We start from the raw sequence: 271,490 nt of genomic DNA, 5'->3' as shown, positions 1-271,490 counted from the left end.
ATCAATCGGGACGGACCCATCTAAATTTCTTGCAGCTTTGCCTGTGAAATTGGTTGTATGAACTGTGAACAGAGTATTGTAGATACGTTAGTTAGGTAAATGTGGACTTGATAGCCCATTTTCATGTGTGCTAGAAGCAATAAAAAGGCTTATCTACAATTTCTTTGAACATTTACTGTGAGAAAAAATGCACCATATCACTACCAGAAATCTTGATATACACTCCTGGAAATGGAAAAAAGAACACATTGACACCGGTGTGTCAGACCCACCATACTTACTCCGGACACTGCGAGAGGGCTGTACAAGCAATGATCACACGCGCGGCACAGTGGACACACCAGGAACCGCGGTGTTGGAAGTCGAATGGCGCTAGCTGCGCAGCATTTGTGCACCGCCGCCGTCAGTGTCAGCCAGTTTGCCGTGGCATACGGACCTCCATCGCAGTCTTTACCACTGGTAGCATGCCGCGACAGCGTGGACGTGAACCGTATGTGCAGTTGACGGACTTTGAGCGAGGGCGTGTAGTGGGCATGCGGGAAGCCGGGTGGACGTACCGCCGAATTGCTCAACACGTGGGGCGTGAGGTCTCCACAGTACATCGATGTTGTCGCCAGTGGTCGGCGGAAGGTGCACGTGCCCGTCGACCTGGGACCGGACCGCAGCGACGCACGGATGCACGCCAAGACCGTAGGATCCTACGCAGTGCCGTAGGGGACCGCACCGCCACTTCCCAGCAAATTAGGGACACTGTTGCTCCTGGGGTATCGGCGAGGACCATTCGCAACCGTCTCCATGAAGCTGGGCTACGGTCCCGCACACCGTTAGGCCGTCTTCCGCTCACGCCCCAACATCGTGCAGCCCGCCTCCAGTGGTGTCGCGAAAGGCGTGAATGGAGGGACGAATGGAGACGTGTCGTCTTCAGCGATGAGAGTCGCTTCTGCCTTGGTACCAATGATGGTCGTATGCGTGTTTGGCGCCATGCAGGTGAGCGCCACAATCAGGACTGCATACGACCGAGGCACACAGGGCCAACACCCGGCATCATGGTGTGGGGAGCGATCTCCTACACTGGCCGTAGACCTCTGGTGATCGTCGAGGGGACACTGAATAGTGCACGGTACATCCAAACCGTCATCGAACCCATCGTTCTACCATTCCTAGACCGGCAAGGGAACTTGCTGTTCCAACAGGACAATGCACGTCCGCATGTATCCCGTGCCACCCAACGTACTCTAGAAGGTGTAAGTCAACTACCCTGGCCAGCAAGATCTCCGGATCTGTCCCCCATTGAGCATGTTTGGGACTGGATGAAGCGTCGTCTCACGCGGTCTGCACGTCCAGCACGAACGCTGGTCCAACTAAGGCGCCAGGTGGAAATGGCATGGCAAGCCGTTCCACAGGACTACATCCAGCATCTCTACGATCGTCTCCATGGGAGAATAGCAGCCTGCATTGCTGCGAAAGGTGGATATACACTGTACTAGTGCCGACATTGTGCATGCTCTGTTGCCTGTGTCTATGTGCCTGTGGTTCTGTCAGTGTGATCATGTGATGTATCTGACCCCAGGAATGTGTCAATAAAGTTTCCCCTTCCTGGGACAATGAATTCACGGTGTTCTTATTTCAATTTCCAGGAGTGTATGTGAGATTGCAGGAACTGAAATACTACTAGAGTTTACGCGGACTTTGCAGGTCAGATATTAGGCGGCGTTTTCTTCAACGCTGCATTTTCGCCGTCTAGTAAATAACTACACTTACAGAGTGAAGGAACGTCGAGCAGAAGCCGTATTGAGGTAGGTGGACGTTTATTTTGAACAGAATGATGAACGATTTTTTTAACCCGCATCGCTAGAAATGGTAATTAGTTGTCAAAGAGGAAACATCGATTACCAGAACGACGTTGTTTGTCATACTGTATGGGATTTTTACGACTGTGGTGAGTATCCTACAAGGCAAAAGCCGCAGATGTTTTACATGACAAGATTTCTTTCACAGGAGGTTGACATTCGATTCCAACAATTTTGGAAGCTCTGGCATTTCCCGAGGTCGGCTTCTACCAGTTTTTCCATTCGTCTGTAAATAATTCGCGTTAGTATTTTGCAGCCATGACTTATTAAACTGATAGTTCGGTAATTTTCACATCTGTCAACACCTGGTTTCTTTGGCATTGGAATTATTATATTCTTCTTGATGTCTTAGGGTATTTCACCTGTCTCGTACATTTTGCTCACCAGATGGTACAGTTTTGTCAGGACTGGCTCTCCCAAGGCTGTAAGAAGTTCTAATGGAATGTTGTCTACTCCCAGAACCTTGTTTCGACTCAGGTCGCTCTATCAAACTCTTCACGCAGTATCGTATCTCCCATTTCATCTTCATCTACATCCTCTTCCATTTCCATAATATTGTCCTCAAGTACATCGCCCTCGTATAGACGCTCTATATGCTCCTTCCACCTTTCTGCTTTCCCCTCTTTGCTTAGAACTGGGTTTCCATCTGAGCTCTTGATATTCGTACAAGTTGCTCTCTTTTCTCCAAAGGTCTCTTTAATTTTCCTGTAGGCAATACCTATCTTACCCCTAGTGAGATAAGCCTCTACATCCTTACATTTGTCCTCTAGCCATGCCTGCTTAGCCATTTTGCACCTCGTGTCGATCTCATTTTTGAGACGTTTGTATTCCTTTTTGCCTGCTTCATTTACTGCATTTTTATATTTTCTCCTTTCATCAATTAAATTCAATATTTCTTCTGTTACACAAGGATTTCTACTAGCCCTCATCTTTTTACCTACTTGATCCTCTGCTGCCTTCCCTACTTCATTCTTCAGAGCTACCCATTCTTCTTCTAGTGTATTTCTTTCCCCCATTCCTGTCAATCGTTCCCTTATGCTAGTGCTGAAACTCTGTTCAACTTCAGGTTCAGTCAGTTTATCCAGGTCCCATCTCCTTAAATTCCCACCTTTTTGCAGTTTCTTCAGTTTTAATCTACAGTTCATAATCAATAGATTGTGATCACAGTCCACATCTGCCCCTGGAAATGTCTTACAATTTAAAACCTGGTTCCTAAATCTCTGTCTTACCATTATATAATCTATCTGATACCTTTTAGTATCTCCAGGATTCTTCCATGTATAGCTTGTTACATTATTCTGGTTCCAGCATCACTATCGGCATCCGCTCCATGTTGGCGACCCCAACGGCCTGAAGAATGCGGCACGGACTTGGCAGATATTTATAGACAACATTCTCATCAAGCCGCATTCTGTTACACATGTCTCGACGATGTTTAAGTTTGTTCGTCTCCCCCACACAAACAGGAGGAACATTACAAACTCGTTTTTCAAAAAATTGCAGCAGGATCCCTTTCTAGACAATTCCCTTGCAGCCAAAAGTTTCCCCAGGAATACGATTCAGACACAGTTATACCATGATTCATTTGCTGATGGAGCCCTTACTGTCATGGCCAGAGATAAACAAAATTTTGGAATCTCTGGCATTCACGTATAGAAAATTCAACAATGAAACACACAAATGTAACACGAATCAACTGCAGTTACGATCTTGTCAACCCCAGAACCCAGCTCCCTGCCACCTCCCTCCAAAGCAGACAAACTATCACCTACATCCGGCCACAATGTGTCCCCCTTCTCCTGACACAATATCACCTGTACAGAGATGCGACACAGACAGCTATGCTCTAACCCTCTCAACCATCCCATCGAGAAATGGTCCAGCCATACACTGCACAAGCAGCCAGCCATGACACAGCTGGCCACGTGTGGCTGCATGAAAATTATGTTACCTACAGCAAGCTATGGCTTTGTACCCAGGCTTAAAGTAACTTTGGAATTCGAAACTGGAATATTCACATAATCAAAATTAAAATATTTTTATAATTTACCCATTGAACATTAATAATATATTTGGCTTTGATAGAGATTATAAATCACCCAAAAATACATTAATATAGAGAGGACGCAGTTTCACTACAGTATATTCTATACGTATATTTGATGTATTGTTTCACAGTCATAATAAACTGTTTAAAACAAGTCACTGCAGTTATTGCAGTGTGCTGTCCACCAGATTTCGAGTATCGTATCATTTTCAGACTCCTTACAGATGAACTATGGACTCTGCCGTTTGTGGGGAGGCTTGTGTGCCTCAGCGATACAGATAGCCATACCATAGGTATAATCACAACAGAGGGGTATCTGTTGAGAGGCCAGACAAACGTGTGGTTCCTGAAGAGGGGCAGCAGCCTTTTCAGTAGTTGCAGCAGCAACAGTCTGGATGATTGACTGATCTGGCTTTATAACATCAACCAAAATAGCATTGCTGTGCTGGTACTGCGAATGGCTGAAACCAAGAGGAAACTACAGCTGTAATTTTCCCTGAGATCACAGAGATTTACTCTAAGGTTAAGTTACGATGGCATCCTCTTGGATAAAATATTCTGGAGGTAAAATAGCCCCTATTCTGGTCTCTGGGCGGGGATTACCCAGGAGGACGTCGTTGTCAGGGGAAACAAAACTGGCGTTCTACGAATCAGAGCGTGGAATGTCAGATCCTTAATCAGACAGCTGGTTAGAAAATTTAAAAAGAGAAATGGAAAAGTTAAAGTTAGATATAGTGGGAATTAGTGAATTGCGGTGGCAGGAGGAACAGGACATCTGGCTAGGTGAATACAGGGCTATAAATACGAAACCAAATAGGACTAATGCAGGAGTAGGTTTAGTAATGTATAAAAAAATACGAATATGGATAAGCTACTATGAACAGCATCATGAATGCATTATTGTAGCCAAGATAAGCCTACCAGAGCAGTCCAACTTCATATGCCAACTTGCTCCGCAGATGACAAAGAGATTGAAGAACTGTATGATGAGATAAAAGGAGTTATTCAGATAGTTAAGAGAGACAGAAATTTAATAGTCATGGGGGAGTGGAATTCGATACTAGGAAAAGGGAGAGAAGGAAAAGTAGTAGGTGAATATGGACTGGGGGTAAGAAATGAAAGAGGAAGCACTTGGTAGGATTTTGCACAGCACATAATTTAATCATCGCTAACACTTGCTTTAAGAATCATGTAAGTAGGTTCTATACTTGGAAGAGATCTGAAGACACCAGAAGGTTTCAGATTGATTATATAATGGTAAGACAGGGATTTAGGAACTAGGTTTTAAATTGTAAGACATTTCCAGAGATGCATGTGGACTCTAACCACAATTTATTGGTTATGAAATGTAGATTAAAACTGAAAAAACTGCAAAAAAGATGGCAATTTAAGGAGATGGGCCCTGGATAAATTGAAAGAACTAGAGGTTGTTGAGAGTTTTAGAGGGAGAATTAGTAAACGATTGGCATGAACAGGGGAAAGGTACACAGCAGAAGAAGAATGGATAACTTTGAGAGGTAAAATAGTGAAGAGAGCAGAAGATCAAGTAGGTAAAAAGACATAGGCTAGTAGAAATCTTTAAGTAACAGAAAAAGTATTGAATTTAATTGATGAATGGAGAAATTGTAAAAATGCAGTAAATGAAGCAGGCGGTGATGAGATTGACAGGAAGTGCACAACGGCGAAGCAGCGATGGCTAGAAGATAAATGTAAGGCTGAGGGTAAGATGGATACCGTCTACGGAACAATTAAAGAGATCTTTGGACGAAAGAGAGCTACATGTATGAATATCATGAATTCAGATGGTGAACCAGTCCTAAGCAAAGAAGAGAACGCCAAAAGGTGGAAGGATTATATAGACGGTGCTTATAAGGGCGATGTACTTCAGGGCAATATTATGGAAATGGAAGAGGACGTAGACGAACATGAAATGGGAGATATGATACTGCATGAATAATTTGACATAGCACTGAAAGACCTAAGTCGATCCAAGGCCCTGGTAGTAGACTACATTGTATTAGATCTACTGACAGCATTGGGAGAGCAAGCCATGACCACACTTTTCCATCTGGTGGCAATGTGTATGAGACAGGTGAAATACTCTTAGACTTCAAGAAGAAAATTATGTTTCGAATTGCTAAGAAAGCAGATCCTGACAGTGTAAAAATTACCGAACTATCAGTTTAATAAGTCACATTGCAAAATACTAACACGAACTCTTTACAGAAAAATGAAAGAAACTGGTAGAAGCCGACCTTGGAGAAGACCTGTTTGGGTTCCATAGAAGCTAGGTTAAGGAAAGGCATAACTACGTTTATAACATTTGTAGATTTAGAGAAAGCTTTTGACAATGTTCACTGAATACTCTCTTTCAAATTCCGAAGGTGCCATGGGTAAAATACAGGGAGCGAAAGGCTATTTACAATTTGTACAGAAATCAGATGGCAGTTATAAGAGCCGAAGGGCATGAAAGGGAATCAATGGTTGGGAAGGGAGTGAGGCAGTGTTGTAGCCTATCTCAGATGATATTCAATCTGTACATTGAAGAAACAATAAAGAGATTAAAATCCAGAGAGAAGAAATAAAAACCTTGAGGTTTGGCGATGACATTGTAATTCTTTCAGAGACAACAAAGGACTGAGAAGAATAGTGGAACGAAATGGACAGTGTTTTGAAAGGAAGATATAAGATGAACATCGACAAAACCAAAATGAGGACAGTGGAATGTAGTCGCGTTAAATCAGTTGATGCTGAGGGAGTTAGATTAGGAAATGACACACTTGAAGTAATAGATGAGTTTTGTTATTTGGGGAGGATATAAAAAGTAGATTGGCAATGGCAAGGAAAGCGTTTCTGAAGAAGAGGAATCTGTTAACATTTAGTATAGATTTAAGTGTTTTCTGAAAGTATTTGTATGGAGTGTAGCCATGTATGGATGTGCAACATGAGCAATAAATAGTTTAGACAAGAAGAGAGTAGAAGCATTTGAAATGTGGTGGTACAGAAGAATGCTTACGATTAGATAGAGAGATCACATAACTAATGAGGAGGTACTGAACACAACTGGAGAGATGAGTAAATTGTGGCATAACTTGACTAAAAGGGATGAGTTGGTGAGGCATCAGGTGATCACTAATTTAGTACTGGAGGGAAGCATGGAGGGTAAAAATCGAAAAGGGAGACCAAGATATGAATACACTAAACAGATTCAGAACAATGTATGTAGCTGTAGTTACTCGGAGATGAAGAGGCTTGCACAGGACAGAGTCTTATGGAGAGCTGCATCAAATCAGTCTTCGGACTAAAGACCACAGCAACAACGACAACAACAACAACAGCAACAACAACAACAACAACAATCACTTTCAAGTGAACAGCTCGAAATGCATTGTGCATACACGTGCCAGACAACATTAATGGCATAATTTTCCAGATCAAGATCAAGATTTGTGGCGAAAGGCTTTTGACTTGTGATGACAGGTAAAGAGTTAGGCCACCAGTAGAGCAAGGTTGCATAAAACGTCGAAGTAGTTCTTTCCACATTACCTCTCTAGCTGTCAGTTTCGTAGTTCCCTAGTATAATGAAAAGTTAATGAGAAGCTTTTTACCATGCTTGAAAGCAATCTGTACATTGTAGCGTTATGTTCGAGACTGCCACCAGATCACACTGGAATGCAGTAGCAATCAGCAGGTAAATGCAATAGGAGAGGTCCTGACCCTCGTTATCATGTTTACTGTTTTCACTTAGACTGGTCGCTATTTGGATACATGTTTCCATAAATGTTCTTCTTAGTAAATTTTTTTACCTGTTCTCTTCACCCATCATCAACATTTCTTCTTAGGCTCTTGCAGAATGCAGCTAATAGGTGGAAAACACTTCCTGTTGTTTAAAGTTCCTTTTCACCTATTGAGTTTTCTGTAGCTGTTGGAATGCATAGCGATTCTCTGATAATGCTAGTCCAAAGACATTCCATAGATCGTCTGTTTCAGCTGCTATTTTATTAGTGAGCTTTTACTCACACTAATTATAATAATAACTATATGCTTTACTTTTATCTTCACAAAAATTAATAGCTGAGAATGGAAATGTTCGGTCATTCACTTGCTATCTTTGTTTTAAATTGCTGTAAACGTATCTTACTGGTCAGATATGCAACAAAACACACTGCAAAGTAAATGGGAATAGTGTCATATGTTTAGATGTTCTACAAAGCGCAAATCAATACTGTTGGCACAAAGGGCAAGCAAACTAGCATGTTGTCTGGTGCTAAAAGAAAATCCACAGTTCTTGATTTCTCTGTGGCCACTGCATTATATGTTTTGGCAGTGAACAGCATGAAAAGAAGTAAATGCTTATTATGGGTAAGAAAAATGGATGTTAGAGAGATGGAGTGAAGAAACTTGACAGTTTTGAAAATAATTTCTTTCAGAGGACAAATACATGTTTCGAAATTTACAAATTTCGAGAGTTGCAAGCATTTCTCATGCATATTAATTATTAGTCATTTAATGAACTGCTGATTACATTCAACAACTTCGCAATAAGCAAAAATAATCTGAATCAAAAAGCAAACACATATCAACAAATAGAATAAAAAATATACATCAGAGAGTTATCATCGAAAAAACTTTTAGGAGGGTTGTATCACAAATGAAGTAAAGGAGCCCTTCAATAAGCAGAATAGAAGGATTTCATAATGAAGCCTTAAATCGATTCTTCACATTTCATTTTGTGTTACCATTTATCATCGTAGCTGTGGCTGCAATTCATTTATTTTTCCTCCACCAGACAGGATCTAATAATCTTTTAGGATTAAATGGGGATATTGAAAAAATTCTATTCCACCCGTATTTTACTTTCAGGGATTCCAACTCTTTTATTAACTCTTCTTACAAAGTTCACTAAATAAATGAAATGAAGAAAATTTTCAAACCAATATAGAAAATAAAAAAATTAAGGATATAGGCAAAAACTCTTTCAAGCTATATATATCAATTGATCATAACGAAACTGTGGTAAAGCCTCTCGGACTTAAAAATTGAAACAAAGAAGAATGTTGTTCCATTAAATGATTTTGGTCCTAATGAGGTTTTAAATCGAAAAATGAAAGGAGCATAGTGAAAAAAAGTAATTTGAGAGGTTTGAATTTGCGATCCTCAAGACTCGTCCTCAATTCAATTATCTCATAAACTACTTTGATACTGAAATTATAATTACATTATTACGCTTAGCTGCAAGCAGACGTTTATATACATCAACGGGAACAGTCGAGAATGTGTCCCCTGACCAGGACTCAAACCAGGGATCTCCTGCTTACATGGCAGACACTCTATCCATCTGAGCCACCGAGGACACAGAGGATAGTGCAACTGCAGGGACCCGTGAGACCCACATTACCAACTTATTGTCCCACTCTATATTCATAGTGCCCCTGTCCATTATACTCATTACTACGGCTGTTTGTCGATTCCCGTAAGGGTTCGGGCACTGTTAGTGCATCCACACTGAAGAAGATGGTCAAATTGCCGGTGAGCGTTAAATATATGACATGTCTGAAAGAACAGATACCATTGGTGACCAAGAAGCTCATTTTATAGAATTAAATTACAATGAAATCACTACGCCCTGACCGGAGCACACATTTTCGACAGTCCCCGTTGACGTATATCAACGTCTGCATGCAACTAAGCGTAGTGATTTCATTGTATCTTCATTCTAGAAAACGAGCTCCATGGTTACTGTGGTATCTGTTCTTTCGGACATGTCCGAAAGAACAGATACCATCTTCATATATATACTTTGATACTGTTTAAAATATGTTGTAACTTTTCAAACTGTTAACTAGGTAATAGCTTAATTAACAAGTGAGCCAGTTGTTCGTATTTGTTTATGTAGCAAATACCAATAATTCCGTTGCTCACATAATCTCTGACAACTATTGTATTTACTATCGATGTGTTTCATTCTTTGATGTTGCCTCATCTTCCAAGCAAACTAATACAAGAGTTGTTGTCTTCGAAAATCTTTTCTGGGTAGAGACCTTGAGATCCTCATCAGTCTTCAGTTGAATGAACCTCAGAAGTTCAGCTGCTGTTGTGACCACAGCCACATATTCGGCTTCAATTGAACATAAGGAAATGCAGCTTTGTCACTTTGTCATCCAGCGAACTATATTTCCATGGACTTGCAAAAGGGATCCTGATCAAGACTTCCTATCTTCTCCACTGTCAAAATCTGGATCTGTGTAGCAGAGAACCACTTCTGCTTCTACTCTTCCACAATGAAATCAAATTGCAACATTTTTAAATATATCTTAGTGTTAGTGCTCTACATCTATATCTACGCCAATAATCCGCAAGCCTCCTGACAGTATGTGGCAGAGGATACTTCTGGTGTCTTTAAGTGATCCATCATTCCCTGTTCCACTCGCGAAAAGTGCTTGGGAACGATGATTGTCGACAATCCTTTGGATTAACTCTAATTTATCTATTTTTTTCATCATGGCCATTTTGCGAGGTGTATGTGGGAGGAAGTAACATGTTGTCCAACTCTTCCCAGAAAGTATTCTCTCGAAATTTCTGCAGTAAACCTCTCCATGATGGACAACGCTTGTCTTGTAGCTTCTGACATAGGAGTTAGTTTAGCATTTGTGTAACGCACTCGCTCCTCGTAAATTATCTGGTGACAAGACGTGTTACTCTTCGTTGGATGTTCTATATCTGTTCTATCTGGTTAGGGTCCCATATTGACGAATTATACTCAAGAATCGATAGAACAAATGCGTTGTGAGCCACTTCTTCAGTGAATGAATTACAAGCATCTCACTTTGGCACCTGATTTTCATACCGTTTGCTTTATGTGGTCATTCGACTGAAGGATGCTCTGAGCAGTGACTCCTAGATATTTTACGCCATATACTATTTCCAGCGATTTTTCATCAGTAGTATAGTTGTGCACCAGTGGATTTCTTTTCGTATGTATGAGCAATATGTTACATTTATCTCCATTCGGGGTCAACTGCCAGAGACTGCACTATTCGTAAGTCTTCTTTATGTGATTTTGGAAATCTCTACTCTCTCCTAGTGTTGCTACTTCCTTATAGACAACCACATAAACAGTTCCTTGTGGTACTCTGGAAATTACCTTTACATCTGTCGATTTTGTTTCATTAAGAGAGCCTTGTTGAGCTCCATCTGAAAGGAAATACTGAATCCAGTAGCAAATTGTTCCGCTACTCGTAAAAGCTCATTTTTTCCCACTACATGGCAGTGCACCATGGTGTCAAATGCCTTCCCAAAGTCAAGGTTCATGGCAACAAGCTGAGCGCCATTGTCTGCAGCGCTATGGATCTCATAGAGGAACAGAGTGAGCTGAGTTTCGCATGATCTTTGCGGAATCCACATTGCTTTTTATAGATCATAATTGTTAAGCATCAAACATGTTCCATAATTCTAAAACACATTAATGCCAGTGATACATGCCTATAATTACATGTAGCTTTCCTACGACCCTTCTTGTAAACGGGAACGAGCTGCGCTTTTTTCCAGCAGCCAGGTACACTTCATTGCTCTAGCGAACTACGGAAAATTGCTGCTATGATGGGAACAAATTCTTGCACATTATCTTTGCAGAAACTTGCAGATTTTTCATCTGGTACTGAATTGTAGTTGCTTTTCTATTCAGTGATGGGTTAGCTCCATATCTGCCATTTTGCTGTTCGTAAGATGATTGAAAGGAAGAACCATATTATTATTTTCCATGGTGAAAAAATTTCGGAAGATCGAATTCAGTATTTCGACCTGCTCTACGGTATCTTCCGTTTCGGAGTCTGTATGGTCTCTCAGAAACTGAATTGACAATTTCGACCCACTTACTGATTTCATGTAAGACCAGAACATCTTAGGGCTTTTAGACAGATCGGTTGACTAAATCTTACTTTCAGTCTCATTGAACACTCCTCTCATAGATCTCCTTATGCTTATTTTCACTTCCCTCAGCTTTTGTTTCTGTGTTAGGTTTTGACTTCTTTTGAATCTGTGATGAAGCCAATTTTCTAACATGGCTACTAAACCAAGATGGGTCTTTACCATCTAGGGTTGCCACTTTCTTCACAAAAAAGGAAGATTTTTCATGGGAATATTTTTTAATCGTAGTGCATTCATATTTTTATTAAATGCCATTTTCAATCAAAAATAGCTCACATTTACACCTTTAGCCCTATTCCTTCATATCACTATGGTATTTTGAAACTGATTTAGCTTTATGTAGGAATGTACTGTCATTCTTTAGCTAGTTAAAAAAAGTCTTTGGAGGACATGTCAAAATTTATTACTATTTGAAGTTCTGATTTTATAAGTTCTGGTGAACACCTGTTCCTAACATCAGTCCACTCGTTCCACAAATGTATTCGAACCTGGTATGCTTAGTATAAAACACATGAGCCAAGAGATATTTGTCACTTTTTGTTGAGGCACTAGTGTGAAGAATTTTACCCACTTAGACGCAACATCACCATCCTTAGTGTTACATTTCGTAAAGTTATCTTTCACTTTACAAAATTCTTCATATAGCTGATTCAGGTTGATCCTATCTTGTAGATCAAGTGTTTCCATTGCAAGTTCAAAATCACAATATTGTATTTCCTCATTCAAAGAAAGAGGTTCCAACCTTGCATACTTATTACTAGTTGAGAAGTCATAATGGTTTTCAAGATATTTCAACCATGTGTCATAGAAAGAATCAAATTCACATGAAATATTATTAAGAGATGTTGATGAAATCGCTCCCATTAATTTCTTGGTTTCACTCCCATAGACTTTATCCATCTTTTTTGTGTAATCTTCTTATACATCATGCACAGACTTTTATGTGATTCAGTGATGCTTAGCTCCGTTTTCTCCAGGTATTTGGAAACTGTTTGCATTTGACCTCCTATATTTGACACAAAATGCACGTAAATTTCAGGAATAATTCCTTTCACTGGGTCTTCAGCTAAAAATACTGATGCAAGTTGCTTTGGACTGGCATCAATGCTCCTGAAATAGCTCTTTATAGCTGGCCAGCACTCAATAAAACTGTTAATGGCAGGAGTTAAGTACAGCCATCTTGTGGGCACATGCCTTAATTTCTCAGACCACTCAAAATCCATAAATTCAAAAAATGATTTCAGTTCCTCAATCCTTTAGCTGATACTGAGAAATGATTACAGATCTTCAAAACAAGATTCTCTACATCCATTTCCAGCCCTTCCATAGCATGCTTTATTGCATTATGAACCATGTGGTTTGAACAACTGGCTTTCTGCAGGTTGGAATTTATGGAAAGCACTGATCTAGAAACAGATTGTTTCCTGCCAAAATTCACATTAGTATTGTCAGCACTATATGCAGTCAAATTATTAATATTTAGTGAATGGCTCTCAGACTATCAACAATTAACTTTGCCACTGCATTTTAAGTTTCATCAGACTGTTCAATAAATGTCAACAGTTTGTTCTGAACACCTACTAAAGGTTCAAAGTATCTTATACAAATTGGGAACATATTTCTGTTGCCTCCATTCTAAGCATCTGTTTCTACTGAGAAAAATGTATTATATTCAGGAGATTTTGGAATATTAACAACATCACTGGCATTTTTAGGCGCGAATACGTTTTTCACTAACATTTGTTCATTCGTCTTGCCACAGGAAAGTTTTACAGCGGTTTCTGGATCTGTGAATATACATGATGTCAATTTATTGCTACAACCCTGTTAAAAGAAAAGAAAAAAAATCCTTGAGGTCTATGTTTATGTGCTGCTCCATGACTCTGCTGTCAATATCTTTATTCTTTGCTTTCGCGTAACTTCTGTGTTTTTTCAGTAAATGTGTTTTTTTGATATCCAGGGTGTAATTATAAAGTTAATAAAATGTTTTATTGCCTTAAAATAATGTTTTTCATCAGGTTATGGGCCCAGTACACGTGTAAAGCCAAACAACGTAGTTTAATTAAAACAATATTTGAAATGAGCCTATGTCTCTAAAGAAACATGATTGCTAGCGATGATTATAAGGTCAGCATTGATAAGCTTGAAGGACCTGAGGACTGGGTCAAATGGAAATGGTATATTTCTAGGGTGGTGCGCTCTTTTTGGCCACTAGAAGATATTATTAACGGTACGCGTGAACGTGTAGAGTTGCTGCAAGATGCGACAAGTGCACAAAAAGAAGCATATGTGGAATGGCACAAGGACGACGCAAAGGCAGGAAGACTTACAGCAAATGCGCTAAGTAAACCTGTTGCAGAACTCGTATTAACATGCAAGAATGCTAAAGAAATCTAGAACTAATTACGCTCCCGATTATAATGTAGCAGTACTCAGAGTTTGAATATGTTGATTGAAATTTTTTTTCCATGTTAAACGTGATGAAACGGAAGATATTAGTGCACATGTGGCCAAACTGCAAAAGTTATTTGTGGACCTGAACGATGAATTAGCAAAACATGAAGAAAATACGCTATCTGAAAGAATCTTAAATGGTCGAATTTTGTCTACTCTGGGAAAAGATCACGACAATTTTAAGGATCTCTGGTATACGATACAGACAGAAAAGCAAAGCTTGAATTTATTAATTGAAAAACTCTGTACTACTGAACTGCGTGAACAAGACATTAATGGAAGTGCAGCTTTCGTCGTTTCTGAAACAAGAAAGCGGCAAACAAGTAATCACCAAGTAAAGATGACGAAGTCACAATTAAAACAGAAGTTTCCGTGTAATATATGCAAACAATTGGGTTAATGGTCAGCAGTGTGTCCACAGAACAACCATGACAGCAATAAAAGAAAAGAGAAGAAGCGAGAAAATGAATACACTGCAATTTATTTCATACGTTATGGGTGTGTGTACTAGTAATCACAGTGACCCAAATAAATGGTATTGCGACAGTGGCGTTACAAATCATATTACTCCCAATCAACAATATTTTGTTTCGTTTAGTGAATTTGATGCTTCTCAAGTAATTTCATTGGGAAAACAAGATGTCAAAATGTGTGTGTACAGTCAAGGAACATGTAACGGCAGAAATGCTTATTCTCCTATTTCCATCTATTGTAGTATAATTTTTTTCCTTATTTTATACCTGAAGATATGACATTTCTGTGTCTTTATATATTGTAACTGTTATATATATATATATCTATCTATGTATAATTGGTTTGTTTTTGTAAATATTATTTGTATTTTTACGCTGGGTCATGCCTAGGGAAAACTATGCTATCGAACGATTACATCGATAGGTCTATGGAGAACCAAAGTGTTTAGGATCTTTGGTAGTGTTAACTCCACCGCGTGGAGCGCGGGCAGAGCGGAGTCTGGCGGAAGTAGGGCAGTGGAGCAGGTGCGTTGTGTGATTCTCCCGCGTGTTGCTACGCTTTCGGGGTTTGGCAGCATGTAATTGCGCTCGACTTGCTATGTTAGTTTCGCACATGGTGTCGCGGACGGGAAGCGCTCGCTGGAACACATCAAGAGCCCGTTTCGGCTGGAGACTGTGTCGAGAAGAAGGCGCGCCAACAACCAGCTTCTGCAACAGTTACGGCCGACAATGAGTGATTGTCGCCACCTCCTCGACCGATAACTTCAAACCTTCAATCAACCAACAAGGCAGACTGGAAGCACGTAAAGTTTTAAAACTGTATGGAAACCCTCAGCTTTTAAAATTGTTCCATTTGGCTCACAAAATTACAGCAACTTAACATGAACCTTTGTTGCTCATTGTCCTAATTGCATTACCAAGCAGGGTCCCTTCCTATTCCACAATGAACCCCAGTGTCGTTGAAATTCAAACGCCAGCATTAAAGTAATATCATTCGATTTCACTGCTTTAATTTCAAAGTTCAGTTACGGTATTCATAGCTGGCTACAATATTTAGATTACACAAGTACAAATTAAAAGTGTGAGTTTTGCTACCAAATTATAGCTTACCTGTGACTGCAGCTCAGCTTGGCACGTACTAAATTTTACTATTGTTAAGTGTTCAGAATCATTTAATACAAGTTCAAAGTTAAATCTCGTGTTTCTAAATTGCGTAGCTTCAAGTAGCTTTTGAAATGATTGTTGAGGTAGCCCAAGACTAACCTTATTTTACTGAATTTCGTAGTGCTTCAGAAACAAAGCTCACTATTAGTTTCAGTCACTAAATTAACTTTCAATTTTCCGGTTTTATTAATTCTTTTGCTAAATTAAGTCAGAGTGTAGCGAAATTTATTACTTATGACAAACATTCAGTTGGCACACAACACGTGTCAACCTTCAGTTGCCACGCTTTTAGTGCTAATTATATGTGCAATAACCTTTCTTTTTCAGTTATTATAATAGTTCTCCATAGGACTGGCGACCGTAATTTTCCCCAAATCTCAAATCTCTAATTAACGCCAGTTAATCGTTAAGGTAATGTCTGCACATTTACTTTCTTTATTAACTTTATCCCTTTTCAAAATTAATTTCCACCAGTTTCATTTGCCTTTTTCTTTTATTAATATGTACTCCTTTCCTCTCTCTTTACTGATAGATTAACTTCGGTGATGATTGCTTTTCCCAAATTTCCGTTAGGTGCACACGGTTTAATTTTTACTGTCATTAATGTCCATTAAGTGAGGGGGGCGGTTACAGTACTAATTTTAGTTATAATAATGTCTGTGTTCGAAAACAAGTCAGTGGCAATGTTGTTATGACAGGTTATGTGAAAAATGGACTTTATCTGTTGAACATGCATGTTGTTAGAAATTCAAAAATGAATCATGTAAACTTGATGACTTCATCCGAAACATTGCAAGTGTACCATGAAAGGTTTGGTCATCAAAAGAAACAACATGTGAAGAATATTTTAAAAGGAATGAACATTAATGTGGAAGATGCCAAGAGTGAATTTTGTGATGGCTGTGCAATTGGAAAGATGCATAGATTGCCATTCAAAACACGAACAATATGCTCTACCAGTACAGGTGAATTAATCCATGTGGGTGTCAATGGACCAATGAGCATGAAATCTTTTGGAGGTAAGCATTATTAGGTATGTTTCAAAGACGATTTTAGTAAATTTCGTCGAATTTTCTTTTTAAGACACAAAAGTGAAGTGTGCACTGTGCTTAAACAGTTTTTAAATGCAGCACAAACTAGTGGACATGTTGTCAAACAATTTAGATTTGATGGTGGCAAAGAATTTAACAATAAGAATGACAGTGAACTGTTTGTAGACAGGGGAATAGAGCTTCTGATTCCTCCTCCTCACACTCCTGAACAGAATGGTGTAGCTGAATGGCAAAATAGGACCATTGTTGAAGCTGCCCAGTCAATGCTAAATCAGAGCAAATTACCTAAAGGGTTGTGGACAGAGGCATGTAACACAGCAGTCTACCTAACAAATCGTACTGGAAAATCTTCAGTTGAAAATAAAACCCCTTATGAACTGTGGTTTAATCAACCACTAGGATGACTTGATCATCTCAGAATTTTTGGCACAGCCTGCTATGTTCACATTAACAAACAATTCTGCTCCAAGTTTCATGATAAGGCAGTTTTTTGACGACTTGTTGGATATGTTAATGCCAATGATGGGTTTAGAGTTTGGATTCCATCTAAAAGAAAAGTGGTGATCATGTTGAATCTGAAGTCCCTCAGGAAGAATTTAATGATCCGAATTCATCTAAATATGACCAATGTAAATCTCCTAGTCTGTACACTTCTGGAGGAAGTCAAACTCAAGAAAAAATTGGCACTTTCAATTCTAGAGAAAGTCAAGAGTCGAGTGAACCTGATGAAAATAAATAATTAACAGAATTTCTAAAAGCAAAAGCTGCTGAATCTTCTAATGAAGAGAAACAGAAGAATTAAAGACAACGAAGAAAGCCAACCTGTATGGAAAGTGGTACATTTTGTATAGCAACAAAAGTTGATGCACTTGAATACAAAGATCCAAACTGTTTTTCAGAAATATTGCAGACAAACGAGAAGGAAGAATGGATGCAAGCTATCAGTGAAGAACTTCATTCACTAAAGAAAGACAATACCTGGGTGTTGGTTGACCGTCTGAAGAATGCCAAAGTATTGCAAAACCATTGGGTTCTACAGCGAAAGGTCGCAGTCAATGGAGGTACTCGCTTTAAAGCCAGATTGGTTGCAAAAGGCTGTATTCAGAAAGCAGGAATTGATTATGACGACGCCTTTAGTCCTGTAGTATGTTATGAAACCCTACGAACTCTGTTGGCTGTAGCTGCTTCAAAGAAAATGCTGCTATAACAATTCGATGTAAAGACATCTTTTTTGAATGGAGTACTTGAAGATGAAGTATATATGGAAAAACCAGAAGGTTTCGAAGATGGTACAGGTCGAGTGTGTTTCTTAAAAAAGAGTCTTTATGAGCTGAAGCAAGCACTACATTGTTGGAACAAACGTTTTGTTGAGTTCATGAAGAAAGCTGGTTTTTTAAACAGTGATGCAGATCCATACCTATTGTATCGTAGACAAAATGGAAATAGCCTTTATATGGCAATCTACGTTGATGATGGCCTGATTGTCGGCAGTAACAAGAAAGAAATTGCTGTTTTTATGGATGTTTTACAACATTAATTCGAAATAACAACTGGCAGTCTTGACAAAAAATGGTTCAAATGGCTCTGAGCACTATGGGACTCAGCATCTTAGGTCATAAGTCCTCTAGAACTTAGAACTACTTAAACCTAACTAACATAAGGACAAGGACATCACACACACCCATGCCCGAGGCAGGATTCCAACCTGTGACCGTAGCAGCCCTGCAGTTCCAGAGTGCAGCGCCAGAACCACACGGCCACCGCGGCTTGCGCAGTCTTGACAATTTTCTTGGCATAAAAATAAAGCAATATGAAGATGGAGCAATACACAGAAGAAATTCTGCAAAAATTTCAAATGGCAGAATGCAATACAGTCTCAACTCCTGTTGGACGTGAGGACAATAATCAAAACGAAGAATTTTCGTCATCTGTACCCTACCGTGAAGCATTTGGTTGTCTCATGTACCTTTCAACAGTAACTCGTCCAGACATCACTTTTGCAGTCAATAAAGCTGCTCGAGCTATGGAGAAACCAACCACTGAAGACTGGAATAGAGTAAAGCGCATTTTCCGGTATTTGAAAGGGACCTTAAATTTTGGAATCGTATATAATAAAAAAGAAGAGTTAAAGATTTGCGCTGATGCAGATTTTGCAGGTGATAACTGGACAAGGTGCTCAACAACTGGAATTCTTGCAAAGTACTCAGGTGGTTCAGGGTCATGGACAACTCAGTTGCAGAAAGTAGGGGCCACATCCACAATGGAGGCGGCAATAATTACATCTAGTGAAGGAGCGAAAGAGTTAGTTTGGTTATGTCGTCTGCTATCAGAATTAGTGGAAATGTCGGGACAGCCTCCCTGTTCTTTACATTGACGATGCTAGTGCATTGAAGATAGTAAAAAAATCCAGAATATCATCGATGTTCTAAACATATAGAGGTCCGACATTTCTATGTCCGTTAAAGATATCTAAATGGTGAGATATTCTTGGAACACATTGATGGACACAACCAGTTGGCAGATATTTTGACGAAACCCCTTGCACGAGTACGATTTAATTTTCTATATTCAGAAATAGGCATGCAAGAGACAAAGCAATAATTTCATGATTTTTGTTCTTTCGGAGGAAGTGCTAAAAGAAAAGAAAAAAAAATTCATTGATGTCTATGTTTATGTGATGCTCCATGACTCTGCTGTCAATATCTTTATTCTTTGCTTTTGTGTAACGTCTGTGTTTTTTCAGTAAATGTGTTTTTTTTGTCCAGGATGTAATTATGAAGTTAATAAAATGTTTTCTTGCCTTTAAAATAATATTTTTCATCAAATCCAAACTTGAATAACTTAGGTTGTGTTTGACTTTGTGATACAAAAGTCCTAACTCACAAGCTATGACAATATTAGCTTCAGATTTCTTAGAGTTCACAAAATTTTTGGAAACTGTCGCGGTTTGACTACTTGCTTTCTTCTTTAACTGATGTCCTTTGTACTGAGCGTGTTACTTGAGATCAAACTGTCCACCATGAGAAACGCTGAATTCCTTCATGCACAACGTACAAAAGCCATGTTTATCAGAAGTTAAACTATGCCTAACCCATGCGAAAGTGTCTTCTCATTTCTGTAGGTACACTTTACTGTACTCCTGTTGCTTGTCGCGTTTCTTCTTTGCTGGTGAACTCATTACAATTCTTGAACAAAAGTAAATTAAGAAAACTAGACTTCCCACTGTATGGATTCAAGAAATTATCACTGCAACGAAGTTTATTTGTTTACAAACATCTGTAGTTGTGCACATCAGAATCGGAAATAAGTATATCAAAACATTATCGATTATGCGATCGAGTGATCGTCAGAAGTACCAATTTAAACGTAGACCAGCCTAAAATCTATATCTGAACGGTAATAATAACAAATATAACCAAATTAATGTGAATTTTTGTTATATGTATTTTAAGAGGAAGAATTGTGTTGGGTTCTGCGACCGTTTAGCGCCAAATATTAAAAAAACGGAAGAAAGTGTTGTACGGGGAAATAAAAAACGTAAGGTGAAATTAACAGTAAAAGAAACGTAAGAATACGGGAAAAACGTGCAACCTGGCAACCCTATTTCCATCCCATGTGATCTTGTTCAAAACATACTTGACTATGTCGTACTGACCAATGCTTCTGAATTTGTTTACAATTGTGCTCAGGTCTGAACATTTGTTGTTGGCTACTCAGCTACTCTGCAATTTGTATCACATCACTCTTGCTAAACAAAAACATTTCTTGTAATATCCATATGCACAGTTGCTTTCACAGCCTTATGACCACTGATACCTTCTTCTAGGTTAAATGATTCGATAATGTCATAACTATTTGTTGCTACGATGTCTGAGACGTTTCTTTCTCCAGTTCCTTCTCAAATTATATGCACAAAGTAAAATTCGGACAAGAATTCAGAATAATGTCACACAAATCTCATTCTCTGGCAGCTGTCTCGATAGCATGGCTCTTCCAATATATACCCGGCAAGTTTAAGTCGTCCCCTATTACAATGACATTATTACGAAATTTATTGACTATATTCTGCAAATTCTCTCTGGAGCTCTCTACCACTACAGCTCCTGACAGAGGCAGTCTATAAAAGCATCTGATTTCCATTTTGACCGACATTAGATGCTTAACTTTAACCTGATCAATTCACTTTATGGATCCGTAGTGACAGTGCTAGATATTAACGACGTCTTTGCTGCAATAAATACGCCGCCACCATTGGCGACTGACCTATCCTTACGATAAATATTCCAGTCTGATTTTAAAGATTTCGTTTCCATTCACTATGGATTTCAACCAACTGTTTGATCCTAACGGTGTTTGGGCGTTATAACCTTCAGTAAGCCGTACTAATTCTGGGGGAATTTTCTTGGATGATCCTACAGAATATCGCAACTGATACCTTTGCACATTGGTCTGAGCCTCTGCTTTAGAACTTCTACTCTTCTCTGAACCAGAGGATCAACATCGACCTTGGAATAACCATTCTTAATCTGAGCTTAGGATATCTTGGCTATTCACTTCCAATTTTAACCAACGTCCTGTTCCTAATACTTTCTGTACATCATGACTTTCAATAGTGGTACTAATTCTGAGACCCTTTCCTTGGATGCTCCTGCCCTTAACTAATATATTAATCTTTCCTACATCTGATCTGGAAAGGTGAGCTTTCTCTGAGAACATTGAGACTAATGTATTATTGACAAGAGGCGATGCTAATATCTGTAGTTAAAAATATCTCTGTAATATGTGATTGTATCTCGATAAAGTGCGTGATTCATGAAGAAACTGTGACAGATGAAATAAGATTATGTCCATACATCCATAGATGGCATCATTCATATTGTGTGTCATGGATATCTGCGCAAAAACATTGTGACTGTGGTATGGAATGCGATGGTTATTTTGAAGCAGTAGTCATGTGCAATGCAGATATAGAAGCTAAAGTAATGGAAGAACTTCCTGAAATTCAAATGTTTCTGAGGACTATGGGATTTAACATCTAAGGTCAACAGTCTCCTAGAACTTAGAACTACTTAAACCTAACTAACCTAAGGAGATCACACATCATGCCCGAGGCAGGATTCACACCTGCAACTGTACTGGTCGCGCTGTTCCAGACTGAAGGGCCTAGAACCGCTCAGCCACACCGGCTGGATTTCTAAAGAACTAGATGTCGTCAAGAAGTACAGCAAAACACTCGAAGAAGTTGTGCGAAACGTGAGTACTCGTAAAGCGTCTCAAACTTTATGTGAGGTGGAAAAATAGTGCTTAATGTACATGTAAAACTGTGGATGTTCTATTGGGCACTTATTATTGGGCACTGGGTACAACCCATATATTTTATGTTTTACAGAACATTGGCTTAAAGAACAGGAAATACCTCTTTTCAATCTAGAAAACTATACAGTAGCTTCATATTTTAGTAGAACAATACATAAAATAGAGGTAGCTGCATCTATGTGCAACATGGGCTATTGGGCGTGGTAAAAAAATAGATCAGATGTATGTAAGCTAAGTGCTGAAAAAGAATTTTAGTGCTCTGCCATTGAAATTATACTTGCTGATCTATGATATGTAATTATTAATGTCTATAGACCATCTTACAGTAAATTAATAATATTTCACAATAGCTTAGGTAAAGTATTAAACAAACCTATTAAATGTAGATGCAAATTAGTACTCTGTGGGGACTTTAACGTTGGTTACCTCAAGGATTCTAAACAAAAACAAGAACTTCAACCAGTATTCACCTTTTTCAACATGCAGAATACAATCCCAGTTTCTACTAGAGTTTCTGTAAACACTGTGACTGCAATTGATTATATTGTCACAAATATTCAATCAGAGAATTATATGGCAGAAACTGCTGAAAACAATTTATCTGATCATACAGAACAATTAATTACCATCAACCAAAACCTAAAGGATATAAAGTATAATATTAAGTTCTGGTACCAACCTTTACTCAAAGAAAACATAAATAAGTTCACTAACAAACTTGCTAAGGAAAGTTGGACCAAACTAAGAGATAAAAACAACAGAAAAGTGCTAGTACCTTTATAATTAAGTATTGCAGATACATCAATGAGGCTTTTCCCTACCAAAACAAATGTGTCTCTAGTAAAACAAACGAAAATAATTGGGGAAGTAGGGGCATTAAGGTATCCAGTACTAGACTCAAAGAGCTGCATGGATTAGTTAACTGCAGAGTAGAGTGCTCAAATATAAAGATGTATTACAATAGGTATAAGAAAATATATCGCAAAGTCATAAAATGAGCCAAGAAAAAGACTACTGAGAAGGCTATCAGCCTTTCAGAAAACAAGACAAAGACAGTATGGAAAATCTTAAATGAAGAAACAGGTCCCAAAGAAACTAGATGGAATAACATCTTAATAAAAAGCGCTGAATCAGTAGCAAATATCTTCAATAACTAATTTATTAATATCTGCAAACATATGACAGAGAGTATCACAATCTCAGGAACTAAACCTTTGATTGGATTAAAGCTGAAGAAACAACCACTAAATAATTCGATTTACTTGTTTCCTACTAATGAAGGAGAAGTAAGTAGAATTATAAACAATCCAAAAAACACTAAAACACAGGATGTTTATGGAATATCAAATATGCTCGTGAAATTGTGTCTTCTGTCTTTATAGCCAAGCAACTGACCAATGTATTTAATAAGTCAGTGGCAAAGTGCGTGTTCCCACAAAACCTAAAAATTGCTAGTTTAATACCACTATTAAAAAGGGTGATGCAAGAGAACAATAAAATTACAGACATGTGAGTATTTTACCAACAATAGCAAAAATATTTGAATGTATTCTGTACAACATGTTCATGAGGTTTTCCACAACACACAAAATATTATCGAGAAGTCAGCGTGGTTACCAGAAGAATAAGTTCACCACAACTGCTGCACAACATCTCTCTGACTATGTGCTAGATGCTTTTGAAAAGGAAGAAACTACAATGGGCATATTTTGCGAGATATCTAAAGTATTTTACCTAGTAAATCACGAATTACTTCTGGAGAAATTAGAATTCTATGAGATCAGAGGTACTGCACTTCACTTGTTAAAACCCTCTTTGACAAACAAATGTCAGAAAGTGGAAATATCAGTGAAAAAGGAAATAAATTTCATTTAGGTACAAAGAAAGTTATACATGGTGTTCCACAAGGAAGCGGTCTGGAGTTATTACTGTTCTTGATTTATGTAAATGATCTCCCAAGTGGCACCCAAAATAAGACCATCCTTTATGCTCATGATACCAATATTGTGATAAAGGGGGCAAATTTAGAAGAATATGTTCTAAACAGTGAAGGAGTTCTTTGTTATTTGATGAATGGTTTTATGATAATAGATTAGCCTCAAATTACAATAAAACCAATTTTATCAGTTTTAAGAACAGCAAGACCAAACAAAATTGCTATCAGAAAGTTAAGTGAAATAGTCAACATGGAAAAACTGATAAAATATTACTATGCACAGTTTTATTTCATTATGTCACCTATAGGACTGAACTTTAGGGGAGTGCATTAAATATGACTAAGATCCTAATTATACAGAAAAAGGCCATCCACATAGTGACAAGGCAAAAGAGGCATACCAATTGTAGACCAAAATTGAAAGAACTGAACATCCTAACACCAGTAAATGCCTACATCTACAGAACTCTAACACTCACAAAAACCACAGTAATCTCTACCAAACAAATGAACAGGTACACCAATATGAGTTGCTGCAAACTAAGGGCAATTCAGCAGTGAACCAGCATATATGAGAAAGGGATTACATACATAGGAATGCGCCTCTGTAACTTTCTTCCAAATGTCATTACACAAAAAGAGAAGATAAATTAATATAAAAAGTGTATTAGGCAAATACTGACAGAAAATCGATTTCATTCAATGCAGGAATTTTTTGATCAAAGCAAAGTTGTGAATAAATGATTAACATGATTATAAACCTGTGTGATTTTAACATGTATGATTATTAATCTGTATAATAGTATAAATTTGTAATTGCACTGTAGGGCCAAAGAAACTGGTATAGGCATGCATATTCAAATACAGAGATGAGTAAACAGGCAGAATACGGTGCTGTACTCGGTAACATCTATGCAAGACAAGTTCCTAATGCAGTTGTTTGATCTGTTACCACTGCTACAATGGCAGGTTATCAAGATTTCAGTGAGCGTAAGCGTGGTGTTATAGTCGGTGCACGAGTGATGGGACACAGTACCTCTAAGGCAGTGATGAAGTGGGAATTTTCCTCTATGACCATTTCACGAGTATACTGTAGCAGCACCACCTTTTAGGATAGGGAAAGCTAGTTTTGTGCAATATTCTGAGTACAAGCTACAGCCAGGTGTGGACCGGATTGCAGTGAGTTACACATACCAACAGTTGCGAACTAGAATAGAGGCCACAGGGCCATAAAATTTCTGAAAGAGTATATGTAGCTGTTTTGCATGTCGCAAATCACAGGCAGAAGGGACCCACTGGCCAACCTAGCATGTTATGGGTACGTGACGTGAAGCAGCGCATATGGCAAAACAGAGGTGCACAGCTGCATATAAATAGGTGCGGGTTTCTAACGAGGTTCATTCAAGTGTGGCAGCTCTCGTGGATGGCAGGGCATGTCACACCACCAGCTACACACAGCAGCAGATGGGGCGCCAGTGTTCCAGTCAATGGCGCGTCGCTGGTTCGACTCTCTGAGACTGATGTGATGTCCGTAGCCAGCCAGCGGTGGGCCACTCCATGGCTTGCTACTGTGGGCAGATGTCCTGAACACACGCCAGAGGCATCCCGAGGCGAGGGCTACAAATTTGGACGCTGAATCGCGGTCACTTGTAGCCGCGATCTCAGCCACACGGGCGAGAAGCCCGCAGCTGGCTGCCTGCAGCTCGCACCAAGGGGCACTGATCGGCAAGAATGCAGACCGCCAAGTCAACTGCTAGCATCCTGACGACGCAACTCCACTGGCGTACACGGCCGACACACAGTGCTTGCATGGCTCACTGAGGTAGCCATTCCGCGCCAAGCTGTTTCGCAGACAACAAAGATGTGTCCTGGGGACGCAGACCGAAGGGTACACGGCATTGTAGTTGGAAACAATAATTCACTTGGAAAGCTCAGACAGGTCTTTTACATCTTCTCGCTGCGTTCGGTCACCCTGATACATTCGGTGTCAGAAGCTGCCACTACATTTGGTGTCAGAATAACGGATGTCATCTGTCCAGTACGACGTTCAAGCCCACCGCCCGCTTTACATTCACAAGATGTGATGAGTTTTGACCAGTTTTCTTTTGAGTTGTGGACGTTTTCTTGCCTTTGTGTGTTTTTGAGTATGGCTCATGGCAGGCCATTTTAGATGTTCTGCATAGGCATATTATTATTATTTTTTGTCAGAATAAGTGTTAGTGTATTTGGGGTAGTGAGATTTATTTTTTTCTTTCATGGCTTTTAATTACTTTTGTATTGATTTGAGTATGATGCTACCGAGTACTATGATACTGAGGTGTAGGGAGTCAGATTAAACTTGTACTTAAATGTTTTGTTTCGGGCCTAACTGGGAATGAAAGCAACGCAATGGCAGAGTCAGGGACGCGACGTGTGTCGGAACCAGATGCGGTACGGAATTTTTTGGAAAAGGTAGCACAATTGACAGTGGACAGTACACAGTTGAGAAATGAATTGACATCTAGAAGTGAGCGGGAAACCGCATCTGATCAGTCGTTGTTGCCTAGGGTGCAGGAGACTGATCCAGCTGCTGTGAGTGTGATTATTCCGTTTTCTGGCAAGGCATCTGAGGATGTGCGTTCGTTTGTGGAGGACATGGAGACTCCAACGGTGGTGAATGGTTGGTCTGATGAGCAGTTGTTACATATAGCCAAGATTAGATTAACAGGTGAAGCGAAAACATCTGTAAGGTGTTCTGAGGCCTTAAGAAGGGCAGGACAGTTTAAGCAGTTGAAGGAGGGGCTTTTACAAAGGTACAAAAATAGAATAGCACTCAGTACTTTAGAGAGAGGTTAAGTACAATGTCAAAGAGATAGGGGGGGGGGGGCGATGGACAACTTTGCGGACGGGATAAGAGAAATTAATGAGTATACTTACGAGTTGGGTCGGAGCAATAAAGCGAATAGTGTTCTGTTGTAGGCGGCTCAGCAGAGGGCACTTGATGTATTTTTGAGAGGGTTACCGCACATATGTCACGGAAAGTGCGTGAAGGGACTTCGAAAGATTTGTATTCAGCCATTCAGCTGGCAATTCAATGTGAGAAAATAGAGGTGGCAACAGGGGTATGCGAGAGGCAAACAGTGTTTACAGTGGGTGTGAAATGTTTTAAGTCTGGTCATATGGGACATTTGCGGAGGCAATGAACCCAATCACCGAGGAATAAAGGAAGGGGTAGAAATCGGCAGCAGGGAGGATGGAGAAGTGCAGATAGGAGGGGTGGACAAGCGTTAAACGGCAGAGGGGGCCCAAGACCCACCTAAGGGAGCTCCCATTTAATTTCAATGCTACGAATACGTATGCAGAGGTAGAATGTTCAGTGGTATGATCCATAGGAACTAAAAAAGTATAAGATTTTGTTAGACACAGGGGCGCAAGTGTCAGTTGCTACTAGTGAGCTCCTTGCCGCCCTTGGATAAGAAGCAGCCAGCAGCAAATCGTACTCTGAGCTCACTTATTTATTTCATAGTTTAATTCTTAATTTCATTGCGTGTTTTTGGGTACTTGCATACTTTAATTCATAAATTTTTGGCGTATTATAGTATTTGAGAGTTGTATCATCCGTTTTAGTACCCATATAGTGTAAATTCGCCTAGTCATCAGTCATCTGTTTGTTTTGAACGGCTTGTGAGATAAAAGAGAGGGAAACAAATTGTTAGGGATGGATAGGGTCTGCGACTGTTGTGTACGGATTCAGGGGGAGTTGGCCACCGTAAACAGTTGGAAGCTGTGTTGTCCGTGGTCAACAGGCTCCAGGCTTTTGCCCAGGGGCGCGGTGACATTGGGACACCCGAGGTGAGCGCTTTGGCGCCTCTGGAACTGTAGCATCGCCTGGGATCTCTGATGCCACTGCGCCCTCGGATTCGGACGTCCGTGCCGGTCGACACTTGCCTGACGGTGATTGGCGGACCGTGGCGGGGTAGCGAATTCCAGGGGAGGGGGGGAGGGGAGGGGAAGTCGAAAGTTGGTGCTGGCCGTAAGGGTACAGCCTTGTACCCTTACGACTCCGTAACAGGTTTGAGGTGCTGTCCACTGCTGAAAGTACTTATGAGCCAGCAAGGGTGGCCTCGCATGTTGTAGCAGTGGTTGGTCTTCCTGAGAGGTCCGTACAAGAGCAGAGGTGGAACTGCTTGTTATTGGGAGCTCCAATGTTAGCTGTGTGATGGAGCCCCTTAGGGATACGGCAGCTAAGGACGGGAAGAAAGCCAGTGTGCACTCCGTGTGCATACTGGAGGGGAGTCATCCAAGATGTGGAAAGGGTCCTTCCGGATGCCACGGTGTAGCCAACTGCAGGTGGTGGCTCATGTTGGCACTAATGATGTGTGCCGCTGTGGATCAGAAGAGATTCTCTCTCGTTTCCAGCGGCTATCTCAGTTGGTGAGGACTGCCAGTCTTGCTAGCGAGATGAAGGCACAGATCACCATCTGCAGCATCGTCGACAGGACCGATTGCTGACCTTTGGTACAGCGCCGAGTGGAGGGTCCGAATCAGAGTCTCAGACTTGCGTCATAGGGTGGGGTTTCGGGTTCCGCTAAATAGGCCAGGTGTCCACTACACACAGGAGGCGGCTACACGGGTAGCAGGGACTGTGTGGCGTGGAATAGGCGGTTTTTTGGGCTACACAGTCTCGGGAAAGATCAAAAAGGGCTCCAGTCTCAAAGGGTACAGGGCAAAGAAACGACGAGAATCAACCAAGCAACAGTCGGTATTGTAGTTGTAAATTGTCGTAGCTGTGTTGTTAAAGTAAAAGAGCTTCAAGCGTCAATAGAAAGCACTGAAGCTTGAATTCGTTATAGGAACAGAAAGCTGGATAAAGCTGGAGATAAATTCTGTCGAAATTTTTACAGAGGCGCAAACCGTGTTCAGAAAGGACAGAGTAAATAAAATAGGTGGTGGTGTGTTTGTGTCTGTTGGTAGTAATTTATCGTGTAGTAAAGTTGAAATAGATAGTTCCTGTGAATTAGTATGGGTAGAGGTTATACTCAACAGCCGTACCAAAATAATAATTGGCTCCTTCTACCGACCCCCCATCTCAGGTGATATAATAGCTGAACGCTTCGAAGAAAACTTGAATCTCGTTACAAATAAGTACCCCACCCATACAGTTATAATTGGCGGAGACATCAATTTACCCTCTGTTTGTTGGCAAAAATACATGTTCAAAGCCGGTGGTAGACAGAAAACATCTTCCGAAATTGTACTAAATGCTTTCTCTGAGAATGACTGTGAACAATTAGTTCATGATCCCACACGAATTGTAAATAGTTCCGAAAACACACTTGACCTCTTAGCCACAAATAATCCTGATCTGATAGAGAGCGTCATGACGGATACAGGGATTAGCGAAAACCACTAAAAATAAACGTAAAATATATCTATTTAAAACAGCAGATAAAAATTCGCTTGATGTCTTCCTAAAAGAGCGTCTCCATTCCTTCCAAGCTAATTATGTAAGTGTAGACCAGATATGGTTCAAATTCAAAGATACAGTATCGACAGCAATAGATAGATTCATACCGCATAAGTTAATAATAGACGGGACTGATCCACCATGGTACACAAAACACGTTAGGACACTGTTGGAAAAGCAACCAAAAAAGGCAGCCAAATTCAGAAGAACGCAAAATCCCAAAGACTGGCTAAGTTTCTCGGAAGCTCGAAATTTAGTGCGGACGTCAATGCGATATGCTTTTAATAGTTTCCACAATGAAATATTGTCTCAAAGTATCGTAGAAAACCCAAAAAGATTGTGGTAGTATGTAAAGCACACCGGTGGCAAAAAACAGTCAATACCGTCACTGCGCGATAGCGATGGAAATGTTATCGATGATGGTGCCACTAAAGCGGAGTTACTAAATACAGTTTTCCGTAATTCCTTCATGAAAGAAGACGAAGTAAATATTCCAGAATTCGAAACCAGAACAGCTGTTAGCATGGGTGATATAAAAGTAGATATCACTTAAGAAAGGCAAGTCTTTCGGTCCAGATGGTATACCAATCAGGTTCTTTTCAGAGTATGCAGACGCAATAGCGTCTTTCTTAGCAATCATGTTCAACCCCTCACTTCACGAAAGGTCTGTTCCTAAAGACTGGAAAGTAGCACAGATCACACCAATATTCAAGAAAGGAAATAGGAGTAACCCATTGAATTACAGACCCATATCACTGACCTCAATTTTCAGTAGGATTTTGAAGCATATACTGTACTCGAACATTAGGAATCACCTTGAAAAAAATGAGGCCGGCCGGAGTGACCGGGCGGTTCTAGGCGCTACAGTCTGGAACCGGCGACCGCTACGGTCGCAGGTTCGAATCCTGCCACGGGCATGGATGAGTGTGATGTCCTTAGGTTAGTTAGGTTTAAGTAGTTCTAAGTTCTAGGGGACTGATGACCTCAGATGTGAAGCCCCCTTAGTGCTCAGAGCCATTTCAACCATTTGATGAAAATGACTTATTGATACATAACCAACACTGATTCAGAAAATATCGTTCTTGTGAAACACAGCTAGCTCTTTATTCCCGCGAAGTAATGACTGCTGTCGAAAAGGGATGTCAGATGGATTCCATATTCCTAGATTTCCAGAAGGCTTTTGATACCGTTCCTCACAAGCGACTATTAATCAAATTGCGTGAATATGGAGTAGCGTCTCAGTTGTGTGACTGGATTCGTGATTTCCTCTCAGAGAGGCCGCAGTTCGTAGTGATAGGCGGTAAATAATCGAGTGGAACAGAAGTGATATGTGACGTTCCACAAGGTAGTTCATAAGCCCTCTGCTGTTCCTAATTTATGTAAATGGTATAAGTGATAATCTGAACAGCCCCTTTGGATTGTTTGCAGATGACGCTGTAATTTACCGCCTAGTAAAAACATCAGACGATCAATTCCAGTTGCAAAATGATCTAGAGAGAATTTCTGTATGGTACGAAAAGTGGCACTAAACAAAGAAAAGTGAGAGTTCATCCCATGGGTACTAAAAGAAATCCGATAAATTTTGGGTACACGATAAATCGCACAAATCTAAGGACTGTCAATTCGACTAAATACCTAGTAAATACAATTACGGGCAACTTAAATTGGAAAGACCACATTGATAATGTTGTAGGGAAGGCAAAACAAAGACTGCGCTTTGTTGGCAGAACACTTAGAAGATGCGACAAACCCACTAAAGAGACAGCCTACATTACACTTGTCCGTCCTCTGCTGGAATATTACTGTGCGGTATGGGATCCTTACCAGGTAGGATTGACGGAGGCCATCGAAAAAGTGCAAAGAAAGGCAGCTAGTTTCGTGTTATCATGCAATAGGGGTGGGAGTGTCACTGATATGTTACCCGAGTTGGGGTTGCAGTCACCGAAATAAAGGCGGTTTTCTTTGCGGCGAGATCTATTTACGAAATTTCAGTCACCAACTTTCTCTTTCGAATGCATAAATATGTTGTTGACACCCACCTACGTTGAGAGAAATGATCATCATAACAAAATAACAGAAATCAGAGACTGAATGGTAAGATTTAGGTGTTCCTTTTTCCCACGCGCCATTCGAGAGTGGAATGATAGAGAAGTAGTCTGAACCCTCTGACAGGCACTTAAAGTGTGAATTGCAGAGTAAACATGTAGATGTAGATGTAGAATATAATGGGACGAAGGAAGCTAGACCCACCATGTTATAGGTTGCGTGGAGTGGGGGATAAGGAGGTCACGCCTTTGGAGTCGGTGACAGTTTACTTTCGAATAGAGAAAGTCCGATTTGATGCATGCATGGAGGTAGTACCATGGGTAAGCGAGGGCTACGACATGATCCTAGGAGTAGATTTCTTGCATCAACATAGTGCCAAAATTGATCTTGGACAACGAACTGTGGAACTTGGTGGAATGTTATTTGCGCTAGGGGATACTGTTGTCAATGCAGAGCTGTCGCGAGGGGCGTTCAACGTAATGAACAGACCAATTGAACTGCGTACATTAGCATTAAAGCTTAATTCGCGTGAGTGTGTGTCCAGTGGCACCAGGAAGTCGCTTTGGGTAAGTGTGGAGTCAAATCTACCTGTGGGCGCAGTATGTGTTATTGAACCATTAGAGAATAATGAAGTTTTGGGTCCATTGGGTTGTTTCGTGAAACGTAGTGTTGTACGCGTACAGGAGGGAAAAGACGGGCGAGTAGTTCCCGTGAACGTGGATAATTTTAGCTCTGTAAACGCGAATTTGAGGAAAGGGTTTTAGCAGCAAATTTGAATGTGCCAGATGACGAAGACTGGTGTTCGAGAGGTAGGCGAAGTGATCAACCACTAACTGCCGACAGAACTGCATTGGGTGACAAAATTAAGCATTTGAAAGGAGAAGAAAGAGAGCATTGGGAAGAATTGTTGTGGGCATTTAAGGATTTGTTTTTTTCCACAAGGGCCGTTACCAGCAACTCCATTAGTTCAACATAGGATACCACCAGGGAATGAAGCACCTATTTACCGTAAACCATACAGAATACCGAGGTATTTGCAGGCGATTATGGAGGATTTCACTGATCAGCACCTTGCGGATAGTATTATAGAGCGTAGTAATAATTGCCGGGGAGCGGGCATTGTCGTTGTGCCTAAAAAATCCATGGATGGAACTAAGAAATACAGGTGCTGTTGTGACTACCGATACCTCAGTAATAAGACTGTAACGGACACACATCCCATTCCAAACATTTCGGAGACTTTGGATCACTTAGGACAGTGCCAGTACTTCTCTATCGTCTAAAAACTGCTTTCTCTACTCCTGGAAGCCATTACCAGTACATTAGAATGTCATTCGGGTTGAAAAACGCTCCGGCAACGTTTCAGAGGTTGCTAGACAGTGTCCTGAGCGGTTTGAAACCACAGCAGTGTCTGGGCTATTTGGATGACATTATAGTATTTTCAAATAGTATGGAGCGACATAGACAGCGGTTAAGAAAATTCTTTATGAAGTTAAGAGCAGCTCGTTCGACGTTGAGCCTGGAGAAGTGTCATTTTGCATTAGAAGTAAAATATTTGGGTCATATTATCAGTAAGGACGGAGTGCGAACAGGGCAGAGGTTGGTACAGGCTGTAAGGGATGTTCGAGAAACTGAAGGCGATAGAGCGAGACTGTACTAGTGTCCTTAGGAAGCGAATGAAGGCCGAGGTGAACTCGGGCCGCCGCTGAAGCCCAGACCGCGAAAGGTGCAGGCAGCGTGAAGTAAAGCTGCCGGAGCAAGAGCCTAAAGCAGATCCCAAGAAGTAACAGGGAAGAGGGACGCGCCCTATACTGGCGATCAAAGGCGTCATCGAAGAAGAAGGCGTACGACGGGTGGCCACGCATGGCGGACAAACGGCATGAATACCTGCTGAGGAAAAAGTCACGGGGTAGGACAACGGTGGTTCAGCAGCTTCTGGACTCTCATCCAGGCTACTGTACAATGCTCGAGTGGCCAAACTGATGTCACGATGGTGGATAGTATTGAGACGGAGTAAAATGGACGTACGTGCAAAAAATGGTTCAAATTGCCCTGAGCACTATGGAACTTAACATCTGGGGTCGTCAGTCCCCTAGACCTTAGAACCACTTAAACCTAACTAACTTAAAGGCATCACACAAATCCATGCCCGAGGCAGTATTCGAACCTGCGACCGTAGCGGACGTGCAGAAGCGTAAACAAAGCACCCACAGTCTGTGTAATGTCCTGCACGACGGCTCCATGCAGGTGCCATTTGGATGGACATGTGGTCAGCATGCCACTCTCTCACGCATTTTTCTGACTTTCCAGACCGTGGAGCCGCTACTGCTCGTTCAGGTAGCTCCTCAGTTAGCGTCGCAATGGTGAGTGCACTCCGTACAACTTCTCCCACCACTGAAAACTCCTTGCCAGGATCAGGAGTAGAACCAGCGTCATCTGCATAGTAGACACGTACCCTGACCACCGAGCTACTTATCAATAAAAATCTGTCTAGTGCCTTTTTGGCGTCATCTTTACTTCATCGATGCACATTTCAGTACACCGCTTGATAATCAAAGCTCCAGTTGGTTGGCGAACGACCGTCATTCGCAATAGAAAACACTGGTCTACTGGTATTTTAACAACAAACTGTACCACATATATTCTCTGCAATGCTGACGTTTAAATTTTCCTTTCAGGCAGTAATGAAGCAAAGCACAATTTTAGGTCAGTACCTATAGTGAAAACAACACCTGACACTTATTTACCATTTAAGGTATTTGTTATGAATTCCTGTGCTGCTCCGAATGACACCGCATGAGAAGTAGACATCAAAAGAGAATCGAGAATTGACACAGGAAAAGTTGTCAAATAACGTTAGTAGACTGCAGTCATTCATCGGAATTTGCAATGTCTATTGAAAGTTCGTGAAGGGTTTTGCAGATTTAGCACAGCCGTTGTCGCGATTATTATGGCAGAGTGTGAAGAGTGGAAAGAAGAGTGCCAGAAAGCGTTTGAGAAACTGAAAGAAGTGTTAACATCAAGTCCAGTTCTTGTGTTTCCAGATTTTGAAAAGGAGTTTATACTAGCGTGCGATGTATTCTTAGTCAGGAAATTGATGGGAAAGAACATCATGTAGCCTATGCGTCTAGGCAGTTGAATGCATCAGAGAGGAATTACTTAACAACTGAGAGGGAGATGCTTAGCGTATCTATGGAATCAGATGTTTTAAATGTTATTTAATGGTAGAAGATTTCGGATAGTGACAGATCATTCTGCATTGAAGTGGTTATTGGGGTTGAAGGACCCGTCCAATAGACTCGCTAGATGGGCTGTGAGGCTTAGTGAATTCGACTACGAGGTGGTGCATAGGCCTGGGAAGAAGCACGGTAATGCGGATGCACTAAGTAGGGAGGTGGCAAAAGTAGAAGTCATAGGTTATGACGTAGCAGCATGGCAAGAATTACAGGACACGGACAACGAATGTAAATTGTATTGGATACAGCCACAATTTAATATGTACGACGGCCTTCTGTGCAGGGACACGAAGTTAGGGCCAAGAGTAGTAGTGCCAGCGAAGTTGAGGGATGAGGTTTCAAAGGAAGCACATGATCACATGTTATCTGGTCATGGAAGGTGTAGAGCGACGAATAGGAGAGAGGCGGGAAGTATTGGTGGAGAGGTGGGGAAGTAGATGTGGATCAGTATGTGAAGACTTGTATACCAAGTTCGCAGAGAGCAGATTAGAGTAGGAAACAGATACAACTACTGAAAGTGACACGTCCATTTTCCTTGCTAGGCATTGATGTCTTACGACCTTTCAGGCGAATGCCATCGGGGAATAGATTCGTTCTGACAATAATAGACCATTTTTCGAGGTATGTGGAGATGGTGGCTATGCCAAATCAACAGGCACCGCTGCTCGCGCAAACGTTAGTAAACAACTGGATTTTGAAGTTTGGTGTGGCAGAGACAATAATTACTGACCAAGGGACCAACTTCATGTCGGATTTAATGAAGGAAGGGTGTAAATCGTTGAACATAAAGAGGTTGAGGACGAGCACGTTGCATCCACAGGCCAACAGAATGACAGAACGGGTACACAGAACATTCGGTAAGATGCTGAGTTTTTATGTGGATTCTCATCACAATCAGTGGGACGAGTATTTGAAGTATATTGTATGCACATACAATGCAAAAATCCGCACAAATACTGATTTGGCTCCACGTCAGGTAGTGTACGGGCGAAAAATGCCGTCACCATTTGATTTGGCGAGGCTACAGAAAAGAAGGACTCGTGAATCTGTACATCAATTCGCAAGGACAATTCGGGATGTTTGGAAATGGGTAAAAAAAGGCGAATACAAAGGCTTTGGAAAGGCAGGAAGATGCAGTAAAGAGGAAAGGAAGTTTACCGTAGTATTAAATGGGGCAATGGGTAATGCTGTGCACCCCCTATACGCAAAAAGGGTAAACGAGGAGGCTCCTAACAAGGTATCAAGGGCCGTACCAAGTTGTTGAAACACATCCCCATTAATGTTAAGCTTTAGCTGCCAACTAGAACAACGATAGTACACAATGGACAGTTACGACCGTTTAAGGGTTACTCGGATGTGATTCCAGGCGTGTCACAGGAAGGAAAGAGGAAGAAAGAGAGAGTGAAGAGATGTGCTAAGGACAGAGAAAACCACAAACATATAGTACAGCATGATGTACCGTATGCTTTGCGATCCAGAAAGTAGTAGAGTATTTATAGTTTTTTTTGTTTTCGTGTTATGTATCATTGGGTTTGCATAGAGTAACTAGGCATTGTATTTTCGTATGTTGTATGTATATTCGAATATAGCCTGCTGCGGACAGCAGTCCTTTTGGAGAGGGAGGAAGGGTGATGGTCATCCCTGTCCTCAAGTCACTGGAAAGGGAAGTCCAGCGTCTGACGTATGTGGAGTGTTGTTGGAGGAGTAATCATACGCAGTTCTGGAGAAATAAAAGCGTCGAAGTAAATTTTGCGGCAAAGATGTAGTAAATAAGTGTTGAACTATGTCAGAATCGTACGATGTCCTCTTTAAATTTTTTGTTATCGACAGTGCTGGGTCGGGAAAGTCGTGCATATTGCACCAGTTCATATAATGTAATTTAAGGATGAAAGTAGCCACACAACCAGTGTTGAGTTTGGATAAAAAATAGTGAATGTTGGAGGAAAATCTGTGAAGCTACAAATATGGGACACATATACGGTGCAGTTATTTTTAGCCAGGGGGAAAGAAATAGACTGTACAAGGGACATTGTGGAGCCAAAATTGAGCTTACAAGGGGTCAGGATGCATTGGATCTTCTCCACCTATTAGAATTTGGTGGTAGTAGCAAGTTGTTTTGAGCGGGGAGTATGCACAGAAGCGAAACGTATAGAGCTCGAGGGGAGCGGAATTTTAATCAATGGAACTAAGTGTAACGTAATAGGACCAACCTTCCACCTGCCAGCGTCAATTTCAAGAGTCACGCAATTGAATGTTACCCAGCCACAGCTGTACTAACCAGAAGCTACTTTAGAGTTTTCGCCAAGGCAGAATCTGACCTTGTTAAATCAAACTCTGGAGCCAGGTCTGTTGAGATCCGTAAACCAGTTCATTTTAGAGCAAGAGGGGCGCATATCAGCTGAACAGCTTGTGCAACATGTCGCTCAGTATAGGGAAAGGCAACAGCAAATAACGATCCTTTTGGGCACCTTTGTGCCGAGTGTGATTGCAGCCTTAACTTTGTTATGTGTTGTTGTCTGATCAGGCGGAGAGCTAATTCGAAAGGGAACCAAGGGCAGTCCACGTCCCAGTGGAATGGATACCGAGGACATGAGACGAGTAGATAAGGGGTTGATCGAGCAGTGGTCATCCAGTAAGGAATTTTTACATTTTGTTTCATGTCATGGTTTTAAGTGGCACTAGATCACATTTAAGTTTTCTAATAGTAAGGAAATGTGCCATAGGTGCAGATCCAAACAAATTAAGAGCTAGTTAAGGGTCAATCCAGGGATCAGGTCTTTCCAAAGAGGGGAATAATATAGCGGCACCATCATTTAGGATAGGGAAGTTAGTTTTGTGCAATATTCTGAGCACAAGTTACAGCCAGGTGTGGGCCGGATTGCAGTGAGTTACGCTTAGCAACAGTTGCGAAGTAGAATAGAGGCCACAGGGCCATAAAATTGCTGAAAGAGTACATGTAGCTGTTTTGCATGTCGCAAATCACAGGCAGAAGGAGTCCACTGGCCAACCTAGCACGTTATGAGTACATCACGTGAAGCAGCGCATATGGCAAAACAGAGGTGCACAGCCGAGTAAGGTTTCTAACGAGATTCATTCAAGTGTGGCAGCTCTCCTGGATGGCTGGGAGTGTTACACTACCAGCTACACGCAGCAGCAGTTGGGGCACCAGCGTTCCAGTCCATGGTAGGTCACTGGTTCGACCCTCTGAAGCTGACGCAGGATCTGTAGCCAGTCAGCAGCAGGCCACTCCATGGCTCGCTACCACGGGCAGACGTCCTGGCTTCCAACACACGCCAGAGGCATCCTGAGGCGAGAGTCACAGATTCGGACGCCGGATCGTGGGCGCTTGTTGTAGCCGCGATCTCAGCCACACTGGCGAGAAGAACGCAGCTGGCCACCTGCAGCTCACACTGAGTGGCACACTGAGTCGTCAGGGAAGAAGACTGCAGAGTCAACTGCAGGCATCCTGATGACCGAACTCCGTTGGCATACAAGGCCGACACACAGTGCGTGCACAAGTCACTGAGGCAGCCATTCCACGCCAAGCCGTTTGCATACAACAAAGTGGTGTACTCAGCATTGTGGGCCCCACTGACACAGACCGAGGGGAACATGGCACTGTAATTGGAAACAATAAACCACTTGGAAAGCTCAGACGAGTCTTAATATGGTGTCTTTTACCTCTTCCCACTACATTCGGTCATCCTGATACATTTGGTGGGCGAAGTTGCCACTACAATACTGTGAATATCAAGTACCTGGTACAACCGACATCGGCGCAGTCAGAAAAAGACCCTGCAAGAATGGGAGCAATGATGACTGAAGAGAATCGTTCAACAAGACAGAAGTGCAGATTACTGCAGATTTTAATGATGTGCCATCAAAAAGTGTCAGTGTGCAAACCATTCAACGAAACATCATGGAAATGGGCTTTTGGAGTTGAAGGACCACTCATGTACCCTTGATGTCTGTATGACACGAAATTCATGCCTTGCCTGGTCCTATCAACACCGACATTGGACTGTTGATGGTGGGTAACACGTTGCTTGATCAGACGAGCCTTGTTGCAAATAGTATCGAGCAGATGGACGTGTACTAACATGGGGACAATCTCAAGAATCCATGGAGCCTGCATGTCACCAGGGGATTGTTCAAGCTGGTGGAGGCTCTGCAATGGTGTGGGGCGTATACAGCTGGTGTAGTATGGGACCCCTGATACACTATGTGATCAAAAGTATCAGGACATTCCAAAAACATACGTTTTTCATATTATGTATGTTGTGCTGCCACCTACTGCCAGGTACTCCATATCAGCGACGCCAGTAGTCATTAGACATCGTGGGAGACCAGAATATTGTGCTCCACAGAACTCACGGACTTCGAACGAGGTCAGGTGATTGGGTGTCACTTGTGCCATACGTCTGTGAGCGAGATTTCCACTCTCCTAAATATCCCTAGGTCCACTGTTTCCGATATGATAGTGAAGTGGAAACGTGAAGGGACATGTACAGCACAAAAGCGCACAGATCGACCTGGTCTGTTGATTGACAGAGAACGCAGACAGTTGATGGTGGTGGTTAGTGTTTAACGTCCCGTCGACAACGAGGTCATTAGAGACGGAGCGCAAGCTCGGGTTAGGGAAGGATTGGGAAGGAAGTCGGCCGTGCCCTTTTCAAAGGAACAGTCCCGGCATTTGCCTGAAACGATTTAGGGAAATCACGGAAAACCTAAATCAGGATGGCCGGAGACGGGATTGAACCGTCGTCCTCCCGAATGCGAGTCCAGTGTGCTAACCACTGCGCCACCTCGCTCGGTGTCGCAGACAGTTGAAGAGGGTCGTAATGTATAATAGGCAGACATCTACCCAGACCATCACACAGGGGCTCCAAACTGCACCAGGAACCACTGCAAGAACTATGACAGTGAGGCGGGAAGTGAAAAAGCTTGGATTTCATGGTCGAGTGGCTGCTCATAAGCCACACATCACGCCAGTGAACGCCAAACGACGCCTCGCTTGGTGTGAGAAGCCTAACCACTAGACGACTGAACAGTGGAAAACGTTGTGTGGAATGACGAATCACGGTACATAATGTGGCGATCCGAAGGCAGGGTATGGGTATGGTGAATGCCCGGTGAACGTCACCTGCCAGTGTGTGTAGTGCCAACAGTAAAATACGGAGGCTGTGGTGTTATGGTGTGGTCGTGTTTTTCGTGGAGGGGGCTTGTACCCCTTGTTGTTTTGCGTGGCACTATCACAGCATAGGCCTACATTGATGGTTTAAGCACCTTCTTGCTTGGCATTGTTTAAGAACAATTTGGGGATGGTGATTGCATCTTTCAACACGATCGAACGATCGAGCACCTGTTCATAATGCACGGCCTGTGGCGCAGTGGTTACACGACAATAACATCCCTGTAATGAACTGGCCTGCACAGAGTCCTGACCAGAATCCTATAGAACACCTTTGGAATGTTTTGGTACGCTGACTTTGTGCCAGGCCTCACCGACAGACATCGATACCTATCCTCAGTGCAGCACTCCGCGAATAATGGGCTGTCATGCCCCAAGAAACCTTCCAGCACCTGATTGTGACAGTGGAAGCTGTCATCAAGGCCAAGAGTGGGCCAACACCTTACTGAATTCCAACATTATAGATGGAGGGCGCCACGAAGTTGTAAGTCATTTTCAGCCAGATGTCCGGAAGCTTATGATCACATAGGGTACGTCTACATACAACTCTGGCAGGTGACATGAATGTCAGAATCCTGTCGGATCACCTGCAGCTATTCACTTCCATTGTGCATTCGACAGACTCCGGCAATTCCAGCAGGACAATGTAGTACCCCACACGTCCATAATTGCTACAGAGTGGCCCCAGGAACACTCTTCTGAGTTTAAACACATCCGCAGGCCACCAAACCCGCAGACATGAATATTATTGAGCATATCTGGGACGCCTTGCGACCTGCTGTTCAGAAGAGACTCCATCCTCTCGTGCTCTTACGGATTTATGGACAGCCCTGCAGGAATCATGGTGTCAGTTCCCTCCAGCACTACTCCAGACATTAGCCAAGCCCAGGTCACGTTGTGCGGCAGCACTTCTGCTTGCTCGTGGGGGTCCTACACGATATTAGGCATGTGTTCCAGTTTCTTTGGCTCTTCAGTGTATGTATTAATTTGGAACTATATAGAAGGTCTATACAAGGGCGATGTACTTGAGGACAATATTATGGAAATGGAAAATGATGTAGATGAAGATGAAATGGGAGATATGATAGTGCCTGGAGAGCTTGACAGAGCACTGAAAGCCCTGAGTCGAAACAAGGCCCCGGGAGTAGATAACATTCCATTAGAACTACTGACAACCTTAGGAAAGCCAGTCCTCACAAAACTCTACCATCTGGTGAGCAAGATGTATCAGACAGGCGAAATACCCTCAGATTTCAAGAAGAATATAATAATTCCAATTCCAAAGAAAGCAGGTGTTGACAGATGTGAAAATTACCGACCTATCAGTTTAATAAGTCACAACTGCAAAATACTAACGCGAATTCTTTACAGACGAATGGAAAAACTAGTAGCAGCCGACCTCGGGGAAGATCAGTTTGGATTGCTTAGAAATGTTGGAACACGTGAGGCAATACTGACCCTACGACTTATCTTGGAAGCTAGATTAAGGAAAGGCAAACCTACGTTTCTAGCATTTGTAGACTTAGAGAAAGCTTTTGACAATGTTGACTGGAATACTCTCTTTCATATTCTGAAGGTGGCAGGGGTAAAATACTGGGAACGAAAGGCTATTTGCAATTTGTACAGAAACCAAATGGCAGTTATAAGAGTTGAGGGGCGCGAAAGGGAAGCAGTGGTTGGGAAGAGAGTGAGACAGGGTTGTAGCCTCTCGCCGATGTTATTCAATCTGTATATTGAGCAAGCAGTGAAGGAAACAAAAGAAAAATTCGGAGAAGGTATTAAAATCCATGGAGAAGAAATAAAAACCTCGTGGTTCGCCGATGACATTGTAATTCTGTCAGAGACACCAAAGGACTTGGACGAGCAGTTGAACGGAATGGTTAGCGTCTTGAAAGGAGGATATAAGATGAACATCAACAAAAGCAAAACGAGGATAATGGGATGTAGTCGAATTAAGTCGGGTGATGATGAGGGTATTAGATTAGGAAATGAGACACTTAAAGTAGTAAAGGAGTTTTGCTATTTGGGGAGCAAAATAACTGATGATGGTCGAAGTAGAGAGGATATAAAATGTAGACTGGCAATGGCAAGGAAAGCGTTTCTGAAGAAGAGAAATTTGTTAACATCGAGTATAGATGTAAGCGTCAGGAAGCCGCTTCTGAAAGTATTTGTATGGAGTGTAGCCATGTATGGAAGTGAACCATGGACGATAAATAGTTTAGACAAGTAGAGAATAGAAGCTTTCGAAATGTGGTGCTACAGAAGAATGCTGAAGATTAGATGGGTAGATCACATAACTAATGAGGAGGTATTGAATAGGATTGGGGAGAAGAGAAGTTTGTGGCACAACTTGACCAGAAGAAGGGAGCGGTTGGTAGGACATGTTCTGAGGCATCAAGGGATCAACAAATTAGCACTGGAGGGCAGTGTGGAGGGTAAAAATCTTAGAGGGAGTCCAAGAGATGAATACACCAAGCAGATTCAAAAGGATGTAGGTTGCAGTAGGTACTGGGAGATGAAGAAGCTTGCACAGGATAGAGTAGCATGGAGAGCTGCATCAAACCAGTCTCAGGACTGAAGACCACAACAACAAACAGACTTGGTGCATTGCTGTTTCAAGATCAGATGCATTACATAACATTCACAAGATAGAGATTACAGGTACTGATATTTTATTTACCCTGCACACAGTTCCCCACAGTCGTTTAATGAACAAATTAAGAGCATACGGACTATCAGATCAATTTTGTGATTGGATTGAGGAGTTCCTAGATAACAGAACGCAGCATGTCATTCTCAATGGAGAGAAGTCTTCCGAAGTAAGAGTGATTTCAGGTGTGCCGCAGGGGAGTGTCATAGGACCGTTGCTATTCACAATATCCATAAATGACCTGGTGGATGACATCGGAAGTTGACTGAGGCTTTTTGCAGATGATGCTGAGGTGTATCGAGAGGTTGCAACAATGGAAAATTGTACTGAAATGCAGGAGGATCTGCAGCGAATTGACGCATGGTGCACGGAATGGCAATTGAATCTCAATGTAGACAAGTGTAATGTGATGTGAATACATAGAAAGATAGGTCCCTTATCATTTAGCTACAAAATAGCAGGTTAGCAACTGGAAGCAGTTAATTCCATAAATTATCTGGGAGTACGCATTAGGAGTGATTTAAATTGGAATGATCATATAAAGTTGATCGTCGGTAAAGCAGATGCCAGACTGAGATTCATTGGAAGAATCCTAAGGAAATGCAATCCGACAACAAAGGAAGTAGGTTACAGTACGCTTGTTCGCCCACTACTTGAATACTGCTCAGCAGTGTGGGATCCGCACCAGATAGGGTTGATAGAAGAGATAGAGAAGATCCAACGGAGAGCAGCGCGCTTCGTTACAGGATCATTTAGTAATCGCGAAAGCGTTACGGAAATGATAAACTCCAGTGGAAGACTCTGCAAGAGAGACGCTCAGTAGCTCGGTACGGGCTTTTGTTAAAGTTTCGAGAATATACCTTCACCGAAGAGTCAAACAGTATATTGCTCTCTCTTACGTATATCTCGCGAAGAGACCATGAGGATAAAATCAGAGAGATTAGAGCCCACACAGAAGCATACCGACAATCCTCCTTTCCACGTACAATACCAGACTGGAATAGAAGGGAGAACCGATAGAGGTACTCAGAGTACCCTCCGTCACACACCGTCAGGTGGCTTGCGGAGTATGGATGTAGATGTAGGTTATACTATTAATTGAAATCTGGGTGACTACAAGAAGTCCTAATTGAACTATGAGCTGTTGTACTGAAACATTCGGTTTGCTATCTAAGCTGTTCTGTTACGTTTCAATGGACCGGTATGACGTTGCGTATCTGAAGACACAGCGACAGCAAGTTCCCCAGGAATCCGGAAGATGTCACAGGTCCCATCACTGGCGCCCCGATGTCGGCTCAATATCGAGTCGTAGCCGGAAGCCTGTTCATTGTGGCCAGTGAAGCTTCCATCTGTTTATGGACAGCAGTCATTCTCCTGGTGTCTGCTCAGAACAAGCTTAGTCGCTGTCCATATTGTACTGTATAAGAAAACTGAGTAAGATCTCAAAAAAATACAAACAAAGCAAACAATGTACACAAACTGTTTACAACAATGCAAAGTAAACTCACTCAGCACAAATGATCGAGAAATACACCAACTCGTATAACAACAACAACAAAAAAGAAAGCACCACTAGAAATAGCTAAATAATCAGCTACTGTTCACTTTTACTCATAAGTTAGTAACGATGTCACTAAGCTAAACGATGTGTACAAACTGTGTACTACAGGTGGGCTGCTTCTGCTGGTACTGATCTCCGCTCTGGTAGGAGGCTGGAGCTCTGCTCCTTTAAGGCGCTTCCAATGGCGCTCTGTCAGTTTGCTTTGGTATCTGGAGAGATAAATTAGAGCTACATTAAGATACAATCTTGTTTTAGGAATAGTATACATCAAACAACCTCTCAGTTTGCGACCGAACCCTCACGATAATCTTTAATTGATCAAATTCAACTATCTAAATGGTCATTTTATTAAATTTGGATAAAAACCTTTCCCCTTATATTTTGTGTAATAGTGGGCACTTCTCTTTGCAACACTTTCGAAGATGTTTCTTCGTTAAATAACTTTGCTTTGTACTCCTTGTTTAGAGCGAGAGAGCGAGACCCTGCTAAGAGCGTTTCCTCGTTGCACAGTCTGCTCGACCCCCCCCCCCCCTGCCAACGTGCGTAAAAAAAAAAAAAAAAAAGAATCCTGAGTGCCCTAATGGCCTACGGTTGCTACTACTTTCACTGTTCTCTAGCTCGCATTTACAAATGTGTCTCAACAAGACAACAATAATTCTTTTGACAAAACTGTCACATGTTGTATTCATTGAAACCGTTTTAATCTATACAAGCCCTTGAAGAGATGATTCTTTTGACCTGTGACACCTTGACAACCTTCATGTATAAATCATCATGTAATTCCTCATGTAGAAAAGCATTTTTGATATCCATTTGCATCCTCCATAAATCCTCTTCAAAGACAATGGAGACGATTTTTCTCAACATAGGCAAACATGCAACAGGAGTTCATGCTTCATCATAACTATTCCTCTGAGCATAGTCTTTCATTACAAGCCTTGTCTTATATCTTTCAATTTCTGTATCTTGACTGCGTTTAATTTTGAAGATCAATTTTCTGTCAGTCGGTTTCTGCTCAGGACAGCGTTTTGTCAGCTCCTATACATCACTAAGCTCCAATGACTTCATCTCTTTGTTGAACGCTTCCTTCCAGTCGTGTTCATCGTATCTCCTTTGAATATCTTCATTGTCTTCAGGAAAATCATCAAAAAAATTATTCAGAATGCAGGGTCAGTTCTGCACAATTGTCAAATTGTGCAGGCATCATTCGTTCTCAGTTGCTTCATTAAAGAGTTTGTACCTTTTCTGATATCTTGACAAATTCTCTTGAATTACCCAGCTAGCTGACAGGCAGAATATGCAGAAAAGTAGGAAAAGAAGAATTCTATCTATCAACTGAAGTAAGGCACAGTTTGCATGATAATAATAAATGTCGTATGACTAGGGCCTCCCGTCAGGCAGACAGTTCGCTAGGTGCAAGTCTTTCGGTTTGAGGGAGGTGAGAGCTTACACTTAGAGGTATATAAACTGATCCCGTTGATATGGCAGAAAGAGACACTGCCAGAAGAATGAAATTGGCTGTAATATGCCCAATATACAAGAACGGAAGCCAAATGGAATGCTGTAACTACAGAGGAATCAGCTTGTTGAATGCAACGCACAAGGTGCTGTCCATCATTATCCTCATAAAACTGCAACCATTCATAGAGAACAAGCTGGCTTTCGACCAAACCGATCGACAATAGATCACATTTTCACACTAAGACAACTGTTTGAAAAACACTACTTCCAAATGGTTCAAATGGCTCTGAGCACTATGGGACTTAACATCTGAGGTCATCAGTCCCCTAAAACTTAGAACTACTTAAACCTAACTAACCTGAGGACATCACACACCCATGCCCGAGGCAGGATTCAAACCTGCGACCGTAGCAGTCGCGCGGTTCTGGACTGAAGCGCCTAGAACCGCTCGGTCACATCGGCCGGCTGAAAAACAATGGGAATATGATAAAGATATCTACAGCCTGTTCGTCGATTTTCAACGTGCATATGACAGCATCCACAGGAATAGGGTATACAATGCAATGCCTGACTTCAGAACCCCTGAGAAGCTAGTGAAAAAGGTGCACGCTTGTATGGAAGGGTCAAAGGCACCAGTACGTTTCCGAGGAGCCATATCAGAAACATTCGAGATTGAGACATGCCTCAGACAAGGGGATGCTCTCTCACGTGTTTTGGTCAATGTCATCTTAGAGAAAGCACTAGGTCTCCAACTTTGCTTCCGCCGTTTTTTTTCGAAGTTCGTGGCTTTATTGTGAAAAACTTACGAAAAATTATGATTCATAGTATTGCCCATCGCCGGCCACTACATTCTCCCATTTTTCGGATAGCATACGAATCCCGAGGCGGAAGAATTGGGAGTCTTTTGTGGGAATCAATGAATTGATTCAATTTTGCACTTGTTCATATGATAGGTAGTGCTGGTCAGCCAGACTGTATGCCACTGATCGAAAAAGGTGGCAGTCAGAGAGAGCAACGTATGGAGAATACGGCGGGTGGGATAGGACTTCTCAATTCAACGTCTCCATGTATATTTTGACGGGTTTTGCGACATGTGGTCGAGCACTGACTGCTGCAAAATTACCTTTACGTGTCTACCGCTGTATTGTGGCCGTTTGTGTTTCAGTGCTGGGCTCGAACACGTAAATTGCTTTCGATAATAATGTCCTGTGACTGTCTTCGTCTGTTTCAGTAGCTACGAAAACGTTCTCTCTTCCCCCATGCCGGTCTTCGACATCAAAATCGCCGTTCTTAAGGCGTTGAAAACATTCTCTGAACGTTAGTCCACTAATAGTTCCCTCACCACTGGTCTTACCCAGCATTTTAAGAGCCACAGCCGCAGATTTATTCATGCTAAGGCAGAAAATTAAAACTTCCCTCAAATGGCTAGAAATGGGTACGTAAGTTGTCGTACTTGATCGAGAACAGCCTTATGATGCAAATCGCAAATCGATTACTATTTTTATGGCATTATGTTTACAGATGCCTAAGCTTATTGATTACACCTATGACCAACCACCTGAACCCCTCTTGCCGCTACTGCCATCTATTACAAAACGGCGGAAGCAAAGTTATGGACCTAATAACAAAAGAGTGTCGGCAACAGGAGTGGGCTGGAGTAGAGATGGACGGTAACTTCAGTTGTCTCGCGTTTGCAGATGACATAGTATGGTACAAGGATGATTTGGAATCTGTTATGTCACTGACACTGGTATTCGTTATAAAAAAAAAATACTAATGAAACAACCAGTTTCCTTTATATTTTTTCGAGTTTTTACGTGAAGATCTTCAGACAAGTTTTTTGTTACTCAGTGGTTTGCACTACTTTCCATCTCGCTGGACTTCGCTAAAGTCTTTATCTTCGGAATTGTACTGTCAACAATGGGTATCATACTGCTGTGTGATTGTTACCGAGAATTATCACGTAAATGGTATGATATTCTGGCAAACCATGTGAAAATACATATGTTCCTGTAATCCCAGAGTCTGGAGATGGCTGTAGAAAGTATGGCAGCAAGCAAACAAGTAGGTCAGGGCCGGAAACACTAAAATCTCTGTGCTGAGGGGAACCAGCCCAGCCTTTGTACACCAGTTTGGAGAATGACTGCGGTCCACTGAGGGCGCTCTGATCACTTGTCGGGTCAGCGTATGAGCGGGGCATTTGACTCATTACTACCACAGTCGGTGACTGACAGAGCTCGCAAGAAATATTTAGTGCTGCAAGGACTATATACGGTGCAAGCATTTATGTTTTTTGTGATCTGTCTGTCCTTGCAGTCTATGTACGAGTGACTGGTAGACGATAGCTATATCCAAGATGCAGAAGTGATGATTTTGTTTGGTGGAGGAAATGAATAGTGTTTAATACATCGATAAGGTATAATGTGATACAGCCCGATTGCAGATCGGTTTCACGCTGAAAAATTCAAGCTTTCCTCGACTGTAACATAGCAGTGTTACTGAAGAAGTGTCTTTCGTGGTAGTTCCCGCATTTCACTAGACCACTTTTGTACAGTTTTACTGCCAGTGCAATGTGGCTGCTGTATGTTGTTTCCGATCTGTACACAATATTTTTGCCGCTGAAAGTCTCGTAATTTGTCCGACTGCAGAAAAAAATGGCGGATAGTGCTCCCACACTGGGAGTAGCAGCAGTTTGGCAGGTAAATTCAGTAAGAGCCAATCACAACGCTCTATTCACAAGACATCTTTCGTGCAGTGGATAGGAGCCTCTACAGAGAAGGTTCAACAAGAAGCGGCAAGGTATCTACAGTATGTTGTGTGGCGTCTGAGAGTCACGTTCTCGTCTGCAAGACAGTGCTTCGAATTGTTCTGATTTTCCCATGTGTGCTTAGACACCAGTGTGCGCTTCGAGAATTGTGGAAAATAACGTCCCTGACTACAGCAGTAGAAAATATAAACTAAGCCCACTCTCTGTTTCACTAAAGTGATGAACACCACAGAAGCAGCAGGACTCAGAAATTTCTCTCTCTCTGGCAGTGCCTTCAAACAAGCAGCTAAGACTCGAAAAGCAGTGTGCATTGTGTTTAGAGTTACAATTTGTTTCTGCTTCCTAATATCATCGATTTGGTGTGTAAAATCAGATATTTCAGCTGATACAGTTTCCGGGATCTGTTTCTTACATAAGCATATGAAATGTCTCAGGCAGGTTTCACAAGTATCGTGATGCTGTTTTAGTATCTGTGTTCATGTGTGGCGATATATACCGCAAAATTGAAGCAAACTACTGTGCAGTGATGTCTTTGAAAGTGATTTTAGAGACATATTCGATTGGATTTAGTAACTCCTGAAGCAGATCGTGCTCAAAGACAAGGATATTTTCCACAGAAGCGCTAAGTGTTTCAGGAACGGTTTCGCAAGTGTGACGAGAACTTTTTAGAGTCTGTGTTCAAGTGTGGCGGTGATGGTATTTCTCGGAATAAAAAACGTGTAATTGTTTAAATACTCTCACACCATCTGCAAAGCTCTCACTCTTTGGGTGGTTGTACGTTAGTCCCTTTGACAACTTCAAGTTATGTATGTGACAATATTCCGCAACACCATATGTAACAACTCCTGAAGCAGTCCATGGTCAATGACAAAGGGTATCCATGCACTAGGGATGGGAAAGAGGAGGAGAGCTGCAAGTATTTCCTACGCCACAGGAAGAGCTTAGCGCGTTGCACTGCGGCTACCGCATGGCTGTGCCGTAAGCCAGTGCGCTCCCTGCCTGTTGGAAGAGGCCACACACTGAAGTGGGTGAATGTCTTGCCACTTGTTCTTCAAAACACTGACTACACTTTTATGAACGATCTACAGCTACAGCACATACATTTATCAGCATGAGTTGTGAAATGTAGATTAATCCCGCTGCATCTTCATTATTTCATGAAACAGCATTGCTATCAACACAATCCTCACATGGATGGCAACTACTAATTTAATCCTTCTCCAGCACAGACATCTCATTCACTGAACACAGTAAACAATTAGGTCCGTCCTCCCAGTCCAGCAGCTAGACACAGACTGAAACCTTCTCCCGCCATTTTTCCCCACAGACCGCCACTTTGGATCGCATCACCATAGGGGAGAGCAGGAAGAGCGACTCTGCCCTCTGGTAGCTGTGTTGTGAATTAGGTCAGTTGGACTCTGGACCTCATGGTGAACACAGTTGGTGGAGCTACTGCCTATGGCAATCCAAACTGTTTAAATAAACAATGCATACAATATAAAGAATGACATCCATCCTAACTGACAGCCCAGCACAAACTGAGTCCTTCTCTCTCCAATTGCGAGATGGGGGAGGGGGCAGGGGGGAGGGGGGCAATGCATACAAAAAAAGACTTATGTCCATCTTATGCAGCAGCTCAGCACTGACTGAGTCCTTTTCTCATCAGTTTCCAGATAGAGGAGGGGAGCGGAGGGGAGAGGTTGAGGGTAGTTAGGTTAGTGGAGGTGGTCCAGTTGTCCTATTTGCCTACTAAAATTTGCATTCCCAGCATGATATCACTGCTATGTTGCAACATCTATGGCCACAGCCTTGGATCCACCATCTCGAATATACAGGGTGTTACAAAAAGGTATGGCCAAACTTTCAGGAAACATTCCTCACACACAAAGAAAGAAAATATGTAATGTGGACATGTGTCCAGAAACGCTTACTTTCCATGATCTCATTTTATTACCTGGAGAATGGCATATTGTATCACAGCCGTCCACAATACGAGCACGAAGATTCTCTACATTTGGTTCTGGGGTTGCGTAGACAAGAGCTTTCAAATGTCCCCATAAATGAAAGTCAAGAGGGTTGAGGTCAGGAGAGCGTGGAGGCCATGGAATTGGTCCGCCTCTACCAACCCATCGGTCAACGAATCTGTTGTTGAGAAGCGTACCAACACTTCGACTGAAATGTGCAGGAGGTCCATCGTGCATGAACCATATGTTGTGTCATACTTATAAAGCCACATGTTCTAGCAGCACAGGTAGAGTATCCCATATGAAATCATGATAACGTGCTCCATTGAGCGTAGGTGGAAGAACATGGGGCCCAATCAGGACATCACCAACAATGCCTGCCAAAACGTACACAGAAAATCTGTGTTGATGACGTGATTGCACAATTGCATGCGGATTCTCGTCAGCCCACACATGTTGATTGTGAAAATTTGCAATTTGATCACGTCGGAATGAAGCCTCATCCGTAAAGAAAACATTTGCACTGAAATGAGGATTGACACATTGTTGGATGAACCATTCGCAGAAGTGTACCCGTGGAGGCCAATCAGCTGCTGATAGTGCCTGCACACGCTGTACATGGTACGGAAACAACTGGTTCTCCCGTAGCACTATCCATTCAGTGACGTGGTCAACGTTACCTTGTACAGCAGCAACTTCTCTGACGCTGACATTAGGGTTATCGTCAACTGCATGAAGAATTGCCTCGTCCATTGCAGGTGTCCTCGTCGTTCTAGGTCTTCCTCAGTCGGGAGTCATAGGTTGGAATGTTCCATGCTCCCTAAGACGCCGATCAATTGCATCGAACATCTTCCTGTCGGGACACCTTCGTTCTGGGAATTTGTCTCGATACAAACGTACCGCACCGTGGCTATTGCCCTGTGCTAATCAATACATGAAATGGGCATCTGTCAACTCCGCATTTGTAAACATTGCACTGACTGCAAAACCACGTTCGTGACGAACACTAACCTGTTGATGCTACGTACTGGTGTGCTTGATGCTGGTACTGTAGAACAATGAGTCGCATGTCAACACAAGCACGGAAGTCAACATTACTTTCCTTCAATTGGGCGGTGAATCAAGGAAGTACAAAAGATACTGACGAAATTAAAATGAGCCCTAACATGGAAATTAAGCGTTTCCGGACACATGTCCACGTAACATCTTTTCTTTATTTGTGTGTGAGGAATGTTTCCTGAAAGTTTGGCCGTACCTTTTTGTAACGCCCTGTATTTGTGAACAATGCAGATTTGGGTCGTGCCCCCATTGTCCTACTACTGGTGCCTACTAACAGACCTTCAGACTTCACGAGGAAGACCTGACTGCAGTTTGAAGTGGTTGCTGGTTAGAGCTAGCAAGAAGACACCAGTGGTCTGTCAACTGGCGGAGGGGACAGAGTTACTCCAAAGGCGAAAACGAGAAGCTGTGATAACAACTATTTATTGGCGCCCTTCACGAAAAATACAGTCAGTGGTGAAGAGCGTCGGCATTGTGTAATTTCTTTAACCGTTTCCGCTCCTGATAGCATGAAGGCTGACAAGTTATAAAGACATCTTGAAACCCAACATCCTGAATTAACGGGAAAACCAAAAGAATTTGTTGTCACGAAACTAAATGTTTTATTCACTACCTCAAAGAACGTTGCTAAAATGACGAATACGCTTTCTAAGTCCCTTTAGACTCTTACCAGATTTCGTATTGGATTGCTAAATTCAAGAAATTACACACTGTTACAGGAATTCTGATTTTACCAGCAGCGACTGATACAGCATTAACATTCGAGAGGAATTTTTTTCTATGAGCCAATACTGAAAACAGCTACAGCTCAAAGCTTTTCTCATATGATCAAAACCTTTTTTAATCAAAACAGGATATCATACAATAAATGCTTAGTAGTATACAGACAAAGCTTTTTCATTGTCTGAAATGCGAGGTTGGCTGCAAGTGATAGTTAAGAGCTGTAGCTCCTGATGCAGCGTGGACTCACTGCATGATATGCTGGGAAGCTCTGGCCGCCAAAGAACATAGCTCACCTATACATGAAATGCTCCAAAGGGTTTTAGAAACAGTTCATATTATTAAGGAAAATTTTATAAATTCAATTACTCTTAAAATGCTATGTGAGGAGATGTATGCTGAAGACACTCAGTTGCTTTTTTTTAAAATTTTTTTTAGTGATGCTCGACGGCTTTTAAGAGGTAAAATACTAAAAAGACTGAGGTATTAAGTATTCTGTTTCTTAAACGAGAAAAGTCATTCTCTGGGAAACTTTCAGCAACGGAGGTTTTCTGCTGAATATTGCTTACCTCAGTGACATTTTTGAGAAACTAAATATTGTTAACTCTTCATTTCAAGGTAATCAGGCAACTAAACTATCATGGAATGAAAAAGTCAAGTGGTCAATAAAGAAATTAGTTCTGTGGCAAAACCGAATGGAACGTGGTATGCTAGATATATTCCCCACTCTAGTCTCACTGTCAGAGGACACAGATAATCCGATCCTTCCAATGTAGATAAAAGCCTACTTCTTCATCATTTTGCAACACTAAAAGCTCATTTCGAAAGTACCTCAGAGACGATTTTGAGAAATTTAATTGCATTAAAAATCTATTCAAAAATGTTCCTGGACCACCATATCTAAATATAAAAGCGCAATAACAACTTATTGATTCAAATGGCTCTGAGCACTATGGGACTTAACTTCTAAGGTCATCAGTCCCCAAGAACTTAGAACTACTTAAACCTAACTAACCTAAGGACATCACACACATCCATGCCCAAGGTAGGATTCGAACCTGTGACTGTAGCAGTCACGCGGTTCCCGACTGTAGCGCCTAGAACCGCTTGGCCACTCTGGCTGGCACAACTTATTGATCTCACTTGTGAGACTTTACTGAAGAGTAAATTTAATGAACTGTCTTTGTTGGCGTTTAAGATACATATTAGGAAGGAGTTCTCAACACTCATCCAAACTGCCATGAAGATACAGATTCCTTTTGCAGTAATATACTTGTGCAAGACTAGCTTTCGGCTTTGGCAGCTATAAAGTCAATGCTGATTGTAAGCAAAGAACTTGGAGTGGCTGTTTTAAATATTACACAGCATCTTCAGAAACTTTCTTCTCAAAAGCCATCTCAATCATCACATTAAATTTTGTAATTTAAACTTTATGCTCTTCTTATCCTTTTTTCCTGAATTGTAAATTTTGTTCAGTTTGTAGTTTCTGAATAAATGAAAATGTGACAAAAATAAACAATTTGTTCCGCATTTTTCTTGTAACAATTCATATTGTTTTGTTTTTTGTAGCGTAAAGTCCTTTTAAAGTGAATTTGGTAATACAGACAATATGTAAAGAAAATATAAAAATGACTACTTTTATTGATAAAATAGGCTGGGGGGGGGATGGTTCCTGACACTATTTTTCCTCGTGAATGGAGGCCCAGAGGAAAAAAGTTTGAGAGTTACTGCTCGAAGACAAACAGTTCGTAGTACTGACACATCCACATACCAGTTGGTAAATATGTTGGCAACAGCAACTACACTGACTTTGTACATCACGTCAGTCAGCTACTATTCAGTATGCTCAGTTTCGATGTAGTGTCCCTCTTTTTTGGACTCCAACTTTCTGATTCCTTGGAACTAATCACAGAAAATTTCGAAGATTATTTCACAAAACTTTTAAGGCACAGACAGTCCTCATCTTATTTTCCATTTGATGGAAATTATTATGAACAAACTGATGGCGTAGCAAAGGGTAGTCCATTATCGCATATCGTGACGAACGTATAAGTGGAAAAATTGGAAGCAAATGCACTAAAATCAGTCAAGTTGAAACAAACATGTTTCTATCGCTACGTGGACGACAAGTTTGTGCGGTGGCCACAGGAAGCGGAAAAATTGGAAGAGTCCCTTAAACATTTAATCTATAGTAATATAAAATTTGCTATGAGATTTAAAAAGAGGGCCAGTTCTCTTTCCTCGATATGTTAGTTAAGAGGAGAACTGATGGATTTCTTGGTCACAGTGTATATAGAAAACCTGTGCATAATACTTACTTCAAACTCGATGCCTTCACCCTCCACAGTCTGTCATAAAGAAATTTGGGGCGAGTGACTCTGGCCCATAAAGCTCAAACACCCTCAGACAAGGAGAGCATCCCCCATGGACTTGAAACGCTTATTGTTGTAACGGCGACCGGAATGGTCGCGGGGTTGTAGTGACGGAAACGTGGTGAGACCCGCGGAGTTGCCCGCGAACAACAACACAACGGGAGAGGACAGACACAACCAACGGAGGACTTGACGACACAACAAGAACAGACAACAGAGCCAATACGCTGTCTGAGGCGATATGTCCTGGGACGCACGCGAGGTTAGACTGGCTGCTGAGCTTTTTTCATATAGGATGGGGCCCCTCCACGCCCGCACCAACGTGGTGACCAAACCAAAAGTTCTACTGTCACCTCCGTATAACATGTTAGTTTTAGAATCAGGAGTCACAGGATGCAGGCTGTGATGTTATCCATGCGTCTGGGTAAGATTACTCATTTACATGGTCCATCAGGAGATAGAAGTGGTCGAAAGCGATTGAAGGGTATCGGTTTTTAAGGGCAGAGGGAAAAAAGTGCCAAGGCAAGCGCCAAGGGAAAAAAACCTCTGCGATAGTAGGACGGGTAGTAAGGGCAGTAGCGGATTACTAGCTGCGACAGCGCATGCAAGGTGTGGTTATGTTAGTGCGAGGTATCGTGCATCGTTACCGTTGTCGTTGCTGGCGCTCGTTCCAGGATCTGCTGCTGCCGCGTCCCTGAAACATTACATTGTCATCATATATTAGTGAGCGATCGGTCATAGATCAGCTCACAGTGTGGGGGGTGTGTGTGGCTGGTTTGCGTGCTGCGTGTAGTACGGTTTCCCTGCGATTGCCGGTATTTCGGCGGGTTAAGCATCTGGGGTTGCCAGTAGTAGCTGAGTTGCAGGGGCTCGCCAGTACTGTCATGTTAGCGTGCTATGGACCATAGATGTTCAGTTTCGTGCTAATAGTGTTTTTGGTCTATTATGTTTCCATCTATGGTTGTGGTCGTAGTTACCCAGAGAAAGGATAAACGGGTTACGCGAGTGTCTCGTGTTTCTGTATAGTCGTGTGGAGAGTTTTTGGAATACCTGCAAGATGGTATCTAGCCGATATTCCCGGTGAAGGTCCGCGGTGCGCGTGTAGCGCGGAGCGTTGCTTATGATTCTGAGTACTTTGTTCTGTATGAGCTGCAGACGGCGCACACGTGTGGGCGCAGCGTATCCCCAGACGGGAGCAGCATACGTCATCAGAGGTCTGATAAGTGTGGTGTACATGGACCTGGACACCCTCCTATTCAGTGTGCTACGCCTGTTAAGCATAGGGTAGAGTTGTTTGAGCCTCGCGTTTGCTTTGTTGGTCACGTGTTGGATGTGGTCCCCCCAGAGTAGTTTCCGGTCCAGCCAGACACCGAGGTATTTGACCTTCTCTCGGAAACGTATTGGGCGTGCGTGTAGTGTTATTTGATTGCAATGTTGATGTTTGCGCAGTAGTTTCGGTCTTCTGGTGAACAGAACGGCTTCGCACTTGTCGACATTTACTCTAACACGCCACTTCACCAACCAGGGCTCTGCCGTTCTGAGTGCGGTCTGTAGTCGTGAGTTAATGTTAGACGGCTTCCAATCTTGCGCTAGGATGGCAGTGTCATCCGCGTAGATTGCCATCGTCGTGTTATGTGTATCTGGGAGGTCGTTAATGTAGAGGTTAAACAGTAAGGGCCCTAGGATGCTTCCTTGGGGTACCCCTGCCTGTATACCATGTCGTGTTGATTGTTTGCCCTGCACGTCAGTGTTGAAACTCCTGTCCGTGAGATATGAGTGTATGAGACGTACGAGCCCGTCGGGGAACCCTGCGTCGTTTAGTTTGCGTATGAGGCCGTTGTGCCATAGACGATCGAAAGCCTTCTCGATGTCCAGGAACACCGCACCAGTTGCTTTGTTCATGTTGTATCCGTGTGTGATGTATTCGACGACGCGGAGGAGTTGTTGTGTTGTCGAGTGGTGATTCCTGAAGCCGAATTGCTCCGGCCTCAGGGTGTCATTTGTAATGCAGTGCCTAGTGAGTCGTTTTAGTATTACCTTCTCAACAATCTTGCTGAGCGCGCTCAGCAGGCTGATGGGTCGGTAATTTTGTGGGAGGGAGTGGTCTTTCCCTGGCTTCCTGAACATCAGGACCTTGGCCGTCTTCCAAAAGGCGGGGAAGTGTTGGTGTTTGAGTATGGCATTCGTGATGTGCGTGAGATAGTCTATTGCTTTATCCGTGAACTCCTGGAGGACACGGTTTTGAATGCCATCGTGACCAGGGGCCTTCCTAGCAGTGGTATGCATGATGGCCCATTTCACTTCAGCTGTGCTAGCCTGGCGGATGTTGTTGCGCGCTGGTTGGGCCAGGATGCGAGTGACCTCCTGGTCTGTTGCAAGTGTGAACGCTGGATCTGACGGATCCATGTTCGGTGTGAATGACGCTGCAAGTGTGAGGGCCATCAGTTCAGCTTTTTCTTCCGCAGAATATGCCGGTCCGTCGGGCCCTTGTAGCGTGGGTGTGTAGTGTTTCTCCCTGGTGAAGTGTCGGGCCATCTGCCACACGCCAGGTCGCGTGGTGTCTAGCCCTGCGAGTTTTTGGTCCCATTGTTGTGTTTTAAATGTTTGTATTTTGTCCCGGATTATTCCCTGGAGCCTGTTAATGTGCCGTTTGAAGTGCTGGCGCCTGGTACGCTGCCAATACCTCCTGAGGTGGTTCCTCATTGAGATAAGGCCCAGGATCTCCTGGGGCAGGGCTGCACTGTGTTGTTGTGGTGTGCGGATTGGTATGGTGCCGGCTATTGCGTCTTGGACGGCGTTAGTAAGGGTTTCAACAGCATCATCTATTTGGGCTGTCTCATTAATTGCGTGGGTAGGTGGGATGTGACTGTCGAGCGTTTCCTTGAACAATGTCCAATTCGCGCGCTTGTAGTCGAGCATCGTGCGTTGGTCAATGTGCTGCAGTGTTTCTTCAATGTATAGCATAACAGGTTGGTGATTTGAGGGCAGATCGTTTTCAACAGCAACGTTGAGTGTCGTTGTTATGCCCTTGATGAGGGCCATGTCCCCTCCGGTAGGGAATGTGCGTCGGTTCGGTCGGCGCTAGTGTAATGTAGTTTCGTCCTAGCGCGTGTTCGTATAGTTTTTTGCCGTTGGAGTTTCTTATACGTGAATTCCAGTCTGGGTGTTTTGCGTTAAGATCTCCAGCGGCTATTACGCGCGGTGATATGTTGAGTATAGTGCTGATGTCGCGTGTCACTATGTTCTTAGGACTGTTGTATACTGACACCAGTGTGGTATAGGCTCCGTTGAACTTGACCCTGACGGCGGTTGCCTCTAATTTTTCAAGTTCAGGGAGCACTATGTTTGTGTGTTCAATGTCTTTGTGTATAATGATGGCCGTTCCACCGAAACCAGAGCCGTCCGGTCGGTCGGTACGATAGACGCAGTAGCTGGTAAAGTTTAGGTGGTTGTGCGGTTTGAGTTTAGTTTCGCCCAGTAGTGCGATAAGGATGCCCTTACGCTCCATGAACGCGGCAAGTTCCGCCCTTTTGTTGTTGATCCCGTCTGCATTCCAGAACAGGATCTGTGATAGTGTCTGGTTGTTTGCGAAGGGGGCCGGGTGTGGCGTATTATCCATGTAGGGATGTGGACAGTGTGGTGAGAGCTGTTTGTATGGCAGTCAAGTACTCTCCGGGTTGGGCAGACATGAGCTGTGTGAACAGTGTGGTGATGACCGAGAAGATCCTGGCGAGGATCTGTTGGGTCGTATGCTGGGGGAATAGTGTTTCCAATATTCCCCCTTGTGTTGTGTTTGTGTTGTGCGTGTCGGCCTGTGGCTTGTTTGTGGTGTTAGCGGCCGCTGGTGCGGGTGTTGGCGTTGTGTGTGGGCTGGCGCTTGTGTTGCTGCTGTGTGCTGCAGTCTGTGGTGCCTGTGTTACAGGTGTGGTGACGGGTGGAGTAGTGTGTGTGCTGGTATCGCTGGCTTGCTGTGGCTGCTGAGCAACAGGCAGGCGCTTTAAGTACTCGATCGGGGACGCCGCTATTGGCCACTGCAACCACGTGTTCCACTGTGGCCCACTCACTCTAAATGCGGGCCAGAAGGCGCGCGCCGCCACAGCTTATGGAGCGATGGTGCAGAGACCTCTATGAGTCTTCGACGTCCATGACGTCTGGCGGGGATTCAAATTCCGCGGCGCACGGTACCAGACTTATGAATAGTGTTCCGAAAGAATAAATACTAAAACCGTCATACTTAATGGGCATTGCAGTCAGAATCAAGATCTCCTGGAAAGAGACTGGGATTCAAACACTCAAACTGAGGAAGAGAAGCCAGGAATCGCTCCTTGATCTACCTTACGCTGGCCCTGTATCCAGAAAAATCGGTAGACTCTTGCAGAGACGTAGCATGCAGTGTATTTCGCTCGCTTCAAAGAAGATAAAAAATCTGACAATGAAATTTTCTCTTTGTAGTGGAATGTGCACTGGTATGAAACTTCCTGGCAGATCAAAACTGCGTGCCAGACCGAGACTCGAACTATCAAGTTTTAATCTGCCAGTATGTTACATCAAAAGTTTTATTTGCAATGTTAAAAGCGATCCAGATCTCCGAAAGCCGGGTGTGAATCGGGGGGGGGGGGGGGGGGGGGGGGGACCATATATCAGAGTATGCACCTACATACCAGCTGCCGAACATGTGAAGAACTGCAAAAAGCACATTTGTAACCATGCTGACTTTTTACACTACGTCAGTCAACTACTACTCATGGGTAGTCTGATATGTGGTTCAAAATGGTTCAAATGGCTCTGAGCACTATGGGACTTAAAATCTATGGTCATCAGTCCCCTAGAACTTAGAACTACTTAAACCTAACTAACCTAAGGACATCATACACATCCATGCCCGACGCAGGATTCGAATCTGCGACCATAGCAGTCGTGCGGTTCCTGACTGAGCGACTAGAACCGCTCGACCACGCCGGCGGGCTCTGATATGTGGTTCTGAGTACATAACAGGGGTTGCTGACGCAACTACTTAGATCTGTAGATGATCCAAAATGATTGACACTTTTAATCTAATTAACAATGTGCAGCTCAGATGGAACAATAAATGAGAATGATGTTAAACGATCAGTTGTCTTAGAGAGCTGCCTTGAATATTCACTACTGGCCATTAAGATTGCTACACCACGAAGATGACGTGCTACAGACGCGAAATTTAACCGACAGGAAGAAGATGCTGTGATATGCAAACGATTAGCTTTTCAGAGCATTCACACACGGTTGGCACCGGTGGCGACACCTACAACGTGCTGACATGAAGAAAGTTTACAACCGATTTCTCATACACAAACAGCAGTTGAGCGGCGTTGCCTGGTGAAACGATATTGTGATGCCTGGTGTAAGGAGGAGAAATGCGTACCATCACGTTTCCGATTTTGATAAGGTCGGATTGTAGCCTATCGGGATTGCGGTTTATCGTATTGCAACATTGCTGCTCGCGTTGGTCGAGATCCCATGACTGCTAGCAGAATATGGAATCGGTGGGTTCAGGAGGGTAATATGGAACGTCGTGATTGATCCCAACGGCCTCATATCACTAGCAGTCTAGATGACAGGCATCTTATCCACATGACTGTAACGAATCGTGCACCCACGTCTCGATCGCTGAGTCAACGTTTGCAAGACAACAACCATCTGCACGAACACTTCGACGACGTTTGCAGCAGCATGGACTATCAGCGCAGAGACCATGGCTGCGGGTACCCTTGACGCTGCATCAAAGACAGGAGCGCGTGCGATTGTGTACTCTACGACGAACCTGGGTGCACAAATGGCAAAACGTCATTTTTTCGGATGAATCCAGGTTCTGTTTACAGCATCATGATGGTCGCATCCGTGTTTGGCGACATCGCAGTGAACGCACATTGGAAGCGTGTATTCGTCATCGCCATATTGGCGTATCACCTGGCGTGATTGTGTGGGGTGCCATTGGTTACACGTCTAGGTCACCTCTTGTTCGCATTGAGGGCACTTTGAACAGTGGACGTTACATTTCAGACGTGTTACGACCCATGGCTCTACTCTCCATTCGATCCCTGCGAAACCCTACATTTCAGCAGGATTATGCCCGACCGCATGTTGTAGGTCCTGTACGGGCCTTTCTGGATGCAGAAAATGTTCGACTGCTGCCCTGGCCAGCAGATTCTCCAGATCTCTCACCAATTGAAAACGTCTGTTCAATGGTGGCCGAGCAACTGGCTCATCACAATACGCCAGTCACTACTCTTGATGAACTGTGGTATCGTGTTGAAGCTGCATGGGCAGCTGTACCTGTACACACCATCCAAGCTCTGTCTGACACAATGACCAGGCTTACCAAGGCCGCTATTATGGCCAGAGGTGGTTGTTCTGGGTACTGATTTCTCAGGATCTATACACCCAAACTGCGTGAAAATGTAATCACATGTCAGTTCTAGTGTAATACATGTGTCCAATGAGTACCCATTTATCATCTGCATTTCTTCTTGGTGTAACAAGTTTAATGGCCAGTAGTGTAACTACGAAATGAAACACATTGAAACCTATATTGCGGTGCAAAGGTCAAGTTTATGGAACAGCAAGATTAAGGAGTCTAATAAAATAAAGCTGTCAGAAGACCTAAAAGACTGGGACAGAGATTTCTATTGAAACACGAAAATGTTTGTACCACGGAGTATCAGTGTGGGATAAAAAGAATAAAAGAGAACCTAAGAGCATAGTGGGCATCGGAAATCGAACTCATGAGGGTGGTGCCGCAGACATGACGATGACAGTGAAGATAATGAAAAAGAAGAAGAAGAAGAAGAAGAAGAAGAAGAAGAAGAAGAGATGACGACTAGACTGTTGCTACTGATGATGTTGTAGTTTTAGTGTCTAATAGGAGAAATGCTAATGACTGGAATAACAAAACGTAAAACTTGCTGTTGTTATTGGTGTCTTCAGTCCACAGACTGGTTTGATGCAGCTCTCCATGCTACTCTATCCTGTGCAAGCTTTTGCATCTACCGACTAACTAATGCAACCTACCTCCTTCTTAATCTGCTTAGTGTGTTCATTTCTTGGTCTACCTCTACGATTTTTTCTCTCGACGATTCCCTCCGATACTAAATTGGTGATCCCTTGGTGCCTCAGAACGTGTCCTATCAACTGGTCTCTTCTTTTAGTCAGGTTGTGCCACAACTTCCTCTTCCCCACAATTCTATTCAATACCTCCTCATCAGTTACCTGATCTAAGCACTAATCTTCAGCATTCTTCTGTAGTACCAAACTTCGAAAGCTTCTATTCTCTTCCTGTCTAAACTATTTATCGTCGACGTTTCACTTCCATACATGACTACTCTCCATACAAATACTTCCAGAAAAGACTTCCCGACACTTAAATCTATACTCGATGTTAACAAATTTCTCTTCACCCTAAACGCTTTCCTTGCCGTAGCCAGTCTACATTTTGTATCCTCTCTACTTCAATAATCATCAGTTATTTTGCTCCCCAAATAGCGAAACTCATCTACTACTTAAAGTGTCTCATTTCCTAATCTAATTCCCTGAGCATCACCTGACTTCATTCGAACCCGCGTCCGGCCATCCTGATTTAGGTTTTCCGTGATTTCCCTAAATCTCCGCACGCAGATGCTGGGATGGGTCCTTTGAAAGGGCACGGCCGACTTCTTTCCCCATCCTTCCCTAATCCGATGAGACTGATGACCTCGCTGTTTGGTCTCTTCCCCCAAACAACCCAACCAACTTCATTCGACTACATTCCATTATCCTCGATTTGCTTTTATTGATGTTCATCTTATTCCCTCCTCTCAAGACAATCTCCATCTGCTCTTCCAGGTCCTTTGCTGTCTCTGACAAAATTACAATGTCATCAGCAAACATCAACATCTTTACTTCTTCTCCATAGATTTTAATTCCTAAACCCAATTTTTATTTTGTTTCCGTCTCTGCTTCTCAATATACAGATTGAATAATATCAGTGATAGAATACAGTCCTGTCTCACTCCCTTCTCAGTCACTGCTTCCCTTTCATGCCCCTCTACTTTTATAACTGCCACCTGGTTTTTGTACAAATTGTAAATAGCGTTTTGCTCCCTGTAGTTTACCCCTGCCACCTTCAAAATTTTAAAGAGAGTATTCCATTCAACATTGACAATAGCTTTTTCCAAGTCTACAAATGCTAGAAACGTAGGTTTGCCTTTCCTTAATCTAGCTTCCAAGATAAGTCATAAAGTCAGTATTGCCTCGTGCATTCCAACACTTCTATGGAACCCAAACTGATCTTTCCCAAGTTGTACTTCTACCAGTTTTTCATTAGTCTGTAAGGAATTCGTGTTAGAATTTTGCAGGCATGACTTATTTAACTGATAGTTCGGTAATTTTCACATCTGTCGACATCTGCTTTCTTTGGGATTGGAAATATTATATTCTTTTTGAAGTCTCATACATCTTGCTCACCAGATGGTAGAGTTTTGTCAAGGCTGGCTCTCCCAAGGTTATCAGTAGGTCTAATGAAATGTTGTCTACTCCTGGGGCCTTTTTTTGACTTAGGTCTTTAAGTGCTCTGCAAATTCTTCAAGCAATAGCATATTTCCCATCTCATCTTCATCTACGTCCTCTTTCATTTCCATAATACTGCCCTCAAGTGCATCGCCCTTGTATAGGCCCTCAATATACTCCTTCCATCTTTCTGCTTTCCTGTCTTTGCTTATGACTGCTTTTCCATCTGAGCTTTTGATGTTCTTACAAGTGGTTCTCTTTTCTCCAAAGGTCTCTTTAATTTTTCTGTAGGCAGTATCTATCTTACCCCTAGTGACCTCCTTACATTTGTCCTCTATCCATCCTTGCTTAGCCATTTTGCACTTCCTGCCAATCTCATTTTTGAGACGTTTGTATTCCTTTTTGCCTGCTTCACTTACTGAATTTTTATAATTTCTCCTTTCATAAATTAAATTCAATATCTCTTCTGTTACCCAAGGATTTCTACTAGCTCCCATCTTTTTACCTACTTGATCTTCTGCAGCCTTCACTATTTCATCTCTTCTTCTACTGTATTTCTTTCCCCTCTATTTGTCAATCATTCGCTAATGCTCTCTCTGAAACCCTCTAAAACCTCTGTTTCTTTCAGTTTATCCAGGTCTCATGTCCTTACATTCCTACCTTTTTGCCGTTTCTTCAGTTTTAATCTATGGCTCATAACCAATAAATTGTGGTCGGAGGCCACATGTGTCCCTGGAAATGTCTTACAGTTTAAGACTTGGTTCCTAAATCTCTGTCTTACCATTATATAGTATATCTGAAGCCTTCCAGTGTTTCCAGGCCCCTTCCACGTATACAACCTTCTTTCACTATTCTTAAACAAGTGTTAGCCATGATTAAGTTATGCTGTGCGCAAAATTCTACCAGGGGGCTTCCTCTTTCCTTCCTTACCCCCAGTCCATATTCACATACTACTTTTCCTTCCTTTCCCTCATGACTATTAAATTTTCGTCTTCCTAAACTAAATGAATAATTTGTTTTTCACATCATACATTTCTTCAATTTCTGCATCATATGTGGAGCTACTTGGCATTTAAGCTTATTCTACTGTGGTAGTCGTGGACTTCGTGTCTATCTTGGCTAGAATAATGCATTGACTATGCTGTTCGCACTAGCCTACTTGTGCTCTTATTTTTTTTACTAATTACTAAACCTACTCCTGCATTATTGTTATTTGATTTTTACTTATAGCCCTGTATTCACCTGACCAGAAGTCTTGTTCCAACTGCCACCGACCTTCTCTAATTCCAACAATATATAGCTTTAACATATCCATTTCTCTTTTTAAATTATCTAACCTACCTGCCCGATTAAGGGATCTGACATACCACGCTTTGATCTGTAGAACGCCAATTTTGTTTCTCCTGATAATGACATCCTCCTGAGTAGTTTCCACCCAGAGATCTGAATGGGGGACTATTTTACCACCGGAATATTTTACCCAAGAAGACACCATCATCTTATGTGATGTTATTTCCTTTATAACCATTTCTGTGTCATTCACCAGTCACAGCACAACAGAAAATGTCAAGTTTACATTAATATTGCTGCAATAGAATACAATATTGCAGTCTAACTAATAATATTAAAATGAATACCATAAAACATTAAGTTAAAAACTAGATAACAAATTACTTTACAATAATAAGGCAATCAATATCAGAACGCAGTGCAGTAAAATAGCAGAGCTGCAGCTCTTTTCGTTGGCATTGAGTTGCAGCCCAGATGCAGACTGTTCTGTTAACAGAGAAGTATCCTTAAATACTGTGCAAAGGTTGCTCTATTACTTTACATAAAATTTTGGTTCCAAAATGTTCGCTTGGTAATGACTAAATATCCTTAGGTAAAGTATTAAATGACTTCAGTGCCACCAGTGTGTAGCTGTTCTGTGCCTTAGTTTCTGATGTGGCTATGAAACATTGCAAAGTATATTGTTAGTAGGTACTATTGTGATTTTGTAAGGTGCAATATCTTTGTGGTTTACTTATTCTAGGATTGAAGAGATATAAGTAAGTGAAATGACATGTTTAATGTCGCAATATTAGCACAAAAATACACGCTTCTACACAGTTTTCAATGTGACAGCAAAAAACAGTTGTCAGGATAACACATCTCGTCAGCACCAAAAAATGAAATAATCCTAAACACAACAATATTAAATATTAACTCTCAGAAGGTTAAATTATCCTAAACACGGCAATATTAAAGTTTAACTAGAAGTTTCTTTACAAAACTGTTCCTACACTTATGTTATTTTGTTGGTCAGTACTATGAAAATCTTCCGATTCATGTTCAAAGTTCGGTACTATTTTTAGGATACCCTTCAAGTCTATGGTGGATGGTTAGTTATGTGATAAATTGAGCAAAAGATTAGCCAAGGTCGCTCGAGTTTACATTGGATGCAAGCTGGTGAACCAACAAGTTTCCACCTCTGCTTGCAGTATTTACCTTAAGCTGTGATGAGCTGTCATCTTCTAGGCCGCTCTCTTCCACTGAAATGCCTATAAAACTAATTACACCTTTGCTGAATTTTCCAGCAGAAACTTCCCCTATGTTTCTTGTTATGCGAGAGAACATGTACTCATCCCTAGTCTTAGAATGTAGCGATATACATGCACATGGTTTGAGCAGCGTACATATTGTAATGCCCTCTCAATTCTCGCAAGAACAATTGACTAATTGGCTGGTTCGTTTCTCCACAGTTGGAGCTAAACGATGCTACAGCTAATTTCTAGCTGGATATCAGCTGCTGTGAATGCAGTGTTCACATTAATTACTCCTTTGTATCGTACAGAGCGTTATGTGCTTCATTCTGCACTTGACCCCAGTTCGGAAAGAGTCCCCGAAAATTTCCGTTTTATCTTCATCATTCTCCTCACCTGCGTTCTTTCGTTCTTCATGTCACGGCTTTTTTCGCCCAATAGGAGCGTTCCTCTTATTTTATGGAAACTCTCTCTACCAATCGCATGGTTCCTACCATTAAACTGCGTCAAAACCTTGGCTCTTTTCTCCTTCCTAGCTCGTTTCCGCCAATCGGACGTTTTGTGCCCGTTTCAGATGCCTAAATGCGTACATTGACTTTCTCACATGTGTACCACTCGCTGGACACGTGATCTAAAATGCATCACTGGTCTCGTTTTGTATCCATTTGGAATTAGTTTTCTAAAAGCTTTCTTTCCTGTCCTCCCTCAGATGGGCCGTTATACTCACTCTCCCCGTCTGAGTCACCTGGTCGGTCGTTGACTTTCTGTCTGGAACACACCTTTAAGTGGTTTCCATGGCACCCATCGTAGCGCGGCCTTGCCGCTGCGTCGTCCCTCTGAATTCCAAACTAAAACGCCTCTCGATGCTTGTTTCACCTTCCACTCAAACATGCATTATAGGAACAGTGTGATAATTACCGTCAATTGAATGTCATCCCTTTTTGCATTAGACACTGCTAGGCAAATTTGCACATTACCGCCGAATTAAGTTAGGTGCCATATTCACCTTCCCGTTGTGATGTATAAAGCTCTCATATAAGGTGCGAATCTGATCTTCATTTATTCAGCCATCTTACAGTATTACACTTTTTAATTTCCTCAAGAAATATAGAACCTGTGAGTGTTTGGAACATATATGTTTAGTGTGCTGCTGCCAGGTTTGATTCATATCAATGAAATAGTTCAGATGCTTAACAGCTGCTTTGTCAAGCAGTGGATCGGTATCACTGAGGCCACATGGTCTGTTTTGTCTCCATTAATTTTCGCCTTGTTCGTGATCAACCAGGCCTTGGCGTCACTGAATGCTTGTGCTTGCTGAACAGCCTGAACTACGTTCTCCCATTCTGAGGACAAAAGCTGTATCAGCTGCAAACTGCATCATGTGCCCATTGAAGCCTATGTCATTAAAAAAAATTAAGGACAACAGAGGCCTTGTTAAGGATTCTTGTTACTCGTCGCGTTTTAACTTCATTTCGCCGGAATCTGCTCCTTGCACTGTACAATCTTTCGTCTGTTATTTACTTAGGATTCGAGAGTTCATAGAACAGTTCCCTCAACACCATATGATCTTAATTTGATGAGCAAGGCCTTACGTGGCATAAAACGGATGATTTTCTAAGGTCACAGAGACCCTGTGTTACAGTCTCCTTGCCTTTAAAACCCTGACTTCCATTTGAAGTTCTGAGCTGTAGTGGACTTATCCTTCTGAAAGCTGTGCTGCGTGTAATAAAAGACGTTATTTACTTCAAAATAACTTAATAACTGATCTTCCATTATGGGCTCCACGACCTTAGCTAGCGCTGATATGGATTCAAACGCACGGTTAAATGAAAGAAACATACCTAAGTCACGTTTTTGCTTAATAGCACAGACCCTTGTGGAACCTCTTCTCCTAACGGCAGGATAGTGGATTACGTCGCTGTTACCTCGACACTATTTGATTTACTTCCATACATATTCTACCGCTGAAGTTCTCACAGAAGCTCCTTTCAATCCCGACAAAAAAAAGTATATGGTTCCATTAGGAAAAAACAAAGTCGGTGTTGTATTTCTATGATTATAAACGATAAAAATTACTTGCGGACCTCGTGAAATCCGCCAAACTATCGGCTATATCGTGACGGAAACCGCACCTCAATAGATACTGCGCAACGAATTTAAAAGATCACTTTTTCGAAGCCTCTTAATTCCCACCCATTGCGACCCTTAATTTTGAAATTCGGCTCGAAGGTGCGTACAAACTCGACGACGCTTTATACAACATGGTGCCTACAATTGCAAAAAACGGCCACAGCTCAGAAGTTCATGAGACGTGTAAGGTGCGTTAATAAATGTCACACAGTCACCAAATTTCACCAAAATTCTGACCAGTGCCACCGTGGAGGTGTCACACGATCGGAAGGTCGTAATTCTCCTTTTCACTCACATTTAACCCCTTCTTTTGACTCTGCGATGGAAGACAGACCAGCGAAACCCATATGGTTTTCTTATGAGTAGCCAAGGAAAACACTCCAAACTCTCCGCCACTCAGAATCGGCACGGAAAGGCCACACGTGGTGGCATCAAGGACGTTAATAAAACCACCCCTTTCCCTGGGGCGTCGATTTCCACACTTTCCGCGGTCGAAAAGGAAAGTTCGCGGTGGTATGAGCAAGAAGAAGACGTTATTCATAACCTTTGACACTGCTGACACCCTCGGGCATATAAAACATTCTCTGAGGAAATTGTGGGACTGCTTCCCCAACGAACGTGGCCGTGCCTATTAGGATCCCAGTACCACCGCCATTTTCGCTCCCGTATGCAAGTTGTAGCCACTAGGGACCATTCAAAACCATTCGACGGAATTTGAAAGTGATCAAAAGCAGCTAAGGTTGCTCATACGTATTCAGAGCTCCTGTTCTATGTCCTCCAGTGACGTGATCGCGGGGAAATGCTACATTGACAAATGCGTCAGTAAAATGGCAAAGGGTCCCTCTAGCACACCCCAGTTTGACAAATCCCTCGGTCACCCCCCCCCCCCCCCCCCCCACCTAAATCAAGAATTTTAAAAATGCACCTGTACAGACAGAATCTGTGACGATGTTCTAGGTGCAGCAGACAAGTAGTTTGCTTGACACTTTCCGGTTCCGATTGGCCTACCATCAGGTGCAAGAGCAGCGTTTTAGCAGCGAAAGAGCAGCAGTATAGCCTGCCTGCACGTAATTTTTTGGAAATTTGTGGTGAGTTCCTATGGAACCAAATTGCTGAGGTCATCGGTCCCTAGGCTTACACACTACTTAATCTAACTTACCCTAAGGACAACAGCCACACCCATTCCCGAGGGAGGAAAACCGAGCGAGGTGGTGCAGTGGTTAGACACTGGACACGCATTCGGAAGGACGACGGTTCAGTCCCGCATCCGGCCATGCTGATTTAGGTTTTCCGTGATTTCCCTAAATCGCTCAAGGCAAATGCTGGGATGGTACCTTTGAAAGGCCACGGCCGACTTCCTTCCCCGTCCTTCCCTAAACCGATGAGACCAATGACATCGCTGTCTGGTCTCCTTCCCCAAAAACAACAACAACTGAGGGAGGACTCGAACCTCCCCCGTACGAACCGTGACAAGACGCCATAGACCGCGAGGCTTGCCTGCACGTCACGGTTCTCTTGTTAAGGGTTCTGTTTGTACAGGTACGTTTCTAAAATTCTCAATAAAGGCGGGCAAGTGGCACCGAAGGTTCTGCCGAACCGGAGGTCTTAAGATGGACCCTTTGCCGTTTTATTCAAGCATGCGTCAGCGCTGCAGCTCTGTGATAACGCCACCGGAGGGAACAAAATAGCTCTGACAGAGCATAAATTCAAATTTCGTCGAATGGTTTTGAATGGTCCCTAGTGGTTCCAACATGAACACGAGAGCAAAACGTGTGGTCGCGCTGTCATCCAAACGGGCGCGATCACGTTCGATGGGGATACAGCCCCACGGTGTCTTTGTTGGTGTTGTTGTGGTCTTCAGTCCTGAGACTGGTTTGATGCAGCTCTCCACGCCACTCTATCCTGTGCAAGCCTCTTCATCTCCCAGTACCTACTGCAGCCTACATCCTTCTGAATCTGCTTAGTGTATTCATCTCTTGGTCTCCCTCTATGATTTTTACCCTCCACACTGCCCTCCAGTGCTAATTTGTTGATCCCTTGATGCCTCAGAACATGACCCACCACCCGATCCCTTCTTCTGGCCAAGTTGTGTCACAAACTCCTCTTCTCCCCAATTCTATTCAATACCTCCTTATTAGTTATGTGATCTACCCATCTAGTCTTCAACATTCTTCTGTAGCACCACATTTCGAAAGCTTCTATTCTCTTCTTGTCTAAACTATTTATCGTCCATGTTTCACTTCCATACATGGCTACACTCCATACAAATACTTTCAGAAACGGCTTCCTGACACTTAAATCTATACTCGATGTTAACAAATTTCTCTTCTTCACAAACGCTTTCCTTGCCATTGCCAATCTACATTTTATATCCTCTCTACTTCGACAATCATCAGTTATTTTGCTCCCCAAATAGCAAAAATCCTTTACCATTTTGTGTCTCATTTTCTTATCTAATTCCCTCAGCATCACCCAACTTAATTCGACTACATTCCTTTATCCTTGTTTTGCTTTCGTTGATATTCATCTTATACCTTCCTTTCAAGACTCTGTCCAGAGAATGGTTAAAATGCCCGAGGGTGTCAGCAGTATCAAACAGTGTGTCTAACATCTTTCTCTGCTCATCGTACTGTGAACTGTCGTTTTCGATCGCGAGATGCTTGGAAATCAACGCCCCAAGGAAAGGGACAGTTTCCAGAAAGACATTGTCACTTTGCGGCGGAGTGTGCACTGATATGAAACTTCCTGCCACATTAAAAATGTGTGCCAGACCGAGGCTCGAATCCGGATCCTATGCCTTGCCCACGCAAGGCAAAGATCCCCATTTCGCGTCTCGGTCAAGCACACAGTTTTAATCTCCCAGGAAGTTTCAAAGGGTTAGTTTAATTTGCAAGCTCCCAACGACTGGTATTTAGATCTTTAATGTCGTTAATTATCCCTGTCTGTGGGAGGCTGAGAAGGGAGTTTGCTTAATTTTATCAGCAAGGATTACTTTTATTCATTTTTATATAAGCCTGCTGTGGGGAAGGATCTTATGCACACTTTTTCTCTCTCAGCAGCGTAACCTTCCCTGACCATTCTGCCCGCTTTAGAATTGATGTTTAGGCCCATCAAAGTTCAAAATACAATCTTATCGATTGAATTTGAAGTCGCAACGGATAACGCAAATGTAATTTTGGGGATGGTCAGAGAAAACTACATCCTGCATGAATCTGGTCTTGTGCCAATAATTTTAGTAAAGGGCCAGCGTGATTGATATGATTCTCTTTTCTTAGGTACGGTTTAAATGAGCAACCCGATAACGGAAATCACTTCTAAAAACTAAGTTAATTTTATTTTAACCAACATTAGGCAAATTTACGAAGTTACTTCTTAACAATCTTTTGAATACACATTTCACAAATTCTGCTTTGAATTTTCATTTCACTATGGACAAAGACTATTTAACTATGCACGTAGATTATTTCTCCTTTGAATTACAAGCCGTGTTGCCTTTGATCTGCATCGTCCTGTGGGGAGGGAGGAAAATCTTGCAGAGCACGTGGTCACTACTACTATGCTCATACATGCACATGCACTAAGTTATCACTGAAATGCAAATATCGTAACTGTTTCTGTATGCCGATTTTCTTTGTACAGTGGGTGGCATCGAGCAGGACTCGCGGCTGATATCTCCAGCGCGAAGTGCACGAATACGGAACGATTCATCTTAGAAAAGCTACACTCGTCACTAAATTTTCAGTAAGTTGTTAGACATCGACACACGCTAGCATAAATGTTCAGCAAACGCAAAAACTGGCTACAACTCCCTCTATTAGCTTTCTCGGCGGTTGCAGTTTGAAACTATGCACCACGTGGCGGGTCGTAACGGAAATCTCGAACGGAGAAAATTATTCTTATAGCGGATAAATTGAACCAAAATCAAAAAATGGTTCTTAATTAATCAATCGCGAAAAGGCCTCTGATAGATAAATTGTTAACATTAAACATATTTAAACATTCAAATACCTTTGTCCTGATTTCGACGCAGCGTTCTGAAGGAACGTCTGGTCGCTTACCTGTCTTGCAAAAACTCCCCGTAACTGTTGGGCGGGAGGACCAAGAACAACCTCTGGTAAGGAAATGTTTTTTTTAGACTTTCACAACTCTGGTCGAACCATTCTGTTCCTGCTCTTTGCCTTCCACTGACTGTGCGTAAGTTGCTAGAAGATCCTGAGACCCACTACATCTCTGGTTTGTCTGCTACCACACTCAAAACATTCACACCTGACCACGTACTTCAAGGAGAGGTGGGGAAGTGTAAATAGGGACACAGGACGTGCATATTGTAATGAGAATAAAAGACTTTGATACATAATTGTTTCTACATGCATGTAATTTGGGGCTGAGATTCATTCACTGTTCATTAATTATGTAAAGTAATTGAATTTACGCTGATAATGTCTATCAGCTGATAGCAACTTAACATTGATTTTAACTATGTAACGAAACCTATTGTGACGTTACAAATTAACGCCCTTGATGCCACCCCCTGCTGCCTTCCCGCGCCCATTTCGAGCGGCGGTGTGTTTGGAATGCTTTCATTAGCTACTCGTAAGATTTCAACACTGGCTTTCGCAGTTCTGACCTCTGTTGTAGGAGCATCAAAAAGAGGGGTGAAATGTGGTTAAGAGCGGCTGTGACGGCTTTCTGAACGTGTCGCACACACAGGTGGCATTGGGCAGAAACCTGGTCAAATCTGATGCCAACGTGACATCATTAAACCACATTACACGTCACATGAGCTTCTGACTGTGGCCGTTTTTTTTTTTCTTTTTTTCGCAAGCATAATTGAAACTGAGGATGAGATCGCAGGGCGATGTGCTTTTGCACCGTTACAAAGGCTGGTTTTGCGCAAATATCAAACTTAAGCGTCTCAGTGGGTGGCAATTATGGAGTTTCAAGAAAGTGACTCTTTAATTTTGTTGCGTAGTGTCTTTATTCATTCTAGATATATTTGGGGTGCCCTGTCTTAGCTCTCTCGCCCAGTATGTACACATATAGCGTGTTAGGGGTATAGGTAAAAATGCTGTGATCATTGGCACCTTAGTATCTACCCAATAAAATGTGTTAATTGTTTTTTCTCTGTGTCTAACATCTTCCCACAACCACGTCACTTAATTTACTACCTGATGTTTTCTGCACAGTCGTAACTGCACCGCGAAGTGGGCTACACCTATCACTATAGACTTTCCATTCTCCGCCACGCGTCCACAGTACTTGATCAGCTGCCCAGAGGAAAATGACCATTAATGGCTTACTTGTGACAAGTGTGCTTGGAGATACTAAGCCACCAAAACCTTACTGCTCATAATATCTATAATTATTACCCTGCAAATGATGTAAACACTAGTGTAATTTTGTTCAATGCGCTGTCCTCAGTTATCAAAACAGTTGTTGTGGTCTTCAGTACTGAGACAGGTTTGATGCAGCTCTCCATGCTACTCTATCCTGTGCAAGCTTCTTCATCTCCCAGTACTTACTGCAACCTACATCCTTCTGAATCTGCTTAGTGTAGTCATCTCTTGGTCTCCCTCTACGATTTTTACCCTCTATGCTTCCCTCCAATACTAAATTGGTGATCCCTTGATGTCTCAGAACATGTCCTACCAACCGATCCCTTCTTCTAGTCAAGTTGTGCTACAAACTTCTCTTCTCCCCAATCCTATTCAATACCTCCTCATTAGTTATATGATCTACCCATCTAATCCTCAGCATTCTTCTGTAGCACCACATTTCGAAAGCTTCTATTCTCTTCTTGTCCAAACTAGTTATCGTCCATGTTTCACTTCCATACATGGCTACGCTCCATGCAAATACTTTCAGAAACGACTTCCTGACGCTTAAATCTATACTCGATGTTAACAAATTTCTCTTCTTCAGAAACGCTTTCCTTGCCATTGCCAGTCTACATTTTATATCCTCTCTACTTCGACCATCATCAGTTATTTTGCTCCCCAAATAGCAAAACTCCTTTACTACTTTAAGTGTCTCATTTCCTAATCTAATTCCTTAAACATCACCCGACTTAAACAGTTATGGCTCTTTAAATCTTTGATGCAACGCCCAGTGACAATAGAAATCATCCGTTTGTTTTCTATTACCATCAAAATTATTTTTAATCGGAATTTTACATTCCCATGCGACAGAGCGCTCCCAATTAGTCTAATGCGATATTCGCTTTATCGATATGTATTAACAATGACAGTAAAACATGAAGAATAAACTGCAGTCAGGTACCGACTCAGTAGCGCTGGATACATGGCACTAGAAGTCAGCATGGACCAGGGCACTGCTTCGCTTCGGGAGTACTGGATGTTTTTCATGTTTAACTTCATATCGATGAAAAGAATATCGGACTAAACAAATCTGGGAACATTCTAGCGAACCGGCGAATGAAATTCTAGTTGAAAACTCATTTTGTTTTTAACGGCAAACAAAATGACGCTTCCCCTAGACAATGGACGTCACATGAAAAACGTGGTGAGCGCTATCTGATTGGGCTGAATTCCAACTGCACAATGCAAAAACTAAATTGCAAATATCTGCTGAAACATCAGAGAAAACGCTTTTGACGACTCTTACGACAGACACTGATTTAACTGCTATTAGGTGTTATCAACTCGCTTCCCTCCCTCTGCAACAATTTCGAAAGGCTCTATGCAAAGCAACTGAAGCGCCACATCGAGGACGACGGCCTGCTCTGTGATGCACAGTTTGGCTTCCCAGGGATTCACTCTACACATCATCGTTTCCTATGGCTGATGAAGCAGGCGACGTGGCCAATGGGCCACTATGAGTACCTAGTGGCGGAGCTGCTTCACTTCTCTAGAGCTTTCGATAACCTGCAGTACAATGACCGCCAGCCGGAGTGGCCGAGCGGTTCTAGGCTCATCAGTCTGGAACCCCGCGACCGCTACGGTTCGAATCCTGCCTTGGGCACGGACGTGAGTGATGTCCTCAGTTTAGTTAGGTTTAAGTAGTTCTACGTTCTAGGGAAGTGTCAGGAAGTCGTTTCTGAAAGTCTTTGTATGGAGTGTAGCCATATATGGAAGTGAAACATGGACAGTAAATAGTTTGGGCAGGAAGAGAATAGAAACTTTCGAAATGTGGTGCTACAGAAGAATGCTGAAGATTAGATGGGTAGATCACGTAACTAATGAGGAGGTATTGAATAGAATAGGGGAGAAGAGGAGTTTGTAGCACAACTTGACAAGAAGAAGAGACCGGTTGGTAGGGCATGTTCTGAGGCATCAAGGGATCACAAATTTAGCATTGGACGGCAGCGTGGAGGGTAAAAATCGTACAGGGAGACCAAGAGATGACTTTCATTAAGCAGATTCAGAAGGATGTAGGTTGCAGTAAGTACTGGGAGATGAAGCAGCTTGCACAGGATAGAGTAGCATGGAGAGTTGCATCAAACTAGTCTCTGGACTGAAGACCACAACCACAACAACAACAAGTTGTAGGGGACTGAAGACCTCCACTGTTAAGTCCCATAGTGCTCAGAGCCATTTGAGCCACTTTTTTGAGTACAACGACCTCATGCACAGGCTACTTGTTTAGGGAATATCTGTGTCATAAGACTGCTTGCCACAGTACTACTCGAATGGATGCGGCATCTCAACAGCACGCCATATCAGAACAAGAGTGCCATAGCAGCGAGCTGTTGGGCCCATCAGGTATTTCCCTCTTCACCATCGACATCACAAACATGCTGAGAGATCAGTTGCATTATACACTGTAGCACATTGCATTGTTTACAAGAAGCTTCAATATGCAGTAGCTGCCCCACCGACTGCAGCCGGCCTGCAACGAGCTTGGAGTCTCGGGAACAAATGGTGGCTCGAGTTCAGCACAGGCACAAGCCAGGCAATGATCATCTCCGAGAAGAGGCTGCCAGCCCTGTGTGTCACGGGTGGCCTTATCCCATGGTCTCACACTGGCCGATATCATGGATTCAGACTGAACTGGCAGTAGTATGGCAAAGGGGGTATGAGCGCACTTTTGATATCAAATTGCTATCAAATTAATTAAATAATCAATGGATTACCCCCACCTCTGATGATATCATAGGTTTTCCTCAGCTGGTACGTGTTCCCTTCCCCCTCCCCTTCCCTCCCCTCCCCCGACACCCCCACACCCAGAAAAATGGTGGTAAGTTTAAATTTTGGAGAGAAATTCAAGAAAATGGCGGGAGATTCAAAACTTATTAATAAATTCGTATATTAGTGGGAAATTCAAATTTATTGGCAGGGGTCCACAGCTCGTGGTCGTGTGGCAGCGTTCTCGCTTCCTGCACCCGGGTTCCCGGGTTCAATTCCCGGCTGGGTCAGGCATTTTCTCTGTCTCGTTATGACTGGGTGTTGTGTGATGTCCTTAGCTTAGTTAGGTTTAAGTAGTTCTAAGTTCTAGGGGACTGATGACCATAGATGTTAAGTCCCATAGTGCTTAGAGCCATTTTTTATTGTCAGGGAAATTTTTTATGTATACCTTGAGATTCGGAGACCAGCTAACCTAGTTCATAACACTGCCTGCCCTCCCCACTCCACTCTATTCCACTCCCCTCCACCCCCCCCCCCCGTTCCACCTCTTCTCCTCCACTTGTGTTGGAGCTTCAGTCTGTGCTGAGCTGCTGGATAGGATGGACATAAGTCTTTTTTTGTACACAGTGTACAATATTATTTATTTAATCAAATTGAGTTGGGTGCAGGTAGCGGCCATTGATTGAGCACTAGATTATAGCTCTTCTGTCCAGTTTTGTCAATTACTGCTGGATGTGGACAAGATATTTTTACTGTTTTTCTAGCAGTAGAGAGTTGCTCCAGCCAGTCCAGCCAATAGCCCTGTATGGGAAGGTTGGGAAATAATAATAAGACAGCAACCTGTCACTCAAGTACAGGGGAACAGCCTCCTGGCAATCTACATGTGTGTACCTGCTGGGAGGAACATAAGGATGGGTAATAGCTTTAGAACAGCAATCCTCTGCCCCAGTATGGCTATAAATCCCTGCCCCCATATACAAGAGTCATGTAGCAACATCTTTTGGGAATGAAATACACTTATACCCATTTACAAGTCGCAAGTCACATCGCCGGCTGTAGTGGCCGAGCGGTTCTAGGTGCAACAGTCTGGAACTGTGTGCCGCTACGGTCGCAGGTCCGAATCCTGCCTTGGGCACAGGTGTGTGTGATGTCCTTAGTTTAGTTAGGTTTAAGCAGTTCTAAGTTCTAGGCGACTGATGGCCTCAAAAGTTAAGTCCCATAGTGTTCAGAGCCAAGTCACATCCCAGCCAACTGAAATGTGGGAAATATATTCTGTAATATTTCTTCTGAATGTAGAGCTCATCATCTTACTACAACACAGTGTATCAAGACAAAAAAAAGACCTCCAGTCTAGTCCAGTGCCACATACTGAGTGTATTGTGTAGCTGAAGAGCCAGCCAGATGAGAAGCTGCCACTCGCGACAGCCTTAAGATGCATCTTCCAGCTGCCCAACACCCTCATGATCTCTCTTGCTACTGGCTGTGGCACAATGTAGCGCGATTTGGGAGAAATGCATTTCCAAACCAGACATACACTCCTGGAAACTGAAATAAGAACACCATGAATTCATTGTCCCAGGAAGGGGAAACTTTATTGACACATTCCTGGGGTCAGATACATCACATGATCACACTGACAGAACCACAGGCACATAGACACAGGCAACAGAGCATGCACAATGTCGGCACTAGTACAGTGTATATCCACCTTTCGCAGCAATGCAGGCTGCTATTCTCCCATGGAGACGATCGTAGAGATGCTGGATGTAGTCCTGTGGAACGGATTGCCATGCCATTTCCACCTAGCGCCTCAGTTGGACCAGCGTTCGTGCTGGACGTGCAGACCGCGTGAGACGACGCTTCATCCAGTCCCAAACATGCTCAATGGGGGACAGATTCGGAGATCTTGCTGGCCAGGGTAGTTGACTTACACCTTCTAGAGCACGTTGGGTGGCACGGGATACATGCGGACGTGCATTGTCCTGTTGGAACAGCAAGTTCCCTTGCCGGTCTAGGAATGGTAGAACGATGGGTTCGATGACGGTTTGGATGTACCGTGCACTATTCAGTGTCCCCTCGACGATCACCAGAGGTGTACGGCCAGTGTAGGAGATCGCTCCCCACACCATGATGCCGGGTGTTGGCCCTGTGTGCCTTGGTCGTTTGCAGTCCTGATTGTGGCGCTCACCTGCACGGCACCAAACACGCATACAACTATCATTGGCGCAAAGGCAGAAGCGACTCTCATCGCTGAAGACGACACGTCACCATTCGTCCCTCCATTCACACCTGTCGCGACACCACTGGAGGCGGGCTGCACGATGTTGGGGCGTGAGCGGAAGACGCCCTAACGGTGTGCGGGACCGTAGCCCAGCTTCATGGAGACGGTTGCGAATGGTCCTCGCCGATACCCCAGGAGCAACAGTGTCCCTAATTTGCTGGGAAGTGGCGGTGCGGTCCCCTACGGCACTGCGTAGGATCCTACGGTCTTGGCGTGCATCTGTGCGTCGCTGCGGTCCGGTCCCAGGTCGACGGGCACGTGCACCTTCCGCCGACCACTGGCGACAACATCGATGTACTATGGAGACCTCACGCCCCACGTGTTGAGCAATTCGGCGGTACGTCCACCCGACCTCCCGCATGCCCACTATACGCCCTGACTCAAAGTCCGTCAACTGCACATACGGTTCACGTCCACGCTGTCGCGGCATGTTACCAGTGTTAAAGACTGCGATGGAGCTCCGTATGCCACGGCAAACTGGCTGACACTGACGGCGGCGGTGCACAAATGCTGCGCAGCTAGCGCCATTCGACGGCCAACACCGCGGTTCCTGGTGTGTCCGCTGTGCCGTGCGTGTGATCATTGCTTGTACAGCCCTCTCGCAGTGTCCAAAGCAAGTATGGTGGGTCTGTCACACCGGTGTCAATGTGTTCTTTTTTCCATTTCCAGGAGTGTAGACTCCTCAGTTTAAAAAATCCACTTTACCCAATCTGAAATGGGGAGGTTGTTTAGTCAATACATCTAGAGTTCCTCAGGCGACGTGTAGATTCCTCATGTTTATACGAGTTATTTTCGGAGACACAAGAAATCGTAACATACACGCAGTTTAACGTCGCTAAAGTATCGTTACTTGTTGTGAAAGTCTTGTACAGCACTATGGTATACAACATATTTCCTCTAAGTATTTTCTCATCAGGTAAAAAAACATATTTTATTGTTAGCTTAATACCAGCTACATCCTGCATTACAGGACTAGAATACTAAACTCATTTTTGGCTCATGACAAAATGCTAATAGCATGCTCTGTCTCTGTCGCAGGATGCCTCCTCTCTTTCGAAATCTCTTAATGTAAACAAATGCCTCGTACGAAGTCTCTCAAGGTTAACAGCACAGAGAATTTGTAAATGTCAGGTTTATACTACTCAAAAAAATGTTCAAATGTGTGTGAAATCTTATGGGACTTAACTGCTAAGGTCATCAGTCCCTAAGCTTACACACTACTTAACCTAAATTACCCTAAGGACAAACACACACACACACCCATGCCCGAGGGAGGACTCGAACCTCCACCGGGACCAGCTGCACAGTCTATGACTGCAGCCCCCCAGACCGCTCGGCTAATCCCGCGCGCCGTTTATACTACGTTGTTGTTGTTGTAGTCTTCAGTTCTGAGACTGGTTTGATGCAGCTCTCCATGCTACTCTATCCTATTCAAGCTTCTTCATCTCCCAGTACCTACTGCAACCTACATCCTTCTGAATCTGCTTAGTGTATTCATTTCTTGGTCTTCCTCTACGATTTTTACCCTCCATGCTGCCCTCCAGTACTAAATTGGTGTTCCCTTGATGCCTCAGAACATGTCCTACCAACCCATCCCTTCTTCTGGTCAAGTTGTGTCACAAACTTCTCTTCTCCCCAATCCTATTCAATACTTCCTCATTAGTTATATGATCTACCCATCTAATCTTCAACATTCTTCTGTAGCACCACATTTCGAAAGCTTCTATTCTCTTCTTGTCCAAACTAGTTATCATCCATGTTTCACTTCCATACATGGCTACATTCCATACAAATACTTTCAGAAACGATTTCCTGACACTTAAATCTATACTCTATGTTAACAAATTTCTCTTCTTCAGAAACACTTTCCTTGCCATTGCCAGTCTACATTTTATATCCTCTCTACTTCGACCATCATCAGTTATTTTGCTCCCCAAATAGCGAACCTCCTTTACTACTTTAAGTGTCTCATTTCCTAATCTAATTCCCTCAGCATCACCCGACTTAATTCGACTACATTCCATTATCCTCGTTTTTCTTTTGTTGAGGTTCATCTTATATCCTCCTTTCAAGACGCTATCCATTCCATTCAACTGCTCTTACAAGTCATTTGCTGTCCCTGACAGAATTACAATGTCATCGGCAAACCTCGAAGTTTTTATTTCTTTTCCATGGATTTTAATACCTATTCCGAACTTTTCTTTTGTTTCCTTCACTGCTTGCTCAATATACAGATTGAATAACATCGGGGAGAGGCTACAACCCTGTCTTACTCCCTTCCCAACTACGTATCATTTTATAAATTCGATGATATAGCTGATTTTATTACAATGGTCATCTCTCCCTGTATAGGTGGAAGATTGAGATTCTGTTAAAAGATCTCACTGCGCCGTAAAAACTCCTGATTTCCGCTCCAGCTCTTGAATCATATCCATGGTACTCTGGCCCTCGCTTTCACGTTCACGATGCCGCATCATTGATATAAAATTGATGGTCTAGTTAATAAAATTGATCATGAGAGTGCCTTTGCATGGTGAGAAATTTTTCCTGCAGGCGGATTACACTCGCCAGGTAACCATTACACACGCTTCCATGATGTTACTGGAGGTTTCCCACAGGCTAGGTAGTCACTTCCACCGATACCACAATGAGTGGTAACCATCGTCAGATATCTGAAAACAAACGACGCTAATTGCGTTCTGTCTCGCGTTTGCCTCATCATGCTGCTGGAAATAAGTCACTTAGAATTATTGTGCTATACAGCTCCTGAAATAATCCTGCTGAGACCTGGCAGTCTATGGAGGCAGCAGGATCTTTCACTCTCTTCTCCACACCTGCGACGCATCCGCCCATCCCCACCCCGCCACTGGGTCGCATGTGAACACCTGCCACCACTGCCTCCGGGTCGTGAAGCTCCACCTTCACGTCAGAGCTGTACCTCACCCGTCTGACAACTCACTGCTCGCCGTGATGGACTGCTTGAATGATTCTAGACTGGCAAAAGTTGTCCTATCCTTCTCAGATTGACTAGGCGCTTAAATGTCGCCAGGGTAAACACCAGGATATTGAACAATATGCTCCCATTCATCCTTTCTGCAAACTGAAAGGTTCCACTCATCCTTTTTGCAATCTGAAACGTTCTGAGATGTGTGTTCGAAATGTCCGGTAAAGGCTGACGCAGTGAGTAATTACAAAATACCTGTCTACTGACCGCCACATCCAAAACATATACTAGTCTACAAACCCAGGTTTCCTTCAGAATACAGCCCTATAGAAGCGTTCCTATTGGCTCCCGCCAAATTAGTGGGTAAACAGTTCGAGAACTCAAACGGAAGTCCCTGGAGGGAATGTGACTTTTTTTTCATCGAACACTTTTGAGAATCAACATTTGCAGCTGACTGCAGAAGGACTCTAAGGCCACCAACATGCATTTCTCGTATAGACCACGAAGATAAGATAAAAGAAATTTGCCCTCATATGGAGACATATAGATAGTCTTCTTCTCCCTTGCTCTATTTGCGAGTGGAATACGAAAGGAAATGACTAGTAGTGATTCAGGGTACCCTCCGCCACCCATCCTACGACATCCTGTGAGGTATTCATATAGCTGTGGATGTCAACTTAGTTTACCTATCAAAGTGTCAGTACCTCCAGTTATAGGCACACAAAACTCACGGAAGACTGTTGTCTCTTACTTATCGAGAAAAAAAGGTGGAATTTCTGATGCTGATTGTCTCTCTGTAGAAACCTTCGTATTAGCCCCTGATTTTCTCACTACAGTCACTTCAAGAGACGTATGTAAGAGGCTGTAACATGTTTGCCAAAAATGCACTATTGGCCATCAAAATTGCTACACCAAGAAGAAATGCAGATGATAAACGGGTATTCATTGGACAAATATATTATACTAGAACTGACATGTGATTACATTTTCACGCAATTTGGGTGCATAGACCCTGACAAATCAGTACCCAGAACTACCCCCTCTAGCTGTAATAACGGTCTTGATACGCCTGGGCATTGAGTCAAACAGAGCTTGGATGGCGTATACAGGTACAGCTGCCCATGCAGCTTCAACACGATACCACAGTTCGGCAAGAGTAGTGACTGGCGTATTGCGACGAGACAGTTGCTCGGCCCCCATTGACCAGACGTTTTCAATTGGTGAGAGATATGGAGGATGTGCTGGCCAGGGCAGCACTCGAACATTTTCTGTATTCAGAAAGGCCCGTACAGGACCTTCAACAAGCGGTCCTGCATTATCTTGCTGAAATGTAGATGTCGAATGAAGGGTAGAGCCACGGATCGTAACACATCTGAAATGTAACGTCCACTGTTCAAAGTGCCGTCAGTGCGAACAAGAGGTGACCGAGACGTGTAACCATTGGCACCCCATACCATCACGCCAGGTGATACGCCAGTATGGCGATGACGAATACACGCTTCCAATGTGCGTTCACCGCGATGTCGCCAAACACGGATGCGACCATCATGATGCTGTAAACAGAACCTGGAATCGTCCGGAAAAAATGACGTTTTGCCATTCGTGCACCCAGGTTCGTCGTTGAGTACACCATCACAGGCGCTCCTGTCTGTGATGCAGCGTCAAGGGTACCCGCAGCCACGGTCTTCGAGCTGATAGTCCATGCTGCTGCAAACGACGTCTAACTGTTCGTGCAGATGCTTGTTGTCTTGCAAACGTCCCCATCTCTTGACTCAGGGATCGAAAGGTGGCTGCACGATCCATTACAGCCATGCGGATAAGATGCCTGTCACCTCGACTGCTAGTGATACGAGGCCGTTGGGATCCAGCACGGCGTTCCGTATTACCCTCCTGAACCCACCGATTCCATATTGAGCTAACACTCATTGGATCTCGACCAACGCGAGCACCAATGTCGCGATACGATAAACTGCAATCGCGATAGGCTACAATCCGACCTTTATCAAAATCGGAAACGTGATGGTACGCATTTCTCCTCCTTACACGAGGCATCACAACAACGTTTCACCAGGCAACGCCGGTCAACTGCTTGTTGGTGTATGAGAAATCGGTTGGACACTTTCCTCATGTCAGCACGTTGTAGGTGTTGCCACCGGCGCCAACCTTGTGTGAATGCTCTGAAAAGCTAATCATTTGCAAATCACAGCATCTTATTCCTGTCGGTTAAATTTCGCGTGTGCAGCACGTCATCTTCGTGTAGCAATTTTAATGGCCAGTAGTGTACTTTGAAGAAACGATATAGAGATCATTTCTCAGCTCCCCTTTCGTCAGAGTACGCTTACCTGCTGTAATAATATTTGAATCCATCTGATTACGACGAGTAAGAGACGTCCCCGCCAAGTTACAGTCCTCTGCAAATTATCTCGAAATCCTATCTCGTTCTGACAGTACTGTTCCGTTAGTTAGAAGACTGTTTAGTCCTCCACCCATCACTGTCTATGTAGGAAGCTATCACAACGAGAAAAATACTACACTAATGCATAGGAAGAAATTCACAACTGTGCACACCTGCACAAAGAAATTTAGAACTAGAATACGTACTATTCGTTGATTACGAATTACTGTCTATAAATATCCAGTTGTAATGCTGTCCGAGGCTTCATTGACAACACTGTCTGTCTGTCTGTCTGTCTCTCTCTCTCTCTCTCTCTCTCTCTCCCTCTGCTCGCTATTTTTGTAACATCCACCAGAGTAATAGAACGAACTATAAAAACGTCTAGAATAACATTTCACTCCACGGCAGTGTGTGCGCTGATATGAAACTTCCTGGCAGATTAAAACTGTGTGCCAGACCGAGACTCGAACTCGGGACCTTTGCCTTTCGCGGGAAAGTGCTCTACCGCTCTACCTTTGGCGCGAGAGGCAAAGGTCCCGAATTCGAGTCTAGGTCCGGCATACAGTTTTAATCTGACAGGAAGTTTCTTATAAAAACTTCGCTAATTTCACCAGGTAGAGAAGTCAATAATATTTTACCACATCTCTCTCTTTCGATATATCTGGAAACAAATGGCGTCTGCATGTTGACATCGACCATATGTCGTGATTCCATTAAATATACATGTACTGGTCCACTGGAGCAGGCGAGCAGTGATCTAAGTCGTTTCCATGGACCTGGGTAAAATTTTGTCGCCTATACTGGAGGAAAATTATATTGATTATCAGTTATAAAGAGAGGGTTCTTATATCGTTTTTTCATAAGCAGTTTGATACACTGTTTTTTGCTGTAACACATCGAAGCGGAATATGTTTACAGCTGTGTACACAGCCACAATTTTTTTTCTATCATGATTTCGTGGTCTGAGTCAGGTGTTAAACTGACATTAAGACGTTTCTATCCATTGGTTCTCACAGAAAGCTAGGCATCGCACAGTGGAAACTGTGCTGATCCCACAACACATGTGATGATTGAAATTAAGGACAGAGGTGGTCTTTCTTATTGACAAAAAGTAGAAGACTTCGCAACATATAGAAACCGGAAGCGTTTTCGGCATTCTGGAGCGTTTCCGAACAGCTATACCTCTACATTTAGTCTCATCTTTCACAGTAACAGGCTAGCAGATTTCTTGGTGTTCCATTGCGAAGAGACCAAGGGCATTGATTCCTCATATTGCAGCCATGTACACGACCACTGTTTCGGTGCTGGCCATCCCTGGAAGGTGTTGCTCCCACCAAGACTCTCTGCACCTCAAACAAGCGGTGTCAGTCAATCATTATGTGGTAATCAACAGCGTACCAGTGGATAGATGGCATGGAAAAGACACCGTCGATATGGGACAATGTACTGCAATAAACACAACAGTTGATAGTGCGATCAATTTTAGCACTATGTCCCTAATTTCAATACCAGCCAATGAGATGGCAGCATGCTTCCCAATTTTTGTATCTCTCCAAAACATCCTTACACTACTTTGCGAGTACCATGTACTAGATTGCGAATGTAGATAGATGACTGTGCAGTACGTCCATTCATGGTTAATTATTGGACATACACTCCTGGAAATTGAAATAAGAACACCGTGAATTCATTGTCCCAGGAAGGGGAAACTTTATTGACACATTCCTGGGGTCAGATACATCACATGATCACACTGACAGAACCACAGGCACATAGACACAGGCAACAGAGCATGCACAATGTCGGCACTAGTACAGTGTATATCCACCTTTCGCAGCAATGCAGGCTGCTATTCTCCCATGGAGACGATCGTAGAGATGCTGGATGTAGTCCTGTGGAACGGCTTGCCATGCCATTTCCACCTGGCGCCTCAGTTGGACCAGCGTTCGTGCTGGACGTGCAGACCGCGTGAGACGACGCTTCATCCAGTCCCAAACATGCTCAATGGGGGACAGATCCGGAGATGTTGCTGGCCAGGGTAGTTGACTTACACCTACTAGAGCAAGTTGGGTGGCACGGGATACATGCAGACGTGCATTGTCCTGTTGGAACAGCAAGTTCCCTTGCCGGTCTAGGAATGGTAGAACGATGGGTTCGATGACGGTTTGGATGTACCGTGCACTATTCAGTGTCCCATCGACGATCACCAGAGGTGTACGGCCAGTGTAGGAGATCGCTCCTCACACCATGATGACGGGTGTTGGCCCTGTGTGCCTCGGTCGTATGCAGTCCTGATTGTGGCGCTCACCTGCACGGCGCCAAACACGCATACGACCATCATTGGCACCAAGGCAGAAGCGACTCTCATCGCTGAAGACGACACGTCTCCATTCGTCCCTCCATTCACGCCTGTCGCGACACCACTGGAGGCGGGCTGCACGATGTTGGGGCGTGAGCGGAAGACGGCCTAACGGTGTGCGGCACCGTAGCCCAGCTTCATGGAGACGGTTGCGAATGGTCCTCGCCGATACCCCAGGAGCAACAGTGTCCCTAATTTGCTGGGAAGTGGCGGTGAGGTCCCCTACGGCACTGCGTAGGATCCTACGGTCTTGGCGTGCATCCGTGCGTCGCTGCGGTCCGGTCCCAGGGCGACGGGCACGTGCACCTTCCGCCGACCACTGGCGACAACATCGATGTACTGTGGAGACCTCACGCCCCACGTGTTGAGCAATTCGGCGGTACGTCCACCCGGCCTCCCGCAAGCCCACTATACGCCCTCGCTCAAAGTCCGTCAACTGCACATACGGTTCACGTCCACGCTGTTGCGGCATGCTACCAGTGTTAAAGACTGCGATGGAGCTCCGGATGCCACGGCAAACTGGCTGACACTGACGGCGGCGGTGCACAAATGCTGCACAGCTAGCGCCATTCGACGGCCAACACCGCGGTTCCTGGTGTGTCCGCTGTGCCGTGCGTGTGATCATTGCTTGTACAGCCCTCTCGCAGTGTCCGGAGCAAGTATGGTGGGTCTGACACACCGGTGTCAATGTGTTCTTTTTTCCATTTCCAGTAGTGTATACACCAAAGTATCCCAGACAGCGTCCTATACTGATGCAGTTAGGTTATCTACATATTTCTAGCACTTCGATTACAGTTCGGAATATGTGATTACGATTGGCCATCTTTTCATACATGGATGGGAGTCAAGAATGTTCTCGTATTCATGGGATAAAGTTGGAAACCGAAAGATATCCCCGATTGTCTTTGATCAACCCTCCCTCCAACACTCACCGATTTAATTTGCAAATGACCAGAAGTAGGAGGAACTGTCGTCACCACAATCCATGTCTCGTGAAGGAACAGAGCAAACTGAATCTGTAACTGCTGTTCAGCAAAGACTGTTCCGCACCAATCTTACTCACGGCGCAAATCAAAGTGCCCAAGATCTTTCCGCACGTTCGCATGTTGAGGATGTTAGTACCCCTTATGGGTGTATAGTGGATATGAGAGTGCTGTGTTGATGTAACAGATGGTTGAGAAGAAATAGGTGGTTTATGCGTGCTGAAACTTCAGGTGGACGGAGTTTGAAGCATATTATGCAAATCAACTGCGTTATCAATTCTGAAGTATTGTTCTGGTGTCTGGAGTCAGTAGCAGGAAGATGCCAGCCAAGAGAGAAATGATCGTAGAGCATAAACACATGATCTCCTAAGACTACACGGTTCTGCACTTAAACACACTGTAATGTTAAAGCCATGTGGTTTCCAAACTTTAGTCATGCAGAGTGCAACACTCTTAATACTCTAATACAGGACATATATGTCCAACATCTGACATTCATCCACCCTGCAAGTTTTCTATCCCACTCACTACGGTGATAAATTTTAAGACGATAAAACTACTTCTTTCTACACCGAAGAAAAACATATATTCTCTGCGATACATTCACAAAACAGTTTTCCAGAGGTGTATTCCACCTGCTGTTCACGAATGTCAGGCCCAATTATGGTTCATAAATTATGGTATGTTCACGACAGTCCTATAATATGATCGTTGGCAACTGAAAATGAATACAAAAAAACTGTGACATCTTTCGAGGAAATAAACACCATAGTCAGTAGCCAGAGGAGGTGTAGCTGTCTTATCACAGGTTTCCACCACCCCTGGTGACCCTACTCTTCCACACACAAGTCATGGTCCAATGTTACGTTGTATTCCTCATGTACGGGATAATATGACCATTTTGCCTTGACACCAAGTCTCTAGAATGCCTCCTCTTTCCACTGTTAAGATGTGTGTATGTAGTATCAGTCCACTCTCCTCCAGTACACGCAATTTTATTGATTTCGGTCGGTACCCATTTCATGGTATTTTTTTCTACAATTTTATGCATTTCCAATCAGTTCCCATAATTTTGTTAGGTTTTCGCGATTTTACATATTTCATCGTATTCCCCTCAATTTTACATATTTCACATCATTTTTTCGTGATTATACCGAGTTTTCCTCGAATTTTACCGATTTTATGTCATTGTTCACAATTTTTGTCAGTTTTCCATATGTATATGTTCAGATTGCTGGCATATACTCATGTGTTGTTTGAGTTTCTACGTGAATATTTGCACGTCTTATAAACCGGCTTACTAAAAAGTCCTAAGACTTCCCCTCTCCCCAGTGAGCCACAGGCATGCATTTTGAATAGGAAGATCATGAAAATTATAGTAACAGTCGCTTCATACCTATATGAGGCTCAATGAGTGATGCAGATGATGAATGTATTGGAAACTCGAAGTCTGCAAATAATTCCGTGTACTGCTCTGACCCATCAGAGAGCTTGTCAGCAGACTCATGTAGTGCTGCATTTGATGGAAACTCAAAGTCTGGTAACAGTTCTACAAGTTCATTTGACTTCCACTCCATCATGTAGCGATCTGCAATAGGAAGTTGACATGTGTACAAAGTTGATCTCTGTTGTAGCTCAGATTTTATTTTTGTCATAAGACGCCACAGTAGCATCTGTAACAGATACCTGGCGAGTATAAACTGACTGCAGGAAAAATTACTCACCGAGCAAAGGGACTCTTGCGATCAATTTAACTAATTAGCCTATCAATTTGATACTAGTGACAGAGTGCTTCAAATGGTTCAAATGGCTCTGATCACTATGAGACTTAATATCTGAGGTCATCAGTCCCCTAGAACTTAGAACTACTTAAACCTAACTAACCTAAGGACATCACACACATCCATGCCCGAGGCAGGATTCGAACCTGCAACCGTAGCGGTCGCGCGCTGCCAGACTGAAGCGCCTAGAACCGCTCGGCCATCCTGGCTGGCCTGATGTGGTGCCAAACAGACGGAAGTGAGGGGCAGGGTACTATGGATATGATTCAAAAGTTGGAGCTGCAATCAGGCGTTTTTTCGTTGCAGCGAGATCTTTTGACGAAATTGCAATCTTCCACCTACTCAGAGAGAGATGACCATTGTAATAAAATCAGTTATATTATCGAATTTATAAAGTGATACATGGTATAATCCTGATATTTACAATTTTCCGCATTGTGTACAAGAAAAAGCTTTATTTCCATCCTATCTGGCAGTTTTGCACAGACTGAAGCCCACTCTCAAGTGTGGAGAGGAGGGAGTGTGGGGGGAGGGGAGTGGAGTGGAGTGGGGAGGGACAACAGCGCCATCTGGTGGTGATGTTGTGAACTATGTCAACTGGTCTCTGAACCTCAACGTGAGCACACAAAATTTGATTTTCCCTCCAATAAATTTAAATTTACCGCCAAAATTCGAATTTACCACGAAATTTTGAATCTCTTGCCATTGTTTGAATTTCCCACCAAAATTTGAATTTCATTCCATTTTTCTAGGTGTAAGGGGTGGGCGGTGAAGGACGAGAGGGGAGGGGATGGGTGGGGAGGGGAGGGAGAAGGGGACACATTCTGGCTGAGAAAACAAATGATGTTATCAAGAAGTGAGAGTAATTAATTGATCCATTAATTAATTTGATATCAATTTGGTATCAAAAGTGGGCTCACACTCCCTTTGCCTTTTTACTGCTGGCACTTGTGAAAGATGCACATATGGAGGGTGAGAGGTGAAGTGCTGGGCAGTATGGGCTTACTGTACCCCCTACTGGACCCCACGACGACGATGCCCTCAGATTGTGTCATCATGTTGTACCTAGCTGTTACCAGAGCAGTGCTCGAGTACGCTGCCATGGTGTAGGAGAAACAATTGTGACACATAATAAGGATCCTGAAGCCGATGCAGAAAAAGGGCTTAGGCTGATGGTGCACCTTCCTGCCAGAATTCCGACACACGAAGATAGATTCCAGCAATCTGCAAGAAGATTCTATGCAGGAGAGCGGGAGCTGACTCATCAGTGCAATGGGCAACCAAATGTACTGGCGACAAGACATGAGATAGCTGGACCTGTTGTGTGACTAGTCGTGCCACACAGCAAGAGGGAGAAGAAAAACAATGTGACAACAACAGAAAGAAACCATAACTGAGAGGCATCAAAATTCAACCCAAGTTAGAAGCAGGAACAGCAGCAACATTTAACCTGCAATAAAACGAGGCAGGAAGCCCATGGAAGTCACATGTGAGTGAGTGAGTGAGACCCCTCATAATACCTGCCATCGCCTAGTGGACTCTGTTTCCTTCCTCTAACTTCAGCAATTCGAAAAGTCCTTGTCTGATGGTTACTAAGAGATCTATGGTGTTGTACTCACGAACTGGTTTGTTAACAAACTGCTTGAAGCAGTTTTTCATAAATGATGTTCAGAAGACTCCCACATGCATAGCTGTGTCTCTTTTGATAACATGGTTTTATGATTCTTTAGTTGAGAAGTTGAAACCTCTCCCTTTTACATCAATATCATCAGGAAATAGCATACACTGATGGTAGTCTCCAAGTTTTCTCTGAAATGTTCAGTCACTATTGCACCTGAGGTAGATGATCTACAAAAGCACCCGGTGACTGGTATCGTATTTGAGCGACCAGTAATACTTGCCTTCACCCTTATTATTCCGCATTCGAAATTGTAATAACCTTTATTTATTTATTTATTTATATGTTTATTTGTCCACATAAATCTCTTTTCAGTACATATACCGTAACATATATTGTACACAGGATATTGGACAGGAAACCTTTTTATGTATTGGTTTTGGAAACATTGAACGAACATTGTTTAAATTTTTATAACACATTGGATCTTGTTGTGACTGACAATTCGCAATTTTTCACAAACACAACTTTTACTGATATAAGTTCATAAGGTTGATGACTGAACAACAAACGAAAAGTAATAATTGAGGCAAAGAGAACTTCACTTCTAATTTTTCACAAAGGCTCATGGTAACACACACACACACACACACACACACACACACACACACACACACACACACACACTAGTAAGAGTCCAATTCAGAGACGAAGACATAATCGTCAGCAGTCGGCATCTGGAGTGAACTGAACTTCAGGGCTGGTTCTAGCCCCTAAATAGCTGTCTCCAGCCAATCAGGTTTTGGCGTAGTGATACTTTCTGCAGACTGTGTCTCGATCTCCCCCTGCAGTAAGTAGTGTTCAGAATGTCTGTTTCCATTATCTTGTATGTAAATAGCCAGTGTTTACCATGGTGCTTTTGGTACGCCTTGGACATAGACAACCTCATCCTCTGTGGTGTAATTTGGGTTGCCGGCTCTCAGGGGCTACTCTGGCTCCAGCATAACTCGCCTCGTCCCTTGGAAAAGCTGGTGTGGCATGGGCGACCGGGGGAAGAGAGTACCAATATAGCCCGGTGCCGTAGGCTGATCTGCAGCTAAGTCCTCCTGAAGGAGGCGGTGGAACCCGGCCGCCGGAGAGCAGGGCGCCACCTTCTGCGCAAGGAGGTTGGAATGCTGCAGCAGTGGCAGTTGTGAGGTGCCATTGGGCTGGGCATGCAGCATGGGGACGTCTGCCTCATCCAACCTTGGTGGCGCCGAAGAGGGGCTGGGAAGTGAGTTCAGGGGATGGTCCTGGAGCTGTCCTGGGTCCAGAGAATGTGGCGGTGCAGGGCTAGCAGCCAGCATCTGCTGGCTATCCCCGGGAAGATAATCCACCAACTGAGGAGAGGGCATCAACATAGGCCCCAAAGAAGGGACCGGCGATGGTAAAGAGAGAGGAGCGGCGTTTGGGGCTGCCGCTACTCAAGGAAACAAGGACACAATTGGTTGCAGTGAGGCAAAACCACCCTGATGTCCACGCATACGTCGAACAGTTGTCAACCACGGGGCCAGATAACGACCCCCGGAAGCCAGCTGGGCCGGGGCCTAAAACCATAAGCACACACCTTGGAGCTGGATGAATATTGGGAAGGGCCTCGCAGGGTGCGAGGTCCAACATGCGGCAGGAAGAGATGGAGTAGTGTCCGAGGCTTGCACCCAAGGAGCAGTTCAGCTGGACTCTTGACACCTACTGGCGTGGTGGATGCCATTATCATAGAAGAATTTGGCGAACTCTTGACTGCAAAATTGCGGGCCATTGTCTGATACGAAGGGGATGGGAAGGCCTTCAATGGAAAATAATTTTTGACAGGGTCATGATGGTATTCTCTATGGTGGTAGAAGAGCATCGTATAATGAAAGGGAAGTGGGAGTAGGCATCTGTGACGAGTAACCAGTATGTGCCAAGGAATAATCCCACAAAATTCCCATGGGAGGGAAGTGGCTGGCCAGGTTGGAAGGACCGGGGCAGTGTGGGAAGGGCCTGGGTACACTGCTGACAACCCTGGACCATGCACTCCATGTCCACTTTCATGCCTATCCAGAAGACATGGCGACGTGCGAGGGTTTTCATCTGGGCAATACCCTAGTGACCTTGATGTAATACGTGGAGAATCCAGGACTGCAGGGAAGTTGGTGCAATGACTCGTGGATTGGCGTTATTTTCTGCATGAAGGAGCACCCCACTGATGGCCACCAGTTGATGGTAGATGGAGAAGAAGAATTGGAGGTCAGCCTGGGCATGAGGAGGAGGAAGTGTTGGCCAGCTGCAGAGAACATAGGGGCGCACCAGTTGGAGGAGCAGACCTGTGGTCACTGCTGCGGCCACCATCTCAGCTGTGACTGGGAATGCAGCTAACGCATCCTCTATGTCGTCATCGACCTGAAGAATTAGGAGATCCAACGAATTGAATGCTGAATCCTGGCTGGAAGAAGCTGAGACAAGGCATCGGCATTGGCATGCTAGGAGGTGCGCCAGAAATGGATGTTGTACCAAAATCTTGAAAGGAATAGGGCCCAACGCTGCAAGCAGTGGGAAGTCTTCATGGGTACGGGGAAAATAAAGCCATGAGGGGCTTATGGTCAGTGATTAAGCGAAAAGGAATTTGGTAAAGGCAAAGGCTAGGGCCCCCTTCTCAATTTGGGAATATTTGCATTGAGTATCTGTAAGGGATTGAGATACATATGCCACCAGGAGTTCTGATCCATCCGGCAGACAGTGCAAAAGGACAGCCCCAACACCATAGTCTGAGGCGCCCGTAGCCAAGAGGAGAGGGGTTATATGGCATGAGACACACCACAGAGTGCAATCTCTGCTTTAAGGTTTGGAAAGCTGATTCACAAGCAGGGGGCCTATGAAAAGGCATGTTCTTTCGACATAGGTGATGGAGGGGTGCCTCAATGTGGGCAGCAGAGGGAATGAACTTCCGATGGTAAACAATTTTACCCAGGAAAGACCGCAATTGGTGGACATCACGCAGACGAGGAAGGGTCGTTCTGGTGGCGACGTGGGAGTTGGTAGGCGACATGCCACCGTGGGAAATGATGTGGCCCAGGTAGGATATAGCAGGTTGTAAAAAGGAACATTTAGCAAGGTTGCATTTTAGGCCTGCAGTCCGCAGGCGCAGGAACAATTGTCGCAGATGACTGAGATATTCATCCATGGTACAGCCGTTGACGACAATGTTGTTGAGGTAGTTTATACAACCTGGCACATCCCGCTAGCGTTGTTCCAAGTAATACTGAAAGATGGCTGGTGCACTAGCGATGCCATACATGAGGCAGTTCAACCGGAACAGCCAAACGGTGTGATGACAACAGGCAAGTGATTAGAAGGCTCATCTAAAGGTATTTGAAGGTAGGCCTCGCAAGATCGATCTTCGAACAAAATTGTCCCCCTGTGAGCTTGGATAACAGGTCCTTGGGATGCAGGAGGGAATAGTCTTCAACCTGTAGCTGAGCTTTAAGTGTAGCCTTGAAGTCGCCACAGACTCGAAGACGTCCATCTGGTCTCCTGAGGACGACCAAGGGTGTCGCCCACGAACTGTAACGGACCAGAGAGACAACGCCCTCAATGGTGAGGTGGTCCATTTCTCGTTGAAGAGGCTGCCCATGGGGAACCTGCCAGGCCTGGAAGTACTTTGGGATGGCAGACGGTTTCAGCTGGAGTGATGCATGAAAATCTTGAGCACAGCCTACGCCCAGCAAGAAGAGGTCCTGGAATTCCATGCACAAGGTATAAACTGCCAGGAACAGAACCTGGGAAGACACCAGATGAACACTGTCGTCGATGGCGAAGCTAAAGGCCCAGAAGGCATCCAACCTGAAGAGATCCGCCATTGCCACATTCATGACCACAAGGAAGGTAACTTCCAGTGGAACCGATTTATACGTGACGGAAGCTGTGAACTGACCCAAGATGGTGATCGCTTGCTTATTATAAGTAAGGAGGCGCCGAGGTGTGGGTGCTGGGGGGGGGGGGGCAATCTTCGCATAAGAGGAATAGTTGACCATTGAGACTACTGCTCTGGTATCCACCTGCATCTGCAGCGACCAACCGTTGACCTGAACGTCGATCGTCAGCTTGGAAGATCCCAAAGGCTGCACCTGTTTGATATCCATGGGTATAGGCCCCGACAGTCATTGACCGGATGAGGAGCGGGTTGCCGAGATCGGCAGACTGAAGTGACATGTCTGTTACGGGTACACACTGCACAATACGTCCACCTGTCAGGGCAGTCTGCCTGTGCATAGTTCTTAAGGCATCCCAGGCAGGACGACAGCCAGAGGGGCTGGCAGCACTGGCGAGGGCGCGGGGGCCTCCATGCACCAATGATCTGCGTTGGACTCGCGGAGCTGTCCGAGGGCGCGGATTCCTGGACAGGGAGACTGCCCTGTCGACGCTGTGCAGAACAGGAGGGTCGGCGCCGGTCATCGGAATGGACGGCGGCAACATCTTCGACCTCTGCCAGCAATGCGATGGACTCTGAGGTGTCGTGGTCGCAGAGGGCCACCACTTCTGCCCAGGATTCCAAACTCATGTCAGCCACCATAGAGACTTCGTACTTGAATGCTAGATCAATGATCTGGTCCAGAGTAGGATCGTCGAATCAGAGGGAGTCGCGCTGGAAAGCCTCATCAGGGCTGCCGTGGATGAGGTCGTCGTGGACCATCTCATCTGCGTAGGTTTGTTTGGAGACTAACATGTCGAAGTGACATTTCCGGCTGAGACCTAGCAGTTCCGCTACCCACTGGCGATAGGATTGGCCGGCTTTCTTGCAACACTGGTAAAATTCGACACGGGCAGCCAACACGTGGAACCATCGTCAGTAGTAAACCATGAGAACCTCACAAAGCTGGGAGAAAATCAAAGAATCAGGAGATCGAGGTTGGAGTTTCATCAAGAGAACATAAACTTTGGACTGGTTCCAGGACAAAAAGTAGGAACGACGAGCAGCCTCCTGGACAACCTGGTGGATCCGAAAATGCTGCTGGAGCCGCTTCTCCCAGCCAAATCAGGAAACGGCGGGGGCGGCGGAGTTGGACGGTTTTGCAAGAGTTCCATAAGTAAATGTTCCTGTGTATCCTGAGATTTCTTGCAAAACTGTTGGAAACCTTGTAGTAAGTTGTGCACACTTTGGATCGGCTCCTGAAGTACAACTTCCGCCACGAGGAAGACACATGCAAGCACCAACTCGTCGCCACTTGTGTTGTGACTGACAATTCGGTAATTTTCACAAACACAACTTTTATTGATGTAAGTTCACAAGGTTGATGACTGAGCAACGAACGAAAGGTAACAATAACGATGCCAGTAAAAGTCTCCTAATTGAGGCAAACAAAAGTTCGCTTCTAATTTTCCAAAAAGGTTCATGGTAACACACACAGAGTCCAATTCAGAGAAGAGGACGTAATCATCGGCAGTCGAAGTACACAAGGTTGGCATCCAAAATGAACTGAACTCTGGGGCTGGTTCTAGCTCCTAAACAGCTGTCTCCAGCCAATCGGGTTTTGGTGTAGTGATACTTTCTGCAGGCCGTGGCTCGAGCTCCCCCTGCATGAAGAAGTGCTCAGATTGACTGTTTCCATTATCTTGTACATAAACAGCCGGTGTTTACCATGGTGCTTTTGATACGCCTTGGACATAGACAACCTCGTCCTCTGTGTTGTAATATGGGTTGTCGTACCTCAAGGCTACCTTGGCTCTGGCATAACAGATCTATACAGTTAATAATTAATTTTTTTTAAATAATGTATATTTATAACTTATTTCTACAACTAAAGATACATATTAAATTTTTTCTTGCATAATAGTAGTAGTGTTTCAGAAAGTAGGCTGTCACAAACTTTGTGAAGGTCTGTACTGCAGGAAGAGATTTTATGGGTCTTGCTAATCTGTTGTATAGTTTTGTTCCTGAACGATATAAACCTTTTTGGCATAATGTGGTGTTACAATGACTAACATGCATGTCATAGTCTGACCTGGTACTGTAATAATGGGCACTTTTGTTTTGAGAAAAACTATATAATGGAAGTAGTCATGCACGTCAAAAAAAGTATACTGAGAAAAGAATTCTCAGTATACTTTTTTTGACATACATGAATTCTCAGTATACTTTTTTTGACATACATGACTACTACCATTATATAATTGAAGGGAAGTGGTAATATCTTCAGATCTTTAATCAAACTTTTGGGTGGTTTTCTAGTGCTCACTTGTTTCATTATTCTTATAATTGCCTTTTGTTTCATGAACACTGTTATTTCCCCAGAAAATGATACCGTACTTCAGTATTAAATGTACATGAGCAAAGAATGCAGCCCTGTTTCTTGACTAGTATTTTTACAAGGAATTCTTACTGCATACCTCATTTTTGCAATTTTTTTAAATTTAGGGATGTGGTATGAGTGCTCCATCTAAGATTTTTCTGGATATTAAACCCAAAAAATTTAATTTCAGTGACGGCACTAATGTTTTAATTATCAATACATATTATGGGTTGCACAGCATTTTTATTTTGACCTGTGTGTAAATTAATGAGAGCTGTTTTTTTTTTTTGGGGGGGGGGGGAGGATAGCTATGAGTTCGTTTCTGGTAAACCATTCAGACACTTTGTAATTTCTTTTGCAGATGCAATAACATTTTCTTCTTTATTTCCTTCAGTCAATAGACTTGTGTCATCTGCAAAGAGTACTGATTCAGTATCCCTAATGTGATGGGAAATCATTAATGTACACAAAAAAGAAAGGGACATAAAATAAAGCCCAATGGAACATCATAACTTAGTCCACGTGATTCTTAAATGTGTACCTGGAGTTAATTTCCTTCCATGTATTTAATTTCAGTTATATGAGAGCGATTTTGCAAATATGATTTCATCTACTGATTTGGCACACCTCTTACACCATACTGTTCAAGTTTTCTTGGGAGCACAGAATGATCAATTTCCATCAAAACCTTTGGTTAGGTCCAAGAATAAACCTGAGATTTTTCTGTGGTTGTCCACTGTATTTAAGACATGGTTTATAAGGTTGAAAGTAGCTGTTTCAGTTGATTGCTGTGGTCTGAAGCCTTGTTGACATCCAGAAATAATGTTATTCTTGCCGAAAAATGTATTTAGTTGTGAAAGGAACACATTTTCAATGATTTTCGAAAACCATAACAGTAGTGACACAGGCCCATAATTACTCCTACATTGCTGATCACCTTTTTTATATTGGAGCATTAGTTCTGCCATTTTCAGTAGCTGTGGGAAGACACCACATGATTAGGATGAATTACATATGCCTAATACAGGAGAAAGTATGTGTCTTGCTGCTATTTTTTTAATATAATCTGGAATATCATCAATACCAATTGAATAATTACTCTTCAGTGGATTAATGACATTTAGGAGCTCTGTTGGGCCTATTAGACTGACGATAATGGATATATTACTTTTTTCAATGAATGACAATTCTTTCAATTTTGTATTAGATGGATTACCAATTTTGTCCTTCACTAATTTTCCAGCAACAGTTGCATAAAAAGAATTGAAGGTGTTTGCAACTGACCTAATGTCAGTGACATTCTTGCCATCATGCAGTATCACAATATTTTTGTGAGTTATCTTCTTCCCTGCACAGCTTTCCACATGGACTTAGTTTTATTGGATGACTTCATAATATATTTGTCATTTCCCATACTTTTTGCCTCTTTTGTGGCATGTTTCAAAACTAACATGCATTGTTTTAAATAATTAAGAAATTCCGGTAACAGAGGTATCATATACTCCTCTCCAAGATTATTTGCTGATTAGATACTCAAGGTATTCAATAGTTTTCTGACTATAACTCCTTTTATGAATAATATTTTGTACACTGGCCGAAATGTGATTTACAGTTATGGTTAGTAAATGTGAAAGGTGATACTACAGTATCAAAGTTTTCTGATGTACAGTTGTCCCTGTTAGGATCAAAGAGAGTGACACTAGTTTTTGTTACATGAGTTGGAGAGCTAATAGTCAGACAGATTGTAGGCTTTTATAATATTTAAGAACTTTTCCCTGAGAGGGCTATGGCTCAGAAAGTCAATATTAAAATCTCCACACAGTACCATTGTTTTCCCAGTTGCCTTGATTTTGCTTAAAGCAAGGTCCAGTTGTTTTGAAAAAAACCACTAATATTGCTAACAAGAGATCTATACACACATGAAATAACAGTTTTTTCAGACATTAACTCAACAGTTGGATTTCAAAGTCTCTTTCACTGTCTAGTTTGCAAACAGAGCCTATACTCTTATAATCTACATTTTCTTTTACATATATATGAGTTCCCACATGTTTTGATTCCATTCTACAAAATCAGTTTCCAAGGTTAAAATGAAATATTTTTAAGTACTGAAAATACTCTTTTTGTAAGCAGTGCTCACAAAAACATAAAACAGAAACATCTTTCCATAGAATATTGAGGAGTATATTTATTTCATCAACTTTGTTTGTTAATGACTGTACTTTCTGGTGTACAATCTACAGCGTGTATTTAACAGTTTAGTTCCGCATCATATATTTTGTTGTACAGTCTACTTCCCTAAAAATGTCTTTGCCCTTTTTATAAGACAGTGTATCTTTCTTTATGACACATTTGTCCAAAGTACTTTGGGCTGCTTCTATACTATGCCTATTCTGACTCAAATTTGCTAAATGACAGATTTCTTCAACCAAAAATTGTTTCCCATTGTGATTTAAATGAAGGCCATGGCTGGTACACATGGATGTGTCTAACATGCTTACAGTTATTAAGTTCACACACAGAAATTTTTTGTGTACTTCATCTATCTCTTTGTTTACTCTTCCTATTAATTTATTTACGCATGACTCAGGAGGTAGATCGCATCTATGTGGTTGATTTACAACAGTTTCATGTGTGTTGCCTAATTTGGGTAGCACTCTTTCAAAAACAGTGATGAATTTACTAGATATTGAGAAGTTACGCATGGCATGCTGTCCAGCTTGTCATTATAGCCTTTCCTTGTGATGTATAATCTAATCAGGATTAAAGATACGATGCTGTTCTGCCTTGGCTTCAGCCAGCTTTCCGTTTTTAGCCTTTTATGGTTATTATTACCTTTAGTTGTGTTATATTAATATATAGCTTAATTTAGAAATTGTAACTAATGTATTTTAGTTGTATGTGATTTCGCAAGTTCTATAAGTTGAAGGCCGTTGTCACGCAGCCGTTCATCTGCGCAAATGACTATTTATTCAGAATTGGAGGAAATTCTGTAGCTGTCTGTGGTGAAAACTTCTTCACAAGTTGTGGGACGACTGGTGTAACTATTTGCGGATGCATTGGGAAAAGTATAATTATCTTTTGAACCTCACAACTACTCCTATAATGCGGAAAAATACTTATATGCGGATAGAAATTTGTTCACATGAATACCTGATTCCTGGCAACAGGAAGGAGCTACAATGATCTAAAAGTTTCTACTGCAGTTTCGAAACAAGCATTGCGTACACACCCGGCAACGAATTAATTTTTTTTTATTACCGTATCTGTTGTTTGCCACTGGGTCAACCGCTCGTAATTTCTCTATTAAAAAATTACTAACATCTGATTTCTTGCCTCTATCGCAGTATTCTTTGTTTTTAATTTTCGACGAACATGTATAACTCGTATATAGTTCAGTAAATTCGGCAATGAATTCTCTAAAGGACTGACTTGTTCTCACAGGCGAGAAATTCTAGAAACTTCTGACTCAAACATGTTTCACGCGACAGATTTGCGTAAATCTCCTGTCCACGTGCTGCAGCTTGTCTACACAAATATGATTTGAACCCTCAAATTGAGTAATTTCGCTCAAACCTCGAACTTCCCCGTTTCCGCACATCTCATACATGCGCAAGTCTCCTGTTCACACTCGATGATCTGTCTGTGCCGATGCGATGTGTGTTTGGTAGGGCCTTTACATTTGATTTGAAACACATTTCTGGATTATCATTTATAGCGTTAATGCGTAGACCCTAAGTCATTTTAACGTTGCAGAGAAATTTACTCATGTTTATTGTTATTATCCTTCAGAATATTAAAATTTTTTCAACTGTAAAGGGAAATGAGAAAACAAATCAAAGGTCATCTTTACCAGAAGAGAAGTTGGCAGCGCTGCAATAGGAAATGCTGTTCGCAGTTGTTGACCTTCTGAAGGTTGTCGTAGGATTTTGGTTGAAACCGGCGTTCCGCTTGTGTACAACTTTTCGTCAGAGTATTTATTATCTGGAACGTAATAACATGTCTTTGAATAAATTGAGCATTGACAAGATAGACCTGACTGGTAAAAGAGTTTTAATGAGGTAAATTCTGATAATATATGAACTGTGTTAAATGTAAGTAGTGTCTTCAGGGAATGACAATTTACGGCATTATTTCAGGGTGGATTTCAATGTCCCTTTAAAAGAAGGGAAGATTACCAACAATCAGCGTATAGTGGCTGCATTGGACACAATAAAGTATGCCCTTGATAACAAGGCAAAGTCAGTTGTTCTCATGTCACATCTTGGACGGCCAGATGGACACAAAGATTTGAAGTACACATTACAGCCGGTAGCAGAAGAGTTGAAGAAACTTCTAGATAGGTATATGAGCCTTGTCATATTTGTAGTGTTAGATGTTGTTCGTTAGACTTCATACCTGACGATGTTTTCTGCAGGGATGTACAGTTCCTTAATGACTGTGTGGGGCCCGAGGTTGAAGCGGCCTGTGCGTCGCCTCCAGATGGATCTGTTATTCTTTTAGAAAATTTACGATTTTATGTTGAGGAGGAGGGAAAAGGCGTAGACGAAGCAGGAAACAAGGTATTAAGAAGCAAAATTTCTGTAATTAGGTTTCGAATTTATTTAGCTTGTTTTGTTTTAGATATTTCACAACGTAGTATTTAGTGGCTACAGTTAATGAGCCCTTAAATTGTAGTATAGTACCGTAAGGTGAAGCAAATAGTGGGAAACAGTTGTCGGTGATGAATAGATTGTTCAAAGTAGCCATTATCAACAGTTGCTCTATAGAGGGATGAAACTGTGAGAAGTAGGAAAACTACAGTCAGTGATAAACAAGAACCTTAACACTGCTGTGTAAGTGTAACCTGTGTTGCAGATACGAATTTTAATGGGGCTGTTCAAAATGAAATTGTAAAGAAATCTTTCCCATTCATTATTAGTTAATGCAGATTGACCATCATACTTCTACGTGATTGAAAGAACATTCGTAGTTAGAAAAAGTGTATTGGTTACAGATCATAATGGAAGGGCTCTTTTTGTGTGAGATATGTCAAAGGGTTAATTTTAACTCGGTTATCCATTAATGTGGTTTTATCAGTTTTGAAACTAACATTAATAGCACACTAGTCACAAAGACTATTTCTGACAGTTGCTGAGGCTTAGAGCTATAACCTATCATTCTATGCATAAACAATGTCCAAACTAGCAAGCTGAAAATCAGTAGTCATGTTACACTAACAGGATTATTGTTGTGCATCATTGTGCAAAGTTATTATAGACTACGATAACTTCCAACAAGCCTTGGGTATTAGAAATCACGCAGTCACTGTGAGCGATGTACGTCAGATACTACACTGTAGAGGCAAGATTTTGGGATGTTGTGTGTATTGACAAATGAATGTGGTATAACAGCCTTAATGGTTATGCTTTTTTAATTAAATCATGGGGATAAGGTAGGTGGATCAATGTTTATGAATGAATTGAATGTGCAGCTGTTATTAATAAAGATAGAACCTTGGACCTTCTCCCATGATATAATTATAAAACATCGCTCCACATATTAAGTGTGCTTCAACAGTCACATTCAATATATATCATTCGTATTGAAGGTGTGACTTTGATACCCAAGACTTCTTGTGAATTACCTACACTGCAGATCCACGTTCCATTTGCAGTTGGCAAGAACAAACTGCTAGCAGGTATTCTAACAACAAAAGAATTTGTGTGGTTTAAGAAGAGTTCTGCACTAGGCATTGAGCAAGTGTGTGATACAAGAGCTGCACTCCCTCTGTATCTGTGTTGAGATAACACCAATCTTTATTGTAGCTGAAAGTTGTAAGTTATGTTGAAAGGTAGTGGTCAGCTGTTGAAGCAAAGTACAAGTAGTGGTAAGATATAACAGTATCGTAGTGTAATGTTTACAGTTATTTGCTTTTTGACAAATTTTAACACAGTACACACTATACATGCATAAATTTACTCATGTATGTTACAGGTCATATACTTAGTGTATGTGGCAAAGAATACAATACGATGCATCAGCTGTGACTAGTGACCAACAATTCAACTATTCATCTACAGTGTTGTTATTATTAGGACAATGATGCTGCATAATGTGGTAGGCATGTTGTAATGATGAGTCTCAGGGACCCCTCCCCCTCTGCCGCCACGGGAATATATGGAATTTATTAATTATCTTCAAACATATTAAAAACTTGATATCAGACCACAGTAGAAAGACAGGGGTTTTCACTAGGACAATATAACCAGGGTTGTCACAAGCTCCGGAAATCAGGGAATTTCCAACATGTCAGGGAAATCTGAGGAAAATTTGAAAAAAAACACTGGAAAAATCTTGTTTTTTGTCTCAGTAGATGAAATGGTTTGTTTACTGAGATGTCTTGCATCATTGCTGGCTGGGCATAGATGAGTATGTGTGCCACTTCCTATACTCTTTCTTACTACTGCCAGCACTTCTTGCCACTAGCCTAGCAGCTGCTGACAAGAGACAGGGAGGTGTGAGGAATAGTTTGTTTGTATCTGATTCTCAGAGATTGTTGAAGGAACAGTTGGGGCAGTAGTCATATGTGCAAGAGTTGTCTGTGTGTGTGTGTCTGTGTGTGTGTGTCTGTGTGTGTGTGTCTGTGTCTGTGTGTCTGTGTCTGTGTGTCTGTGTGTGTGTCTGTGTGTGTGTCTGTGTGTGTGTCTGTGTGTGTGTCTGTGTGTGTGTCTGTGTGTGTGTCTGTGTGTGTGTCTGTGTGTGTGTCTGTGTGTGTGTGTCTGTGTGTGTGTGTGTGTGTGTGTGTGTGTGTGTCTGTGTGTGTGTGTGTGTGTGTGTCTGTGTGTGTGTGTGTGTGTGTGTCTGTGTGTGTGTGTGTGTGTGTGTGTGTCTGTGTGTGTGTGTCTGTGTGTGTGTCTGTGTGTGTGTCTGTGTGTGTGTGTGTGTGTGTGTCTGTGTGTGTGTGTGTGTGTGTGTGTCTGTGTGTGTGTGTCTGTGTGTGTGTCTGTGTGTGTGTGTGTCTGTGTGTGTGTGTCTGTGTGTGTGTGTCTGTGTGTGTGTCTGTGTGTGTGTCTGTGTGTGTGTCTGTGTGTGTGTCTGTGTGTGTGTGTGTGTGTGTGTGTGTGTGTGTGTGTGTGTGTGTCTGTGTGTGTGTGTCTGTGTGTGTGTGTGTCTGTGTGTGTGTGTGTCTGTGTGTGTGTGTGTCTGTGTGTGTGTGTGTCTGTGTGTCTGTGTGTGTGTGTGTGTGTGTGTCTGTGTGTGTGTGTCTGTGTCTGTGTGCAATCAAAAATTTAGTTATGAGAGTGAGGTCGTCTTTTCTACACACCTGTCTGTGGCTCAGTGATTGTTTTTATGGTAAGTTGCTACCTATCCACATTAGTATTGATTCTCAGAATATTTGTGCGAGTTATCTGCTGCATGGATTGATCACTGCGGTCCCACTTCATCAACATGGTGTCTGTGACATGTGAATAGCTGGCCACATGACTGGACTTAAACGGGCCAAAACTGCATGTGATTTCTGCAGATATCTCTAATGGATCAGGTCTGCCAGTCTGAAGCCTATCAGTTCCCCCTAATGTGCAGGCCCTGCCTGTCAGATCTAGTGTCACCAATCTGCCTACAGGTAGGGTCTGTTTGTGTGAATGCAGGTGACTGAGGAGACAGGAGTCACAATAAAGGTGCCAGGCAGGCTCCTGCTGGCACTCCAGCTGACACCCTGGGCCCACCTTGGAACAGTAGTTGAAAACCCAGGCAGAGGGTGCACACCTGCATCCAGAACTGGAGCAGCAGACAGATGCATCTCCATGACTGCAAAGGGACTCTAGGCAGCATGAGGGGCAACTGCTGAGAAGAGTCCCATCCCCCAGATGATGGTGGCTGTCGAGGCAGCAACAAAAGTGAAAGGGTGTCAGACTTCCACTGGCTCCAGAACCAGCACTGACGATACAGGGGGAGGAGGAGGGGGGAGGGAGGGTTGCTGGGTCCAAGCAGGCATGGAATGTGGAAGCACAAAGTCTGTGGCAAGTTCATACAAATACGTGGATGAATTTGATTCTGGTGGTGTCTCAGCAATCCTCTCGGTCCTCACAGTAAAGAGACTATCCAAACTAACCTACAATGGGGTCTCACTCCCTTCTGCTCCATCTGCCATACAATCTGTAAAAGACTGTCATTAGTCTGATGCTTTGCCTTTCTGGGCAGAGTGGGTGCCACCCACTGTGGTGGGTGCAGCAACTGAAGCAAGGTGCAGTGGTGCCATCCATCTAACAACTCCACTGGTAATGGTCCTTTGTGGCAGAGAGGCATGTAAGACAAGATCATCAACAGAGCTTGAGCTCAAATGTGTGTGTGGCACAAAGATTGTCCATCTGTTGTTTAAATGTTTGTTCAAAGGATTCAGCTTCACCATTGGATTGCAGATGGAATGGTTCACTCGTGATGTGCTTCAGGCTGGAGGCAGTGCAAAACTGTTCAAACTTGGCAGCAACAAATTGAGGTCAGTTGTCAGTCACAATCATTTCAGGCAGAGCCTTGAACCAAAAGACCAACAAGAAGACCTGGATTGTGGAATGGGTTATAGTACAGTGCATAGGAACCACTGAGGGAAAATTGTTGAAAGTATCAATGACAACAAGCCAATGTGTATTCCAGTAAGGACCCGTGAAACTCAGATGCAATGTTGCAAATCTGCTTGCAGTTTCGGCTATTCAGAGAACTGCTGAGGTGGGGCTGACTGATGTTGAGTCAACTGTTCAGTTTGTGCATCCAGAACATGTTGTAGCAATCGAAGCACTTCAGGCTGGAGACATGGGGGACCACAACACATGACAGCTCCTTATCGGTGTGAAGCAAAAAGACACCTTATTATACGGGGAGATACAGTAGAAAATGAATAAATAGATTTGAGAGATAAAATAGTGAAAGTAGCAGAGTATGAAACAGGGTGAAATACAAGGCCTAGTAGGAATCCTTTGATATCACAAGAGATATTCAGTATAAGGGATGAAAGGTGAGAATGCAAAAATCAGCAAATGAAAGAATATAAATGTGTAGTAAGTACAAAATGGCTAAAAAGGAATGACTAGAGGCAGAATGTAAGGATTTGGAAGCATTTATCACTAGGCAAAAGGTAGTAGATGCCACCTACAGGAAAATTAGAGACATTGGAGAAAAGAGGCAGCTGTATGGATATCAAGAGCTCAGGTGGAAAACCAGTACTAAACAGAGAAGGGAATGGTGGAAGGTGTATAGGGAGGTGCTATACAAGGGAAATTGACTTGAAGGCAATATTGTGGAAAGGGAAGAGGAAGATGACATGGGAGATATGATACTGTGAGAATAATTTGACAGAGTACTGAAATACCTCATTCACGACAAGGCTGTGGAAGTAGACAACATTCTGTTAGAGCTGCTGATAGCCTTGGCAAAGCCAGCCATGACCAAACTTTTCCATCTGGTGTGCAAGATGTTAGAGATGGGCAAAATACCTTTGGACTTCAAGAAGAATGTCACTTTAATAAGTCGTGATTGCAAAGTAGTAATACAAATTCTTTACAGAAGAGTAGAAATACTGGTAGGAGCTGACCACAGGTGGTATCAGTTTGAATTCCATAGAAATGTCGGAACATGCAAGGCAATACTACCCTATGACTTACCTTAGAAGATGGGTTAAAGTGTACATTTATAGCTTCTGTACAGTTGGGGAAAGTTTTTGACACTGTTGATTGGGAAACACTCTTTGAAATTCTGAAGATAGCAGCACTAAAAACAGAGTACAAGGCAATTTACAGTTTGTACAGAAACCAGATGACAGTCTGAGTCCAGGGTCAACAGTTCGTTGGAACAAAGAACACTTACACAATACCAAAGAAAGCCTCAATAACAAAGAGGCTCATTACTTCCTGTGAGAGAAGTGTAGATTGTGTTCCGTGTAACCCAGTTAATGTTTAGTAGTGATGACCCTAGTGGGAGAACCCTCTGCAGGTCCTTGGGTTAGATAGGCCCTAGGTATTCCTGCCTGTCATAAGAGGCGACTAAAAGGAGTCTCTCACTTTTTGGCCCTATGAGTTCTGGTCCTATTCTATGGTTTGACTTTGCAAATTGTACAGAAGTGCGGCCCATATGGGGAAGGATGCTTTAAGTGGTGCACGAGTTACCCATAGTGCCCTTATATATGATTTCCTGAACCTCTCGTCATGGCTTTGCATCTCCACCTGCAATTCAACTATTTGGGTGAGGACACTTTGAGGTATGTCATCTTTTTCCATTGTCTCCGGTCCTTTTGCCCCTGTGACAATATTGGCTTTGTATGCACCCAGTATCCAGCACGGTAGCCAGTTAGTTGTGGTGGGGCCATCATGTACCCATTTGGTGGTAGCCCCCTGACAACACAAGGATCACACTGCTGATGCCTGTGCTGTAAACTCCTCACATATGCCAAGGAGCAGATGCTGGTCTTCCTGGGGCGTCAGGACTCCCAGCAACGGTCATCGTGCCAGTTGCTCTTTGCTTTGGCTGGGTGGCGGCCTTGGGGAGAGCCCCTGATCAGAGTGGGTGTCATCAGGGCAGATGACCCGCAATGAAGTGGATTAAGTCATTTATTGCTTGTGACCGTACGGCACCAGCAGCCTCTAAGAAGGGCAAGGTTGAATACCATACCAACAGGTATGGCCCTAAATTGTTTCCCTCCCTCGCTACACCATCGGAGGAACGTAGGGCTACAGAACGGAGAGAGCCATATTCACCTCGGTTTTTAGTCTGTAGCAGAACTGATGCGGACTCTGTTCTACCTACAAAACCACAATTTTTTGTTGAACACCTCGAGGATAAGTTTGGAGAAGTGACAGCGCTGTCCAAGATGCGAAATGGTGCAGTCTTGATTCAGACAGCACTCCAGCCCAATCCTGAGCGTTACTCGCCTGTGAAAAGCTGGGTGATATTCCATAAAAGCCTCAACGTGGTCCAGGGGATCATTTTCATCTACATTTACATCTGCACTCCACAAGCCAGCTGACGGTATGTCAGAGGGTACCTTGAGTTCCTCTATCGGTTCTCCCTTCTATTCCAGTCTCATATGGTTCGTGCAAAGAAAGATTGTTGGTATGCCTTTGTGTGGGCTGTAATATCTCTGATTTTATAGTCGTGGTATCTTTGTGAAATATACGTAGGAGAGAGCAATATACTGCTTGACTCCTTGGTGACGGTATGTTCTCGAAACTTCAACAAAAGCCCATACCGAGCTACTGAGCGTCTCTCTTGCAGCATCTTCCACTGGAGTTTATCTATCACCTCCATAACACTTTCGTGATTGCTAAATGATCCTGTAACAAAATGCGCTGCTCTCCGTTGGATCTTCTTCTCTCTCTTCTATCAACCCTATCTTGTACGGATCCCACACGTGAGCAGTATTCAAGCAGTGGGTGAACGAGTGTACTGTAACCTACTTCATTTGTTTTCAGACTGCATTTCCTTAGGATTCTTCCAATGAATCTGTCTGGAATCTGCTTTATTGGCGATTAATTCTATAGGGTCGTTCCATTTTAGATCACTCTTAATGCCTACTCCCAGATAATTTATAGAATTAACTGCTTCCAGTTGCTGACCTGCTATATTGTAGCTAAATGATAAAGGAGCTTTCTTGCTATGTATTCGCAGCACATTACACTTGTCTACATTGAGATTCAATTTCCATTCCCTGCACCATGCGTCAATTCGCTGCAGATCCTCTTGCATTTCAGTACAATTTTCCATTGTTGCAACCTCTAGATATACTACAGCATCATCCAGAAAAAGCCTCACTGAACTTCTGATGTTATCCACAAGGTCATCTATGTATATTGTGAATAGCAACAGTCCTACAACTCTCCTCTGCGGCACACCTGAAATCACTCTTACTTTGGAAGAATTCTCTCCATTGAGAATGACATGCTGTGTTCTGCTATCTAGGAACTCTTCAATCCAATCACACCATTGGTCTCATAGTCCATATGCTCTTACTTTGTTCATTAAACGACTGTGGGGAACTGTGTCAAACGCCTTGCGGAAGCCAAGAAACACGGCATCTACCTGGGAACCTGTGTCTGTGGCCCTCTGAGTCTCGTGGATGAATAGCGCGAGCTGGGTTTCACATGACCGTCTCTTTTGAAACCCATGCTGATTCCTACAGAGTAGATTTCTAGTCTCCAGAAAAGTCATTATACTCGAACATAATACATGGTCCAAAATTCTACAACTGATCAACGTTAGAGATATAGGTCTATAGTTCTGCACATCTGTTCGACGTCCCTTCTTGAAAACAGGGATGACCTGTGCCCTTTTCCAATCCTTCGGAACGCTTCGCTCTTCTAGAGACCTACGGTACACTGCAGCAAGAAGGGCAAGTTCCTTCGCGCACTCTGTGTAAAATCGAACTGGTATCCTATCAGGTCCAGCGGCCTTTCCTCTTTTGAGCGATTTTAATTGTTTTTCTATCCCTCTGTCATCTATTTCGATATCTAGCATTTTATCATCTGTGCGACAATCTAGAGAAGGATCTACAGTGTGGTCTTCCTCTTTGAAACAGCTTTGGAAAAAGACATTTAGTATTTCGGCCTTTAGTCGGTCATCCTCTGTTTCAGTACCATTTTGGTCACAGAGTGTCTGGACATTTTGTTTGGATCCACCTACCGCTTTGACATAAGACCAAAATTTCTTAGGATTTTCTGCCAAATCAGAACATAGAACTGTACTATTTAATTCATTGAACACCTCTCGCGTAGCCCTCCTCACACTACATTTCGCATCGTGTAATTTTTGTTTTTCTGCAAGGCTTTGGTTATGTGTGTGTTTGCTGTGACGCTCCCTTTGCTTCTGTAGTAGTTTTCTAACTCGGTTGCTTCCGTAGAAGTTTTCTAACTCGGTTGTTGTACCACGGTGGCTCTTCTCCATCTCTCATGATCTTGTTTGGCACATACTCATCTAATGCATGTTGTACGATGGTTTTGAACTTTGTCCACTGATCCTCAACACTATCAGTACTTGAGATAAATCTTTTGTGTTGAGCTGCCAAGTGCTCTGAAATCTGCTTTTTGTCACTTTTGCTAAACAGAAAAACCTTCCTACCTTTTTTAATGTTTCTATTTCCATCTGAAATCGTCGATGCAGTAATGATTGCTGATTCCCTGTTCTGCATTAACTATTTCAAATAATTCGGGTCTGTTTGTCCCCAGAAGGTCTAATGTTATCGCCTCGAGTCTGTTCTGTGTTTAACTGCTCAAGGTAGTTTTCAGATAATGCACTTAATAAAAATTTCACTGGATTCTTTGTCCCTGCCACCTGTTATAAGCGTTTGAGTCTCCCAGTCCATATCTGGTAAATTAAAATCTCCATCCAGAACTATAACATGGTCAAGAAATCTACTCAAAATATTTTCCAAATTTTCCTTCAGGTTTTCTGCCACAATAGCTGTTGAGCCAGGGGGCCTATAGAGACATCCAATTACTATGTTTGAGCCTGCTTTAACCGTGACCTTCACCCAAATTATTTCTTATTTTGGATCTCTGTCAATTTCCTTCGATACTATTGCACTTTTTATCACCATAAAAATGCCTCCCCCTTCACTGTCCAGCCTGTCTCTGCAGTATACATTTCAATCTGAGTTTAGAATGTCGTTACTGTTTACATCTGGTTTCAGCCAACTTTCCGTCCTTAGTACTATGTGGGCATTGTGACCGTTTATTAATGAGAGCAGTTCTGGGACCTTTCTATAAATGCTCCTGCAGTTTACTATTACCACATTAATATTGTCATTCCCTGTTGCGTTTTGCCTATTGCTACCTTGTCGCATCTCAGGAAGCATCTTGTTGGGCCTAGGGAGGGAATTCTGTAACCTAAAAAACCCACATATGCACTCCACATGTACTCTGCTACCCTCGTAGCCGCTTCCAGCGTGTAATGCACACCTGACCTATTCAAGGGGACCCTGCATTTCTCCATCTGATAGTGGAGGTCAAGAAATTTGCCTCCCAGATCTCCGCAGACTTGTCTGAGCCTCTGGTTTAAGCCTTCCACTCTGCTCCAAACCAGAGGACCGAGATTGGTTCTGGGAATGATACTACAAAGAGTTACCTCAGATTCCATCCCGCGTGCGAGGCTTTCCGCCTTCACCAACTCTGCCAACCGCCTGTATGAACTGAGGATGACCTTTGAATCCAGACGGAAGGAGTCATTAATGCTGACATGAGCAACAATTTGCAGTTGGGTGTACCCAGTGCTCTCTATCGCCGCCGGCAGGGCCTCCTCCACATCTTGGATGAGAGCCCCTGGCAAGCAGAGTGGACACTGGCCTTCTTCCCCAACCTTTCCGCTATTGCCCTAAGGGGCTCCATCGCCCGCCAACATTGGAGCTCCCAGTCACTAATAAACCCCTCCCCTGATGTGCTTGCTCAGATCTTGCTGAAAGATTGGCGGCATGTCCACTCACAGGCAGAGTGGGCATACGACCAACCTCCACATTGACCCTACGCCTCGTGCGGCGTGAACACCGTTGAACCCGCCACTTCTCTTGGGGAGAGGGTGGCCCAACCGCATCCGGTACCCACGAAGATGTCTCGACAGCAGGGACCGTGGGTGAAGCATGTAACACCGGGGGTGTACCGTGCGACGCACCAGACTCCCCACTGCCACTACACTCAGAGGCAGCAGCCTGAAGACGGCTGACCATGGCCATCAGCACGTTCCACTGTTCTCGAACAGTGGCCAGCTCCTTCTGCATCTGTACACAGCAGTCACACATCCTATCCATCCTAAGAAATCAACAAATTACTGTAGAGAGTTAAGTAATCAATTTTTAACTAGACTGCTAATTCACTAAAGGCAACTGATAGCTGACTAAACTGTGGTTACTAGATACTCATTGTTGGAAACAATGAAAATAAGCACTGTCTCTGGACTGTATTCAAAACACATTTACGGAACAATATTACTAGTACTCAAAAATTAAATCTTCCTAAAAGCAAAAACACACGGAAAAAGAAGTGAAGAGTTAGAAAAACACAGTTAATACTTAAATTTACATAGCTTGCTGCACAGCAGATGTGAAGCAGATGGCAGCTATGATGACATTTTCCATTGCAATCTCCTCTTGCAGTCTGACGAGCTCCACGCCAATCTAGAATGGTGGGGTCTTCATTTCATCCAGTGCGTTTACAGAGGACCTGGTGCCTTCATCTTGGCCTTTGAAGTTGATTCATTGCTTGAAAAGGTCAAGGTGATGGTTTACCTCTGTGATGTTAAATACTACGTCCCTCCCCGCATGCAGTGCTTTAAGTGCTGGAAGTTCAGACACATGTCTTCGCGCTGCACTTCCAGCACCACATGTCGAGACAGCGGACATCCACTGCACCCAGATGCTCAATGTGCGCCACCTCCCACTTGAATCAACTATTGAGAGAACCACTCGCCCTGCTCGCCAGACTGCCCAGTACTCCAAAAGGAGCGGAAAATCATGGAGTAAAAGACCCTGGACCGGTTGACTTATAGAGAGGCTAAATGTAAATTTGAAAGATACACCCCCTTCAGTTGACGTCGACACATGCTGCAGCTACGTCACCGTCGCTGTCCCAAGTGTCAGTGGTTCCTCACTCTGTGCTATGAACAGTGGGCCCTCCAGGCCACCAGAATATATCCGCCCTCTTGTTGGTGGGGGACAAAGCTTCCTCTGTTGCTCCCAAAGAACCTACTTCGGAAGCAAGCCTTCCCCCCCCCCCCCCCCCCTCCCATTGATGTCCTCCCCCCTACTGGAGAAGCAACAGTATCCTTTCATGTGGTAGGGGTTCTTTGGAGCCATCTCTCCCAAGGTCTCCACTAATGCCTTGGTGGACACTGGTCAGTTGCTCAAGGAGCCAAAAGCTGCTGGATGAAGAGCTTCATGGTCTTCTTCCATGCCTTACACTGCTTTGGACAAATCTTCCCAGCAAGCCTCTAAAGAGAAGTGAACAAGTAAGCAAACAAGCAAACTAAGAAGTAGTATACTAAGAAACAGGCACCAACACCACCACTCTCTATCAATTCTGCATCTGAGGATGCATTGGAGATATTAGTGTCCCCTGTGGACCTGGATCTCACTGATGCCTCGTCCACCTTAGAAATGGCTACAAATACTCAGTCGGTGGCAGCAGGTGACCCTAAGGCATAACATGCCTCCTTGAGTGCTTCTTGCCTTCTCAGCATCATAATAACGCCATCCTCCAGTGGAATTACGGCATTTTTATCCGCCACCTGGCTGAGCTACGGCAACTCTTAAGCTTTACACCTGCTTTCTGCATTGCCCTCCAGGAAACCTATTCTTTTGCCCTTCATGGCTCTAAGGGATACTACAGGAAACTTAACGACTATAATCAAGTGTGAGGTGGAGTTTGCATCTATGTTCTGAACTCGGTATGCAGTGAACCTGTGCCCTTTCAAACCTCTCTTGAAGCTGTGACTGTCAGGATAAGGACGACACAGGAACTGTCTGCAATGTATATCTTCCTCCAGATGGTGCAGTACCCCTGAACACATTGGCTGCACTGATTGATCAACTCCCTAAACCTTTCCTACTTTTGGGAGATTTGATCGCCCATAACTCCTTGTGGGGTGGCACTGTGCTAACTGGCAAAGGTAAAGATTTCGAAAATTTACTGTCACGACTCGACATCTGCCTCTTAAGTACAGGTGCCCCCACACACGTTTGGTACATGGCACATGTTCAGCCATTGATCTCTGTTTGCAGTCCTGGCCTTCTCCCATCTGTCCATTGGAGAGCACTACAAACTCCTGATGCCAAATGCAAACCACACACTGCCACCTGCACATCCATTCTTCTTCTGCAACTCTTTTGCTTCGTATGTGGCATAGGTTCAAAGGCTTCAGAAATTTTTGTGTGCTTCATAAAGATGATTCAGGAGAGCTTCAGCAACAGCTTGTGAACTGTGGTTTTTCAGATTGCAATCTCTGTAAAGGCTACATTGTGATGTCCAGTAGCTTGTTGCAAAAGAATCACACTTGCAGCATGTTTGTCTGCTACTGTATTGTTGTGCACAGTAAACACATGCCTATTTGTACAGGTGGAAACATTTGAACAAAAGCAAAATGATTCAGTTTTTGCTCAGGCATGTGACTTCATTGTTTTCAGTGAGAGAAATAGGATACACAGGTGAGTGTGAGAGGGAAGCATGTACAGACAAATACATATAGATATTGCCCTGCAACATGAAATAATCTCCACCCTCACTGGAAAACACTGGCAACCCATGGGCAATATGTTAGCAACTGCTTGGGACATCAGCAATATTGCCCAGCTATTCTGCAGAATTGCTGTCTATTGGAGCCACATTGCAGCATTTTTGACAGGATCACCGTTACTGCGAAATACTGCCATAAAATATAGTTCATCTAAACGCACCTTTGATTTAATAACCAGGGTGCAACAGACATTAATATTGGATATCAAATGTGCCCACTATGGTACTGCACAATAGTCATCCTATTGTAAAATCTCCTCAGTACCATGTATTGCTGACCCATAAGTGATTAAGTACAATCAGTGAAATGAAGAGTGACATCTCAGGGAGTAGCAAGCTATTTATCAACTAATTGACAAATATTGTTGGCACCATGTAAATGAAAGGCCACAGAGAAACTTGTATAGTGAAAGTGCTTAATTATGCCATTGAAAAGATTCTGGAGCATAGTAGCAGATGCTTGATAGTGATGTCATTTAGATGAGGTGGTTGTCAGTAATGCATCTGAATTTTGGAGAGGAGAGATTGAGCCAAAAGCTCTTGCTTGGCTCTTGGCATCCACCTATACCCAGTGTAAAAGTTTTTTTACAAACTAGGTTCTTGCTTTTTCTGCCTTGGTGCTTTTCAGTTTCATGCACACACACACGGACCTACGTGCGTGTGCGCGTGCGATCCCATAGTGACTCTGTCCACCTATTCGTAAAACTTGCTCTCGGATTGGAAATACTTGGTTGTGAGCGCGTGGCTGAATAATTCCACTCTGTCTTCATAAAAATGATTCTCAAGCAGTTTCAAGGAGTCCTCTAACAGTTCCCTCGTGATGAAGGATGTGACATCAAAGATGACCGTAATATCATTTTTGTAAAGACGTGACTCTTTGAGTGTCTTAACAAGCTCTGTGGAATTCTGGATGTGGTGGGGACATTTATCCACGACACGAGAGGCTTGAATAGTTGTGCCAGGTGTTTGGCTATACCATAGGTAGGAGAATTAACCAGTTTACTATCAGGTGTAGTGGTACCTCCCTCTTGTGTATCTTGGGGAGCCCATATAACTGTTTTAGAATCGGAGCTCTGGGGTGAAGCCTTTTTATCAGCCCCTGACCCAGACCTGAGATCTTGAGTAGACCGATGGTCTTTCTAGTCACAGCTGTTGTAGGGTCCTTCTTCACTTGTTTGTAGGCCTGGTCCTACAACAGGGAATTAATCTTGTCCCTGTAGTCAGCCAATTTTTGCAACAGTGTTGTGTTCCCTTTGTGTGCTGGTAGAATACCAGTATCCTCATCTTCTGTGAGGTTGTTTCATCCTGCATTCTGCTGCCGAGAAGTTGGTTTTGAGCATTCTTGGTGGCGGAAAGCAGGATGATACGCCACCTCAGAGAAGATGAGGATACTGGCATTCTACCAGCAGAGAAATGTAAAGCAATGCTACTCCTAAAAGCGGCTGACAACTGGGACAAGATTAATTCGCCGTTGCAGGGCCAGGGCTACAGACAAGTGGAGGAGGACCCTACAACAGCTGTGATTAGAAAGACGATCGGTCTTCTCAACAACTCAGGTCTGAATCAGGATCTGGTAAAAAGGCTTTACCCCAGAGCTCGGGTTCCACCAGTTATGTGCTCCCCAGATACACAAGAGGGACGTACCACTAACCCTGATAGTACACACAATAAATTCTCTTACCTATTGTACAGCCAAACATCTGACACAACTACTCAAGCCCTCATGTGTAAATGTCCCCACCACATCCAGAATTCCACGGAGTCTGTTACGACACTCAAGGAGTGGCTCCTTGACAAAAATGCAGTTTTGACATCACATCTCTCTCTACAAGGGTACTGCTAGAGGACTTGTTGAAACTACTTGAGAAGAATTTTGATGAAGACACAATGGAATTATTTCGCCATGTGCTCACAACCACATATTTCCAATGTGAGGGAAAGTTTTACCAACATGTGGATGGAGTTGCTGTGGGATCCCCTCTGGCACTATGTATCGCCAATCTGTATATGGAATACTTCGAGGATATCGCCTTGGAAACAGCACATGTTAAACCCAAGGTCTTTTATTGGTACATGGATGATACTTTCACACTTTGGCTGCTTGGCTAGGACACCAAAAACAGCTTCTCAATCATCTGAATAGCCTACATTAGAGCATTAAGTTCACAATGGAATTAGAAGAAAATGTCCTAATAAAGAATTAAACTGATGGCACTCAGGGACACTTGATCTACACACATGGACTTGTACCTCAACACCAACAACTGCTATCACCCAGCACAGTGGAAATTCGTGCTCACTACCCTTGTCCACAGAGCTCATGACATATGCTACAAGGACAGTCTACCTACTGAGATGCAGTACCTGAAGCAAACCTTCCAGAAGAATGGCTACACTGAAACTCAGATTAGACGCACTCTCAAGATGTGCAAGGAGGAGGACCTTCAGGAAGACAAGGACAACAAGGGCCTGGTGTTCCTCCAGCATGCAGGGCCACAATGCCACAGATTACCAGGATACTGAAGAACAAGATCAAAACCATCTTCCATCCTCTGGCAAAAACCAGGAATATGCTAGGCTAAATGAAGGGCAGCTTCGATCTAAGAACACTGTGTCTCCGGCATCTCCTGTGAATGTGGAAAAAATATATGTTTGGCCACATGCAGCATTGCATTATACAATGCATTTCTGCATCTGTGAGAAGCATTATCCTCAGACAAAAAGAAAAATCTATGGTAGTGGAGCACAACCTCACTGAAGAACATAAGTTACAATTTGAACAAAGATGCTGTGTAGAGCGAAAGATTTCTGGGACTCTGTTATTAGAGAGGCAGTGGAAATGTGTGTTAATAACCTGGTCAACCGGGATAGTGGCTTCCAACTCAGCACCAAGTGAGATGCAACATTACCAACAATATGATAAGAACCTGCTGATGGAGGCAGGATGGTGGTGGCTGATGGAACAAACAGGCTGCACCGTGACGAGTTGCCAGGACCCAGCAATCATGGCTCCCCCGCACCATGTGCCACTGCACAAACTCCACTCGCTCCTGATTGACCTGACTGGTGCCGAGGATGCAGAGAAGCCCATTGTCTGGCAGCTATAAAGACCCGGATGAGACGTGAACCCGTACGAACCCACACTTTGCCTGAAGATAAGTAAGAAACATGCTGAAACATTGCTGGAGAATGGTGCATTGACTCAGCTGTCAACCCGAGATTATTTTGTCATTGCTCTTAATGTATTTTATGTGGAACTCTAGTGAATGTAGACACACATTTGAAATGAATATTTTCATTTTGAAAAACAGAGCTGAGCTGACCGCTGTTTCACTGAATAAGATATTGATCACAATGTAATAAGTGTTGTCTGATTCTGTTATTTTGTCTGGTCTCACATTTCATTACCTGGTGACATAAATATGATGTAATGTCCATTATGCACTAATTTAACTCGGAAAATACCTGCAGAAAATGGCATTTGCTGTGACATGAACTCATTGTTACTTCACAACTTTCTTAGTATGTGGCAACATTGCTTGGTTTCAAGTACTCAAATGTTGTGTGTGTCAATGCTGCACAGATGGTGGTTGATTATTATTATTATTATTATTATTATTATTATTATTATTTTCTTTCCAGGAACATTAGTTGTAGCAAAGTAGAGCAGCTAAGATCTCTGTAACTTCACTCTATACAGTACAGCATATGATTGTAGTTTACCTGCCCTTTATAATTGAAAATAGCATTATTGGTGCCATTGCATTCTGTTACAACATTTAGAAGTGCTACTAATTGCAGCAGATTTTGTGAAACAATATCTTGAGATAAGAAAGCTATGCTACTGCATTTTAGTGACAGTGTCCTGACTGGAGGTTTATTTTGTTATTGTGTTGGTAGATTGACTTGTTTCAAAAAATTGGAGTTATAATGATGTAATTGTTTGTTTGCAGATCAAAGCCTCCCCAGAAGATGTTGCAAAGTTCAGAGAATCTTTGAGGAAACTGGGTGATGTTTATGTAAATGATGCATTTGGAACAGCACACAGAGCGCACAGCTCTATGATGGGAGAGGGATTCGACCAGAGAGCATCGGGCTTTCTGTTGAAGAAAGAGCTGGCGTACTTTGCTAAAGCCCTCGATAACCCAGAACGGTAACTGAAATCTGTGATTCACAAATGGTTTTTAAATATTTACTCATAGTTGAAATTGACGAGTGTGCTTCTACATAGTTTTTCAATTTCAGCCCCTTCTTAGCAATTCTGGGAGGTGCAAAGGTAGCAGACAAAATCCAACTAATAGAAAATTTGCTTGATAAAGTAAATGAGATGATAATTGGAGGAGGTATGGCTTACACATTCCTGAAAGTCTTGAAGGGAATGCAGGTAATAATGTTGATCATCTGGTCACAGTAAGACCAAAATGTAAAATACTACTTTGTGTTTGAGCAGTTTTCTATCTTAGCTACAACAGATTCTTTGCTCAGAGCACTTTGGCTCATTATATTGTAGTGTCTGTTCTTTGTAATACAATATACTAAACTCTCTGCAACAGTGTGATAGACTAGAATGTCCTAGAATATCATGGGGAGAAAAACTACTTCAACCTGAAGTTTCTAGAAGAAAGTAAATTCCTAATTTTGCCATCAGCATCTCAGTATTCAAAGTCAGTGATGTACCCAAGACAGTAATGAGTATATAGCATATTAAGTAAATGAAATGAAATGAGCAAAGTGAGAGTGCAATAGAAAAATCACTTATGTTTTTCTGTTACGTGACAGATATGTTGTTCAAATTCCATTATAATTTATTTCTGGATTCTCTTATACAATGTTGAGATGGATCCTCTGATCATTAGTATTCCAAAAAGTAACTTTGAGGCACATTTTTTTCTGGGCGTCAAACCTTTATGTACAAAAATTAAAGATCTACACAGTTCAGTGAATATTATCCAAATTATGTTTGTTCTACAAGAACTCTGTTACCATGAGTTCTAACACACAGCTGCAGTACTTTACAAACATCAAATGTAGGACTCCCATCTGTTGGCTATGACTGACTATTACAGTATACACAGTGTCACACTTTGCTTCGTTAGTTTGTCCATGTTTTGATGATGCTGATTCTGCAACTGTTGTTCAATTAACGAAAAGCCAGTCCAGTTATTTAAATAGTAAGTTATTAATTACACAACCAGTTTTGACCTTCATATTAGGCTATTTTGATGAACCTTCTGCCAATCACTTAAATGTGATTTGCAGTGTATCCATGTAGATGTAGATATTATCAAGTGTATCTGAAACTGCCAAATATTGTTATATAATATGATGGGTCTGTAGATGCTTCTTATATAATAGGAAATGAGATAGTACTTACATATGTAAACTCAGTGCAGAAAGAATAAACAACTTACATTATTCTGTAGGGAAGCTACATAAAATGATAAAAACAGTAAATTGCGTGAATTTAAAAATGTTTCATGCTCAAGAGATCACAAGAAAAATGGATGTGTTGTAATTATAAAAACTGTACAGTCAGATACATTAAAACTGTTAACATGCTTTAGCTTAAAAAGATTTAAGTACTGGCACATTTCAGAATTGTAAGTGTGCATTTTTCAAATGAAATGCTGAAAGTAATTATTTGGAATCAATAAAAATGTAATATAGTTGCAGTGAACTAGGTATCAAAGTTGAGTGTAAAGGTATGATCTCTAATGAGTAAAATTTAAACCATCAGTAACTGTTGTGGGCTGTAGTCCAGTCCAATAGTTAATGTTACAGACAAACCTAACAACTTATTTGGGAAAAATAACTCAATGAAGTACTAAAAGATCATTGTACCTTCCTAAACAATTACTCTGTACAAACAACTAAGAACTTACAGAAACAATTTTACACATTTGTGTAACTGCTAACACTCTGTATAGGAAGAATGCATGCTAATATTTCTGTAAACAAATAACAACTTACTAAAACTAGTTTGCTGATGCACAAGACACTTTCCTGTGGGACAATCATAGAAATTGCAGAGTTATTTGAAATCATACTACAGTACCAATCACACTAAAGTACTATTACTGTGTTTTGAGACAAGATCTACCTTCAAAAGATGCATTAGATATGGGATCTCTGTTGGCAGGTATACTGGCAAATTCTGAAATTAACACTTGTATAGTGTGCTTCTTGTGTTAGTCCATGGCTCATAAGAAATTGACCAACTCGCAAATGCATTTAGTCAAATGCACAATCATATTACTTTCACGGTCGAGCACCATCGAAATAACAGTATTCATTTCTTAGATCTTTCCAGCAGTATGACTGAACACTGACATGTTAATGATAAACCGTAATCTCCTGATGCTGTTATTCCAGGTGCATCTTGTCATATTGCTCAAAATAAAATGGCCTTTTTTCATCTAGCAATCAACAGACTGCTTAAATTGCCTCTACATACCAAGGAAGTTGAATGAATTTGGCTGGTTGCAAAATATAGCACAGAATAATGGCTATTGTAGCATGGTTGTTGATAAATGTTAAATTTGACTAGTGTAGAAATGGATCAGTTGATCCAAAATGTAGTACTACATAAAAAAAGTGTGTTGTTGCTCTTCAGTGACCAGGTCTCATAAAGACTAAGTAATGTTTAAAAAAAATATAATATACAAATTGCACATAAATCTCAACTGTCACATTTATGCTTTTTAATACGCGTCATTAACACATGTGGTGTATATCAAAATAATAGCAGTGTACAAAATTCACTGCTGTGACTGTAAGGCAAATTACATCAGGCATACTGGAAGAAATTTCAAAATGTGATATGAGGAACAGGTGGCACTAAAAAGAAAAACATAGGAAGTAAATGCAAATTTTCAGCTCACCTTATACAAAATAGTCACAAGGTACACCGTATAAAAAAAAATCTTGTAGTCCTTCATACAGGGAAAGGGAGAAATTTACACTCACCTGAAAAAAGCCAAGACAAAGATGCTTAATGATAAACCGTAATCTCCTGATGCTGTTATTCCAGGTGCATCTTTCCTGCAACATAATGTAAGTTGTATATTATTTCTGCTAATGTATTGTACGACTGATCAACCAGAACATTATGACAACTAAACCACTATTGATATAAATCCCTCCAGTTGATGGCAGCAACGTCACCTGGCGAGGAATGGCTGCTAGTCAGACACATGCACTATGCTTGTAGTATCAGTGAGTGTGCTGTCTGTGTGTAGAATAGGGAAGGTGCTTGATCTATGCGAGTTTGATTGAGGGTAAATTTTAGTTGCCCAAAGGCTTGGCATGGCATTTCAGAAGCTACATGACTTTGGGGTGTTCTAAGAGTGCTGTGGTGAGTGCCTTAACATGTGCCAAAACTAAGGTGAAACCACATCCAGATGTTGTGGGATTGGGCAGCCACCTCTCATTGCAGATGTTAGACAGGCTGCAAACTTTGGTGCAATTAACATCAGACTTCAATAGTGGACAAAGTAAAAGTGTGTTTACACAGTGCACCAAACACTTGTAACAATTCTGCAGCTGACTACCCATGCATGTGCCAATGTTAACGACATCGATAACTATGACTGAAATGGGCACATGACCATTGACGCTGGACAGCGTGTTGCATAGTCTGATGAATCCTGATACATTCATCATCATGCCATTGGGAGGTCACGAATCTGTTATCATCTAGGGGAACAGCTCCTCGATACATGTACCGCTGGACACACACAAGCTGGCAGCAGCTCCATCGTGCTCTGGGGCACATTCATGTAGGCATCCATGGGTCTGATGGAGCTCGTGCAAGATACCACGATGGCAAGGAGTATCGTACATTGGTTGCAGACCACACACACTCTGTCATGATGATGATGTTTCCAGACAGTAGTGGCAGTTTTCAACAAAATAGTGCGCCATGTCATGTGGCCAGTAGTGTGAGTGGTTCAAGGAACACAGTGGTGAGTTTAAATTGATGTGCTGAGTACCCATCTTGCCACATTTGAACCTGATCAACCACATCTGGGATGTGACTGAACGTGGCGTCAGAGCTCATCAACCCCCTCCCAATAATTTACAGGAATTAGATGACTTGTGTGTGCAGATTTGTGTAAAAGTATTCTATCTCATCCCCTGTTTAAAAAATCTGTCCCCATGACAGTATTTATTAACATTTCATAAGTTACAGATACACATAATAATGGCCTGATACAAAGGTTGAAACCAGTTATATGTACTTAACAAAGTTCTACACATTTTGTTTTGTGTCCCATTATTCTTTCAAAGTATGGACCATAACAGTCCAGTTGAACAGGAAAGCAAAGGAAATGTTAAGGATCTTTAGACGTTACTATACCTTACTATATTATATGCCAAAGTTGGCTCTCAAGGATTACATACGTAGCTGAATTTTTACCAGCAAAATACATTGACTTTTATTAAATTTCAGTTATGTTTTATGAAATTAGTTGACAGTTACTGTCTTGTTTTAAAAATGGTTCAAATGGCTCTGAGCACTATGGGACTCAACGTCTGAGGTCAGGGACTCAACGTCTGAGGTCATTAGTCCCCTAGAACTTAAAACTAGTTAAACCTAACTAACCTAAGGACATCACACGTATCCATGCCCAAGGCAGGATTCGAACCTGCGACCGTAGCAATCTTGCGGTTCCAGACTGCAGCGCCTAGAACTGCACGGCCACTTCGGCCTGCTGTCTTGTTTTAGAAAGTGATAATTTTAGTTTGTTTCTGTAGACATTGATGTGATTAGTTTCATAAATATGTTTTGAACTTTATTGTAGTAATTACAATAGCTCAAAATAAATATTTAAAGTTCATTCAGTTTCCCATTTTTGAATAAAATGTGGAAAAATTGACAAATCTTCATTGCAAAATCGATTTTGATTGACAGTTTCACACATGAAATAATAAAGACCTCACATCCCAGCTACTGTAGTGAACCTACCAGTACTGCATGTCACTAAAAGCTGTATCAAACTGTCAAATATTCCTGATACAATATTATGAAAAGGATAGTTGCTGCCCACCATATAGCAAAGATGCTGAGTCGCAGATAGGCACAACAAAAAGACTGTCACAAAATGAGCTTTCAGTTAACAAGGTCTTTGTCGCCACACCTATTGCGTTGAGTGGAATTCTGTCAGCACCCTGATACATCTACATCTACATCTACGTGATTACTCTGCTATTCACAATAAAGAGCCTGGTAGAGGGTTGAATGAACAACCTTTCAGCGGTCTCTCTACCATTCCACTCTCTAACAGCACTTGGGGAAAATAAGCACTTAAATTTTTATGTGGAAGCCATGATTTCTCTTATTTTATTGTGATGATCATTTCTCCCCTATGTAGGTGGGTGCCAAAAAAAATGTTTTCGCAATCGGAGGAGAAAACTGGTGATTGAAATTTCATGAGGAGATCCCATCGCAACGAAAGATGCCTTTGTTTTAAAGATTGCCCCTCCAATTCACGTATCATGTCTGTGACACTATCTCCCCTATTTCACGATAATACAAACGAGCTGCCCTTCTTTGTGCTTTTTCGATGTCATCCATCAGTCCCACCTGATGCAGATCCCACACCGCGCAGCAATACTCCAGAATAGGGTGGACAAGCGTGGTGTAAGCAGTCTCTTTAGTAGACCTGGTGCACCTTCTAAGTGTTCTGCCAATGTATCGCAGTCTTCAGTTTGCTCTACCCACAATATTACCTATGTGATCATTCCAATTTAGGTTAATGTGCCACAATTATTAAAACATGATACTGAAAAAAACTAAGAGAAGGGAAAAAAGGTCTACGTAGTCTGCTAGCTTTTGGATGAGTCTTCTCCAAAGCTGTAAAAGGTTGCAGTTGCGTGGGTAGGGCTGTGGCACCAGTGAGCTCATTTTGTTTGCAGGTGAGGGAAGGTCTGCAGAGCACTCACTGACAAGGAGTAGATTAATGAATTGGAAAGAAAAGGGGGAGGGGGTGCACCTGCAACAGAAGAAAAGGGAGACTGTGAAGATGTGGTTAGGAGTGTAGGATGAGTGAAATTAGGGTAATCATGAGCCAAGTTGGCACAGATTGAGGCCAGGAGGATTACGGAACCAAATGGTGTTTTGCAACAGTAAGTCCTATGTACAGAATTAAGAAAAGTTGGGTGTTGATGAGTGGGCTTTATACAAGGTCCAGATTGTGAAGCAGCCATTGAAATTGAGCATGGTGTTCTCAACAGCATGTTCAGCAACTGGGTTGCTAAGTGTTGATGAGTTTGATGGTGCCCCTTCGTCCAGGTTGTCAGCTGCTTGGTGGTGGTGCCTACATAAAATCCTGTGCACATTGACAGAGCACCTGGTATGACATGACTGCTTTCAAGTATGGCCCAACCTCTGGCAGAATAGGATAATCCTGTCACAAGGCTGGAGGAGGATATAGTGGGTGGGCAGGTGGATCAGACATATCTTGCTCTTGGGCCTTCCACAGAGGTTTCAACCACTGGGAAGAGATTGATAGTGGGTATGGCATAAGCATGGACAAGGATATTGCATAGATTAGATGGTCAGTGGATTACCACTTTCAGAGGGGTGGGAAGGACTGTGAATTGGATGTTCTTTTTGGACATGATGACACAGTGAAAGCCCTGGCAAAAGATATGATCCAGTTGTTACAGGCTGGTAAGATACTTTACAGAGTGCTCTTTCACAGCAGGTTTCTGGGGGTTGGTACAGGATAAAGGGTGCAGGAAGTCATCTACAGACTAGGTTTGAGGTATCGTGCTTGTCTATGAAGGCCGTAGTGAGGCCTTCAGCATACTGGGCCAAGGACTTTATCTTACTACAGATGCACTGGGTGGCTGACTATATGGGAGTGAGTTTTTGTTGCAGAAAGGGTGACAACTATCAAAGTGCAGAGGCTGTTGTGGTTAGTGGGCTTGATATGGGCAGAGGTATGGCTGGAGTTAAGAGAGAATGAGGTAAACATCCAGGAAAATAGTATGTGGGCCTGAGGAGAACCAGGTGAAACAAATGAGAAAGTATTAAGGCTGTGGAAGAATGAGGTTAGGGTGAATTTTTCCTGGAAGCTGATCAGATATTGGCAATGAATTTGAACCATACAGGGGTTTAGGGTTTTGAGTGGTTAGGGACATTTCTTTTTGATTGCTGAGTGGCGCAGGATGGTCCTAATGCCTAGCCAGCAGATGTCTTTTTTATATCCTCCCCTCAAAGGAAAAGCAGTTATCGATAACTCACTAATATGTAAAAGTATAAAAATAAACATACACTAAGGAAACAGTAGTGCCAAATGAAAGCTGAATTTAATGTATGCTTTGTGTAGATAGTAACAATTCCATCAATTTTACTGCAGTACTGTATTACTTCAATTGTATCAAATATTCCATAACTTTCTGAAGGGTGGGCATCATTGTAACTTACCACATATGTAGACACTTTGAAAAGGTGGCTAACTACATTTTTCAATTTACCCTTCAGGGTTGGTAATGGTATCAACTAACCAACTAATTGATGACTTAAGTTTCACTAGATGGTAGGAAACTCACAGTGCAGTACTTTTGCCACATTTTTATGACACGAGTTATTTCATGCATTGTTGGTGTTCATGGAAGTGTCATGCTTTTCTCTCTGTAGTTCCTCTTTTATACAGCTATTTTTGATAGTAATTATAATATTTGTGTGTTGATACTCCATAAATCTACATGCAGTACAAGGTGAAATCCAAAATTTTCGGGACTAGTGCTGCCATTTGGAAAATATGAGTAGTAGATCTTTGCATTGCTAGGTGGCGAGAGCTGCATATTTGATGAGTCAGTGTGTGGAGTGGCATTCAGCTGGGAGGACATGTTGCATGCCCACAGTGATTTCCGTAATACTGTGTCTGGTGTGTGGCGAGTTTACAATGGCTCCGCGAACAGAATAACGCTTTTGTATCAAATTCTGTGTGCATGTCGGAAAAGTGCTACTGAGACCCTTGCAATGATTCAGCAAGTGTTTGGGGGACAGAGCATGAACCGTACCTGTCTATTTGAGTGACATAGTTGGTTCAGGGCTGGCCGTACAGATATCGAAGATGATGCTCACACTAGAAGGCCTGTTAGCCACACAATGCCAGACATTGTTGCCAAACTTTAAAAATTGATTCATATGGATCAACATCGAACCATTCAAGGCCTTGCAGGTGAAGTGAGTGTTGGTTATGGGACATGTCAGTAAATGTTGACTGATGAATTGGGCATGCATCGTGTCACTGCAAAATTTGTGCCAAGGATTTTGACTGCTGATCAGAAGGCACAGCATGTTGAAGTGTGCACGGACCTTCGTCAGACTGCATATGACGATCCAACCTTCTTGTCACAGGTTATTACTGGTGACGAGAGCTGGATTTACGGTTACGACTGAGACAAAGCAACAATCATCCCAGTGGAAGAGCCTGGGCTCTCGAAGACCCAAAAAAGTGAGGCAGGTGAAGAGCAAAGTGAAGAGTATGATCATGGTTTTCTTTGATACCAAGGGAATTGTGCACAAAGAATTTGTCCCAACCAAACAGTGAATTCTGCTTACTACTGGGATGTTTTGTGACGGTGATGACAGCCTGAACTTTGGCAACAAGGGAACTGGCTGCTACATCACAACACGCACTGTAACACATCCTTGCTCACCAGGACCTTTCTGACAAAAAAAAAACATGGTGGTTGTACCCCACCCACAGTACTCGCCATATTTGGCACCTTGCGACTTCGCACTATTCTCAAAACTGAAACTCACGTTGAAAGGCCATTGGTTCAACACTCTAGAGAGGATTTGAGAAGCATCGCTGGTGGTGTGTCAACACCCTCAAAGAACAGGACCACCAGAAAACTGTTGACCAGTGACAGAAGTGCTGGGACTGGTGTGTACGTGTGGATGGGAACTATTTAGAGGGTGATGATGACCATTGGTCCAAAGGTAAGGTTTTCAACAGATGGCAGCACTAGTCCAAAAATTTTGGATAGCGCCTCATATTACTTTTTATTCAAATAGAATTTTCTATACTTAGACAGATTCCTTTGTGGCTAGTGTGCTAATCTGTTCTTTTTCTCCGTTCAGTATGTTTCGCCAAAAAGGAAAAACAGAAGAAGACTGTTACCAAATATTTGTTGATGAAATTCTTTCTAGTGACAACAGTGTTGACTTACTTGACTTAGTTCTTTCTACTCTGAGGTGGCACCATTTAGAGCCCTCCATCTGACCCTGTTTGTTGCCATATTCTTGATGTTACTCCAGAAGTGACCAACGGCTGCCACCCCAACTTCAACAGTTCTATACCAGATCAACCTTTGTCAGCCTCTCCTCCTTGCGGGTTCCATTCTAAAGCTTGCTTTGGAATATGTTGCTGGCCTCTTCTCAGGAGGATATAAAATGTAGACTGGCAATGGCAAGGAAAGCGTTTCTTAAGAAGAGAAATTTGTTAACATTGAGCATAGTTTTAAGTGTCAGGAAGTCGTTTCTCAAAGTATTTGTATGGAGTGTAGCCATGTATGGAAGTGAAACGATAAATAGTTTAGACAAGAAGAGAATATAACCTTTCGAAATGTGGCGCTACAGAAGAATGCTGAAGATTAGATGGGTAGATCACATAACTAACGAGGAAGTATTGAATAGAAATGAGGAGAAGAGAAGTTTGTGCCACAAGTTGACTAGAAGAAGGGATCGGTTGGTAGTTCATGTTCTGAGGCATCAAGGGATCACCAATTTAGTACTGGAGGGCAGCGTGGAGGGTAAAAATCGTAGAGGGAGACCAAGAGATGAATACACTAAACAGATTCAGAAGGATGTAGGTTGCAGTAGGTACTGGGAGATGAAGCAGCTTGCGCAGAATAGAGTAGCATGGAGAGCTGCATCAAACCAGTCTCAGGACTGAAGACCACAACAACAACAACTCTTCTCAGGGTGTGTCTAGCCCATCTCCATTTCCTTTCTTTTACGGGTATCTCGGCTTTCCATAGTTGGGTGTGTTGCCATAATTCCTGGTTTGAGATATTTGGCCAGTGTACTTCCAGTATAGTCCTCAAACATTTATGAAGGTTTGTACTCCTGTTACAATTTGTGCTGTCACCTTCCACGTCTCACACCACTGAAAAGATTTTACATGTGAGTCAAAGATTTTAAGCTTTACCTTCAACAATATTTCACAAGGTGTCCAAACTGGTCGCAGCTTTTGCCTTTTTGATCCTACATTCGACATCTTCTGTTGCCCCTCCAATTTTGGAAACAATATTTCCCAGATAACAAAACCTCTCCAGCTGCTCAATCTCCTTTTCTTTTACAGCTAGTGCATTCTTGTTCTTACTGGTCACTTCTGCAGTCAGCACCTCTTCTGTTTCGCACGTCAAGAACACCTCCACATCTGGCTAATTGCAAAATGATCGATCTGATTTTGTGTCGTGCCATCTTGTGAGAGCCATGTTATTTTTTGGCAGCATTTGTGTGGGAACACTGATCCTCCAATAACCAAGCTGTTGTTTAGGCACATAACAATAAAATGCCCTGTTGTCATTTTGGACTCCAGCACCGTGTTTTCCCGTAACTTTCTCTAACCCTTTATTTTCACAATCAGTGTTATCATTGAGGTCTCACATCACAATTTTTATGTCTTCTTTTTGATCCTGGCTAGAACCTCTTCCAATTGTCCATAGAAGTTGCCCTTTTCTTGGGTGTCTGCATGTTCTGTGGGTGCATAACAGTGCACAAGATATGTTTCTTACTCAGGTCTCAAATTGTACTGTAATAATATGATCTGAGATTAGCTTTCACTCTAATAAGCTTCTCCTTTCTTCTCTTGTCATTAGTATACCCACTTCATTTTTGTGGTATTTTCTTCCCTGTTTCCCTGAATACAGATGTGTCTTCCCATCTCCCAGCCCGAATTCCCCAAAACCATTCTATCACATTTCGCTCAGTCCAAGTATCACCAATTCTTATCGTTCCATCTCCCTAGATACTTGTTCAAGATTTCCTTACTCAAACATCATTCTTACATTCCAAAACCAATTCTTGTTCTTGTTTTCAAACCAAAGGTCATCAACAAGGTGTCCATCTGGTTTGCTCTCTTAAATGTTTCAGTAATGGTATAAAATCTTCACAAGGCAGAGTTGTTAGCTCCACACCAAGCTCACAATCTGGAGGACCAGGATTTGTATTAGATTTACTCCCCTAGGGAAGCTGGCTTCACTACACCTCAAGAGCCCTCCTTGCCCTATGTTGTGAGAAACACTTCGTCTGGCTCCTCAGTAGAGACCAGTCTGGCTTGGGTGACCCTACCAGTAGCTATGCTAATGCTAGCACAGCTCTCAACTTCATGGAAGCACGCAAGCCCTCCTGCCTGGCACTGAAGGTGCCTACTACAAGACAGTGTCCCCTGGGAGGGGACAACAGTGTTGACAGTGAGGAAAATGATGACAGACCTAACATTCACTTTTGTTGAGAGATGTAAAAACAGTTGGCTCCAGTAGTAATTTCAGTGGCTGCTACTTCATCCTTTGTATACAAATATAATTTGTCATCTCATATCAAGGCACACAAGCCATTAATAGAAGAAAGTATTTGCCATGAAAGCAGTAAACATCAGCTTATTCGTTCGTCTAAAAAGTTTGCAGTTCAAGAAAAAACCTGCTCCAAACTGTGTGGATATGTTCAGTGAAAAGTACCTTCCTGCCTGAGAGCAGGCGAAAACAGCTTCAAGAGATACCACACAAATTAAAAGAAAGTTATACCAAAGGTGAACCACCAACTATTGAACTTGTATACTGTATTGGGGTGATGGTTGTTGTTGAGGTTGATTTTTTTTCAAACCTACTGTAGAAAACATACCACAATAATAAAACTAAAACTTTACAAATGAATCAAATTTGAAATATGTAAATTATTGTTCATGCCCCTTTAGGATAAATTTTTGTAATATTTACCTGCCTCTCAAAAAGTTAAGAGATAGTGTTTACAAAAAATATTTCATCATACACTGAAAATTATCTGTTCCTTAATCTAATAGTTATGCTTTCATTTATATTTCCAGCTACAATTTGTTCTTTACATACATGGGTTGGGTGATTTGGGTTTGTATATGACAAAGTTACATAGTAAAACAAAGATAGAAAATTGTCAAGAATACTTAATTTGATCAGTGAAACTATCAAGAATGAATTAAAGAGCAGTACACCTTCGCTGTAAATTTTGAAGGTACCAGTTTCGATGTTACATTACATTGTGGTCATTGAATGAGCCATAATAAGATATTCGCTGTCTACAGATCTCTACAACGTGATTACTTTGTGTACTTACTGACCTACTGACTCTTCACTGGCCCTTGCAATATTAATTCATTTTACATGCTGCAAATATGTCCCCTTCTTCTTCACTCTGCTCCATCACCAATCTCTGTGAAACTCATGTCCAATGAAAAAGTGGTTGTTGGCACCCACTGGGTTCCCAGCCAGTACTGGCATTGCTTCCCCTTCCACATGCCAGCTTCTGTCCTCAAGTCTTCATCTCCTCTTTTATGGTTGCTTTTGACACTGTTACTAGTCTCTCTATGCTGAAGAGTTTGATGTGTACAGGGTGATTGGGTTAAGGTTAGTTACAATCACCTGCATGCACCTTCTGGTAAAGGCCAGGATCAGAGAGGGATGACTGCCTGAGTTTGTACCTTCTCAGTTGCCAATTGATGACTGTACTTGGTGTCTAGGGAATGTGACCTGAGATGTGTACAATCTCTTAAGGCAGAATAGTATACCTGTGTGGAATCATCCACTCCCTCCCAGAAGGCAGTAGTGCTCTATTGGAAATGCTGGCAATTGTGGAGATCAAACTGAAATGAGTACACCAAACCTATTCAACATCCGCCCAACAAATAGAAATTGAATGAAACAAAGGAAATGATAAATTTTCCAGTTGAACCTCACTACCTAGTAGTATCACACATGGAAAGCAGGTAGAGTTCCGTTAAAGTAAATCAGTTCATCATTTCCCCCCTGTGGGTTCGGGGGTAAGAATAGGCCCACGGTATTCCTGCCTGTCGTAAGAGGTGACTAAAAGGAGTCTCAAACGTTTTGGCCTTGTGAGATGGTCCCCTAACGGGTTTGACCTCCATCCTTCTAAATTTTCCGAAGAGCGAGCCGATTGGGGAAGGGCGCCTTACAAGGAGCGATGTGTCCATCTTGCATTACCATCTCTAGCCAGGTTTGTCGTCATCGCTTAGCAGTCCCGCTCACCTACCATCTCTTGGGCGTGGATTTGTTCTTGGGTGCAGTTTATTGCAGTCTGCTATGCTGTGTCGCTTTATGCGCCAATGACGATATTGGACCACATCACCTGAAATCCAGCACGGTAGCCAGTCCGTTGTGGTGGGGCCGCCATGTACCCTGACTACACAGGGATCGCTCTGCTGATGCCAGCGCCGTTAACTCCCCACGTATGCCAAGGAGTAGATGCCTATCTCCTTGGGGCATTGGGACTCCCGACAATGGCCATCCTGCCAGGTGGTCATTGCTGAGGCTGGGTGGCGCCCGTGGGGAGGGCCCTTGGTCGGAGTGGGTGGCATCAGGGCGGATGACCCGCAATGAAGCGTGGTACATCATCTCTTGCTGGCGGCCAGCCGCCAGCAGTCTCTAAGCGTTCCAGGGCTCAATACAATGCAACTACATATGACCCCAAATCGTTCCCCTCCCTGGCTACACCATGGGAGGAACGAAAGACTAAGGATGCCAGCGAACCATACTCGCCCCGCTACCTGGTGTGTACGAGAGCTGATGGTGAATCCTTTACATCCATGAAGCCTCAGTTCTTCGTCGAGCACTTAGAGGACAAGTTCGGGGAGGTGGAGGGCTTGTCCAAAATGCGCTCGGGCTCGGTTTTGATCAAATCGGCGTCCTCCGCCCAGTCCCGCCGGTTACTCGATTGTACCAAGCTGGGGGATGTTCCGGTTACAATCACGCCCCATAAGAGTCTTAATATGGTCCAGGGCATAATATTCCATCGGGACCTTCTATTGCAGTCCGATGACGAGCTTCGCACCAATTTAGAACGGCGAGGTGTTCACTTCGTCCAGCGCATACATCGTGGTCCAAGGGATAAGCAGGTTGCCACCGGTGCCTTCATCTTGGCCTTCGAGGGTGATACTTTACCTGCGAAGGTCAAGGTGATGGTCTATCGTTGTGACGTCAAGCCATATATCCCTCCCCCGATGCGGTGCTTTAAGTGCTGGAAGTTCGGGCATATGTCTTCCCGCTGTACTTCCAGCCTCACATGTCGAGATTGTGGACGCCCATCACATCCCAATACTCCATGTGCTCCGCCTCCCATCTGTGTAAACTGCGGAGAGCACCACTCGCCTTGCTCGCCGGACTGCAGGATCTTCCAGAAAGAGCGCAAAATCATGGAGTATAAGACCCTGGACCGCCTGACATACACTGAGGCCAGACAGAAGTTCGAACGCCTCCATCCTGTTCGAATGACTGCCTCTTACACCGCGGCTGCTACTGTTATGGCCCCATTAGCTCTCCCTCAGACTGCCACCTCTCAGAGCCGGAATGCTACACCTGCCCCCTTGATGGTGGGGGGCACTTCACTCCCTGCTGCTCCTGCACTACCTGCCTCAGGAGCAACAACCCCCCAACCATCGGGGACATCAGTCCCCACTTCTAAGCTGGGGAAGCCTCAAACTTCCCCGGCTCGAATAGCACGGAAAGGGTCCCTTGGGTCCCTTCCTTCCCAGGTTTCCGCCTCTGGGAAGGGTGACGTCAGCCAATGGAAGAAAAGCAGACCAGCGGCTGGTCGCAGGGCTTCCCGCTCCTCCTCCGTCCCGGAGACTGACTTGCTGGAGCCCTCCCAGCCAATGAAACCCAAGGACCAGAGAGACAAGACGAAGAAGAAGACCTCTAAGGCCAAGGAACACGCGGTGGCATCCACCCCACTGCTCCCTACAGGCTCTGCGTCCAAGGATAAGGTGGAGATCCGGGCGTCCGCTGAGGACCTGGATCTCGCCGGACCCTCGGACACCATGGAAGCAGATTGTACTGGTCCTCCATAGGTGGCAGCAGGTGACCCAGTGGCGTGATCTGCCTCCTCGGCCCCTTCACGCCTTTTTCGGACCTGGACAAAGCGATACTCCAGTGGAACTGCAGCGCTTTTTTCCACCACCTTGCTGAGCTTCGCCAACTCATCAGCAGTCACCCTTTCCTCTGCATTGCCCTACAGGAAACTTGGTTTCCGGCAATGCGGACCCCTGCCTACGTGGGTATCGGGGTTATTACAAGAATCGGGCAGCTTATGAGAGGGTATCTGGTGGAGTCTGCGTCTACATCCTTAACTCTGTCTACAGCGAATGTGTACCTCTTCACACACCTTTAGAGGCTGTCGCTGTAAGGATGTGGACGCCTCAGCCTATTACTGTCTGCAGTTTGTATCTTCCGCCAGATGGTGATGTCTCGCGTCATGTGTTGGCAGCATTGATAGCACAACTGCCTCCTCCTTTTGTGTTACTGGGCGACCTTAACGCCCATAACCCCCTGTGGGGTAGCGCCGCGACTACTGGCCGGGGTAGAGATGTCGAGACTCTTCTCTCGCAGCTTGACCTCTGCCTCTTAAACACGGGAGATCCGACACATTTCAGCGTAGTCCATGGCACATTTTCGGCCATCGACCTTTCTATCTGCAGCCCCGGACTTTCACCATCCATCCACTGGAGTGTCCATGACGACTTATGTGGTAGTGACCATTTCCCATCTTTCTGTCACTACCACAGCGTCACTCTTCTGAACGCCCCTCCAGATGGGCTCTGAATAAGGCTGATTGGGGCTTATTCTCCTCTCACGCCACTATCGCACCTCCTTCCCATGACACCATTGATGCGGTGGTTCAGTCGGTCACCACCGGCATCGTTTCTGCGGCGGCATCTGCGATTCCCTGTTCATCCGGGTCCCCTCGGCGGAGGACTGTGCCTTGGTGGGCGCCCGAGATCGCAGAGGCGATTAGAGATGGCCGGCGGGCTCTTCAACGCCATAAGCGGCACCCGTCCTTGGAGAACCTCATCGTGTTTAAACAGCTCCGTGCCCGTGCCCGACGCCTTATTCGCCAACAGAAGCAGGAGTGCTGGGAACGGTATGTTTCCACCATTGGCGTCCATATTTCTGCATCGCAGTTTTGGGCTAAGATTAGGCGACTCCATGGCTATCGGCCGCCTGTCTCTGTCCCTGGGCTTTCGCTGAATGGAGTGGTGTGTCCTGACTCCGACACGATTGCGGACCGGTTAGCAGCGCATTTTGCTCAGTGTTCCGCATCTACGAATTACCCACTGGCCTTCCACTCCCGGAAAGAGCGGTTGGAAAGTTGGAAGCTTTCCTTTCACACGCGCCACGCGGAGTCGTACAATGCTCCTTTCAGCGACTGGGAATTCCAGAGAGCACTATCTGCTTGCCCTGATACGGCTCCTGGGCCAGACCGCATCCACAGCCAGATGCTGAAACACCTCTCTGTGAATTGCCAGTGACGCCTCCTAGATGTTTTCAACCGCATCTGGGTTGTGTTCCCGTCTCAATGGCGAGAAAGCATCGTCCTCCCTGTGTTGAAACCTGGCAAGAACCCGCTGGAGGTGGACAGCTACCGCCCCATAAGCCTCACCAACGTTCTTTGCAAGTTGCTAGAACGTATGGTGAGCCGGAGGTTGAGTTGGCTCCTCGAGTCTCGAGGCCTTCTGGCTACGTCTCAGGGTCGGTTCCGTAAAGGCCGCTCTGCCGTCGATAATCTGGTCTCCCTAGAGTCTGCTGTCCGTACAGCCTTTGCACGCCGCCAACATCTGGTTGCCATCTCTTCGACATGCGGAAGGCGTACAATACGACTTGGCGATATCACATCCTGGCCACACTTCATGGGTGGGGTCTTAGGGGCCCGCTCCCGATTTTTATTCAGAATTTTCTGTCGTCTCGTTCCTTCCGCGTGCAAGTTGCTGCGTCCCACAGTTCCTCCCGGGTCCAGGAGAACGGGGTCCCACAGGGGTCTGTCCTCAGTGTCTCCCTGTTTTTAATTGCGATCAATGGACTCGCTGAGGCGGTGGGATCGTCCGTCGCAGCTTCGTTGTATGCAGACGACTTCTGCCTCTACTACAGCTTCGCTGGCATTGCAGTTGCTGAGCGCCAGCTGCAGGGCGCTATCCGCAAGGTGCAGTCATGGGCTGTAGCGCACGGCTTCCAGTTTTCGGCCGCTAAGACCTGCGTTATGCATTTCTGCCGGCGTAGCACGGTTCACCCTGAGCCACGCCTTTACCTTGACGGTGAACCTGTTGCTGTGGTAGAGACGCATCGGTTCTTGGGACTGGTATTTGATGCCCGGTTGACTTGGCTGCCTCATATTAGGCAGCTTAAACAAACATGCTGGCGGCATTTAAACACTCTCCGTTGCCTTAGCCACACCGGATGGGGTGCCGATCGGTCCACCCTTCTCCGGCTGTATCAAGCGCTGATCCAGTCCCCCCTTGATTATGGGTGTGTGGCTTATGGTTCGGCATCGCCATCAGCATTGCAATTGCTGGATCCCATCCATCACTGCGGGATCCGACTCGCCACAGGAGCATTTCGGACAAGCCCTGTTGACAGCTTACTTGTGGAGGCTGGTGTTCCTCCATTGCGGATCCAGCGCGACCGACTTCTGGCCGCTTATGCTGCCCACGTTTGTAGCTTGCCAGGACATCCCAACTACCGTCTCCTGTTCCCACACTCGATCGTCCATCTTCCAGACAGGCGACCCCGGTCAGGGTGTACGATCGCGGTTCGCATCCGGGCTCTACTGTGTGGGATTGAGTTTTTTCCTCTCCCGCCTGTTTTCCGGGCCAATCTCCGTCTGCCCCCTTGGTGTGTGCGCCGACCATGCATTCGGCTGGATTTGGCACAGGGTCCGAAAGACTCGGTCACTCCTCCAGCCCTCCGCCGCCGCTTTGTTTCTCTCCTTGCCGAGTTTCCCGGATCTGCCGTGGCCTATACCGACGGTTCGATGGTCTCTGGTCGCACTGGTTACGCTCTTACTCTAGAGGATCACTGTGAGCAACGGTCGCTGGCACCCGGGAACAGTGTAAACACTGCCGAGTTGGTTGCCATCTATCGCGCCCTAGAGTATATCCGCTCCCGCTCAGGTGAGTCCTTTGTCATCTGTAGTAACTCCCTGAGTGGTTTAAGAGCTCTTGACTAGTGCTTTCCTCGTTCCCGTCTGGTGATGGCCATCCACGAGTCGCTCCATGCTCTTGCCCGTTGTGGCCGCTCCGTGGTCTTTGTTTGGACCCCGGGTCATGTCGGCATCCCGGGCAATGAGCGGGTTGACGCGCTGGCTAAACAGGCAGTGAGTTCACTGGCTCTGGAACTCGGCCTTATGGAGTGTGATCTCCTGTCGCTTTTGCGCCAGAAAGTGCTTGGTGCCTGGGGTGACGAGTGGCGCACCCTGCCCACGCCCAACAAACTTCGGGGGGTGAAGGAGACGACCGGTGTGTGGCTCTCCTCCATGCGGGCCTCTTGGAAGGACTGTCATCCTCTGCCGGCTGCGCGTTGGCCACACGTGGCTGACGCACGGCCATTTGTTGCGCCGGGAGGACCCACCGCTATGTCACTGCGGGGCAGCTCTGACGGTGGTCCACATTTTGGTGGACTGCCCGCTTTTAACAGGACTCAGGCAGACGTTTGTGCTGCCTGATACCCTCCCTGCCCTTTTATGTGATGACGTTGCTATGGCGGACCTCGTGTTGAGTTTTATTCGGGCAGGGGGTTTTTATCGTATGATTTGAGTGTTTGTCCTTTTATCTCCTGTATTGACTTGGGCCTTTGGCCTGTGGTTTTAAACTGTGGGTTTTAATGTCATTTGGTGGTTGGCTTTTCCTTATTTTCGTGGTCGGCCAACCACCTTCACACTTGGTGTGATTTTAGTTCCGTTTGTCTGGTCTCTGTCTGTCTTTCTTGTATTGTCGTCCCTTGTCTCAGTTCTCCGTTTTTAACGACTGACAGTTTTTATTTCGTGTGATTTTATCGTGGAACAAGGGACTGATGACCTTAGCAGTCTGGTCCCTTCAATCCCACACCCAACCAACAAAGTTCATCATTTACCAAGGAGTGTACTAAACTGCTAGCCCAGTGATGTCATGTTCTCACATATGCAATGGATCTTTACTAATAGAGGCAGTCATTGCCTTTCAGGATAAAAAATTGTTGAAATTTATAATCCTCCATGAATATATTGTTTGTGTAGAGACTTATTACGTACTAAATTATGTGCACGGAGTTAAAACTGTCCGCCTGTCCAATACAACCTGATGTGTTGCTACTAGCAGCAACATTTCAATCATATGTGCATGTCCTGTAAAAATGCAGCCAAATGTGTAACTTGAGGCAAAGATGCACATGAGGGAGATGTGTATCACACTCTGCAATAACTGTACAGGAGACCACGCCACTTTGTCCTGCCCAGAAAATATTTGCTGTCAGAAAGCCTTCTGTACCATCATCATACAGTTAAAGCTCTATTGTTGCTATGTTATGGCTAAAAAGGGGATGGCCACACGGACCTAAAGCCTCCATTTTAGTGCTGCAATTGTAAAATCTCAGACCACTTAAAAGTGGCATCTTATCTACCACTACTGTACCTGCAAAACATGCTAAGAAACCTTCACTCTCATGATCCATACAAAATAATGGAAACTTAAGATGAAGTGCTACAGAGACAGTTTTTTGCTTGTCTCTCACCAGCACAAGATCATTTTCTGGTCTGGCAAATGCAGAGGACATAAGGAGACAAAGATTTTCTTCCCCTTCCCCCAACTTGAGATACTTCTCAATGCAACACTGCAATGAAAACATTGCCTGGCCAACTTCTGCTGATCTGTGAAAAAATAATAGTGCAGGCTACTCCTGCTCTGAATCTGGCAGTACATGTGAAACCAGGTTCTCTGAAGCTACCATCACTAAGAAAATACGCATCTCTTCTCAAATATAAGTGTCCTCAGTCGGAATGCATGCATCAGATTGTGGAGAGCAGAATGGCAGCTGCCATTACATCACAATCCCTAGATTTACACATGCAAGAAACGAAAATATGCATTCAAGGCCACTTTGATCTTTTACACTGCTACATGATACATTACACCCTCCTTACCGAGGAGGAAGCTCCAGCTCGTGGGGATCCTTTTAACATCCACTTACAAGCTGTTTGTGTCAGATTTCCATTCGTGGAACCATGGTGAAGATACTGCAGCTTGTAGTTAATTTACATGTAAGACCATTTGGCACTTTCCAAAGCAGACTAGGGGCTGGCAAACAATAATTCAGCACCAGTGAGAATCAAGTAAAGTGTCTTGCGAATGTTACCGTCTCTGCCACTGAACAGTCCTTATCCTGAATGTCTTCCACCAGCGATGAACCCCAGTGCCCTGATGGATCAAGGAACGTCAAGATGCTGTTTGCACATGGAGACATGTTCTCCTTGTCTTTGAATGACATACCATGATAGAAAACTGTATCTTTTATAAACAAATGCATGCAAAGGGTGTCAAATAATTGTAGGCAGTTAGCAAAAAAGTCTCTTGTATCTTTTGTAAATTCTTTTAACCATTTTACGCCCTTGGCTGTTGTTGGAGATAAACATACACTCCTGGAAATGGAAAAAAGAACACATTGACACCGGTGTGTCAGACCCACCATACTTGCTCCGGACACTGCGAGAGGGCTGTACAAGCAATGATAACACGCACGGCACAGCGGACACACCAGGAACCGCGGTGTTGGCCGTCGAATGGCGCTAGCTGCGCAGCATTTGTGCACCGCCGCCGTCAGTGTCAGCCAGTTTGCCGTGGCATACGGAGCTCCATCGCAGTCTGTAACACTTGTAGCATGCCGTGACAGCGTGGACGTGAACCGTATGTGCAGTTGACGGACTTTGAGCGAGGGCGTATAGTGGGCATGCGGGAGGCCGGATGGACGTACCGCCGAATTGCTCAACACGTGGGGCGTGAGGTCTCCACAGTACATCGATGTTGTCGCCAGTGGTCGGCGGATGGTGCACGTGCCCGTCGACCTGGGACCGGACCACAGCGACGCACGGATGCACGCCAAGACTGTAGGATCCTACGCAGTGCCGTAGGGGACCGCACCGCCACTTCCCAGCAAATTAGGGACACTGTTGCTCCTGGGGTATCGGCGAGGACCATTCGCAACCGTCTCCATGAAGCTGGGCTACGGTCCCGCACACCGTTAGGCCGTCTTCCGCTCACGCCCCAACATCGTGCAGCCCGCCTCCAGTGGTGTCGCGAAAGGCGTGAATGGAGGGACGAATGGAGACGTGTCGTCTTCAGCGATGAGTCGCTTCTGCCTTGGTGCCAGTGATGGTCGTATGCGTGTTTGGCGCCGTGCAGGTGAGCGCCACAATGAGGACTGCATACGACCGAGGCACACAGGGCCAACACCCGGCATCATGGTGTGGGGAGCGATCTCCTACACTGGTCGTACACCTCTGGTGATCGTCGAGGGGACACTGAATAGTGCACGGTACATCCAAACAGTCATCGAACCCATCGTTCTACCATTCCTAGACCGGCAAGGGAACTTGCTGTTCCAACAGGACAATGCACGTCCGCATGTATCCCGTGCCACCCAACGTGCTCTAGAATTTGTAAGTCAACTACCCTTGCCAGCAAGATTTCCGGATCTGTCCCCCATTGAGCATGTTTGGGACTGGATGAAGCGTCGTTTCACGCGGTCTGCATGTTCAGCACGAACGCTGGTCCAACTGAGGCGCCAGGTGGAAATGGCATGGCAAGCCGTTCCACAGGACTACATCCAGCATCTCTATGATCGTCTCCATGGGAGAATAGCAGCCTGCATTGCTGCGAAAGGTGGATATACACTGTACTAGTGCCAACATTGTGCATGCTCTGTTGCCTGTGTCTATGTGCCTGTGGTTCTATCAGTGTGATCATGTGATGTATCTGACCCCAGGAATGTGTCAATAAAGTGTTTCCCCTTCCTGGGACAATGAATTCACGGTGTTCTTATTTAAATTTCCAGGAGTGTAGTTGTGTTGCTGGCAAAGAGGCCATCTTCCAATAGCCTGCCCAGCCACTGCAAATGATTTCGATGCCGTTGATATATCCAAACACCTTGAGTCAGTACTTCAGAGATTTTGAGCTACCATCCTACCTTCCTTACCAGTAATTTCTACCAGATAATGGACCAAGTGAATGAAAGGGCAGCTGGTATGGTGACTTGAGTCTCAGAAATTGCAAGCAAACATCCAGTGTGACTTTTATAGGTACATTTCTAGTTAACCATCTTGTCACCTTGTCAACCTACAGCATGGATAACTTTCTGCAGAATTGCCAGATTGTGACTGTATTTCTTTCATTTGTGAACAGTCTGAGACACATACTGTTGTATGGGAATCCTCTGTGCAATGTGAAGATGGGCCATCTGAGTGTGCCTGCATGATTTTATACAGAAGTTTTTCAAAGACTGGATTTTTAATGTATGCGACAAATTTTCAATTGGACACTTGAAAAGAGAACTGTGTACCTGTGGGCTCCACTCAGTGTAACCTTACTTGCTGTAGCAGTCAACACCATTATAAACGGTCTCCTCTCTTTGACAGTTATGCAATCTGTTGCAGCTCTCGATAGACTTGTTTTCTCAGGCACCAACTTCAGCACAGTTTTGACCGCCCCTACTCATGCAGAATAGACAAGGCTTCCACATTTCCACCCAAAAAAGTTTATATGAATTTTTTACAGTGAAAGTAGTTTATTTCACACTCTTGTATCTGTCGTACTGCTCTTCCAGTCATAACACAATATTCTTGGGTTAACACTAATAGAAAACTTGGTCTTCCCGTACATCCTACCTGGCAGCACAGTGTGTCCAGTCTTTGAATGTCCTACATGTTCTAAGTGGTACCTGATTGGGAGCGGGGATGGCATTGTGGAATTGTGGTTTATTCTTCTTGTGATGTACATTTGCTATCCATTTGATTTGCATATGTGAACATGTCAAAAGTTTATAACACAGTTACAATGATTTTCGCACTAATAAATAACAGCACTAAATAAATGACTATAATTATATTTCTTGGGATATGTAACACATTGTATCCAGCTTAATTTGCAGTTTGTTATGCTTGAATTCATCCACTGAGTAATAACATTTAAAGGTCAGTGCCTCATATACGTTTCTTGTTTTGAGGTCCATATGATTTGCATCATGTGAATCTTAGATATGTTTAGATTCAACCATTTAACTGAAACAGTTTCTAAGATTCTGTGGGTACTGATTACAGATTTGAGAATTTCTTCTGAATCCAGATTTTCATTGAAGACAGAAGTGGCATCTGCAAATAGAACTGATGGGAGACTGTTTTTAATAAGTCATTAACATATAAGAGAGATAGAACTAGGCCTAATTTGTGGCCTTGTGGAACATTCTGAGCTATTTTTTTCCAGTCTGAATTATAATTTGCCCCATTTAAAGAGTTTCTAACTCTTTGCTTTATGTTTGATAAGTATGGTTTCAGCCATTGTAGGGTAATCTGCTTAAATTTTTCTGTTGTCTTCAGTCTGAAGATTGGTTTAATGCAGCTTCTTCACCTCTGAATGACTACTACAGCTTGCACCAATCTGAACATGTTTAATGTGTTCATAATAATAATAATTTATATACAGTGTGCAAAGTATTTGGAAACTTTAGGAAAGATGTACATGAGAAGAACTGTGGGTGGAAACGATCTCCATTGCTGTAGATCCTGTGTCCCTGCAGGTCCCCTGGTCTGAACCTCTGCTTGTTGCCTTCCCACTCCTGTATGCTTACTCTCACTTTTCCTTGTCTGTCATTTTCTGCACCATTTCTTCCCTTACCAAACTTAGTACTTACCTGTTACTTTCTGTTTCACAGATTGGGAACTCATTGTATGATGAAGATGGTGCAAACATTGTAAAAGATCTTGTAGCCAAGGCTGAGAAGAACAAAGTATTAATACACCTGCCAGTAGACTTTGTAACTGCAGATAAGTTTGCTGAAAATGCGCAAGTTGGAGCTGCTACACTGGAAGAAGGCATTCCTGATGGTTGGATGGGACTAGATGTTGGTCCAAAAAGTATTGTTCTCTTCAAACAGCCTATAGGAAGGGCTAAAGTTATAGTGTGGAATGGGTGAGAGCTATTTTCTTGATGAAACTGCCACTAAAGTTTTTTGTTTACACACGCATCTGTACTATAGTATTTTCACTTCTGGTACTTCTAGTAGTCAGTACTACCAGCAGGTACATGTTCAGTAGTGAAAATCAAAGACATTGGTGAGATTTTGATGTGGAATGAAGGGACAGGTGTGATTTTTGGGGCAGATGGACATGATATAGTGGAGATTTGGAGGGTGGAAAAGCAGTTAAGGAATGGTTCTGTAGATCCTTTATACAGGAATAAAAACATTAAAGCTAATCCATGTAATATATTTCCATAACTTTAATACACAGACTAGAACTATGACCTTAAAATAAGAAATTTTAAACCATGTTCAGTATTCTCTACAGTGTTGTCTCCGCATTTGTTGTACATCATTCCATTCTCCTAGTTATAATTCTTCTTTCAGACCACTATAATAAACAAAATCTGACCTCTTGCTGCTCTTACCCACAGGCATTTTGCTCTCACATCAAATACTATACCACACAATATCTTGGCATGGATTGAAAGTAGACATATAATAAGAACATTGATTTACATTTTACAAGCATTCAAATCTTACTCATGAAAAGTAACTGAATATTGCAGTGATTTAGTGATGCTTTTTCAGCCCAGCAGGTGTGTTTGAATTTGACAACTTTTCTAAGGGAACAAAAGCAATGATGGATGCTGTTGTGGAAGCTACAGGAAGAGGCTGCATCACAATCATTGGCGGTGGTGACACTGCTACGTGTTGTGCCAAATGGGACACTGAAGACAAAGTCAGCCATGTAAGCACAGGAGGTGGTGCTAGCCTTGAGTTGCTGGAAGGTAAGTGTGAAAGAACAGTAAAAAGTTGACCCTTTCATTACCATGCTTACTTTGTCATCTTTATAATCTCTGTGCATTTTAGATGGCCACATACATAACACGTTCCATTCTTTTAAAAATTTAAAATCTTTTTGTATCTTCTTTAAATCATCACTTAAATGGTTATAAACCACAGCGTGAAAGTGTACTTAAATAAGTATCGCTTCTGAATAATTGCATCTGTACACTGTCTGACAAAAAACAAAGTACTAAGATATTTTCTTGCAGCCAAAGTTGACTGGTTTGGACAAGAAATAAGTTCCATTAACTTTCTAAAAAAGTTATATTCTGTTCTTAACCCAAACAGAAAGGAAATGAAGTGTATAATGTCATCTAAGGTTACAATTATTGTTACAGGCAATAAAATGTAAAAATAGGATAAATATTAAAAAAATATTTGTGGGAGACTTGTCGTATGCTGGTAGAAGTGGCAGAGGTCCTACATTAGTAGAATTTGTAGAGAACATGGTGGCACTTTCTTGCAGAAGAAAGCAAATATAACATGGACCTAGAAGTGACATTGAGTATATTTTACCAAACAAAGAAATTGTTCAGAATGAGTGTGTCATAAATAATCAGAATGCACAGTTTTCACAGCTGGTATTTGTGACAGTGCTGATATTTGTTTCATGGGCATTAGACCCTAATCCAGTGCACATTCCTCTACTGAATGTTCCCTCCCCCCCCCCCCTCCCCTCCATCCCCTCTCTCTCCAGTGCTGTGGGCGTCAGAGGGTTTAATGACTCTGAAAACAGTTGACTTTTAAAAGCTCAGCAAGCCAAACTGTTTAAAGGTATCAACACATCACATCAGTCAATTGCTAAGGAACTCGTTGTGGGGAGGAGTTGGCACTCTTTATTTCACACAAAGGCCCACAACTTATATAATTTCAGTTGTTATACTTGTCACACTTCAAGTCAGTGAAGTACTCAGAAAACACACTACTGATACAGCGTTTAAATCAGCGAGAAAGTTGCGCGAATATTTGGTCTCTCAAAAGGCCCACAAATTGTCACATCAGGAGTATGTAAAATCCTTCACACTCACAGCCAAGTGCACATAGGAACTACAAAAATAAGCATTAATACCCACTTTGTGGTACATGAGGTCAGTTGTCACCTGGACGGGACAGATAAATCAGCAGTAAGCAGATAATGAACGAGAACCAGGAAACACCAAATTCGTTTCTCTGACACTGCAGTTTTAGCAAGATCTAATAGTTAACACACTAGAATGTACAGAGTGCCTATAGAAATACAGGATAATAGAAATAATTTCAAAAGAAAAGGAGAATTGAAATTAGATGATGAGTTGTGTATCTTAATGCTAAATAAAACACAGTGCCAACTCTTTTCCACTGCAAGGTCCATGGCATATGTCAGTGTGACTATGATTTTAGGCAGTGCTCTTTTGTCATGAACCAAACGTTATGTTGCCTTGATAGCTGTAAATAGTTCAGCTTTGTAAGTTCATTACTCTTGAACTGTTGTCACTGAAGCCTGTGATGATGTTGCCAGCATTGGAAGATGAAATGTTAGGCAGATGCTTTGGACCACAGCCTAATGCCCATAAAACGAATATCAACACTGTCCTAAATAATGTTTAAGTTGCAAGGGTCAGACTAGTAAGGCACAGAGTAACAGTAGATACGAAGCTAGAGTTAGTTTTCAGACAGAAAATCAGAAAGGTATGGTATGCTAACCTAAGAGTTACAGAATTAGGTAGTGCAGTGATTTTATACATTGGATTCTCATTTAGAAGGGCAGTGCACCTGTACAATCATCCACATTTAGATTTTTCATGTATTTCGTAAGTCACTTCACATAAATTTTGAGAGGATACCTTTAAAAAACACAAGAATGGTTCCCCATCATTGTCAAATTGCCTGTCTGTTGATAGAACTGAAAACCTTCGTCACTTAAGTTAGAGAAGTGTACCAGATTAAATTGAGCAACAAGACAAGTATCTTGGAAAATATGTTACATAAAAAGTTTGGAAGGTAGGAGGCGAGGTACTGGCAGAAGTAAAGCTGAGAGTACCGGGGGCAGTTTTAGTCTGCCAGGAAATTTCATATCAGCGCACACTCCGCTGCAGAGTGAAAATCTCATTCTTATCAGTTACATACTTAAAGAGGTGATTAATTTATGTAGCAAAAGGATTGCAAACAATAATAATATTTTAAAAAAAAATGAAAACATTCAATAAATGTTTGTGCAGTACTAAGATAAATGTGAAATATACACTGTTAACGAGGAAAATGACATTTCTAGAAATGATGCCAGTTACTATGTCACTAGCAGTCGTTACAGCTGGAGGAAAGTACTAAAGGAACGTACAAAACTGTTTACAGAAAGTTTGTGAAATCCCCAGAATGGTAACAGTGCTGTAATTACTCTGATGCTTTCCAAGAACAGATTTGGATGAGACATAAAAATCTACAAGCTTCTGTGTAATATAGTTGTCTTCAATGAGAAGACTGGTTTTGCTGCAGCTCTCCACACTAGTCTGTCCTGTGCAACACTATACATCTCTACATGACTACTGCAATTTGAACGTGCTTACCGTGTTCATGCATTTATCCCCCACACTTTCCTCCATCACTAAATCCATGATTCTTTGATGCCTTGTAAAAAAATGATCATTTCTCCTAATCAAGTAGTCATAAATTTTTCTTCCCAATATGATTCAGTACATCTTCATTATTTATCCGATCTACACATTTAATCTGCAGTGGTCTTCTGCAACGCCACATTTCAAATTATTCTTTTCTCTTTTTCTGTGCACTTTTTATCGGGCAAAATTTCACTTCCGTACAGAGGTTACACGCCAGACAAATAACTTCAGCGAAGTTTCAAAGGGAATATTTGCCAATGTGGAATGAAATGGGGTAGAGTAATACATTGTAAAGTGAAAGGGGAGCTTTAAGGAATGAAATATTGCATACAACAGATGATCAAATGGACAAAAATACAAAGACCACTAGACATCCTTGGGAAATGCATATTGCAATTTAATTGATAAAAGGAGGGAACATAAATTCCAGAAAATGAAACAGGCCAGAGAGAATAAAAAAATGAGAGCAACTAAAACTGCAAAATGGCAAAGCTAAAATGGCTAGAGAATAAATGCAGAACTGTCAAAGCAGTAGTGACTGTGGGAAAGGTAGCATTTATCTGAAGAGTTCAGAGACTGGTTTTCTTTCTGGCATAAAAATAATGCCAGCACAGTAACTGCAGCTGCAGCTTGAGCAAACAACTGTAAAAATGGACGTACATTTGACCAATCGCTTGAGAGCTGTCAGTGTTACGTTGTGGATACGTATGGCTGTAGTATGTCAGTGTTTTCGTCGTTGCAAATCACAGTGGAGTAATGGACAGAAAATCTCTAAATTAAGTGTTCCAGGCCACGACTTGATTAAAATGCAGAACACGGACAGTTCTTTGGAGAAAAGAAATCACAGATATCGAGACTTAGTCTTATACATACGAACCTAACACAAAATGATGAAGCTCAGAATACATCTGATGGTTCACTAAGATGATGGTAGTGTGAATGTGACTTGTCAGTTGAACCTCGTACCCAAGGAGGACTTTACTGAAGTTTCACATGGTTGTTTTCCAGTGGAGAGGGGCTATGCAAAGCTCCTGAAGTATTAAAATCACCATCTTAACTTTTCCTCTGTTTTATGTTAACCCAGTCTTGAAGAAACTTTGGGGATTGATGTGGTATATATTGCCCATAGGAAAATTAGATATATTTGGAGAGAAGGAAAATGGCTATATGAATATTAAGAGGTCAGAGTACTAAGCAGTTAAGGGATAGCTTGAAAGATAGGAGGCAGAAAGGCAAGAAGGAAGTAGATGAAGATTGGATGGGGGAGATACGACAGTGCAAGAAGAATTTGCCAGTGCATTGAAAGATGTAACTGAAACAAGGCACATGGAGCAGGAAATTACTCAGAATTATTGAGATGCTTGGGAGTGCCAACCATAACGATTACACCACCTGGTGTGCAAGGTATCTGAGGCAGGTGAAATAACCTGAGAATGCTAGAATGCAATAATTACAGCTCCAAAGAAGACAGCTGGTGGCAGGTGTGAATATTACTAAAATATTAGCTTAATAAGGCATGGCTGCAAAATATTAACTTGGATTATTTGTAGGAGAATGGAGAAGTATGTAGGAACCAAGCTTGGGGAAGATCAGTCTGGGTTCCTGAGAAATTTACGAACACATGAGGTAGTACTGAGCGTGTTATTCACCTTATAGTGCACTTAAAATAAGTTGCAACTTTTGACAGTTCAGTACAGAGTGAGTGCTGGGAATCGTAGTTGCCAGTGTGTGCTGAGCACGTCAGCAGGTGGAGATAATTTCAGACCTACTTTAGGTCACAACCGTTAGCTGTCTGCCAGGCAAACATTCTTGGCCAGTAAATAAACAGTACTGAACAGAGCTATGAAATCAATCTTTTGTACATACTCACAGTCATAGTGTAAGTGGAGCAGTCCCAAAGGAAGAATTGTCCCTGTCCTCTTCCCCAGACCTGGAATAGGTACCAGAGCTGACTGAAATGACCATCTCTTCAATATGTCCTTCCAGTAATCCTTCACAAATCCACGTCTCCTCAACTACCTTTTTGGTATAGCTGACAACTTCAGATCAGTCCTGTGAGGTAACATTTGCAATGGCTTTGTTGCATTTCAACCTCACTGAGTGTAAACTTTGTTTTATTTCTTACCACATTACCTCTCGCATCTGCCTGACTTAAATGAGCGTGATCTGGAAGGAGCCTGATTACTCTGTGCCCTTTAGTGTTAGCCAGTTTGTCGACCGGGTAGCAGTGCTACACATTCCATTAACTCTGCCTTATTAATTCCATGTTAAATTTGATCCAGTGGAACATATGTTTGAACCTAGAACAAAATATCTCCTTTTTTCCATTGCATTGTCATAACTTTATCCATAACTAGAGTGGTATGGCACATTGTCCATCACTGTTGTTGAATTTGGGGAGCGTTGTCCAGCAGAACATTAGAAAACCAATCCACGAAAACTTTGGTGTTTATTTCCTCATGAAAGTTGCCTTGCTTCCTCGAACTGAACAGCGATAAACAGTTTCCATTGAAGCCACTAGCAGAGCCAGTGTGAAGGATGATTATCCTGTAACACTTCTCTGACTGCTTTAGTCGTTCCTTGTGCTGTGCAGTCAGTTCACCCTTTCCTCAGCATATGATATACATTAACCAGCATCTTATCCAGCTACACAATGTTAAAATAAAAAGCTCCTCATGGCATGCAGATATTGGCATCTCCAGGCCATTATTTCACTTTTGTCAATGATAGATGTCAGAGACAAAAACTTTTTGTGCCAGAAACCAACCTTCTGAAGACAACTTCAAAGGACTGCCTACTCCCATTAAACAGCTCTGGTTGTTTGGGGCTGGAAATAATTTTACTTAAAGTGGAGTTTTCCATTCACTGATGATCATTGCAATGCTTCCATCTTGGTTACCTGCGTTTTGTAACTTCTTTTCTTGCCCAGAGTTTCAAGTAAAGAATGACATGGTGTTGCTCCATCATTGGCAGTACTGTGGGTCAGTGAACATTAAGCACAGCAACTGTCCACCACTCTTGTAGCATTTACAATCAGACCACCAGTATTGCACTAGAGTTCAAAATAATTGCGCATAGAGCACACGAATTTTGAGCTTTGCTAGGGATTGTAATTCCCCTTCCAACACTAGATATCTTCACAGCCAGTGAATGTGTTCTTGGACATTTGTGAAGCTTGTGCTCAGACATGCTACTCTGTTGTTATTAATGCAGTGCCAACACAGTACACTTGTTCAGAACATCTGATGACTGCAGAACACAAAGTGCCATAAAATATGAACATTGATCATGACAAACATTGATATTTAATATGTGACACAAAGTGATACTGTTTATCCATGGTGTAGGAGCAGGAGTGCTTTACCAGCCAAATCGCTGGCTGTGTGATAGGGAAAGCCAGCTCACCAATGAAATCATGTCCCCTCTGGTGAGCCAAAAGTCAAGTAACAACTAATTTTAAACACACTACAGAACATTTGTTCATTGGAGGCTGCTGTTGACAATGTTGACAAGAATATTCTTTGAATTTCTGAAGGTATTGGGGATAAAACAGAGTTCTTCAAAACTTGTACAGAAATCAGACTGCTGTTACTAGAGATGGACATGTGTATCAGTGGTTGAAGAGTGAGTGAGAAATGATTGAAGCCTATCTCCCATGTTATTCACTCTGCACATTGAGCAAGCAGTAAAGGAAACCAAAGAGAAATTTAGAAATAAAATGAAGGTTGGGGTAGAAGAAATGATAACTTAGGTGTTTGTAGCTGAAATTCTATTACTGCCAGATGGTGAAGGACCTGTAAGGTCAGTTGAGTGGATTGTATAGGGTATAAAAAAAGTTTGTAAGCTGAATGTCAACAAAAGCAGAAACTGGTGATGAAATATAGATCTAAATTAGGTGATGCTGAGCAACTTAGTTAAGGAACTAAGATGAAAGTAGTAGAAGAGTGTAGCTACTTGTGTAGCAATTTAACACGACAGTTAAAGTTGAGAGGATGTAAAATGCAGGGCTAAAGTTTAGATTCAGGACCATGGCAATCAGTGGTGTTTCTTTACTGCTCATAGGTTGGGACTGTTGGTTTTGTGTAGCCAGTGGGCTGGTATTTTCATGTAACCAATCACAGGTGAGAGAAGAGGCAATTTATTTCTTTCTCTTGTTTGATATTGTAAGAAGTATTTGACACTTTTTTTTCTAATATGTGATTATTTAAGAGAGGAAGTTAGATTGAGACATAATAGCAAAATTGAAATTGCTGCGAGTGAAAAGAGCATCATTATAAATTTATAGTCTTGGTTGTCACAAATAGTTGACTGTTCCTTTGACGGTATTACGACTTACAAGATTGTAGTACATGCCTGAGAATGTGACAATGTTTCATCTCTTGCTTCAAAACATGTCTTCTGTCACTGCTCTTTCATTGGAAGTGTAGAACCAGCAGTTGATCAACTCCCTTTCACTTATATGGTGCCTCACAGTGAGTGCTTATGAGAATACTGCTTGAAACACATGTAAGTGTGCCACTGGAACTGAGCTATACTTTCACCAAAATGCAGATGCAATAGCAAGAGAAGCATTTCTGAAAGAGAGAAATTTAGCTTTGAGTATAAATTTGTGTTAGGAAGTCTTCTGGTGGTACATGTCTGGTGTATAAGTGAAACATGCATGATACAATTAATACAAGAACAGAAGTAAAAAATCCTGGCAGATTAAAACTATGTGCTGCACCAAGACTTGAAGTGGGGGCAAGTGCTCCACTGACTGAGCTATCTAAGCACGACTCGCAACATGTCCCCACAGCTGTACTTCTGCCATTATCATGTCTCCTACCTTCCAAACTTATGTTTCAAGTTCTGCAAACCTTGCAGGACAAGCACTTCTGGAAGAAATTGCAGATACTTTGCTTTGCCACAATCAGGGAAAGAATAGGAGCTTCTGAAATGTGATGTTTAAGAATGCTGAAGATGTAGATCCAAAAACTGACAAAGGTTCTGTATTGATTTGTGTAGAAAAGAATTTACAGAAGCTGTTAATTAAAACAAAGGTTTGGTTGATACTTTACATTCTGAGGTATCAAGGAATGGTCAATTTGTCCATGGAGGAAAGTGTTGGGATGAGGGGAAAGGGAGGAAGTAAATTGTAGAGAGAAACAGACATAATTGCAGTGAGCAATAGAGGCTGAAGTAGTTCTGCAGAGGTAAAGATGCTTTCACAAGATAAATTGGCATGGAGGGCTGTTTCAAACCAGTCTTCCGACCAATAAGGGGGAGGATGACAAAGAGCAAGAAACACTGTGACAGGAAATCTAAGTTAGTCTGGCAGAAATCTTAAATTGTCATGTCTTAATTTCTTCATTGTAGGTTCATCATTGTGAATGGTTTGTATTGTTATTGTGTTTCATGATTGCATCTTCAGATTCCATTTGTACAAAAATCTTTATTCCATTTCAGTGCAGACAGATTCATTACAGAGGAGTGTTTCCTTGCAACTCTGTTATTAGTGTAGGATGAGAACTACTTTCTCAGATGAGTTTTAGGACTTGACTGTGAATGTTTCAACAGTTAACTCTATTCTAATATATTCTCTCTGTGTGGGTTTTAGCAATTGATTGGAGATAGTAGATTCTCATCTGGGGATACCAGTATCAGAATTTTGTGTAGCCTAAGAAAACAAACTAGGGCAGTATTTTGAAAAGGATAGATTGCTGCTCACCATATAGTGGAGATGTTGAGTCGCAGGTGTGCACAACAAAAAGAATACTAAACAAGTAAACTTTCAGCCAAAAGACCTCATTCTGACTCGGACAAAATGCACGTGTGCACACACATATGTGCGTGTGCCCACACACAAAACCACTGTCTGAGTTCAGAATGCAAGCAACAATATTTGATGGTAGAAGCTGCAGTGTGGTTGGTGAGGATAAGGAGGAGGTTGGGGTATGGAGGGAAAGCAGGGTTGGGATGGAGGATGGTAAAGTGCTGGCTGTGGGAGCATGTGGGGATGAGGTGGGGGGAGAGTAGGGCAGCTAAGCACAGCCAGGAGGTTAGACGGGGTGAGGGGGGGGGGGAGGAGGAGGAGGAGGAGGAGTAGGAGGAGAAGTGAAGACAGTAGGTGCATTGGTGGAATAGAATTCTGTGTAGTCCTAGAGTGGAAACAGGGAAGGGGATAGTAGATGAAGAACATGGGCTATTGAAGGTTGAGGCCAGGAGAGTTACAGAAATGTTGGATATATTGCAGGGAGAGTTCCCACCTGCACAATTCGGCTGGCACAGGCTGTGAAGCAGTTATTGAAATGAGTAATGTTGTTTTGGGACATTGTGTTGGACAGCATGCTCAGCAGCTGGGTGGTCCTGCTGTTTCTGGGCCACAGTTTGGTGGTGGACATTCATGTGGACAGACAGCGTGTTGATTGTTGTGCCCATGTGCAATGCAGCACTGTGGTTGCAGCTTAGCTTGTAGATCATGTGATTGGTTTCATGAGTAGTCCTTGCTTTGATAGGATAGACAACACTTGTGACTAGACTGGAATAAGTGGTGGGAGGATATATGGGACAGGTCTTGCAGCTAGGTTTATTACAGAAATGTGTGTCATGAGGCAAAAGGTTGGGAGCAGGGGTATGCAGGGAAGGATGAGGATATTGTGTAGGCTCAGTGGGTGGTGGAATACCCCTATAGGAGGGGTGGGAAGGATAGTGGGTAGGACATGTCTCATATCACGACACAATGACAGGTAGCTGAAACACTGGTGGTGAATGTGATTCAGTTGCTCTAGCCCTGGATGTTATTGACTCATGAGAGGATGCTCTTCTATGACCGGATGGTGGAAATTTGGGAGGTGGTGAGTGACTGGAGAGACAATACACGGGAGATCTGTTTTTGTACAAAGTCAGGAGGGTAACTACAGTATGTGAAGGCCTCAGTGAGACACTAGATGTATTTCGATGGCCACATATGGCTAGTAGGCTGTCTACAATGGGTGTGCAATGAGTGGCAACTGTTGATGCAGGATAATACTGGTGGTTTGTAGGTTTGATATGGACTGGTAGGTTTTACATGGACAGAGATACTGATACAGCCCTATTTGAGGAAGAGCTAAACATCTAGAAAGGTGGCTTGTTCTGTTGAGGACGACCAGCTGAATTGAATGGGGAAGGAGGTGTTCTGGAGGAATGTGGATAAGGTGTCCTCACCCGTGATCCAGATCATGAAGGTATCATCAGTTAATCTGAACCAGGTGAAGGATTCCGGATTCTGGGTGGATAGGAAGGATTCCTCTATATCACCCATGAACAGGTTGCCATTGGGTGGTATTGTGAGGGTGCACCTTGCTGCAGTACCCCAGGTTTGTTTGTAGGTGATGCCTTTGAAGGAGAAGTAAATGTGGGTGAGGATGTAGTTGATCATGGTAACCAGGAAGGAGGTTGTAGGTTTAGAATCCTTCAGGTGTTGGGCAACGTAGTGTTCAAAAGCAGAGCTAGTGACATGGCTGCTTTCATAATGGCCTGGCCCCTGACGGAGTAGGATAAGCCTGTGACAGGATTGGAATAGTAAATGCTGGGTGGGTGGATTGGACAGATTTTGCGCCTGGGCATTCCACTGGGATATGACCTTTGTGGTAAGGGGCTGAGATTGGGAGTGGCATTGGGATGGTCTAGGATGTAGTGGAGGTTGGGTGGTCGACAGAAGACTTTAGGAGGGGTGTGAAGTATCTCTAGTAGGATGTCCCTCATTTCAAGGCATGATGATAGGTAATCAAAGCCCTGCCAAGGATGTGGTTCACTTGTTCCAGTTCAGCATGGTACTGAGTGATGGATACTCTTTTGTGGCTGGTTATTAGGGGTGATGGGAAGATGGTGGATGTGAGGGGTATACAATTTCAAACAAACAATGATGATTTGCTGGTGCCTGAAGTAAACATTAATGGTCAAATGCTTAAGTTAACACAGTCTAAAATTTCTTGCAGTCCAGCTGGATAAAAAATTAAAATGGAGTCAACATGTAGCTAAACTGATCAACAAGCTTAGTTCAGCTTGGTTTGTTCTTAGAAGTACCTCTCATTGTGTTGTCTAAAGAGAAGGAAGGGGCCTGCTTAATTTTGCATACTTTTGCTCCTTATTGCATTGTGGAATTGTCTTCTGGAGTGGTGCAACCAAATTAGATGAAGTATTTATCAGAAGCAGAAACAGTAATAACATTGTGTACTGTAGATAACCAAACATCTTGTGGGTCTCTTTAATTACCTTGGAATTCTTAGTCATTTTCCATCATAATTAACTGCTTCTTGATTTTTTGTTGCTGATAATAAAAATAAGTTTCAGTTGAACAGTGGTTTTTGAACGGTTAAAATAAGTCACAAAAATTATTTTCATCTACATTTTGCCTCCTGTCTGTGGTTCACAGTGGAGTTATGTACTAGGGTGCAAAGATATTCAGTAAGCTCCCATCTTTCATATTTTTCTATTTTTCTTTCTTACACACACACACACACACACACACACACACACACACACACACACACACACACACACACACACACACAAAATTTGCCTGTATGTTCTGGCTAATTTCAGAAACTACTGTAGGAATTTTATATGGTTCTCACAAATACATAGACTGCTTAATGAGGAAGGTTTTCAAATATAAATATAAACATTTAAAGCAAAAGGGCTGAACTGTGGTGATTGTCAATTAAGTTGTGCTTCCTGAGAACTTTCCTGCAGTGCACTGCTTAAATTATTTGTCATGAGAGTGATGATGTTCAGTTTCCTACCATTGTTCTTTGAATTTTAATCATAACTCCACACAGTGGTGTGTAAGCAAACATACCTCTATGCCAGACAAGTTGTCTGGCAGTACACACATTGTGCTACCCATAAAAACTTGGGGTGGGTTGCTAGTCTAACATAAAGAAAGATATTAGGACTTCCAATCAGTTCAGAAGAAAATTAAAGCTGTTCTTCCTACAAATTATGTGAATATGTAGGTTCAAAAATGGAAAAGTTATGTTAGCTACAAGGCAAGTAGCATTATCTGTTGTAATTCTGCTGTACAAATAGTAATGTACTGTGAACTGTACTCAACTTCCGTAAGTGGGTAACCATGTTCTTTGAAAAATATTAATGTAATAAAGTAAATATTCAGCTTCCAGTAGGAGATAAAGTGCAGTTATTTAGTATAAATGAGTTAGCAGCTTTTTCCAAAGTAGCGGCTCCCTTTCTATTTTATTTGATCAAATTTAGCTGGCATAATCACGAAAAATGTTAACCAGTGCAGTGGTAGTTTAATACAATATACAGATAGTTTCAGTAATTTGCTTTTCTTTTATTAATGTATATATTGACACATTCCACATCCTTGAAGACTGCCTTGCCAGCAATAATTACACAAAGCCACAGGTATAATGCACTTGTGGCAGCCACCATGTCTGACATTGCTACAAAGTTTTTCATGGCAGAGTCCTCACATAAAACTTTCTTGGTTTACTTGCCATATCAAATTCTGGTACAATTCCAAGTTTTCGATGGTATCCATCATCATCTTTCTCATTGACTAAAACTGACTGTCGTGTGATGGTGTTCTGATGTAATTGTGTAGTATTATTTGTTTTGGCCTTGATGCATGTAACCATGACACGTATTATGTAGCCATTATTGGCGGTCAAGATAGTTTACGTATGATTTGTAAAGTAATTAGGACACTTGCTCATCTTATACAAAAAGTATAAAGTTAACATGAAACTATGGGAACTGTATGCCCACTCCTTTCACTCCTTTGGTTGTTGAAGTATTGTTGTAGTACATGTAAGTACAGGTATTACTGCTTTTATTAATACTCTAGAAACCTGTCCTGCTGACTTCACAATCCTGAGCATCCCAGTATCTTACACTCTAGATCTGAAAGTTCATCTGGGCAAGCTCCACACACCAGAGGTGCCAATCTTTTCATTCTCTGGATTTTGTAGGTCCCAACATCTTGAAAGTTGTTGATGTTTAGTGTTGGGCTTTCGCATAGTGTCAGCCCTTTGTTTGAAGAACTACATCTCTTTCCAGTGCTAAGCTTCCCACTTGTTGAACAACTATAGCCTTAATTATAATGGTTATTCAAAAAGAAACAAGCTGGAGGCATAATTACAGAACCCAGTACCTGTATGTTAGAAGTATTGGCCCTGGCTGTTGAGACACCTGCCCCACTGTGACAAAGACAGTGACTGGCTGTGTCATAGCCCCCTTAAAAAGGCTCTAAGGGGCAAACAATTCGCCTCGGACGATGACGTCCAGCTGTATGTGTGGAACTGGTTAAAATCGCAACCCCCAGGAATTGTATGAGACAGCCATTCACCACCCTGTCACAGTGGGACAAGTGTCTCAACAGCCAGTGTCAATACTTCTAACATTCAGGTACTGGTTTCTGAAATTATGCCTCCAGCTAGTTCCTTTTGATTGCCCCTTATATAATGTAACTGGATGAACAAAAATATCTACTTACCAAGGAGGGGCAGGAGAAAACACCCACAAAAGTTAGCAAAACATGGAAGCTTTTGGAGGCAGTGGCTTCTTCTGATGGAAAGATTGAAGGGGAAGGAATAAGGATGAAGGGAAAGGGCTGATGAGGTTTAGAAAATGGGGAGACTTAAGGAACAGTTTGAAAACCTAAGAGTTTAAAGGTGGAAGATAGGTTAATAAGACAGAGGTGTCACGAGTTAATAAGAGCAGAAAGCTAAGTGCATAATACATGGTAGAGATGGAGGTGGGGAAAACACGGCTCACAAAATAAAAATACAGAATATTAAAAGGAAATGAAAAAAGAAATAGTTAATGTGAAGAAATGCTAAAACTGAAGAAATTAATGTAAATTAAGGCTAGGTGGGTTGAGGGGACTAAAGACATGTTGTAACGGCAGTTTCCACATGCAGGGTTTTGATAAACTAGTGTCTCAGAGGAGAATCAAAATGGCATGTGTGGTGAAACATGCACCAAGGTCACGAATGTCATGTTGAGCATGTATGTTATGCAACAGGATATTGTGTGCTGCCAGTATACACCCTCTGCCCGTTCATCCTAGCTGTTAACTTGGTGATAGTCATACCAATGTAGAAGACCAAATTGGTAAACATGTGTTCTTTTGCAGGTGGCTCTACCTTTGGCAATGTATGTTTTGCCAGTTAAGAGGGTAGTACAGGTGGTGGTAGGAGGGAGCATAGGGACAGTCAGAGGTAGGAGCTATAATGCAGGGAAACAGACGCAGAAGGAGCATAGGGTCTGACCTGGGTATTGCAGATTTATTTATTTATTTGTGGGGGGGGGAGGGTGAAAACGATTCTAGTTGTGGTGGCCAAAGTGTCACAGAATGGACCTCATTTCAGGACATATTTTAGGAAGTCATAGCCTTGTTGAAGTAAAACCTCAGGCACTTCACAAGCACTAACACCTTATTACACCACCCAAACCACACACTCCCACCTTCTACCTTGTTCCTAAGCTCCAAAAACCGAATCACCCCAGCAATCCCTGTGCATGACACTAGTTGTTTTTGCACCATAAAACAAAGCCCTGGCAATACCATAGTTGCTGGCTTCAAAGCATCCACTGACCATATATCTGCCTTAGTTGAGCAACACATGCAACCTATAGTACAAAGACTTCCTTCCTGCATTAAAGATGCCAATCATTTCCCAGATCATCGGAAATGTGTGCCCATCCTGCTCCCATCGCACACTTTGCTGTTCATCATTGATGCCACCTCCCTCTATACCAACATCCCCATGTACATGGTGTTTCTGCCTGCTGCTGAACATTACTTCAAACCTGCACCAACCGGATTCCGAACATATGACATTCTTCCTGCTCACCTTAACCAACTTTATGCTTAACAGTTTACCTTTGACTGACAGGCACACAAACAAATCAGGAGTGTCGCCATGGGTACCAGGATGTTTTCTTCCATGGGTCACTTGGAGGAGGCTTTCCCTGGTTTGTGTTAGATACATTGATGTCATTGCCATATGGACTCACAGTGAGGCTGACCTGTTAATTTGTTTAGAATCTGTAAATACATTATCTTTCCACAAACAATAAGAGACTGGAATAGAAGGGAGAACCGATAGAGGTACTCAGGGTACCCTCCGCCACACACCGTCAGGTGGCTTGCGGAATATGGATGTAGATGAAATTTCATGTCATCCTATTCAGGGTCCCATTCCACTTTCCTTGATGTTGATCACTTCCTCACTGAGGGTCATCTTACACTTTTGTTCAAATTAAACTTTCTAAAACACAGCATACTTACATTTTGACAGCTGCCATCCTTTCCATGTCAAATGTCTCCTCTTCCCCATACAGCTTTAGCATTTAAAGCAAACATATTTGTTCAGACGCAGATGTTTTACAATAATACACCACCACTCTCACCCCAGCCTTCACTGGGCGTAATTACCCCACCAGCCTAGATCATAAGCAGATTTCCCAGGCCATCACGTCCAATACTGGTACTGCCGATTCCTCTAAAATACAACTCAGAAATACACCTCTTGTCACTCAGTACTAGCCTGGTCTTGAATGTGTTAATTAGCTTTTTCTAAAATCATACCCTGAAATGACATCCATTCTGTCAGAGACTTTGTGCACCAGACTTAGAATAGCTTTTTGTGGTCTCCAATCTCTGCAGCATCATGGTCAGACCCTGTGCTGCTTCTGCACTCGTTTCCCCACTGTTATGGTGCCTGCCCCCTCTGACTTTCCCTGCTGTAAGGCTTGTCGTATTCGCCATCGTACTAGCATTTATATCAGCCATGTAACTGGCAAAACTCATACTGTCACAAGAAGAGTAACTTGTGAAACGATACATGATGTGGACCAGCTGTTATGTAAACACGTTTGGCCTTCTACTTTGGTATGATTACCACAGGTAGGATGAATGGGCATAAGCAGAGGGTGTACTCCATCTTCCACCTTTAAACTCTCAGGTATTCAAATCTCGGGCTTCAGGGGCAACTTTTCCGTAATTTTCCCTTTTCCTGAATCTCGCCAGTCCTTTTCCCTCATCGCTGTTCCTTATTTTTCAACCCTTCCATCAGGAAGAGGAGCCACTAGCTTCGAAAGGTTGCCCATATCATTAACTAGTGTGTTTTTTCTCCTGCTGCCATTTGGTGAAGAGATGTTTTTGTCTTTCCTATTATATTTTCAAAAATTTATTATTGTTGTTGATTTACCAAGCCTCAATTATGCATTTATGAGGCTTTCATTTCTCTTTACAGGTAAAGTTCTCCCTGGTGTAGCTGCTCTTTCAGATGCGTAACTTTGTGAACTGCCAGGTATTATATGAATGGATGTTAGTGTCTGTGACTGACTGGATATGTCTGTCATAAAGTGAGTTACATGAGCAGTCTTAACTGTTGTCATAAATTGTTCTTCATAGGAGCATATACAATGACCTTTAAATGTTCAAAAAGAATCCTAAAAGAGAATCTTAGTGTATGTGTTGTGTTTGTGTCAAATTTTAAGTTATTAAATAAAACTGATGTTATAGAAATAAATGAAATAACCATCTTTAGAGGTACTTGGCAATTGCACCTTCCCCTGTATAAGTTATTACAAATAACTTAAAACTAGCAGAAACTGCATTTGTACTGAGTGTTATAAACATTAGTTGAATATGTTGAAACCTATTATATAAGGGTAATTAATATGGATTGCTTGCATATTTTTTTAAAATTAAAAATGAGTCGAGCTCTTTAAAATATAAACATGATTACTATATTACAACCGACAAATTGTAATAAGTTATGAATACAGACAGGAAAAAATCTTTTTATTTTATGGCCAATTTTGGTGTTATTTTAGCAGAATTTTGGTATTAGTTCCTGGTTTATTTTTGAAGTACCATATACTTTTTATTTAGTTTTATTTCATTGTTTTACAGTGTTGTGCTGAAAATGATAGTTTTTTTTATCAGTTACTTCATAATTATTTGCACTGTATCGCATTTGATTACATTACTGAAAAGAAAGTAAATTCATTGAGATGACTAAATCTAATCAATTGAAGAAGAAAGTAAGTGTGCACTTAAAAGTTTTTTTAAAAGATAGCATTGCCATAGCATCAAAGTTATCTTCTGAAACTTTATGCTGTTGATCTGTCAATATTTCATTACAGTTTGGAAAACAGCCATTACAGACTCTCGACAGTGCCCACATTTTGTGCTGGCATGGACATGATTATCCACTAAATTGTGAAGGACTTTAGACTTGTTTAGAATACGTGGCTGAGACCTCCCATCCCAGTTACACACAAGACTTTGCCATATCAGCATAAGACACTTCATCATTATTGTGCTGTGATGGAAACAAGAACCTAGCACTTTGATCATTAGGGTTGTTAGCCTAGTTTTTAAGGTGCAACCCAGTGAGTTTCAATTTTTTCCTTTACCTCAGCTTGACATATTCATCCCTCTGTATGCCTCAAACTTGATGGTTTCATCATAACTCCTTTTTCAACAATAATGAAACAGACTAGCTTGGAATAGCTTGGAATAGAAGTAATAGTTTTGTATGGTCATGTCACATTTCCCAATATTTTTCTGGAATAAATTGTGCAAAAGAAGAAGCATTTTGAAAAATTTATAATGTGATGCATCAGTTAAACTTTATCTTTTAAAGTATGTAAACATAAATAGAAAAACCACCAAATACAGAATGTGTCCTGTGTTATGAGTAGTTGACAGAAGCAAATGAAGTAGACACAATGTTCAGTTACTTATTTGCAAACCTGATTTGACATAGATGGTGATTGCTTTTGTATGTATACTTATGAACTATGAAAATATGGAGTTGATGGATTGTATTGCAGGTGAAAAACACTTCATTTTTTGAATTACTTGTTGTGCATAAGTGTCTGGGAAGTGTGACATCAACTAAAACTGATATGGAAATGGAGTTCATTATAAGTAAGGTATTTTTGCTTCAGATTACATCTAGAGCCATAGTTCTTTGTGGTAAACTGTCATTTTAGTACCACCTGTAAGCTCACATCCTTGAGAAAATTATAAAAAACCAGTCAACTGTCAATACCTATCAGTTACTAATGTTTGTAAACTGCTGCCCCCAAATTTACAACATCCTTACACTAGAATGTATAACTTGGGAAATTTCACATTATTTCATTAAAACACTGCTGATTTTTTGTTACAATGGAAAGAACCTCTTGGTTTCACATTATTGCTAATGCAAAATTTTCGTCTCTAGTTATGAAGGCTGCATGTCAGGTAAATATGTTTGTTTTGTGAAAAGCAACTCACTAAGACTTAAAATAGTTCTCTGTCCAGTTATTTGTTGCCAAATGGAAAACAGTGTTAATTTTGAGCCTCCTATATGAAGACAAAGGTTGATGGTTAGAAACTTTTGTGAACAATAGCTCTGCTCTACAAATAAGCAGAAATCACTGAAAAAGTAAAACATTCTTGAAAAGCAGTTGCAAAATTTGAGTAATTCAGAATTAAGACAGATTAGGAGACCTGTTATACATTTAGACAACTTTTGTGCATTTGTGACACAGTGTATTGTGATTTGTGGAAGAAGACTGAAAGTTCTTTCACTGTATTGTGTGTGTGTGTGTGTGTGTGTGTGTGTGTGTGTGTGTGTGTGTGTGTGTGTGTGGTTTTTTAAGCAAGCTATTGTGGACTATGGGTTTTCACTAAGTGTATTGGTAAAAATTAAACCTGTAGCAAATAGAGATTATCAAAATTATGAGCTATGCAAACATCATTAAGGAGGGGCTCTGACTCAAGATTCAAATGCTTGGTATGCCCCTTATCATTACATTAAACATAATCCTGAGTCACTTTGCTTCATAAAGATTTAGGATGGTAGGCTTCATATACACAGAATTGAGGTGGTCATCACATAGGTAAATCAACATAAATAATGGGAGCATACAATGTGGTAAAGATGAAAGAGAATTTTATGAAAGGAGAGAATTCAGACAGTTACTGAAGACTGAATACGGGAAAAAAAGAAAGACCAATTTTTGTCTAAAAGTAAAACCTACAAGGCGTCAAGGATGCTCGCTCAAAATAGTTTGTGCACTTCTTGCAAGACATCAGTAATTACTGTAGGAAGCTGTGGCACCCTGTGGTAGTAGCAAAATGACCATGACCAGTGTTATGTGAGATGCATCAGCAGATGAGCAGAATTATGCCAAGATGCTGTATTTAACATATTCAATTCTCAGTTTTATGAAACCAATGTGTGTTACATTAATCCTGCATTGTACTTCCATAATATTCCCAGCCAAATTCCATTTAAATATCTTACTAGTCCTGGTGCTATTTTATCCTGCTCTCAGTAGGGACAGTATCTTCAGAATGGGGAGTAATCCCAAGTGTACCACAGGGAGAGATATTGGGTCCACTTTTGTTGTTGTTGTATATGTGTGATTTGCTTCCATAGAACCAAAAAGGAAAGGGGGAAAAAATGCTGAAAATTAAAGTATTAATTTTCAGGATAATATAATTTACATTTCCAAGTGTTGATGTCTTCCACTGGGCTTGATAATAATAACTAGTTCCATGCAAATGGACTGTTGCTGAACTTGCATGAAACACAATACAGTAACTCTGTATTGCACAAGGGCTGACATCATCATTTAGAAATAATACTTGAGGGTAATAATTAAATCAGACAAAATAATTTAATTGCATAGGTTTTTCTGTTTGTAAGTACCTGAACTGCAACTAACATATTACACCTGAGCTCTGCAACAATAACAGATTGTTTGCAGGATCACTGTAATTGAGACATTGCAGTATGGCTGTCTCTTAGCTGAGGATTATAAACACAGTTCCATATCTCACTCGGCTACAGCTAAGCAGTCATCAGTGGCTATGAAACCAGCATTAAGAGTGCTTCCGTGTGTGTGTGTGTTTTTACTGATTAAGACTGTGGCCAAAAGCTGTATGTAAGTGTCTTAATCGTTCCTGTCTGCAACATGACGTGTCTCCTTTACGGTAAGTAGCAATCTGTCTTTTTCTACAGTGTATGAAGAGAATTGGATCGGTGGGTGTGGTGGTTGGAATGCACTTTTTTGCTCTCAGAGTTCATCATTCAGAATCAGTTATGGGTGGGGTACAGGAACAGCCAAAGAGCTAAAGATATTAAGAATTAATCAGAAGGAAAAAGGGTAAAAATCAAACATATACTTTACCTTAATGCATTAGGTAAAACTATATCGCAACCATATTAAGTTTTGCCTATCGTGACGACACTGTGAAAAAGTATGTTTATTTTTGTAGTATTGTAGTTAGCCACCACTGTTGCTAGCTACAACAGTTGCATCTGTCGTTGCAAAGGTGAGTCACCACTACAGCAATACATCAGCCAAGGTAAAACCAGAAAAGAACCATAATAAAATAATCCGATGTTGTTCATGTAAGCACTCCTCGTCAAGTGGAGACACAAGCAAACACAAAAATTCAGTTAAGTCTCGTGACTGCCATAAAATCCCACCCTAAAAAAGTATATACATAGTACAGGGAAGCCAAAAGCCTGAAAAGTCTGCACAGAAAACGTCCAGTCACATCTGACTGGGGGATAACTGATGACCCAGAGGACTACCCATCGGAGGATGAAATGGTCTTCAAAGTATGCTGCAATTAACAAAGAAAGCTGACAGAAATCACTGTAAGTTTCTTCCATCCCAAGGGCAAAAGAAGAAAGCCCCTTGTAACAAAGTTAATTTTATATTTGTAGTGATCTGAGGCATTACAATTGTGAAGTGTTACATATGAAACAAATTATTAGTTGCTGTGGCATTACGTGTCAGTATTTTAATAAAACCAATAGTTATAACCCATTCACAACATTAAAGGAAAGTTTAAACATTGGAAAACGTAGGATGGAATGTTAAAATATAATGAAAAGGCTAGTTGCTACTCAACATACAGCAGCCATACAAGGGGGAAGGCACAACAAAAAGACTGCCACACAGTTAGCTTTTGGCCAACAAGGCCTTTGTCAATGATGTTTTTAACAACTATTTCTTAAGTGTCAGTGAAAAAATTGCTGAGAATAATTCAAAAGAAAAAGCCAAACAGTATATGGAAGAATCTGTTGGAATAGATAACATCTCTAATAAGATATTAAAACGATGTGGAGCAGTAACAGGTTAAAATGTGCCATTGTCAAGCCTCTCTACAAAAAAGGGACACCAGATGTCAATTAATATCCTTGCTTACAGCATTTTCAAAACTCATTAAAGTAATGCACTCAGGAGTGGTTGGCCATTACAGTTCGTCTTTCGAAAAATGCTGTTCCACTGAGACAGCAATTTAAAATGTCACCAATAGTAATTTTCTGTGACTTATCGAAAGCATTCGATTGTGTGAAGCATGGCATTGTTACAGAAATTGCAATTCTATGGTATAAATGGAACTGCATAAGAGTGGTTCAACTCATATCTGCAGAACAGAATGTAAAAAGTTTCTTTATATGGTTTAAGTGATTTAAGGAAGTGTCCCATTTCACCTAAGGGGGGGTGAAGTAACCTTAGGTGTTTCACAGGGTTTGATCATGGGTCCCCTTCTGTTCTTGGTATATGTGAATGACCCCCCTTCTTATCTGAAACAAGAAGCTAAACTGATACTTTTGCTGATACAAGCATCATTATTAACCCAGTAAGAGAAACTCCAATATGATACAAATAATGTCTTAGGAAAGTTATCGATTGATTTTGGGATTTCTCTGCACTTTGAAAAAACACACTACATCCAGTTTTCTACTACAAGGAGTACAGTTCCTTCAACAAATGGAACACAACAACAGAAGTCAGTAGCCAGGGTAGAACATACTAAGTTGTGGGTGTACATAAAGATGAGAATCTTAATTGGAAAATTCATATTTTGGTTCTCCTAAAGTGACTAGGTTCAGAAACTTTTGCAATCAGAATAATTGCCAAGTTTGAGGATATACAAATTAGTAAGCTAAAATACTTTGCATACTTTCACTCTGTTATGCAGAATAATATGTTGGGGTAACTCAACACTAGGGCAGAAAGTATTCACGGCACAAAAGAAAGTGGTTAGAATAATGTGTGGGGGCTCAGTCACACATCTTTTAGGCATCTGTTTAACAGGTTAGCAATTCTTACAATAGCCTCACAGTTCATTTACTCAGTAATGAAATTTGTTCTCAACAATATGGACTAGTTTAAAAAGTGACATTCATATTATAGTCCTGGAAGAAAGACAGACTTACACTGTCCTCCACTTAACCTATCTTTGGCATAGAATGGGGTAAAATATGCTGCTGTAAAACTTTTCAATAAATCACCAGACGAAAGAAAATGTCTGATAGACAGCAGTAACAGTTTCAAAAATAAACTGAAATCATATTGCCTTGACAACTCCTATGCCACAAATGTATTCTTGAATAGAAATAAATAAATCTGTAGGTTTAATATATGCTTTTTTGCCACTTAAGGGAATGGGGTAGGCAAAAAAATTAAATATTAAAATAAGAATAAAACCCTTGATTCAAGCATGCATTTCTTACACACTCGACACGTTCCACATAACGGTTACCAGGGGATTGATTAATAGACTAAGTAATTAACTTATGGACATCAGCTGGAGTGACAGTGTCTCGCCCTGCATAAGCTGAGCTTATTACCTAACATTACCCAAGTCTTCATATACTGTCATGAATAGAAATATTCTTTGTCAACACCAAACAAATTGACTTCCTATGTGACTTTACTTGATTATACATTGTTGACTCAATATGAACAAAACAAAGCTTGTTACGTCATAACTCGGGAGCTGATGTTCACTGCACATAAAAGATCCAACCCCTTCCATGTTGCTTCTAATATGGGCATGACGCTGTCAGTCGTGGTCACCAGTGATATCACACCATACATGTTAAGAAGTATTAATGTTTCTAATATTATACTAGCTTAAATCTAGGGCTCCATAGCACACTCAGAATTTCTCATACTTCCTAAATATGACAATCCATAACTTTCACGTAGCTACTATTTTTTCTCTTCCCTACTTCTCTCCCACAGTCATAGCAAAGGGATATCCATCCCTCCTAACTACACAGTATTTTTACTTAAGCTGTGGTTAGTATTACCCACCAACCTTCGAAAATTCTTTACATTGTAGTCTGTATTCGCTACATGCTGATTTGTTTGTCCGTGTGCACCAGTGCTTCTCCTCGACAGTGGTTGTCTGCGCTTGCCACTGGAACATGTGAATTTGGACCATCGAGCTTTCAGGTATCTTGTGGCTTTTATGAATCCTCCTGATTATTTCTCTCCTTAATTATTTTACTATAACAACTTATTACTAGTGAGATGAGTGTGCATAGTGGGGTGACATACCATTGCTATGTATTATGTTCAATATACAAGAGGAATAACATTGGGGATGTGCTACAACCCTGTGTCACTCACTCTCAACTATCCCTTGCTTCTCATGTCATTAAACTGTAACAACTGCAGTTTTCTTTCTATACAAGTAGTAAATAATCTTTTGCCACCCGTTGTTTATCACAACTAATTTCACAATTTCAGAGTAGTTCAAGCAGCACTTTCAAAACTTTATCTAAGTCTACAAATGCTACAAACATAGGTTTGCCTTTCTTCAGCCTGTTTTTGAAGAAAGGTGTAGGGCCAGTATTGCTCATATGTTCCTTTATTTCTCTGGAATTCTAAATGTTCCTGATGGCCAGCTATCAGTTTTTTCCAGTGTTCTGTTAATAGTGTAAGTCAGTGTTTTGTATCAATGACTTATTAAACTGATAGTTTGACAATGTTCACATCTGTCAGCTGTCATCTTCTTTAAAATTGGAATAATTAGATTCTCCTTAAGGTTTCTGGGTACTTTCTCTGTCTTATGTATCTTGCGCAGCAGGTGGAATAGTTTTGTCATAGCTGGCTCTCCCAAGGATCTCAGTAATTCTGTGAAAATGTCTATTCCAGTGGCCTTGTTTCCACAATGACCTTGCAGAGCTTTCTCAAAATTTTCTTGCAATATCATACATATTTATTCATCTTCACCTACTTTTTCTGCTCTTTCTGTAATGCTGTCCTCGAGTTTGTTTCCCCTTATGTATATTCCTTCTACCTTTCAGCTTTCCCTTATGAACAATTTTACAGCCTTGTCATCAATTAAATTCAGTATATCCTGCATCATCCAATGATTTCTGCTAGACCTTGCCTTTTTACCGATATGATCCTCTGCTCCCGTCCTTGTTTCATCTGCCAAAGCTACCCATTTGTCTTCTGTTGGATTTCTTTATCCTTTCTGTCCAGAATTGCCTAATGTGCCTTCTGGAGCTCTCAACAATCTCTGGTTCTTATAGTTTAACCAGGTCTCATTTCATTACTCCCTACATTTTTTGCAGTTCATAACGTTTTAATCTACAATTAATAACAATTGTGGTCAGAGTCCACATCTGCAACTGGGAATGTCTTCCAGTTTAAAATCTGGTTTCAAAATCTGTCTTACCATTTTATGAGCCTCTGAAATCTTCCAGTATCTCCAGCTCTAATTTACATAAAGTTTCCTTTCATGGTTCTTAAATGAAGTCTCAGTGATAATTAAAATTATGCTCAAGTCTCAGTGATAATTAAAATTATGCTCTGTGCCAAATTCCACCAAATAGCTTCATCTTTCACTCCTTTGCTCCTGTCAGTGTTCTATTATTTTCCTACTATCAAATTTGTCACCCATCACAATTGAGTTTTCATCTCCCTTAAGTATTTGAATAATTTACTTTGTCATCATACATTCTTTCAATCTCATTGTCATCTGCAGACCTAGTTAACTTGTGCTACTATGGTGGGTGCTGGCTTCGTGCCCATCTTGACTGTGATAGTGATTCACTATGCTATTTATAATAGCTTACCCACATTTCTATTATATTATTCATTATTAGGTCTACTTCTATTTGATTTTGTGATGATAACCTTGTACCAAACTGTCCAGAAGCCATGTTCTTATGTGCACTATATCCAACTTCAAGCTATCCATTTTCCTTTTTAAATTCTTTAATCTACTTACCCAATTAAGTGATCCAACTTGCCATTCTCCAACCCAAAGAATGCCAGTTTTGCTTTTCCTGATGACAATGTCCTCTCCTTTCGTGTTAAACGCTAAGTCAGAACACTCACATTTGATCTGTCACTTGAAATATCGTGTATGAATTTACCTTTAATGTAACTTGGTTGTCATTAATTATCTTCGTAATGTGGAGGTACTGTGAAGCTGTATCTCTGCAAAACCGAGTGTAGCCCTGGGAAGACTTCAAAACAGTATCTACTTTGATTATGAAATGATATCACCACTTCATTGACTTTCGTGTATTTGTTTCACTGGGTGTACAGAGTACAATTACTTCTTAACTTTGAACAAATAACTATATATATATATATATAATAGAGGGAAATGTTCCACGTGGGAAAAATATATCTAAAAACAAAGTTGATGTGATTTACCAAACAAAAGCGCTGGCAGTCGATACACAAACATACACACAAAATTCAAGCTTTCGCAACCAACGGTTGCTTCTTCAGGAAAGAGGGAAGGAGAGGGAAAGACGAAAAGATGTGGGTTTTAAGGGAGAGGGTAAGGAGTCATTCCAATCCCGGGAGCGGAAAGACTTACCTTAAGGGGAAAAAAGGACAGGTACACACACACACACACACACACACACACACACACACACACACACACACGTAAAGGCCAATATGTCTCCTTACCCACTCCCTTAAAACCCACATCCTTTAGTCTTTCCCTCTTTCCTGAATAAGCAACCGTTGGTTGCGAAAGCTTGAATTTTGTGTGTATGTTTGTGTATCTATCGACCTGCCAGCGCTTTTGTTTGGTAAGTCACATCAACTTTGTTTATATATATTAAATACAACATCTGTCTTGAAGGCTCAACAAGAAATAAGTGAAACTCCACTTTAGAGCCTCTCCTGTCTGTTACTGCCTTCATTCTTGGAGATGACAGTTTCTTAACTGTCAAGGAGTAGACACCAAGCTGCGAAGTCAAAACATAAAACGGCCCACGCACAGCCAGTGAAGACGTTTACTCACCACCACACCTTGCCGATTATTCAAACCACACCTCTCTCCAGAAATGTGAAACAAACTGACTGCACAATACGTGTTTTGCACTAATTCCTTACCTAATACTACTTTATTATTTTGTCACAATCAATTTTTGCATGTCATAAAGAGGGAGTGAGAAATGTTTTCCTTAGTGGCATGTAACACTACAGATTCCCCTGCTTAAAGAAAAGATGTCCAGACAACTCTTCATTCTGCTAGTTACAAATGGATGCTCATAACATAATACTATAAAACACACAATTACGTAATGTAATTGAACTTTTGTTAAAGAGAAAACACTCCTCCTTTAGTAATAATCCCACCAATTTTAGTACAGTTCTTTCAGTTTTAACCTTTTAACAAAATAAGATTTTTTTTAGTTCCAGGCAGATTTTGCTTCCGATTATTTGTCTTACAAACGAGGGTGGTTTGAAAAGTTCTCGAAATCACAATGAGAGGTCAGTCGTAGCGGAATGAGTGGATCACATGAGCTTCATTGGACTGTTGCTGTAAACATGTGCCACGTCAGTGCTCTTGGAAGAGAGCTGTGGTGGTGACGTGGCTTTGTTGTTACCACGTAGTGATTTGCGAAGATGGAAAAAAAATCTAGATACGATCAGTGATTAAGTACTTCGTAAAGAAAGATATGAAAGCAAAGGATATTCATGCTAATTTCCAGAATACACTGGGGACTCTGCTCCTTCATATTCAACTGTTGTCAAGTGGACAAATGAACTTAAATTTGGTCGGGAGAGCTTAGATGATGATCCGCACAGTGGTTGGCCAAAACTACTCCAGAAGTATTGCAAAAGTGCAGAAAATGATCATGGGAGGATTACTGATTGAGAGTGCATGAAATTGCTCACGCTTGCCAGACATCATCTGAAAGCGTATATCACATTTTAACTCAAGAATTAAAAATGAAAAAAATTATGTGCAAGATGGCTGCCGCAAATATTGACACGCTTCCGCACACAAGCTGTCACCATGGCAAAATTACATGAACTAAGTATGAATTGTTGCCACACCCATCTCGTTCACCTGATATGTCTCCTTCAAACTTCCATCTCTTTCCAAAACTGAAAATTTTTCGTGGTGGACGAAAAAATGGTAATGCCATGTGGCTAGGGCCTCCCAGCGGGTAGACCGTACACCTGGTGCAAGTCTTCTGAGTTGACGCCACTTTGGTGACTTGCATGTTGATGGGGATGAAATGATCATAAGGACAATGCAACACCCAGTCCCTGAGTGGAGAAAATTCTGACCCAGCCGGGAATTGAACCCGGGCCATTAGGTATGACATTCTGTCGCGCTGATCACTCTGCTACCAGATTGGTGGATAAAGATTCAATTCACATGAAGAATTGATAGCCAGAGTTGACAACTATTTTGTAGGCCTGGAGAAAACTCCTTTTCGAGATGGGATCAAGGCACTGGAACATCGTTGGACCAAGTGAATCTGCAAGGAGACTACACTGAAAAATAAAAACAAATACACTTTTTTCCTATTCCATTACGAGAACTTGTATTGTATTTTAACCGGGGGCCCAGAAATGACAGAGGCTCCGTCCCCGCCACAGCTGCAGTGGTCCAGTTCACTCCTCCGACCCACTCTTTCAGGGTGGTTGTGTGGTAAATGAATGCAACTGTTTTACATTCTGAGGTTGTGGACACTCGTTGATAGCTCTTTGTCTCTGGGTCAGATTTTATATCATTCACCCTAACCAAATGTTCTAGAAATTTTATTTCCTCCCTTGCAAAATGTGATTTTGATAACTTAATTGTTATACCCTTTCCATTTTTTTTTTGTTTGGTTTTCATCAGTAAACGACAATGTTCATCCCAAGTCTTCAACACAAGTATGTCGTCTATGTAGATAATCAGTTCTTCTAACAGTTCATTACCTAACGCTTCTGACTGCTGGTCTAAAAACTTACCCAAAAATATTTAAATCAAATGGCAACACTCAAAATTGGTAGTATTTTTCATCAAATAGAAATGCAGCATATTTTTTTAGTCTTCTTGTAACTTGACTTTCAGTAACCAGTCTCTTTCCCGAATTTTTCCTTTTCACTTAGTCCAGTCAAATAGAGAATTTTATTGGTTAAGGTTTTTTGATACAGTTTCCAGGTGTTGAGGAGCAATGGGTACCCCACAAATTATATTAGAAGTGTAACAGAGCCAAACACTCGGTGAAGTAAGGAACCAGAAAAAGAAATGTCGGGTACAGTCTTTCTGCCATACATTCCCAGAGTGACGGACAGAATTGGCCGTATATTGCACAAACATGGCGTAAATAAGATTTTCAAACTGACAAGGAAGATCGAAGAGTGTCTTAGATTGGCAAAGGAGAAGAGAGGCCCCACTTGCAATGTCAGGAACATACCATATACCATGCACATGCGGAAATGTTTGTCGGAATGACTGGACGATCAATTAACACCAGGATCAAAGAGCATAAGCGACATTGCAGGTTGGGGCAGGTGGAGAAATCAGCCATGGCAGAGCACGCACTGAATGAGACCGACCACGTAATAAAGTTCGCTGACATGGAAGTTCTGGCTGTAGAGAAGCACTATCACACACGCTTGTTCAGAGAAGCTGTAGAAATACTGAAACACGCAAACAGTTTCAACAAGAAAGAGGAAAGCCGTAAGGTAAACGGATCCTGGCTTCCCGTACTGCAGCGAACGAATGTCGCAAGTAGCAAGAGGAGAACTGCACCAAAAATGACCGCGGAGAAGCCCTCGAACGTTGGTGCGCCAGGTACATATAGTCTGTGGCCGTGAGCTCGGCTCTAGTTCACCACCGGCAATGGAGAGTGAAGCTTTGACAATGCTACCCACTCGTGCTGGCAAAACATCAGAAAAATCATTAGGTGAATGTTGGCCGAAGAACCTGAGACAAGTCAATAGGCACTTTGTCAGTGTTTCATGTTGGTGACCTGCTAAAGAGGCCCTTTTCTAGTTGACTCTTGGAGTGAAAGTGAGATTTAAAGATTCTGGTAGATGTACTTCAAATATAAATTGAACAATGCAAGGATGAGGAATCAGGTTCACTGATTTGGCATACCTAACACTGAAAATTTTGGAACACTTGCAAAATATTTTGATCAGCTTCTTATTTGTTCAGAACCAATTCATAAGCTCAAATACTCAGTTATGAAAATCTAGATGACGATTTATCCCCAACTATCAAAGAAATCGAAGTCATTAACACCTTATAAAACTAGTGGAGAAGACAACAGTACTTTTGAAATGGTTCCTACACATAGGGGGGGGGGAGGAGAGAGGGAGGGAGAGAGAGAGAGAGAGAGAGAGAGAGAGAGAGAGAGAGAGAGAGAGAGAGAGAAACCTCCTAGGCGAGTGGGACGTGGCCTTGAAACATCCACTGCATAAGAAAGGCAATTAGCAAGATGTTAACAGAGCAATTTCTTTGCAACCAGTTGCATATAACATTTTCCAAGATTATACTAAACTGAGTAGAAATAACAGTGGAGAGAAATTTAATCAAAGGTGGTTTGAGGGAGGGCAGATTATGTTCTGAACAAATATTTAATCTGAAATCAATCACTTGCCACAAATTATAGTAAGGCCAGTTTTTTCTTTCAAACTACATGTAGTGTATTGTGCAAGTGTAAAATATGACGGATTTTTAAAGCACCAGTCATGACTCCTCTGTGGGTGAATGGTCTAAACAGATACTGGTAATTTGCGGATCCACGTTTGATTACCACAGATATGAACATTTTCTTCTTCTTTTTCATTAATTTTATTTTATTCCTCACAATGTTAAACTTAACTATATAATTTAAATATATGCAAAATTCATATATTCAATTTAGTTATCATTACTACCATTGTAAGCCAAAGGCTACAGACCACCACATTGGTCTAATTTTGGATGCGTCACCACTGCTTTGACAGATAACAATGGTTGTCAATAGGGAAGAGGGCAACATTAAGCTAACAGTTGTCATCCAACTTGAAATCAATGTGGTGTCACACAATGTTTCATCTTAGGGTCTTCATCTTTTGTTTTGTATATAACCGACTTCTAATAAGTAATACTACTAGATGCCAAATTTGTTTTGTTTACAAATGAAACAAGCATTGCAATAAATAGTGAAGTTTGAGAATGATCAGTTAATGAAACTTTCATGGACATTAATAAGAAGTTCCCATCAAATTCTTTGTTACTAAACTTTGAAAAGGCACACTACATCTAGGTCAAAACTTGAAAGAAGTTTTTTTATGCATCTAAAATATGATAAGCAGCTAGTACAGGTTGACAATGTTAAATTCTTGGGATTATAAACTGATGGTAACTAGGAGGGGTGGAGGGCAGACACCACAGGACCACCAAATTGCCTAAACAAATACAGGGTGTTTAAAAAATGACCGGTATATTTTAAACGGCAATAAAAACTAAACGAGCAGCGATAGAAATACACCGTTTGTTGCGATATGCTTGGGACAACAGTACATTTTCAGGTGGACAAACTTCCGAAATTACAGTAGTTACAATTTTCAACAACAGATGGCGCTGCAAGTGATGTGAAAGATATAGAAGAAAATGCAGTCTGTGGGTGCGCCATTCTGTACATCATCTTTCTGCTGTAAGTGTGTGCTGTTCACAACGTGCAATTGTGCTGTGGACAACATTGTTTATTCCTTAGAACAGAGGATTTTTCTGGTGTTTGAATTCCACTGCCTAGAACACAGTGTTGTTGCAACAAGACGAAGTTTTCAACGGAGGCTTAATGTAACCAAAGGACCGAAAAGCGATACAATACAGGATCTGTTTGAAAAATTTCATCGGACTGGGAACGCGACGGATGAACGTGCTGGAAAGGTAGGTTGACCGCGTACGGCAACCACAGAGGGCAATGCGCAGCTAGTGCAGCAGGTGATCCAATAGCGGCCTCGGGTTTCCGTTCGCCGTGTTGCAGCTGCGGTCCACGTATCGTCTCATCCGCCAGAGTTCACACCTCTATCCATACAAAATTCAAACGCGGCAACCCCTCAGCGCCGCTACCATTGCTGCACGAGAGACATTCGCTAACGATATAGTGCACAGGATTGATGGCGGCGATATGCATGTGGGCAGCATTTGGTTTACTGACGAAGCTTATTTTTACCTGGACAGCTTCGTCAATAAACAGAACTGGCGCATATGGGGAACCGAAAAGCCCCATGTTGCAGTCCCATCGTCCCTGCATCCTCAAAAAGTACTGGTCTGTGCTGCCATTTCTTCCAAAGGAATCATTGGCCCATTTTTCAGATCCGAAAAGATTACTGCATCACGCTATCTGGACATTCTTCGTGAATTTATGGCGGTACAAACTGCCTTAGACGACGCTGCGAACACCTCGTGGTTTATGCAAGATGGTGCCCGGCCACATCGCACGGCCGACGTCTTTAATTTCCTTAACGAATATTTCGATGATCGTGTGATTGCTTTGGGCTATCCGAAACATACAGGAGGCGGCGTGGATTGGCCTCCCTATTCGCCAGACATGAACCCCTGTGACTTCTTTCTGTGGGGACACTTGAAAGACAAGGTGTACCGCCAGAATCCAGAAACAATTGAACAGCTGAAGCAGTACATCTCATCTGCATGTGAAGGCATTCTGCCAGACACGTTGTCAAAGGTTTCGGGTAATTTCATTCAGAGACTACGCCATATTATTGCTACGCATGGTGGGTATGTGGAAAATATCGTACTATAGAGTTTCCCAGACCGCAGCGCAATCTGTTGTTGACAATTGTAACTACTGTAATTTCGAAAGTTTGTCTGCCTGAAAATGTACTGTTGTCCCAAGCATATTGCAACAAACATATTTCTATCGCTGCTCGTTTAGTTTGTATTGCCGTTTCAAATATACCGGTCATTTTTGAAACACCCTGTATTTACTTGCAATGCATTTGTTGTCAGACACAGGAAATATAAAGACAAAAAAAATCTGGAATGCTTCACTTCCTTTTATTCCATACTGTAATATGGAATAATTTTTTTGGGTAACTGATCATGCCAGGGTGAAGTTTCTTGAGTCCCAATGTGTGTAATACAAATTACTAGTAGTCTGAATTCAATAATGTCCTGCATATGCCTGTTCAAGGAGCTGATTCTCAATATGAAATATGCCATACTATATCTCTTCCAAACCCACATCTCAGTTCATGGGATTAATGCTACAAATAACAATCTTCATAAAGATATGAGGTCACTTACTTTGGTCCAGAACGGTGTCCATTATTCAGGAGTAAACATTTTCAATGACTTGCCAGTAGCTACTGCCTGCTGCTCAGTGTATATTCATTTACATATTTGTGACAAGTATTACAGCTTAAAAATATGATTCAGATATACCTATTTTACATCCACATGGACCATTTAACTTAGGATCTGTGCATCACACTGCAAGCTATAATTCATGCCAAACTGATTTCTTAATTTTACTTCAGTCTCTTGGAAACAAATTTTTATTCTTCACTAGCTTTCTACATCTAACATTAATCTCAGTCAGATGCATCCTTTCTGATCAATTGCATCACCAGATGCTAATCATTTACAATGCTTACTTTTTGCATGGTTTATTGTCTTTCCTTCAAATGGAAACATTGAAGTAAAAACTGTAAAGATAAAAGCTTATCTGACACCCTCACTAAGGCAGAATATGAAGTGCCACAGTAACAATTATTTTTCTGCCACTACTCAGTTTGGTGTCATATAGAAATAGGAAAGAAGATTAGGGTTTAATGTCCTGTCAGTGAGAAGGTCATGAGATATGCAGCCCAAGCTTGGTTACAAGAAACATGGGGGCAGCAAATTGGTCATGCTCTTTTCAAGGTAATCACGCAGGCATTTGACCTAAGTAATGTACGGAAACCAAATTCTAGCTGACTGGATGAGGAACTGAAATGCTGTCCTCCCAAAAACAATGCAGTTACAAAACTATGACTACAGTTAGATGGAAACTATCAGGTTACACTGGTATACAATTTTATTAAACAAACTTTTTACAAGGATTTCTCGACTAAAAGATTACAAAGCGGCACTGTATACAGCAGTGCACGTTTTCTTATGTCACATGACAGCACATTGGCTGGGATCTGCCCCAGGTGGCAGAGAAGGCAGAACTGGGTTGCCTTGTTCATCAAACGTTATAACTGAATTCATGTCTCCAACGAGATCCTTTGGTGGATGACCACAATTCTGCATCTGTACAACAAAAATGTACATAATTATATTTGGTTCCACACATATCTAATTTTCTTTAAGTTGTAAACATGTGTATGTGATCCAAACGATTCTACAACAAAAGTAAAGAGTTGATTGTGTGTTGTCAAACCCAACAAATAAATTATTCCTCTGTTCACTAAAACTGATGATTCTTTTCACAGATGACCAAACAGGCCAATTTACCTTCTTGGGTGTAAGAATGTAATGTTCCTTCATGTCAAAAGTTGAAGACATTAAACAGTTACATTAAAAAATTGAATAAGTAAACCCGATGTTACAAGACGCAGTGACATTGAAAGAATGGAGTTACGATTTTGCATGATAAGTGATAATTCCACAGTTTACAATAAGAATTTGAATTATAAGAAATGTTTGTCAGAAAACAGCAAGCAAAACAGGCACAACTGATGCAGATAATTTCAAATTCTTATAGCCAAATGTGAAAACCCACTAGGAAGTCAGCTTTTAAAATACTTGCCCACAATTTTCTGGTCAGCGCACTTTGTAGAGTTTGCAAGAATTTTCAGCAAAAAGAATAATAGAACAAGGATCTGGATTCACTCTAGCTTTTTTCTTGTGACATGGGAGCAAAAAATTTGAAAGTACAGAAGCAATTTCAGCTATCTACAAATGAAGCAGTTCTCGAAGCCTTCAGATCATGACACAATTATGTGTGTTCTGTAATGTACCACTACATGGAATTGCTAAGAAACTGTTCACTAGACAAAGGACTCCATTTTGCCAGATGTCATGACTTTGACAAAGAAGTTAATAAAAGATCTGAGGCATCAAGATATGGACGATCTATGATCTTTCAATTGCATTTCAGAGGCGTATCTGGATATTACTGGCAGTGTACACCAAGGTGTGAGAATAACTGCACAGTTACTTCTATGTCACAATGTGCAAGCTGCGAAAATGCTGAAGAAAACAATTCTTTTTTTGAACTCCCAAACATAAAGTGTTACACTCACTATACTCCAAAGATGGGGAAACTTCTCAGGGAAGGGCATACAATCTCAGTTTAAAAACTGGGACAATATTTTAAGATGATTTTTGGAAGTTAGTTTGGTTAGGACAGGTGCAAGAAGAGCATTTCAGCATTGCAGCATTTCAGGTGTAATTGCAGTTTTGAGTTTATATCATTTTCATTTGAGATATCTACTTGAAAACGAGGAAGGCTTAAGAGTGCCACTACAATTCTGTGACATCCTACAAGGAAAAGTACACGAATTATGTCCTTAGGGATTCTATATAATCTAAATAAAACTCTGATTCTGCAAAGAACTGAACTCCATGTATAAAACAGCTCCAGTCTTCTGATTACATTAAATGTTTGAAGTCATTATGTGCTGTCATTATCAATGGGCAAGTACAGTCTGGGCAATTTGCACTGTCTTCCGTAAAAGCTAGTTCTCCACGCATCTCAATATTTATATAAATAAAATAAAATGAAAGAAACTTCCACATGGGAAAAATATATTAAAAGCAAAGATTCCAAGACTTACCAAGCGGGAAAGCGCCGGTAGGCAGGCACAATAAATAAATCACACAAACACAAACACAAACACACACACACACACACACACACACACACACACACACACACACACACACACACACACACAACACAAAATTTCTAGCTTTCACAACCAACGGTTGCTTCTTCAGGAAAGAGGGAAGGAGAGGGAAAGACGAAAGGATGTGGGTTTTAAGGGAGAGGGTAAGGAGTCATTCCAATCCCGGGAGCGGAAAGACTTTCCTCCCCCAACCAACCCAAACCTAATCTCCACTCCACTCTGTCCATCCCCATCCCCTATTTCCCTAACACTATCTGTTTCTTCCTCTGCCACCCGCATCTGGCCATCCTGATATAGGTCTCCCCTGATTACCTGAAATCACTTCAGGTAAATGCTGGGATGGTCCCTTCGAAAGGGCACAGCCGACTTCTTTCCCCATCCTTCTCTAATCTGATGGGACCGATGACCTTGCTGTTGGATCCCCGTCTCTCGATCCAGTGGTTTAGGAGATATGGAAAAAACACACACACACACACACACACACACACACACACACACACACACACACACACACACACACACACACACACACACGAGAGAGAGAGAGAGAGAGAGAGAGAGAGAGAGATATTTCTATGACAGAACAGTGTTCAGTTTCTACACATTTAAAAGGCAAAACTAATGCCTCATTTTTATAATAATTCCACCAGTAATCCTCGGGGAGGAAACATTCTGAATATATTTTCAATAGAAATATTCATTTGATCCACTAACTTGTACCTAGTTACTCAAATGCACTGAACAATATTTCTACTTTCAGGACACAATCTTACACAAAATCCTGAGTTCAATGGTCTTGCAATGAGCAGTGGCACAATTATGCTTGATCTTTACTGGCCATTTAATATTAAGTAGAAACCATACATAAAACCAATACTACATGTAACTAGCGACTGCGGCCAGGCCAATTTGCCACCCATCTCCCCATAAACGTCACAGTTGTTGAATACATGACGTAGCGGCATCTTGTGATGGAATAATAATTAACAAATTAATATCCTCACAAAATTCATAATGTGGCCTCAACTTGGGTGATCGAATAATGTTTCAAGACACTAAATTTTAACGTTTGAATAACCATTCTCATAAAAACTATAGTCAGCAAGTTCGCGTAAACTGAAGGCTCCATCGCGAACACACAAGGGACTTTTGATTATTTCAGGTCAATGGAGGCATCATTTTATCTAGTGGTGCAGTCGCTACATTTATAAGTGAAGAAGATCGACGACAGACAGCTAACACAATTGCTTTCATTACAAGCAAGGGCGGTGCACACAATCCGGCATGCTGCTCCATCGAGACAGTGATATCATTTCCGAGATACAGTATCTGAAAATGACTGAACAACATGAGGAGTTTGCTCTTTTCCTAATAGTTACAGATTGGCATTGTCATGACCTATGGATGCCGCTCCACATCATGTAGACTGGGACACCCATCACCATCGAGCAGAGAGAGAACAGCGCCACACCTGCTCTCTACTTCTACCATTTCCAAGCAATAGAAAATGACAAACCACATCTGATAAGCAACCTAACTTATTTCAGGCACACACTGTGTGTATCTGGTTAATGCTGAAGAGCAATTTTAGTGTGTATTGTGAACAGCTGGACTATATGTGCACTGCATCAATAACATCATGTGTTACTGAAGTCTTGATTTCAAACAACAAAAAATCCAGGATGGAATGTGATAATATTAAGAAAAGGAAAGTTACTACTCACCATATAGAGGAGATGCTGGGCCGCAGACAGGCACAACAAAAAGACTGTCACAAATAAAGCTTTCGGCCAGTAAGGCCTTCGTCAAAAACACACACACACACACACACACACACACACACACACACACACACACACACACACACAGTCTCAGTCAACTGAAGCCACACTCTGAGCAGCAGCGCCAGTGCATGATGGAATTGGTGACTGCGTGGGAGTAAGGAGGAGGTTAGGGCAGGGAGGGGGAGGGATAGCAGGGTAGCGGTGATGGATAGTGAAGGTTGCTGGGGAGTGTGCAGTGGAGAGAGGGTAGGACAGCTGTGTGTGGGCAGGAGGTTTAGCAGAGGGCAGGGGAGAGGTGGGGAGGGAGGAGGATTGGCGGAAAAGGAGATAAGTAGAAAGACTGGGTGCGATGGTGGAATGAGGGCTGTGTAGCGCTGGAATGGGAACAGGGAAGGGGCTGGATGGGTGAGGACAATGACTAACAAAGGTTGAGGCCAGGAAGGTTACAGGAATGTAGGATATTCCGGTGGCCACTCATGTGGACAGACAGCTTGTCGGCTGTCATGGCCACATAGAATGCAGCACAGTGGTTGCAGCTTAGCTTGTAGATCAGCCCTGCCTTTGATGAGATAGGTGATGTATGTGACCGGACAGGAGTAGGTGGTGGTGGTGGTGGGAGGATGTATGGGGCAGGTCTTGCATCTAAATCTATTACAGGGGTATGAGCCATTAGGCAAGAGGTTGGGAGAAGAGGTGGTGTAGGCATGGACAAGTATATGGTAGGTTTGATGGATGGTAGAATACCACTGTGGGAGAGGTTTGAAGGATAGTGGGGAGGACATTTCTCATTTCAGGGCATGACAAGAGGTAATTGAAACCCTGGCGGGGAATATAATTCAGTTGCTCCACTCTGGGTGGTACCGAGTGATGAGGCGAATGCTCGTGCCTGGATGGTGAGACTTTGGGAGACTGGAAAGATAAGTGCTTGGGAGATTTGTTTTTGTAAAAGGTTGGGAGGATAATTATGGTCTGTTTCAGTGAGATCCTCAGTATATTTCAAGAGGAACCACTCGTCACTGGAGGTGCGACAACCAAGGGTGATTAGGCTGTGTAGAAGGAACTTCTTGGTATGGAATGGATGGCAGCTGTCAAAGTGGAGGTATTGCTGGGGGCTAGTACGGTTGATATGGACGGAGGTACTAATGTAGCCATCTTTGAGGTGAAGGCCAACATCTAGGAAGGTGACTTATTGGATTGAGTAGGACCAGGTGAAGCAAACGGGGAGAGGAGAGTAGTTGAGATTCTGGAAGACTGTCAATAGGGTGTCCTCACCCTCGATCCAGACTGCAAAGATTGTCATCAATGAATCTGTACTAGGTGAGGGGTGTAGGATTCTGGGTGTTTAGGAAGGAGTCCTCTGGATGGCCCATGAATAGGGTGGCATAGGATTGTGGCATGTGGGTGCCCACAGCCATACCCCAGATAGGTTTGTAGGTAATGCCTTCAAAACAGAAGTAATTGTGGGTGAGCCATGGCAACTAGGAAGGAGGTTGTTGGTTTGGATTCACTGTTGATTCTAGAATAGGTTTCTGTATGTATTTGGGAAAAAAGGATCAGTCATTGTTCCACTACTAAAATCAAATGTGTGTTCGACATTTTAAGGCTAGGTGTCTAAAGAAATAAGATGAGAGCCATACTTTATTGAATCATTCTTTTGTTTTTCACCAAACTATTTCTTGCATCTGAAACAAGTACATTCAGGGCATTCTTTCCTAGTGTTCACATGTTGTCTCCCTTTTTCTGCCACTTACAGATTGTGCAACAAAAATACACAATCAAAACCCTTGCTTTTCCATTAAATGGTGAAAGAGAAGATTTGGGAAACTAAGACTACTCACGAATGAAGTAGGAACATCATGAATGCCCCAACATGAAAAGAGGTGCAGCTGGACAAGGTGAGTGAGAATTCAACAGGTAGCCGTTTCCATTCCTCTGCGAAAAAGGAACTTAAAGCTCAATTTGTTGTTGTTTGTGTGGACGATTACATAGGTTTGCTATCATTTGATAGTTAGAAAGTTTTTCTATAAATACGAGGGTAAGCCCAAAAGTAAGGTCTCCTATCTTTATATATATAATTCTACTGTACGTGTGTATGTCACTGAACTACTCCTAAATGGCTGGACCGATTTGAATGGATTTTTTTTTTTTTTTATGCATTTGGGTGGTGCGCCCTGGATGGTTTAGATTCACAAATCAGCCCAGAAGATGGCGCTGCAGTCGGTATCTAGGTTATTTATCTATACTGCAACTAAACGGCTGGATAAATTTAAATGAATTTTTTTGAATGCATTCAAGTGGGGGCCTGGAAAACTTTCATTCTTAAATCAGCACTGTAGGTGGCGTTGCATTTTCAACAATATCGGTACTTCATTTATTCTTCCATCATCGTATATTGGTAGACCACGTCATATGCAACAATATATTCAAGATGCCATGACTTCTGTGCATGCATACGGATGACCAGACTTGTTCATTACATTTACGTGTAATCCAAAATGGGATGAAATTAAAATTGCGTTATGGCCAGGTCAAACTGCAATAGATCGGCACGATATCACTGCACGTGTTAGAAAAATTTCAAAATAAAGAATAATGAAATTATTATATTATTTGTCTTTCATTTCATACTTTGTTTAATACCCTAATCACTTGAAATATCTTGCAGGACAAGGTCTGCCTGGTCCGCTAGTTATTTTTTTAAGTACATAGACCTGTGTATTTCTACAATAGTTTACATCAGTTTACAGCTTGAACGTTTAGCTATTTTTCGACATAATCACCATTTCTGTCGGGCAATTCAGAACTGGAGAAGACGAATGTTGAGCAAGGGAGTACACATTCTCCATGATAACACTCACCCACACATCGATCGGCAAACCTTTGCTCTCCTGCAACAGTTTCAGTGGAACATAATCACCCACCCACCCACCCTATCGTCCTGACTTGGCACCCAGTGACTGTCACCTGTTCCCTAGGTTAAAAGAACATTTGGCCGGAAAGCTATTCAGCTCCGATGATGAGGTGAAAGAAGAGATTCATAACTTTCTGAACAGCATGGCAGCGAGCTGGTATGACATGGGCATACAATAACTGCCACAGCATCTACAAAAAATGCATCAACAGAAATGGTGAATATGTCAAAAAATAGCTAAATGTTCAAGCTGTAGACTGATGAAAACCATTTTAGAATTAAACAGGTCTATGTATATATATAAAAAAAATAGGAGACCTTACTTTTGGGATTGCCCTTTTATTTCATTTTCGTCTCATTCAGGAAATCCTGTATGTTTGTTACTGTTATGCTGTTATCTCACTTTTACCCCTTTTGTTGAAGATAAATAGCCACATTTGATCTTGGATATTCACTTTAGGCCATGATGGTTCAGGTACTTATGTTTGGTTATCCTTCTGCCACATTAAAAGCACATCCTGCACATTCTTAATAACGTTCATTAAGTTCTTTCACTCTGCCTGCTGTTCATATTTCACAGGATGTCGCAAAGTTTTCCCTGCTCCACCTCTTAGCACAACCATTCATGCCCCTTTTTATTTTCACAATTTAAATGATAAAGTTTATATCTATTTTTATCTTACCCCATTCTGGTGCATTTCACTGCAACTGTGGTTGAATTAGTGTATTATCTGCACAGAAACTGTGATTGGTAGGTTTATAATGATTTTTAAAAGCTTTCACTTTCTCATTAACCAACCTTCATCCTTCGCAGGTCTGTCATCATCAGATAGATGGCTCCTTCAAATACCCACGGCCTGATAATGAGCCTGCAGTGTCTCGAATGTGAGTTAAGTTTTTAAAAAATTATAAAGTGACTTGCAGTTCCCATACAAATTATTTGCTGTGCACCTACTAATCACCCACCAAAACAGGAACACCTGCTACAGAACAAAATTTTGATTCTGGAAAGTCCTTGGCGTAAAATAATGCAGTGTTGTTGATAATGGAAAGTTTTTGGTGTAATCTAATCTCAACCCCCCTCTCCTTCCCGCCTGGGAGGAAAACGGAAGGAAAATGAGAGAGGAGCTAAAACAATTGCACAGAGATATGTGACCAGCTGATCACTTACAATAAACATGAGTGAGATAGTCATCCTGCTAACACAATGAGAACATCTCCTTAATTTTTTTTGGCAACAAGTTGGACAAATCACAAATCTTAAAAGCATCACCACATTCGTTTGAAAGTCACTTTAAAAAAAGTAAATCTGCTGGAAAATCTGCTACTGACCCTCTGGTATGAAAATAAAACACAGTCTAATAAAATGTGGTGCACAGTGGTCTGTAGGCCACAAGCACCACACATTGGAAGGTCACCACACCAAATCAAGAAGCCACACATCAGAGGACTGCGGCACATGCAAGGACGAGTAAGGAGGACTTCACCAAGTCTTCGTGGCTCAAAGGTGTGCCATGGTTTCATAGTGGGCTTTACTAGACACAGCTTATTATCTCTCACTTCCAGCCACTCATCCTCCCTTCAACACATGACTCTGTACAGCAACAGTGAAGTGATAGCATGCAGGGGAATAACTGAGGGTCATGACATGCCTCGTCAGCTGCTTTATCTGCCCTTCCCTGCAATACCCATGCTTTAGTGTTGGACAACCACAGATCACTGTGGTCAAAATCCATCAGTTACTGGGTATTACCATGGTCACTGCTTACACCATAATGCATCGACACTTGAACTTCCGAAAAATCTGCATGCGGAGGGTTCCTCACCAACTGATTGTCTAACAGTGCAATACTCAAATGGCACCGTCTTTGAGTCATCTGCAACATCATCATAAGGAGGAATACAGCTTTTTGTCATGCATTGTCACTGGTGACGAAACATGATGTCACCATTTTGAACCGGAAAGCAAGTGTCAGAGCAAGCAATGGAAACATGCGATTTCACCACTCCAAAGAAATTGAAGGCCATGCACACCAGTTCTCGTAAGGTCATGATGTCCTTTTTTTAACCACAAGGGCCCACTGCTTGCCGAATTCAATGCCCAGCATTATCAAGCCACTTTATAGAACCTTAGATGACCCATTAAGTCGAAACGCCGAGGCATGTTGTCCAATGGCGTTATCCTCCAGCATGATAATGCCCGCCCACACACAGCCAATGCAGTGAAGATGACACTGCAGCAGTTTCAATGGTACATGCTGGAACATCCACAGTAGAGTCCTGACCTTTCACAGTGTGACTTTCATGTGTTTGGACCTCTAAAACAAGCTACTCACAGACATCATCGATTCGCAACCCACGATGAAGTGTGTGACTGGGTCCAGGCCTGGATCTGACAGCATCCTACTAGCTTTTCAAAGGATGGAATTGACCAGGATCATTAGTGTTACTTTACACTAGTGACCGGGTTTCATTTGAATGCCCCTTGTATATTTGCCACAAGTGGCTTCTCCACGACACGTAAGAATAGTATGACTATTTGAAACAGTACACTGAGTTGGGGGTGTAAGGCCTCACACTTAGGTGAAGGAAACCTGCCTTAATATGCTCAGGAAGTTTGTGCTACTGAATGTTAGGATACAGGAGACAGATTTGAGAAGATCCTCATCCACCCTGTTCATTATGTTTTACACATCGACTATACATACTGGACCCCATTCATCTTTCAATTCCTTGGCAATGTCCATCAGATCACAGCACATCACAATACCTTTGCTGTAATTCAAGGTGGTGTGTAGCTCAGTTCAGATGCCAATTTCCCAAGAAACTGGGCTTTCTGGAGGTTCTTAACTTGTTGGGAACTAGAAGTTTCTACTAACAGTGACCCATTACACAATCACTTAACTGAATTTAAGATGTCAGCAATGTCCTCTGCAGCTTTTTTAATACAGAGAGATGAAAATTTTTCAAAGCTACCTTGTTTCCTTTTCACTGTTAAAAACACATTCTCATGACCGTCAGAATGTGTTCTGGAAGGAACCCCTGACTCAGGAGGACTGACCCTCTTGTTTGATTGGGTGTTAGTACCCACCAGCAGCCCATCATTCCTGCTGGGAGGAGGAGGAGGAGGAGGAGGAGGAGGAGAAAATTTTGAGCATTCCATCTCGAGCCCAAGAGTAGCTAGGTAAAGGACAGTTGACATGGACAGAGCCCGTATGCCTACCTAAGTCTTATACATCTGAGGGTGGCAGGTTCCCCAGAGGTCACATGCTAATGATTGTTCTACCTCAACAGCTATGCATCTGATTGGCATGCAGTACCCCTTGAGACTGGAGTTTTTTTAACAGAGATTTTTACCATCCTCGTGATCTGGGCAGCCAAGCTAAGATACCCATTCCCTACGACATACAATGTTCCACCACCATGCCACACAGTGGCCGCCTGAAGCATGTGGCAGCACCATTCCCCAGCTCAGGTACCCCAGGGTCGCCAAACTGGTACCCACAAATGAATGCTGGCCCACGAGGGCAGTCTCTCTCTCTCTCTCTCTCTCTCTCTCTCTCTCTCTCTCTCTCTCTTCCGCATAATGTTAATGTGTGCCGCACACAACCACAACACTCCTTTTACTGGTGCCACAGTCCTGCTGCTGCCTCTTCCATCATATCACCACCACTCCCCCCCCCCCCCCATTTTTTTTCTCACCTCACTGTCTCCACCTGGAACATACCCTCACCTCAGTTGAGCAACGGTGTCAGTACAATGTAGTTGGCGTGTATATCTGTACTCTGAGAAGGATATCATCCCAAAACTTAGCCAAGCTTTCAGTCTTGTTTAAGTGCCTAACAAACCACTCAATGCCTCAACTATAAAGTGATCCTTTTTAAATTTTTTTTAAAGAGGGGGAGGAAGATTCCACGGGTGGTGGAACCCCTCTCCCCTTTTCACTCCTACAAAATGTAATTTCCCTTCAAAAACTGACCATTAACGAGACAAACGTACATCATTATTTACATTAACTATGAATCTGTCAAATCTGAACTTCCCCCATCATAACAGTATTATGGAACAAACTTTTTTTTCTATATTTGACGTCTATTTTAGTGAGATTATTAAAAACAGATTTCAGCAACTAAAAAGCTGGTGCAATATATATGTTGTAAAGTATTCCTCGTTTATATAATGGCTGAGCAAAGTGAAGTTTTGTGAAACAATTACTAACAAAGAGATAGAGGGGCTGGCCAGTACTTACCTCAGCTCAGTACAGCCGATAGAAACACAAAAAACAACCGAAAATTTAAGCTCCTAGCTTTCGGAATAAATGTTCCTTCATCAGGGAGGAGAGAGGGGAAAGAAAGGGAAGAAGGGAAAGTGGATTTAGTTACTCACAACCCAGGTTATGAAGCAACAGGGAAAGGAAAACAGGGAAGGTAGCAAGGATGGAGGCATGGTTGTCAGAGGGAAGCCTTCAGAGGAAGGCTCTGACAACGATGCCTCCATCCTTGCTACCTTCCCTGTTTTCCTTTCCCTGTTGCTTCATAACCTGGGTTGTGAGTAACTAAATCCACTTTCCCTTCTTCCCTTTCTTTCCCCTCTCTCATCCCTGATGAAGGAACATTTATTCCGAAAGCTAGGAGCTTAAATTTTCGGTTGTTTTTTGTGTTTCTATCGGCTGTACTGAGCTGAGGTAAGTACTGGCCAGCCCCTCTATCTCTTTGTTAGTAATTGTTTCACATCTTTATATGAGATTTTCCATTACAAAGTGAAGTTTTGGCAGAGTGCAGAAATAGGAAAAAGAGGGAGTCAATGTGAAATTTCCTTGCAAAATCTCACCTTCTGCATAAGGTCCAGTAAGAGATTGCATCTCTTTTCCTTAACCTCAGCACTGTCTGTGTCATTCTCTTTCTCCAGTTCTTCACACATGCGTGTCATAAGTTCCTTTTGTTTACTGTACCGTTCATATTCAGAGGTAGCTAACTTACTCTTATTTTCTTCAAGCCATGCTGGATACTGCAACAACAAAATTATAAATAACACTTGTCGTTCGACATGCAGAAAACCTGCAGATCTTACAGCTACCATCTGGCAGACACTGACATCACTTTATATAGTCATAACAAGACAAAAATATAATCTTATGCAGAAAGAATTTGGATGTTATAACTATTTCCTCTTCCTATGTGGAACTGCTTGGCATTCTGACACAAAAGCTGTAAGGAACAGACAAAATAGCAATTTCAGACTACTTTCCAATACCAGCAAATGATTTTCTGTAGAAAGAAACAGCATTAAAACCCACAAATATTTTACGTGGCTATACAGTTTAAAAGAAACTTGTCAGTGCTCGGTCAAATTTCCCACCGTGGAAATACAGATGACAACACACACAATTAAAATCATGCTGTCGATGTTTTGATTCAAAACACACCCAATAAAGGTGGATACCAATGTGTCTGGCTAAAAGTGACAATATCTGTCCTCACGTAGTTTCAAAAACAAGGGCAAATTCGGACATTTGAAGTGTGGCACTGTTACACTGAAAAGGTGACACTTGTCATATTGAAGTCTGACTGCCACCATGACCACATAGCCTTCCTAACATGCACAAGGAAGGAACTTCTGTAAGACTAACAGTAAATAATATGGTACACTTAAATACCAGATGGCAAAATACCTGGAAAGCATACTCAGTGAATATGTGGAGAAGTGCCAACACCACATTTGCAGCTCCCTTGACTTTATACACCACATTAGCCAATTGCAACTCTAGGACATAGATATTAAAGTCAATTTCATTGAAATTTCTCATTGTGAGACTATTGAAGGGCACTGAGTTCAATTGTAAAAAAAATATTCAACAGCCAATATCGCATAAAAAAGACAACAAGTTGCCTTACGTAAAGAAATATTTTATACGATCTTGGGTGAAAAAAAAAAAAGAAAGGGTCAGTCAGTTCCACTGCAGTTTCCCTATTTTATGGAAGTCCCACTTTCTGATTCTTTGGAACTAGTCATGAAAAAGTTTGATGACTGGTTTACAGAACAGAAAATATTATGTACAAACAAATGGCGTGGCTAAAATTAGTCCGTTATCACTTGTCGTGGTCAAACTCTTACATGGAACACTTTGAAGCAAAGGCACTAGACTCCAGAAAACTGAAACCAATGTTATTCTATCAGTACACGGACATGGCCACATGGAGCGGTTAATGTAGGAAGAGTTCCTGAAACATTAAAACTCTACCCAACACAATATAAAATTTATGACAGAACTTGGAAAAAGTGGACTAACTACCTTCCCTCGATGTGTTAGTTAAAGACAATAGGCAGATCTCTGGATCATGGTGTGTACAGAAAACTTACACACAATGTTCCAATTTCAAGCCATCACCATCCATTACAAAGAAATTTAGGGCTGAAGAGACTGATTCATGGCTCAAGCACTCTCAGAAAAGGAGATCCTCAATGAAAAAGTACATCTACGAACAGTGTTCCAAGAGAATGAGTACTCAGATCGTCACTGCAGTCAATTTCAAGAATACCTGGGGAAATGCTTGATATGGGGACAGAGGAAGGGAAGCCAAGACTCATTCCTTTATTTATCTTATGCTGGCCCAATATCCAGGAAGATCGCTAGATGCCTACAGAAACATGATACACAGTGCATTTTGTTCCCTTCAATTAAGACAAAAAGTATTCTTTGCAATGTTAAAAGACGATGTAGATCTCCGAAAGCTGGATATGGATGTGTGTATGTGACACATCTTATATGGCCAGACTACCATAACAGTCGAGGAGAGACACAAGTCATTAAAACAACCAAGCAAATCAGCTGTTGCTTAGCACTGCCTCAAATATAATCATGAAATGAAATATCATGAGATCAGTATCATGGTTCACACACCACGTTTTGGGGCAGCAGAGTTCAGGAGTCAATTGAAATAAAGATGTCACAGAAACTAATATGCAGGGACAGAGGTTTCCATTTAAACAAGGCTTGGGCCTTGCACTCACTTTATTATGATCATGCTGGTCATCACGTCCACCGGAGATGGGAACTGCTGAGAGTATTTGTGTTCCACAGAATATCAAGATGATCTCTGAAAAGCAAAGGAGCATCAACGAGCACAGTGGGCGTAGTGAATAGGACTCTGCTGAAATAGCGCCATGAGACTAATGACAGTTCTCAGTGTGGTTGGAGCCTATGCAATAACAGCAAAACTTCCAGAGCCTGAAGATGGTGTTTTCATCAGTTGTCAAAATATTGAGCATAAAAGGAAACAACTTGGAAAAACACCTGGAAGCACTTAATGTAATTTGATTTTATGCTGGGTCACATTTTTGCGAGAGACTGAGGTGTTTGAATTGTTCGAGGAAAGTGTAACAAAAGTTCTTCAAGCGAGTCCCTATAATACATCACACCTCCCTGGCTGTAGCATAGCTCTTCCTGTTTAGTTTTGTGGTTTAGATATAATTTTTATTGTATCTATTTTTTTGGGCACTCACTAAAGCAGTTTCACCTCTGCTGTCATCACATTTTTGCTTGTCTCAAAATAAACAAACATATCAGATTTCAGTAAACATTATTATTCACAGTACAGTTTTCAAACTACTGATGATAATGGTATATTTAGTTGATATGGAAACATTTTATTTAAAGGGATATTTACAATTATAGGGTCTTGTAAAACTACATTCACTGCAAAATTTGACACTGCTAGTAACTGTTTGTTTCAAGACTGACAGTGCTTATATGAAAGCTCTCATTCTTCTCTTTCAAACAAATGTTATACTTTTTCTGAAAACTCAACATTTCAAAAGTTATTAGTACACAATCAAAATTATTATATTCCAGAATGCTCGTGTCTTAAAAATGCAATCTGATCAAAATTCTGCTGTTACAGTTTTGTAGCGATGAATTTTCCCGATTACAAACCCATATGACTTTTCTAAAATAACACGTTAGTTTATGAACTATCCAAATTATAAAATTTAAGCTTCCGTCACATTATTCATAGGCTTTGGAAATCCCAGTTCTAGTATCCCTGCAACATCACAATAGAGGCAGATTGACTGGTGTGGGTAGTGCAGCGGACTAGTGTGGACAACTGCCATGGGGGGTGCATGCAGCTCACTGAATTGACAGATCCATTGACTGAACTGTTTGCCTGCAGGTGATGGTAAACAGGGCACGGCAGTTCCAATACCAAATTCAACCACCGTAGATTTGACCTCGCCTCACACCTTGTGCTCTGTGCTCTTCCCATATGCTCAGTTGTCAGCTGCTCACACCCATGCTGTGTTCATACCTGTACATGTCTCTATGCTGTTTCAGACTTTCTGCTTCCCTATAGACTGAATCGCACAGTGACGTTTGATTTCCCCCTGAAGTTTTCTGCTCCCTGGCTTCTGATTGAGCCATCATTGGCCCGTACAGCTCCTGGTGCCGACTTTATTTTCTAGTGGTGTACTTATTCCTTTCCAGGTAGTAGCTGCAGCAACATGGCCAGATGCAGGCACTGCTAAACCAGAATGTGGAATTGGTTCACACCCAAGCTATGCAAGTGGTGGGTGAGGTGCCCACGGCACACTTTTCTTCCTCCGCCATTTGCAGGGTTATGTGAATTTGTGCAGAATTTAAAGTCCTCCATTTGAGCCTGAGAAATTCTCCTCTGATGAACTTTGTCAGCTGCTTAGGCAGTACTTCAGACATCAGATCCATTCGGTGGTGTCACAGTTGCAGTTTAACCAGACCACATGCACCCCAAGCAATCATGTGCCATGGGTCATCAATGTGTAGAATCTCTCATGAGAACAGAAATGTTCCTTCTCATCCATCATCTTGGAGCTTCTGTAGCATCTGTTGAAATCTTTTCTCGACTGTGGCCATGAACTCATCTCTAGATTGTATGAGGTGTTGCACCGTAGACTTCCTCTGAAATGTTTGTAGGTGGACTTGGATAATTTGTAGGTCCTGATAAACATACAGTATAAAGTAAAATAATAAAGGTCACCAGCTTTTCTTTGATCTGTGACTTATGCTTAAGTTAATCATTTCCTCTATACTCCTACTCAATACCTGTAGGTACCTGATTTCTTTCGAGAGCAATCACGTTTCTACAGGTATTGAGTACAGGTAAAGAGGAAGTGATTCCCAGAATTCAACCACTGGTCTAGACAACAAACACCGCCATCAGTCACTATACCATGACCAACTGGTTTCTACAATTTCTGCTGTAGACATCAAAGGATTCACACCCAAATGCATAAGAACACACAAAAGAACAAGCTTCATAACTTCTATTGAAGCAAAACATAATGTATTATTTTCTAATAATCTTCACCAAGTCCACTTTGTCCATTAGACAACACCAACTAGCCGGTTGCTACAAGCTCCATTAGGCGGCCTTTTCTGAAATAGTCCATGTGCGCTCACTAAGTAGCAACACCCACCTCGAAAACATGCAATAAACCGAAATGTTTCCTATGCCCGTGCAAGGGGATGCTATTTTTAACACTTTCTGAACCTTCCACACCTAGAGAACAACATTAGTGACTCCTGACTACAAACTTCCGCAATACGCCTCCACGAAATTTCTGACCTCAAAAGGCATTCCTGTTGCTCCACACCCCTCTATTCATCTGATCTGAGTCCTTGTGACTTTTTTCTTTTCCTGAAATTGAAAAACATTTTAAAAGGACATCATTTTGGAACTTCGGAGAATATTAAGAATAATTTAATTGACATGTTAGATGCCCTATCAGTTGACGCCTTTCAGTGCTGCTACCAAGGCTGGGAACAGCAATGCTGCCGGTGAATAGCTGCCCAAGGGAATTACTTTGAAAAAATAAAATTTTTAGTAGGCCTAGGTAAAAAATCATTTTTATTACTTTTCTCACAAACCTCAAGTCCCTATACAGCTGAAGTCATGAGATTCACAGTCATCGGATTAATTCTGAATTATTTTGTACAGCTGTGTATCATCAACAGTGTCTGTTCTTTTAGATATGTATGTAAGCCACGGTGTCAGGCTGTGTTGTACAGTAAACAGTGTATACTTTGAGTGGACAATTCTTCATCTCAGCAAGTTATAAGAAGGTGGAACATCAACTTACATTGTTAATGGTCAATTCCCTGTTGCAAAATATTTTTGGATTAGAAGCTTTTGCTGTTTTGGACTTGAAGATAATTGGTGAAGTCCATTCGACGTCTCAGCCAGTACTTTTTCAAGATTCTGACTCCTTAGTGCAGTCATAAAACCACTTGAAGAAAGATGAGCAGAATATTTTGAGGCCCAAGTTTTTCTTAAGCTGTCAGTGGTGTGTAAATTTTGTGGCCTTACTCCATTCCTTTCTCCCTGTGTAACGAGGTAAAGGCCAAGTTGCAAAGCTAGGAGGATCAGGGTGTCTTACCTCTTATTTGTCGAGTCAGTGGGGCACTGCTTTGGTGGCGATTCAGAAGCTCCGCAGCACCGTGTGCCTTTAGGCGATTTTAAACAGATAGTCAATGCATAATGTGTCACAGAAATGTAAACGCCAAGGCCAGAGGAGTTGTTGGTGAAGTTTTACGGGAACCAGTATTTTTCATGCATTTGACTTTTGTGCTGCATACCTGCAGTTGCTGTTGGACACAGCTTCTCCAACTTTCTTGGTACCCAACACCACCTTTGGGCTTTAACAGTTTAATCGCTTTCCTTTTGTAATCTCGTCTGTGCTGAGAATTTATCAACAATATCTGGAATAGCTGATTCCAGACATTCCTCATTATCGATGCAACGGACAATTGTGTTATGAGCTCTACAAGAAAGGAGCATTTACAAAACCTACAGAGGGTTTTCCAATGCCTTCCAGAGAATGGCTTTCATTGCAATCTTAAAAAGTGCAGTGTTTCCCTCTCCAATGGTGCATTTTTTGGGACATGCTTAGCAAAGATGGCCCCTCCCCAGGGATGACCACATCTAAGCCATTGTCAACCTGCAGCACTCAAGAACCTAAAGGAGCTCCAGTCTTTTTTGGGCAAGATTTCCATCTTATGCTAAGTTCAATCCCCAGGCCGAACACATCTCCCATTCACTCAACTGGCTTCACCAACAGGGTGTAAAGTTTGTCTGGTCTGTGGTCTGTCAATGGGCTTTTCCGTCCCTCAAGAAGTGTATGTACTCTGCTCCCAGTTTGACTTCTTTTCCACTGGGCAAATCTTTATCCCTGGCCTGTGACAATTCAGGATGGCATTGGTGCAGTTCTGTCCCATCAGAACCTGTATCGCTTTTGCATAAATGACACTTTCCATGGCGCAGTGCAATTTTTCACAGGTGGAGACAGATTGTAGATGACTGTTTTCACAATTACAAAGATTCACTTTTTTTTGTATGGGACTAGGATCCGCCTCATTACTGACAAAGCCGCTCGTTCCTTATTTGGTCATTATTCCAAGCTAACAGAGAGGACTGCCCACCAATTGCAGCATGGGCCATCTTTCTCAGTAATTAGCGCCATGACATTCATTACCACTTCACCACCCGGCACACTAGCGCTGATGCACTATAATGGCTGCCGCGGGGTGGGGGATCTAGAGTTCGGTCGACAAGAGGCTCTCATGTTCATCTTGAACAAAACCTTGCAGCACATTTTCTTGTATTTTCTATTGATAGTGTGTGCGGGTGTGACCTCCACAACTGGCAACCCACTTTTTGCGAAAATCATTCAGCTGTCCAGATAGGTTCATTACAACACACCTCTTTGGGTGTGGATCTTATTTGGCATTCCTCTTGCTTGCCATGGACAAGCAAAGCTGTCGGTGGTCACCCCCAGCATTGTATCCTCAAATACTTCAGCTGCTGTATGCATCACACTGAGGTATGACTTTTATGAAGCCGTTGACACGATGTCATGTCTACTGGAAGGCAATCAACTAAAACATTGACCATCTGGTGTGGGCTTGCAGGGCTTGTGTGCAGAACCAGGCTGTGCCACCACACCTGTTTTCCCTCTTGGCCAATCCTGGACCACCCACTGGACATGGTGCACGTTGATTTCACTGGTCTATTTTTGGGTAGCATGTGGCTGTTAATGTTCAGTGCCTTATCAAATTTCCTGTATTGTGTCAAGTTGTCTTCCATATCAGCGACTACCACTGTTTGCACGTTGTCAGTCATTTTTGCCACCAAGGGACACTCCATGAAGCTCATGTCTGATAACAGTTGGTTGTTTGTGTTACAGGCGTTTGAGGACTTTGACATTTACATCAGTATGCAGCATCTGACTGCTGCATTTCACTCGGCTTGTAACTCAGAGGTAGAGTGCTCCATGCATATGTTCAAGACCCAAATGAAGAAGTTCCCGTTTATCTCTTCCTGCAAAGATTTATTTTCAAATTTTCTGGCTATGCACTGGTTGACGCGAGTCAACGGGTGCATTGCGGCAAAAATTTGCATGGGCAACAGCTGTAGGTCTCCTGCATTTGTTGTGAGCTCATCCCCCTGTCATCGATCATTGAGGGTCGCTGTGTCATGCACAAAGACACAATCAATTATGAGCAAGCATTCAACCAGTTCAAATACTATATTGTTCGTTTTGCTAACACAGTCAGTCTGTATTTGGTAACCATCCTGTAAAGTTACTGCACCTCAGTCAGTGAGTCAGTCAGTGTGAGGAAGTCAAAATTGACAGTCAGTTGTGGCTCAACATGTAATACACAAATATTTATTTGTCATGAAGATGTGTAGTTACTGTGTTGATTATTTCAAGTTGTAAATTTTGGTTAGGTTGCCCATAGTATATGTACTTTGCAACCTGTGTTACAAAATCAACCTTAACATGTTACAATATTAATATATTACAAGAATGTTGATCATCATGTGCTTAATACCAATAAATTTGAAGTGTACGACAATGTAAATTCAACCATATGTGTATTTTGGTTAGGTTGCCCATAGTATATGTACTTTGCAACCTGTGTTACAAAATCAACCTTAACATGTTACAATATTAATATATTACAAGAATGTTGATCATCATGTGCTTAATACCAATAAATTTGAAGTGTACGACAATGTAAATTCAACCATATGTGTATTTTGGTTAGGTTGCCCATAGTATATGTACTTTGCAACCTGTGTTACAAAATCAACCTTAACATGTTACAAACATATGTCTGCTTGTGTCTGTGTATGTGCGGATGGATATGTGTGTGTGTGTGTGTGCGAGTGTACACCTGTCCTTTTTTTCCCCTAAGGGAAGTCTTTCCGCTCCCGGGATTGGAATGACTCCTTACCCTCTCCCTTAAAACCCACACCCTTTCATTTTTCCCTCTCCTTCCTTCCTTCCTGACGAAGCAACTGCCAGTTGCGAAAGCTTGTAATTCTGTGTGTGTGTTTGTGTGTTTTGTTCATGTGCCTGTCTGCCGGCGCTTTCCCGCTTGGTAAGTCTTGGAATCTTTATTTTTAATATATTTTTCCCATGTGGAAGTTTCTTTCTGTTTTATTAACATGTTACAATATTAATATATTACAAGAATGTTGATCATCATGTGCTTAATACCAATAAATTTGAAGTGTACGACAATGTAAATTCAACCATATGTGTACTTTTATTAAATAATTGTTATGTCACATAATCATAGGAGAAACAATGGCTAAGATTAACTTCCATGAGACTCAACAGGCACCCAAAACAGGTTGATGGCACATAACTCTGTATAAAAAAATTTGCAATGACCCAAATTATTTCCCCCATTTTCCCTTCATTGACTGAACTATGAGGATGGTGTAATATGTGAATAATTAATTGGAAACTAGAATAATTGTATTGAAACTGAATGTGTAATCCACATACTACTGCAAAATCCTGCATGCAATACCAACAATGGGTGCATAAACATGATATCAGATATCACACAATACAGGAAAGGAAAGGGGGACGGGGAGGGGGAGGCACAAGAACTTGAGCATAGTAGTTCTGTTTAAGCAACTGCATTCTTCTTCCAAGCACAAATAGGCACGCACTACATTCTCCTGACACTACGGAATGACATGAAGATACGAGCTCTACAAATCTTATTCTAGCACTGTGACATCTTTTAGACAAGTTGGCTGGTATGGTCACAGCTAATAGGATCAAATGAATAGTTACACAGTGTCAAACCTTAAAATACAAAACTACTGAACATTACATTTACCTTGTCGACAATGTCCTTCATTGTAGGGTACAATATTTCTTTTGACAGAAGGGACTGCATCATTGTTTGCATGAATTTAAGGAAGTCATTGTCTCCACCTTCTCCCAGGCCAAGTCCACCCAACAGATTCGCCATCTGCTCATCGGAGAATTCATTCTGGAATCACAACATAAAGGAAGAAGTTTGCACGTCAGATAACAAAGTTTAAATTATTATGCTGTATTTACCTTTAGAAAGCAAAATGTTTAGTCCTGCCAACAGACACACATATAAAAGTGACGAGACTGTCCTAGCTTTCAGAACTGAGTTCCTTCCTTTGAGAGAGGGGTAAGGAAGGAAGATTGGCTTTAGTGTCCCATCGACATTGAGTCCATTAGAGATTGTGCAAAAGTTCACCATGTTCCATGAATGGAGAAGGAAGCTAGCCATGCCCTTCCAGAGGAAACATCCTGGCATTTGCTTGGAGCAATTTGAGGGAAATCTTGGAAATCCTGAACTTGGATGGCAGGACACAAATTTGAACTGTTGTCCTCCCAAATGTGAGTCCAGTGTGCTAACCACTGCATCACTTTGCTCAGTGGAAGGAGAGGGGAATTGTTTGGCAAAGTTTGAGAAGGGAGGGCAGATCACTCAGACTGAGTGACCTGCTCTTCAGTTTTAACCTCACCCAACCTATGTCACTCCTCTATGAGGAAGGAACTCAACAGTTTTGAAAGCTAGGACAATGCTGTCACTTTTACTTTTCACTATATCTATTGGCAGTACTAAACATTCTGCATCCTGATGGTAAGTATTGGCAAACAATTATTTCTCATAATTTTAGTGTTCTGGATTAAATTTTGATTTGCTATAATAATAAGTTAAATATTTGTTAATATTATAAGAATGTTCAACAATAATGAGATTATCTTTAATATGCTGCTGTATGTAAAATCTCAAAATGCTACCATTGGCTGCAGCCCTGAAATAATAGTGGGACTGATGTTTGCTTCCTTCATCATTTACAGTACAATCTCAGATTACAATAGGAACAATGACATGAACAGGTGAAATACTAATGGCCTGAGAATGAAAAACAAGAAAGATTTTACATAATAACCTTTCACCTGTTAAGTGTGGTCCGAGTACATCTGAGATTTCCTAAATAGGGCACTCACATGCTACAGTAAACACACCAGATGGAAAATTCAAATAATAAAACTGTTTAAATCACAAGGAAACAGAATGTCTGGTTAGTACTGCAAACACAAAAATGAAAGGTACAAAATAAAACAATGGAAAATCCAAGTTGGATTAATGATAATATTAAGACTTTAGACCTTGGTAGCCAGAGAAAGTGGTCATGTGTGTAGAGTTCTGCTTGTATGAATACATAGCTTTTTGGCCGAAAGCTCACATGTATGGCAGTCTTTTTGTTGCACCTGCCTGCGACTTAACATCTGCTCTCTATGGTTTGTAACAATTTACCTTTCATAATATTGTCGTTGAAGGTAGAAAATACTAATCCCGACTTTTCCAGATTAAATGCTCCTTCTTCACAGAGGAAAAAGGGACTGGTTGGGGAATATTTACATCATTCCAAGAGGAAGGACCACCTGCAGGGAGAACAAGGGAATACAAAGATAGAGAGGGAACCATCAAGAAGTGACAAGGCCACAAATGATGACTGTGATAGCTTCAGTTCAGCACTGGCAGAAGGTAGAGATAGAGAAATATAAATCACTTATGGGGAAGATAGATGAGAAGTGCATCTCAGAACTGTGTGTGTGTGTGTGAGAGAGAGAGAGAGACGGGGGGGAGAGAGAGAGACGGGGGGGGAGAGAGAGAGACGGGGGGGGGGGGGAGAGAGACGGGGGGGGGGGGAGAGAGAGACGGGGGGGGAGAGAGACGGGGGGGGAGAGAGAGAGAGAGACGGGGGGGGAGAGAGAGAGACGGGGGGGGAGAGAGAGAGACGGGGGGGGAAGAGAGAGAGACGGGGGGGGGGGAGAGAGAGAGACGGGGGGGGGAGAGAGAGAGACGGGGGGGGGAGAGAGAGAGACGGGGGGGGGAGAGAGAGAGACGGGGGGGGGAGAGAGAGAGACGGGGGGGGGAGAGAGAGAGACGGGGGGGGGAGAGAGAGAGACGGGGGGGGAGAGAGAGAGACGGGGGGGGGAGAGAGAGAGACGGGGGGGGGAGAGAGAGAGACGGGGGGGGGGAGAGAGAGACGGGGGGGGGGGAGAGAGAGAGACGGGGGGGGGAGAGAGAGAGACGGGGGGGGGAGAGAGAGAGACGGGGGGGAGAGAGAGAGACGGGGGGGGAGAGAGAGAGACGGGGGGGGGAGAGAGAGAGACGGGGGGGGGAGAGAGACGGGGGGGGGGAGAGAGAGAGACGGGGGGGGGAGAGAGAGACGGGGGGGGGGAGAGAGAGAGACGGGGGGGGAGAGAGAGACGGGGGGGGGAGAGAGAGAGACGGGGGGGGGAGAGAGAGAGACGGGGGGGGGGGAGAGAGAGACGGGGGGGGGGAGAGAGAGAGACGGGGGGGGGGAGAGAGAGAGACGGGGGGGGGAGAGAGAGAGACGGGGGGGGGAGAGAGAGAGACGGGGGGGGGGAGAGAGAGAGACGGGGGGGGGAGAGAGAGAGACGGGGGGGGGAGAGAGAGAGAGACGGGGGGGAGAGAGAGAGAGAGACGGGGGGGGAGAGAGAGAGAGACGGGGGGGAGAGAGAGAGAGACGGGGGGGAGAGAGAGAGAGACGGGGGGGAGAGAGAGAGAGAGAGAGAGAGACGGGGGGGAGAGAGACGGGGGGATGAAGATAAAAAAGTAACTGAGCCATAATGAAGTTCCTAGTCACCCAAATGGATCTTTAAGCAGACACTACAATGAAGGACATGGATGATGCAGATACAAGTTTTGAGAACAAAATATCTGTTGTTGTGCATTCTGGGGTCCTCAACATTCCTGAATTTGCGAAATCCAAAGATTTAACATATCTCGTTTGAGTGAAGTTGTATAAACAAAGTTTGTTTATAAAATAAAATAGAATCTGAGAGGGTACAACTCCGTAATTATGACTTGGAACTTTAAAAACAGGCGCACCTGTGCACACGCCTTCTGTTTTGGCAAGAGACATTCGCTGCTAAGCCTGCGCAAATGTTTTGGCAGCTGAGAAGGGGTGGTGTCTGAGCCAGGCAGAGCCCAGTAGTTGCACCAGTCTCGCATTGGCATCAATAGATGGTGAGACCCTTTTACCTGCAGTGATTGGCAAACAAGCTGACCTGACTACGAGAATTACCAAGACCAGAGGACCGTGGCTAGCACAAAAAGCCATGCTCCGGCCACATGTTGGGGAAAACCCAGGCATCTGGCTGTTGACTTGAAACCAGGAGGAGTAACCATCATGGCTTAGTTAAGCATAAAAAAAAAATCAAATGAGATTAAAACCAACAAAAGGTGAACCCAACAAAGAAGCCAGTAACATGGTTGCAAAGAGAAAAATCAGAAGAGGTTGTGCATCAAGGTGCGCCCTGTGTCCGAAGAGTAGTTTTTAATTTTTTTTATATTAAATGTTTGACTAGAAGACAGGGGTGGTTGGTAGGACATGTCTGAGGCATCAAGGGACCACCAAGTTAGTATTAGAGGGCAGCGTGGAGGGTAAAAATCAGAGGGAGACCAAAAGATGTATACATTAAGCAGATTCAGAAGGATGTAGGGTGCAGTAGTTACTTGGAGATGATGAAGCTTGCACAGGATAGAGTAGCATGGAGAGCTGCATCAAACCAGTCTCTGGACTGAAGACCACAACAACATTTAACATGAACTTTGAAAATTAAGTTCCTTACAACACCTTAAGTGATGTTTCACAAAATAAGCATCTACAGATAGGTCTCATTGAGCATTATCAGACTATCATAATAGACTTTTTTTTATAAACGTGATTTATTTTGAATTATATGCCACAATGTGCATACTGCCCACAAAACTTGAAATTGTCAGCACTTCCACTTAAGCTGACACTGATGAAGGTGAGGTAACCAAGTCAATTCCGTGTCGAAAACCAGTCCTAAGAATCGATATGTCTCCACTACAGTGAGTGGATTGTCATTAAGATAAAGTTCTGGTTCCAGGTTGTAATGGTACATGAATTACGTAACCATTACGGCACCTCACCTCAACCTCTTGATACTAGCAATATTCTACTGTGTGTCTGTAAAATAGTTAACATATTTCTGTGGCAACTTTCAGATTTGATTTCATTAATGTAGAGGTACTTCGATACATCGATATGTATATATTGCAATGATATTATTCTTATGTGTATTCTTTCTTTTGTCACTATGATCTTTGTCGTACTTGTAACTCAGATTTTTGGGCGTGTAAGTCGTTATTGGAGAGTCAAGCTTTGGTCATCATGTTTATGAAATGTGAACTTTAACAGTGAGGAAGATATTTTCAAGTATGTTTTATATTGTGAAGTGATGTTTTGGAACGAGTCACGTGATATTGCAACAAAAGTAATAAAAAAGAAGTGTAACTTAAATTTGGAGTGCTGATTACTTTTTTACATCACCATTGTCCTAACTTGTAAAAATTTAATCTTCTAGAATAGTTTATGAAACACATCTAAAAAACTTTTTAATATCGCAGAATAACATGTAGGCCTCTTTGCATCTGAGCTTTGAATCATCACTACCTAGATTTTCGACGATTGAGCCATGAGTTCACAACGAGACCAGCGTGGGAAACACGAAAAGATGAGTGCCTAGTTTATCCATTATTTCAAGAAATGACTTTATTAACTGTGCTCTAATGACACCTGCCACATAATATAACTTTGTTTGTTGCCCGAAAATGCATATTTAGCGGCGTGAGCAACACTACAATTGTAATTAACTTTTGACCTTTGTTGTGGTAAGGTTGTTAGAAGGTGAACAGAATGACGTCGACAGAAGTGCATGACACACTACTTCGTGGTTGAAAACTGGAAGCAGTGGGCAAGAGCCCATGACTTGTGGATGGCTCCCTGTAGGTGCAGCTCAGCAACAACAGTACTGGAGGAGCAGTACCAAATGCAGAAGTCATCTGCATACAGAGAAGGTGAGACGGACGGCCCGACAGCTGCTGTTAAACCATTAACGGCCACAAAAAAAATAGAGATCACTCAATACAGAGCCCTGTGGGACCCCATTCTCCTGAATATGGGGTGAACTATGGGAGGCACCAACTTGGACATGGAAAGTATGAAGCAACAGGAAATTACGGATAAAAATCTGTAGTGGGCCCTGGAGAACCCACTCATACAATGTGACAAGGATATGATGTCACCAGGTCAAGTCATAAGCTTTTCGTAAATCAAAACAGATGGCAACCATGTGTTGGCATCTGGAAAAGGCTGTGCAGATGGCAGACTCGAGGGGAAACTAGTTTATCAGTGGTAGAGTGACTCTGGTGGAAACCACCCTGCCACGGAGCCAGTAGGCTACGTGACTCCGGGACCCAACCCAACTTCTGCTTAACAATATGTTCTAACAACTTACAAGGAATGTTGGTGAGGCTGATGAGCCGGTAGTTATCAACATCAAATGGGTATTTGCCAGATTTGAGCATTAGAATGATGATGCTCTCATCATTGGGATGGAAAGACCATTGCACCAGATCCAGCTGAAGATGACGAGGAGATGACGATTATAGTCGGACGAGAGGTGTTTGAACATCTGACTGTGGATCCAATCTGGCCCAGGAGTTGTGTCAGGGCAATGTGCAAGGACACTGAGGAGCTAACACTCTGTAAATGGAGCTTTATAGGGTTCACTGTGAAGTTCAGTGAATGAGAGGGCTTTTCTTCCAATCCACCATTTGAAGGTGAAAATGCTGGGGGATAATTTTCCGAAGCAGAGGCTTGAGCATAGTGCTCAGCGAAGTGCTCGGCAATTAAGTATGTGTCGGTAGATAACACACCATTGATGTTAATGTCGTGACACCTGTCAGGGCCTGGTACCCACAAACACTTCTGATTTTCGTCTAGACTTGAGAAGGTAGTGTATGGCACTGAATGGTGAAGACGTACCTCTACCAACATTCCTGTTTCCATCTTTTTATAAGCTGGTGAATGCTGGCACAGAGCCATTTAAAAGCTATTAGGTGCTCTAAGGAAGGGTGCATCTTATGTTGCTGAAGAGCTTGCCAACACTCTTTAATGGCCTCAGAACTTTCCGCCGACCACCAAGGTACTGACTTTTACCGGGGGCACCATAAAGAACAAGGGATCACATTTTAGGCCGCAGAAATGATTGTTCTAGTGACACTCGACTACCACATTAATGGTACCATGTGCGAGAGATTCAACAGTGACAGCAAAGGTGAAAGCTTCCCAGTCTGCCCTGTTTAAAGCCAATCTTAGTAGACTCCAGAGGAATGGGGCTGGGGGAGTGACAGGAAGATGGGAAAGTGATCACTACCACACAAGTCATTGTGGGCTCTCCAGTGGACAGATAGGAGATGTCCTGGGCTGCATAGGGGCAAATTAATGGCCGGGTAAGTGCCATGAGCCACACTGAAATGTGTGGGGGGCCCTGTATTTAAGAGGCAGAAGTAGAGTTGAGACAGAAAAGTTTTGACATCTCTGCATTGGCCAGCAAGTGTGGTGCCACCCCACAAGGGGTTATAGGCATCGAAATCTCCCAAAAGTAGGAACGGTTTAGGGAGTTGATGAATCAGTGCAGCCAATGCATTCAGGGGTACTGCACCATCTGGAGGCCTGGAGGGCCCACTGATCGTGGCACAGAGTGTGGTACGACTGGTACTTATGACAGTGATGGTAATGTAGCTGCAGCATATGTGGACATCAACCAAATGGTGTAATCATTCACATATACGTTTAACCTCTTGGTATGTCAACCGGTCCAGGGTCTTGTACTCCATGATTTTCCACTCCTTTTGGACTACTAAGCAGGTCTGGCAAGCAGGGGGAGTGCTGGCCTCCAAAGTCGATACAAGTGGGAGGTGGCACACATGCAGTATGTGGAAGCAGTAGATGTCCGCAGTCTCGACATGTGCTGAAGTGCAGTGGGAAGACATGAGCCCGAACTTCAGCACTTAAAGCACTGCATAGGGGGAGGGACTTATGGTGTAATGTCACAACGGTAAACCATCACTTTGACCTTTTCAGGCCATGAATCACCCTCAAAGGCCAAGATGAAAGCACTGGCAGCAACCCTGTTGTCTTTGGGTCCCCGGTAAATGCGTCGGATGAAATGAACACCTCGCCATTCTAGATTGGCGCGGAGCTTGTCATCAGACTGCAATAGGAGGTCGCAATGGAAAATAATCCCCTGGACCATGTTGAGGCTTTTATGGGGAGTGATGCCAACAGGAATATCACCCAGCTGGTCACAAGCAAGTAATGCCCAGGATTGGGCTGGGGATGCTGTCCGATTCAAGACTGCACTGCTTCTCATCTTGGACAGTGTTGTCACTTCCCCAAACTTATCGTAAAGATGTTCAACAAAAAATTGAGGCTTCTTTCCGTAGTCCCATGGTATTGCAATGGCGGGAAATGATCTAGGGTCATACCTGTCAGCATTGTACTCAATCTTGCCCTTCTTAGAGACACCATACAATCACCAGGAAGAGATGACTTAGTCCACTTCATTGCAAGTCATCTGCCCTGATGCCACCCATTCTGATCATGGGCTCTCCCAATGGGCGCCACCCATCCACAGCAAAAGCCACCTGGCATGATGGCTGCTGCCAGGAGTCCTGATGGCCCAGGAAGACAGACACCTGTGTTGACAGGGGGCTACCACCAAATGGGTACATGACAGCCCCACCACAATGGACTGGCTACCATGCTGGATATTGGGCACAGATAAATCCAATACTGTCATGGGGGAGAAAGAGGACACGAGACAATGGAAGAAGACGACATACCCCAGAAAGTGTCCTCGCCCAAATAGTTGAATTGCAAGAGGAGACGCAAAGCCAAGACAAGAGGTTCAGGAGATCGAATCTAAGGGCACTATGGATAACTCATGCACCACGAAAGCCGTCCTTCCCCATATAATCCGCACTTCTGCAGAATTTGGAAAGTGGCAGGTCAAACCATAAAATGGGACCTGAACTCATAGGGCAGAAAAGTTGAGACTACTTTTAGTCAGCTCTTACGACAGGCAGGGATACCTCGGGCTTACTCTAACCCCCAGGGGCATACCACAATAATTTATTTTCTTATTGTAATCAGAAACATAACTGGTTGAATTCCTAGATGGCAGAACAAATTGCGAGTAAACCTGCTGGCTTAGAATCTGATATCCCTGTGTTGTCCAAGTTCTAATCAAGCAAACAAGCCAATTACTTGAAGGCACAGATTTTTTACAATTTGCATAACATTCAAACCTTCCCATGGAGAATCGATGATGCTCGTAAGTAGTGACTACAGGAATGGTGATGTTTTGAAAATGCAAAATGAAGAATTTATGGTCATGAAGAATTTGTTATTCTGCAGGAACAAGATATGAGCTAAAAAGGGAGAATATATTTACAACAAAATATGTTACGAATTTAACTGATGCAGAGAAGCAAAGACGCAATAGCATAATTAGTAGAACATAAACAAGCCGTATGCAATTGCAGTAGTCATACGGTGTACAGCATATGAAGATGGAACCACCCCATATATGATTACACTCCAGTTAGTTATTTTTTTTCTTGCTCAATTTCAACTTTGATCTACTTGTGCAAATGTAATATATGCTTGAATGTTTCAAAACATTTATCATATGATGCTTCCTGTATATTTATTATCCAGACTAAAATTATTCATATGCTGATTACAATAGTGCATTCATTTTCCCTAGAAACCAGACAAAGCGTGTCTCACAATGCCCTTTCTTTCCTCTTATCCATATCCTGTTTCCCATCTCTTGTCTTTGGAGATATGGACTTCAATACCACTGGCATGCCATCCGAATAGGAGAGGGACAACTCCAAATTGAAACCTGGAATCGGCACTAATGTTAGGTGCAAGTACGGTCCAACTGGAAATGAGTGACAATTGCATGCAGCCAACCTGACTTCGCACGTCACTTATTTTCGCTCATGTGGAACCAGTAAGCTTGGCCAAGAGGCTTGCACGAGTAGTGAGCAAGCTCACCATCACCTAAAATCTGCATCCAAGGTGCAGTAGTATCCATGGAGAGGACACTCCATCCATGTGAAAACAACATGGACAGTGGCAGTTACCAGTCATAAGCTCGCTCTAATAGGTGTAGGAGAGGGTGCCAGGGTTGCTACTGCCAGTGGGAGGGTCCATCGTAGGTCCACTGGTCAGTCACTGTCTGCTTCAAGCTGAACAGCCCCAAGCCAGTTAGGTACTGGCCCGTCCTGGTGCCGATTGTTCCACTGGGTGTATGGAAGACTGGCACTGCTAGAAGTTGTCACTGTAATATCGACACTTGCGGCTACAAAAATAAAAAAAAATGAAAATAAAATAAAAAGTAAAGATATTTTATTACGCTTTTGTACATGGAACATCCGCACTATGCTGCAAGGCTTCCCGGACACCTTTGGAACCTCACAAGAGCTTCACAAAATGGCTGCTATTGACTTTCAGCTAGTCAGTCTCAATGTCGCCATAACAGCACTGCAGGAAACCAGGATACCAGAAGGCTCAATTGGGGGGAAAAAACTAAACTTTTTTCTGGAAAGGCAAAGATGTTGCTAGACCCAGACAGCATGGAATCGGTTTTGCTGCCCACAATGACTTGCTGTGTTGTGTCGAATATCTGATTGGGATCTTGGAATGCATTATGACTTTGTGTTTCACAACAAATAGTGGACCACTGATGCTGATATATGTATATGCATGAAGACTTACCTCAGCTGCAGATGCCTAGGATCAGTTTCATGAACAACTCAATGATGTGGTACAAGGAATGCACTCCAGGGACCGTCTATGCAACCTTGGTGCTTTCAATGCTCATATTGGTGGTGATTTTGCCTCTTGGACTGACTGCCTAGGCAAACACGTATTGGGCAAGATGAATGAAAACGGTCTGTGGTTGCTTGAATTCTGTGCAAAATATCAGTTCTGTGTCACCAATACATACTTTAAAGGCAAACTGAACCACAAGGTTTCTTGGATGCACCCCAGCTCAAAACATTGGCACCAATTAGATCTTATTCTAACTAAATGGAAAGATCTGCCTTACCATTTTCATAAACGGTCTTTCCTTAGTGCAGACTGTGACACAGATCATGCACTAGTAGCGACAATAGTGAACTTCATGACTAAAGTTTCACTCGGCCAGAACACCTTGAAAAACAAAACAAGAAACACTGCTGCAGTAGAAGTATTTCGTCAGAAGACATGAAAAGAGGTGGATCCCTGAGACTCGGCCGCTCCTATTTCTGAAGACTGTCAAAAGGTAAAATCGCTTCTTACCATTATGGCTGAAAATGTGTTCAGTAATCTGGAAGCAAAATCCCCGGATTGGATCATCGAGAATGTAGATGTCGTGAAACCACTCCTTGAGACGAAGTGTCAGGCCACTGTCATCTCGCACAAAAACCCATGCAATTCTACACACCGAGGCTAAGCAAAGCAAAGGCAGCTGTTCAATGCACTGGCCGCAACTGCGTCAGTTCCTATTGGAAGCAACTTTGCACTGTTATACAGGAGTGTTTCAATGCGGCAACATTGGTGGTGCATACTTGGGCATCAAACACGCCATTGGACCCATTCAAAAGAAGAGCATACCACTCAAGGTAATGGATGGAAAAGTCATCACAAGTCAAAATCGTCAACTGCATTGTTGGGTAGAACATTACTCCAGCCTCTAATCACATCCCACCAACATTAGTCCAAATGCAATGGATAAAATTACTCAGACAACACCTTACCACGATTTGGACGTCTTGCCTACTACGGAGGAGCTTCAAAGAGCAATTGCACAGCTTAAAAGTGGAAAGAGCCCTGACAAAGACAACATCTCTACAGAAATTGTAAACCTTAAGCCATGTTTTCCACTGCTTTTCAACCCCTTACTGAAATGTTGGGCTGGGGGTACTGTGGCGCAAGACATACGCAATGCCAATATCATTATTTTATACAAAGGTAAAAGGTGATCGTGCCGATTGCAACTGTCGCCATGGAATCTCACTTCTGAGTATAGCTGGAAAAACATTTGCCTGTGTAGTGTTGGACAGACTTCAGAAGCTTGCCAAGTGCATATACCCTGACGAACAATGTAGGTTTCGTCCCTAACGATCTACAGTTGATACGGTCTTCAAACTCTGGAAAATTCAGGAAAAGCGTTGCGAGCAGAAAACTCATCTGTTCATTGCCTTTATCGACCTAAAGAAGGCTTTCGACACAGTCAGCAGAGGACTGTATGCAGTACTTTTGAAGATAGAGTGTCCTCCAAAGCTCTTAAAGATGATCATGGCTTTTCACGAAGTTGTGAAAGGTGCTGTGGTCTTTGACGGAATCACATGTGACCCATTTGCTGTGAAAAGCGGCTGTGTACTGGCTCCCACTCTGCTCAATATTTTTTCCTTTCTATGCGAAAGGTCCAGAAGAATCTGCGGCCTAGGTGTACACCATGGAGATGTATGTGAATAGACCTCGAGGAAAGATGGTAACAGGAAGGAACACAGTTCAGACAGAAGGGACTGGATGCGAACCAAAATCGTAAGCAGTGACCTGGGCAACTGATGCGGGAGATGAACTGTCGTGATTGGGAAAAGGAGACAGTAATTCAGATGTGCAGGAAAACTATGAAGGTGTGTAACATAACTGGCAAGCAGTTGTGCACGCCCAACCTTCAATGGAGGGATTCCGGCCTCCAACAGGCCACTGGTCACTGGAAGTGTTCCAAAGGCTCTCCTCACTACGCGAACGCCACAGTGGTGCACTGGGCTGAGTAAACGCAATGCTCAGGACACCGCCGAACCACAAACCACACTCCCATAGTCAAGGTGCGATTGAACAAGGGCTTTGTAGAGCTGCAGCAGCGTAGAGCGATTTGCACCGCAGTTGGTGTTGCTCAGACAGCAAAGGGCATTGAGGTGCTGCCAGAACTTTCACTTAAGATGACACGGACGAAGGTGAGGTAGCCAAGTCGATTGGGCATCTAAAACCAGTCCTAAGATTCGATACATCTCCAATATAGTGAGTGGATAGTCATTAAGGTAAAGTTCTGATTCTGGATGAACAGTGCGACGCCAACAGAAATGCGTGACACACGACTTAGTGGCTGAAAACTGGAAGCCATGGGAAAGAGCCCATGACTGTGCTTTGTGAATGGCTCCCTGCAGGTGCCGCTCAGCAACACCAGTACTGGAGGAGCAGTACGAAATGCATAAGTCATCCGCATACAGAGAACGTGAGACCGACGCTCCTACAGCTCCTGCTAGACTGTTAACAGCCACTTAAAATAGGGACACAATAAGGAGCCCTGCAGAACACCATTCTCCTGTACATGGGGGGGAACTATGGAAGGCACCGGCTTGTTTCTTGGGGGTCTTTTTCCTTTTAGGTTTCTCGCACTGCTCCTTAGGTTTGCCCAGCTGGAAGGGTTTCACTGACTGTCTCAGGGACTGAGGAGGACCGTGAAACCCTGCAACCAGCTACCTATGGTTGCTTCAGCCACTGTCGGGTGTCAACTTTGCCAGTGGTAGGAACCTGGGAAGGGAGTGACCCAAGGGATCCCTTCCTGGCGAGAGGAGCAAAAGAAGACTTACGCTTCCCCAGCTGTGAAGTGGGGATTGACGTCCCCGATTGTTGTACGAGTGCAAGGGGGGGGGGGGGGGGGAGGGGGTGTTGGTGAGGGGTTGCTCCTGAAGTAGGTTGGTAGGTTGATCAGGAGCAACAGGGAGGGAAGTGCCCTCCACCATCAAGGGGGCAGATGGAGTCTGATGGCTCTGAGAGCCAACTACACATGGCAGAACGGAAGATAGTAGAACCTTTGTCGTAGCGGCAGTGTAGTTTGACGTCATATCCACAGGATGTAGCCTCTGATAGTCTCTCTTAGCCTCTTTCTGGAGAATCCTGTAGTCTGCCAAGCAAGGTGAATGGTGCTCTCCACAGTCGACAGAGATAGGAGCGGGGCACAGGGGGTATTGGGATTTGAAGGACGTACACAATCTCGACATTTAATGCTGGAAGTACATCGGGAAGACATGGCCGAACTTCCAGCACTTAAAGCATCTCATCAGGAGAGGGATATTTTTGATCAAGACAGACGCTGACCGCATTTTGGAAAGCCCTCCATCTCCCCAAACTTGTCCTCTAAATGCTCCACAAAAAACTGAGGTTTCATTGACAACTCCTGTACATACGAGGTACCAGGGTAAACAAGCTTCGCTGCCATCATTAGCCTGGCATTCCTCCCATAGTGAGGCCAGGAGGGGGAATGATTTGCGGTCGTATTTCTTAGAACTGAAGTTACACCTTGTCCACTAAGAGGCTGCTGGTGTTTGACCACCAGCAAGAGATGATGTACTATGCTTCATGGTTTGTCATCCGCCCTGATGCCACCCACTCCAAACAAGTGCCCCTCCGCACGGGCGTCACATATCCGCAGCAAGGGCCCCTGGCAGGATGGCCATTGCTGGGAGTCCCGATGCCCTAGGATGGCGGACATCTACTCATCGGCATATGTGAGGAGTTAACGGTGCAGGCATCAGCATAGCAGTCCCTGTGTGGTCAGGGGGCTACAACCAACAGGGTACATGGCGGCCCCACCACAATGGGCTGGCTACCGTGTGGTTATCAGGTGCAACCAAGTAAACAAGTCCATTATCATCATCAACGCAGAAAATGATACTGCACAGTTCATGGAAAAATATGCACCCAAGAGGATGACCTCAACCAACAGTTGGAGAATGAGCAGAAGTGCAGATCCATGACAACGAAGGATGCGAGAGGTCTCAGCGCATGATGGACACTATGCACCATGTAAGGCGCCCTTCCACAATTGGCTCACTTTTATGGAAAATTTTGAAAAATGGAGGTCAAACACTACAGGGGACCATCACATAAAGGCCGAAATGCCTGAGACTCCTTTTAGTCGCCTCTTACGACAGGCTGGAACACCTCGGGCCTATTCTAACCTCCGGTCCCAACGGTGGGTGGGGGTAGTAAGTTCTATTGTAAGACCCTTATCAAACTCGTAGAGTGATGGGAAAAACATCTGGAAAGAATTAGATGCTACATATAAAAGCAAGAGAAAAGTCCATAGATTATGACAAGGTACTTGGTTTGTCTAAAAAATAAGTATTAAGAGATTTAAGGACAACTGCCACTACTTTCATTGTGATCCTCACAGTTTCCAAAAGCATGATATGTTCATACACCAATCTTTATATGGCACACAATAGTCTGCTATCACTGCGTCCACCTTGTTGTTGTTCTTGTTGTTGTTGTTGTTGTTGGGATGTTTAAGGGGGACCAAACAGCTAAGGTCATCAGTCCCCAATTCCAAAAACAGGCGAAACAAAATTTACGGAGCAGGTAAAACCCCAAGGGGGAGGAGACGCCCCTCCCCCCAGTCACTGAAAGAACACCAATGTGGTAGCGAACACTAGAGACAAGAAGAGTACAGACGAACACTGGACAGAAAGAAACGGAAGAAAAGAAGAGCGCCGGAGACTGGTTGACTGACCATGGGAACAAAAATTGGGAAAGAGTCAACCATACGAATACACACATTAAAATCTGCAACCAATGAGACACTCGAGGACAAGATACACAGAAAGGGAAAGGGACAGGTCCCCCCTAAATGGAACCATAAAAAGGACTACCACGGATAAAATTTAAAACGTCGTCAGCCATGGAGGCATCGTCGCATAAAACCAAAGGCAACGTCCCCGGGAGATTAATAAAAGTCTGCCGGAGGGTGCGCAGGCGGGGACACTCCAACAAAATGTGGGCGACCGTCAACCGGGACCCACACCGACACAGGGGGGGATCCTCCTGACGCAAAATATGTCTGTGCGTCAGGTAGGTATGGCCGATGCGGAGCCGACACAGGATGACAGAGTCCCTGCGAGAAGCCCGCAGGGAGGACCGCCACACATCGGTCGTCTCCTTAACAGCCCGCAGTTTATTCGGAGAAGTCAGGCTACACCACTCGTCATGCCACATCTGAAGCACCTTATGGCGCAACGCCAGCCGCAAATCATGAGCCGGGAGGCCGATCGCTAAAGTGGGGGCTTCGACCGCCCCTTTGGCCAGCCTGTCTACACGTTCATTCCCTGGGATGCCAACGTGACCTGGCATCCAAACAAAGACCACCGAACGACCAGAGCGGGTAATGGCAAAAACAGACTCCTGAATAAAGGATACCAGAGGAGAAGAGGTATAGCAGCGGTCAATAGCCTGGAGGCTGCTCAGGGAGTCACTGCAGATGACGATGGACGTACCTGAGCAGTAACGCATATGCTCCATAGCGCGCAATATGGCCACCAGCTCTGCAGTAAAAATACTGCAGCCAGCCGGCAAGGAGCGCTGTTCAACATGGGCAGCGTGAGCAAAAGCGTAGGCAGGAAAACCATCCACCAGGGAACCATCAGTGTAGACAGGCTCACAGCCTGAAAATGAGGCGACAAGCGCAAGAAAACGGTGACGGAGGGCCACGTGCGGAACTAAGTCCTTGGGTTCCCGTGCCAAGTCCAGGCGGACGGACGAACGGGTCATACACCAGGGAGGTGTGGATGCACAGGCCCGGAAGGGCGGCAGAAGAGGGAACGACCCCAGTTCCGACAGCAGGGACTGGACGCAGACAGCAATGGAAAGCCCAGACCTAGGTCGCCGGTCGGGCAGAGGGAGGACCCTGGCAGGGAAAAGCAGGCGATGATTGGGATGGCCCGGTGAGCAATGCACGTGGACAGCATAGTCGGCGAGCAGTCGGTGGCGGCGAATCCGCAGCGGGGGAACCCCGGCCTCCACCAGCAGACTATCCACGGGGCTCGTACGGAAAGCGCCAGTTGCAAGCCGAACCCCACAGTGGTGTATGGGGTCCAACAACGTCAACACTGAGGGTGAAGCAGACCCATAGGCCAGGCTCCCATAATCAAGCCTGGACTGCACAAGGGCTCTGTACAATCGCAACAGCGTGCTGCGATCTGCACCCCAAGACGCATGGCTCAGACAGCAGAGGGCGTTCAGGTGCCGCCAGCACTTTTGCTTCAGCTGAGTAATATGAGGAACCCATGTGAGCCGGGCATCAAAGACGAGTCCTAAGAAGCGACTAGTGTCCACCACTTTAAGTAGGTGACCGTCGAAGTAAAGTTCCGGATGAGGGTGGACCGTCCGACTCCTGCAGAAGTACATAACTCGAGTCTTGGCCGCAGAGATCTGAAATCCATGAGTCAGAGCCCATGATGCCGCCTTGCGAATGGCTGCGTTCGGCGACTCCTGTAGTCATTGAGCTGAATGAGATGCAGAAGTCGTCGGCATACAAAGAAGGAGACACCGACGAGCCCACGGCTGTAGCCAGACCATTAACGGCCACTAGAAATAAAGAAACGCTCAACACCGAGCCCTGTGGGACCCCATTTTCCTGTATATAAGATGAACTAGAGGCGGCACCGACTTGAACCCGGAAAGAGTGGCGCAATAAAAAGTTTTGAAGAAAAGCTGGGAGCTGACCACGAAGACCCCACTCGCACAACGTAGCAAGGATGTGATGCCTCCATGTTGTGTCATATGCCTTCCGCAGATCAAAAAATACAGCAACGAGATGCTGACGGCGGGAAAAGGCCGTATGGATAGCAGATTCCAGCCGCACCAAATTGTCCGCAGCAGACCGGCCCTGACGGAAGCCACCCTGGGATGGAGCGAGGAGACCGCGCGACTCTAGGACCCAACACAAATGCCACCCCACCATACGTTCGAGCAATTTGCACAAAACGTTGGTGAGGGTAATGGGACGATAGCTGTCCACCGCCAGAGGGTCCGCACCGGGCTTCAAGACGGGGACGATAACACCCTCTCGCCATTGCGACGGGAACACGCCCTCGCTCCAAATGCGGTTAAAGATGGTGAGGATGTGTCTCTGGCAGTCCCCGGAGAGATGCTTCAGCATCTGCGCGTGGATGCAGTCCGGTCCTGGCGCTGTATCAGGGCAATCGGCGAGGGCAGCGAGGAATTCCCTCTCGCTGAAAGGAGCATTGTATTTTTCAGAACGACGTGTGTGGAATGATAACGACGTCCGCTCGGTGCGCTCCTTTAGAGAGCGAAAGGCAGGAGGGTAAGTTGCAGTCGCAGAGCTTGTAGCAAAGTGCGTGGCAAGGTGGTCAGCAATGGTGGCAGCGTCCATGCAGACAGAGCCGTCCAGGGAGATTCCAGGGACACCCATAGGGGTCTGGTATCCATAAATCCGCCGGATGCGGGACCACACGAGCGATGGGGAGACACGGGAGCCCAAGGATGAAACGTACCTCTCCCAGCACTCCTGCTTACGCCGTGCAATAAGACGATGGGCCAAGGCACGGAGCTTCTTAAAGGCGATGAGGGTCTCCAGAGACGGGTGCCGCTTATGATGCTGGAGAGCCCGCCTATGGTCGCGAATAGCCTTAGCAATCTCCGGCGACCACCAGGGGACAGCCTTCCTCCGAGGGAGTCCAGAAGAGCGGGGGATGGCAGTCTCGGACGCAGAAATAATTGACGAGGTCAAGACACGGACCACCTCGTCAATGTCACCCTGTGGGGGAGAAGCAATGGTGGCAGCGGAAGTAAAAGCTGGCCAGTCAGCCCTGTTGAGAGCCCAGCGGGGCAGGCGCCCAGAAGAATGACACTGGGGCAGTGACAAATAGATGGGAAAATGGTCACTACCACACAGGTCAGGATGCACTCTCTAGTGAAGGGATGGGACAAGTCCGGGGCTGCAAAGAGAGAGATCGATGGCCGAGAACGAGCCATGGGCCACACTGAAATGCGTGGGAGCACCGGTGTTCAAGAGGCTAAGGTCGAGCTGAGCCAGCACATGCTCCACAGCGCGACCGCGGTCATCGGAGACAGTCCCACCCCATAGAGGGTTGTGGGCATTGAAATCGCCCAGAAGCAGCAATGGCGGCGGGAGTTGAGCCAGCAGCGCAGCCAAGACATGCCGGGGGAGCTGCCCATACGGAGGAACGTAAACAGAGCAAACAGTAATAGCCGGCGAGAGCTCAATCCTGACAGCGACTGCCTCTAAAGGCGTCAGAAGGGGTACTGGCGAGCTACAGACAGAGTGGTGAACAAAGAGGCAAACTCCACCTGAAGCTCGTTGACAGTCAGCGCGGTTCTTATAGTATCCCCGATAACCATGAAGGGCAGGGGTCCGCATTGCTGGAAACCAAGTTTCCTGAAGAGCAATGCAGAGAAAAGGGAAACACTCGGAAGCATCCAGAGCTCAGGCAGATGGCGGAAATAACCGCCGCAATTCCACTGGAGAATGGAAGCAGGAAGGGACTGGGAGGGCGTGAAGGCGACTAAGAGGCAGACGGCGCCGCAGAGTCAACGGCCGCCACTGGGCGAGAGTCAGCTGTGTCCATAGGAGATGCCCCCGATGGTTCCGTGAGGGCGAGATCCGCGGCAGAGGCGAGGATCTCCACCGCATCCCCAGAGCCAGAGCTATTGACAGCAGGCGGTACTGAAACTGCCGGAGTGTCCTTCTTGGACATGTTCCATTCCTTCTTCTCACGTCTGTCCTTTGGCTTAGAGGGCTGGGAGAGTTTCTCTGAAGGAGCATCAGAGGCTGACGATGACGCAGAAGCCCTACGACCAGCAGGTGGAGGAACCTTCAGCCACTGGCTGACATCCGGCAGGGTAGCAGAAGAAACGGAAGAAGGGAGGGCCCCGAGGGACCCCTTCCACGAGAGAGGAGCCGGCAGAGACGACGCCGGCGGAGGAGGAGGGGGAGGGGGAGGGATCGAGCCCCCTGGTTTTGGAGCAGATGTCACTCCTGAAGCATGTGCGGGGGGAGTGACACAAGGGGATTTGCCCCCAACTGCTAAGGGGGCAACAGAGGAAGGCTTGTCCCCAGACACGAGGGGGGCAGACAGGGATGTACGGCCCCGAGGGCCCACTGAAGGCGGCACAGAGGAGGCGACAACTGCCGCCCGCGAGGGCGACGTTAACGTGGCTGCAGCATAAGAAGTTTGAAGAGGGACAGGATGCAACCTTTCAAATTTCAGTTTTGCCTCGCGATAAGTAAGCCGGTCCAGGGTCTTAAATTCCATAATCTTCCGCTCCTTATGAAGAACGGGGCAGTCCGGCGAGCATGGAGAGTGGTGTTCCCCACAGTTGACACAGACAGGAGGAGGCGCACATGGAGAATCGGGATGAGAGGGGCGTCCACAATCTCGACATGTGGCGCTGGATGGGCAACAGGAGGACATATGCCCAAACTTCCAGCACTGGAAGCACCACATCGGGGGAGGGACGTATGGCTTGACGTCACAACGGTAAACCATTACCTTGACCTTCTCAGGCAATACAGCACCCTCGAAGACCAAGATAAAGGCACCGGTGGCCACCCTTTTGGTCTTGGGTCCTCTGTGCAGACGACGGACAAAATGCACACCACGTCGTTCAAAGTCAGCTCTCAGCTCGTCATCGGACTGTAACAAGAGGTCGCGATGGTAAATAATCCCCTGGACCATATTTAAGCTACTGTGGGGAGTGACGGTAACAGGGACATCTCCCAGGTTATCACACAAGAGCAACGCCCGTGACTGGGCTGGGGAGGACGTCTTGAGGAGGATGGACCCACTCCTCATTTTAGACAACCCCGCCACTTCCCCAAACTTATCCTCCAGGTGTTCCACAAAAAACATAGGCTTTGTCGAAAGAAAGGAGTCACCATCAGTCCTGCTGCAGACAAGGTATTGTGGTACATAAGGCTCCTGCTTGGCACTAGATCTGCGTCCCTCCCACGGCGCAGCCAACGAGGGGAACGACTGAGGATCATATTGTGGAGCATCGAATTCAATTCTGCCTCGCTTAGAGACGCTGGTGGCAGTGCGACCACCAGCTTGGTGAGTTTTATTGCGCTTCATCGCACCACATCCACCCAGATGCCACCTACTCCGAACGAGGGCTCCCCCCAAGGGCGCCACCCAGCCAAAGCAACGGGTACCTGGCCGATATCCCATTGCCCGGAGTCCCCGTGCCCCAGACAAGATGGGCACATACTCCTTGGCATGCATGGGGAGGAAACAGCTCTGGCATCTGTAGTGCGATCCCTGTGTGGTCAGGGGGCTACCACCAAGAGGGTACATGACGACCCCACCACAACGGACTGGCTACCGTGCTGGATTTTAGGTGTTGAAAGGGTCCACAGTTGTCGTGGGCGCTAAGAAGGGGATTGCGCACAAGACGAGGAGGCAACCCAGAAGACATGGGGTGTAAATTCCTCCATACGACAATAGATAGCATGCAAGATGGAGGTGCACGATGGACCAATAGAAAAACACCACGTAAGGCATCCTTCCCAAAATGGCACGCACTAACAACGGAAATTTTGAAAATGGCAGGTCAAACCCAAGTGGGGAACATCACATAAGGCCGAAACTTGGGAGACTCCTTTTAGTCGCCTCTTACGACAGGCAGGAATACCGCGGGCCTATTCTTCCCCCCGAACCCGCAGGGGGGGTGCGTCCACCTCTCCGCGAGTGTCAGTACCAGATTAGCAAACAGGTAATCCCTACATGCAATGTCAGGAGACTGTGACCATTCTGAGTTATGCAAAAATCCGTTCCGATTCTGGTCTATATCTACATCTATACTCTGCAAACCACCATGACGCAGGGTACGGCTCATTGTACCAGTTATTAGGGTTCCTTCCTATTCCAATCACGTATGCAGCGCAGGAAGAATGACTGACTGAATGCCTCTGTGCATGCTGTAATTATTTTAATCTTATCCTCACTATCCCTACGTGAGTGGTATGTAGAGAGTTGTCGTATATTCCTAGAGTCATTATTTGAAGCTGGTTCTTGAAACTTTGTAAACAGACTTTCTCAGGATAGTTGATGTCTATCTTCAATAGTCTGCCAGTTCAGTTGTTTCAGTATATCTGTGACCCTAGCCCATGGATCAAACAAACTTGTGACCATTTGTGCTGCCCTGCTCTGTGAACGTACAATATCCCCTGTAAGTCCTATTTGGTACAGGTTCCACACACTTGAGCAGTATTCTATAACTTGTTACCCAAGTGATTTTGAAGCGATCTCCCTCGTAGAATGATTGCACTTTTCCAGTATTCTACCAAGAAACTGAAGTCTACCACCTACTTTGCCCCTGGAGACTGAAAATCTCTGTAAGACAATGATTATGTGAAACTCATTTCACTCCATTGGTCCATGAGACCCAGAAGGCGGTAGATACCAGCGCCCAGGTTGCTGCCAAGTTCCTTGACTTCCGTAAGGCATTTGATACAGTTACACACTGCCACTTAATGAGCTAAACACACACGGAATACCAGACCAACCTTGTGACTGGACTGATGGGTTTCTAGCACATAGAACACAGCATGCCATGGTCAATGGAGAGAAGTCTTCAGACAAAAACGTGACTTTGGGTGTGCCGAAGGGAGTTACTATAGGTCAATTATTTTTCACAATATATATAAATTACATAATAGACAACACTGGAATTTCCCTGAGTATTTTTGTGGATGATACTGTTGTACCCACAGAAGTTGCAATGCTACAAAAACTGCAGCAAAATGCAGGAAGACCTGTAGAGGACCGACAGTTGGTGCAGGTAGTGGAAATTGACTCAACCTAAACAAATGTAACATACTGCATATACATACATAGAAACACCCATTATTGAGTGATTATACATTTGGTTAACATTAACTGGAAGCAGTTCCTTCCATAAAATATCTAAGAGTATACATACAGAGCAATCTGAAGAGGAACCAACACATAAAACAAATTGCAGGAAAGGCAGATGCTAGCTAGAGATTCACTGGAAAGGCTTCAGGAAATGTAGTCTGTCAACAAAGAGGGTAGCTTAACAAATCCCTCATTCAACCAATACTTGAAACTACTAATCAATATGGGAACTGCCCAAGAGAGGATTGATATACGAAATAATGAATATCCAGAGAGCAACGCATTTCATTACAAATACATTTAGTAAGCACAAAAGCATCACTGAGATAATCAACCAACTCCAGTAGCAGATGCTGCAAAGAGAGGCATTCTGGATCACATTGTGGTTTATCTCAAAGTTTTGAGAGTGAAAAGACCAAGAAGTTAAAATTAGACAGATTCAAGCCCACACAGAGGCTTACCAGCAATCAGTCTTCTGGAACAGGAAAGGGGGGAAGTGAGAGTGGTACACAAAGTACCCTGTGCCACACACTGCAAGGTGGCTTGTGGTGTATAGGTGTAGATGTACTGCCTTTTTGGCCTTTACTATGTATAAATATTGGATACATATTATCTGTGTTGTTACATCAGGACTGTAATGTATGCAGCCACTGTTGTGACATTATAAAGTTAGAGTTGGGTAGTGAGAATTCTCAATAGTTCTGTTGTCTACATTGTAGTAGTGAAAGGGATTATGGAAGAACCTACCAATAAAGGATATTTTTCGTCACAACTGGAACTGGTCAGCAGGGGTTTGATAGAGGCAATAAATGTGTGAAGTCTCAGGATTAATAATACAAGTGTGCAGTGTACATTATTAGACCAATTCCTAAAACCTAGTTTATACCAATTTAATGAGCTTCCTTCAAGGAGACAATGTGTATGGGCATTGCAGGTAGATACCGTTCCATGAGGAAACGTTTAGTACATGGAACAGAAAACTGAAGGATGGTTTAAGGCAATGATCACTGAAAGTCTGAAATAATTTTGCAAAGAAACAGCTTGATTATATGCACCAATTATGTAGAAACAATTTACTGATGCGATAAACAGCTGCTTAGCAATGCTCCAAAAACTAAAGAACTAATGTGTATGTTTCAAGCATTAATGTACAAATACATTAACAAACAAACAAAAAATTAAAACCATTTTGTGATAATTTGTAAGAACCAAATGAATTGCAAGCTACAGAAGAGGTGATTTAAGGGAAATACTAACCAATGAAGACATTACAATAACTGGTTTTTGAGGTGAGATGAGTTATAGAACAGCGTGGCCCATCTGAAGTTGATTCAACTTGAAGTAAAGTGAAGAATGGACTGCCCTCAGTCTTATTTGGACAGGTCTGCCACGTCAGCTGTCCAGCTGTCAACATCTGGCTCTACAGGTCATTGTCAATCCACTGCGAACCCATGGGCGCTTTACACACACCAAGTTGCATTAAACCGGAGTATGGAGATGGAGCAGATCAGTTGTGGCTGTACGCATAGTCAATGTACACTGTGAGAGTGCGCAGAATGTCACATTATTACTGATGCATTAATCACATGATAACTACACACATCTGATGGGTGCATAATAATTCATTCGATGTTTTATAATTTGTGTTATCAAGTGAGCAAATAAGTTTGATAATCAAGGATTGCTATTGCAAAAGCAAAGTAGTAAAGTGGTTTTATGAACTGTGTAAATGTACAACCTGTAAGTGTGGCTACACCTGTTAATAATGAATCATTCAGTCCACTGATGCAGACAATGGAGAGGATTCAATTAACAGTGGATGTAATGCATTCTGAAATGAGTTATATGGGGAGAGACTATCTAAAAAAAAAAAAAAAAAAAAAAATGGATGTTTTGGCTTGATGAGAGGTTAAGTGAATTACTGAAACTAGATGACTGAGTGGAGGAAATAGAAAACAGTGTACCTAAGAGTGATGGCAGGCTACACAAAATAGATAAAACACATGTTGTGATTATTAACCAAATAGCTCGAGTACAACATGTATAGTATGGAATATGCAGGATAACTTAAATAAAGCTAAAGGATTAATTTAGAACAGCTGCAATAATTTCATGAATATGCATGAGAAATTACACCCAATATTAAGTGCAAATGATGTGCAAAAAGGAAGGAAAAAAATAGTAATGGCGAAGGAAGGTGAGCGGTTGTGTTTAATAGAAAGAAATATCTAGGAACTCTAAATATGTGCCAAATCCGGTATGGATCTACTTACAGAATGTTCTGATAGTTTCATGAAAAAGGAAGTAAAAGTGCATTAGAAAGGTTCACAACACAACATAAAAACTGTAATACTTGACGGGAGGAATTAGCATTTGAAACAAGTAGAGCCTTAAATAACATATTTAAAAAAAAAATATTTTTCCAAGAACCAGTGACCTGATAGTATTATAATTATTTAGTAAACACAGCTGTGGTTGCATATAAGTTTTTACCTCTTATTTGTGGATGACTTGTTTCAATCTACTAGAGATCAATCTCGAATAGATCAAAACCAATTAGCCACAAGTAAAAAGTAACAACTTATAAGTGACCATGACTGGGTTTACTAAATAACCTTAAGTAACTGTTTCTGAACATGCAGTCCCTCTGACGAACACTATTTTTAAAAGTCTTTAATATAACATTGCCCAAACACAGGAGTGAACATAAGAAAGTAAGACTGGTTTAATACACACAGACACACACACAGACAGACACACACACACACACACACACACACACACACACACACACACACACACACACACACACACACACACACACAGAGAGAGAGAGAGAGAGAGAGAGAGAGAGAGAGAGAGAGAGAGAGAGAGAGAGAGAGCGCCCCCCAATGTCACCAGAGATTTCTGTTATGAGAGCAAGCTTAACCAGTTCAGCCTTCCATCATAATGAGTCACAATAAAAACACTCACAGGAACAAATGCAGGAAGGTTAAAGGGGCTACCAGTTCCTTCGGGCTTAGATAAAGATCCAGGCATATCTTATCTTTTCTCTGGATGGGCCTCACTAGCTTGTAAGAGTGTTGCAGGGTAGGTTGTATTGAGAAATATTTGTTCAGAAAAAAAAAAAAACTGACATGTTTCTGACTTAATCATCATATAAGTTAGCCAATCAGGTTGTTGTGGGTGCTAATTCACATGGTCCGCCAGAGATGGTGTTGTCAAACTGGTTCTTTGTTTGGCTTCCCAAAACCAAACAGGAGAGCAATATAAAAACCGGACATGGGACAGTAATAAGAAGTGAACCTGAGCCAAAGGCAGACCAGTTTTGCACACTATTATCATCTACATCATGAGAACAACTGACACTAACTGTATCTGGCAGGCTGCTTGAATGTGTGTGCGTAACAGCCTGATCGTCTAACTTCTATGCTAATTAACTTGGAAATGGTGCAACACCATTAAACAAGCTTTTCAAATTGTTCAGACTAACCTATATAACTAATTTAAGGATCATTTGTCCTTATGTTCTGTTGTAACTCTGCAACCCACTCATACCTTCAAACCCAACTGCTTGTGGTGATATATACGACTCCAGAGGAATATTGTGTAAGCTTGCGTCTTATTATTGGTGAACAATTCTTGTAAATAAAAATCATCAAGAGATATTGAAAGTAACGGCACAGATATTGTGCGGGTTTGCTATTTTTTCATGTGGCAAATCATCATTTTGACAATGGTTATTATGCGGTGTAAAGAGACAAATGAAATGGTCTCTTCATTTTCCATTCTATGTTCAGAGTCTGTGTTGGGACGTTATGGCTGACAGAAGCTACAGATGTGATAAGGACAATGATGTACATATTTAATGTCAAGATATGGTTTTATTAATACAAATGATGGACTAGTTATAATTGTCGTAAGAAGTTTCTTAACAGCAATAAAAATACAGTTGGATACGATTTTTGGCACAGCCTTCCAAGAGCATACATCTGAGAATATACAAGTGTAACAAGAACTGTATAAAATCATACAACATCCAATGGAACAGCTAATTTTTGGTGCCTTAGTACAGAAATGATTGCCGGAAATTGTAATGGAAACTCAAACTATGTAAGAAACAAATGGACATCACAAAGAATAATAAGAGGAAGAAGCTGTACACAAAAGAATGATAACAACAACTACTGAATGAAACTATTTGAGAAGAATAAACTAATTTATACAGAAAATTATTGTGAAATTGTGTTATTGCCCTTGACAATCTGATAAATAATTATTTCAAGAAAGAAAGTGCACATACTACACACTGAAAGGCAAACATTAAAAAGTAATGTATCGCCAATGTCAGACAAGTAAAAGACTAAGACATTGATATGAAAAATCGATGGCTGGTTGCTTTGACTAAAGATCACAGGTTTTAATATACGATTAATGAATATACAACAGCTAGCAGGATGAGGGGTAGTTGTGCAGTTACTTTACAATGTCAATGAGTTGCAGCAGCGCAGTACAGTCTACATTCTGATGTGTACTGCATGGCAGAGCTCGGTGAGCTGTATTTACTCCTAAGCAACCCCCCCCCCCCCTTCCCGATCTTTTGTGTCATATCTTGAGTGAAAACTGCCTCCCTTTTTTGTAGAATTTACTGAAGTGTTGGTAACTATTTTGAATTGGGAAAGTGTTGTTCAAGTATCATTATTTAAAGTGTGTGGCGGTATTGTCCAGAAACAAAGTAGAGGATTTGAAGATTTCTGAAAAATTTTAGTAAACAATTTCGGGCAGATAAAGAGCCATTTAAGGCAGACCTAAATGCTAAATTGGGAAAGTTAGTTACTAAAATGAAACAGTCAGAACTGATCTGGGAGCACAAATAAAACACAACAAAAAGCTAATTCTGGTACAAGAAATACTAAAACAAACCAACAAGACAATAATTTAGATGAGAATTTGCTAACTCATGTCAGGGAAAGGTTGACACAAATCAAAAAAATATCAGAACTTGAAGTACTTGATCTATTATATTAAGTTTACAAGGAGAACTTGTAATGGGACATCCTCCTCTTTACTTTTCCTCAACAGTAATTGTCAATACTAGTATTATTATTCAAATTTTTGATAGGTCAATATTATCTCAGTTACCTTTCTGAAAACTTTCATATCATTTCATACACAGTATCAAACAATGGAAAAACTGGGATGGATTTTGTTGTTATTAGTTATTATTTACAGTATGTTTCATTTCCCCCCATGAACCATGGACCTTGCCGTTGGTGAAGAGGCTTGCGTGCCTCAGCGAAACTGATAGCCGCACCGTAGGTGCAACCACAACGGAGAGGTATCTGTTGAGAGGCCAGACAAACATGTGGTTCCTGAAGCGGGGCAACAGCATTTTCAGTAGTTGCAGGGGCAACAGTCTGCATCATTGACTGATCTGGCCTTGTAACACTAACCAAAACGGCCTTGCTGTGCTGGTGCTGCGAATGGCTGAATGCAAGGGGAAACTATGGCCATAATTTTTCCCCAAAGGCATGCAGATTGACTGTATGGTTAAATGATGATGGTGTCCTTTTGGGTAAAATATTCCGGAGGTAAAATAGTCCCCCATTCGGATCTCCGGGCGGGGACTACTCAAGAGGATGTCGTTATCAGGAGAAAGAAAACTGGTGTTCTACAGATCAGAGTGCGGAATGTCAGCTCCCTAAATCGGGCAGGTAGGTTAGAAAATTTAAAAAGGGGAATGGATAGGTTAAAGTGAGGTATAGTGGGAATTAGTGAAGTTCGGTGGCAGGAGGAACAAGACTTTTGGTCAGGCGAATACAGGGTTATAAATACAAAATCAAATAGGGGTAATGCAGGAGTAGGTTTAATAAAGAATAAAAAAAATAGGAGTGCAAGTAAGTTACTACAAGCAGCATAGTGAATGCATTATTATGGCCAAGATACACACGAAGCCCACGCCTACTACAGTAGTACAAGTTTATGTGCAAACTAGCTCTGCAGATGACGAAGAAATTGAAGAAATGTATGATGAAATAAAAAAAATTATTCAGATAGTGAAGGCAGACGAAAATTTAATAGTCACGAGTGACTGGAATTCAGCAGTAGGAAAAGGGAGAGAAGGAAACATAGTAGGTGAATATGGACTGGGGCTAAGAAATGAAAGAGAAAGCCGCCTGGTAGAATTTTGCACAGAGCATAACTTAACCATAGCTAACACTTGGTTCAAGAATCATAAAAGAAAGTTGTATACATGAAAGAAGCCTGGAGATACTGACACGTTTCAGACAGATTATATAATGGGAAGACAGAGATTTAGGAACCAGGTTTTAAATTGTAAGACATTTCCAGGGGCAGATGTGGACTATGACCACAATCAATGGGCTATGAACTGTAGGTTAAAACTGTAGAAACTGCATAAAGGTGGGAATTTAAGGAGATGGGACCTGTATAAACTGACTAAACCTGAAGTTGTACAGAGTTTCAGCAATAGCGAAAGGGAATAATTGACAGGAATGTGGGAAAGAAATAAACTAGAAGAAGAATGGGTAGCTTTGAGACATGAAGTAGTGAAGGCAGCAGAGGATCAAGTAGGAAAAAATATGAGGGCTAGTAGAAATCCTTGGGTAATAGAACAAATATTGAATTTAAAATAAATATGCAGTAAATGAAGCAGGCAAAAAGGAATACAAACGTCCCAAAAATGAGATGGACAGGAAGTGCAAAATGGCTAAGCAGGCATGGCTAGAAGACAAATGTAAGGATGTAGAGGCTTATCTCACTAGGGGTAAGATAGATAAGGCCTACAGGAAAATTAAAGAGACCTTTGGAGAAAAGAGAACCACTTGTATGAACATCGAGAGCTCAGATGGAAACCCAGTTCTAAGCAAAGAAGAGAAAGCAGAAAGGTGGAAGGAGTATATAGAGGGTCTATACAAGGGCGATATACTTGAGGACAATATTATGGAAATGGAAGGAAATGTAGATGAAGATGAAATGGGAGATACGATACTGCATGAATAGTTTGATAGAGCACTGAAAGACCCGAGTTGAAACAAGGCCCCGGGAGTAGACAACATTCCATTAGAACTACTGACGGCCTTGGGAGAGTCAGTCATGACAAAACTCTACCAGCTGGTGAGCAAGATGTATGAGACAGGTGAAACACCCTCAGACTTCAAGAAGAATATAATAATTCCAATCCCAAAGAAAGCAGGTGCTGACAGATGTGAAAATTACCGAACTATCAGTTTAATAAGTCACAGCTGCAAAATACTAACGCGACTTCTTAACAGACGAATGGAAAAACTGGTAGAAGCCGACCTCGGGGAAGATAAGTTTGGATCCCGCAGAAATGTTGGAACATATGAGGCAATACTAACCCTACGACTTATCTTAGAAAATAGCTTAAGGAAAGGCAAACCTACATTTCTAGCATTTGTAGACTTAGATAAAGCTTTTGACAATGTTAACTGGAATACTCTCTTTCGAATTCTGAAGATGGCAGGGGTAAAATACAGGGAGCGAAAGGCTATTTACAATTTGTACAGAAACCAGATGGCAGTTATAAAAGTCGAGGGGCATGAAAGGGAAGCAGTGGTTGGGAAGGGAGTGAGACAGGGCTGTAGCCTCTCCCTGGTGTTATTCAATCTGTATATTGAGCAAGCAGTAAAGGAAAGAAGAAAAATTTGGAGTAGGTAGTAAAATCCACGGAGAAGAGATAAAAACTTTGAGGTTCGTTGATGACATTGTAATTCTGTCAGAGACAACAAAGGACTTGGAAGAGCAGTTGACCGGAATGGACAGTGTCTTGAAGGAAGGATATAAGATGAACATCAACAAAAGCCAAACGAGGATAATGGAATGTAGTCGAATTAAGTCAGGTGATGCTGAGGGAATTAGATTAGGAAATGAGACACTTAAAGTAGTAAAGGAGTTTTGCTGTTTGGGGAGCAAAATAACTGATGATGGTCAAAGTAGAGAGGATATAAAATGTAGACTGGAAATGGGAAGGAAAGCGTTTCTGAAGAAGATAAATTTGTTAACATCGAGTATAGATTGAAGTGTCAGGAAGTCGTTTCTGAAAGTATTTGTTTGGAGTGTAGCCATGTATGGAAGTGAAACATGGACGATAAATAGTTTGGACAAGAAGAGAATAGAAGCTTTCGAAATGTGGTGCTACAGAAGAATGCTGAAGATTAGATGGGTAGATCACATAACTAATGAGGAGGTATTGAATAGGATTGGGGAGAAGAGAAGTTTGTGGCACAACTTGACCAGAAGAAGGGATCGATTGGTAGGACATGTTCTAAGGCATCAAGGGATCACCAAATTAATATTCGAGAGCAACGTGGAGGGTAAAAATCGTAGAGGGAGACCAAGAGATGAATACACTAAAGCAGATTCAGAAGGATATAGGTTGCAGTAGGTACTGGGAGATGAAGAACCTTACACAGGATCGAGTAGCATGGAGAGCTGCATCAAACCAGAATCAGGACTTAAGACAACAAAAACAACAATAGTTGTAAGTGTTGGTTTTTTCGTAACAACAGTTGTGGTTGACTGATATATGTCACGGGAAATATCTGATTCCAGTTTTCGTAAGTGTAGGTGTTGGTGTTGTCATTTGTGTTCTGGTATCACCAGCTGTCGTTGACCTATACTGGTCAAGGGAAATGTCCAATTGCAATTTTCGTAGTTGTAGGTGTTGTTTTCATGATATCGACAATTGCAGTTTAGTTATATGGGTCATGGGAATGTCCAATTCCTGTGGGTTTTTGTTGGATAGCAGAATGTTTTAATTTTGTTTTTTATTTCTTTGTTTATCATGTCCTGTTTTGGGATTTTTTGTGTGTGTGTGTGTGTGTGTGTTTTTTAATGTATTTAGTTTATTCCCATCCTAAAACCCCTTATTTCCCACGGTTGTGCTGTTAGTTTGATTCTATTTTTGGAGGGAGATGTTATTGTCTTATTTATATGTATTTTCGTGTTTGTTCCCGTGTGTATGTAGTGGCATCATAGTGATATATTGGAGATATCATATTGATGATGTCATGGGTCAAAGGATGCTTCTGTAATCCATACTTTAACGAAGTGCCTGGAATTAAAAAGATGCGTGAAAAGAATTTATTATTAACGTAAAAAAGACTCAAAATGATACAAACTTTTCATATGAAGTCGGGCAATTGCTACAGTTCCAGCAAGTATACGTGGGTTAATATGTGATGACAGATACCACACCAGATGAGTGATGTGTATCATTATGTCTTCTTACCGACGAATGATACTAGTTCACAGAAACTACAAAATAAGTTATTGTAGGTGGGAACATGTCATTCTCAATGGAGAGAAGTCTTCCGAAGTAAGAATGATTTCAGGTGGGCCACAGGGGAGTGTCGTAGGACCATTGTTATTCACAATATATATAAATGACCTTGTGGATAACATCGGTAATTCACAGTGGCCTTTTGCGGATGATGCTGCAGTATATCGAGAGGTTGTAATAATGGAAAATTGTACTGAAATGCACGAGGATCTGCAATGAATTGGTTGATGGTGCCGGAAATGGCAATTGAATCTCAATGTAGAAAAGTGTAATGTGCTGCGAATACATAGCTGTTGTTGAAGTTTTTAGAATATACCTTCACCGAGTAAGTCAAGCAGTGTATTCCTCCCTCCTACGTATATATCGCAAAGAGACCACGAGGATAAAATCAGAGAGATTAGACCCACACAGAGGAATACCGACAGTCTTTCTTTCTATGAGCATTACGAGACTGGAATAGAAGGGAGAACCGATAGAGGTGCTCAAGGTACCCTCCGCCACACACTGTCAGGTGACTTGTGGAGTATGGATGTAGATGTAGAACACAGGTACGGTGTGGGATTGTTATCCCGTTTTCATAGTGGCTTGTGGAGTATGAATGTAGATGTAGAACATAAGTATGGTGTGGGATTGTTGTCTCACTTTCATGTTGCACAGTAATAGGTGCACAGCCGGTAACAGATGTCTGCTCTACCTTTGGATTGGAAATGCTTGTGATTTGATTGCTGTACGAGGGAAGGGCATGGGTATATTTGATGGATCTTACAGGTGTTGTATTTGGGCCATCTACAAAAGTGAAACCCTCAAGATCCACGCTATTACACACGTTAGGTAGATGACAGACTACTATTTTGTAAGGTGACAGTAGGATGTTGGGAAGGATACCCCTCATAGCAGAGCATGATGAGACACCGTAGGCAGAAAAACAAAAAAAAAAAAAAAAAAACAAAAAAAAAAATCAGAGAGGAGAAGACAGAGTTATGTTCTATTTCCGTTTGTGCCTGTATGACATCATAAGCCACAATGTTATTATGATATTGGCCCAAGCCAACAATTGTTATCAGTGATTCTGTTGACCCAAAAAATTGAATATAAAGAAAATCTTACAGGAAAAATATCATATTCTGTGTGCGCTTGGATCAAAAATCACCTTGACCAGCAGAATAAATACTTTACATGAGTGGCAGACATTGAGTGAAGAGAGAAATTTATTTGAAAACACTGGAAAAAAAGGAAGGTATGGTACGTCAATTATTATTCCTCTCTGTGGTCTGCCACTATTAAACAGATAAGTAAACAAAAGAGAGGGAGACTAAGGCTGTGGTTCAACAACAACAGGGAGCAGCCAATTTATTTCCATCTCACCATTTACGAACAGAAAAAAGCTCTACAGAATGATAGTAGCTACCTATCTTAGGTTTGAAGTACATCAATTACACTTTAAAATCTACAATTTACATATGTATGATTATCATTACAAGATAGAGTCTTAACTGTCTACACTTACAAGGGATTAAACAAGTGTTTGGCTTTAATGTCCTATGTGGACATCCAAACGTCAACATACCTGCAGTCCGTCTGCTCCCTCAGACAGGTTCTTCAATGTTCGTGATATTGTTTCTGTGAAATCGCTATCAGATGTATCCTCAGATATTGCCTGCCCTGCAGCTTCTGCTATTTTCTGTATAGTAGCTCCAAACTCTTCAGCACTTATCGACGAGCTGCTATCTGGTATATAATAACCACTTTAAAATTTCATGAAAGTTTCATATAACAACATTTCGGAATAAATTTCTTAATTCACACTTTGATTGACATGCAGCAATGCAACATTTATTCACAAGAGTGAAACCTCACCAAGATTTAGGGCAGCCGTTGCCTCCTTAATGAACTCCTCCGTCCATCTATTGTCCAATAATTCTTGTGCATTATCTGAAGACGTGCTCTGTGGCGCATCATCAGTAGTTGATTTTCCTCGGTTTGGAGGAGGATTATCAAAATCTTCGAGAGCACCTGTTACACAAATAATTGATGTTGACCGTACCAAACAAATCGTGGCAGGTACATAAACAAAATAAATTATCAGCCCCTACTGTCCAGAATGTTATCCAGTGTGTCTACTTGCGGAGCATCTGATTTTTGTTCACTAACGGACTCGCTCGCCCCCGTATCTGTTCCTTTCTCTGCCTCTGCCATTTTAAATTTTGTCACTGTAAAACATTACAACATACGTACTGTTACGTTTCCGGAACTCATAGCTGTCCGTGTCTAATGTTACACACTGTATATATAAATACGTTCAGTTTCAGGGCCATACAAAAAACACTATAAATAACTTCAGTTTATTTAAAACAACACGAATGAGACAACATAAAGCGTTATTCCACCATCATTCTGTGAAAAGAAGGAAAAAAAGTTAAATTCTGATTACCTATAACACGAACTCATCCTTCGACTTTGCACTGCCTGTACAGTGATCACAAATCATTAGCGCCTTAAGTTATAGGAAGAAAGATGAAAGTCTTTGATTTTTGTTTACGTCATGTTTGAAGCCATGTTTCCGCAGGCAACGAAAACTAGCACATACATTCCTCCCAAAATACCGCACCCACCTGTCAGTTAGCTTGTGAATAAACATCTTATTGATTCACTGCCTTGTCAGCTGGTACGACAGTAAGAAGTGTTAAAAGCCTTTAAACTTATTTTCGATGTGCAGACAGGGCTTGACTCTTTAAATTGATCTGTCTCAGGCTAGAGTAAAATGTCTGCACCTTTTGATCTTTGGTACAGTGTTGTGATAATGGGTGTGCGAAAGTTGACAGCTGTTCGTTAGACGTCAGTGAGTTTTGTGTTGATATATCCGCTATGGATTTGTCTAAAATGAAAAATGAAAGGAAGCTATATCTATGTCGATGGTACTTCAGAGGTGAGTGTATTCGCAAGTAACAGGTTATAAAATGATAAAATCAATACATTTTAAAGGAAGGAAACCAACCTTGTCCCATCGACAGTTGGGAACCTCCTAGAGTAAACTGTGATTGAAGCAAATACTTTCGTTCATAAAGAGAAAGTCACCAGCAATAAACTTTAAAGTGTATTGCCTGCGGCTAATTATTTGTATTACTTTATCTCTCTGCTTAAGTGCTAGCGATTCTAATCAAACGTAGACGTGAGCTCGCTCCGTATCGGCCTATCGCTAAAACGAAGATATCGCGATGGTGCCGCATTATATTCTAACCCATTTTGAGAATGGTATTTGGCGTACACTCCGGCAGTTGTAAATGTACATTCATTGTTGCACTAGAAACGATTGCGTTTCAGAGAACGGCAGGCTGGAGGATGTGTGTGTATCTTCAGTATTCGTCTGTTAATGCGTAGTTGGGTTGTGTTACGCCGAGTCCTAAGAAACACATCAGTGGCAATCAATCTGAAGGTCGGTTTGTATACAGAAGTACTTTACTAGATATGGTCCAACTGGGGGTGATTTGAAATTGCCTTCTTTTGGTCTTACAGTAGGCTGACTTCGCCAAATAAAGGGAGGTTTGCAGTTTACCATTGACTCCAAAATGTGATGCAACTCAGCATTTTTTCACGTTATTAAGAAGTATTGCCAGAGAATTGTGAGGTTAACATTTGTAAAACGAGTGACTTACAATGACCACTCTGTTTTGTGTTTAGTATCTCTAGTCAGCATCTTCCAGTGCTGATACATTTGCTAGACGTTTTATGTAGAAAGTCAGCTCAAAAGTAATTATTTCTCTTGCTACTGCATGTGCCATTTTTGATATAAATGACTTGTTGTGTCCAGTCCAAAGTTTGGTATGATTCAGTGTTCCCATGCAGTTCCCTTATCTCTGCATGATTACTGCAGCCACATCCACTTATCCACTTCAGCCTGCCTCTCTCTCTCTCTCTCTCTCTCTCTCTCTCTCTGTGTGTGTGTGTGTGTGTGTGTGTGTGTGTGTGTGTTTTTGTTCTATCAGCATCCTTTCATAGTCAAGTTGTGCCAGAACTGTCTTTTTCTCCCTGATTTGATTCAGTACCTTCTCATTGGTTATCTGTTCATCTCACCTAATCTCCAGCAGTATCCTGTAGTATCACATTTCGGGAACTTCTGTTCTCTTCTTGTCTTACCTGTTTATCATCCATGTTTCACTTCCATACAGTGACACACTCTGGACTGAAACCTTAATGAAAGACACCCTTGCACTTAAATTTTTATAAAATGCCAACAAATTCTTCTTATTTGCAAATTTTTTTCTTGGTAGTGCCAGTCAAAAATTTTTTTTATGTTCTTCAGCCATCATCAGGAATTTTGCTACTCAAATTACAAAAGTCATTTAAACTACTTTTAGTGTCTCATTTAATAGTACAAGTCTCTCAGCACCATCTGATTTGATTTTACTACGTTGTATTACCCCTGTTTTACTTTTGCAGATATTAATTGTACAGCCTCATTACACAACACTACCCAATCGAAATTGACTGTTATTTCAAGTGTTTTGGTATTTCTAACAGAATTACAATGTCATCTATAAACCAGAAACTTTTTGTTTCAATTTCTTGGACTTAAATTTCCTTTCCAGGTTTCTCCTTGGTTTCCTCTACAATTTACCCAGTGTACATAATCAATAGTGTAAGGGACAAGCTGGAAACCTCTCACTCCCTTCTTAATTACAACATTTCTTTCATTTCATGTAGCCCTTATTACAGAAGTACGGTTTCAGTACAAGTTGTAGATAGCCTGTTCCTCCCTGTATTTAATCCCACACACCTTCAGAAGTTCAAAGAATGTATTTCAGTGAACATCATCAAAAACTTTTTCAAAATTTGCAATTGCTGCAATTAAACTGACAGTGGTCAAAGTGCTGCAGTGTAGGCTGTACACATCACAGGATGCTGAAACAGTATGTGTGTTTATAGAAGGTGTGTTTATTAATCCGGGGACTCAAGGAGCATGCTGAAAAAAATAACAGTTCTACTTCCTACCACCAGGTGAAAATTTGGTGGCCTAAATTAGATTAACTGAATGAGACGAACCAAAAGTAGCTGAAGAGCTGACACAGTTTGAGTGAGCCACATTCTTTTTCAAAGCTATCCAGGGAATATACAGTGTCTCTAATCAATGGCAGCATTTATGTATTGGCTGTGCTATTTTTATAGTTAAATTTAAATGTCCTAACATTATAGATGCAGTGGATGCAGTCATCAGCCAGACCTTGCTAGATGAGTCACCTTTTACATCAATGACATTTTATTGTCTTCAGAGAGTTTTGGAGAGCACTGTCAGGCTGTGTGAAAAGTGTTACGAGCAGTGTATTGTGCTAACTTGAGCCTCCAACTAAGATAGTGTAGATTTACTTGTCAGAAAGTGGAATTCCTCTGTTATATTGCTGGGAGTGGTGCTATGCATGCTGGAGAGGGCAAATGGACTCCATCCACAGATTTCCTTCAGCTAAAAACCAGCAACTGTTGAGTGTTCTTAGGATTGATGTGAAGAATGTCCAACAAAAGCAACTTCTGTTTAAGTATATAACTCACACGTGCATTAATATATATTGTTTCAATCAAATGCTGTAGTTGTGAACTAATATCTCATTTATGACTCTAGTGAATCTGCTGCTCATAGTTACGGTGCACAGTATTGCTTCTTCAGAGTCTTGGGCTTTGTTAACATTAAATATTGAACTGCAAATGCAGATGTATACATATGTGATGTGTGGTAGATTATGCACATTTTAAAATAATTTTTATTCCATTTTAGTTATTTGTTTAAAATATTTCCTTTCACAGAATCTCCTGTGAATAATCACCCTGCTTCACTTCTTTCATAATTTAATTTTTCACTTCCCGCCCTGAACCCTGTTGATGAGGCTTGCATGCCTCAGCGATACATATAGCCGTCTCATAAGTGCCACTGTAGCGGAGAGATATCTATTGAGAGACCAGACAAATGTGTGGTTCCTGAAGAGGGATGGCAGTTGTTTCAGTAGTTGCAGGGGCAAAAATGACTTGCTGTGCTGGTACTGCAAATGCTGAAAACAAGGGGGAACTACAGCCGTAATTTTTCCTGAGGGGCATGCGGCTCTCCTGTATGTGTAAAACCTAATGGCATCCTCTTCTATTCTGGAGGTACAATAAACCCTCATTTGAAATAGGAATTGAAGTCCAGGGAGAAGAACTAAAAACTTTGAGGTTTGCTGATGACTTTGCAATTCTGTCAGACAGCAAGAGTCTCAGAAGAGCAGTTGAACGGAGTGAACAACATCTTTAAAGGAGGTTATCAGATGAACATCAACAAAAGCAAAACACAGATACTGGAATGTAGTCCACTTAAATCATGTTATGCTGAGAGAACTTGATTAGGAAACAAGACATTTAAAATAGATGAGTTTTGCTATTTGGGCAGCAAAATAACTGATGGTGGTCGAAATAGAGAGTATATAAAATTTAGATTGGCAATGGAAAGAAAAGCTTTTCTGAAGAAGAGAAATTTCTTAACATTGAATATAGATCGAAGTTTCAGGAAGTCTTTTCTGAAAGTATTTGTATGGAGTGTAGCCAAGCATGGAAGTGAAACATGGACAATAAACAGCTTAGACAAGAAGAGAATAGAAGCTTTTGAAATGTGGTGCTACAGAAGAATGCTGAAGGTTATATGGGTAAGTCGTGTAACTAATGAGGAAATACTGAAATAATTGGGGAGAAAACAAATTTGTGGCACAACCAGACTAGAAGAAGGGATTAGTTGACTGGACCTAATCTGAGGCATCAAGGGATCACCAGTTTAGCACTGGAAGGAAGCATGGGGGTAAAAATCATAGAGGGAGACCAAGAGATGAATACACTAAGCAGATTTAGAAGGATGTAGGTTGCAGTAGTTACTTGGAAATGAAGATGCTCACACAGGATAGAGTAGCATAGAGGGCTGTATCAAACCAGTCTTCAGACTGAAGACCACAACAACAACTCCTTTTTCTATTGAGATCCCTTTTCATGTGGAACTTCCCAACAGAGGAATACTATGCCCTCTGGCAGGTCTACTGTCACTGTCTGACACATCTGAATGTAAGCCATAGCTTCAGACTGCCAATGCCTCTCCTCTCACTTCTTTTCTTGCAGGACTGCTTTCTAGTTGTACAAGAGGGTTCCTGAAAGAAACTATTTAATTTTTTTGACAAAACAACATTTCCTTCAAGGTATGTTCCATTACACACAAGTTTTTTTTTTTTTTTTTAAATCAGTAAATCCATTGTTGAAAACATTTTTATACTTAGCTTTAGTCATGGCTTACAGTTGCTCCCCATTTTTGTTTATCCCAGGCACTTCTGCATTATCTGATCAATGTTGGATGCCACATAACTCTAGCACCATGACCCATCACTGGTAATGATGATAGTGGAACAAAATTCTGGGTCAGTTTGAAGCTGTTCCTGCAAAGCGCTGCATGTTTCCATTTCACATACCGTTTCTGGTCAGCCAGAACCTGAGACCCAAGTTTAAAGCCAAAATTCTCATTCTCCATTCTTTTTAAAATCTTCTTAATGGGCTCTGATGACATATAGTTATATATTGGATAGTCACTTTCCTGTATTTAAGCCCAAGTTCAAGATTTTTTATTACGTTTTCTTCTGTTTGAGCAGGTGACAGATTCCCAGAATGGCATTTGCCATTGGTTGACATCACCATTTTTAAAGTGGGGAAAACCACTTGTACACTTGAGCTTTACTAATACTGTCATCATTGTAAGCTGTTTTCGTCACAATACTGTGTGTAATACTTTTCCCTACTGGGGAGCAAAATTTCATTGCTATGCATTGTTCACTAACACCCATCATAAAAAGAGTACAGAGCAAAACAGCTACAGCAAACAAATGCAATACTGTAGTTTGCAAGGAGTTGTACAACACATCGAAAATAAGTGTGTTTGTACTACACAAACTATGCCCAGGGCAGCACTGTTCTGGGATCTTTTGGATACTCCTTGTATTAGCAGGATATTTTACATTTAGTGTAGAAAGTAGCTGTACTCAAGGTTCAGAAAAGGGTGCATGAATCCCGACAGACAAAAGTTAGTAGAAAGTTGTGTCCTGTAATAAGATATAAATATATCACTCTAAAATACTTGTCTGCCACACATGTGACACCCTCTTGTATGGGGCCAAGACTTGGACATCATATGCTAAGCTCAACACTTTTCACATATGGTGCCTTTGAAATATTCTAAGCATAACACAGGGAGATGATGCAACAAATAATTTGCCCCCCCCAGGGGTCCACAACTCTTTTGTGGATACATGTGTGGTGAGCACAGGACTCTGAGCTTGTGCAACTCTCTTTCCTTTCTGGGCTGTGTACCTTCCCATTCCACGTCTCTTCCTGTCCCCAATCCCTCACTCCAATTGGGATGAACTCTTGATCCTCTTATGGTCCTAATCCCCGGTCATCTTCTGTCTTCACAAAACAAAGCTACATTTCCATGATTGCTTTCTCTTCCCTCATTTCCAGTCAGTCTGGTTTGATCTCCCCTCTGTTGCTGGCATTCTGGCACATGGGGGACCTATGATGATTCTCCATGATACTATCCATTATCACCTAATGCACTTACACAGTTCCTTCCAAGCTCTCTCTGTACATCTTTCCCTTTCTGCATTCACCTTCTCTCTTTGTATCATAAACCTGGTGATCAAAAAGTCAGTATAAATTTAAAAACTTAATAAACCACAGAATAATGTAGATAGAGAGGTAAAAATTGACACACATGCTTGGAATGACATGGGGTTTTATTAGAACCAAAATAAAAAACAAAGTATTGCTAGACACGTAAAAGATCTCTTGCACATCATTTGGTGATGATCGTGTGCTCAGCCGCCACTTTCGTCATGCTTGGCCTCCCAGGTCCCCAGACCTCAGTCCGTGCGATTATTGGCTTTGGGGTTACCTGAAGTCGCAAGTGTATCGGGGATGCTGAAAGACAACTTTGACGCCAATGCCTCACCATAACTCCGGACATGCTTTACAGTGCTGTTCTGTTCACAACATTATTCCTCAACTACAGCTATTGTTGAGGAATGATGGTGGACGTATTGAGCATTTCCTGTAAAGAACGTCATCTTTGCTTTGTCTTACTTTGTCATGGTTCAAATGGCTCTGAGCACTATGGGACTTAACTTCTGTCATCAGTCCCCTCGAACTTAGAACTACTTAAGCCTAACTAACCTAAGGACATCACACACATCCATGCCCAAGGCAGGATTCGAACCTGCAACCGTAGCGGTCGCGTGGTTCCAGACTGTAGCGCCTAAAACCGCTCGGCCACCTCGGCCGGCACTTTGTTATGCTAATTATTGCTATTCTGATCAGATGACCATCTGTCGGCCATTTTTTGAATGTTTGTATTCAGTTTTCAAATTTATGCTGACTTTTTGATCACCTGGTATTTTCTATTGTCCACACCAATGGCAAGAGCCGATCTTTCATCTCCTTAGTCAGGTCCACCCCCCCCCCCCCTTCCTTCCCCAATTTGGTGGTTGGGGACTCCCAATGCCCATCACCTGCTTTGGGGATCTCCGGGTCCTTGTCAGAGAGGTTCCCTATTGATTGACCAAATGGATCTTGTTTGCCTCAACACTGGGGAACCTACATTTTTGTGTTGCTGCAAGTCAACCTTCTCTCATTTGGACCTTTCAGTCAGTACTGTTTGGCTAGCTTAGCGCTCTGAATGGTTCACTCTTGCTGATACACACTTGAGTGACCATTTTCCATGTGTCCTTCGATTACAACCACAACTGCCATCCATGCATCCAGAATGCTAGAAGTTTTCCCAAGCAGATTGGATACTTTTCTCCTCTCTAGCAACATTTGATGACCATCAATTTCCTAGCATTGACGAGCAGGTCACTCATGTTACAGAAGTTATTCTTACAGCAGCGGAACGTTCAATACATCACACTTCCCCCATTGTCCCAGTACCTCCCAGTTCCTTGGTGGAACGAGGTGTGCCGTGATGCAAATACGCAAGCGGAGATGTGCTCTTTGCATTTTCTGCCATCGTCCTACATTGGCCAACTTTATCCACTATAAGGAGTTATCTGCATGATGCCGTCGCATCATACGCTATAGCATGAAGGCAAGCTGGGTTTACCAGCTCCTTCAATACCTTCACTTCCTCATCAGCTGTTTCGAGTCAAATCCTACAGATATCCGCCATGTCCAGTTTTTCCCCGACCTCAGGGCAGGATACCTTTGTGGATCCAGCTGCAATATCTAACTCATTGGGTCGACACTTTGCTTAGATTTCGAGCTCTTCTTATTATCAACCAGCCTTTCTCCTGAAGAAACAGGTAGCGGAAGAGTGATCTCTTGCTTTTGCCTCTCAAAATTGCAAAAGCTATAATGCCGTTTTTTTGTGCAGGAACTCAGACATGCACTCTCCTCCTCTCGCTCTTCTGCTCCAAGACCAGATGGTATCCACGTCCAAATGTTGTTGCATCTCTCATATCCTAGTCTGTGCTACCTCCTTCGCCTTGATAATCGACTTCGGGTCAGCAGTAACTTTCCCAGAAGATGGCGGGAAGCTATTGTCATTCCTGTTCGAAACCTGGGAAGGACAATCATCTCCGCTCCAACTATTGCCCAGTCTCTCTCACGAGTAGTGTTTGTAAGGTTTTGGAGTGTATGGTAAATTGCCATTTAGGCTGGTGGCTGGAGTCCTGAAACCTTTTAACAACTGCCCAGTGTGGTTTCGAAAAGCATCGTTCTGCCGTTGACCATCTTGTTGCTCTCATCACTTATAACTTGAACAATTTTCTCAGAAAACGCCAAACGGTAGCTATATGTTTTGATCTGGAGAGGGCATACGATACCTGTTGGAGGACAGTGTTCTAGTGGGGTTTTTGAGGTCAGCTACCACTTTTTGTCCATGAATTTATTGCAGAGCACACATTTAAGGTGCGTGTGAACACTACTCTGTCCTGTACTTTCTCCCAAGAGAACAGGGTGCCCCAGGGCTCCATGCTAAGTGTTGTACTCTTTGACATCACCATAAATCTAATTATGGACTGTCTCCTTCCAAGTGTCTTGGGCTCCCTCTTTGTCAATGATTTTACAATCTACTGCAGCTCTCAACAGACCAGCCTTCTTGAACAATGTCTTCAAGGATGTCTCAATCGACTCCACTCATGGAGCATCAAAATCGGCTTCTGATTTTCTCCCAGTTAGACCGTCTGTGTAAATTTTTGGCATCGTATGGAGTTTTTATCCACCTTCCCTACATCTAGGCCATGTTGACCTTCTGTTCACAGATGTTGCAAAATTCTTGGGACTTTGTTTGACAGGAAACTGTGCTGGTCTCCAACATTTCATATCTTTCAGCTCACTGTCTGCGGCCCCTCAACACCCTCCATGTTCTGAATGGTACCTCCTGGGGAATGGACCAAGTGGTCCTCCTCTGCCTATATCACGTGTTAGTGCACTCGAAATTGGGCTATGGAAACATAGTTTATTCTTCTGCATGGCCGTCAATTCTTCGGTGTCTAGATTGTGTCCACTGCCTTGGATTGCGTTTAGTGTCTGGAGCTTTTTACACTAGCCCCATAGAGAGCCTTTATGCTGAGACTACTGAACCTCCACTGTCCAATCAGCAAGCTGTCCTTAAGCGTCGTTACATTAGTCATGTCTTCCATGCCTACTCAACCGACCCGTGCCCTTTTTTTCGCCGCCTCCTTGGATTTAGTGTATGCAGGCAGCTCTTGCTCTTCCTCTCTACTACCACTAGGAGTCCGCTTCAGTGAACTGTTACATTCACGTTCCTTCCAGTTTCCTAAAGCTTTCTTGACAAATGGGGGATATGACACCACCCTGGCTTCACCTCTGATCTGCCTTCTCCATTGCGTTTGTTAGCTTCCCAAGGATAGTACCCTTCCTGTAGTTTATCGTCGGGCATTTGCTGCTCTATGCACACACATGGAGGATGCCTCATTTATTTACGTGATCACTCCAAAGCACCTTTGGTGTCAGGAATGCCTATATTATTGATGACACCTCTGTTAGATTTTGGCTTCCCAACCAGTGTTCGGTTTTTACTGTGGAGCTTTACACTGTTATCCAGGCTGTCCAATACATCCCTTGCCATGAGGGGCTACAGTATGTTATCTGCTCGGATTCCCTCAGCTCTCTTCTCAACCTCCAAGCTCTTTATCCCATCCACCCTCTGGTCCACCACCGGATTCAGGACTGCCTCCACATGCTCCACTTGGGGAGCATATCTGTGGCATTCCTCTGAATCTCAGGGCATATTGGTATATGTGGAAACAGGCAATCGCATATTTAGCATGGTTCCCTTTGCTGATCTATAGAGAATTTTATGTTGTCATGTTGCACCTTTATGGCATACACATTGGTTTGCACTTCAGGATAATAAATTACAGGACATAAAACCTCTTCGTTACGGGGCATAAAATCTCTTCCCTGTGTTTGACCTCTTCCTCCCGGCCTTGTCGTCAGGAGGAGCTAATTTTAAACAGACTCCAGATTGGGCATTGTCTTTGTAGCTGTCGACATCTTTTAAGTGGCAATACTCTCCCACTTTGCCCCCACTGCTCTCTGTCACGGACGGTGAGACACCTTTTACTTCAGTGCTCATATTTTAATCAGCTACGTGCCCATTTACAGTAGTTGCCTTATTTATCTTCCCTTTTAGCATATGATGCATGCTCAGCCAATCGCCTCCTTGAGTTTATAATTGTTAGTGAGATGACATCAGTCATTTGAAGCTCTTTCCAGGGAAAACAACCCCTCTTCAATAGCATTTTTGTAATATTTCCTTCCGTTTTAGTTTCCCTCCTCCTTGAGTCTCACTCCCATTGCTGCATTTATATTCCTGTTTTTACCCTTCACTAAGCCACAGAATGGGTGCTTATAACCATAGCTGTTGTGCCCCCTAAACCAATAGTGTAAAAAAAAAAAGAGAGAGAGAGAGAGAGAGAGAGAGAGAGAGAGAGAGAGAGAGAGAGAGAGAAAGAAGAAGAAGAAGAAGAAGAAGAAGAAGAAGAAAGTTGCTCCTGAATACTGCAAAGCTGCTGAGTATCACCGCCACTCTCAAGGAATGTCACATTCGGTGGCTAGATCACTTGCATAGTATGGTCTACTCCCACATCTCCAACACCTGTTGCTTGGTGAGGTGGCTCTTGCAAAGTGACCGCCTGGGAGATCTGCATTGCACTTATTGCAGTATTTGTTCAAGCCCAGTATAAAAACCTTTAGTATTGGCTGCAACAAATCAGAAGACCATGGTTTTAGAAAGCATCACTCATGCAAAACTCAGCTTGCTATTTTCTCAAATGATATCCTGTGAACAATGGCTGAAGGGCAACAGGTGGATTCCAGATTTGTTGATTTCTGTAAAGCCTTTGACACGGTGCCCCACTGCTGTCCTGTTAATGGAAGGTACAAGTATACAGAATAGGTTCCCAGATATGTGAGTGGCTTGAAGACTTGTTAAGTAATAGAATCCAGTATATCATCCTTGACAGCTAGTGTTCATTAGAGTCAAGAGAATCATCTGGAGTGCCCCAGGGAAGTATGATACTACTACTGTTATTTTCTATATACATAAAAGAATTGGCAGACAGGGTAAGTAGCAGTTTGTGGCTGATGATGCTGTGTTGTGTGAAAGAAGTCGTCATCGACTGACTGTAGGAGAATGCAAGATGACTTAGACAAAATTTCTAGTTGGTATGATGAATTCCAGCTAGCTCTAAATATGGAAAGATCTAACTTAATGCAAATGAGCAGCAAAAACAAACCCAAATGTTCAAATACAGCATTAGTAGCATTCTGCTTGACACAGTCACATCGATTAAATATCTATGTGTAAGGTAAGGATTGTAGTAGGGAAGGCAAATGGTTGACTTATTGGGAGAATTTTAGGAAAATGTGGTTGGTCTGTAAAGGAGACTGCATATAGGACACTAGTGTAACCCTTTGTTGAGTACTGTTAGAGTGTTTGGGATCTGCCCTGGTCGAATTAAAAGAAGACATCGAGGCAATTCAGAAATAGGTTGCTAGATTTGTTACCCATAGGTCTGACCAACATGGAAGTATTACAGAGACCTTTCGGGATCCCAAATGGGAATCACAGGAGGGAAAGCGACATTCTTTCCAATGATCACTATTGAGAAAATTGAAAGAACCAGAATTTGAGGCTGACTGCAGAATGGTTCTCCTATTGCCAATGTACATTTAGTATAAGGACCACAAAGATAATATTAGAGAGATCAGGGCTCGTATGGAGGCATATAGACAGTTGTTTATCCCTCACTGTATTTGCGAGAGGAACAGGAAAGGAAATGACTAGTAGTGGTACAGGGTACCCTCCAAGGAGGGTTGGATTGCGGGGTATTTTGTAGATGTAGGTGTAACAATGAAAAACTCCCACACCATAGCACCACCTCCTCCGTACTTCACTGTTGGCATAACATGTGATGGCAGGTAATATTCTCAGATTAGATGGGTAGATCACATAACTAATGAGGAAGTATTGAATCGGATTGGGGAGAAGAGAAGTTTGTGGCACAACTTGACCAGAAGAAGGGATCGGTTGGTAGGACATGTTCTGAGGCATCAAGGGATCACCAATTTAGTATTGGAGGGCAGTGTGGAGGGTAAAAATCGTAGAGGGAGACCAAGAGATGACTACACTAAGCAGATTCAGAAGGATGTAGGTTGCAGTAGGTACTGGGAGATGAAGTAGTTTGCACAGGATAGAGTAGCATGGAGAGCTGCATCAAACCAGTTTCAGGACTGAAGACCACAACAACAACAACATTCGCCAAACCCAAAGAACTTCTGTTGAACTGACACCAAGCATTTCATATCACTAGATTCCAGCCATCCACTGTCCAATGGCATCACTCTTTACACCATCTCAAATGCCACTCAGCATTGGCTACAGAAATATGTGGCTTATGAGGATCTGTTTGACTATTATAACCTATTGTCTTTAATTTCCTGTGCACAGTTATTGTCCTAGCTGCACTACTGTTGGCACTTTGGAACTCACGGGTGACTCCTTCTGCTGATTTAATGCGGTTTTTTTACACCTTCCCTGTGCAATGCTTGACAGTCCCTATCCATCAGTACATGAGGCCGGTACATCACAACAGTCAATGTGGGCAGCCTTAGAATGGTTTGATGATGATGAGGTGACATCCAATGACCAGTCTGTGTTCAAAATCGTTGAGCTCTTCTACCTGATACATTCTGCTGTAATTGCCCCCTGCGGGTCCGGGGGTTAGAATAGGCGTGAGGTGTTCCTGCCTGTTGTAAGAGGCAACTAACAGAAGTCTCACACATTTCGGCCTTTATGTGATGTCCCCTGTAGGGTTTGACCTCCATTTTCAAAATTTACCCGAACAGCGAGCCAATTGGGGAAGGTCGCCTTACATGGTGCATCGTGTCCATTGTCCCTTGAGATCTTTAGCCCACTTTCTCGTCATTGCATTGCAGTCCAGCTCATTCTCCATCTCTGGGGTGAGGAATCCTTCATGAGTGTGTTTTCCACCATGCACTATGCAGTGTCGCTTTCTGCGCTAACAATTACCATGGACTTCTTTGCACATGATATCCAGTGCGGTAGCCTGTCCATTGTGGTGGGGCCACCATGTACCCTGTTGGTTGTAGCTCCCTGACAACATGGGGACCACTCTGCTGATGCATGCCCATTAACTCCCCACGTATGCCAGGGAGTAGATACCTGTCATGCTGGGGCATCAGGATTCTCGGCAAAGGCCATCCTGCCAGGTGGCACCTGTGGGGAGGGGTCCGGGTAGGAGTGGATGGCATCAGGGTGGATGACGCGCGATGACGCGCGATGAAGCGTACCGCGTCATCACTTGCTGGTGATCGGACACCAGCAGTCTCCAAGTGTTCCAAGTCTCAGTACAATGCAAGAAAGTACAACCCTAAATCATTCCCCTCCTTGGCCACACCATGGGGGGACACCAGGCTAAGGATGGCAGTGAACCTTATTCACCCCAGTACTTCGTATGTATGAGATCTGATGGGGACTCCTTTGTTTCGATGAAGGCACTGTTTTTTGTGGAGCATTTAGAGGACAAGTTTGTGGAGGTGGAGGGCTTGTCCATAATGCGCTCTGGGTCAGTTTTGATAAAAATAGCATCCTCTGCCCAGTCACAGGCTTTATTTGCTTGTAACAAGTTGGGGGATGTTACTGTTATCTTCGAACCACATAAGAGTTTAAATGTGGTCCAGGGCATTATATTCCACCGGGACCTTCTTTTGCACTCTGACGACGAGCTGTATGCCAATTTTGAGCAGCGAGGTGTTCATTCCTTGCGGCACTTTAATTACAGTAATGTCTCTTGTATTATTTTAGTCATCCACTTATTTACATTTTGAATTTGGTTTCTAACATTCAGTGGTAGTACAGAACTTGTGCTTTATCCGATTATATACATAAAATGCACAAATAAGGACCCAAATTCTGGAAATCAGAAAGTTGTGTGATGTAAACAGTTGGAGGGTTAGTTAGAAATGTAATTACAAAGAATATTACTTACAGAGGAAGACATAAAAATAGATAACAAATGAAAATACATCGCTTGGTAATAACTTTTAAGCTGTTTCTCAAGATAATAAGGTCTTCTGTGTTTACTCATTACTCAATTGCAGTTATGGTAATTAGAAGTGTTAGTTATTTATGCCAGCATTTCCATAGCCTCTTATCTGTTGCTGCATATTTATTACTTCAATTTCTTGATTATATATTTAATGTACCATATGTACATAATTTTATTAATAACAACAATCTGTTGACAATCACAAAAACGCACGTCCTTCCAGAATATTCTATATGCTTTCACAATGAACATCAAGTGGTTTAGCAATTTGGACAGAATGGTATATATGAAGATGCACATACAAGGCCTTAGAAAGCACTGAATTGTCTGATAACTATCCAGATGCATATAGGAAAAAGATGGTATCAGACATTTCATATGATTCTTGGGGGAGGCTGTACTGTTATAACCTTACCCGAGAAGGTCAAGGTGGATGGTCTGCCGCTGTGATGTCAAACCACATATCCCTCCCCTGATGCAGTGCTTTAAGTGCTGGAAGTTCGGCCATATGTCTTCCTGCTGAGCTTCCAGCGTCACATGTCGAGATAGTGGACATCATCACATCCCAATACTCCATGTGCCTCACCTCCCACCTGTGTCAACTGCAGAGAGCATCATTCACATTGCTCGCCAGACTGCAGGATTTTACAGAAAGAGAGGAAAATCATGGAATACTAGACCCTGGACCGACTGACCTACACTAAGGCTAAGCGAAAATGAGCGCCTACATCCTGTGGCTATGACCACCTCATTTGCCATCGCTATGAGAACAGTTGTAGCCTCATTAGTTCTGTGAATTCCAGTTGGCTCTCAGGCTACACCTGCCCCCTTGATTGCAGAGGGGGGAGGGGGCAATTTCCCCTGCCACATCCCCCCCCCCCCCCCCCCCCCCACTCCCTCTCTTGTTGCTCTCGCACCACCTACCTCAGGAGCACTGTTCCCATCTCCCAGCCGGAGAGGCATTAGTCTTCTTCAGCTCCTCTCCAGGAAGGGATCTGTTGGGTCACTCCCTTCCCAGTTTTCTGCTAGTGGGAAAGATTGCACCCGCCAGTGGTGCCCAAAAGCAGCTGGTTGTAGGGCTTCATAATCCTCCTCAGTCCTGGAGACTGAATCAGCCCCAGTCAGAGAAACCCAAGGGGAAGCGAGAAAAGTCAAAAAGAAGACCCCTAAGACCAAGGAAATTTGCAGTGGCATCCACACCACTACCACCTACAAGTTCTGTGTTTGCGGACGAGGCGGAGATTCTTGTGGCCGCTGAGGACCTAGATCTTGCTGGACCCTCAGACGCAATGGATACAGATTGCTCAGGCAATAAGTCAGTGGCAGCCGGTGACCCTGAGGTGTAAACTGCCTCATTGAATGTTTAATTCCTTCCCAGTCTCACGATGTCATCCTCCTGTGGAATTATGGTGGTTTTTTCCACTACCTGGCTAAGCTAAGCCGACTTGTAAGCTTTACACCTGCTTTCTGCATTGCCCTCCAGGAAATCTGGTTCCCAGCAATGTGGTCCCCTGCTCTCCACGGCTATATGGGATATTACAGGAACTGTAGCGACTATAATAAAGTGCCAGGTTAAGCTTGTGTTTCTGTCCTAAACTCAGTCTGTAGTGAACTTGTGCCCTTTCAAACCCCTCTTGAAGCTGTGGCTGTCAGAATAAGGACAATCAGGAAATAACTGTCTGCACTGTACATCTTCCTCCAGATGGTGCAGTACCCCTGAATGTATTAAGTGCACTGATTGATCAACTCCCTAAACCTTTCCTACTTTTGGGAGATTTTAACACCCATAACTGCTTGTGGGGTGACACCATGCTTACTAGCCGAGGCAGAGATGTCGAAACCTTACTGACTCAGTTTGACCTCTGCCTCTTAAATACTGGGGCCGCCACACATTTCAGCATGGCTCGTGGTATTTACTCGGCCAGCCCAGGACTTCTCCCATCTATGCACTGGAGAGCACAAGACGACCTATGTTGTAGTGACCACTTCCCCATCTCCTTGTCACTGTCCCGGTGTCAGGCACACAGATACGTGCCCAAATGGGCTTTAAACAAAGGATTGGGAAACTTTCGCCTCTGTTGTCACCGTTGAAACTCCCCCACATAGGAACATCGATGTGATGATTGAGCAGGAGACAACAACAATCATTAATGCGTCAGAAAACATGATCCCTTGCTCTTTAGAGTGCCCCTGGCGAAAGGTGGTCCCTTGGTGGTTAACGAAAGTTGCTAAGTCACTGAGGCAATAAAGGAGTGCCAACGAGCTCTGCAGGAGCAGAAGTGGCACCCTTATAGCCTTTAAGTGGTCCCGTGCCCGCGTTTGCCAGCTTATCAAAAAGACAGAAACAGGACTGTTGGGAGAGATACATGTCGACCATTGGATGCCATACGTTACCTTCCGAAGTCTGGATGAAGCTCAGACATCATTTTGGGTACCAGACCCCAACCGATGTCCCTGGCATTAACATCAGTGATGTGTTGTCTACCAATGCAAACGTGATTGCAGAGAACTTTTGTGAGCACTATGCTCTTCAGTGGTGGAGTTACATAGGTTTTTGGGGGTGGTTTTTTATGCCCGGTTGACTTGGCTGCCTCATATTTGGCAGCTTAAACAGGCGTGTTGGCGGCATCTAAACGCTACGTGATGCCTGAGCCACACCGGGTGGGACGCCGACCAATCTTCTCTACTTCCGCTTTACCAGGCGTTGATCCAGTCCCGTCTGGACTATGGAAGTCTGGCTTATGGCTCAGCATCCCCATCTGCGTTGCGGCTTCTGGACCCAATCCTCCACAGCGGGATACGCCTTGCCACTGGTGCCTTCCGGACCAGCCCTGTGGACAGCATACTTATGGAGGCAGGTGTCCGTCCACTGCGGTTACGACTCCAACAATTACTGGCTGCTTATTCTGCCCATGTTTTTAGCTCGCCCGGGCATCCAAATTATCGTGTCCTGTTCCCGCAGTCAGTCGTCCGTCTGCCAGAACGTCGGCCCCGGTCGGGTTGTCCGATCGCCGTACGCGTCAAACAGCTTCTCTATGGGCTTGAGTGTTTCCCTGTACTACCTCCTTTCCAGGCCCCTCTGCGTACACCCCCATGGTGTGTGCCTCGCCCTTGCCTTCGGCTCGACTTGGCACAGGGCTTGAAGGACTCAGTCCCTCCGGTGGCCTTCCGACGCCGCTTTTATTCCATCCTGGCCGCATATCAGGGCTCTGGCTTTGTCTATACCGACGGTTCGTGGTTTCTGGTCTAGTCGGTTATGCACTAACTCTAGGGGACCATTCTGAACAACGTTCGTTGCCGGCTGGCTGCAGTGTTTACACTGCTGAGCTGGTCGCCATCTTTCGTGCCCTAGAGTATATCTGCTCCTGCTCAGGTGAGTCCTTCGTTATCTGTAGCGATTCCCTGAGCGGTTTACGAGCTCTCGACCAGTGTTTCCCTCGTTCTCGTCTGGTGATGGCTATCCAGGAGTCCCTGCATACTCATGCCCGTTGCGGCAGATCTGTGGTCTTCGTTTGGACCCCGGGCCATGTTGGGATACCCGGAAATGAAACTGTTGACCGCCTGGCGAAAGAGGCCACTAGTGCACCATCTCTGGAGATTGGCCTCCCGGCGACTGATTTGCGGGCACTATTACGCCGCAAAGTTTTCAATTTATGGGACACTGATTGGCGCAACCTGCCCGTGCCAAACAAACTCCGCCGTATCAAGGAGACGACTACTGTGTGGCGGTCATCCATGCGAGCCAACCGCAGGGAATCAGTCGTCCTTTGTCGGCTCCGCATTGGCCACACCCGACTCACGCACAGTTATTTACTGTGTCGTGACGATCCCCCTCTTTGTCGTTGTGGGGCGTCCTTGACGGTGGTCCATATTCTGTAGGACTGCGCCCTTTTAACTGTGCTCAGGCAGACTTTTGCGCTGCCTGATACGCTCTCTGTGCTTTTATCTGACGACTCTTCCATAGCGGACATAGTTCTGCGTTTTATTCGGGCACGGGGATTTTATCGCTTAATGTAAGTGTGTGTTTTTGTGTTGATTCTGGCCTGTGGCCTACGATTTGTCTGATTTTTTTTTCATGTGTTTCTCGGTGGTTGGCTTTTCTCCTTTTGTTTGTATGGTCGCCAACCACCGTCACACTCTGTGTGATTTTAGTTCGTCTTGTCTGGTCTTTGTCTACGTTTCTCTTGTTCTGTGTCGTCTGTCTTATCGTCTGTTGATCGTTTTTATCCTCTGTGGGTGTTTTTAGTATTTGGAAAAAGGGACCGATGACCGTAGCAGTGTGGTCCCTTTAACCCCCACAAACCAACCAACCAGCACTATGCTCAAGTGTCTGCGTTGGAGAACTACCCCCCAGCCTTTTGCACTCTCAAATGGCGGATGGAAAGGAAAGTCCTCTCGATCACTATGTGCCACAGTCAAACCTAAAATGCCCCATTTACAGAGTGGGAGGTCCTCAGTGCCCTTGCACATTGCCCTAACACAGCTCCTGGGCCTGATCAGATCCACGGTCTTTCCATCGCAGTGGTGGGAGAACACTATCACTCCAGTGCTTAAACGTGGTGAAAACCCACAATGTGCATAGCTATCGGCCCATCAGCCTCACCAACATTATTTGTAAGCTGCTGGAATGTGTGGTGTGTAGGCAATTGTTGGGTCCTAGAGTCATGTGGCCTACTGGCTCCATGTCAGAGCGGCTTCTGCCAGGGTCGCTGTACCACTGATAATCTTGTGTCCCTTGAGTCTGCCATCTGAACAGCCTTTTTCAGATGCCAACACCTGGTTGCCGTCTTTTTGATTTACGAAAAGAGTATGACAGGACCCGGCGACATCATATCCTTGCCACATTATGCAAGTGGGGTCTCAGAGGCCCACTCCAGATTTTGATCCAAAATTAATGGTCAAGCAGCAGCTGTAGGGCTGTCCGCCTTACCATCTCTGTATGCAGACGACTTCTACATTCTGTACTGCTCCACCAATACTGGTGCTACTGAGTGGCACCTACAGGGAGCCATTCACAAGGCACAGTCATGGTCTCTAGCCCACAGTTTCCAGTTGTCAGCTGCAAATTCGTGTGTTATGCACTTCTGTCTGCATCATACCGTACATCTGGAACCAGAACTTTATCTTAAGGACGATCCACTCACTGTAGTGGAGACATGTCGATTCTTAGGACTGGTTTTCGACGCCCTATTGACTTGGCTTCCTCACCTTTGTCAGCTTAAGCAGAAATGCTGGCAGCACCTCAGTGCCCTCCGCTGCCTGAGCAACACCAACTGGGGTGCAGGTCAATATACGCTGCTGCAGCTCTACAGAGCTGTTGTTCAATCACACCTTGACTATGGGAGTCTGTATTGTGGTTCGGCGGCACCCTCAGCATTGCGTTTACTCGACCCAGTGCACCACTGTGGCATTCGCCTAGTGACTGGAGGTTTTAGTATGAGTCCAGTGACCAGCTCCCTTTTGGAGGCCGGAGTCCCTCCATTGCAGGTTAGGCATGCATAATTGCTCTCCAGTTATGTTGCACATGTTTGTAGTCCTCCTGCACATCCGAATTACCGTCTCCTTTTCCCACCCACGGCGGTTCATCTCCCGCATCGGTGGCCCAGATCAGGGCTTAAAATTGCAGTTCATGTACGATCCCTTCTCTCCGAACTGGAGTCCTTGCCTTTACCGCCTATACTTGTGGTTCGTTCACATACATCTCCGTGGTGTACACCTTGGCTGCGGCTTTGTCTGTACCTTTCACTTGGCCCTAAGGACTCAGTTAACGCTGCGACAGCAGTTGTGAGATATATACCAAATAAATTAATAAGTGATGGTACTGATCCCCCCATGGTACACACAATGGGCCACATTGCTGTTGCAGAAGGCTTTCAACACTGTTCCTCACAAGCAGTCTTGTAACCAAACTGCATGCCTATGGAATATCGCCTCAGTTGTGCAACTGGATTAGTGATTTTCTGTCAGGAAGGTCACAGTTCATGGTAATAGATGGAAAGTCATTGTGTAAAACAAAAATAATATCCGGTGTTCCCCAAGGAAGTGTTATAGGCCCTCTATTGTTCCTGAACTATATTAATGACATAGGAGACAAATCTCAGTAGCCCTTAGATAGTTTGCAGATGATGCTGTCATTTACCATCTTGTAAAGTCATTGGATGACCTAAGCAAATTGCAAAATGATTTAGATAATATGTCTGTATGGTGCAAAAAATGGCAGTTGAGCATGAATAAAGAAAAGTGGGAAGTTATTCACATGAGTACTAAAAGAAATCCGCTACATTTCGATTATGTGATAAGTCACACAAATCTGAAGGCTGTAAATTCAACTAAATACTTAGGAATTACAATTACAAATACCCTAAATTGGAACGATCACATAGATAATGTTGTGGGTAGAGCCAATCAAAGGCTTTGATTCACTGGCAGAACACTTGGAAGGTGCAACAGGTCTACTAAAGAGACTGCTTGCACCGCGCTTGTCCGCCCTATTCTGGAGTATTGCTGTGCGGTGTGGAATCCGCTTTAGATCGGACTGAGGGATGACATTGAAAAAGTACAAAGAAGGGCAGCTTGTTTTGTATCATTGCGAAGTAAGGGAGATAGTGCCATAGACATGATACATGAATTGGAGTGGCAATCATCAAAACAAAGGCATTTTTCATTGCGACGGGATCTTCTCATGAAATTTCAATCACCAGTTGTCTCCTCTGCTTGCAAAAATGTTCTGTTGGCACCCACCTACATAGTGAGCAATGATCATCATGATAATATAAGAGAAATCATGGCTCACACAGAAAACTTTGTGCTGGTTTTTCCCACACGCCATTCAAGAGTGGAACGGTAGAGGGATAGTTTGAAGGTGGTTCATTGAACCCCCTGCCAGGCACTTTATTGCGAATAGCAGAGTAATCACATAGATGTAGACTCTCCGCTGTCACTTCCGCTCGATGCTCAACATGTACCGGGTCCATGGCGGCTCGATGGCTGATGGTCATGTTGGCTTTGCCTATGTTCATGGAGGGCAAATAGAACAGCACTCCTTGCTAGATGGCTGCAGTGTTTTCACTGTAGAGCTAGCAGCCATATCTCCTGCTCTTGAGCATATCCCCTCATGCCCAGTCGAGTCATTTCTCCTGTGTACTGACTCCTTGAGGAGCCTACAAGATACCACCCAGTGCTACCCTCATCATCCTTCAGTAGCGACCATCCAGGAGTCCATCTGTGCCATGGAAAAGTCCAGTCATTCAGTGGTGTTTGTCTGGACCCCAGGTCACATCTGAATCCCAGGGAACGAACTTGCTGACAGGCTGGTCAAACAGGCTACGCAGAAACCGCTTATGGAGATTGGCTTCTCTGAAACTGACCTGTGTTCGGTATTATGCTGCAAGGTTTTGTGGCTTTGGAAGATGGAATGGCATAATCTCAGTATGCACAACAAGGTGTCTCCCATTAAGGAAACTACGAATGTGTGGAAGACCTCCATGCACGCCTGTCTGTGGTTCTCTGTCGGCTCCGCATTGGCCATATGTGGCTGATGCATGGTTACCTACTCTGTCACAGGGACCCATCTCGGTGTCGCTGTGGCTCACAAATGACGGTTGTCCATCTCTTACTGGATAGCCCACTTTAGCTGCTCTGTGGCAGACTTTTAACTTTCCCAGCACCCTACCTTCAGTGTTGGACGACAATGTCTCAACAGCAGCTTTAGTTTTACGTTTTATTCGTGAGGGTGAGTTTTATCATTTGCTCAAAGTTTTAGCACCTGTCCTTTGTCCCTGTGTGTCCTCCACCCTAGTGCTTTCAGCATGGGGTTTTTAATGTGTTGCAGAGTGGGTAGCTTTTCCTTTTTATCCTCATGGTCAGCCAGCAATGGTAACTCTAGTTGCTTCTTCCCAAATGAAAATGGCACACTGTGCTTGGATTTTGGATCCAAACAAATGGAAATGCCTTTTTATACCTTGAGTTTAGAATTTAAACAAATTAAACCTTTTTGCCTATTCATGAATATTCAGTTTAAACGGAATGTTCATCAGACTTGAAGTAGATGTTACCAAAATGCACTAAGCTTATTTTTTGATAAATAAGTATACTCTGTCTTTAGTATAAATTTACAAGCTGAGAATTATGCCAAAAAATTGAAACCTTTTTAGTTGTCCTTGAGACTAAGCACAATCTAAATCTACATACGTACACTGAAAGCCACTGTACAGTGCGTGGCAGAGGGTACCGTGTACCACAACTAGTTCTTTCCTTTCATGATCCACTTGCAAATAGAGTGAGGGAAAATTTTGTCTGTATGCCTCTGTATGAGCCCTGATTTCTCATATCTTTTTTACGTGGTGCCTATGCGAAATGTATGTTGGTGGCAGTAGGATTGATCTGCAGTCAGTCTCAAATGCTGGATCTCTAAATTTTCTTAATAGGGTTCTTCAAAATAAATGTTTTCTTCCATACACAGATTCACAGTTTAGCTGCCGAAGCATATCCATTACACTTGCATGCTGCTGGAACCTTCTGGTAACAAATCTAACAGCTCGCCTCTGAATTGCTTCGATGTCTTCTTTCAGTCTGATGTGGAGCGGATCCCAAACACTGGAGCAGTACTCAAGAATAAATTGCACTAGTGTTCTATATGCGGTCTCCTTTACAGTTGAACCACTGTTTCATAAAATTCTCTCAATAAACTGAATTCAGCCATTTGCCTTCCCTACCGTAGTGCTCACATGCTTGTTCCACTTCATATCACCTTCACTACATTACGGCCAGATATTTAAATGACTTGACTGTGCCAAGCAGGACACTACTAATGCTGTATCCAAACATTAAGGGTTTTTTTTTTTTTTATCCTCCACATTAACTTATATTTTTTTTACATTAATAACAGGCTGCCATTCATCACACCAACTAGAAATTTTGTCTAGGTCATCGTGCATCAACCTACAGCACCTTCCTGTACATCACAGTATCATCAGCGAAAACTGCAGAGTGCTGCCCACCCTGTCTGCCATATCATTAGTGTATACAGAAGATAGCAGAGGTTCTATCACACTCCCATGGCACACCTGATGTTAGCCCTGCCTCTGATGAATAATCACTATTGAGGACAACATACTATGTTCTATTACTTAAGAAGTCTTCAAGCCAGTCATATATCTGGGAACCTATCCATTTGCACATACCTTCATTAACAGTTTGCAGTGGGGTATTGTGTTGAATACTTCTTGGAAATCTAGAAATGTGGAATCAGCCTGTCGTCCTTCATCCATAGTTTGTAGTATATCATGTGAGAAGAGAGAAATCAGAGTTTCGCACAAGGGTTGTTTTCTAAAACCATGCTGATTTGTGGAGATAAGCTTTTCAGTCTCTAGGGGATTTATTATATCTGAGCTCAGAATACGCTGTAGAATTGTGCGGCAAACTGATATTAAGCATATTGGTTTGTAATTTTGGGGCTCGTTCTCTTACCCTTCTTAGATACAGGAATCATTTCCACTTTTTTCCACTCACTTGGCACTTTGTGCTGGTCGAGAGATTCACGATAAATGCAGGCTAGGTAAGGGACCAATGACATAAAGTATCTTTGTAAAACTGAGTTGGGGTTCCATCTGGACCTGGAGACTTATTTGTTTTCAACTCCTTTGGTTGTCTCTCTACACCAGGGGTGTTTATTATTCCGTCATCCATATGGGACTTTGTGGAATGGTCAAATGATGGTACATTTGTATGAGTCTCCTGCATGAAAGATTTCTTAAATGTGGAATTTAAAACTTTCGCGTTTCTTTTGCTATCTTCTACTGTTAAATCAGTCTGGTCAACAAACTACTGAACGGAAGCCTTAGACCCACTTAGCAATTTTACATAGGACCAGAATTTTTTTTCAGTTTCTGCACCAGATCTTTAGCCAAGGAAGGACAGCAGTAGATGTTCTATGCTTCAAGCACAGATCTTTTCACAGACATACAAATCTCTACTAGACTTTGCGCATCCTCTTTTGAACCAAGAGTGCAACAGCCCTTTCTTCCTCAACATTTTCCAGATTTTTGTTATTAAACCTCAGTGGGTCTTTCCCATCCTTAATCCACTGACTAGGCACATATTTGTCGAGAGCAAGATTTATAGTTATTTAAACTTTGCCCATAATTTCTGTACGGCCATCATTCTGGAACTAAATGATTGCAGTTCATTGTCTAAGTGAGGTGCTAACAACTGCTTATCTGCTCTTTCTAGCACAAACACTCTCCTAGCTCTCTTGACTGATTTATTAATCTTCTTTGAATGACTAGAATTGTCACAGTGGACTGGAGTGGTCCGAAGAATGTCCCACAGTTAACTTGGTTTCACCTAGACATGTTATGCATGACCTAGTAACTTCACTATCACACTCAATTTAAAACTCACTAGACCATATTTTTGTCAGCTGCAATGAACACTCCCGTTCCTACAGTATCTAATCTGTCTTTCCGATAAACACTCCAAGACACGCTAAATATCTCAGAACTTTTTTCTTCCGATTTTAGCCAGTTCTCAGTCTCAAGAATAATTTGAGGACGAGAACTTTGCTGGAGGACAATACAATCTGGAACTTTGTTATGAATACTTTGACAGTTTACTATTACAATTTTTGCAGTTAAAATTTCTTTACTCTGAACACTATCTGATTTCCCTATATGCATATTGACTGGCAAGTATTTGTGAGAATACCTCAAACTACTACCCAACCTAAAAAAGAAAACGTATGCACTGCACAAGTACTGAGCTACTTGAGTAGCTTCTTCCTTTGTGTAGTACACACCTGACTTATCAAGGGGAGTCTTAAAAATTCCCACCCAATGACGGAGGCCCATAAATCTGCAGCCAAGACTGTCACAAAGACAATGAAGCCCTTGGTTGAGACCCTCCACTCGGCTCAAAACCAAAGGACCCTGATCAACTTTGGGAATGATGCCGCAAACTGCGAGCTCTGCTTGCACCCAGCATGCAAGGCCAGCAGTCTTCACCACCTCTGCCAGCCACTTGTAAGAACTGAGGATGCCCTCAGCACCCATGCGACAAGCGTCATTGGTGCCAATGTAAACCACAGCTTTCAGACGACTGCGCCTGTATGCTTGACAGCTCCAGACAAGGTCGCCTCCACATCTTGGATGAGGGCCTCCAGTAGACATATCAAGTGCACACTGGCCTTATTTCCAGCCCAGAATGCTATCTTCCTAAAGGGTTCCATAACATCCTAACAGTGGAGCTCCCAATAATCAGCAAACTACTGCCCACTTGTTCCTGCTCAGATGCTGCTGAAGGAAGAGTCACCAGTTCACTCACAGTGTGAATAGGCGAGGCCATACGACACAAACATGTTACTGTTCGCCATTCACCATTTGGGTCCACCACGTTCGGTGCAGTAGAATGTTTCTCAGCAGTAGAACCCTTCGGCAAAACAAGTGACACATAAGGTGTCCCATGTGACGCTCCAGGATCTCTGCCAGCGCTACACCCCAAGACGGTCCTGAAGGCGACTGATCACAGCCAAAACCACACTCAACTGTTCCCCGCAAACTGAGGCCAGCTCCTCCTGTGTCTGCACACATCAGGCATACATCCTACCCTTCCTAGCAACACTAACTGAAAAGTAAACAGTATAAGGTGGCAGAAACCTAGGTAAGCAACTTGTTATCCTCCTGGTGTGTAACAAAGGGACGCAGATACCTCAGTGAACTATGTAGCCGGCTGTTCAGAAGAAATGACAACTGAAGTACAGACTGCCTGAATTCACATTTACAGCTAACAGAAAAGTGAAACTAAACTTCTTAAATACCAAAACACACAAGCAATTAAACAAATATGTACTCTTAAGAAGACACAGGAAAAGCAAAGTATGTAACTTGATACCCTGGATATGTCACAGGCAATAGCTGGCATTGAACTGAGCTGTTAACTACACTGATTACAGTGGCCACTAATCTCAGAACAAATAGCTGAGTAAAATTAAAAACATCACCCACACACGAAAACTGGACAGAATTATCATCATTTGATAACCAAACATTCTCACAAAACAGTGACAGATATAAAGATCCCTTGTGTTGAAAAGCAACAGTTTTACAGTGAGTGCTTTGCATTGCTCCTGTCTTAGTTCACAATTATTTTGAGAGCCCCCACACAGAGTGAACACCTCAAGCAAGTGGGAAAATGCACAGTAGAGGGCTCAACCACAGGTGCACCACATGATAGGCCAATATATCTAATACCATTTGTTACAGGACCCTCAAGTTCTGGAAAAGTGTAGTACACCTTAAAGGAGATAGTGCACTGAATGCTTATTCTGCCCTGTCTCAAGTGTTTGATATCCCTACATCAGACAAAAGGAAGACATGGAAGAAATTCGGAGGCATCAGATCAGCTTTGTTACTGGTTGATTCAATTGTGAGTGAGTATTATAGAAATGCTCCATAGCTTTGATGGTAGTTTTTGGAGAGAAGGTGGATCTTTTTGTGAAACACTATTGAGAACGGTTAGAGAAACAGCATTTGCAGTAGACTGCAGAATAATTCTACCACCTCAGGCTTTCTCTTGAGTAAGTTTCATAAGAATAAAATAGTGGATATTAAGTCTTGTACAGAAGTAAACAGGCAAGAGGAAAAGGAAGGACTAGTAATGGTGCACCGAACTGTGACTTGTGTGTGTGCGTGAGTGAGTGAGTGAGCGCGCGCGCATTCGCATGCATATAGATATAGATGTTTTGCCTGATTGGAGGTGCTGGGCAAGCATTTACTTGTGCCAGGATAGTTTTCAGAGCTAAATAGCTCCTAGGGAAGAGAGTGAGTCCATGTTTGAGTCTTAGTCTGACATAAAATTAATCTGCCTTAAAGTTTTGTAGCTACGAACACACAATTTCATAGTGAAAGAATCAGTCATGATCCATCTGTATGTTCCAGTGTGGTTGGTGTGGCATAAAAAATACCTCGTTTGTCTTGGTTTTTTTTGTTAACAAAAGTGTCCTTTCCCAGCCCTAAACTATTTTTGTTTGCTGACATATGTCTAGCAAAGTTCTTTCATCAAACTGCTGTGATGTTGAGATACGTTTTTATACGGAATTTTTTTTCTCCCTGTTTTAGCGGGTTTTGCATTTTTGCCATTTCTGTGGTGCATAAATGCTATATGGTTTTTTCCGGAAGCATTCAAACGACCCGAGTATGAAGAGCAAAAGCCTATCAAGAAATGTATGTATTTCTTACATCCAATCTTATTTATGGAATATTCGAAGGATAATATTATGTGTTTTACTATCATATGTTGTTTCAGATGTGATTTTGTCTGCGATTGGAGCTATTATTTGGACTATAATTCTGGTGTCGTGGATTGTCATGTTTCAAACACACAGAGCAGAATGGGGAGCTACAGCTGATTACATGTCTTTCATTATACCAACTGGAGTCCCATAACTGCAGAATGCTGCCACTTTGTGGTTTGTGCTAATCATTTGTTCTCAGAAGGAGACAAAAACTGTGAGCCCGGGATTTTTCATTATCTTAGTAATACTGAACCTATTGGGAGACAAACTTTGTTTTAAAAGAAGCATTGTAAATATAATGTAGTATTGGAATAAACTTGAGAAACACTGTCAAAATCTTTAGCGCATTCTTTGATTTTTTTTATAAATATGTAACAAAAGATCATGTTGAAAACAATAAATTTTCAAAGTTTGAAATTGTACAAATTCTTGTAATTTATTGGAACTACTTAAACTATCAGTGATTAAATTTGAAGACTAGTTTTAAGTTTTTTTTTTTTTTTTTTTTTTTTTTTTTTTTTTTTTTTTTTTTTTTTTTTATGGGGCAACGTTCTATACATGGCTGTAATGATCGAAGTGACACTCTTGCTACATCACATTCTTTTCCCAACAGCCTAGGCACCTGCAACAAACGTATCTGCCCCAATACTGAATGCCTCCACGCCTCTCTTGATAACTTCTCCCAAGCTCTTCTCGCTCACATATTCCTCACAGATCTTGTTCACAGACCAATGTCCCAAGCAGTCTCCTCTCAGATACTGACAAATAAGCTCTCATTTCCTGAAACTTTCTAAGCACTCCTGTGCCCTCCTGTCAACCAGTGCCACCCAGGCCTCAAAGACATTGAATTCTCCAATCCATTACTTCACCAAGACTAAATTTTTTTCTTTTTAGCTGAGCCCTAATCTCTTGCCAGTATTCATACCGCATCACACACTGTCATCCTCCTAATCTTTGTAACATCATCATCAACACTTGTGATGTCCCAGACAATTATCCCTAGGTTCCTAACTTTGTTGCAGTCTGTGCTGTCCCCATGAGAGCTATTACTTCAATGTTGAGGAGGGAAGTTATGTGTCAGTGATAGAATGGGTGGCTGGAGGTACACAGTAACAAGTTAAGACTGTTTAAGACCACAATTTCTCATGGAAAATGTCATTAGAGTCCCACAGATCAAAAGAAGTTGCTTTAACATTACTGAGAGGTTATGCTTGCTGTGTCTGTACCTCTTGGAACATGCCACGTGGCAAGCACATTAGGCGACTCTGTCTTCGTTCACTGGGTATGGGATTGGTGAATCTGTGCTTCCTGAGTTGAGGATTGGTGAGCGCCACCAACCTTCTGTAGTTTTAATTTCTGTCTTGCAGTGTGGTTTTGATTATCAAAAGACAGGAGGGAAGCTTTGAAAAGGTTTCACATTTCTGTATAAATAAAAGGTTACAACGTATAGCAGGCATACTGAAATTTACAAAGAACGCTCTTACAGAATATTGAACTGAGACTGAATTACACAACACCCTTAATTCAAGCAAAGGATGTTTTCTGGGACTTAATGCATATACATGTACAGAAACTTGGGGAAGAATGGGAGGATGACAGTTGACAGAAACCAATTAGAGTGATTAAATGGCAAGCTAGAACAAAAGTCACCTACATTTATTCTAAGCTACACCTCTCCAGTGCTGCCAGAGCATATTACAGTAGGATTTGTTTGTCTAAAAGTGAAGCCATATGCCCTCAGGTCAATCTGCTGTTTCAGATGTCAGTACTATGATCACATCATATCATGATGCAATAGATGAGCTACTTGTGGATAATGCTGCTGAGCTACAAACGAAGGTGGTGAAAATTGGTGCAGTTTCGCTGTTCTGTGTCAAATGCAATAGCAGCCACTTGTGTCGACTGCAGTAGCAGTGCATCCCAGTGACCACTTCCCAAACTGGATTCTTATGCTAAAAAGAATAACTCCAAAAAGAGTGCTGTCTAGATAGGTGCTTATCTAGGCTAACTGATGCGGTTCAGCCAATTGGCTGTATTTGAGTGTGGAGATGGCATCAAAGATTGGGTGTATCATATCATCAAAACAATTCACTACACTACTGATGCATCCATGCTGAAGTTTTTGGGCCAGCCAGGAAGACTGCCTGCCCAATGGTGGAGTGATGATTGTCACTTTGCAATTAAGGAGAGTTACATCCTGTGGAGGATCAAATGCTATCCATCTGATGAGAAACTCACAGCCCTTAAGGCGGTGAGGGCAAAGAGCTGTTGTACAGTTAAGGAGAATAAAAAGATTTCGTGGCAATAGTTCCACTACACCAGCCCTTGTATAGGAAGCCATTAAGAGGATTTCAGGGGGAGATGGGAAGCGCCTAATGCTGTAATGATGAATGAGTCTCCTAACCAACATGGAAAATATTGCAGAGACCAAGGCAGAGCACTTCGCTCAGATCACCAGGTGAGGTCCAACTTCCTGTCACTACTGATTGCTTGCTGAGAGGTGCACTTGGGACTTTGGTTCCACCAGTGTTGTCTGTACCTGCCCCCATCAGTGTGTGGTAGTGGATTCAGCATGCGAGGCGAGACCTTACTAGGACTGTTAAGGAAATTCTCTTAAAACTTTTTAACTTACTCTGGGAAACATGTCAATTTCTTGATTCATGCAAGGAAGCTATTTTATCTTCTTTCTTAAACGTAGGAAACTCCCAGGTAGCTGCATGGGAAAGACTGGAGTGGATGGTCAGCCACCACCTTGTCTGGATCTTAGAATCTAGGCAGCACATAGGTCACATATAGTGTGTTTTCTGGAGGTATTGCTTCATCGTTGGTAACTGTACCTTGCAGGACCTGTCTATAACTAATGAGGAGGACTATAATATTACTTGTAGGCATAATATGTTGAACAACTCCACATGTGACTTTTTCAGGGATGTTTTATATGGCCCTCCCTATTGCCAATTTTACTTTAGGTGTGGAGGTAGTGATGATTTATTAGACCATTTTATAAGAGAAACATAATGTTTTAAGTGTTACTGTGCTTTTAATAGCTATAGACAACATTACATCCACAATAAGGGGTCCAATTAAGTGCTCCTTATTTGTGGGCGAATTTTCAATTTTTTGTTCATCTTCGTCTTCTAGCAAGTACATGACAGATGCAGATGACTGTTAAGAGATTGGAGGAATGGGCACTAAAAACTGGTTTTAAGTTTTCATCTGAAAAATCTGTGTCATCTGTTTTCAACCATTCTCGTCATCCTTCTAACATTCCAGAACTTAAATCGATGGACTCTGTTTCAAATTTTCAAGAGTCAGTTAGGTGCATAGGCTTCTGTTTCTATCAGATGCTTACATGTATTCCACACTTCATGAGCTTAAAAGCTCAATCCCACAGAGCCTTTAATGTTTTAAAATGTGTTGCACTTTGGGTTTTGGAAGTAGACTGACCATGGGTGCTCCAGTTTTATGGAGCTTTTATTTGATCCCAGGATGATTATGAATGCATGGTGTGTGGGTCTGCTAGACCATCATGCCTTAAGGTACTTCTTGCTTAAGTACACCATGAGGGCATTATGTTGGCAACAAGCACATTTAAAATGAGTCCCAGCCCTTGTGCCAAAACTTGCAAGCCACCACTTTTAACTGGGTGGCAGTTATTTGTGGCATAATAAGTACAATATGTATTCCTTAACCAGGCACCTGCATACTGTCCTGTTGCTCACCGATCATTGGAACATCTTTTCAGTAGTAGCCACGAGCAATGAGGCCATTTGAGATTAGTGGAGAGGCATCTTCTAGAAATGGGTGTGTCAGATGTTAACATTTAAAGCTAAAGGTGGATTAAATCATCAATGTGGGCTCTTCACAAGCACAGGGTTGTTTTCAATTTGACTGGTTTTTAAAAATGAAGCACTCTGAATAAATTTTTAGATATACGCTTAAGAACATTTCTGATGATCACCCCCCCCCCCCCCCCACACACACACACACACCACACACACAAGGGGGTTCACACCTCTTTCGTGAGTTCATGCATGGCATACACGAGCCCATTCTTCATTCGTTTCCTTCCCCCTGCCCCCTCCCTCCCTACCCCGCTCCTACCCCAGTGCCACCTCCTTCCCCTCTATCGGTGTTCTGATTTATGTCGACCTAGCTATCTACCTGATTTTCTGTATTGGTTGCAGTTTTGCTCCTTTTGTCTGTTCTTTCACCCTTTCGGCATTTTGGTCCCCACTAGAGGTTTGACCTCAACTTCAAAATTTCCTTTTTTTTTTTTTTTTTTTTTTTTTTTTTTTTTTTTTTTTTTTTTTAGTGTGAGCTGTATGGGGAAGAACTCCCTCCCTAGCATCTACGGTGTGGATTCCTCTCCCCCCTCCCTTCCCCACTAGCCCTCTTCTACCCTGCTAGGTCACCAGTATGCGTAGTCAGTCTGTGTGGTGTGTCTGTTATGTACCCGTATGGCTGAGCCCCCTGACAACACAAGGATCACACTACTGATACCTGAGCTGTTGCCTCCCCATGTATGCCAAGGAGTGGTTGCTTATCTTCTTGGAGCATTGGAACTCCCACCAACGCCCGCCATGCCAGGCGGTCCTTGCTGTGGCTGGGCGGTGCCCATGGGAAGAGCCCCTGGTCGGAGTGAGTGGTATCAGAGCAGATGCCTGGCACATGAATCATATCAAGCTGCAAAAATCTGGCTTTTCTCAAACGGCCATCTCTTTCAATGGTGAAGGATCCTTGAATGCTGCCTCGTAAGACCTTCCCTAGCTACACCCTGGGAGGAAGGCCAGGCTCTCCGACATGGTCTGAAACCCTTTCCCCTTTACCTCGTCTGTACTAGGATGGATGGGGACACATTCACTGCCACAAAGGCATTGTTTTTCGTGGAAAATATCGAGGACAAGTTTGGTGAAGTGGAGTCTATTAGAAAATGTGCAGTAAATATAATAATTTTAAAAAATGTCTGTCGATAAATGTGTTCCTATTTTCCCTCACTGAAATCTGGCAACCCTATCTGGATTTAATGTATGTGACTCTTATTCTAGGTTCCATGTCTGTGTGTGCTTGTGGGTCGTAACATTTGATGGCATTATGATAGTTTGTTACTGGTCTATTATGTTTGTATCAATTTAGTAAACAGAGATACCAGTAAATGATATTTACTGATTAGTTGGGGATAAATTTATAAATGTGTGCCAAATTTTAGTAGTATTTTACTTGAATTATGGTAATCTTTAGGTTACAAGAACACAGGAGTACTCAGATTTCAACAAACAGGTGTCTTTTTCTTTTTTTAAAAAAAAAAAAAAAAAAGAAAAAAGGGGGGGGGGGCTGCTTATAGATCACATAACAGCGCTTAATTTGTTGGTAGATTACTAGGATTAACATCAAGCAGAAATCAATCACTAAAATTCTTTGGTGGATGGTATCACCATGGAAATGTTTTTGCAGGGTAGAAACCTTTGTTTAAAGAAGGCAGTAAACATTTTCATATACATGCCGAGAATCTGCATCTTAACGTCAAACCGTATAATTCCAGATAATAACTTAGTACAGTCTGCTAGCGACATTATGCATCGTGTGTAGAGTGGTGTGCAAAGAGCGGGGAAATCAGCATAAAGACCGCCGCAGGGATGGGAAACGTGCGGAGTAAAGAGTTTCCATCTCCTCAATGCTGACAACAAATGAACAGCATCTGCTTTGTTTGAAATGACAGACATTTTTATTCTTATTATTACTAACTAATATGAAAATTAACTGTGTTATAACAACACAATTAGTTGCACTGGCTACTGAACTTCTTCTGACACATACTGTATTGTGCCTGGGGTGATAACTTCACACACAGACTGTACCAAGAGAAGTATAACAACCAACAATTGCTGCCATATTTCTCTCCCATTCCCTGTTGCATTGACAATGACCATTGTCTGGAAACACGAGAATTTCTGAATGAAGATTGTGTTGTCATGGATTTTAATACTTTGCCAATGCGTACGAATTAAATTTTAATGATTTCATTTTGGGTAACATTGTTTATTGTAATGTCTTATTAACTATACCGGAAATGTTATTTTTAAGTGTACTGTAAGCCTGTAGCATAATTACGTTTTTTATAATTACGTACCTAACCTCTAAAACCCTAAAACCATATGTTTATGATTCACTTCCGGTACAGTCTGTGAAAGACTTAATGACGATCGCCTATCCCTTAGCTTCCCAGATCACTTTTTTTGCCACATTGTTAATTGTGCCGTCTGACAGACCACTGCCTTTAAATAGCAACAAAATTTGCATTCAGCAGTTTCAGTTAAGCAGTTCAGTTTTTTATGTAAAAGGTTGTATTAATAGCACACAAAAGATATTCAAATAAATTTTAATGTTTAATAAAAAGAGCATTTAATCAAAAAACTACACAAAACGAAAGTAATATTAGATGATAATGTTAATGCTATGAAAACTCAAAATACCCTGCACTTTAACTTTGATTTTTTGCCATGTTTTTATTGCTTATTATACGTGTAATAAAACAAACTTCCTGTGTATGGATAAACGAAGTTCACGGACTATGTGATTGTTGTTGACTCCCTTGTTATCTGTGGTGTCACCATCGAGTTTGCAAGTTTCTTCAAAAAATTAAAGCGGCTCACCTGGGCATTGCTTTTGTAGGAATTGTGAAGGACAAACGCATTCATCCCACTCATGACCAGCATGCGGAAAATAATGCCATTGGCCATTGTTGGAAGAGGCTTCGAAGACCAGCGATATTTGTTTCAACTAAATACATTTCTAGCAGAGCCTTTAGCTAAAGATTCATAGGTGGCAAAACAAATTCGTCTTGACTCCCGCACTATTCCTATTCTGAATTGTGTTAACTTTCAATTTTGTTGTCGCTGTCTAATCCATCAACACTTCCTAAACCGTGCTCAAACCATTTTGAAACAGTATCCTCAAAGTCAAGGTCAGTAGCATGAACAGTAGATGAATACTTGGCTATGGAATCCCTAACGCAGAGTCCTGGGTGCGATCTGAGAGACAACTAGGATGAAAGAAGCAGTAATAGTACAGATTCGCGTCACTGTAAAGTGGCTACTGACAAAGGAGATCACTGCAGCTTTGGGAAAGAACAACTAGATAATGCTGTAATCTCCTACCACACTCTTATGCATCAGCAACAGTAACAATAAACGCTAGTGGTTTGTGAGACCACACCTGGGATGTTAAGGGATAGAGTTACCAGATGTCCTTGCATCCTGGGGACAAACCCGGTTTTACATTAAAGAATTTAATGCCTCGAAAAATATTTTCCAGATGCCAGTTTGTCTCGGATTTTTGTTAAAGGTATATTTTGATGATATAATTCCTCCAAAATCTGGCATAGTATTATGCTTTAATTGTCACACTTAAGCTGTTTTATGGTAGTTTTTATCGTAGTAGCTAGCTGTGTGTAGATGTATCAGATTTATATGAAGATAGTTAATCATAGCATCGGTCAGTGTCATTGTTAATGTTTTCCGGTTCTTTTGGGGTTTAAAATATCTCTGACCATATATCTAACGCTCTTGTATTATATTATTTAAAAAAAAATCAATTCAGCACACTTTTACTAATATTTCTAATATGTATAAAAGCTTCAATTTGTATCGTATTAAGAGCAATTTTTTTAATGTCTATGCTTTGCCTTACAAAAATCGATGTCTGAGCATCGTTATCTTTTAGAGAAATGTTGCAACCCTATGCTTTGCCTTACAAACATCGATGTCTGAGCATCGTTATTTTTTAGAGAAATGTTGCAACCCTATGCCCCATGCAGTCCAGGGATTTCATTCATCGATCCAATAGTAGTGGACTGGTGTCGCAATTCCCGATAGCTACCAAAGCCCGAACATCAAAGACTTCAACTATACCTTAGAAGATGCTTCTGTGCTCTGGATTGTAGACAATCTGACATGTCATTTCCTGTGGATAAGGACATACTAAAGACACCAATCACCACCCCGTTTGGCCTTTATGAATTCTGTTTCTGCACTATGGTGTGAGAAATGAGGCGCAAACTTTGCAGCGTTTTGTAAATATTCTGTTCAAGTTCCCTTTCTGCTATGCAGATGTAGTCGATTTTATAGTCTTTTCCCCCTTCCCTGCATTAACGCGCGGAACATCTCACAGTCCTTTTCAAAGCACGGAAACATTTTCGGCATCATGATCATTGATGCCAAAGACCAACTGCAAAAATCTGAAATGACCCCACTCCATGAATACTGCAGTGACACTGGTGCAGCAACTGTAGTAGATCTGCAGAACGGAAAAAGCAGCTTCATTTGCTGTTGAATGTAATTAAGAATCACACAGAGCTGGGAGGTAATAGCCAGACAACCACTGTCAATGCTTCATTAGATCGCCTAGAATCGGAACGAAAAAGTAATGTCAGTGGGTAGAAGAAAGCTACGAAAGTGTGCAAGGGATACCTAACTTAGGCAAATAGTCATAATCAGTTAGCAGAAAAATCTCAAGAGTGCATTTAATGACTAGGCTAAAACACCTGTGGCAAATGACTGGGCACTAATAACAATAAAGAAACCGCTAAAATTTTTAGTAAAAATATGAAGGAACGAAGCCGTAAGCAATGTTAAACCAGAAAACTGCCAGAAATTACGCTGATTTCTCGGCAAGGGAACTTTTACTGACAGCACTTACACCATGCAGCTGCCATTTAGGTTCCATTGATGAATGCACTGTCAGAAAAACATGCATGTGCAAAAGATATCTTGTGTGGACCCCACAAATGCAACCAGTATTTGATCAGGTTATAAACAGCCTATCCATGCTACAACATTGGCACACCTGCTGCATACCGCTCTCATCAGTCACATCTGATGCGAGTGATATGGCAGTACTTGAACAGACCGTAACAACAGCACAATAAACATTGCCTTCTTCTCTTCCTCTAATGGAAATAATCAAGAGGCCCAGTGCAAGCGACCATAATACAATACAGAGTTGTTGCATACATATGCAGTGATGCATCATTTCAAAGATGAGAAAGGCCAGACAACTTACTATTTACACTGACCACTAGCAAAGGGCAGATTCCATCCATAAATCATTGAAAGTCTGCTGCCCACAGTGTTTTCAACACATGGATGATATATGTAGTATCAGTGGTGTACCATCCACAGCACTGCAAGAAATGACACTTTTGGATCTGTTATCAGCTTGTCACCAGGCGAGCTTCCCTTTTCCATTGCTCGCTGTTTTCAGTCGGGTGGCACCACACATACAAGCCACCAGAGGATGCAGATCCATAATACCTCACTGCTCAAGACTGATTGGTGAGTGCCTCCTTTTAAGCACTGCAATTCAAAGCTCACCGCCCAGATTTACTGCATCAATAGACTTATCAACAATAGTGTGGAAGGCTGCACTGAGGACAATGCTTTGAACATAGCATGACTCTACTAAGTATTAATAATATTCAGAGACTGATTGTAAGTGTATTATCATTAAAGACCATGTGGTTCTATCAAGAAATTACTATCATTTGCATATAACTCAGCATCACAGAAGAATCTACAGCATTTCAAAATTACGTATCACTCATTTATTAAGTACACATAACAGGGTTGCCACAGGTTTTTGAAATCAGGGAATTTCAAACACAACAGGGAAATTTGAAAAATAAATAAATTAATTAAATAAAAAATAAGTAAAAGTGGAAAAATCTCATTTTTGTCTTGGTAGCTAAAATTGTTTGTTTATTGAGGTGTCGTGCATCATCGCTGGCTGGGCCCAGCTCTGTTCGTGTGCTGCTTCCCTACTCACTCATTCCTACTGTTTCTCCCCTTCCTACCACTCCCCTCAGCTTGCAGTCAGTGCTGCCACCTCTTCTTGCCCCCTAGCCTAGCAGCTGCCAACAAGAGGCAGGTAAATGTGAGGAGCAGTTTGTTTGGATCTGATTCTCAGAGATTGTAGATGCAGCAGCCAGAGACGATGGTTGTATGTGCACGAGTTGTGTCTGAGTGATTGCGTGTGTGTGCTCTCATTTTCTAACGAAAGCTATAATGGAAAATTAAGTTTTGAGAGTGTGATTGTATTATTATTATTATTATTATTATTATTATTATTGATTCTCAGAGTATTTGAACAGCTTACCTGTTGCCTGGATTGATCAATGTGGTCTCATTTCATTAGCATGCTATTGTGGCTCATGAGTAGCTGGCACACAAGTGGATTTCTGTGACGGTCCAGAGCTACAGGCTGTTTCTGTGGTATCTGTAATGGATCGGGCCTTCCGATCTGAAGCCATTCGGTTCCCACTAATGTGCATGCCCTGCCCGTTGGATCTAGTCTCACCGATCTGCCTGCAGGCTGGATTTGTTTGTATGTGGTGTAATGTATTGCTTCTCGCCAGGCCAGAGGTCAAGGTCAATGGATTTCAGGAATTGCGACTGTCTCACCATAAGTATGTTGTACAATGTGGCATTTTATAGACATTTTATTTGTTCTAGCACATTTTTTGGCACTTAAAAAGTAGTTTGTATGTTAGAAAGTATGGACAATAAGAAGAAGAAAATAATGTCAGTCACTAAAGGTTTGTATGCTATGTACTCATATATTTTCTGAAATAAAAATACAGAATACCTGTAAAATAAGATATAACACTGTGGGTAATAACCAACAATAATGAACATAGTAGAACCAGCTGTTATTGGTAATCACCTACAGTGTTGGTTTACACAATGCTTCTCTGAAGAGGCTTACTTTTTTCTGAGGTGAAGGTATTTTAAATCTGACTTGTGACTCCAAGGAAATGCATATTTTTGTCACCAAATGTGTTTCATTTTATTGAAATAAAATAACGTTAGTGGTCTTAATGAAGCACACATACCAATTGGCTTGCTTTCTCCATCTAAAAACAATTCATTACAAAATATGTTGATGTTAGTGCTTAAGAGTTTTGCTCACATCAGGAAACTCAATATGCTTGCAGTTTTTTTCTTTTTTTTCCTTTTTAAGGTATTTCCTCATTTACACTATTGTTACTTGTACCATAGCTGCAAAGACAGATTTTCAACTTAATGTCTTAACTTACCCTTAAGATCACAAAATCTGTCTGGGAAAAATGCTGAAACTTGCCTGAAAATCAGGGATACATCAGGGAATTTCACTTGGGGAAACTTGTGGCAACTTTGCATAATATCAATAAACTTATTATACTCCAATTAAATTACTTTGTGATTGACAGATTCCAATGGAAGAGAGAGGAGGTCAGGAGGAGGGGGAACAGTGTTACCACCCACACTTCATAAGGCATGTACCTACAAAACACGCAACACAGCACTCACATGGTGCTCAAGAAAGAACTATGATTGGCTGGCGACTGTCCCCTACCACTCATGGCGACTGTCCCCTACCACTCATGGCGACTGTCCCCTACCACTCATGGCGACTGTCCCCTACCACTCAACTCACATCAGTCACAAAGTAATTTTAATTAGTGTTTAATGTTTTATCTTTTGATAGGTGTACAATTTGTTTATTGGCCATCTCCACAACCAACAACAGCATCGCACAGTTTGACTGTGGTTAAGCACCTTCATGGGGCAGATAACACTGTTGTAGACTACCTCTTTGGAGGGAACATACTCTCTCTGGATATGAACTATCCATAACACATCATCTTGATGAATAAATACAGAAACTCCTAGGTACCACCACGACATGGTTGAAAATAGTACACTAAACTTTGCATGGCTCCTCTGCTGAAGTTTGGTGCTACATGCTGCAAAACTGCTTCAGATCCCTCATCCTACTAAACATGCGGAAGGCTATTTTCGATCAGCTACATGGGCTAACACATCCAAGACTACTTCCCTCAATCAAACGAACAACAGACCATTTCATGAGGCCAAACTTCAAATGAAACTGCAAAAATTGCACACAAAGATGTACAGCTCGCCAGTAATGTAAAATAGGACAGAAGATACGATCAAAACGTGGTCAACTAATGATATGTAAGGGCTGCTTTCAACATGTTCACCTTGACCTAGTCAGGCCCTCCCAGAGTTGGGAGGCTTCCAGTACATTCTCTCTGCAATTGACTGGGTCACCCACTGGGTCGAGCCCAAACATTTCCACGACATCACGGCAAAAACTATGCATTTATGGATCTCGTATTCTAGCTACACTGCCTCCATCATGACTCACCAATGTCCCCAATTCAAGCTGGCACTTTACCAAACTCTGTTGTCTCTGTAGTGTCCAGCACTTCTGCACCACAGCCATCACTCTCAAAGCAATGGGTTGGTGGAATGCTGGCACTGCTGACTTCGTCTTTCTGACATAACCAACGACATACAAGGAACTATCTACTCTCATCTGCAAAGTTAAACAGCACATCACTTGCCTCAGACTATCACCTCGGCAGGCAAAAAACTCACCCAAAATTTTTGTACATCCAGTTCTAAAGGACTGTGAATATGTCACATTGTGGGGTGATATGATCTGCCGTACCTTACAGCCACCATATGCAGGCCCTATAAGGTGATAAATTGTAGACCTAATATCTGTGGCTTTTTCCTCGGTCTGAAACCAACCACTGTTACATTGAACTGTTTTAAACATGCATGGATTCAGTGGAATACCAGCAACATAAGTGACAGAGATAACACACACAAATGGTAATTCTCTCAACACTCGAGAGAAAACCTGCTGACATGTCAAATGGGAAAAGAAACACACTTTTGTAGTGAAACTTTATGTTCAGCAGTTGCCACCAGAAGATGTAACAGTGAAACTGGATGATTGCTTCATCAATGTCAAAGGACACCACAGGGTACGGCAGATCAATGAAAGTTCCCTTTCCAGACAATTCACTTGCACCTGCAAACTGCCCTACAATGTCAAACTGATCTCAAACACATCACAAATATCGGCTGACGGAGTCCTTACTGTCACAGCTACTAAGAAGCAGCACTCCATGTACACAAACAGAGGTTGAGGCAACCACAACTATGACACTGCTGCTCCCACAACACAGTCCCCTGCCTCTGCCTCCCCCACCCCACTCCAACACAGGCCAATAGTCAAGCTATGGCTGATCCCAATGACTCCCTCCCCACTTTATGCAGTACCATGCCCTGCATAGCAGCCAGCCACGTCATGGCTGGTATTGGTCTGGAAACTACCTCCCCCCCTCCCAAGGCTTCACACTCCCGAGGCAGGGTTGTGGTGGTGGTTTGTGTGTGTGTGTGTGTGTGTGTGTGTGTGTGTGTGTGTGTGTGTGTGTGGGGTGCTCTGTGGCAGCTCTACCACCGTTAACCATAGCAAGGGAGACAGGGACTTTCTTCGGCTGTGAGAGCACTGGGACAAGACTATCTTGGGTTGAGTCAGTTCACTCTGAACAATAGTTGTTTCACTGTGCCGCAGTGCCAGTAATAAAGTGTGTTTTATCTACACTAGCTGCCTTAGTTATTCCATTATGAGTATTCCTGCCCAGATCCACAGTAAGGACATGAAATTACATCATACCTTTCTATAGATGAAGACTGGTTGCTCATGTTGGCTGCATTTAATTTTGAAAACGTTGGCAAAACATTAACAAGGGATTACATTTAATTATTCATTCATTCATTCATTCGTGCAGGGATCACCTCACAGTGATATAGGAATTGTCACCACACTTGCGGAACTTCAAAGAGAGAACAATATAAATAAGATTTTGACTGAGGTACCATATGTTGCTGCAGTGAATGATAGCAATGTGAAAATGGTTTTTCTGCACCAGTTTCATGCGGTAAACCAAAATAACGTACAGTGTGCATCAAAAAGACTATCCAATTTTAAAAAATCATAACTATTAAGTTATTTGGGAAATGTGCATGGACAAAGTGTTGTTGGAAAGAGCAAACTCAAGTTTTACATGGTTCCCACTAGGTGGCAGCAGTGTGTGTCCATTTCAGTTCTAGTAAAAATTATGTCGGGACAACAGAAAGCTTATTGTGTTCTACATTTTGTGCAGTGTGGATCAGTAATAACTGTATATCATGACTTTCATACTAGGTATGGTGTAGATCGT

General features: G+C 42.7%; 3 protein-coding genes across 4 annotated transcripts; 2 read left to right on the top strand and 1 right to left on the bottom strand.

Annotated features, from left to right (window-relative positions):
- The first annotated feature begins 100,220 nt into the window (after positions 1 to 100,220).
- LOC126284762 (phosphoglycerate kinase) lies at positions 100,221 to 159,258 on the top strand. The gene is made up of 8 exons (XM_049983922.1): positions 100,221 to 100,677; positions 100,756 to 100,959; positions 101,034 to 101,178; positions 117,813 to 118,012; positions 118,105 to 118,243; positions 141,814 to 142,070; positions 142,711 to 142,910; positions 158,810 to 159,258. The coding sequence occupies exons 1-8, from the start codon at positions 100,502 to 100,504 to the stop codon at positions 158,848 to 158,850; spliced, it is 1,362 nt and encodes a 453-aa protein (XP_049839879.1). The 5' UTR covers positions 100,221 to 100,501; the 3' UTR covers positions 158,851 to 159,258.
- A 16,396-nt stretch (positions 159,259 to 175,654) lies between these two features.
- LOC126284760 (peroxisomal biogenesis factor 19) lies at positions 175,655 to 230,005 on the bottom strand. Its single transcript, XM_049983919.1, has 7 exons — positions 229,917 to 230,005; positions 229,579 to 229,695; positions 229,343 to 229,498; positions 229,053 to 229,213; positions 196,360 to 196,515; positions 187,017 to 187,193; positions 175,655 to 175,890 (listed from the first exon to the last, which is right to left on the bottom strand). The coding sequence occupies exons 2-7, from the start codon at positions 229,679 to 229,681 to the stop codon at positions 175,756 to 175,758; spliced, it is 888 nt and encodes a 295-aa protein (XP_049839876.1). The 5' UTR covers positions 229,682 to 229,695; positions 229,917 to 230,005; the 3' UTR covers positions 175,655 to 175,755.
- A 269-nt stretch (positions 230,006 to 230,274) lies between these two features.
- LOC126284761 (gamma-secretase subunit pen-2) lies at positions 230,275 to 257,755 on the top strand. Of its 2 annotated transcripts, XM_049983920.1 has the most exons (4): positions 230,275 to 230,411; positions 256,383 to 256,549; positions 257,238 to 257,342; positions 257,425 to 257,755. In XM_049983920.1, exons 1-4 carry the CDS (start codon positions 230,392 to 230,394, stop codon positions 257,562 to 257,564), a joined length of 432 nt encoding a protein of 143 aa, XP_049839877.1. In that variant the 5' UTR covers positions 230,275 to 230,391; the 3' UTR covers positions 257,565 to 257,755. The 2 variants fall into 2 exon arrangements, with proteins under 2 accessions (XP_049839877.1, XP_049839878.1); XM_049983921.1 differs by lacking the exon at positions 256,383 to 256,549 and having other exon boundaries at positions 230,327 to 230,411.
- The last annotated feature ends 13,735 nt before the right edge of the window (positions 257,756 to 271,490 follow it).

The sequence above is a fragment of the Schistocerca gregaria genome, chromosome 8, assembly GCF_023897955.1.
Source record: "Schistocerca gregaria isolate iqSchGreg1 chromosome 8, iqSchGreg1.2, whole genome shotgun sequence".
NCBI lineage: Eukaryota > Metazoa > Arthropoda > Insecta > Orthoptera > Acrididae > Schistocerca > Schistocerca gregaria.
This window is presented reverse-complemented; position numbering and strand designations above follow the sequence as displayed.

Excerpts from the sequence above, each read along its gene's own strand:
- LOC126284760 (XM_049983919.1), bottom strand. The coding sequence starts at position 229,681 with ATGGCAGAGGCAGAGAAAGGAACAGATACGGGGGCGAGCGAGTCCGTT. Across the intron at positions 196,516-229,052 it reads AGGGAGCAGACGGACTGCAG|AATGAATTCTCCGATGAGCA; the intron begins GTATGTTGACGT and ends TTGTGATTCCAG. Across the intron at positions 187,194-196,359 it reads TGAAGGACATTGTCGACAAG|TATCCAGCATGGCTTGAAGA; the intron begins GTAAATGTAATG and ends TTGTTGTTGCAG.
- LOC126284762 (XM_049983922.1), top strand. The coding sequence starts at position 100,502 with ATGCTGTTCGCAGTTGTTGACCTTCTGAAGGTTGTCGTAGGATTTTGG. Across the intron at positions 100,960-101,033 it reads TTGAAGAAACTTCTAGATAG|GGATGTACAGTTCCTTAATG; the intron begins GTATATGAGCCT and ends TGTTTTCTGCAG. Across the intron at positions 142,911-158,809 it reads TAGCCTTGAGTTGCTGGAAG|GTAAAGTTCTCCCTGGTGTA; the intron begins GTAAGTGTGAAA and ends TTCTCTTTACAG.
- LOC126284761 (XM_049983920.1), top strand. The coding sequence starts at position 230,392 with ATGTCGATGGTACTTCAGAG. Across the intron at positions 256,550-257,237 it reads ACTGGTTGATTCAATTGTGA|CGGGTTTTGCATTTTTGCCA; the intron begins GTGAGTATTATA and ends TCCCTGTTTTAG. Across the intron at positions 257,343-257,424 it reads GCAAAAGCCTATCAAGAAAT|ATGTGATTTTGTCTGCGATT; the intron begins GTATGTATTTCT and ends ATGTTGTTTCAG.